Here is a 288358-nt window from a genome sequence, read left to right as displayed (position 1 = left end):
AGCGATTTACTTTAGGCAAAGGGGATCCATGCTAGTAGCGTATAAGTAGGTCACACCACGTGCATCCTACATAGACAATAAGTGTGGGTACATAAAGAAATATATAAGTTTTTATACACATTATTTTTAATGACTGCTTTGAAGGTTGGGCCATATTTATTTTTAAATGTTTTTAACTTGAGATGTAGGTTTTTCTTTTTTCTTTTTCTTTATATATATATATATATATATATATATATATATATATATATATATATATACACGGTATATATATATATAGGTGTATTTAAATATATATTTTTTAGAATGTGTTTGTACACCTGCTTCTAGAATATTGAGTATAATATCGGGTGTATTTTTTTAGTGTTTTTTTAGTGTTTTTAAAATTATTACTGGATTGTATAACAAGTTTTTAACATACTTGCTCTGTGACATGAACCATATTTTAAAGTGCTGATATGGTCTATTGTACTTTCACACCTGCTAGATTTTATGTAGACGTATCTCTTTAAAGAGGATACCGTTGGTTACTTTCAACAACATTGGAACACGGTTCCCCTATAAAGAGACGTCGGAATAGAGGATGGGCATAGCCTCTGCCAAAGCTGGGAGGAGCCCAGCGAAACGCATAAGGCCATATTTTGTATACGGAGGGCACAGGGGAGCCGGCATTAACACAGTACTACCGCTGCCCCAGTATTACCTCCTCCTTGCTTGTTTGCAATAATAGAATTGCCTTAACGACTACGGCCCTGGACTTTTCATACAGTGTTATTGGGGGGAGATGCTATATGTTTATAGCGTTCACCATCATCAAAAAAAAAACCTGTCATTCTGTAGTGGGCTAAGTGTACTGTGTTACCGCACAGCGTGATAAGGGATCAATGGAACTTTTACAAAGTATAAAGTGTGGATTTCTGCTATTCTGTGGACATCTATACGAGTGTGCTGTTACATACCTCATATGTTTGAGGGTGAAGTTTGTAAGTGTACATCTTGCTGAATTGTTTATGAATAAAGTGGAATATTTTATAATCTGCACTTAGATTGGTGTGTGTCCCCCTGGCTGCGCTCCACTCCCTTTTCTGTATCTACAGATTTCTTCCTGCAACCTTTTTTCACGGAGATCACACCAGTGATTGGAAGGGAGCTGCACGGCGGACACACAGGACAAGAATCGTTCAAGAGAAAGATACAAGTATCTGCTTCTTTTAATACAATATGTTTTAGAGACTGTGTATCCTATTGGGGTTTTTTTACATTTGGTCTTTTGAATGGACTTTTAGTACATTTCATATATCCTTACTACCTGCTTTTTATTGTGTTTGCAGGGTGGGTTATCTGCTTATGCATGTTTATATCAAATTCACATCTATATTTTTGTGGCTCTACCGGACTACTGTATAATTACAATAGTATTTATATTAATTTTGACTAGACTGTGCCTTAAACTGCTTTCTAACTCAGTACTTATCTTTAAGGTTCTTGAAGTAATAATATTCTGCCCATCCATCCCTTTTTTTACTTCCCCATAACTTGTACACCTTTGATGATGTGCAAATAAACTGATTTTCTTACTGTGCAAACTCCCAACGGATTATTGCTGTTAAACATATTGCTCTGTACTATTTTGAGCAGTCATTACCCACTGTATTGCTTCTTTGACATTCCCAAACAAGAGTATATACAGTATCTATCAACTGCATAGACTAGTGAGATACCTGGTATCCTAGCATCTCTACGCTATGGGGCCGAATTATAAAGCTCCGAATAGAGCTTGATGCCCCTGTTTCCGCACAAGCCTTCAGGCTCACTGTAAACGGAAGTTATGAAGCAGCGGTCTAATGATAGCTCTGAGGCCGTGGACAGCAATCAGCCTTATCAAATACGATTGGGTTGATTGACACCCCATGCTAGCGGGAAATGAGAGAAGTTTTTCAGGGTTACTATAGTGCTTTATATAATATAGAGGACCACCAAGATATACAAGGAGGTCCCAGGACAGAGATCTATAGAAATGTATGCCCCTGAACCTCCCCACCTTAAATAGTTCTCAAAGGGACGCCTAAAGAGCTTAAGAACTTCAAATGGCTATTCAGCATCTGAAAGTAGGTACCTGGGCCTGACAGGTTCAAGGGACATTTTTTTATAAGCTCTTTGCTAAACTAATCATTCTAATTCTCCTTAAGGGATTCAATAAAGTGGCTACTAAGATATTCTTCCCCAGGGAATTTTTTGAAGCCACTATAATGATTCATAAACTAGACAAATATTCACAATTATGCAGTAGCTATAGACCTATCTCACTGATCAATATTGAGACTAAGTTATATTAAAAAAATCATGGCTAATAGGCTAGCTAAAGTCCTCCCTAGTATAATTCTTGGGGCTTTATAACCAGCCATCAGGGCTCAGATAATACCAGATGCATACTTTATATTCTGACTGAAGCTAAAAGAAGAGAAATGTCCCCTCCTCGTTCTGTCTTTGGATGCTGAAAAGGTGTTCGACAGGGTGAGTACTTAGGACAATGCTTCAATATTTTGTTTTACCTCCTGAATTACAACTAGTTGTATAAATGTTATACTCTAACCTCTCTGGGCGAGCTAGAGGAGTAGGTTTTTGCTCCAATAGCTTTACAAACACAAATAATATAAGGTAGGGATGCCCTCTCTCTCCCCTTCTGTTTGCAATGGCTATCAAACCTTTGGCGCAGGTGATAAGGGTTGATATAATTATTATCGTCAATTTGTTCAAAAAGACCCAGCATAAAGTAGCTCTTTTTGCAGATGATTTTATGAAACTTCTAACTGCTAACCCGACGCGCACAAAAAGTTTACTTCTAGCGGGTTAACGCACAAGCGGGGGCGATAGATAATACTACACTCTTAATCGAGTAGAGCTTATCCCCTGAATTAGGTTGGGCATTGCAGGGTATCTCTCCAAATCAACTGAATAGTGAAAATCAATGGATCTCCTTTTCATGGACTTCCTGTGTATTGACTCAGATTCTTCTGGCATTGGAAATGTTTTTATTTTGACAAACCACTACACCTTATGTGCAAGCCTAACCAGCAAGATAATGGAAAGATAGTAAAGTAACAATAGCAATCCAAGGAACACCAGCGAGTCAAACAAAAAGCGCCCATGGAAAGTAAAAAATATTTATTTATTTTTGAAAACACAAAGGTTAAAATTCTTGAACAGTGCAAAATAAGGATTCAGCTAATCCATATGAACCTAACTTACTCGTTTCGGCCCCTGGCCTTACTCATAGACATAATAAAATGCTCTGCCTTCTTTAAATGTACTCTTGCCTAATTGGCTATGGACAATGCTGAATAGCTATTCTTTGCTTCTTAATTGCACTAATTACTGCTAGCCATATTGGTTGTGCATAATTGTTTAAAGTTTAAGGTATAGCAGATATGTTTAATTTTACTTTAATGACATTTTAGAAATCCCAGCTATACCAGTAACTAACCCAATTTAGAATACTAAATAGAATACTAAATAATGGTATTTAAAATTTTACAGTTGTACCTGTTGAACCCTTAACTGGTCAGATTGGACGGCCTGAAGATTGTTCATGACAAATAAATTAAAGATTGATAATAATGGTGTCAATGACTATGTTGGTTCTAACAGTCCTAATTAGGATTTAAATCTAAAAGTATATAGGACTGAATAACCTTTACTATATTTATAAAAGAACCATATACTCATTATTAAATATAAATTATAACCATTATTACATTTGTGTCCCTAAGAGTAATGAGAATATCTATAGGGTTGCAAGTCATGTAGTATAAGTGAGAGAGAGAGTGTGTGTCACCAATCAGGGGGATGGAAAGCTAATTCAACAGGGACGTCCCACAGGGACCATCATATCAGGGCCTGCACATTAATTGCGCTTCCAAAAATTAATTACATTCCCTCGATATTTAGTCCCTGTGGCCTCCTTGTTTGTAACTGGAAAATCCAGAATGCTTCCCTATATAGAATCCGGCTATTCCTATCACCTCCTCTTTGTTTGGGACGCACTATCTCAATAACCTGCCAATTCAAGGAAGATACATTTTGATTGTGGTAGTGAATAAAGTGGTGTCCCAGGTCTGAACACTCAATATTATTTTTAATAGTACAGTGTACTGTTTTTCATTCACTACAGGGAGTGCAGAATTATTAGGCAAATGAGTATTTTGACCACATCATCCTCTTTATGCATGTTGTTTTACTCCAAGCTGTATAGGCTCGAAAGCCTACTACCAATTAAGCATATTAGGTGATGTGCATCTCTGTAATGAGAAGGGATGTGGTCTAATGACATCAACACCCTATATCAGGTGTGCATAATTATTAGGCAACTTCCTTTCCTTTGGCAAAATGGGTCAAAAGAAGGACTTGACAGGCTCAGAAAAGTCAAAAATAGTGAGATATCTTGCAGAGGGATACAGCACTCTTAAAATTGCAAAGCTTCTGAAGCGTGATCATCGAACAATCAAGCGTTTCATTCAAAATAGTCAACAGGGTCACAAGAAGCGTGTGGAAAAACCAAGGCGCAAAATAACTGCCCATGAACTGAGAAAAGTCAAGCGTGCAGCTGCCAACATGCCACTTGCCACCCGTTTGGCCATATTTCAGAGCTGCAACATCACTGGAGTGCCCAAAAGCATAAGGTGTGCAATACTCAGAGACATGGCCAAGGTAAGAAAGGCTGAAAGACGACCACCACTGAACAAGACACACAAGCTGAAACGTCAAGACTGGGCCAAGAAATATCTCAAGACTGATTTTTCTAAGGTTTTATGGACTGATGAAATGAGAGTGAGTCTTGATGGGCCAGATGGATGGGCCCGTGGCTGGATTGGTAAAGGGCAGAGAGCTCCAGTCCGACTCAGACGCCAGCAAGGTGGAGGTGGAGTACTGGTTTGGGCTGGTATCATCAAAGATGAGCTTGTGGGGCCTTTTCGGGTTGAGGATGGAGTCAAGCTCAACTCCCAGTCCTACTGCCAGTTTCTGGAAGACATCTTCTTCAAGCAGTGGTACAGGAAGAAGTCTGCATCCTTCAAGAAAAACATGATTTTCATGCAGGACAATGCTCCATCACACGCGTCCAAGTACTCCACAGTGTGGCTGGCAAGAAAGGGTATAAAAGAAGAAAATCTAATGACATGGCCTCCTTGTTCACCTGATCTGAACCCCATTGAGAACCTGTGGTCCATCATCAAATTTGAGATTTACAAGGAGGGAAAACAGTACACCTCTCTGAACAGTGTCTGGGAGGCTGTGGTTGCTGCTGCACGCAATGTTGATGGTGAACAGATCAAAACACTGACAGAATCCATGGATGGCAGGCTTTTGAGTGTCCTTGCAAACAAAGGTGGCTATATTGGTCACTGATTTGTTTTTGTTTTGTTTTTGAATGTCAGAAATGTATATTTGTGAATGTTGAGATGTTATATTGGTTTCACTGGTAAAAATAAATAATTGAAATGGGTATATATTTGTTTTTTGTTAAGTTGCCTAATAATTATGCACAGTAATAGTCACCTGCACACACAGATATCCCCCTAAAATAGCTAAAACTAAAAACAAACTAAAAACTACTTCCAAAACTATTCAGCTTTGATATTAATGAGTTTTTTGGGTTCATTGAGAACATGGTTGTTGTTCAATAATAAAATTAATCCTCAAAAAAACAACTTGCCTAATAATTCTGCACTCCCTGTATGGCCTCCCTAAAAAAAACATCTTTACGATCAAGGTAGAGACATTCACCTAGATTACGAGTTTTGCGCTAAACAGGGTGCAAAACTAACGCCAAAAAAGTTGCGTTATTTCAATCTCCATAGCGCTGCCATTACGAGTTACTGAAAATCCTCCTGCGTTATGGTGGCGTTAAGCTCCATACCGCACAAAATCCAAGGGCTGCATTGACGTGCTCATGCACACTTTCCCCCATAGACATCAATATGTTAGAAAAAGAAGTGCGGAATGAAAAATCTCCTTAACGCAACCCTATTGATGTCTATGGGGAAAAAAAGTTACGTTTAAACCTAACACCCTAACATAAACCCCAAGTCTAAACACCCCTAATCCGCTGCCCCTCAACATCGCCAACACCTAAATAAAGATGTAAACCCCTAATCTGCCGCTCGCATCATCGCTGACACTATAATAAGGTTATTAACCCCTATTATGCCGCTCCCCGACATTGCTGACACTATAATAAAGTTATTAACCCCTAAACCTCCGGCCTCCCACTATAATAAAGTTATTAACCCTTAAACCTACGGCCTCCCACATCGCCGCCACTATAATAAAGTTATTAACCCCTGAACCTCCGGACTCCCACATTGTCGCAAAACACTAAATTAAACTATTAACGCCTAAACCTAACACCCCCCTAACTTTAAATTAAAATTACAATATAACTATATTTAAATAAATAAAAACTTAACTGTGAAATAAAAATAAACCTAACATTAAACTATAAATTAACCTAACATAACTATTCTAATAAAATAAAAAAATACTACCAATTAAAAAATCTAAATTACAAATTTTAAAAAAACCTAACACTACTAAATAAATAAAAAAATCTAAAATTACAAAAAAATTAAACACTAAATTATGAAAAATAAAAAACACTAAGTTTACAAAAAATAATAAATATCATTTTCAAAAATAAAAACAATTACACCTAATCTAATAGCCCTATAAAACAAAAAAAAAATAAAATAAATAAAAACACCCCCTAGCCAATCAGCTTGAGCTTGAATTCTATTGGCTGATCGGAACAGCCAATAGAATGCGAGCTCAATCTGATTGGCTGATCGGATCAGCCAATCAGATTGAACTTGATTCTGATTGGCTGATTCCATCAGCCAATCAGAATTTTCCTACCTTAATTCCGATTGGCTGATAGAATCCTATCAGCCAATCGGAATTCGAGGGACGCCATCTTGGATGACGTCCCTTAAAGGAACCGTCATTCGTCAGGAAGTCGTCGGTGAAGATGGATGTTCCGCGTCGGCGGGATGAACATGGATCCGGAAGAAAGAAGATTGAAGATGCCGCTTGATAGAAGACTTCAGCCGGATCATGGACCTCTTCAGCTCCCGCTTGGATGAAGACTTCAGTCGGATCATGGACATCTTCAGCCCCCCGCTTGGGCTTGGATCAAGACATCGGAGGAGCTCTTCTGGATCGATCGGTGAACCCGGCGTGGTGAAGATAAGGTAGGAAGATCTTCAGGGGCTTAGTGTTAGGTTTATTTAAGGGGGGTTTGGGTTAGATTAGGGGAATGTGGGTGGTGGGTTGTAATGTGGGGGGGGGTATTGTATGTTTTTTTTTACAGGCAAAAGAGCTGAATTCTTTGGGGCATGCCCCGCAAAGGGCCCTTTTCAGGGCTGGTAAGGTAAAAGAGCTTTGAACTTTTTTAATTAAGAATAGGGTAGGGCATTTTTTTATTTTGGGGGGCTTTGTTACTTTATTAGGGGGCTTAGAGTAGGTGTAATTAGTTTAAAATTGTTGTAATATTTTTCTAATGTTTGTAAATATTTTTTTATTTTTTGTAACTTAGTTCTTTTTTATTTTTTGTACTTTAGTTAGTTTATTTCATTGTATTTATTTGTAGGTATTGTATTTAATTAATTTATTGATAGTGTAGTGTTAGGTTAATTGTAGGTAATTGTAGGTAGTTTAAATCTTGTAATCTTTTTTTTATTTTTTGTAATTTAGTGTTTGTTTTTTTTTGTAATTTAGTTTAGTTAATTTAATTGTATTTTTAGATAGATGTTTGTAGTTTATTAAATTTATTGATAGTGTAGGTGTAATTGTAACTTAGGTTAGGATTTATTTTACAGGTAATTTTGTAATTATTTTAACTAGGTAACTATTAAATAGTTATTAACTATTTAATAGCTATTGTACCTGGTTAATATAATTACAAGTTGCCTGTAAAATAAATATTAATCCTAAAATAGCTACAATATAATTATAATTTATATTGTAGCTATATTAGGGTTTATTTTACAGGTAAGTATTTAGCTTTAAATAGGAATAATTTATTTAATAAGAGTTAATTTATTTCTTTAGATTTAAATTATATTTAAGTTAGGGGGGTGTTAGGGTTAGAGTTAGACTTAGCTTTAGGGGTTAATACATTTATTATAGTAGCGGTGAGATCCGGTCGGCAGATTAGGGGTTAATTATTGTAGGTAGGTGGAGGCGACATTGTGGGAGGCAGATTAGGGGTTAATAAATATAATATAGGGGTCGGCGGTGTTAGGGGCAGCAGATTAGGGGTACATAGGTATAATGTAGGTTGCGGCGGTGTACGGAGCGGCAGATTAGGGGTTAATAATAATATGCAGGTGTCATCGATAGCGGGGGTGGCAGATTAGGGTTAATAAATATAACATAGTGGTCGGCGATGTTAGGGGCAGCAGATTAGGGGTACATAGGGATAACGTAGCTGGTGGCGGTGTACGGAGCGGCAGATTAGGGGTTAAAAAAATTTAATAGAGTGGCGGCGATGTGGGGGGACCTCGGTTTAGGGGTACATAGGTAGTTTATGGGTGTTAGTTTACTTTAGAGCACAGTAGTTAAGAGCATTATGAACCGGCGTTAGCCCAGAAAGCTCTTAACTACTGACTTTTTTCTGCGGCTTGAGCTTTGTCGTTAGAATTCTAACGCTCACTTCAGCCAAGACTCTAAATACCGGCGTTAGAAAGATCCCATTGAAAAGATAGGATACGCAATTGGCGTAGGGGGATCTGCGGTATGGAAAAGTCGCGGCTGCAAAGTGAGCGTTAGACCCTTTCCTGACTGACTCTAAATACCAGCGGGCGGCCAAAACCAGCGTTAGGACCCTCTAACGCTGGTTTTGACGGCTACCGCCCAACTCTAAATCTAGCCGATACTTTTTACCTCTGTAATTAACTTGTATCTAAGCTTCTGCTGACTGCCTCCTTATCTCAGATCTTTTGACAGACTTGCATTTCAGGCAATTAGTGCTGACTCTTAAATAACTTCACGTGCATGAGCACAATGTTATCTATATGAAATACATGAACTAATGCCCTCTAGCTGTGAAAAGATGTTAAATGCATTCAAATTAGAGGCGGCCTTAGAAATTAGCATATGAGCCTACCTAGTATTAGCCTTCAACTAAGAATAACAAGAGAACAAAGCAAATTTGATTATAAAGGTAAATTAGAAAGTTATTTAAAATGACATGCCCTATATGAATCAGGAAAGTTTCATTTGGACTTTACTATCCCTTTAATTTGTAATATAGATTTTTTTTAATTGGTAGTATTTTTTTTATTCTATTAGAATAGTTATGTTAGGTTAATTTATAGTTTAATGTTAGGTTTAATTTTATTTCACAGGTGAGTTTTTATTTATTTAAATATAGTTATATTGTAATTTTAATTTAAAGTTAAGGGGGTGTTAGGTTTAGAAGTTAATAGTTTAATTTACTGTTTTGCGGTGTGGGGGCCCGGCGGTTTAGGTGTTAATAGGTTTATTTAGTGTCGGCGATGTGGGAGGCCGGAGGTTTAGGGGTTAATAGATTTATTAGATGGCGTCGATGTGGGAGGCCGGAGGTTTAGGGGTCAATAACTTTATTATAGTGGCGGCGATGTGGGAGGCCGGAGGTTTAGGGGTTAATAACTTTATTATAGTGGTGGCAATGTCAGGGAGTGGAGGGTTAGGGGTTCATATATTTAAATAGTGTTGGCGATGGGTTATTAGGTTTTTTTAATAGTCCTGATGTGGGTAGGCGGCAGATTAGGGGTTAATAAGTTTTAAATAGTGTTTGCGATGCAGGAGGGCGGCGGTTTAGGAGTTAATAGGTAGTTTATGGGTGTTAGTGTACTTTGTAACTGTTTAGTTATGAGTTTTGTGAAATATTTTTGTTTTGCAAAATCCATAACTACTGCTCTCAGATGGTGGTTTGGATCGTGTCAGTATAGGCTGTAACCCAAGCATTTTAGTCGGACCGCACAACCTGTAATACCGGCACTATGAAAATCCCACACAAAAACGTCATTTTTTTGAGTGCGGAATGGAAGTTGCGTTACAGGTTAAAATGCTTGCGGTATAGCTATACCAACACGACTTGTAATATGTGTTCCTGGCCATTACGCTGGAATGGCCAATTTTTCAGCGTTAAAAACCGCACCGCAACAATTGTAATCTAGCCGATTGTTAGTTTCCCCAATATGGGGCATTCAAAAGACAAGAACATCTCCATATCATCCAGAAGATACTTTGCCTGAAAGGTTCAATAGAACCCTGCTAGATATACTGGTAACTTTCAGAAATTGACAAGTGGATAGATGGCTCCCTATTGATCTCCAATTAGGAGCGTCGTCAGATTAGATTTCAAGTTTTTAAGATGACTACTGTAACAACTGTATTGAGGAAGAAAAATGCTATCAGGGGAGGAAGAGAGAACTATGGGGGAAAGAGAGAAGAACTAGCAAGAAGAAAGATGGTTTAAACAGAGAAAGACAAAATGGATAGAAGCCTTATTTTCTTGTTCCAAGATGGAACAAAAGAGAGGGAGAAAATAGAGAGAAATTTGATTTTTGTTTCTAAGATGAAAACAAATATTCTACATGTTGTCTGAAGGTTACTCCAGCTCAGCCTATTTTTACCACTGGATGCAGCAGAGATTCAGATAGAAAAGCACATTTCTCATTCAGCAAACTTTCGGCTAGATTTGGAGTTTGGCGGTAAAAGGGCTGTTAACGCTCCGCGGGTTTTTTTCTGGCCGCACCATAAATTTAACTCTGGTATCGAGAGTTCAAACAAATGCTGCGTTAGGCTCCAAAAAAGGAGCGTAGAGCATTTTTACCGCAAATGCAACTCTCGATACCAGAGTTGCTTACGGACGCGGCCGGCCTCAAAAACGTGCTCGTGCACGATTCTCCCATAGGAAACAATGGGGCTGTTTGAGCTGAAAAAAAACCTAACACCTGCAAAAAAGCAGCGTTCAGCTCCTAACGCAGCCCCATTGTTTCCTATGGGGAAACACTTCCTACGTCTGCACCTAACACTCTAACATGTACCCCGAGTCTAAACACCCCTAGCCTTACACTTATTAACCCCTAATCTGCCGCCCCCGCTATCGCTGACCCCTGCATTACACTTTTAACCCCTAATCTGCCGCTCCGTAAACCGCCGCCACCTACGTTATACTTATGTACCCCTAATCTGCTGCCCCTAACCCCGCCGACCCCTATATTATATTTATTAACCCCTAACTTGCCCCCCACAACGTCGCCGCAAGCTACTTAAAATAATTAACCCCTAATCTTCCGACCGCAAATCGCCGCCACCTACGTTATCCCTATGTACCCCTAATCTGCTGCCCCTAACATCGCCGACCCCTATGTTATATTTATTAACCCCTAATCTGCCCCCCACAACGTCGCCGACACCTACCTACACTTATTAACCCCTAATCTGCCGAGCGGACCTGAGCGCTACTATAATAAAGTTATTAACCCCTAATCCGCCTCACTAACCCTATCATAAATAGTATTAACCCCTAATCTGCCCTCCCTAACATCGCCGACACCTACCTTCAATTATTAACCCCTAATCTGCCGACCGGAGCTCACCGCTATTCTAATAAATGTATTAACCCCTAAAGCTAAGTCTAACCCTAACACTAACACCCCCCTAAGTTAAATATAATTTTTATCTAACGAAATAAATTAACTCTTATTAAATAAATGATTCCTATTTAAAGCTAAATACTTACCTGTAAAATAAATCCTAATATAGCTACAATATAAATTACATTTATATTATAGCTATTTTAGGATTAATATTTATTTTACAGGTAACTTTGTATTTATTTTAACCAGGTACAATAGCTATTAAATAGTTAAGAACTATTTAATAGTTACCTAGTTAAAATAATTACAAATTTACCTGTAAAATAAATCCTAACCTAAGATATAATTAAACCTAACACTACCCTATCAATAAAATAATTAAATAAACTACCTACAATTACCTACAATTAACCTAACACTACACTATCAATAAATTAATTAAACACAATTGCTACAAATAAATACAATTAAATAAACTATCTAAAGTACAAAAAATAAAAAAGAACTAAGTTACAGAAAATAAAAAAATATTTACAAACATAAGAAAAATATTACAACAATTTTAAACTAATTACACCTACTCTAAGCCCCCTAATAAAATAACAAAGACCCCCAAAATAAAAAATTCCCTACCCTATTCTAAAATACAAAAATTACAAGCTCTTTTACCTTACCAGCCCTGAACAGGGCCCTTTGCGGGGCATGCCCCAAGAATTTCAGCTCTTTTGCATGTAAAAAAAACCATACAATACCCCCCCCCCCAACATTACAACCCACCACCCACATACCCCTAATCTAACCCAAACCCCCTTAAATAAACCTAACACTAATCCCCTGAAGATCTTCCTACCTTGTCTTCACCATCCAGGTATCACCGATCCGTCCTGGCTCCAAGATCTTCATCCAACCCAAGCGGGGGTTGGCGATCCATAATCCGGTGCTCCAAAGTCTTCCTCCTATCCGGCAAGAAGAGGACATCCGGACCGGCAAACATCTTCTCCAAGCGGCATCTTCTATGTTCTTCCATCCGATGACGACCGGCTCCATCTTGAAGACCTCCAGCGCGGATCCATCCTCTTCTTCCGACGACTAGACGACGAATGACGGTTCCTTTAAGGGACGTCATCCAAGATGGCGTCCCTCGAATTCCGATTGGCTGATAGGATTCTATCAGCCAATCGGAATTAAGGTAGGAATATTCTGATTGGCTGATGGAATCAGCCAATCAGAATCAAGTTCAATCCGATTGGCTGATCCAATCAGCCAATCAGATTGAGCTCGCATTCTATTGGCTGTTCCTATCAGCCAATAGAATGCGAGCTCAATCTGATTGGCTGATTGGATCAGCCAATCGGATTGAACTTGATTCTGATTGGCTGATTCCATCAGCCAATCAGAATATTCCTACCTTAATTCCGATTGGCTGATAGAATCCTATCAGCCAATCGGAATTCGAGGGACGCCATCTTGGATGACGTCCCTTAAAGGAACCGTCATTCGTCGTCTAGTCGTCGGAAGAAGAGGATGGATCCGCGCTGGAGGTCTTCAAGATGGAGCCGGTCGTCATCGGATGGAAGAACATAGAAGATGCCGCTTGGAGAAGATGTTTGCCGGTCCGGATGTCCTCTTCTTGCCGGATAGGAGGAAGACTTTGGAGCACCGGATTATGGATCGCCAACCCCCGCTTGGGTTGGATGAAGATCTTGGAGCCAGGACGGATCGGTGATACCTGGATGGTGAAGACAAGGTAGGAAGATCTTCAGGGGATTAGTGTTAGGTTTATTTAAGGGGGTTTGGGTTAGATTAGGGGTATGTGGGTGGTGGGTTGTAATGTTGGGGGGGGGGGTATTGTATGTTTTTTTTTACATGCAAAAGAGCTGAAATTCTTGGGGCATGCCCCGCAAAGGGCCCTGTTCAGGGCTGGTAAGGTAAAAGAGCTTGTAATTTTTGTATTTTAGAATAGGGTAGGGAATTTTTTATTTTGGGGGTCTTTGTTATTTTATTAGGGGGCTTAGAGTAGGTGTAATTAGTTTAAAATTGTTGTAATATTTTTCTTATGTTTGTAAATATTTTTTTATTTTCTGTAACTTAGTTCTTTTTTATTTTTTGTACTTTAGATAGTTTATTTAATTGTATTTATTTGTAGCAATTGTGTTTAATTAATTTATTGATAGTGTAGTGTTAGGTTAATTGTAGGTAATTGTAGGTAGTTTATTTAATTATTTTATTGATAGGGTAGTGTTAGGTTTAATTATATCTTAGGTTAGGATTTATTTTACAGGTAAATTTGTAATTATTTTAACTAGGTAACTATTAAATAGTTCTTAACTATTTAATAGCTATTGTACCTGGTTAAAATAAATACAAAGTTACCTGTAAAATAAATATTAATCCTAAAATAGCTATAATATAAATGTAATTTATATTGTAGCTATATTAGGATTTATTTTACAGGTAAGTATTTAGCTTTAAATAGGAATCATTTATTTAATAAGAGTTAATTTATTTCGTTAGATAAAAATTATATTTAACTTAGGGGGGTGTTAGTGTTAGGGTTAGACTTAGCTTTAGGGGTTAATACATTTATTAGAATAGCGGTGAGCTCCGGTCGGCAGATTAGGGGTTAATAATTGAAGGTAGGTGTCGGCGATGTTAGGGAGGGCAGATTAGGGGTTAATACTATTTATGATAGGGTTAGTGAGGCGGATTAGGGGTTAATAACTTTATTATAGTAGCGCTCAGGTCCGCTCGGCAGATTAGGGGTTAATAAGTGTAGGTAGGTGTCGGCGACGTTGTAGGGGGCAGATTAGGGGTTAATAAATATAACATAGGGGTCGGCGATGTTAGGGGCAGCAGATTAGGGGTACATAGGGATAACGTAGGTGGCGGCGATTTGCGGTCGGAAGATTAGGGGTTAATTATTTTAAGTAGCTTGCGGCGACGTTGTGGGGGGCAAGTTAGGGGTTAATAAATATAATATAGGGGTCGGCGGGGTTAGGGGCAGCAGATTAGGGGTACATAAGTATAACGTAGGTGGCGGTCGGCAGATTAGGGGTTAAAAATTTTAATCGAGTGGCGGCGATGTGGGGGGACCTCGGTTTAGGGGTACATAGGTAGTTTATGGGTGTTAGTGTACTTTAGGGTACAGTAGTTAAGAGCTTTATAAACCGGCGTTAGCCAGAAAGCTCTTAACTCCTGCTTTTTTCAGGCGGCTGGAATCTTGTCGTTAGAGCTCTAACGCTCACTGCAGAAACGACTCTAAATACCAGCGTTAGAAAGATCCCATTGAAAAGATAGGCTACGCAAATGGCGTAGGGGGATCTGCGGTATGGAAAAGTCGCGGCTGTAAAGTGAGCGTTAGACCCTTTAATCACTGACTCCAAATACCAGCGGGCGGCCAAAACCAGCGTTAGGAGCCTCTAACGCTGGTTTTGACGGCTACCGCCGAACTCTAAATCTAGGCCTTTATAAATTGTATTTAACATCTAATCAACAAGTAACTCCATAAAATAAGTCATTGTTAGTGATGAACTTTATGCAGTTTTATTTAATTTGTTGCAGTTAAGTGACAATTAATATATTAAAAAAGCAGAGAGGATTCGAGCAGTTTATCTTGAACTGAACAGTTGATAAAGTAATATACATAAACTGGATCTCATGGCTGCTTATATTCATTAATATTGGAGAGACTGTTCATTCAACATTCTATATGACAAGGTGTTTAACATTACAGGGATCACAAGTATCATTCTCTAGATTTACTCCCAAGCAAAAAAAAAAAAGGTTTATTAGTTTATTGTATCTAAGTAATTTTCAGAAATATTTTTGAATTATTTTTAGTTTGTATGGTTATTAAGGACTTATGGGTAATAGATATCATACTGCATATCACTAGGCATTCTAGTAAATGCACTACATAATCATAAATGTGTTGATGCTGTATTTAACTAACTTTACCTAAGCAGGGACGGACTGACAAGTCGGGCAATTCGGCCCTTGCCGAGGGCCCGGCGTCTAGAGGGCCCCCCCCCACTGCAGGCAGATGCAGCACTAATTAAGGCAGGGGAGATAGGTAGGTGTAGTAAAAAGGGGTGGGAGCCCTTCCACAATTTTGCCGGGGGGACCTGGTTGGTCTCAGTCCACCCTTCTGAGACCAGTTTCAGTAGTAGAAAAGTGTATACATAGGAATTTATTTGTTGTTTGAAAACATAAAAAACATTCTCAAATGAATAAAGTTTATGCCAGTTTATTTATTTTTAATAAGATATTGTAGGCTGATTTTGCCTCTTTATTTACAATAAAATATAATAATCTACTCTATGATGTGACATCTAAAAATAAGTGTATTATTTGCCTGAATTGCAATGCAAAATTATTTCATTTGATTATAGGAAGTTCTGGTAACTGCTGTCTGTACAACATACTTCATGAAAATGAACTAGCTGTCTATGAGAAACCACACAGATTTTGCAATTGCCAGATTCTAAACATTTGAATACCATAATGTATTAATAAATAAATGATTAGTGACCTACAGCTATAAAAAATGACATATTTTCATTCTGAAATTAATGTCATAAACTACCATCTGACTTAACTTGTAGCTAAAGTACAAAGTGAGTCAGCTCTAAATCAGTTTTAAACATAAAAACTTAAAGGGACACTAAATCCAATTTTTTTCTTTTGTGATTCAGATAGAGCATGTCGTTTTAAGCAACTTTCTAATTTACTCCTATTATCAAATTTTCTTTGTTCTCTTGCTATCTTTATTTGAAAAGAAGGAATGTGATGCATAGGACCCGGCCCATTTTTGATTGAGAACCTGGGTTATGCTTGCTTATTGGTGGGTAAATGTAAGCTTCCAATAAGCAAGCGCTCTCCATGGTGTTGAACCTAGAATAGGCTGGCTGCTAAGATTTACATTCCTGCTTTTAAAATAAAGATAGAAATAGAACAAAGAAAAATTGATAATAGGAGTAAATTAGAAAGTTGATTAAAATTTCAAGTTCTATCTAAATCATGTAAGAAAAATTGTGGGTTCAGTGTCCCTTTAAACATTTTTGTACACAAATTCAACTAAGTTTTTCACCTATTAGTAGTGTAGAAGATAAAACATTTTTCACTGAATGACAAAATGCAGGGGTTGGACAAAATAATGTGAACAGCAATATTATAGGTGTTAATATTATTATTTTAGGATACAGTGAAACAAAATAAAACAAACATTGCAGTTATTTTTTTATCTTTTCTGTGTCTATATTCTCTAGGATGTATGCAAATGTAGTACAAGTTGTGTTGAGCAGTGGTATAGTACAAGTGGTCGGTGAAATAGGTGACTTTTTAAGACTTCCAAATAGGACAAATCATGGTAACCAGTTTAGCAGGAGCATCTGTAACCATAACAAGAGCAATAGTCTCCAGGGTTATAACTATGTACACAAAGCATGGCAAGAAAAATAGTGGTCGAAAACTGAAATTGAATAAAAGGGACTGTTGAACACTAACAAGGATTGTGTCCAAACAACACAGAACTACTGTAGTAAAGTGACGGCAGAACTCAATATCCTCCTAAAAAAAACTATTTTCACAAAAACAGTCTGCAGAAAACTTCACAAAGCCAATATTCATGGAAGAGCTGCAATTGCTAAAACCTTAATAACAGAAGAACACTAAAATGCGAAAAAGAATTGTGATCGTAAAAACTGGACAGCTGAAGACTGGAAACAAGTGACGTGGTCCAATAAGTCATCATTATGTATGGAGAACCACCCAGGGAATACTGCTCAGACTGTCTGGTTCCAGCTGTCAAATATGTGGGTGGATCTGTAATTATTTGAAAGGCCATACCTTGGTATTTGGATGGCCCAATTATTACCCTAAATGGTCGACTTACTGCCAGCAAGTATTTGGACTGCATGTGAAATAAAGTATTCCTATGGTAGTTCGCACCAGTGTAGAATGCCATTAAAGTTATAGGGGCCGATTTATCAATGTCTGTCCGACATGATACAATGTAGCGTATCATATCCGACAGACATCGCTGAATGCTGACAGCATACACTGTTGGCATTTAACATTGCACAAGCAGTTCTGGGGTATCAATCAACCCAATCGTATAGGATCGGGTGGATTGATGTCCGCAGCCTCAGAGGCAGCGGAGCAGTTGAGGAGTAGCGCTCTTAAGACCGTTGCTTCATAACTGCTGTTTCCAGCAAGCCTGAAGGCTCGCGTAGAAACAGGGGCATAAGGAGCCATTCGGCCGTTGATAAATCGGCCCCAATCTCAACACTTCTTTCTCATGCAAAATGCATTTTATATTTAGTACCGTGTTTCTTGCCTGCTGTCCACGTGTGTCAAATGCTAGCGCAACAGTCAGTGCTGCCCTAATGCATTTAACAGGGCATTGAACAGAAGCACAGATATTACAATGTGTGGGGGTTTTGGGACCAAATAATTTAGTTTACACCCACACACACTTGTAGCTCAAATGCGTTATGTTATTGCTATATTTAGATTCCTTTTTGTCTGTAAGCTTTGATTGTTATACCAGTTGAAGCTTTATGTATTCTCATCTATCAACCCATTTGAAAAAAATTACTTGTTTTATTTTTCTAATTCAAAGGTCTGGCATAGACAGGGACAAGGTCAAACCAGATGGCCAACTTTCTTAAAGGGACAGTCTAGTCAAAATTAAACTTTCATGATTCAGATAGGGCATGCAATTTTAAACAACTTTCCAATTGACTTTTATCAATAAATCTGCTTTGTTCCCTTGATGGTATTTTTGAAAAGCTAAACCTAGGTAGGCTCAAACCGATTTCTAAACCGTTGAAAACCGCCTCTTAGCTCAGAGCATTTGAAAGTTTTTCACAGTTAGACAGTACTAGTTCATGTGTGTCATATAGATAACATTATGCTCACTCCCATGGAGTTATTTAGGAGTCTGCACTGATTGGTTAAACTGCATGTCCGTCAAAAGCACTGAGATAAGGGGGCAGTCTGTAGAGACTTAGATACAAGGTAATTACAGAGGTAAAACATATATTAATGTATCAGTGTTGGTTATGCAAAAATGGGGAATGGGTAATAAAGAGATTATCTATCTTTGTAAATAATAAAAATTCAGGTGTAGACTGTCCCTTTAATAATCAGGTGCATACTATGGCCCAAATGTTGTTTACCAACAATGATGCCATTTTTGCAAGATGATAAAATGCCTATAAGCATAACCAGAACAGTCCAGTCTTGGTTTGAGGAACACCAAGATGAACTTTAACATTTGCCAATGTCAGCTCAATCACCTGACTTGAATATCTTCAAACCACTGTGGGTAGTTTTGGAGAGCAGAGTGAGAAACAGATTCCCTCCTCCAGCAATTCACAGATATTCTCATAGACAAAAAGTACAACATTCCACTGGAGACTATTCAAAAGTTGGATGAATCTATTGTAAGAAGGTTGGAAGATGTATAAAGATCAAATGGTGGTCCAACATCTTATTAATAAATATTGCCTATTTCCCAGATGTTCACATTATTTTGTCCAGCTCCTCTAGATGTGTAAGCCAGTTCTCCTGCAATATGCTACTTCCTCCGCACTTGTTGTGCCCAGCAAGTTTGCAGATTAGGGGTTAATAATTATAATGTAGGTGTCGGCGATGTCGGGGGTGGCAGAATAGGGGTTAATAAATATAATGTAGGTGTCGGTGATGTTGGGGACAGCAGATTAGGGGTTCATAAATATAATGTAGGTGGCGGCGGTGTCCGGAGCGGCAGATTAGGGGTTAAAATTTGTATTATAGTGTTTGCGATGCGGGAGGGCCTCGGTTTAGGGGTTAATTGGTAGTTTATGGGTGTTAGTGTACTTTTTAGCACTTTAGTTATGAGTTTTATGTTACGGCATTGTACCATAAAACTCTTAACTACTGACTTTTAAATGCGTTAGGACTCTTGACAGGGTAGGGTGTACCGCTCACTTTTTGGCCTCCCAGGACAGACTCATAATACCGGCGCTATGGAAGTCCCATAGAAAAAAGACTTTACGAAGTTTACATAAGTCGTTTTGCGGTAAGGCTAAAGAAGTGTGCTGTCACCCTAAACCTACAAGACTCGTAATACCAGCAGGCGTAAAAAAGCAGCGTTAGGGCCTGAATAAGAGTTTAAATCACAGAATTTAAGAAACCCCTATGTTTCAGAACTAAGTGTTCAATTTCTATGCCATAAAGCTTAGAGACTTGAGATCCAGATGGAGAAAAGGACCTTGGGACAGAAGGTCTGACCACAGAGGAAGAGGCCAAGGAGGGATACTGAACATTTGAACCAGATCTGCATACCAAATCCTGTGAGGTCATGCTGGGGTAATCAGGATAACAAACAACTTCTCTAGTCTTAGCTTGGAAATCACTCTGGGACGAAGAACCAGAGGAGGGTACAGATAACAATGCTGAAATGACCAAGGACCTACTAGAACATCCACTATCTCAGCCTGATGATCCATGGACCTTGAAAAGTACCTGGGAAGTTTGCTGTTCAATGAGAGGCCATCAGATCTATTTCTGGGAGACCCCAAAAACCCACAATCTGATTGAACACATCCTGATGAAGAGATCACTCCCCTGGATGACCAACAAAATCTGCCTCCCAATTGTTCCCTCCTGGGAAGTGAATCGCAGAAACTAGACAAGAATTGGCTTATTCCTAAAAGAGAATTCGAGACACCTCCATCATAGCGAGGGAACTGGATTTCCCTCATGATGGTTGACATAAGCTACTGCTGTAACATTGTCTGTTTGGAAATGGAGATGACTCCCTTTTCAACAGAGGCCAAGCTTGAAGGGCCCTGGAAATTGAACAGAGTTTGTAAGGATTAAACAGAATGTCTGATAAACCTTGTGTTTATAAATTATAGTTTTGTAGCTGAGCTTTGCTTCTAAGGAAAAAACGTTATTAACCTTAGCAATGAACAAAATCAGCAGAATTAATTAAGTGATGAATGGGTTCTCATTTAACATGAAAACGAATTGTGCAGAGACAAGCAGAGAATGCAAATATATGCCCAGGAATGGATGGGTCAGTGATACTTTGTATTTTACTTTAGTGTTCAGGGAAATTCATACAATGTATCTGCATGAGAGAACATGAGGTTTGTTTCAAGCAAAGCACAGAAATATATATTACGGAAAAAGTTCAAGCAAGCATACAAACAATGTCAGGAAATTACTTATACAAAAGTTATACTTGCGGTTACAGGTTTGGAAGTAGTTGCAATCAGATGTGCAACAGAGAGCTGAAATGAAGAGGATTGCGGTCTGTAGAACGGAGGTTTATTATCCGGATATCCCAGCTGCTTCAGAGATATGTGTTGTTACACAAAGTTCCGTGTAAGGAGGATTCCTAGCAAGCTGACAGGAGGTCAGTAGCCAGAACAAGTCACAGGAAAACACTCAGGATTGAATGAGGATAAAGAGCAAGTAAATCACTGTTTAAAACAATAGGAAACAGATAAAGGTTCCCAAAATATATTTGAGAGGTAGCCTGGTTTGAGGTAGTTAAATCCAGAATAAATAAATAACTAGACTTATTAACAAAATACTCAAGCAATGTCTGCTCAAAGGAAGTGAGGTGAAGTAGCTTAGGAGAAAAGGGGTGGAGAGAGACTTAAAGGTACAGCATCATTACAGATCCCCCTGCTTAAGGAATACTCTCCAAGGAAGGTTTTCGATTCTTCTTCTATTAATACGGGAATCAAGAATTGTTTCCACTTCAAACTCATCATGATCCTCGAAATGGACCGGAGGTGGAGGTATACTAGCATGATGTGGATAAGTGTTTGGGTGGTATGGCTTCAAAAGGGATACATGAAATGTTGGATGGACTTTATACTTAACAGGGAGATCCAATGCAACAGATGATGTGTTCACAATCCGTTTGATGGGAAATTGATTTGCAACGGTGCAATAAGCCATCGGGTGAAGACTTTTATGATACAGTATAGAATGTTCAATAGAGAGAGAATAGTTACTGAGTTAGGCAATAATACAATGTCTGAGACTGTGATCATCGAATGTATGATATTTAGGTTTAACCAGAAGGTGTATTAGTGTATGACAAAGATTGGTATCAAGGACATATTATGATGAAACCTCGGTTTTTTTAACTTGTCACTTGGTAAGGATAGGAATAGTCCCCCAATTGCAGTGGTAACCCAATGGTTGTTTATCTGTTCTAGACTAACTGGGGCGAAATGGGGGATTAGCAACATGGGTTGTTTTTTTTGGGGGGAGGGGAAGTTCAGTGGGCCAGAGCCACTCTAAATGAGAGAGGGGAAGGGGGAGAGGGTGGAGCCAGCTAGGATGTCTGTCTGGTAAAGCTTTGGGTTTCTTAGACTTATATGTATGAAGTGAGTGAGGGTAACTCTAGCCAAAGTTATATATAAAGGGGGATAGTAATATATATATGGAATACAGATGACTTCTGCAAATGCCCCTCTCCTGGGGAAATGCCAGCTATAGGCGATGTGGGTAAAAGGAGTAGGGGTATGACCCGCAGGCAATAAGTACCAGTGGGAAAGGGAGGAGAGGGGCTTAACAGGAATAATCATCAAAATAGCCTATGGATAGGGAGTATAATTATCTAGAAATATAAATAGAAGATTAGGATCTAGTGCCATAATTGAGAATATGATGAGTAAGACTATAGGCTCAGTTTGTGTTAGGTGTAGTCTCCTAGGTGTGCCTCAACTAATGTAAAGGGAGAAAAGTCTCACCAGGGAAGCCACACTATATATATATTCAGAGCATATACTAGAGCATAATGGCATGGGAGCGACCAAAATAAGTTTTGGTTAGACGTTATTAACTTCAACGTAAGGGATTATGGCTTTGGTAAGCATTAATTTTCCAACAATAAAGGAGTAGCTGGAACTATGAGAAAAGTATGGTATAAAATAAACCGTCTATTGGCACTAATCCAGATTGCTAGGATACAGCTGGGTATTCTTATGTTACAGCTACATTGGATATAAAGAGCACCATTTAATTAGTTATACCTCAAGATAGGAATAAGTGAGTAAGCTCATATGTGTGAGTTGATATAGGATGGTAACTATTGTTAAAAGGAGGTCTCATGATATAAGGATGAGCATCTGTGGGCTGGACAAGGCTGCATACATTGTTATATAACCACTCAGGTGTAGTGACCTGCTATCATGACCTAAAATATAGCGTCTAGGGAAGGCTGAGTGTAGTGCATAAGGGAAGAGGCAGAGTATTGAATTGCCAAAGTGACTAAAATCAAGTGAACCACAAACATAGCCATGTTAGCTTGCGTCCCAGGCCAGGAAACACATACATTTTGGCTATACATTTAAAATTATCTAAAGTAACTCAAAAACAGGCAATTTACTAAGGACTAACACAAAAGCCATAATAATAATAATAATAATGTTAGGAACAGGTTGTAACTACCTGACAAACCAGTATGCCTAATACATGAGGAGTATCTATCATGGATGTTAGCCTAAACATAAACAGACTTGTCATTAAGGGCGCACTGAAAAAAGAGGAGAACATTAGGTTATAAAACACATTATGAGCCCAATCTAAAATAAATGGGTTACTGAACTAAACTTGGCGTAACATTACCATCGCTACACATATAAGTGATATAGGGAACAGAATACAGGTATGATATACAAATGAGGACAAATAGATATCATATGAAGAGCTGTAAAAATGCTAAGGTGGGCTTATGTACCGCCAATTCATAGTAACATATGAAATGTAGTCCTCTTAGGTAAGTCCCCTTAAGCTATATTGTATCGGCAACTAGTAACGTGAGAGCTGTTTCAGAACTATAGGTGGAAGTCATCAGAAGGGCTGATCGTCAACTTCATAGCCCAAAACCAGAAAAAAGTTAGAAAGTGAACAGACCGGGACAGATCAGGAGAGAGAAAAAAAAACTGACACGGCTCCGAATGCAGCTTTATGATTCCTCACTGCTTCATCCGATTCCAGCCGTGGGCATCATTGGTCGGGATAAATAAGATCATCAGCTGGCTGCACGAGTCTCTTCAGTCTCTTCAGTCTCTGATGTCGTGTGCGGGCTAATAGCCAAAATAGGTAAGAAGCATCTTGCCGGTCAGCCCCTTCTCTGCCAGCCAGGAAACGGGATGAAAAGTCCATGGTAGAGTTGGAAAGTGGAAGCGGGTACGTAGCTCTTTTTCCTACAGGTGCTAGGGTATTCTCATCTATGTGGCCTGCACGTGTACCCAAGGTAGGAATTTCAGCCACCCAGTCATTTCCATTAGACACGTTGAAAGTGGAAAGTATCCAGGGAGAAGTAGGTAGGGTGTTACTCTGCTGGTTCTCCTCTGTCTCTTGTATTATGGTGTCGTTAATAGGTCACATGTCCATATCCCGCAGTGACTGAGAAAGGTCGTCAAACTGCTTGCACATTTTCTGTTCTAGCCATGCAAACATGAGTCTGATAGTATCACAGAATATCTGTGCATCCATGTTAGGGATATAACGATGAGCAACAGAGGTGGGAAGTTTGCAGATTACAGGACAGTGTCCGCTCTTAGGTTACACTACTGCCGGGTGATGGTAAGTATACGTCCCCTCAGGTCTCAGCAGTCCACCTTGCCCCATATGGTGATTCATAAGGTTATACGTTTAGACCTTGCAAAAAGTGGTTGCCAGGCTTTGATAGTATGAGGAAACACTCTCTCCTCTTCATTAAACTGTCAGCCATACCGGCTGCCTACGAACGGCCAGAATTTTTGTGTGTTTGCGGCCTAGGTAAAATGGCGCCCACTGATGCTTCTCTGCTCCTCAGTAAAATGGCATTCTATATATGTCAGAATGTGTCGCAAGTCTCCACAGTGCTCTTCTTTACTCCACGTAGCTTTAGGACTCAAAGATAGTGATTGTAGTTCGAAGTTATGACATGTCTTATTGCTCAGTTTCACAGAGCTCTAGAGAGATGCGACCATCCTAAAGCCCTGCCAGACTCCGCCCCACCGATTTCCAAGTTTTTTAGATGGTAGAGCTAGTTCCAGATATTTAGTAGAAAGCCAAACCTTATCTCCAATTTTATTATCAGGACTGGGTCTATGCCTTAAGTCATAGTAATATTTCTGGTTTCTTTTGGCACCCTGTAAATGTTTCTTTAGGAGAATTAAACCCTCCTTGAGATTATCTGAATAAGTTTTTGCTGCAGGTGAATTGGTGTTTGCTTGAGATATAGATATAATTTGTGGGTGGTAACCATAAGTGGCAAAGAAGGGGGTTGCATTAGTTGAACTAGATATAGAGTTATTATAAGAGAGCTCTGCCATAGGTAAACATTTTAACCAATCATCTTGTAGGTGGGAGATGTAGCATCTGAGATACTGCTCCAGTATCTGGTTCACTCTCTCGGTAAGACCATTTGTCTGAGGATGGTATGAATTAGAGAATTTAGGGTTAATCTTAAATTGCTGACAGAGTGCTCTCCGAAAATGGGAGGTAAATTGAGGTTCCCGATCTGTTATGATTGAATTGGGTATACCATGTAGACGTACTATTTGATTTATTAATGAATCAGCTGTTTCTGTAGCATCTGGTAGGGATTACAGAGGGATGAAGTGTGCCAATTTTGTCAGATGATCCACAACTACTAGAATAGTGTTATGTGCTTCTGAATCTGGTAGTTCAACAATAAAATCCATTGATACTGTTGACCATGGTTGTTCGGGTATGGGCAATGGGTTTAGATAACTGACTGGTCTTCTAGTTTCAATCTTATTTCTTGCACATATATCACAGGTGGTAACGTATTCCTGAATTGAATAGTTTATTTTAGGCCACCAGAAATGTCTTTTAATTAATTCTTTGGTCTTTTTGACACCCAAATGTCCTGAGATAGGTGCGTCATGGAACTGGTGTAGTATGGTATGGCAAAGTGATTGTGGACTGTAGAGTTTATCATGGTAATAGTATAATCCAGAGGTATTCTTTACCAAATATTCTTTATCAAGTGGAACTTCACTTTTTAATTATTTTAGTATCTCTTGTTCAAGTGAACTTATAGTTCCTATTATTTTGTTAGGAGATATAAGGTCTATAGTATTTTCTATTCTTTGTGTATTGTCATTAACTTGTGACAATGCGTCTGCCTTAATGTTTTGGGATCCTGGTCTGTAGGTAATTATGAAGTCAAACCTGTCAAGAAATAGTGCCCATCTGACTGGAGGAAAGTGTTTTGTTATTTCTTAAATACTGAAGATTTTTATGATCAGTATATATTACAAATGGTTTATAGGTTCCTTCAAATATGTGCCTCCAAGTTTCTAGAGCTGATTTGACGGCCAACAATTCTTTGTCACCAATTGAGTAGTTAACTTCAGCAGGTGACAGGGTCCTTGAATAGAAAGCTACAGGATGTGGTCTAGATTTTTCATCTTTTCTTTGAGACAAAAATGCACCTATTCCTGAATCTAATGCATCTACTTCTACGATAAATTGACAAGAATGATCTGGGAGATTTAAAATTGGTGCAGTTACAAATTTCTTTTTCAGAAATTCGAAGGCTTGTTCTGCTTCAGGTGACTATTTAAATTTCATGACATATCCCAGAAATTTTATTTTATAAACGTGAAATTGACATTTTTCTAACTTAGCAAATAATTTATGATCACGTAAGCGTGTTAGTACCCATCTAACATGTTTTATATGTTCTTGTTTGTTCTTTGAGTATATCAAAATGTCATCAAGATAAATAACTACACAAATATCAGTAAGATTCCTAAAAATATAATTTAGAAAATGCTGAAATGTACCGGCGGCGTTACAGAGCCCAAATGGCATTACATTATACTCGAACAGGCCATATCTGGTCCTAACTGCTGTTTTCCACTCATCTCCTTCCTTGATTCTGATCAAATTGTATGCGCCTTTTAAATCCAATTTGGTATAGATATTAGCACCATTCAGACGTTCAAGAAGTTCGGGGATGAGTGGTAAAGGGTAACATTTTTTTATTGTTACTGAGTTAAGGGCTCTGTAATCTATTATTGCTCTTAAGAATTGATCCTTATTTCTGACAAAAAAGATTCCTGCTGCAGCAGGTGAGGTAGAAGGTACTATAAATCCTTTCTTTAGGTTTTCATCTAAATGCTCTCTAAGATGTTGTAATTCGTTTTGAGATAGTGGATATATTTTACCATAAGGTATTTCTGAGCCAGGTTTAATGTCAATTGGACAGTCATATATCCTATGTGGAGGTAAAGTCTCTGCTTCTTTAATATCAAATACGTCTCTTAAATCTTGGTAGTCAGTTGGGATGGGGTGTGTATTTGGCCCATTGTGAATTAAAGTACCATCAATAACCTTTACAAAAATTGGGTTTTGTTTTGCAATGGAATTGTATTACTTTTTACAAACTCAGCCTCGATGAAACAACCAAAAGCTCCTGAGTCTATGATAGCATTAGTCTTGACCTGTAGGTGATCCCACTGCAAAGATAAGGACAAAGTCAGTTTGGATTCAATATCATTGGGAGTAATTGTATTTATAATTTTTTCTTTACCCTTCTTATGTCGATTCAATATAGGGTAGGTAGCGACTGTGTGTTCTTTATTGGCACAATATAGACATAAGATAGATAATCTCCTCCTTATTTTCTCCTCTTGTGTCAGAGGTCCCTTAAGTGTGCCAATTTTCATGGGGGTACTCTGGTTAGCAGATCTTTCAGTTACATGACTTATTGGTCTTTTGGGAAACACATCTGTGGAATATGTTTCAGCATAACGTTCCCTAAACCTGTGGTCCAGCGTAGTCGACAACTTTATCAGGCCATCAAGGGTATCTGGCATATCAACTATGAAGAGCTCAAACTTTAATGATTCACTTAAGCCGAGTCTAAATTGATTTTTTAAACTTATGTCGTTCCACAATGAATCAGCAGCCCACATTTGAAAGTCTGTAATCAACTCCTCAACTGGGCATTTCCCCTGTTTTAGGGAACACTATTTTGTCTCAGCATTTAATTGCTTGTTCATGTGCTCATACAGTGCTGCCATGGCAGTGAAAATTGATTGAATTGATCTAAAGAATCAAGTATTGGGCTATTTGATTCAAATAACCGGTTGGCCCAGGCTCTGGGTTCACCAGTTAAATAAGATATTGTGGTACAAACTTTCAATTTCTCAGAATGGTATGTGCAGGGTTTCATTGTGAATAAAAGCAGACAGGAATTTTAAAATCCCTATATTCGGACCTCTTGCCAGAGAACAAGAGTGGGGGATTTATGTGAGGTTCTGGAGGGTCTCTTAAATTTTGGCGGTACAATGTCTTTAATAACACTCTTTAGTGCTGCATTTTCTGTCTGGAGCTCAGTTAATCCCCTTGCTAAGTAATCAATTTTATGGTTAAGTGTTTCAAATTGAGAAATTATTTCTTTGGGATCAATTTTAATATATAATGTTTCTTTTTTATGGCTTGAGTATTATGTAAGGTTTTAACAGTAAGTCTGATAAACCTTTTGTTAATAAATTATATATTTTTTTTTACTTTAGTGTTCAGGGAAATGCATACAATGTATCTGCATGAGAGAACATGAGGTTTGTTTCAAGCAAAGCACAGAAATATATAGTACGGAAAAAGTTCAAGCAAGCATACAAAACAATGTCAGGAAATTCCTTATACAAAAGTTATACTTGCGGTTACAGGCTTGGAAGTAGTTGCAATCAGATGCGCAGCAGAGAGCTGAAATGAAGAGGATTGCGGTCTGTAGAATGGAGGTTTGTTATCTGGATATCCCAGCTGCTTCAGAGATGTGTGTTGTTACATAAAGTTCCGTGTAAGGAGGATTCCTAGCAAGCTGACAGGAGGTCAGTAGCCAGAACGAGGCTGATAGTCACAGAAAAACACTCAGGATTGAATGAGGATAAACAGCAAGTAAATCACTGTTTAAAACAATAGGAAACAGATAAAGGTTCCCAAAATATATTTGAGAGGTAGCCTGGTTTGAGGTAGTTAAATCCAGAGTAAAGAAATAACTAGACTTATTAACAAAATACTCAAGCAATGTCTGCTCAAAGGAAGTGAGGTTAAGTAGCTTAGGAGAAAAGGGGTGGAGAGAGACTTAAAGGTACAGCATCGTTACAGAGTTCTAAAACATCTCAAGGATCCCATATCTCATGGGCTGTCAGAGACCCCCCAAACAATTCCCCAACCTGAAAGACTTGCATCTGTAGTGATCACAGATCAGGTAGGGCGAGCAAAAGAAGCCACCTAAATAATAAACTAATGATCCAGCCACCAAGTTAGAGACTGACTTGTACTGGGATCTAACAATATCTTTTGAGACAGCTGAGCATAATCCCTGCCCCATTTAACGCCACATACAAAGCTGAAGAGGTCTAATGTGAAGTCGAGCAAATATAATTGCACCTGAAGCTGCAATCATGAGACCTTGTACTTCCATACACAGAGCCACTGAAGGGAACGAAAGAGACTGAAGGTTCAGACAAGCTGACTCCAATCTAAACCGTCTCTGCTCTGTTAGAGAAAGACTCATAGACATTGACTCTATTCGGAAAACTAGGAAAGTAACCTTTGTCTGATGAACCAAAGAACACTTTGGAAAATCGATCCTCCAACCATGTTTTTGAAGAAACAACTATCGTTGAATGGTCTGAAATTCTGCTAAAGGAAAAGATGGAGCTTGAACCAAGATATCGTCAAGGTAAGCAAATACTGCAATACCCTGAGCTCTGTTTACAGACAAAATGGCACCCAGAAACAAGAAATATTGAATGTGGCGGCACTGTGTCACCTCAGGGGATGCAAGCTGCTCTTTTCCTCTGTGGAACCTGCCTTCTTTCACCTCCAAAATAAGAAGCTCAAAATGGTGAAGCACGTTTCAAATAAAATGGTAGGCACACAAACAGATCATACAGGATTTCAGTTTTAAATCAGCCTAATAAAATCTGAAGCCACATCTGAAGATACCCTTGTGATGGTTTTAATAAAAATCCAAGTGGATTCCAAAAATGGCAGGGTGGTGAAAGAATCCACCTGAGGATGCGTGCGCAACTGGCGACGGACGCATTACAAACACGATTATAGTATAGATAAGGGTGTAGAGTTTTCTATGGTTTGGTTGTTAATCTTTTTGAAATTCTGAAAATGCCATAAAGGTTAAAATGATAGGAAAATCTAAATTAGACTAGCATGATTTAGATAGAGCATGTCATTTTAAGTCACTTTTAACTTCACCTCTATTTTGAAATGTGCTTCATTCTCTTTGTATCACTTGTTGCAATAGAATATGCAGATATCCTACATTAGTGGAAGCTAGCTGCTGATTGATGCCTGCACACATAAGTCTCTTGTGATTGGTTAACTTTAAGCTAGCTGCCAGTACTGCAATGCTGTTCCTTCAGCAAAGGATAGCAAGATAATGAAGCAAATTTGATAATAGATAAAAAGTTGTTTAAAATTGTATGTTCTATCCAAATCATGAAAGCACATTTTGGGGTTTCCTGTCCCTTTAAGTGCTATGTGAGAAGGCAAATATATATAATAAGCTTATTCTGCTTCTTTATTTAACATAAAAAGATAATTGATACACAATGTGATATCTAAAAATAAAAGTGTTATGTGCCTGACTGGCAATGCAAAATTATCTATTTGATTATAGGAACTTTGACATCTGCTTATGTTCGAGCAATAAGCTTCATGGAAATATACTTTCTATCTATAAGAAACCACATGCATTTTATTATTACCAGATTCTAAGGATTTGAATACTATAATATCAAAAGGGAAATTATTACTGACGGTATAACAATACTAACAAACCATGTTTAATTTGAAAATGAACCGCAGCTGAACCATATTGTAGTCCAACCATCAACACTAGAAATGGAATACAGTCAGACTATGGCTTACTTATTGAAAGTCTCAGAGGTCCCTTACTACATAAATACGGATGAAATGTTCCTTAGTCAAAATGTTCTAAGTAATAAATACTGAGGTGCTGACTTTAAAGAATCGACTTCAGTATTACCTCTTGCCTAATCTATAAGTTATTCAAGTGTTTTAAGAATAAACATCCCAGTATACCTACTTAACCCCTTAACTGCTGAGCCAATTCCACCTCTGTAGTGAGCTGTGTTGGAGTCTTCTCTTAAGCCCTACTGTGGGCCATTTGTCAGTGAGAAACCCGCACATATTAAATATTGTTATTTTCAGCAGATTCAAAATATACCATTATTTTATGTATGTATCATAGCATGTAAGAACTCAACCATAAAATGTGTGAGGGGAAAAATTCCATTTTCTCTACTGTATGTTTTTGCAGATTTGCAGAATTTTAAAGGAAACCTGCTTGATTTAATCATTAATGAAGTGACAGTTTTAAAAGTTTTTTTTTTTTTTAAAAGACCATTTTGGATGGGGGTTTCTATTTTTTTTTACAAGAAATGTTTAAAAATGTATTAAAACCATTTTTTTTAAATGATGTTTTTGTTCTAAATAAGCCAATTTGTTTAATACTGGAGTACCAGGGCTCAGATGCACACAATTAGACACTTCCTGTTAGTTTCAGATAAAGGGCTAGATTACGAGTGGAGTGCTATTTAGAGCTTCTGTTTGGGCGTTGACATCCCTGTTTGCGTGCATCAGGTTGTGAACAAGGGGTGAGTCCCATAGACACCTCACAGCGTGTAGAAGTTGCAATATCAGAACAGTCGATACAGGGTGTGATTGTTACTCAAGTGTGTTTTCATAAAATATCATACATAAAACAGCTATAAAATCAACATACAAATAACGATAAAAAGTTTCAGGCTTACCGCAACTACAATTAGTCATCATGTAACCGTTTGTGGGTGTGGTCTGATAAATTTTGCAGGTGTGACCTACTTTATCAGAGGCTTGTTCACTAAGTCAAGACCATCCCTATATAGGACTTTTTATCGTTATGTGTATGTTCATTTTATAGCTGTTTTATGTGTGATATTTTATGAAAACACACTCGAGTGAGCATCCAGTAGTGACTGTACCGGTATTGCAACTTTTGCACCCCTTGCGGTTCCTAAGCATATCAGGACGGATAACCTAGCATATTAAAAGGACGAACGCTGAGCACTGAACAAGAAGTATGCATACCTAGACCGGTACCATTGTAGATGTGGATGGTTTATATGCTGTTTAAGTTTGCCTCTACTTTTAAAGAAGTCATCATTGTGAGTGTGTATTTGGCTTTCTGATGAAATACTTTAAGTCTGATGAAACAGCCATTGGTTGGCTGAGAAACGCATTGATGTTTTTATTTGTTTTTATTAAAGTAAGTTTTAACTTACCACTTTCTGCCATTTTATCATTTACCATCCACTCCATTTTTGAATGGTATAAGAGCATTTTGGGACATAGTATCCTGACCCATCCCATTGTTGTTGGAGCTTTGCCGGAGGCCGGTCTGCTGGATGACTGTTTGATTCCAGCCTGTGCTACTTGCACCTAGAGGGGTGCTTACTTCAGGTAACATCAGGTAAGCCTATAACAAGAGTCATATATGTGCAGCCACCAATCAACAGCTAGCTCCCAGTAATGCATTGCTGCTCCTGAGCCTACCAGGAAATGATTTTCAACAAAGGATGCCAAGAGATAAAAAAAAGTATATAATAGGAGTAAATTGGAAAGTTGTTTAAATCTGCATGCTGTGTCTGAATTATGAAAAATAAAATGTGGGCTTCATGTCCCTTTAATTAAATCCCTAGTTGCCTGCAGATTGAATTTCAGAGCATGCACAATGTCCAGGTTGTGCAAAAAACGTTCCTTCTGAGAAGAAGGATTAGGACAGAACTAAGGAACGACAATTTCTTGATTAATATTGCAGTTCAAAACCACCTTAGGAAGGAATCCCAATTTAGTACGAAGGGCCACCGTATCCGCAAATATAAGGTAAGGAGGGTCACACTGTAGATCTGACAGCTCTGAGACTCTACGAGCAAAAATAGAAAGAATAAACAAAACCTTCCAAGATAAAATTTTTATATCAACAGAGTGCATAGGCTCAAACGGAGCCTGCTGCAGAACCTTAAATATAAGGTTAAGGCTCAAAGACTCTCTTCCAGAATATGAGAAACTCTCCCCTGATCCAAGTGAAAACTCTCACCATGAGAGATAGGAGAGCCAGACCATAAGATACATCACAGATCTACGAACCTGGATCAGAGAGACAGTGACCCAATCTGAAAAAGGAAAACCCTATTAAACATGACTAGCCTCATCAAAACTAGATTTGGATGAAGGAAAAAACCTTGAGTATAAGGTCAGACCTTAGTGGTAAAAATGTTCAAATAGTGACACCTTCACCAGATTTGTAAACCAAATCTGGCAAACCAAGCTAGAGCAAATAGAATCACAGAGGCCTGCTACAGCTCAAACGGGCTATGACCCTGGGGGAAAGGGCAAACAGAGGAAAAAATATATATCAGACAGAAACCCACCGGTACTGCTGATGCGTCCACCAACAATCCCTGAGGGTCCCTCTATCTGTATCCGCATCTCAGTCTGGAATTGAGACAGGAGGCCAAGAGGTCTATCTCCTGAACACCCCACATAAGGGTTATCTCTCGGAACACATCCAAAAGAAGAGCCCACTCCCCTGGGAGGAGAGACTGTCTAGGCAGAAAGACCACTTCCCAATTGTCAACTCCCGGGATAAGCGAGAAAATTGTAGGACTCTGTCCACTGAAGGATGCAAGAGGCTTTCTTTCATAGCTAGGAATGTTCAGATGTTAAGTTGTCTGAAAGAAAACAAATAGACCGGACAAAACGCAATTGAGGCCACGCCAACGGAGCATGGAAGATGATCTTCAAAGTAAACTGGTAATGGGAAAGGATAACTCCCACAGCGACCAGGTTTCCTGGGCCCCAGGGTTAATCAGAGGCAGATAAAAGTATTGTTTAATGTAATTTGTAATATTGGAACAAATTGTCAAGCAAAGTGAAGGGAAAATCAGCTGCTGCTGGATTCAAATCCCAAACCTCTGGTGACTAGGTGGCTAAGCTATCTACCGGACCACTAGAGCTTGCTGTTCTAAGAACCGATAAAGGAAGTTGAAAAAGTAGGCTTCCACAGAAGATAAACCTGGAGAATAACCTACAGAATAAAATAGCTTATCATATCCCTAGTCCATCTCAGTAATGTCCTATGTGGCTAGTCCACAAAGAAAACTAGACATGATAAATTGAGGAACCAGTACTGAAGGTTATAGAAAAATAACCCTAAAAGAGAGATAAAAACTACAACATCTAACACACTGATGTAGGCAAGATGTCTTTACTGAGGATCCCAAAATGAATAAACAACATTTAACAGAGCAAAGTAGTAGAGAATGAGCATCTACTACATAACAGCGGCCATGGCATAAATATAAATAACTCCACACATATGGGAGAGAATATGTATTCATAAAAACATAAAATATATGAGCCTGATAATAAACATATTAGGGTCTGGGGAAAAAAAACCATACAAAATGTATTCCACATAATTAACACATGCTGTACAATAAACATTATGCTTGAGTATAGCTTTTACCCTTTCTGTCAAGAGCATGCCCAGAATCAATCCTGTAATCTCCAGTCTCTGGACATTGGCGTAATCCTTTGAGCCTCTGGAAGACTCTCCTGAAAATATCCTTATTAAAGGGACAGTAAAGACAAAACTAAACTTTCATGATTCAGATAGGACATGCAATTTTAAACTACTTTCCAATCTACTTTTATCATCAAATTTGCTTTGTTCCCTTGGTGGTATTTTTGAAAAGCTAAACCTAGCTAGGCTCAAACTGATTTCTAAACCGTTGCAAACCGCCTCTTAGCTCAGAGCATTTTGAAAGTTTTTCACAGTTAGACAGTACTAGTTCATGTGTGTCATATAGATAACATTGTGCTCACTCCCGTGAAGTTATTTAGGAGTCTTCACTGATTGACTACACTGCATGTCTGTCAAAAGCACTTAGATAAGGAGGCTGTCTGCAGAGGCTTAGATACAAGGTAATCACAGAGGTAAAAAGCATATTAATATAACTGTGTTGGTTATGCAAAACTGGGGAATTGGTAATTAAGGGATAATCTATCTTTTTAAATAAGAACAATTTTGGTGTAGACTGTCCCTTTAAGAAGAAGATCTCAATATTGAGCCCCTATACACATAATATTAAAGAAAAAAATAAACGTAGCAGGGACATAAGAATCAGCCATATGCAAACTACAGAGAACAATACATGCTACAATATACTGAGTCTCCTCACTATGATAGATATTGTAATATTGCACCCCTATACCTCAAGTATAGAACAGGAAAAAATAAAAAATAAAAGTATGAAATTAAATATACTAAAGCAAAAGAATCATATACTCTGTAAAGGATAGATCCCTAAAGGATTAAAAGGCATAGGGAGGAATCAAACTGCTAGCCTTTTGCTTCTTAGCCCATGACCTTAGACTGACATTTTAGTAATTAACCTTGGATAAGAGGAAAAAGAAAAATACAAACTGATGCAAGTTTGGTAAAAAAAACTGCAATTACAAATAACCGTCACTAGATGGGGGTAGAGGACCAGGGATTCCTGCTAAACTCAGTAAAGGACTGATCTGATACAAAATAAAAGTTTATAACCCGTAAAAGTGTACTAACACACAAATCTACGCCAAAACAGACCAGTGGCGGGAACGTTTAACCCCGCCACTGCCGGTCTCAAGCCCCAACCTGTTATACTCTTCTTTACAAATAGGGCTGACCTGAGGCGCAGGGATAGGCTCAGACAAAGGCTGTGGCGGACATTTTCCAAAGTACAGACCTTAGTGAAGGACACCAAGATACATTTGAATTTAAAAACATTATTTTATAGTGCCTGGTGTTATTATACTGATGCAGATACCACTGATCCTATTACCAGCCCTCCTCTGGCTATACCCATGTGCCAGTGTCACTACTGTGTCATTATATAGTGCTGGGTGTTATTATACTGATGCAGATACCACTGATCCTATAACCAGCCCCCCTCTGGCTATACGCATGTGCCAGTGTCATTACTGTGTCTTTGTATAGAGCTGGGTGTTATTATACTGATGCAGATACCACTGATCCTATAACCAGCCCTCCTCTGGCTATACCCATGTGCCAGTGTCACTACTGTGTCATTATATAGTGCTGGGTGCTATTATACTGATGCAGATACCACTGATCCTATAACCAGCCCCCCTCTGGCTATACGCATGTGCAAGTGTCATTACTGTGTCTTTGTATAGAGCTGGGTGTTATTATACTGATGCAGATACCACTGATCCTATAACCAGCCCCCCTCTGGCTATACGCATGTGCCAGTGTCATTACTGTGTCATTATATAGTGCTGGGTGTTATTATACTGATGTAGATACCACTGATCCTATTACCAGCCCTCCTCTGGCTATACCCATGTGCCAGTGTCACTACTGTGTCATTATATAGTGCTGGGTGTTATTATACTGATGCAGATACCACTGACCCTATAACCAGCCCTTGTCTGGCTATACCCATGTGCCAGTGTCACTACTGTGTCATTATATAGTGCTGGGTGTTATACTGATGCAGATACCTCTGATCCTATAACCAGCCCTTGTCTGGCTATACCCATGTGCCAGTGTCACTACTGTGTCATTATACAGCGCTGGGTGTTATTATACTCATGCAGATACCACTGACCCTATAACCAGCCCTTGTCTCGCTATACGCATGTGCCAGTGTCACTACTGTGTCTTTGTATAGAGCTGGTTGTTATTATACTGATGCAGATACCACTGACCCTATAACCAGCCCTTGTCTGGCTATACGCATGTGCCAGTGTCATTACTGTGTCATTATATAGTGCTGGGTGTTATTATACTGATGCAGATACCACTGACCCTATAACCAGCCCTTGTCTGGCTATACACATGTGCCAGTGTCACTACTGTGTCATTATATAGTGCTGGGTGTTATACTGATGCAGATACCTCTGATCCTATAACCAGCCCTTGTCTGGCTATACCCATGTGCCAGTGTCACTACTGTGTCATTATACAGCGCTGGGTGTTATTATACTCATGCAGATACCACTGACCCTATAACCAGCCCTTGTCTGGCTATACGCATGTGCCAGTGTCATTACTGTGTCATTATATAGTGCTGGGTGTTATTATACTGATGCAGATACCACTGACCCTATAACCAGCCCTTGTCTGGCTATACCCATGTGCCAGTGTCACTGCTGTGTCTTTGTATAGAGCTGGGTGCTATTATACAGATGCAGATACACATCCAGTATTTTACAGGCTTTATTTATTCCATAACTTATCACCCAATATCGCTAGCAGTCTCTTGACAAGCCACTAACTTTATTCACACTGCATATTTTTTTTATTCCTATTATTTAATCAGAAATAAAAGATATAATAAAGTTGTGGCGGACACTGCAAGGGCTAGTCACGGACACCAGTGTCCATGTACAGACACCTTGCCTATCCCTGGGCGAAGTCCTAATATACCAAATAGGGCGTGTGTGTCAACATCAGTATCATGCAAGTCAGAAAAGACTGCAACACAGAATAACTGACATAATAAAGCCCAGAAGCGCGACAATTCACTAAACTGCGGCAAAGATCTTTACCTCTAGCCACCCCTTAACCTGTGGCCTGCATATCAGTATGCATCTGGCCAAATAGCACGCAGGGCTCATGAAATTGATAGAGTTGAATCTAGCGAACCCGCTAGGCATAACTCACAAAAAAATATGTTAATCCTTAGAGATATGCACTGATGCCTGTTTAAACTCCATATATATCAGGATTGAATAAAACACTAGCGTGCCGCAGCGCCCCAACACGCAGTATCCCCTAGTAAGTAAAGGAATGTCAGCCTGCAACGGGACTTACCCCATATAGCTAAGGGACAATATAGTAAACTGCAATCCAAGGGTCAAGTCCTACAAAAAAAGCATGGGAACTCACCAAGACTTCTACCCGCCTCACAGTTAATATTATTTTATATATACACAAACACACTGTATTTATATGTATATAATCTATACTGTATATTTTGGTTGATGAAAGCAAATGAAGGGTTGAATGGTACCTTTGGGCCTGAGAATCCTCCTTTGTCAATAAATCTCACCCACTTAAGCTGCAATAGTCCTATTTCTGCTGAGGGAGCTAATTACCCCAGAGCAAGCCACACAGTAATGTAAGCACTATGTGTTATACACATTGCAGGCTGATCACACAGCAGGACCACTGACAGGCTTGCATTTAGTGTAACATAGAAAGTGTTACTGCCCATTATTAGAGGATCTCACTATCCCTCTAACCAGACTGTGCTCCAGCTCCTCCCACCTGCAGCAGCAGTGTTTACTGAAGTGTTTCTGTTCTCTGTCCAGAGGGAACTTAGTTCCTCCTGCAAAAATAGTGCAGGAACTCCGTTCCCACTCGACTTGACCCCTGATGCAATCTTTCTGTTATTAGTGGATGATAGGGAAAGATGAGTATAAAAGGCTTTTCAAACCCTTAGCTCCAAAAGTTGTTCTCTGATTTAGATAGAGGATTTACCTCAGAGCCCCTTCAATCTATACAATAACGGGTTACATTTTAAGATGGCCCATAATAGAATCTCACTGTGTGCTCTCAATAACGTGCACCGGCTCCTAATAGCTAGGGTAGAGGACATGGAGTAGTCTAAACCCTAAAGGAAAAAGTGAAACAAGGGCACTTGTACAACCTGATCTCCAGCAATCCAAGTATGTAGGGATGAAAATAAGCAGCTGCGTATCATTCTCCCAAGCGTGACTAATAGCGCCATAAACACGCTGTGACGTCCGCTCATACAGTTTCACGTCTAACAGAACTATATACATGCAGAAACCGATAATATCGGTACATACACAGTACAAAATACCAGGGAAATTCAAGTATATATCGGATGTCACCAATACTTTAACCCTGCATCCTGCTAGAATAAGAGCACATGGAGTCTATACAGTAAGACACTCTCATAAACGCACCAACACACATACACCTACCTAGCAAATAAAATCAGATAGCTCATAGAAATACCAGTGTTCCACATGAAAAACGCCACATAAGAGGGTAGAAGGAGCAAAATATTCGGTGACAGGTCCCCCTGATCGCTCAGGAAGTACTGCGAGCGAAAACACTCAACCATAAGTCTGAGCCTGATTAAGTATAAGAAATGCCGCAAATGACTTCCCGCTCCGGTTCAGCCTTAAAAGCTCCCTTCTGAAATATAGCCCACAATCTACTAGTGGTGCAAAACTAAAAAAGGGGGAACGTAGTATGGATTCCCTCAGAGGCTTTAGGTGTGTTAAAGCATCCGCCATGTAAAGGGACTATTCTTCCAAAGAGAAGAGGAATCAAAAGAGAAACCTCTAAGATCCGTAAAAACGGACCATGCAGGGATAACAAGCATGAGGGATAATATCACAAACATCATATGATATAGGGTCCCCACACACCATAAAGCCTGTGTCTTTTCTCTACATTTGACGGACAAAATTTCCTGTCCCTGGCTGAAAACCCAGTAAGCTGTTCAGCCTCAAAATATCCCACACTTGTGGATATATAAATATATTAAATATATAAACCCCTCATGAGGGTAACAGGTCCCACTAGGTCCCTGAGTAACCCAGTCCTGTTCCATGATATTGTCTTTCCTATGAAATGTATATGAAAGGACTTAAACTCCAGGGTCTTCTGCTGTGGAGCAGTCACAGCAGCTCCAGGTCTGTTAGCCTCATCCGACCACTGACAGGGACCTGAAGATACAAGAAAAGCAGAGTAACCAACCCTGGTTTTCTATATAGGGTTAGCATACATTGGAGTTAAAGTAAGGACTACCTTACCGATCTCCAACAGCTAATAGCCACCATTACTCTTACTAAAGAAAATTACATGGACACAGCATTGCCCCAATCCTTGCTTGCAGGGAAAAGTACCCATTAAAGGATTAAAACTTGATTTTCTTCAGACACCATCTTCGCACACCACCTACGATGTACACAGGCAAAGAATGACTGGGGATTCTGGGAAGTGGGAGGATACTTAAAGCTTTGCTGGGGTGTTCTTTGGCTCCACCTGGTGGCCAGTAGTTGAATTCCCACTAGTAATTGAACAGATTCATGGACTCTCCATGCCATTGGAAACAAAAGTACATGAAACTTTTAAATAATCATTGTTTGATAGTAGCTGAAAATGGCTGACAAACACCGCTCACAGCTTTCTTCTTGTCCAGTTAGCTGTTTTCTTGCATGACAGTTTAACAGTGCACGTTTAATATTTTTCAGTTAGCTATTTCAAATTGCACGTGCACAAGTCAGGATGTACGAGTAGGAAAACTTATTTAAGAGTCAATCTAGATAGGAGAATCTTAACATAACAAAATATACATGCAATAGGTGGGCGGATCTTGGCAGCCATTTTCAGCTCCTAAAAACAATGAATATTTAAATGTTTCATGTACTTCTTACAATCTTATAGATGTGGACCAGTTGCAGGATGCTTCTCTGGAATGTAACAATAAGTAATCAAAATTAGGTATTGGGTCTAGACTGTCCCTTTAAATTTGGGAATCAGCCAATAGAATGCAAGCCAATAGGATTGAAGCTCAATCCTATTGGCTGATTGCATCAGCCAATAGGATTTTTTCTCCTTTAATTCCGATTGGCTGATAGAATTCTATCAGCCAATCGGAATTCAAGGGATGCCATCTTGGATGACATAATTTAAAGGAACCTTCATTCTTCAAGAAGACGTCGATTGAAGAGGATGCTCCGCGCCAGATGTCTTGAAGATGGAGCCGCTCCGCACCGGATGGATGAAGATAGAAGATGCCGTCTGGATGAAGACTTCTACCCATCTGGAGGACCACTTCTTGCCGCTTGGATGAAGACTTCTTCGGCTTCAATGAGGACTTCTCCCGGCTTCGTTGAGGATGGATGTACGGACTTCAAAAACTGTAAGTGGATCTTCGGGTGTTAGTGTTAGGTTTTTTTTAAGGGTTTATTGGTTTTATTTTTAGATTAGGGTTTGGGCAGAAAAAAGAGCTAAATGCCCTTTTAAGGGCAATGCCCATACAAATGCCCTTTTCAGGACAATGGGGAGCTTAGGTTTTTTAGTTAGGATTTTGTTTGGGGGTTGGTTGTGTGGGTGGTGGGTTTTACTGTTGGGGGGTTGTTTATATATTTTTTTACAGGTAAAAGAGCTGATTTCTTTGGGGCAATGTCCCGCAAAAGGCCCTTTTAAGGGCTATTGGTAGTTTACTTTAGGCTAGGGTTTTTTTTATTGGGGGGGGCTTTTTTATTTTGATAGGGCTATTAGATTAGGTGTAATTAGTTTAAATATCTGATCATTTATTTTTTATTTTTTGTAATTTAGTGTTTGTTTGTTTTTGTAATTTAGGTAATTGTATTTAATTAATGTAATTTATTTAATTGTAGTCGAAGGTTAGGTGTTAGTGTAAGACAGGTTATGTTTTATTTTACAGGTAAAGTTGTATTTATTTTAGCTAGGTAGTTATTAAATAGTTAATAACTATTTACTAACTACTCTACCTAGTTAAAATAAATACAAACTTGCCTGTGAAATAAAAATAGAACTTAAGATAGCTATAATGTAACTAACTATTAGTTATATTGTAGCTATCTTAGGGTTTATTTTACAGGTAAGTATTTAGTTTCAAATAGGAATTATTTAGTTAATGATAGGAATTTTTAATTAGATTTAATTCAATCATATTAAAGTAGGGGGTGTTAGGGTTAGACTTAGGGTCAGGTTTAGGGGTTAATAACTTTAGTATAGTGGCGGCGACGTTGGGGGCGGCAGATTAGGGGTTAATAACAGTAATGTAGGTTGCGGCAATGTTAGGGACAGCAGATTAGGGGTTAATAATATTTAACTATTGTTTGCGATGCAGGAGTGCGGCGGTTTAGGGGTTAATACGTTTATTATAATGGCGGCGATATCTGGAGCGGCAGATTAGGGGTTAATAATTTTATTTTAGTGTTTGCGATGCGGGAGGGCCTCGGTTTAGGGGTTAATAGGTAGTTTATGCATGTTAGTGTACTTTTTAGCACTTTAGTTATGAATTTTATGCTACAGATTTGTAGCATAAAACCCATAACTACTGAATTTCAGTTTACGTTATGGATCTTGATGGTATAGGCTGTACCGCTCACTTTTTGGCCTCCCAGGCAGACTTGTAATACCGGCGCTATGGAAGTCCCATTGAAAAAGGACTTTTGGAAAGCTGTAATTATGTTGCGTTACGGCCAAAAAAGTGTGCGGTGCAGAAATACCTGCAAGACTCGTAAAAACAGCGGTAGTGAAAAAGAGCCATAACGATGCTTTTTTACTCATAATGCAAAACTCGCAATTTAGCCGTATATCTTTTCATGTGACCACACTGAAGAAATTACACTTTGCTACAATGTAAAGTAGTGAGTGTACAGCCTGTATAACAGTGTAAATTTGCTGTCCCCTCAAAATAAACTCAACACACGCCATTAATGTCTAAACCGTTGGCAACAAAAGTAAGTACACCCCTAAGTGGAAATGTCCAAATTGGGCCCAATTAGCCATTTTCCCTCCCCGGTGTCAAGTGACTTGTTAGTGTTACAAGGTCTCAGATGTGAATGGGGTGCAGGGGTGTTAAATTTGGTGTTATCGCTCTCACAATCTCTAATACTGGATACTGGAAGTTCAACATGGCACCTCATGGCAAAGAACTCTCGGAGGATCTGAAAAAAAGAATTGTTGCTCTACATAAAGATGGCCTAGGCTATAAGAAGATTACCAAGACCCTGAAACTGAGCTGCAGCACGGTGGGCAAGACCATACAGCGGTTTCACAGGACAGGTTCCACTCAGAACAGGCCTCACCATGGTCGACCAAAGAAGTTTAGTGCACATGCTCAGCGTCATATTGCTGCAGAGGTTGAAGGGTCAGCCTGTCAGTGCTCAGAACATACGTCGCACACTGCAACAAATTGGTCTACATGACTGTCATCCAGAAGGAAGCCTCTTCTAAACATGATGCACAAGAAAGCCCGCAAACAGTTTTCTGAAGACAAACAGACTAAGGAGATGGATTACTGGAACCATGTTCTGTGGTCCGATGAGACCAAGATAAACTTATTTGGTTCAGATGGTGTCAAGCGTGTGTGGCGGTAACAAGGTGAGGAGTACAAAGACAAGCGTGTCTTGACTACAGTCAAGCATGGTGGTGGGAGTGTCATGGTCTGTGCCTGCATGAGTGCTGCCGGCACTGGGGAACTACAGTTCATTGAGGGAACCATGAATGCCAACATGTACTATGACATATTGAGGCAGAGCATGATCCCCTCCCTTCAGAGACTAGGCCGCAGGGAAGTATTCTGACATGATAATGACCCCAAACACAACTCCAAGACGACCACTGCTTTGCTAAAGAAGCTGAGGGTAAAGGTGATGGACTGGCCAAGCATGTCTCCAAACCTAAATCCTATTGAGCATCTGTGGAGCATCCTCAAACGGAAGGTGGGGGAGCACAAGCAAGGTCTCTAACATCCACCAGCTCCATGATGTTGTCATGGAGGAGTGGAAAAGGACTCCAGTGGCAACCTGGGAAACTCTGGTAAATTCCATGCCATAGAGGGTTAAGGCAGTGCTGGAAAATAATAGTGGCCACACAAAATATTGAGACTTTGGGCCCAATTTGGACATTTCCACTTAGGGTGTACTCACTTTATGGCTGTGTGTTGAGTTATTTTGAGGGGACAGCAAATGTACACTGTTATACAGGCTGTACACTGACTACTTTACATTGTAGCAAAGTGTTATTTCTTCAGTGTTGTCATATGAAAAGATATAAAATGTTTACATATATATATATAATGTATATATACTATATATATATATATATATATATATATATATATATATATATATATATATATATATATATATACAATGAGAGAGGCCCTATGAAGGCCGAAACGATCGTCTGGGGTTGCTGTGTTCCTTGTTCAGAGAGGAGTTGCCTGGTATTTCGGCGTTGGACTGACCATAATAGGTGGGATCAGACTGATATACTACAGGAAAGTTCTACTCTGTGAAAAGCATTACTGGGCTAAAATAAGTTGCACCCAGGTGGTAAATCACCATAGAACAGGCTAACAATGGTATTGAGCTGGTTGTTTGTTCCTGTGAGTGCAGTTCTCTCTGTGTGTATTTAGTCTTCCTATGGGAAAAAGGGGCAACCAGACGTGGACTCCTTGCTCAGTGTGCTTAGAGGAATACTGCTACACCTCACTGACAAGGCCCAATGAAGGCCGAAACGATTGTCTGGGGTTGCTGTGCTCCTTGTTCAGAGAGGAATTGCCTGGTATTTCGGCGCTGGACTGACCTAATAGGCGGGATCAGAATGATATACTACAGGAAAGTTCTACTCTGTGAAAAGCATTACTGGGATAAAAGAAGTTGCACCCAGGTGGTAAATCACCATAGAACAGTTTAACAATGGTATTGAGCTGGTTGTTTGTTCCTGTGAGTGAACTTCTCTCTGTGTTTATATATATATATATATATATATATATATATATATATATATATATATATATATAAAGAGAGAGAGTATATATTTGTATGTATAGATAAATATATGTACGTGTGTTTTGTTGAACTTCTGTTCTAGCCCTAACACCTTACTTCCAGCTCATGTGCAACACAACTCGTAACTTTTAATATGAGCAATGTTTAGCACTGTGGCTTTATCCATTGAAAATATAGGGTGCACTAAAGAGACGTGGCACCACCCTAAATATTCACTGGAAATTAATTTTTACTATGGACTTATAATACCAGATTGTGCACTATGAGCACAGGCTTACAATATTGATAGTGCACCCTGCACTATCAGTAGTGCTCCACTTGTAATTTGGGCTTAAATTATGAATTAAGATTAATGGATGTTTCCCCATAAAGTTCATAGCTAATACAGATCATTATAAAGAAAAATTATGTAAGTTGGGACCAGCACTCTCGTGTAGATATCTCAAAACACCATATGAGTGGGTGCTAGCTTGTGGAGTTTACCCTCTTGCTCCAGTATACTTGTAAAACATATGAAAGCTGCACACTCTGTGCCAAAAGTGAAAAAGGTTTATTGATAAGCAACTTTTCAGGGAACCTGCCCCTTTTGTCAAGCTAAATACAAACTACACACAGTGAACATTTAACCCATCTCCAATAATAGGCTGACCAATCACAATTCACATTTGACAAAGTGGGAGTGGTTATACACATGTCACAGTTTAACCCTTCCTAGTTACACTGTTAGCCCTTTCTTAACCACATGACGTTTTTTCATTACATCTTAATTCTATATATACACAGCCTATAAACATTCTAAGGAAGGAGGCACAGAATAAACACATCATAGTGCGCTATAAAATACTGAAATTCTCCTATGTCTCCAGCTCTGGCTCTTTTGCATATAGGTATCCAGGACTTACAGAAACCTCAACAAATACTGGGAGCCGCAATCTTAATTGCTACTAAGGTCTGTATTGCTACAGCATGGAAAAAGACAGAGGCTCCAACTCTAGTTCAGATAACCCAACTCATAGATTACCTAGCTTCTATGGAAAGGGGCTATTATAATGTGACTGAACGTATGGACAAGTAATGGACGATCTGAAGCAAGTGGTTCCTTAAACCCCCTTAGACGCCCACATACACTCTACTGCCACTCTGACCTATCTATTGGTTCTCTTCCCATTTCCCTCAGGTGCCCCCTCCCCCCTTACCCTTCACCTCCTCCCCCCTTTTTTTTGTGTGTGTTTTTTTTTCTCTCTTTTTCTCTCTCCCCTTCCTTCCTTATCTTTTTCTTATTCTTCTTTTCCCGCTTTTGCTTTAAATCTCTGTGATGTTTTTTCTGTGTTGAATCTGCTAGGAGTTGTGTGTTCTTACATCATGACTGTAGATCGCAACATAGGGAATATATACTATTACATTCCTCAGTTAATTTACTGATATTATATTTCCCAAACAGTAAAAACGCATGGGATGATACTCTGACTCTAGTGATTTTTTACCTCATAGATGTAGGAGCGTGAGTTATCTCACAAGATAGAATTGGTTCCTTTAAGAAAATTCACATGCTAGATATGTACAATGAATGATCCTGTACTGCATTTATGAGAATTGTTTGAAAGCCTGATCTTAAGCAAATTGATTTATGTGTTACATTCTACATTTATTTTGTACTGTATGTTACTTAATAAAGTTTTTTTTAAAAAAAAAACAAAAACAAAAAACTGAAATTTAAAAAAGAAGAAACAAAAACAAAAAATAAAAAAGTTAAATTAAAGGGACATTCCAGTCAAAATATACACATAGATGTATTGCATTTTTTAATAGAAACATATTTACAATAGCCCGTGTGCTGCGCTCTCTCCCCATATTCGTGGCAGTTGTCACTGTTCTTTGCTAACAGCATTTTTAATTATTTTGAATAAAGATTATATTTTTATATGGAGTGTGGCAATGTACCTTTTTTTCTGAACATATTTACAATATACATGTATTGGCAAAAATGATTCTATTAAGAGTTATCACTGTTTTAGTGTTAGCATTTTTCTCTGCACGTGCATGTGAAGTATAGCTAGATATTTTCACTGCACCCACATTTTAAATAATGCAGCTGCTCAGATCATCAGTGAGGCATGTATGATGTCAGCAATTAACAAATTGAGTCATTACCAGATGGTACAAGCATCTTAGTCTCTCCGAACAAGTGTTGTGTTTAAAATACAGGTGCACGGTGCATACTTATATACACTTTTGAAACAGCTATAGCTTTTATTAGAAGCCATTTTGCTAATGCATGTATATTACAAAATTGCTTCTGTTCAATACAAAAAAGCACCCATGTGGTTTCCAATTTTGGCTGGAATATCCCTTTAATTGGTGAAGATCAAACTCCCTGTTCATACCCTTTGGATACATAGAATCCATTTTCCAGATCCACTTGGCCTCTTTACACAGCAAGTCTTTTTGTCTGTCACCTCCTCTAGCTTTATGTTTAGCTTGGTCCAAGACCAGAAATCTTAATTGACTTACATGGTGTCCCATTTTGTGGAAGTGGGATGGGACAGGTAAATCTCTTTATTTTGGCTTTCTAATAGTTGACTTAGGTTGTCCTATGCAGTCCCCCACCCTTTGGGTAGTCTCCCCAATATATAATAGCCCACATGGGCATTTAAGGGCATAGACAACATAGGAGGAGTCACATATATAAAAACCTTTAATTTTGTATTTAAAACCTATGTAGGGATATGAAATCTCTCCTCTCTTTATCACACTGTTACAGTGTGCACACCCCAAACATGAGTATGTGCCATGTTTCTTTTTATGTGATGGTACCATAGCTCTAACTATTCTCTTGCCACTAGTGTGTCCCCTGCGATATGCTGCTCTAAGCATTTGTTTAAACTCCTCAATATATGGGCAGGAATCTTTCAAAATGTGCTAATTTTGCTTAAGAACTTTGTAATTTTTATTACTTAAAGTATTGTAGGTACTTACAAACATCAGCTTCTTTTCAGGGGCTCTTACTTTTCTAAAATGCATATTACATCTGATACCTGTTAATTCTGTTTCACTATAAACAAGTTCCTCAAACTTTTGTTGCATTTCATTTAATCTTAATTCCTTTTTTACAGGATCTGTTACAATCTTTTCAAGCCTGAGGAACTGTGACTTTGGAACTGACTTGAATACATTAGGGGGTGAAAGCTTTTTCTGTGAAGAACTGTGTTTCTATCTGTTTTTTTTGTGTAAAGGTCGCTTTTGAGCATGCCTTCTTCTTTATATATCAATGTATCTAAATATGCAATCTGATACACATAGTGTTTTGTTGTAAATTTTATAAAGGGTACATCTGTCTCAATTTCAAATCTGAATTTCTCTAATAGCTCTAAGGGACCTGTCCAAATTATAAATAAATTCTCTATATAGCGGTACCATGTTAAACAGTATTTTTTATAGTTAATATTAGTGTATATCACCCTTTATTCAATACTGTCCATAACCAAACAGGCATATGATGTGGCCACATTGAACCCCATAGCCATCCCTGTTTTTTGTAAATAAAATGTACCATCAAATAGAAAATAATTCTGTTAGAATTAGTTATAACAGTTCAACCATAAAGCTTATTTGTTGATTGCTGTACTTTCCACATTTACCGTTTGTTTTCAATGCATTCCACACCTACATTGTGTGGGATTACTGTGTAAAGACTAGACACATCCCATGCGGAAAGTACAGCAATATCTCCCAAATTTTTTAATTCTTTTATTTTTTTTCAAAAAATCATCAGTGTCCCTTACATAAGATTTACCCACTTTTACCAAAGGGGCAAAAATTGTATCCAATAATTTTGCAGCATTGCTCTGTTTGGAACCAATCCCAGCAACAATGACCTGCCTGGTAGTGAAACTGGGTCTTTGTGTATTTTAGGTGCAGTATAGAAAGCCGGTATAATAGGGTATTTAAGGTACAAAATTTCATATGGCTTTTTACTGATGACCTGATGTTTGTAAGCATTATCTAATAGCATTTTTATTTGTGCTTGTATCTTAAAAGTAGGGTCCCCATATAGTTTTTCATATACAGTACTGTCTTCTAATTGGCATAATACATCTGTTTTATATTCGGTGGTGTTAATAATAACTATTGCCCCACCCTTATCAGCATTTTTTTTTAAACAATTATATTTTTATTGAGGTCATTATTAACAAGGTACAGCAGTAAGACATATTTAGGTGATTCTTTCCATTTTACATAGTAGTCAGATAAAATATAAAACATCTTACTAAAAAAATCTTATTAATCCCCCATCGAGAATCAGCTATTTAACCATAACCTCACAGTTTATACGAATAAATTAGGTAGCCAGTCATCCAATAACATAGACTATACTCTGTAACACAATGAGTAAAGAGTAATGGCATGTACAAGGTAAACTCATGAGAGCTTTAGGAAATAGCTCCATGAGTGAAATAACAGCAAAATGCAACATATACATAACAATACTTACAGATATCATTGCAAGTGAGCTCCTGCAATCTCAGCAAGTAAAAGTATGATAGAGAAAGAGGGAAGAAAAGAAAGAATAGAAGGGAGGTGGGCGACAGGGGCGGGGGGTATTAGGAAGATTTCCTTCTTTTTTTTACGCTGCTAAACTCTAGGAATTATGTTCTGTGGAAGCGAGTCCCAAAGGACCCAAGTGTTGGAGTATATATCTATGGTGCCTCTATTGAGATATACTGCTTCTTCCATGACCCTAATATTAGCAAGCTTAGTGGACATTAAGATGTAGATAAGGAGGTGTTTTTGTGGTTTAGCTAACTTTGGAAAATCCAGATGTTAAAAATAGGTCTCAGGGCCCTTGTATGTCGGGAGGGCTAGGTGTCTGCATAAGACAAAAACTTTAGTCCACAACCTGTAAACTTCCGAGCAGCTCCACCAAATGTGGATATTGTCCTCTTTTTTGCCACAACCTCTCCAACACCTATCTGGGGTGGTAGGCGAGATATGGTGAAGTCTAGTAGGGACCCAGTGCCATCTCATGAGTAGTTTATAGTAAAGCTCAAAGAGGGTTATGCAGTGGATTACCTGTCTTGTGTCAGTGATGGCTCTCAGCCACACCTTTAAATCTAGTACTCTTTCTAGGTCCTCTTCCCATGCCATGAAGTTATGTGTCTTTTGTAATACGGGGCAGTGTAGGAGGCACTGATAGTGTGCTGTAAGTGGCTTATGTCCCTGCAGTCCTAGTTTCCAGCGGGATTCCCATAGTATGCTGGGGCGTGGGGAACTTTTAAAGGAGTTCCAACTGCTTAATATGGATCTAAACCTTATCACTTCAAATTGTATTTTCTGTGGAATTGTACAATGCAAGATTATCTCGGAGCAAGAGGACCAAGTGTTCCCAATATGCAAATCCTGAATAGTCGCAAGATTTAGGTTAGATCAAGCCGTGGAATTTGAATCTGGTAAACCTTTAAGTAATCCCTGCATACTATGGACTGGGGATGGATGTGGAGCTACCATCGGGAAATTACGTAATTTGTGTCACATAGAGAGGCAGTGTTTAATTACTGCGTTGGAAGGGGAAACAGGTTACTTACAATGTTGAGGGATCTAAAGTAGGTTGGGAAGGAAGGTACCATGGGGTAGCGAGGCCTGTTCAATTTCATACCATCTAGGGGGTACTTTAGAAATGCCCCATCCTGATACATGAGTAAGCATTGCCGCTTCGTAGTACAGCTTGAGGTTGGGAAGACCTTGGCCCCCTCTATCTATTGAAGCCTGCAAAATTATACTCACTATACAGGGATGTGATTCTGCCCAAACATATTTATTTAACAGTGATTGGTAAGTATCTAGGTATGTATTTGGGATATTTAGTGGGAGACATCTATATAGGTAGGCAAGTTTCGGCAAAATCATCATTTTAAATGTAGAGATTCTACCCATCAAAGAAATTTCCTTATATCTGGGGAGCGTCAGCGTCTGTTTGAGAGTTAGTAAAAAGTGGTCATAATTCGTCTCAATTACTGTCTTAAAGTCATGTGATAGGAAGACTCCTAGGTGTCTGATCCCTCTGCGGTTCCATTTAAATTTGTATTTGCTTTGCAGAATGTGGAGTTGGGCATCTGGGAGATGCAATAGGTAAGCCTCAGTCTTAGTCACATTAAGCTTATAAAAGGAGAGTCTACCGAAAAGGTCAAAAAGTTCAAGGAGATTCGGGAGGGAGCGGTCTGGGTCTGTCAAGAGACTCAGCTTATTATAAGTCCCATGTACATATATACCTCTGATATTTGTATGTGCTCGGATGGCTGTTGCCAGTGGTTCAATGGCCAAAACGAAAAGGAGATGGGACAGTGGGCACCCTTGTCGAGTGCCGTTCCTAAGAGTGAAGGGTCGGGAACAAAATCCCAATCCCCTCACCCTAGCCGTTGGGTTAGAATACAGTGCCCCCACCGTTTGACGGAAACCATCTGGTAAACCCACCTCAAGTACTGCAGTCAGGTTGTCACACTGCACCCTGTCAAACACCTTCTCGCCGTCAAACGACAGGGTAAGAAGGGATCTCCCAGCGTTGTCAACTTCTGTAAATATATTTAACAGTCGTACCTTGACGGCCAGTCACGAAGTTGACCTGATCGCTGTGTATGAGTCTAGGCAGTAAGGGACTAAGTCTAGTGGCCAGTATTTTCGCATAAATCTTTACGTCTAAATTAATAAGTGAGATAGGCCGGTAGCTTTGACACAGAGAAGGGTCCTTACCTTCTTTGTAGAAAGTTAATATTGAAGCCCCCAAAAACTCCAGAGACAGGAAACCCATCTCAAAAGTTTCGGCGAACAATCTCTGCAGATAAGGAATTAGAATAATCGCATATGTTTTGTAGAAAAATGGGGTGTAGTCATCTGGCCCGGGTGCTTTGTGCAAATTGAGTGACATAATAGCTACTTTAATTTCAGAAGCAGTTATGGGATCGGCAAAGTGATCTGTCTGGTCAGTGTCTAGTTGGGGGAGGTTCAGGGAGGCCAGGAAGTTTGTAATAGTACGAGCCTCTGCTTTGGGAGTGTTCGGAAAGGTATCTAGATTATATAGCTCCCTGTAATAGGCCATAAAGGCTTCACCAATATCTTTGGGGTTGTGAAAGGTTCTACCTGAGAATTGAATCTTCTGTATTCTTGTAGTTTTTGTTCGGGCTCAAAGTTTAGAGGCCAACAACCTGTCTGCCCTATGTCCCTGATAGTAAAACAATTTTCAAAATTTCAATAAGGAATCCTGCACTCTTAAGACCTCCTTAGCTGTGATTTCAGCTCGAATCTGTCCTATACGAGAGGCTAACCTGGGGTTGGGATGGAGTTTGTTATCCCGTTCTAGAGATTGAAGGTCCCTGAATAGTTGTGCAAGAGTGGCACCTTGCTCACGTCCCAATCACGCCGCCCGTTTAAAAAAAAAAAGGTCCCTCTCAGGAACACTTTCATAGCCGCCCATAGAGTAGTGTCTGTTGTCTGTCCAGTGTCATTTGTGATAAAGAAATGCTGCAGGTCAGTAGCTGTCTGTTGCGTCCAGGGGTTCTTTAGCAGGTGGTCTGTTAACCGCCACGCTCTTGCGTGACCGTCGGGAGAGGAGGGGTTGCATGTGACCGATACCATGTCGTGATTAGACCACGGGCAAACCACAATTTTGGCAAAGTGTGCTCTGTCCAAGGTCCAAGAATCTGTGAATATGTAGTCAATGCGGAAATATGAGTGGTGTGCCATGGAATAGAAGGTATAGTCTTTTTCGGTTGTGTGTAGACATCGCCATATCTCGAAGAGATTGTATCCCATCATCAGATTACGGAATCTCCGCGATGGGAGGCAAGCCCCCGGGTCGGGGTCATTGTCTATCTAATAAGGGGTCCCAGGTGGAATTAAAGTCCAATCCTATAAGTATAGACCCTCTTTTTATCTGATCAGCTCTCTCCAGAAGGTGTTTGAAGAATGTAGCCTGGCTAGTATTGGGGGCATAAATGTTAACAAGGGTATAGAGGTTGTCATCTAAATAACAGACAATGATTAGATATCTACCTTCTGAGTCCCTGTAACATATCTCAGCCTAATGTCACTATCCCTTTAAGACTTCCTTCTCTGACTGCTGCATTTGGGCAGTATTCACATTCAGCTTGCTTGCCTGCCTGATTAATCATTCATGCACCTGATTACCTCAGACTCTTTTTAAGCCTTCTCAGGTCTAATGTGCTGGGCATTAACATTGAAGTTGTGATCCTGAACAACAGAGGTCTCTGACTGTTTCCTGCATGAATTTTACCAACTATTTCAACCTACAGCATTTTCTATTACCAATGCTTAAAATCATCAAATCGCAAGTATCCAAATAATTCCATTTCTGTTTCCTGGACACTGCTTCTTAGCAATCTCTGAACTTTATTATAAATCAAGAATACTTTTGGTTACCATCACTCTCTAATTACAACAGCATCTTACTCAGAACTTTATAACTATTTCTCTGCTACAAGTTGTTATTGCTGAAATATCCTGCTGCTATTCAGAACTCTGCATCTTTATGTTCAGTTAAAAGCTTTCATGTGATTCTCCAATATATGTTCAAACAGTAATTGATGCCTTAAACTTAACTTTCACCTGTGCTGCTCTGCTAATTACCGACATACAGCTCTTTATAATATTATGTACTGTGAACCTGCAACAAACCAAGTTTGCATATATATGCACAAACAGTAATTAATGCCTAAACTTGCAGCTTCTCTAAATACCTGTGCAGCTGTGCTTAACTCTGACATACAGCTTTATATAATATTATGTACTGTGAACCTGCAACAAACCTTAGTTTGCATCTAAGTGTCAATCTTCTACCAGTTTACTCTGAAGTCTGAACATTCCACACTGCTATATTTTTCTCTCATTGAATCCTGCAGCTACTTCTATTAACTAACTATAAGTCACAGTGAAGTCAGAATATATTGTATACAAATGTTGCACTCTCCATTTATTCTACAATAACTTCTAGCAAATATGAATCACAGAATATCATCTATCCACGTCCAGGATACTCTTCCCCGGGTCAGGGGTCGGTGTCTTCAAATCCCTACCACTGCCCCGAGGGTCTGTTTCCTGAGCGCATGTACACCGGATCATGACAGTCCCTGTCTATGTTGATGGGGATATATTTTACATAATTTCTAATGAGTATAGATACGCCCCCTTTTTTTGTGAACTAAGCTGTTTCGCAAATTGGGTATAAGGTTGACCTGAACTTATAGGGAGAGGGTTCAGTCCAGTGTGTCTCCTGAACATATGCTATCGCTGTCTTATGTTTTTTCAAATATCTTACCAGGAAGCTCCATTTCGTGGGTGTGTTGAGTCGTTGAGTCGCTTAGTATTAAGGGTGGAAATAGTTAGGTCTGTCATATGGCTATCGAAATGGGACCTCGCTCTGGGCTCCAACTTCCAGCCTGCTGGGAGAGAGGAGGGAAAGAAGAGATTGGGGAAGAACAGCAAGAGAAAGACAAAAGAAGAGAGGAAAAAGAAAATACATTATCACATTGCACAGGCATTGATAGAGTGTGGGTGGTGGATAGTGCATAAAAGCACTGCCCTAGGTCACTTTGGGAATTCCAGGTATGGATTCACAGAGTAGCGCACAAACAAGTACACTAGTACTCACTAAATGGGGGAGGGAGAGAGTAGGAAGGGCCTTCACTTGAAATTTGGGTTGTAATATTTTCTGTCCTCCGGGCTCCAACTAGGCCACTGTAGTTATACTGAGGCTTAAAGCTGCTATGTGGGAAGACGGGTAATAAAGGGCCTTACGTTTATAGATGCATAACTAGTTGTAAACCTGTGATGTAGAGTTATCACCCAGGTAGCTGGGAAAGGACTGAGGTGATCAACAATAACTGGCCAGATAAGGGACTCTCGGCGGAATTAATACTAAAATATCTGACCTTGAGGGGCCATTTGAGGGATAGAAACCTGTGGAGTCAAGGCGTTAGTACAAGTATAATAAAAATAATAACAGACACTAAATAAATACAAGAAAGTGAACATCACTTATTGTACAGGGAAATGCCAACATTATAGGTAACAAGCAACTTGTGAGCAAAAGAGCAACTTAGCCACAAACTTATATAACCATAGGAGGGAATATTGAGCTCAATGTTGAGGGACTCCTCCCTGAATCAGAGATGGCACACTGTAAAAGGATACTGTACTAGAAAGTTGTTCTGTAGGCACTTGTCCAAGTGGAGCATAAGTCTCTTTGGAGAGAAGCAAAGTAGAGAGCAGGAAAAAAGTAACAAAAAACCCTACTCAGGGGGTTGCGATGAGTGGAAGACTGTTTTCTGGAAGGCTGATCTGTTCTCTTCGGGAGAGGTTTCCATTCAGGTGCGCCTGCTTTCAGTGGAACCAACCTAGATGATGGTGTCTCCTGGTCTTCCTGATCTTCAGAGAGGAATCCTCACTTTTGTAACAGGATCCCAGCCTCTTCCGGCTTCAAAACCGTATGAGGGAGTCCATCTTTAGTTATGAGGAGCTTTACTGGGAATCCCCAGCTGTACCTGATGCCTTTGGCTCTGAGAATTTTAGTGTAGTCTGCAAATGTTCTCCTTACCTCAAGAATAGGGTGTGAGCTGACAGATCTGGAAATAATTGTATTTGCTCGAATTTCTCCAGTAGTGTTTTAGCCTTCATGTCTACGTTGATGAGTTGATTCTTGAAGGAAAAATAGTGAAGGCTAGTAACCACATCTCTAGGCTTATCAGCTGAGATAGATCGCGGGCGCACTACTCTGTGAGCCCTATCCATCTAAAGATCAGCATCCTTAGCTTCCGGGATCGACTCTTTGAAGAATTCCTTTAGGTAGTTCTTTCGGTCCTGAGGGCCAATCGACTCAGGGACTCCCCTAATCCTGAGGTTATTTCTCCTTGACCTATCTTCTAGCTCTGCTAGATTGGCCTCTAGCGAGGAGATCTGTAGGGCCAGGTTCTCCGATTAGGACAGGAGGTTAGTTTGGGCTATAATAAGATCCTCCTGTTTCCGCTCCAAAGCATCAGTCCTTTCCCCTATCAAGGCAATATCCCTTTTTAAGTCGGCATGAGACTTATCAAACTTTTTTGTCATAGAGTCATGATGTCCTGCCAGAAGGGTTTTGATGGTGTCTATTAAGTCCGTGGAGTCGCTAGGAGATGGCCTGTTATTGTTGTGGGCTGAGCCCAGAGCTGGTCCCAGGAGGGCTTCATATTGGGTGTTAGAGTCTGATAGGTCCTCGTCTGAAGCCTCCTGCTGAGCCGAAGAGGCAAGGTGGAAGTGGTCTAAGACAGTTTTCTTCTGAGGATGTTGGGATTTAGATTTCCTTCTTTGGTTATGAGACATGACGGTTTTAATCTCAGTTTGTGGGGTCTAAGATGTATAGGATTGAGACTTTCCTGTCTTGATGGCGTAAATCACTAAACAGTCTCTTGTGGGTATTCAGTCTCTCTTCTTATGCAGAATAGCATGTGTCTGTTATATAGTTGAAAACATCAGGTTTGCATCTTGAGTTGGGATTGAGAGACCTTAGTAGTCAGGCCTCGTTATGAAGACCCCTCCATTTAAGATCTTCTTTGATCATTAAAGCATATTGCAAAGGAGTTCCTGTCAGGGTGCCAGGAATCAGACTGAGACGAGAAGTGCAAAAATAATCACACCTTTATTAATGGCAAAAAATAATAAATAGTCCACAAGTCAAATAACAGGCCAGGTGTCAAAACCAGAGCTGGTAGTCAGATGAGCCGAGTCAGAAGCCAAAGCGAATAGTCAGACGAGCCGGAATCAGGAACAAGGAAAACAGCAGAGTCAGGAACAAGCCAGGGATCAGGAACCAGGAAGGACGTCAGGCAGCCAGGTAATACACAGAAACTCTCACAAACAGGTCTGAGACAACGCAAAGGCAAAGCATACTGAACAGAGGCCCTTTAAATAATAAGTGATGACATCACAATTCTGAGACTGCATCCTGTCTCACACGGATGATGCACACCAGTCTGGCCATAAAAGGAGGTGCAGGAAATAAGCAGCATCCCCCACAATGCACCATAGTCAGCAAGAGAGGTGAGTAAAATGGCTGCCAGCAGCACATGGCAAACAAAACAGGGAAAAAACCCTGACTGCCCCCTCTTGGAAAGCCCAGGCCCACTCTCCAGGGAGTGTGCCTCCTATCGACGAAGCTAGGAAGGGGTATCTGGGATATGACCCACCTGTGATTGGAGGTGGGAAATGGGAGAGAGTGGGCTAATGGGTGGGCTTTGCCCGTATGTTTTGAGGGAGCCAATGAATAGCTCCTTATAGATGCAGGGCCTGAAGTATCAAAGCTGTCAGATCTCCAAAAGGATATTAAACAATTGTACCTCTCAAATACAGCAGGGAGTCAGTATCTGAGACACTACTCTACAGGTATTGCACTTGGCAGTCGTATTTTTCAAAAGTCACTCTTGACTGTATCCTGCTACACACCACTATAACAATTCACCCCACTGCGTGCAAATGATAGTGTAGCTGTATGGTCTGTTTCTTGTGAGTGAGGAGGACCACAAACATGTGAATTTAAGCTGCGTAGAGGGTAGTGGGTTTAGCCTCATCTGTGTCCCAACACTTTATGTGCCCTCAGGTAGGCTCTTAGTGCCTTCAACGGTTACTAAGAGAAAAACCCTTGATGCCTTATGTGTATGTAATACACCCCTGTGTGTCAGCAATAAGTGTCCAGTACCAGGATCAGGCACACTTTGGAGGGGATCCTGTGTTAGGCCTAGGGGAACACCTCACTATGTGGCAGGGATTTAAAGTTGGTCCCAGATTTATGCCTACCTGTGGCGCTGCTGCTTGTGTTTAAACTGCAAGCTATGCACTTACTTGGCCACGTGGAGGATTCTACTGTGACTCACGGAGGCCTTCCAAACTATGCTCCGCAGTGTTCTCTCCTTAGCTTTTATCCGGCTAGCAGTCCGGTCAGGGCAAGAATCTCCCCCCCCCCCTCGTCAGGCACCCTCCGGTCTCACCGGCAATAGTATGGTAACTGGTCATTCGCCAATCACAGTCCTTCTGGCTGCTCAAAGTTCTGTTACCGGTGTAGCTTGGAGCAACCTCATCGTACTGTCTCATCTAGGTTGTGGTCTCTGACAAGCAGACACAGACTCCGGAGCAGAGCCCCGACCCTCCGGAATGTCTGTTTGATGGCCTGGATCCTGGCGAGTATAGGACTGTTTTAGGTAATCAGCCCTTTGCCAGAGGTCAATTTGTGCCAGATACCAAGGTCTGCTCCCACAACTGTCCGATGGCTGTTTAGAACAGTTTTAATAGGCGTAGTGATCAAAGTTAGAAACTTGGGCCCAGGAGCAGAGTGATAGCATGTCTGCCACTTATGGCTACTGGTTCTGCACCCCCTTATCAGCATTTTTTATAGTAATTGAAGTATAATTTTGCAATTGCTTTAAAGCCTCTCTTTCTTTAACTGTAAGATTACACCTTATGTTATTACCACATTTGTTATCAAACTTTTTAACCAGTTGTTCCACCATCTTGGTGTATGTTTCAACACCATAATTATTACAGGGAGGGTTAAAGTAGCTTTTGTTACGAAGCCCAAACTCTGCTACATCAAGAACATCCTTCCCCCCAGTGTCCAAAGTGTCATTTCCCACATATGCAGAGTTAAAGACATTTTTATCACTGAAAAAAGCCTTGAGTCTTAAGGACCTATAGAATCTTACCAGGTCCACATTTAGTGTAAACATATCAGGGCCCTCCATTGGGCAGAATGTAAGTCCCATATTCATAAGTTTAGTTTCAACTGCATTCAGTTGTCGAGAGGACAGGTTAATCATATTCACCTTCTCCTCTGGCGTTGTTGGGTGTTTATTCTTCCTCCGCTGGCCTCTTTGCATCTTCCTCCTTCTCCCATCAGTGCGGTGTCTGACGTCACACCAGGGGCGGGCCAGGTGTGTGCGGCATTGTCGCTGATAGGTCCGACCTGGAATCCGTGTCCAATCCGCACTGGGTCTGTGGTCGCCTTGTGTTTTGGTAGGCATTGTATGTTCTCCTTCGGTTCCTATTCCAGCAATAGATTTTACCGGTAGTATAATCTTGTTCATCCCTTCTGTATTTGCGCCGTTTGCGCTCATTTACTTCTTTGTGGAATACTTGCACATTTTCATCCATTTCCTTCAGTGTTTTGTGAAACTTCTCCTCCGGCATTAATTCCTTTAGCTTGCTCTCTTGCTCTGGAATTTGCATTTTCCAGGATTGGATTTCATGGTTTGCAAACTCTATATTTAATATCATAATGTCCATAGAGCTTTTATTTCATATTTGCTGGTATTTTGTGCAAAACTCAGTGTTATCCGCAAAAAAAGTGGGTTGTAAGGGAGACCTCATACCTCTCTGTATTCTATTTACCCTGTGATATTCCGCCAGGGTGGAGAAGTGTAATTGAAGATTAACCTGTCTTTTTTAAGTTTTTCCAGTTCCCTTCTTTGAAAGTCTTTGTCAGGATCTGTTAATAATTCCCTTGGGCCCAGTGTTAATGTTGCAATCCGAGCAGCCTCCTCCTCAGAGTAAGAAAACAGGCCAATTTCATTGGCCATGTTTATCAACAAATTAATAGGAATGGACACAGCACCCACTACTCACTAGTGCACGGAGAGGGCTGACCAAGCCCAAACAATTCAAGTAAAAGAAGGTAGTCTCCAGCAGTGAGCAAAGTGACTTTTTATTTTTAAACACAGGTCAAATACAGCAACGTTTCGGGCTAACAATAAGCCCTTTCTCAAGCCAGGGCTTGAGAAAGGGCTTATTGTTAGCCCGAAACGTTGCTGTATTTGACCTGTGTTTAAAAATAAAAAGTCACTTTGCTCACTGCTGGAGACTACCTTCTTTTACATGTTTATCAACATACAATACTTCTTGGATCACAAATGTACAAATGTCCTTAGTGGGTGCTGTAACCCCTCAGGGAAAGTCCTGGAAAATAATGGTGGCCACACAAAATATTGAGACTTTGGGCACAATTTGTACTCACTTTATGGCTGTGTGTTGAGTTATTTTGAGGGGACAGCAAATGTACACTGTTATACAGGCTTTACACTCACTACTTTACATTGTAGCAAAGTGTCATTTCTTCAGTGTTGTCACATGAAAAGATATAATAAAATATTTACAAAAATATGAGGGGTATAATATATAGTTGGATATAATTAAAGTGTGCTGGACTTACTCTGATTTTTTAAAAATTTTTATTTATATCCAACAATGTAGACACACACATAATATGATATCATACCACGCAGGGTATAAAGGAAAATCAATACATTGGTCAAGATACAGATTAAATCATTTAGGAACTCAGTGCAGCTCTATCCATGACAATCATGCAAAATTTCAGTCTTCATTGAGATCCTGCTTTGTGTCCTATATATCTACACCATTGGGGTTTTAATTTTTAATTTAAAACCTAAAATAATCTTACTGACTAGACTACCTAAATAACAGGGTGGTTAACTTTAAACTAAACTAAATGGGGCTAATACAAGGTGTCTAAATTGATTGTTGCACAGCTTTGTGCATCCAGTTATGCACAGAAATGACTAGTAGTAGTGAGGGTAAAACAGGCTATATAGGCGTTATGGTTCATTCAGTGGTTAAAATCTTGTAGCTGTTGCGCTAAGTAATTGTAAATCAATCTATGCATAGCTACCTATATTAGTATGAAAAAGCGTGTAGCTGAGTTGCCCCTAACAACCTAAATTAGAATCAAAAGATAAACTCAACTAAACTAAACTAAAATAGAGTGACTACCAAACAATACCCTGCTTACCAAACAATATCCAAAAACTAGGGAGAGAAATATTTTCTTCAGTTTGACGAATTGGGGTTGCGGTCAATAATACATCAAATCAGGCATGCGCCCCATGGGTCTATTCTGCCAGCTAAATAGAATTGCCACAGTCAGATTTGTCATTAATTGAGTAAGGATTCCAGTGCACGTCATGAACATAACAGGTGTCGTGTATATTATGATTCAAGTGGCTATAGGTTTGATCTCTCATAAATTAGCCGCTTTTAGTTGGCATAGATCCTGTCATATGTAGCAGGCCAGGGCGATAGGTCTAACAACACTGGACATTAAGCATAATAGCCATAATTTGCATGGGAGCTGGTGTTTGACAAATTAAAGGCGTTTGTATACAATGCATTGGCCACACTCCCGCCACTTTGTCAGAATGTCACATCCTAGCTTGCAATAACAAAAGACTATAACACGTTAGGGAATATGTCTATCAAGTAAACAGGGGAAGATAATAATAAACAAGCAATAACACAACTGGATATAATTGTGTAGTTAGAGAAGCAATACTCAATACAAAACGTCAAGTTCCATTTAACATTGCGGGACACAGGTTTAGACCGGAAAGCAACCGGTCTCGTAGCAGAAAGATTTCAATATGCAGATCAACCAACTCCCGTAGATAACCGGGCCGTTCTCCGTACCCACCAGTAACACCTCTCATATGAGCAAAAGCGAGGCATGTCTTTCAGGCCTGCGTCTTGTAAGTTCCCTGTTGCGAGTCCCATAGCTATGGCCAGTGTATATTCCTTGTTCCCATTAAGAAACCGGACATTTCTAGAGTTATTGGCAAATTGTGCAGGCATGCTTTTTTTTTGGTAAGTAGGAGAAATATGCAGGGTCTCAGGTGTAGTATTGGATCCATACTGGGAGTGCAGTAGTTTGCCCATAGTCTTGACGAGACTGGTAGTATAGGCTTGAGCGACTTTACCTGTAAGAGACGGTTTAGAGACTATGTCCAGATCCGTATTAAGTACCGAGTGGGCCAGCAGGAATGTCAGTGAGCCTTTCTCTGATCTCCAACTTTGCTCCCTGGCGGATGTGGGCAGGCTCAAGCAGGAGGGAGTCAGTCCAGTCTTCTTTGTAGCCGCCTCTTCTCTCCACCATGAAGGATCCGAGGAACCTGAGTCTCCATCTTCCCCCAAGTATGCTGTTGAGCTGCGTACTGTAACCTGAGGGGTAGGGTTGGAGGTGCGCTGCTTTTGCTGGTAAGCTTGTGCCGTTGCTCTCAACATGCTGCATAGTCTAGCACAGGATGTTAGAAGACAGTCTATTTTAGGCAGAAGTGAAGCGCTCAGCTCAGCTATGACGAAGGCATCACTGAAGGGTCCCTCTGTGAAGAGTATCTCCATTATACCAGGTCAGAAATTAGTGTCGACAAGTGCTAAATGAAAGTGGCACTAAGTGCAGTTTGGCGGCAATCAGCCTATTACTGAGCCAGACCGCCTTTACAGCTTCAATTTGCTTCTCGGTGGCCAAGGGGTGGAATGCCTTGATCCAGGAGGATTCCCGAGCACAATGTTGCCAAGGGAGAGAAGGATGGCGATATGGATAGCCTCTTGTAATTCCAAGCTTCACTGAGCCTCAGGAATCAGTGGCCATCTTGAAACGCCGCCAACCGGAAGTCTAGAAATTAATTTTTACTATGGACTTATAATACCAGATTGTGCACTATGAGCACAGACCTACAATACTGATAGTGCACCATGCGCTATCAGTAGCGCTCCACTTGCTAGCGCTCCACTTGCTAGCTTGTGGAGTTTACCCTCTTGCTACAGTATACTTGTAAAACATATGAAAGTTGCACACTCTGTTCCAAAAGTGAAAAAGTTTTTTTGACAAGCAACGTTTCGGGGCACCTGCCCCTTTGTAAAGCTTAAAGGGACAGTCTACACCAGATTTTTTTTGTTTAAAAAGATAGATAATCCCTTTGTGATGAGAGCAGGATGTGATGTCACTAGTATGTGGGCGGGGCTTAGGTCCGGTGTCTGTGTCGCAGTTAGTTTAGTACAATCAACCTGTCTGGATGTGTATTGCTATGCTCTGTAATAAAATAGAGTTGTACCATCATTGCTGTGTCCTGCATATGTCCTGCATCTCATGACATGGTGTCAGAAGTTCTGGACTGCGCTTCTGTTCCTGATCGATTGCAATGTCAAAGTTTACCCCACCTGAGCCTTTTGACTTTTCTCAGCCTGCAGCTTGGCCCACATGGCGTCAGCGGTTTCAGCGCTTCAGGATTGCATCCAAACTGAACAAGGAGAGTGGTGAAGTACAAGTTAATTCTCTTTTATACTCTATGGGGAAAGATGTAGAGCCAGTGTTCAATGATTTTACTTTCCAAGAAGGGGAAGAAGTTAACTTTGATATAGTTATGGATAAACTCAGTGCCCACTTTGTGCCCAAAAGAAATGTGATTCAGGAGAGAGCTTGTTTTCACAAACGTAATCAGCGTGTGGGAGAATCTGTGGAGTCATTTGTGCGCAGCCTGTATGAACTAGCTGAATTCTGTGAGTTTGGTGTTGCTAAAGAAGAGCAAATCAGAGACAGAATAGTTATTGGAATTGCAGATGCTGAAGTCTCCCTGAAGCTGCAGTTAGAGCCTGATTTAACGTTAGACGGGGCTATTAGGATGGCCCGCCAGAGTGAACTGGTGAAAAAGCAAAGTGCTGATCTGAGGTCCGAGAGTATTGTGGATGAAGTGCAACAGTCTAGGAAAATTACTAGTGAAAGGCACAGTGTGAGCGGTAGATCTAAAGTACTGGAAAGGCCTAGAAGTGGATGGGCGCAACATGGCCGATGCACACGGTGCTACCGGGCTCATGATCAGAGTGCTATATGCCCGGCCAGAGATAAAAGATGCAGAAAATGTAACAGAATAGGCCATTTTGAAGTGGTGTGTAAAACTGAATACATTAAGGAGATGCAGGTGGACAGTGACCAGGAGGGTCAGGAAGTGTCTTTTGTGGGGTCTGTTGTGGATCGGACAAGCTCAGAGGAAGATTGGAAAGTTACTTTTACTGTAATGGGAGCCAAAGTTGATTTTAAGATTGACACAGGAGCAGATATCACTGTAATGTCTTTTGCTGAATTTATGAAACTGCCTCGACAGCCCCAGCTGGCGAAGGTTACTACAAATGTCCATAGTCCTGGTGGCCGCATTGATTGTGTGGGGAAATTTCTTGCCAGCTGTGAGTACAAACAAAGGAAGTTCACCATGTGGGTGCATGTGATCCGAGGTCAGTGTGTTAACAGTTTATTGAGCAGAAAAGCAGCCTGTGACTTGGGCCTCGTGGCCAGAGTGAATAAGATCTCTGAAGATATGTTTGGCGAGTTGGGCCTACTGAACTGCAAACCTGTCCGTATAGCACTTAAAAGTGACGCAGTCCCATACAGTATTTCTACTCCTCGTAGAATTCCGTTCCCGCTCATGCCTCAAGTGGAGAAAGAGCTCATGCGCATGAAGTCAATGGGGGTTATTGAAGATGTTGTTGAAGCAACTGATTGGTGTGCCCCCATTGTTCCAGTTGCAAAGAAAAACGGAAAGGTGCGCATCTGTGTGGACCTGAAAAGGTTGAATGAGGCAGTGAAGAGGGAGAGATTTCTGCTGCCGACATTGGAAGATATAGCCCCGAAGTTGGCTGGGGCGAAGTTCTTTTCCACATTAGACGCTTCTAGCGGCTTTTGGCAGATCCCCCTGGATCCAAAGTGCCGCAAACTGACTACCTTTATCACACCGGTAGGTCGGTTCTGCTTCTGCAGACTCCCCTTTGGGATATCCTCCGCTCCTGAAATCTTTCAAAGGGAAATGAGTTCTCTCCTGAGTGGCCACGTGGGCACAGCGGTCGTCATGGACGACATTCTAGTGTATGGGTCTACAGTGGAGGAGCATGATCAGCGTTTGAGTTGTGTGCTGCAGGCTATCAAAGAGTCTGGGCTGAAGCTGAATAAAGAAAAATGTCATTTTAGGAAAACTGAATTATGCTACTTTGGGCATATCATCAACGGGGATGGCATCAAGCCGGACCCCGAGAAAATTCGGGCTATTGAACAGATGAAAAGCCCTTCTGATGTACATGAGCTGAGACAGATATTGGGCCTTGTAAATTACGTGGGCAAGTTTCTTCCAGATTTATCTACAGTTTTACACCCTATCACAGAGTTGCTTAAGAAAGATGTTGCCTGGGTCTGGGGACCCTCACAAGAAAAAGCGTTCCTGCATGCCAAGTCCCTGCTGGGGTCTGCCCCAGTGCTGGGGTTCTACGACCCTTCAAAAAAGACTGTGGTTAGTGCTGATGCAAGCAGTTATGGGTTGGGGGCTGCACTCCTGCAGCTGAATGACAACAAACTACAGCCCATCGCCTACTGTTCCCGCACACTGACGGCTGCGGAGTCAAAATACGCTCAAATTGAGAAAGAGTGCCTGGCTGCAGTTTGGGCTTGTGAGCACTTTCAGCGTTATCTAGTGGGTTTTGAGAAATTTAGTCTGGAAACTGACCACAAACCGCTAGTCCCTCTAATAAATTCTTATGACATTGACAAAACACCCTTGAGATGCCAGAGACTTTTAATGAGACTGCTGTGATATCCCTTTAAGGGCTATCCCCTCCCATCTCATGATCATCCCTTTATTAGGCAAGCTCTATCAATCAGTCCTTGCCTGAAGATTGAAGTTAAACAACCTCCACTTGTTGCTCATTCTTTTTCCTTTCAGGTCATTTATGTATTCTAGGCTACACTTCTAACTTCCAGAAGTCTTGGATTATTTCCTCCTGACACCTACCATCTTTCCGGATCAGATTCATACTCAGCCGGATCTACTTGCCTCAGCGTCCCGGAACTAAGCCGCACACACACCACGCTGTTTCCTAAACAGCGGTCATATCTCATCTCTCCTCTCTCAATTTGGTTACCGGTATCGTATGCTACATTAATGCTCACTATATGTACTTGAAATAAGACTGCCATAACTGTACTTGTATTCTATACTGAAATTCCAATTGCCTAAACCGGATCAGTCTGTGCATATTATTCAAAGGTTGTTTTGGTTAACTCAGCTAATGTGGATTATCATACTTGTCACTTAAAGCTACTATCAAGTTAACTATTTTTGGGTTTCAGTGCAAGTCTGTATGAATGATAACTGTACATATTTTAGTGTGATTGAGTGTGTGTGCGTGAAGATAGAAGGATACTACTTTAACTCAAGATTGGTATTAAGACTCAGAACTGAGCGAATTCATTGCTTAACTTTTACAAGAGTTTCTAACTCCAATTTAACCAAGACATTTCACACCAGTTTAAGATTTCATATAAATGACTCACATTGTCTATTCAGGTAATTTTAAGTTGTAATTACTTGCTTAGTACAAAAAAGAGCAACAAACCTTTATTAAAGGAAAATACTTTTGAATCTTAACTGAGACATAACAGAATCTTCAGGCCAATAAATTTAGGGGAAATCTTGTATACAGATTATAAGATGGATCCCCAAGAAATAAAAAATCAATTAACCAATGTTTTTCAGAAACTTGATTATTTAAACAAAGGATTAACTGAGGTTCAAGCAGAAATGGTAGCATTAAGATCTTTAGTTAAAGAATGTATTCCTACAAAAACTACTGATTGCCCTGAACCATATATACAATACCCTCAAGCCTTCTCAGGCAAACGTAATGAGTTTAGAGATTTTAAAAATGCATGTCATCTGCTATTCTCTTTACGCCCACGTACTTACCATTCAGAAAGAATTAAAGTATGCACCACCATTTCATTTCTGCAAGGGGAACCCAGATCTTGGGCCAACAGATTTTTTGAAACTAATAACCCAATCTTAGATTCATTACAGGAATTTTTCCTCGCCATGGCAAACTTATATAAGGATGCCAACACCCAGATTACTGCAGAAACTAAACTGCGCTCTTTAAAACAGGGAAAACGTACTGTCGAGGAATATATTACCGAATTTCAAATGTGGTCAAATGACTCTCAGTGGAACGAAATTTCTTTAAAAAATCAATTTCGTTTAGGACTCTCAGAAAATTTAAAAGATGAACTCTCTAGGTTAGAGGTTCCTGAAACCCTCTCTGCTTTAATTAAATTAAGTATTACCTTGGACCGCAGGCTTCGTGAAAGAAAAGCAGAAAAATCAGGTTATGACGTTATACCTAAACGTTACTCCATGTATACTCCAACTTCTGAAAGATCATCAGCTCTTAGTACACCTATGGAAATAGGGGTCATCAAGGGTCCTCTCACACCCGAGGAGAAAATCAGGAGACGATTGGAGAAATTATGTCTCTACTGTGCCCACAAGGAGCATACAGTTGCTACATGTCCCATTCTCCTTAAACAAAAGAAGGGTAAGCAAGCTCAAAATTCTCAATTGTGCCATGTAATCTCTGACACACAAATGACTATAATTTTTTCCTTACAGTGGGATCAGAGAAACTTACAAGCCACAGCCTTGATTGACTCAGGGGCCTCTGGAAACTATATTGATAGTACCTTTGTTAAAAAGAATAAAATCCCATATGTGTGTAAAGCAAAACCTGTTTTTGTCAAATTGATAGATGGATCTCTTACACAACATGGTCCTATCACCCACCACACCATACCCTTACTCATAACAACAAAAGACAGACATACTGAATATATCACATTTGATTTAATTCCTATCTCCTTACACAGTTTCATTTTTGGGTATACATGGTTACAGAAACATAACCCTACTATAGACTGGACACTTAATGACCTAAAATTAGATTCGCCTTATTGTCTAAAGACTTGTTATCCTCACTGTACAATATCTGTATTGGAGAATGGTATACCCAAGCCTTATCAGGACTTGGCAGAGGTCTTTAACATGAAAGAGGCAGAAAATCTGCCCCCTCATAGGGAATTTGACTGTCCCATTGATTTGATACCTAATAGTCAAATTCCACACGGAAAGATATATCCGTTATCTCAAAATGAATTATCTTTTGTAAGGTCTTATTTAGATGACAACCTTCGTAAGGGTTTCATTTCCCATTCAACCTCTCCTGCAGCAGCAGGTATGTTTCTAGTAAAAAACAAAGATGGAACCATTCGTCCCATCATAGATTATAGAGCGTTGAATAACATAACAATAAAAAACAGATACCCACTTCCGCTTATACCTGAGCTCCTTGAACGCTTACATGGCGCTACCATATATTCTAAACTTGATTTAAAAGGAGCTTATAATCTCATACGCATCAAACAGGGTGACGAATGGAAGACAGCTTTCAGGACACGTTATGGTTTATACCAGTATAATGTAATGCCATTTGGGCTAAGTAATGCACCCGCTACTTTTCAACATTTTATTAACGAGGTTTTCCGTGATCTAATAGACGTATGTGTTATAATATATTTAGACGACATTCTGATCTATTCGAAAAACATTCAAGAACATGAAAAACACGTCCGTTGGGTACTTACTAGATTGAAAGAACACAAACTATATGCTAAACTTGAGAAATTTTCTTTTCATGTACAAGAGATCAAATTTTTAGGTTATATCATAAAACCTGACAAAATACAAATGGATCCAGAAAAAATAAATGCAATTATAAAGTGGCCGGTGCCAACAACTGTAAAAGCTTTACAAAGATTCATTGGTTTTGCAAATTTTTACCGTAAATTTATTGCTAATTTCTCAATGATTGTGAAACCATTAACATGTTTAACTAGTAAAAAACAGAAATATAAATGGACAGAAGAAGCACAGTTATCCTTTGATACACTAAAGAAACATTTCACTTCAGCACCTGTACTTGCATTACCTGACTTCAACTCTCAATTTATCCTTGAAGTAGATGCCTCCAATACTGGAATAGGAGCAATACTTTCACAGAGAAACAAAGAAAAAACAGAGACACATCCTATAGCTTTTTATTCTAGAATGTTGACGTCTGCTGAGAGTAACTACAGCATAGGTGATAAAGAGTTACTTGCAATAAAATGTTCTTTGGAACAATGGAGACACTTACTTGAAGGATCCAGTCTTCCATTTCTGATTTACACAGATCATAAAAACCTTGAATACTTGAAATTGAGTAAAACTCTCACTTCAAGACAAGCTCAATGGTCTATATTCCTAGACCGATTCAATTTTCTTATAAGTTACAAACCAGGAAGTTTAAATGTTAAGGCTGATGCCTTATCAAGAGTTTACGAAAAACAACCTTCAGATAATCTAGTTTCTATTATACCCAAAGAAAAATTCATTGGAGTTCTAACTTCCATAGAAAAAGAAATCTTAGAAGTTCAACAAAGTGACTATAATAAACCACCATCTTGTAAAGAAGACCTAAAGACAGGTCTATATTACCACAAATCAAAATTATTCATTCCTGAATCCCTCAGGAATTCAATCCTTAAACAAACTCATAATGGTACTCTATTCGGACATCCTGGTATCAAAAAGACAATCGAATTAACTAGAAGACATTTCTGGTGGCCTAAGATGAACCATACAGTCTACGAATACGTAACTCAATGTGACACATGCGCTAGAAATAAAATAGAACATAAAAGACCAATAGGATTACTTACACCTCTGCCAATCCCAGATAAACCTTGGAGTACCATATCTATGGATTTTATTGTTGACCTTCCGAGTTCCCAACAATACACAACAATCCTTGTAGTGATAGATCATTTGACACATTTAGCTCATTTCATACCACTAAAGGGGTTACCATCAGCTTTAACGACTGCAACAGCATTCCTAGACTCTATAGTAAAGTTACATGGTTTACCTACCACAATTATAACTGACAGGATCACAATTCACCTCATCATTCTGGAAATCTTTATGCAAACTTTTAAAGGTTGATTCTAGATATTCCACAGCATTTCACCCACAGACCAATGGTTTAACTGAGAGGATAAACCAAACATTGGAGCAATACTTAAGATGTTTCATCACTCATCTACAAGATGATTGGAAAGATTATCTTCCGATGGCAGAATTCTCATACAATAATTCAATATCAGCATCTATTAAAATGACACCCTTTTATGCCACTTACGGATATAATCCAAATACCATCACACTATCTATAACTGAAGTAAGTTCACCTTGTGCTCAACAATTCACATCCAATATAAAGGACAGATTAGATATATTAAAATCTCATCTGTCAAACGCAAAGGCATATCAAAAAAGATACTATGATCAACATCATAGACTGAGTCCAGATTATCAAATTGGAGACAAAGTTTTATTATCTGTTAAAAACCTCAAATTACAAGTTCCTTGTAAAATATTGGCCAATCAATTTCTTGGACCTTTTGAGATTGATAAGATTGTTAACCCCAATGCTGTCAGATTGGTTCTACCTGAGTCATACAAAATACATCCCATGTTCCATGTATCACTTCTCAAGCCATACAACATTGATTCCATCAACACGGGTCAACCCGCACCACCTCCTATTCTAGTTGACGACCAGGAAGAATTTGAGGTTCACTCTATTCTTGATTCCAGAATACGTCGGGGTAAACTGGAATTTCTTGTGAAATGGAAGGGTTATGGTCCTGAGGATAATTCTTGGCAACTTTTTTCGGATATTCATGCTCCCCGACTGATTAAAAAATTTCATCTCAGATATCCCTGGAAACCTCATTTGGGATCCCCTGGGGTGATCCCTTGACGGGGGGGGAACTGTGATATCCCTTTAAGGGCTATCCCCTCCCATCTCATGATCATCCCTTTATTAGGCAAGCTCTATCAATCAGTCCTTGCCTGAAGATTGAAGTTAAACAACCTCCACTTGTTGCTCATTCTTTTTCCTTTCAGGTCATTTATGTATTCTAGGCTACACTTCTAACTTCCAGAAGTCTTGGATTATTTCCTCCTGACACCTACCATCTTTCCGGATCAGATTCATACTCAGCCGGATCTACTTGCCTCAGCGTCCCGGAACTAAGCCGCACACACACCACGCTGTTTCCTAAACAGCGGTCATATCTCATCTCTCCTCTCTCAATTTGGTTACCGGTATCGTATGCTACATTAATGCTCACTATATGTACTTGAAATAAGACTGCCATAACTGTACTTGTATTCTATACTGAAATTCCAATTGCCTAAACCTGATCAGTCTGTGCATATTATTCAAAGGTCGTTTTGGTTAACTCAGCTAATGTGGATTATCATACTTGTCACTTAAAGCTACTATCAAGTTAACTATTTTTGGGTTTCAGTGCAAGTCTGTATGAATGATAACTGTACATATTTTAGTGTGATTGAGTGTGTGTGCGTGAAGATAGAAGGATACTACTTTAACTCAAGATTGGTATTAAGACTCAGAACTGAGCGAATTCATTGCTTAACTTTTACAAGAGTTTCTAACTCCAATTTAACCAAGACATTTCACACCAGTTTAAGATTTCATATAAATGACTCACATTGTCTATTCAGGTAATTTTAAGTTGTAATTACTTGCTTAGTACAAAAAAAGAGCAACAAACCTTTATTAAAGGAAAATACTTTTGAATCTTAACTGAGACATAACAACTGCTCAGGTTCAATGTTCAGGCAGTGCATGTGCCGGGGAAACAGCTGGTTGTGGCAGATACACTATCCAGGCTCCCGCTGGCTGCTGCTGAAGAATCCTCCACAGAATCGGATGTGAAAGAGTATGTTGATTCAGTTCTGGCCTCTAAGTCCATTTCTTCAAGGAAACTGGAAGAGATAAAGAAGGAGACATATTTGGACACAGATCTGCAAGAAGTTATAAGGTACATAAGAGAAGGCTGGCCCGAGAGCCGGGCAGCCTGGATGTCTTTAAGTGCTTACCAGCCTGAGAGGTCGCAGCTCACGGAGCTGGAGGGGTTGGTGCTGTTCCAAGACCGCATTGTAATTCCTGTCAGCATGAGGAAAGAGATGTTAAACAGGATTCATGATGGCCACTTAGGCATTACAAAGTGCAGAGAGAGAGCAGCTACAGCTGTGTGGTGGCCTGGGATCAGCTCCGACATTGCAAATCACGTGTCTAAATGTGCCTTTTGCCGGGAACGCCGGCCTACTCAGAGAAGGGAGCCCTTGATGTCTACTCCGCTGCCTGCGGGGACGTGGCAGAAAATAGCTGCTGATTTGTGTGAACTGCACGGGAAAAAGTTTCTTGTTGTGGTCGACTACTATTCCAGGTATTTGGAAATTGCACCCCTGAATGATATCACAAGTCAGGCCGTTATCATTCACCTGAAGAGCTTGTTCGCCCGCTGGGGCATTCCAATGGAGCTGGTGAGTGATAATGGTATGCAGTTCGCTTCTACAGAGTTCAGTGCTTTCAGCAGGGAATATGATTTTGTACATTCCACGTCAAGTCCACATTATCCGCAGGCCAACGGAATGGCTGAAAGGGCAGTTCAAATAACAAAATTCATTCTAAAGCAATCTGAGCCGTACCTAGCCCTCTTGTCATACAGGGCGACGCCCATTCAAGCCACCGGGTTTAGCCCGGCACAGTTGATGCTAGGACGCCAGATTCGCACCACTTTACCCTCAGTGGGTGTCTTCAAGCTGCCTGGCCCTGTTCCTCGGGACGAAGTCCTTAGGAGGGATGAAGAGGCCAAAAAGGGTTATCGTTTCTTCTACGACAGGAGACATTCTGTCAGGCCTTTACAGGAACTGAAAGCGGGCCAAAGTGTCAGAATTAAACTGGATGATGAGAAGAAATGGAAGACGCCTGCTACAGCAGTGGGCCGCTCTCCAGAACCAAGGTCTTACACAGTCCTTACAGAGGGAGGGACGGTTACACGCCGTAACCGAAGACATCTTCAGTCTGTACCTGAGAGTCTGGAACCGGATACCTCAGTACCACCTCCGGTGGGATCCACTGTTCTAAGAGAGGTGCCTTCCCCTCAGCAAGATCACAGCGGGGATATATCTTTGCCTCCAGCAGACTCTTGTTCACCATCTTCTGTATCAGAGGACAGTTCATGCAAAGTTACATCAAGCGGAAGAGTGGTGAAACTTCCGGCCCGATACAGGGACTGACTTTAGCTAGAACAGTGACCGGAAGTATGGGCAGAATAATCCCATGGTCACTGTGGACTAGGGTAGTCTACCCCGATGTCCAAGTCAGGATGTAATTTATTTGTTCATGTTTTCTAAATCTATCTGTTTTTATAATGTTCAAAAACAAAAATGTTGTTGTATACCCTGTTGGTGTACCTTGTTATTTATTATATGCAAATGTATGCTTTGCCTTTGAAAAAGGGGAAGATGTGATGAGAGCAGGATGTGATGTCACTAGTATGTGGGCGGGGCTTAGGTCCGGTGTCTGTGTCGCAGTTAGTTTAGTACAATCAACCTGTCTGGATGTGTATTGCTATGCTCTGTAATAAAATAGAGTTGTACCATCATTGCTGTGTCCTGCATATGTCCTGCATCTCATGACACCCTTTATTACCCATTCCCTAGTTTTGCATAACCAACACAGTTATAATAATACACGTTTTACCTCTTTAATTACCTTGTATCTAAGCCTCTGCATACTGCCCCCTTATTTCAGTTCTTTTGACAGACATCTATTTTAGCCAATCAGAGCTGGCTCACTGGAACGCCACATGCGTGAGCACAGTTTTATCTATATGACCCACATGAACTAACACCCTCTAGTGGTGAAAAACTGTCAAAATGCCCTGAGAGAAGAGGCGGCCTTCAAGGGCTTAGACATTAGCATATGAACCTCCTAAGTTTAGCTTTCAACTAAGAATAACAAGAGAAAAAAGCAAAATTGGTGAAACAAGTAAATTGGAAAATTGTTTAAAATGACATTATCTATCAGTATCATGAAAGTTTATTTTGGACTAGACTGTCCCTTTAATACAAACTACACACAGTGAACATTTAACCCATCTCCAATAATAGGCTGACCAATCACAATTCATATTTGACAAAGTGGGAGTGGTTATACACATGTCACAGTTTAACCCTTTCTAGTTACACTGTTAACCCTTTCTTAACCATATGACTTTTTTTTTCATTACATCTTAATTCTATATATACACAGCCTATAAACAGAAGGAAGGAGGCACAGAATAAACACATCATAGTGGTGTCAGACACCGCTCCGATGGGAGGAGGATGAAGGAGTAAGACATGGAAAGGCTGGCGGAGGAAGAATAAACACCCGACAACGCCAGAGAGGAGAAGGTAAATGTGATTAACCTGTCCTCTCGACAACTGACTGTAGTTGTAACTAAAGTTTTGAATATAGGACTTACATTCTGCCCAACGGAGGGCCCTGATATGTTTACACTAAATGTGGACCTGACAAGATTCTATAGGTTCTTAAGACTCAAGGCTTTTTTCAGTGATAAAAATGTCTTTAACTCTGTATATGTGGGAAAGGACACATTGGACGCTGGGGGGAAGGATGTTCTTGATGTGGCAGAGTTCGGACTTCGTTACAAAAGCTACTTTAACCCTCCCAGTAATAATCCTGGTGTTGAAACATACATCAAGATGGTGGAACAACAGGTTAAAAAGTTTGATAACAAATGTGGTTATAACACAAGGTGTAATCTTACAGTTACTGAAAAGAGAGGCTTTAAAGCAATTGCAAAATGATACCTCAATTACTATCAAATATGCTGATAATGGTGGGGCAATAGTTATCATGAACACCACTGAATATAAAACAGAGGTATTACGTCAATTAGAAGACAGTACTGTATATGAAAATTTATATGGGGAGCCTACTTTTAAAGGGACACTGAACTTAATTTTTTTCTTTCGTGATTTAGATAGAGCATGCAATTTTTAGCAACTCTCTAATTTACTCCTATTATCATTTTTTCTTCATTCTCTTGCTATCTTTATTTGAAAAAGAATGCATCTAAGCTTTTATTTTGTGTCAGAACTCTAGACAGCACTTTTTTATTGGTGGATGAATTTATTCACAAATCAGAAAGAACAACCCAGGTTGTTCACCAAAAATGGGCCGGCATTGAAACTTACATTCTTGCATTTCAAATAAAGATACCAAGAGAATGAAGAAAATGTGTTAATAGGAGTAAATTAGAAAGTTGCTTAAAATGTCATGCTCTATCTGAACCACAAAAGAAAAAAAAATTGGGTTCAGTGTCTCTTTAAGATACAAGCACAACTAAAAATGCTATTAGAAAATTCTACAAACATCAGGTCATCAGTAAAAAGCTATATGATTTTTTGTACCTTAAACACCCTATAATAACAGCTGTCTATACTACACCTAAAATGCACAAATAACCAGTATCACCACCAGGCAGGCCCATTGTTGCTGGAATTGGTTCCATACTGAGCAATGCTGCAAAATTATTGGATATAATTCTTCCCCTTTGGTAAAAGTGGGTAAATCTTATGTAGGGGACACTGACGTTTTTTTTTTCTTAAAAAAATCAAAGAATTTAAAATTTTGGGAGATACTTCTGTACTTTCCACATGGGATGTGTGTAGTCTTTACACAGTAATCCCACACAATGTAGGTGTGGAATGCATTGAAAACAAACTGAAAACGTGGAAAGTACAGCATTCAACAAATTAGCTTTATGGTTGAACTGTTACAACTAATTCTAACAGAATTATTTTCTATTTGATGGTACATTTTATTTACAAAAAACAGGGATGGCTATGGGGTTCAATGTGGCCCCATCATATGCCTGTTTGGTTATGGACAGTATTGAATAAAGGGTAGTATACCCTAATATTAACTATAAAAAATACTGTTTAACATGGTACCGCTATATAGAGAATGTATTTATAATTTAGACAGGTCCCTTAGAGCTATTAGAGAAATTCAGATTGGAAATTGAGACAGATGTACCCTTTATAAAATTTACAACAAAACATGATGTGTATCAGATTGCATATTTAGATACATTGATATATAAAGAAGAAGGCATGCTCAAAAGCGACAGATAGAAACACAGTTCTTCACAGAAAAAGCTTTTACCCCCCCCCCCCAATGTATTCAAGTCAGTTCCAATGTCACAGTCCCTCAGGCTTGAAAAGATTGTAACAGATCCTGTAAAAAAGGAATTAAGATTAAATGAAATGCAACAAAAGTTTGAGGAACTTGTTTATAGTGAAACAGAATTAACAGGTATCAGATGTAATATGCATTTTAAAAAGGTAAGAGCCCCTGAAAAGAAGCTGATGTTTGTAAGTACCTACAATACTTTAAGTAATAAAAATTACAAAGTTCTTAAGCAAAATTGGCAGATTTTGAAAGATTCCGGCCCAGATATTGAGGAGTTTAAACAACTGCTTAGAGCAGCATATCGCCGGGGACACACTAGTGGCAAGAGAATAATTAGAGCTATGGTACCATCACATAAAAAAGATACACTATATTTTGGTAAACCCAAACATGGCACATACTCATGTTTGGGGTGTGCACACTGTAACAGTGTGATAAAGGGAGGAGAGATTTCACATCCCTACATAGGTTTTAAATACAAAATTAAAGGTTTCTATACATGTGACTCCTCCTATGTGGTCTATGCCCTTAAATGCCCATGTGGGCTATTATATATTGGTGAGACTAACCAAAAGGTGGGGGACTGCATAGGACAACCTAAGTCAACTATAAGAAAGCCAAAATAAAGTGATTTACCTGTCTCATCCAACTTCCACAAAATGGGTCACCATGTAAGTCAATTAAGATTTATGGTCTTAGACCTTGCTAAACTAAAGCTAGAGGAGGTGACAGAAAAAAAAGACTTGCTGTGTAAAGAGGCCAAGTGGATCTGGAAAATGGATTCTATGTATCCAAAGGGTATGAACAGGGATTTTCATCTCAACTCATTAATTTAACTTTTTTGTTTTCTTGCTTTTGTTTTTGTTTCTTCTTTTTTAAATTTCAGTATTTTATTGCCACTATGATGTGTTTATTCTGTGCCTCCTTCCTTAGAATGTTTATAGGCTGTGTATATATAGAATTAAGATGTAATTGTTGAGGCCAGCTCCTGTGCCAGGCTCCCCCCCAGCACTGCACTGACCGAGGCAACATGAGGGGTATCGGGAACAACCCCAGCAGGGGCAGGGCAGTGTGTATGACAAATTGTCCCACTCTCATTGTTATGGTCGGCCTTCCTGCTCGGGGCAAGACTTACATCTCTAAGAAACTGACCCGTTACCTCAACTGGATCGGCATACCAACCAAAGAATTTAATGTGGGCCAATACCGTCGGGACTTTGTGAAATCCTATAAATCCTTTGAGTTCTTCCTTCCTGACAATGAGGAGGGGCAAAGAATACGCAAGCAGTGTGCCTTACTGGCGTTTAGTGACGTTGGACGCTATCTGGGAGAGGAGGGTGGTCACGTGGCGGTCTTTTATGCGACAAACACAACGAGAGAACGAAGAGAAACCATCCTCAAATTTGCTGATCAGAATGGCTTTAAAACATTTTTTGTGGAATCGGTGTGTGTGGATCCAGAGGTTATCGCACAAAACATTGTGCAAGTGAAGCTCAGCAGCCCAGACTATGTGCACTGCAGCAGTGAGGAGGCTACGGAGGATTTCATGAAAAGGATTGATAGTTACAAGAACTCATATCAGACCCTGGATGACAGCCATGACAAGGACCTGTCCTTCATTAAGATTATGGATGTGGGACGAAGATACTTGGTCAACCGTGTAATGGATCATATCCAGAGTCGTATTGTTTACTACCTGATGAACATACACGTCACACCGCGATCCATCTACTTGTGCCGGCACGGCGAGAGTGAGCTGAATCTTAAGGGGAAGATTGGTGGAGATTCTGGGCTCTCCAACCGAGGGAAAGCGTTTGCTAAATATCTGTCCAAATACATTGAAGAGCAGAACATAAATGACCTGAAGGTGTGGACCAGCCAGATGAAGAGGACAATACAGACTGCGGAGGCGCTGGGTGTGCCATACGAGCAGTGGAAGACGCTAAACGAGATAGATGCGGGTGTTTGTGAAGAGATGCGTTATGAGGATATACAGGAACGCTATCCGCTGGAGTTTGCTCTGCGTGACCAGGATAAATATAGATACCGGTACCCGAAGGGAGAATCCTATGAAGACCTGGTGCAGCGGCTGGAACCGGTTATCATGGAGCTGGAGCGCCAGGAAAATGTCCTTGTAATCTGCCACCAAGCTGTCATGGGGTGCCTGCTCGCATACTTTCTCGATAAGAGCGCTGGGGAGCTGCCTTATCTCATATGCCCCCTGCACACAGTGTTGAAGCTCACCCCTGTTGCCTATGGTTGTAAGGTAGAAACCATCAGTTTGCAGGTGGAAGCTATGAATACGCACAGGGAAAAGCCTGAGAATGTTGATGTGGACCGGTCGAGTGAAGAAGCCTTGCAGACGGTACCGAGCCACCTCTAGCCGCCAGTGAGAATTCCTACTGCGGATGAGAAGCAGCATCACAAAAACCTGTCCGTCCCTCCTCTTCTGAGCCAGACCGAAAAATACACAAACCTTGTGTGTTCTTTTTCTTTTTTTTTTATTCTCTAAGGCCTAGATTTGGAGTTTGGCGGTAGCCGTGAAAACCAGCGTTAGAGGCTCCTAACGCTGGTTTTAGGCTACCGCCGGTATTTGGAGTCACTCAAAATAGGGTCTAACGCTCACTTTTCAGCCGCGACTTTTCCATACCGCAGATCCCCTTACGTCAATTGCGTATCCTATCTTTTCAATGGGATTTTTATAACTCCGGTATTTAGAATCGTTTCTGAAGTGAGCGTTAGACATCTAATGACAAAACTCCAGCCGCAGGAAAAAAGTCAGTAGTTAAGAGCTTTCTGGCTAACGCCGGTTTATAAAGCTCTTAACTAATGTGCTCTAAAGTACAGTAACACCCATAAACTACCTATGTACCCCTAAACCGAGGTCCCCCCACATCGCCGACACTCGAATAATTTTTTTAACCCCTAATCTGCCGACCGCCACCTACGTTATCCTTATGTACCCCTAATCTGCTGCCCCTAACACCGCCGACCCCTGTATTATATTTATTAACCCCTAACCTGCCCCCCACAATGTCGCCTCCACCTACCTACACTTATTAACCCCTAATCTGCCGACCGTAAAGCGCCGCCACCTACGTTATCCTTATGTACCCCTAATCTGCTGCCCCTAACACCGCCGACCCCTGTATTATATTTATTAACCCCTAATCTGCCCCCCTCAACGTCGCCTCCACCTGCCTACACTTATTAACCCCTAATCTGCCGAGCGGACCTGAGCGCTACTATAATAAAGTTATTAACCCCTAATCCGCCTCACTAACCCTATCATAAATAGTATTAACCCCTAATCTGCCCTCCCTAACATCGCCAACACCTAACTTCAATTATTAACCCCTAATCTGCCGACCGGAGCTCACCGCTATTCTAATAAATGTATTAACCCCTAAAGCTAAGTCTAACCCTAACACTAACACCCCCCTAAATTAAATATAATTTAAATCTAACGAAATTAATTAACTCTTATTAAATAAATTATTCCTATTTAAAGCTAAATACTTACCTGTAAAATAAATCCTAATATAGCTACAATATAAATTATAATTATATTATAGCTATTTTAGGATTTATATTTATTTTACAGGTAACTTTGTATTTATTTTAACCAGGTACAATAGCTATTAAATAGTTAAGAACTATTTAATAGCTAAAATAGTTAAAATAATTACACATTTACCTGTAAAAGAAATCCTAACCTAAGTTACAAATAAACCTAACACTAGACTATCAATAAATTAATTAAATAAACTACCTACAATTACCTACAATTAACCTAACACTACACTATCAATAAATTAATTAAATACAATTGCTACAAATAAATACAATTAAATAAGCTAGCTAAAGTACAAAAAATAAAAAAGAACTAAGTTACAAAAAATAAAAAAATATTTACAAACATAAGAAAAATATTACAACAATTTTAAACTAATTACACCTACTCTAAGCCCCCTAATAAAATAACAAAGCCCCCCAAAATAAAAAAATGCCCTACCCTATTCTAAATTACTAAAGTTCAAAGCTCTTTTACCTTACCAGCCCTGAACAGGGCCCTTTGCGGGGCATGCCCCAAGAAATACAGCTCTTTTGCCTGTAAAAAAAAGCATACAATACCCAAGCCCCCCAACATTACAACCCACCACCCACATACCCCTAATCTAACCCAAACCCCCCTTAAATAAACCTAACACTAAGCCCCTGAAGATCATCCTACCTTGTCTTCACCTCACCGGGTATCACACCGATCCGTCCAGAAGAACTCCTCCGATGTCCTGATCCAAGCCCAAGCGGGGGGCTGAAGAGGTCCATGATCCGGCTGAAGTCTTCATCCAAGCGGGGCAGAAGAGGTCTTCCATCCGATTGAAGTCTTCATCCAAGCGGCATCCATCCGGAGCGAAGCGGCAGCATCCTGAAGACCTCCACCGCGGAACATCCATCCTGGCCGACGACTGAACGACGAATGACGGTTCCTTTAAATTACGTCATCCAAGATGGCGTCTCTCGAATTCCGATTGGCTGATAGGATTCTATCAGCCAATCGGAATTAAGGTAGGAATATTCTGATTGGCTGATGGAATCAGCCAATCAGAATCAAGTTCAATCCGATTGGCTGATCCGATCAGCCAATCAGATTGAGCTTGCATTCTATTGGCTGGTATCATATGGGATATTTCTTTCTTGTATCATCACACGTACCTCCTCTTCATAATGCTTGTTTTACTTTTTAACCCTTGTTGCTTAGTATATCCCATAGCTTTTCTTTGAATTCATATTCTTATATGGTGCAATAACAGAGGTTACATACAACACTCCCTTTAAATCTTTTTATTCCATGTAACCCTCCCTATAACTCCTCCTATTGCACCATATAACCCTCCCTATTACTCCTCCTATTGCACCATATAACCCTCCCTATAACTCCTCCTATTGCACCATATAACCCTCCCTATAATGCCTCCTATTGCACCATATAACCCTCCCTATAACTCCTCCTATTGCACCATATAACCCTCCCTATAACTCCTCCTATTGCACCATATAACCCTCCCTATAACTCCTCCTATTGTACCATATAACCCTCCCTATAACTCCTCCTATTGCACCATATAACCCTCCCTATAACTCCTATTGCACCATATAACCCTCCCTATAACTCCTCCTTTTGCACCTTATAACCCTCCCTATAACTCCTATTGCACCATATAACTCCTCCTATTGCACCATAGAACCCTCTATATAACTCCTCCTATTGCACCCTATAACCCTCCCTATAACTCTTCCTATTGCACCATATAACCCTCCCTATAACTCCTATTGCATCATATAATCCTCCCTATAACTCCTATTGCACCATATAACCCTCCCTATAACTCCTATTGCACCATATAACCCTCCCTATAGTACCTCCTATTGCACCATATAACCCTCCCTATAACTCCTATTGCATCATATAACCCTCCCTATAACTCCTATTGCACCATATAACCCTCCCTATAACTCCTATTGCACCATATAACCCTCCCTATAGTACCTCCTATTGCACCATGTGACACTCCCTATATCTCCTCCTATTGCACCATAAAACCCTCCCTATAAACCTCTAATAGCTCCGTTACACTTTTTTTTTTGTACCTAAACATACAAGTATGAAGGCTGCTGATGTCTGTATAAGAGTATGAAGTGCTGCTTGAACCTTTTCTGTGCAGACTGGATGAAACCGCACAAGCCTTGCTGTCTGTGGCAGTCAGTATAGCAGCCATCTGCTCACTGTACAGGAAATCACTGCACAGGAACCTCCAGAACTCTGACCATGTATCTCTGCACTGAGACTTTTGTTGTCACATATCAGGTTTTCCGGATCATTTTAATATTCTATTTCTCTTATATATGAAATATTTTGGATAATTATTAGGGCATTTGCATTGATACGTTTTGTGCAATATGTACAGATTTCTTACTGTAGTTTATCATTTTCCTTAAAAAAAAGTTTTTAAGCAAAAATGTCAATTTAGTTTTATTGGGACATTTTTTAATGCAAAACTTAAATATTTTATTTAATTAGCACCTGTAATTTTTCTATTAGTATCCCTGTGTGTTCAACTGCCGCAAAGGGGTTAAACGCATAGCTTAAAGTCCAGCTGAATCGCCACAACACATTGCAGCCCCTGAGCCATTCACAGGCTGTAAGCCAATGAAGAACAGCATACTCATGTATCCACCAATCACTAACCATGTCCTATTTGGGAACTGCAATGTGTTGCTTATCCTAAATAGACTTAAGCAATGTGTTTAAATAAACATCATACTCAATTTTTTTCTTTCCATTTGAAAGTAGCTTTTTATTTTTTTCAAAAATATCTATTGCTGAGCTGAATAAATCGTTTTCAGTGGGAGTTGACTCTGATAGCCAATGAAACAGCTAGGTACCCTTGTACTATTAGTTTAACTTTTATATCTAAATAGTTTTTACTTAAAGGGCCATTATACCCAAATGTTGAAACAGTTGGGAGTGATGCAGCATGGCTGTGGAGAGCTGGCAGGAGGGTGTCACAGGAGCGTCTCTATGTGAAAAAAAAGATATTTTAACTCAAAATGCCCTAAGTATTTACACCCCACTGTAAAGAACTTTAAGCAGCCAATCGGTAATATGCCTGTCCCAGGACTTGCAAGGGAGCGTGCCTCATGCACACGTTATTTCCCTATTCAGTTTAAGGAAGTTTACTATGAAATCTCCTGACTTCACAGTAAGAGTTCATAAACCTCAGCACTGCTGATGCTGATTGGCTGCTGTTCATTTCTTCCTTTTTTTTTTTTTTTCCTGCAGCTGGACAGTAACTGAAGTCTAACTTTTTACAGAGCACTTACTCTGGTGAGGTAAAAGATCTTCCTTGTTTGCATGGAGATGCTCAGGTGATGTTTTCCTGTCGGTTTTTTGCAGCTATGCTGCAGCACTGTCGGGTCTTTCAACATTTGGGTATCCTCCCTTTAACAATGCAACAAAATGTATTTTTATCATGACTGACTGCTCTTTCACATGTGGTAAGAAACCGTTTTAGTACAACATCCTTTTGCGCAAAATCTGAACATTGAATTTTTGCATAATTCCTCTTAAATCCTCTCACAATCTGCTTAATATTCATTAAACAAAACTTGGTATTTACCAAGGCCATGAAAAACAAAAATCAGTATCTTTGGTTTGTATTTGTTTATCTCAGGTTAAAATTGTATTGAGACAAATTCCAGGAAGCAGGCAAAGGAGCGGCTGCTAGAATTTTACTCCTGCTTCATATATTTTTTTAGATTAATTCAAAGGCGCATTAAGCTCAAAATGTAATTCCTCATGAATTAATGGAAAATAAACTACATTGCATTATACATTCAATTTATTTATTTTGCCTACTTATGTAATATATAATATATATACACACACAGTATATATTAATAACTGAATTGCATAAGATATGCATTCAAAATAAGTGATTTTAAAACATTTGTTAATGACATTGTGCTAACAAACTACAGTAGTTGAAAACCATGCTGAGTATTTTATCTCCTTTTTAATTCTGATAAATAAATAGTGTTCAATTAGGCCAAATGAGTTTCTGTGTTGCTCTAATCAATCACTATGTAGTGTATAATCGATCAGAAGATTTGCAGACTACATTGGTTACAGAATTAGACCTCTAAATACTGTGGGGCAAGAGCCGAGCACTATTTTTACAGCAAAAGCGAATACAATAAATAATCAACGTAGATTGCAATTATTATTTTTTTTCCTTTAATTAAAGTTTGGGTTTAATCTCCTTTTTTAAAGGCAGATTCAATGCATTATTTATGGTTTGTAGATGGGGCGAATGAGGAATAAATTATGTATTTTTTTCACTATGGAATGTTATGATCAATGTAACTTGCATAAATCTCGCCCCTTTTTATATTCTTATAGCAGATGTTTTGTTATAATAATGTACAGTATTTACTTATGATCTAGAAGCACAATATTATTTTTGTATATATTCTCCCATATGTAATATTTACAGTCCATGTATAAAGGGACCTGGAAAGCATATATTTTTTTTCTGTCGGACATTTAAAGGCACAGCAATTAACTTTTACGTTTTTTAAATGAGATTTTAGCATGTTTAACATGGAAACTAGCAGGAATTGACCATTTGTGCACAACTTATCCATGTAGTCCTCACACATATACAATAAAGTATAACTATTTAGAAGTTTCCACAAAACCCGCATTTTTCTGAAGTCATAATTTTTTTTTAATTTTTTTTTTTTAAATCTCTGTACTCCATTTTTCCTGCTGCAGCTCTTCCGTTCCTCTTTGTAAATATTCAGGTATCATTTTATAAAACAAGAGACTTCCTAACCATTCCCTGACCTGGCCAGATTCAACCATGTTGTATCCAGTCATGTTCTGATCTCCCTGAGTCAGCCCTTAGCCTCACACTGTGTTCCTGTGCTGAATATGCCTGTATTTTCTCTTTCTCATACCAAAAGTTTAATCTCGACTTTTCCCTCCCTTTAAATACTGGCCACATTTTTAATAATAAGATTAAAGCATGTGTATTTATACCAGATTGTGTGATTTTGAGGTGTGTGTATATATATATATATATATATATATATATATTTACACCAAATTAATTTGCGGCTTCCTATGTAACTGTAAACGAAAAATCTGATTTATTTAGTGTGAGTACAATATAATAGCCTCTGTTAAAAAAAAAAAAAAGCTGTTTGTATGCCCCGTTCTATGGGAATCTTGGGAATGAAAACCTTGAGAATTATTCAGCATAGGAACATTAGCAAAACTTGTGCTAAAATACCCTTTTAGTTGCACCAACGGAATATGCTTTCTGTGTCTCTTTAATGAACCTGCAATAATTAATACTATAGAAACAGTAAAAGCAAATGGCTGCAGGGAATTCTATACATTTTTACTGTTATCTGAAACATTTTAAAATGTGATTCAGGAACCATCACTGAACAGGTGACCCCTCTGGTTTCTTTATGAAATGTGCAATTTTTCTTATATATTTTTTTTCTTGTCTGTAAATAAAGCAAATGAATCTGTCGTTTCCTGGCCTCTGTACCTTATGTCACGTTATTGTATCAACGCTTTAACAGGGCGGAGGTTAATCAACAAATGTAATGGTTTGTTCATGTACAAAATGCTTTCTGTAACTACTGCTTGATCTCAAATGGAAACATAAAATACAATCAATCTTAAAAAAAAAAAAGAATTAAGATGTAATGAAAAAAAGTCATGTGGTTAAGGAAGGGTTAACAGTGTAACTAGGAAGGGTTAAACTGTGACGTGTATAACCACTCCCACTTTGTCAAATGTGAATTGTGATTGGTCAGCCTATTATTTGAGATGGGTTAAATGTTCACTGTGTGTAGTTTGTATTTAGCTTTTCAAAGGGGCAGGTTTCCAGAAACGTTGCTTATCAATAAACCTTTTTCACTTTTGGCACAGAGTGTGCAGCTTTCAGATTTTTACAGATCATTATAAAAGTATTCAATTTAGAATTTCTAATGGTGGGTGGAACAGATAAAGCAGAACGTTCTCATGATGTCATGTTTGTTGGTGTAATGGTCTTATCCACTGCAAAGCAGTCCGGGGACATCAGTACTGCAGCATATTTGTGCGCAGTCGGAGACACTAAAGAAGGGTAGTGGGTGCATACTCTTTCTAGTGTTTATGAACCAGGAAGTACAATACCTCATTAGCTGAACCATTTGCCTTCTGAAAAAAACTAAAACAGTATGATTATTCACTATCTATTGGTTGATAATTATTTGCATTATTAACTTCTGGACAAAAGCCCTGTTGATGTTGACTGTATCACAACCAGATATTTTCATTGTTGGCGCAACTGGGTAATAAAGGGATCTATCTTTTTAAACAATAAAAATATTGGAGTTGGCTGTCCCTTTAACATCACATTTATAGGGCAATTTCTCACGTATTGAATTACACAGCTAAAAATATTGGATAAACCACTAGACAACACAAAATTATTAATGAGTGCCCCAAAAAGCTTTTTTTGGACATTTGTTTTGTGCGTGGGCACACTATACCTACCATACTGGATGATGTCACCAAACGCTATCCACTCTTCAAAAAGGGAAGCAGGGATGATCCAGGAAGCTATAGACCAGTTAGTCTGACATCCATAGTGGGGAAGATATTTGAAGGGATTATAAGGGATTATATTGATGAACACATTTGTGTAACCAAGATTATGAGTTCAAATCAGCATGGTTTTATGAGAAATAGATCATGTCAAACTAATCTAATTAGATTCTATGAGGAAGTAAAAATAAATATAAAGGGGAATCAATTGATGTGATATACTTAGATTTTGCAAATGCATTTGATACAGTGCCACATGAGAGATTAATGCACAACATTAAAAGACTGGGAATAGTTGAAAATGTTAGCTCATGGATAAATAACTGGATAAAAAATAGGGAGCAACGAGCAGTAGTGAATGGATCATACTCAGATTGGACAAAGGTAAAAAGTGGAGTCCCCCAGGGATCAGTACTGTGCCCTGTTCTTTTTAATATTTTTATAAATGACTTGGAGCTAGGATTAAATAGCAACATCTCTATTTTTGCAGATGATACAAAGTTAAGTAAGGTCATTAGGTCAGAGCCGGATGAACTTTCGTTACAAAGGGATCTGCAAAAATTAGAAGTATGGGCAGGTAAATGGAAAATAAGATTTAATACAGGAAAATACAAGGTTCTACATTTTGGAAGTAAAAATAAGTAGGCAACGTATTATATAAATGGGACAAGACTTAGCCAGAGGAGGAAATGGATTTGGGAGTAGTAATAGATAACAAGCTAAAGATGGGTGTACAATGCAGGGCAGCGGCTACAAAGGCTAATAAGATACTAGCATGTATTAAAAGAGGCATTAATTCAAGGGAGGAAAGCATAATTCTGTCACTATATAAATATAAAAGACCTCACCTTGAGTATGGAGTGCAGTTCTGGGGACCGATCGCAAAAAAAGATATTGCAGAACTAGAAAAAGTTCAGAGAAGGGCCACAAAGCTAATAAGGGGAATGCAGAATATCAGCTATGAGGAGAGGCTAGCCAAACTGGATCTGTTTACTTTAGAAGAGGTGAAATGATTACTTTAAATAAATAAAAATCAAGGCCCATATACAGAGATGGCAAAAGCGCTGTTTATTCAAAGAAAATTGCTTGTGACAAGAGGTCACAATTTAAGTTTGGATTTAAGGTTGGAGGAAAGGAGATTTAATCTCCTGCAACATAAACGTTTTTTCACTGTAAGAGCAATAAAATTGTGGAATTTAATACCAAAGGAGGTAGTGAATGCCAATACCCTAGATAAATTTAAAAACTGTTTGAATACATTTCTGTCTAGAAACAAAATTCATGGAAATGATTGCTAGTATTAAATGGGTCACCTTTTAATTGGATTATTTATCTTAACTGGAGCTTTTTGTAAGTATTTTAGATTTGTATAGGTTGAACTCAATGGACTTTGGTCTTTTTTCTGTTTGGGAGGGATCAGGGAGGTTGGAGGGTAAGGGGATATCCTACCCTGCAGAAAAAATACATTTAAAAAATTGGGTGACCAGTGGGGGGTGAAGGAGGGAAGATAGCCGTTTGGGAGGGATCACAGGGTGAGAAGTGTCAGGTGGGAGGGTAATCTCTAAACACTAAAGCTAAAATTAACCTTACAAGCTACATAATTAACCCCTTTAATGCCAGGCATAATAGAAGTGTGGTGCGTAGCTGCAATTAGCGGCCTTCTGATCCCAAAAGTAATGGCAAAGCAATATGTCTGCTATTTCTGAACAAAGGGGATTCCAGAGCAGTGTTTACAACCATTTGTGCCATGATTGCACAAGCAGTATGTAAATAATTTTAGTGAGAAACCCAATGTTTGTGAAAAAAATTAACAATTTTTTATTTTTATTTGATTGCATTTGGTGGTGAAGTGTTGGCATAAAAAATTACCAAAATGGACCTAGATCAATACCTTGGGTTGTTTACTTAAAAAAAAAAATATATAGTTTTGACAGGTAAATAAAAAAACAAAAACAAGGCTCTATTTCTGTCTAAATGGAGTGATAGCAAAAATGCTAAAAATTCTTATGTATTTTGGGCAAGTTTTTCTCTGAAAGTATTGGTAGTGAAGGGTTAAACACACAATAGAAATACTGCTTGGGACTTGCAGGGCACCACTGGTTCCAAACAGAAAATGCCAACGACCCACTCTGCAGTGCTAATTCCACATCTCAGTCATGAGACTATTGGGTCGATTTATCAAAGGCTTCGCAAGTCTTTTGACCCACTAGGGTTGCAGGTTCTCACAAAAGAACCTGCACGCTGTATTTAACAAGCAGCGGTTATCAGACTGCTGCTTCCCTAATCTTTCGCCACCTCTAAAGTGGCGAAATTCAATCTCAGAGGTCTAGTCCGACCGGGGAGATTGACAGCTCCTGCCCGCACGTGATTGGCTGTGCGCGGGATAGCACGCAAGCAAAATAGCGCTTGTGTGCAATGCTGAATTCTGCCAGGGGATTTCAGCCCGCCAGAGGCAAGCTGCGGCGGACAGGGGCGCGTATATATACGCCCCTGTCTGCCTCAGCTTGATAAATCGCCCCCCTAGGACCGCTGATTGGATCAGCAATCAGGAGACCCTTTATTGAACAGATTATACTAGTTTAGCCTAAAAATTGGGGGTGCAGACGCAACTTTTTTCTGTTCTTTTTCCTCGTGCAAAAATAGTAATTAAAGAAACAAGCATATGCAGGAATAAAGTCGACCTTAGGTTTCACGATAAAAAAAAAAATGACAGCAAGGAATTAAAACTCAGTAGTAATTACGTTTAATAACTTAAATCTAAAATAAAAAATGTCTGCGGACCACTTGTGTAAGTTAGAGCTTAATAAATGATTTTACTTTCTCCCCTTCACAATCGCGCTCAAACACTGATATGCGCTTCCCCGTTACAACTTGATTTCAAACACTGATATGCGCTTCCCCGTTACAAATTGATCTCAAACACTGATATGCGCTTCCCCGGTTACAACTTGAATAAAGTTTGAAGCGCGCCTATAATATGCGCCTAGAATAAAACAAGCGCGCTCTTGTTTTCACCTGTCAGTGAAGCAGTTCGCGCGTACCCATTGGACGAATCAGGATTGCATGTCCGTCCAGGCGATGACGCTCCTACGCGCAAAGGATGTCGGGAGAGGCTTGAGGTTTGAACGCGGTGGCGGCAAAATCTATGCTTTGGTTCTAGTGCGAGAGAGATCGTACAGTACCGGGACACGGATCGCTGGTATAATAGGCATAGAATACTGTTGTGGATTAATTGGCAATGGAGACCCTGACACCCAGAAAAAGAAAGCACAGCTCTGCTAACTCAGAAGGGTGAGTGACATTATCGATCTGTGAAAGCGACTATAGATGCTTTATGCCAAGTGATTGGCGGGCAGCGGTATTTATCTGCTTTATAAGAACGATCGGGGTATTCCTCATGGCAGTCAGTGGGTAAATATAATGCACGATCGGGGTATTCCTCATGGCAGTCAGTGGGTAAATATAATGCACGATCGGGGTATTCCTCATGGCAGTCAGTGGGTAAATATAATGCACGATCGGGGTATTCCTCATGGCAGTCAGTGGGTTAAAATAATGCATGATCGGGGTATTCCTCATGGCAGTCAGCGGGTAAATATAATGCACGATCGGGGTATTCCTCATGGCAGTCAGTGGGTTAAAATATTGCATGATCGGGGTATTCCTCATTGCAGTCAGTGGGTTAAAATATTGCATGATCGGGGTATTCCTCATTGCAGTCAGTGGGTAAATATAATGCACGATCGGGGTATTCCTCATTGCAGTCAGTGGGTAAATATAATGCACGATCGGGGTATTCCTCATGGCAGTCAGTGGGTAAATATAATGCACGATCGGGGTATTCCTCATAGCAGTCAGCGGGTAAATATAATGCACGATCGGGGTATTCCTCATGGCAGTCAGTGGGTAAATATAATGCACGATCGGGGTATTCCTCATGGCAGTCAGTGGGTAAATATAATGCACGATCGGGGTATTCCTCTTGGCAGTCAGTGGGTAAATATAATGCACGATCGGGGTATTCCTCATGGCAGTCAGCGGGTAAATATAATGCACGATCGGGGTATTCCTCTTGGCAGTCAGTGGGTAAATATAATGCACGATCGGGGTATTCCTCTTGGCAGTCAGTGGGTAAATATAATGCACGATCGGGGTATTCCTCTTGGCAGTCAGTGGGTAAATATAATGCACGATCGGGGTATTCCTCATGGCAGTCAGTGGGTAAATATAATGCACGATCGGGGTATTCCTCTTGGCAGTCAGTGGGTAAATATAATGCACGATCGGGGTATTCCTCATGGCAGTCAGTGGGTAAATATAATGCACGATCGGGGTATTCCTCTTGGCAGTCAGTGGGTAAATATAATGCACGATCGGGGTATTCCTCATGGCAGTCAGTGGGTAAATATAATGCACGATCCGGGTATATTCATGGCAGTTAGGGGGTTAAAATAATGCACGATCGGGGTATTTCTCATGTCAGTCAGTGGGTTTAATAAATCACAATCTCTGGCAAGTTTAATAAATTGTAATTGTTTTCTAGTTCACTGCAGGTTATTCTGTTGTGACTTTGCACATTTATAAGTCACTGTTTTGGTTCTTGCATAAACCACAGGAGGGGGCAGATCCTGCAGTTACACAACTGGTTACATAACTTACACAGTTGTGCCTGGACTCATACATCCAGGGAGCCAATCCTTAGATTTTTATTTCTGGGTCTCATTTTTCTTTAAAAAAATGTATAATAAATCCTAGCTTAGCTTCTATTACAGGTATACCCCGCTCATACAGCGGGTTAGGGACCGGAGTCCCGCTGTAAAGTGAAAACCGCCTTAAAGTGAAACAAGGCAGTTTTAGCTTTCTTTTCACTTGCCAGTTTGTTTAAAGACTTGAAAACATGTTTGAACTAACATATATTAGGGGTGCAATAGTGCTAGGTTTAGTTTAACACTAGCACAGCACAGTATTCATTAAATACTGTACCTGTAAAATAGTGACAATTACTGTAGTAAAATTTGCCAGACTATAGCACTGAGACACAGATTGCACTGTAATGCTGTAAACTGAGTGAAAAAATCATAACAAAATGGTGCCAGTCACTTTTCTCGCAATCTCACGATGATTACAGCACTGTTTCAAAATCACTGGAGGATGAACTTCAGCTCCACAAAGCGCTGTATTAGCGAAGCGCTGTAAAGTGAAGCGCTGTAAAGTGAGGTATACCTGTAATTGTTTATAAGGTTGTATAACTGTAGTTTTATGAACTGTACATGGTTTATATAGAGCATGTCATTTTTTTAAAAAAAAGTTTTCAATTTGCTACTAAAATGTACAGTAATTGGCTTTATTCTGTTAGTATTCTTTGTTCAAAAGCATATACAAGTAGGTTTAGAAACAGTAATGCATTAGTGATTGGTTACTACACACATGCCTCTTGTCATTGGTTCACCAAAAGTCTTCTGTAGCCCTCAGTAGGGCACTGGAGCTGACTTTAACTGTGTGTTTAACCTCTGCAGAAGTTAAACATGTAGTTATGGTGTACTAATAAAATGTTCTAAAACATTACAGTATCTTCTTTTTTGCATTTTATGTCCCTTTAGTGGGTTAAAAGCACCTGTCAAAATGACAGCAAGATTGATGAGTTGGGCACACGAAGCATAATCCAAAAACTGGAACCAGAAATACATTCTGCATCTAAATAAATTAAAAATTACATCAGTCAAGCCATGGACAATATTTTTATTTTTGTCCATACGTGTGCTGCTTATAAAAATATAACCTTATAGGAACAAGCACGGGTTAATTAGATATGTATTATGCGTCAGACATTTTTGTAACCTGACACTTGGATATAAAAATGTAAAAAAAAATGTTCTATGTTATTGCTTGCATACAGTATATAACTGTTTAATTTATGCAATGGGATTAAACACATAGTTAAAGTTAGCTTCAAACAGCATGGTGCTACTGGGAGCTAGATGACTACATCAAGTGAGCCAATTACAAGAGGTATGTGTGTAGCTACAAATAACAGCTATTTCCCAGTGGTGTAGGTTATGTACACATTATTTTTCAAAAATGAATACCAAGAGCACAAAGTGCATTTTAGAAGGGTCTTAAAATCACACTCTATCTTAATCATTCGAGATAACTTTCCTATCCCTTTAACTATTCAAACATAGCTTCATTTAAAGTGAATGTAAATTTTGATGCTAAAGTGCCCGGTTATTAAAAACAGGGGCACTTTAATTCATCAAAATTTACATTTCACTCCTGTTGTGAAAAAAACGTACCTTTTTAATCTTGACAGCCGCTCCAGCTTCCTCTGCCCATTGCAAAGCCTTTTCCTGGGTCTAAAATGAGGAATCCGGCTTCCTCCAATCATGGCGTTGAATCAGACACTGATTCCCCCGGGGGGGGGAGAGCCGTGATTGGAGGATGACCCATCCATCGTTTCGGACATCAGAAATGGCTTGCGACGACCGGGGGAAGCTAGAGCGGCTGTCGAGATTAAAATGTATTTTTTCACAACGAAGGGAAATGTAAATTTTGATGAATTAAAGTGCCCCTGATTTTAATAGAATTTTTAAAAACCGGGCACTTTTGCATCAAAACTTACATTCACTTTAAATCCGTTTCTAATAGTGTTTTAGAGTCCTATTTTACCCAAAGGGTAAGCAATTTATTTTATGTTTAGATCATACATCTGAAAGAGCAGTACAGTTGCATACTGCAGAATATATATCTATCGCTTTTTTCAGTGTCTCACATTGTTCTCAGCCAGCGGGGGCACTGCACTGTGTGATGACTTTCTAGAATTGTCAGCTGCAAGGGATTATGGGGCATTGTTGCATTTAGACAATTGTTTCTCCAGTAAGCAGAAGTCCAGGCTGTTGTGATGATCTGCAGGACAAACTCCCAGACTACAACCACAAGAGTTTGTTAGGTGAGGGGTTATGTTTATGGTTTATGCAAGGGCTGGCTGCAGCCATTGACTCCTCACCCTGCCCATAAGCCAGTTGCTTAGAGTTATATGTTAATGGAGTCCTAAAACAATCCCTGAGAAATCAATGTTCTTTCACTCCAGAAAGCACTTGTATGATCCATGGATGTTTTGTTGAAATAAAATTGTATTTTAACCAACTCTCAAGTACTTGAAAGTCCTCCTGTATTATTTTAGCTTTGTAAGGCACTGAAAGGGATATTCTGCTGCTAAAATAAAGTTTTAATTCATTAGATGCATAGTTGTGCTTAAAAGGACAGTCAACACCAAAATTTGTTTTAAAAGATAGCTTATCCCTTTATTACCCATTCCCCAGTTTTGTATAACCAACACTGTTATATTAATATACTTTTTACCTCTGTGATTAACTTGTATCTAAGCTTCTGCAGATTTCCCCCTGATCACATGACATTTTATTTATTATTCTTTCATTTTAGCCAACTAGTGCAGTGTCTGCCACAATCCACGGGCATTATCACAATGTTATCTATATGGTTTACATGAACTAACTCTCCCCTGTTGCGAAAACAAATAAAAAATCATGTGTAAGGAGGTGGCATTCAAGGGCTTAGAAATTATCATATGAGCCTTACTAGGTTTAGCTTTCAACTAAGAATACCAAAAGAACAAAAAAAAATTGGTGATAAAAGTAAACTGGAAAGTTGTTTAAAATTACATGCCCTATCTGAAACATGACTTGTGTTTTTTTTTTTTGGACTTGACTGTCCTTTTAAACACATAGGTAACAAGGGAAACTAGTGCTAAAGTAACCTGTGTGTCATAGCAATGTTGTTATGCTGAGAGCCACTCAGCCCATTGTAGAGGATCCCCCTCATTCTCTTTAGCTGGACATAGGACTGCAGTTTTAAAACGCCTCTGCTGGAAGTGACGCCACTATACATTGCGCAATGTCACAAGAAATAATTATGGGGATGGCATCTTCCAGAGTGATATATATATATATATATATCACACACACACACACACACTATCTCTATCCCTCGTTTTACACCAGGATTCTATTTCTGAAGGAACAGTTGTTAAGTTACACCATTTTTATATGTATGTGTGTTATATAACCCATTTAAAGCCCTGACATTAATGCTGTGAATGTAAAAACAGCAATATAAGTTGTTTTTATGCTTGTGAGGCATGGTGCTGTACATTAGTAAGGTAGTGGGGAGTTGTATATAAAAAGGACCTTTTTAACATGCAAACAGACATACACTTCCTGTTAGCTTTTTGTTTCAGTAAACATACCGCAAATCCTCCACTCACATCTTAGAAGGTATTTTGCAGATTGATGACAAATATGGCTTCCTCCAATCATTGCGTGTTCATCAAGGTGGACGTCAAAGGGGACACGCAACGATTAGAGGAAGCCGGATTTATTGATCTGCTCAATACAGTCTGAGATGCGAGTGGAGGACCGGCGGTATGTTTACCGTAACAAAGCGGTAATAAAAGTTTTTAATGACTTAGTGCCCCTATTTTTTAAGAGAATTTTTAGATGCTGGGAATTAAATCCTAAAACTTTACAATCTCTTTAAGAAAGCAAAAGAACTGCAAACTACTCTAGTGCTGTACTATAAATGCAGGTGGCAAAAACTCTTCAAATCCTTTTCAGCTAAGGAGCCTGTTGATTAACTTCCTCAATATGGGTCACAAGATCACTAGGAACAGGTGCTATTGTGAATGGCTCAAATTGAAATTAAGAGGGCTATCTGTGTGTTTATCCTGTAAGCTGAACTACATTGCCTATAGTGCATTAGAAGATGCATCTTTTAGAGTAGGGCAGGGCTTGACAAACTTAGAAGCCAGGGGGCCACTGGCTCATAGCATTTTACCCCATAGCTTCTCTCTTTTGAGTTATTCTCCATTTCTATATACAAATATCACTGTCCGGCTCCTAAATATTCATACTGGCTCCTAGATTTTAAATAGATTTGCCCTGGGGAAGGACAGTTCTACACAAACCCCAAGGAGCCAAACCTATTGTACCTTCTAAAAATTGAATCCAAAACTTTAGAATGTTTTATGTCTATATAGTGTATGGAATATTTACTTATTTGTGTTTTTTTGTCTTGTTTAATGGTTGTTTTGTAAATTACTTCCCCATTCATCTCAATCTGTTGAACTTTATCAGTAGTTTTGCAAATGCTTTTGGTTCTTGTCTGCATAATTTGTGTTCTCTTGAAAAGTAAGTAAACTTGCTTTCTTTTTAAAGACACGATGAGTCCATGGATTTCATCCTTACTTGTGGGATTACGTCTCCTGATCATCAGGAGGAGGCAAAGAGCACCACAGCAGAGCTGTTATATAGCTTCTCCCTTCCTTCCCACTCCAGTCTTTCTCTTTGCCTACGTTAGTGATAGGAAGAGGTAAAGTGAGGTGTTGGATTAGATTCTTCAATCAAGAGTTTATTATTTTTAAGTAGTGCCAGAGTGTGTTGCTTTGTCTAGGGTGTTGCTGTAGTCCATATCAGTCTCTTCAGTAGAGCTTTTGGTGGCTTTAGAGCAATGGGAACTGGTGGGACATAATTCTCACTTCGCCTCCCATATTTTTCTGATGGCCTAAGCAAACTCTAACTCAGGCCTTATAATTTTCCACAGGGCTATAGGAGGGAGAGGACCTCTTAAACCTGTTGGACTGTCCTGCTGTCGGACAGCATTAAAGGGACACTGAACCCAAATTTCTTCTTTTGTGATTCAGATAGAGCATGACATTTTAAGCAACTTTCTAATTTACTCCTATTATCAAAGTTTCTTCATTCTCTTGCTATCTTTATTTGAAATGCAAAAATGTAAGTTTAGGTGCTGGCCCGTTTTGGGTGAACAACCTGGGTTGTTCTTACTGATTGGCAGATAAATTCATCCACCAATAAAAAAAAGTGCAGTCCAGAGTCCTAAACCAAAATAAAAGCTTAGATGCATTCTTTTTCAAATAAAGATAGCAAGAGAATGAAGAAAAAATGATAATGGGAGTAAATTAGAAAGTTGCTTAAAATTGCATACTGTATCTGAATCACAAAAGAAAAAGTTTGTGTTCAGTGTCCCTTTAAGTTAAGTGCAGACTTTTTATTCTGGGGACTACTAAAAGACTCAGAGGAAAGTGGGCACTTTAACTTTATTTTGTATAAGGCAAATGGAGCCTTTGACTTGGGACTTCTGGCTTTTTAGGTATGGAGGGTGATCTTATGACAGCGCAATGTACAGGCACTGGGGCAGGGAGAAAGCTGAAAAATAGTTTGCTTTGTCACTATCGTTATATTTTTAAGCCGGTCGGACTGTGTAGTTATTAACGCCCACGAAGGGCGGGGCCAGCACTTTGCACGCTTTGTACTTTCACTGCACAGTTTAGGGCTGCAATTAACGATTATTTTCAAAATCGATTAATCGGCTGATAATTTTTTCAATTAATCGACTAATCGGATTAAAAAAAATCCTATATTTAACGTAAAATCCACATACTAAGTGTTATAAATATAAACTTCAGACTAAAACTTTACAACCTTACATTAACACAACTGTTGGTCCAATTTTTTTAAGCAGTGGAATACATTTTTATAATTAAAGGGACACTGTACCCAAAAATTTTCTTTCGTGATTCAGATTAAGCATGAGATTTTAAGCAACTTTCTAATTTACTCCTATCATCAAATATTCTTCATTCTCTTGGTATCTTTATTTGAAATGCAAGAATGTAAGTTTAGATGCCGGCCCATTTTTGGTGAGCAACCTGGGTTGTCCTTGCTGATTGGTGGATAAATTCATCCACCAATAAAAAAGTGCTGTCCAGAGTACTGAAACCAAAAAAAAGCTTAGATGCCTTCTTTTTCAAATAATGATAGCAAGAGAACGAAGAAAAATTGATAATAGGAGTAAATTAGAAAGTTGCTTAAAATTGCATGCTCTTTCTGAATTCCAAAAGAAAAAAATTGGGTTCAGTGTCCCTTTAAGCAAAAAAAAAACACCACAAACTAGAACTAGGAGGTAGACAGGCTTTCACTGTTTATAACATTCTGTTATTCATTCTTTCAGAAACTGCATTGAAATGCAAAAATGTCAACCTGTCCACATGCGCCTGCAGCAGAGAAGAGGCACTCAGATGGTGTTGATTTGCCTGGGATGCATAAATAGGGTTTTTACCAATTTCACCAAGGTGTGCTATTTATCTTTGTTAGTTCTCCACCAATGCAAGGGGCCTCTCAACAAAGTAAGCCTGGACTTCATTTTAACATAAAAATATCTTGAATATCTATATTCAATGGTAAACAACCAGCTATAAGGTTAGGGAGGGGGGGGGGGGGGAATATCTATTCCACTCCTAAAATAACAGATATATACTTACAGTGGTTGAATTTGGTACATATTCCAATTAATTAAAAATAGATGGACTTTAGCCCTTTTGCTTTTTTTTCCTATCAGTAAAAGAACACAGCCTTTAACATTTATCTATAGAGTGCATATATCAGCAAAAGCAAGCGATCCGCTAAAAATTTTGCAAACAGGTAATGACATCAATTCATATAACAAATACCATCAATCTAGGCTAGGTGTAAATAACAAGCTCAACACTATATCATGCAAAGCATAGTCCAAATCACCTGATTTTATATAAACAATCCAAATTATGACTCCTATTTATTTCTGGGTTGCACATAAGACAGGCATAGTTTTAAACTTAAAAAGAACTTATAGTGTCCTAAAAAAACTGAAAAGTAAAATGTCTGTAGAGGTCCTATAGGCTAAGGGCAAAACCATAAACCACAATACCATGTCCAGGAGCTCATTTGAGTAAAGCAACTGGTGCTGTGCACAGACCAACTAATTGCAAACCAACTAATCTATTCGTTGACAACTATTTTCATAATCGATTGTCGATTATGCCGATTAGTTGTTGCAGCTCTAGCTCAATTTCACATAGCCCGGCATCCGGAGAAGGTTCCGGTTTCACTGTGAGGCTTATTGGCTTGCAGGACAGTGACGTCCTTTCTTTGCTCTAGAACCGCGTTTTTTTTTATTAAGCAAGCGGTTGTTTTAGCGCTCCTGAGTCTTGTACTTCTGCACCAAGAATTGCAGCGGGATCGGTCGGCAGGTAAGCGCCTCAGCAGAGCTGCTGAGGCGTAGAGGTGTTTGAGTGTGTGTTAAAAACTTTTTATGTAGCTAAAGTGATATGTTTTTTTTGTTTTAAACAGGAAAGTTGTTGCATTCAAAAATTAAAAGCACAGTATCCTCCTTTTTTTTTTTTTTTTTTTTTTTTTTCTTCAGGTTTACTAAGTATTCTGTTTAAAGTTGGGCTTCCATTTTTACAACTCTGTTTTTTTCCTCATGCAGTAAAAAAGTCCAGTTTTGAAACTTTAAAGGGCCAGTAACAATTTTTTTTGTTGTGTATTAAATAATGATACAATATTGTCTGTTCTCTAAAATGGATTCAGAAGCTGTGCATAATGTTACTTGCGCCATGTGTTAGAATGCCAATGTGGAACCACCGGTGCCTTTTTGTCCCTCATGTGTTGAGAGGGCTTTAAGTTATAGAGAAAAAAAAATTTCATACTCAAAATTTTTCAAAGGCAGATGCTTCTCAGGAGTCTAATGATGAGATGCAGAGTATGCCGCAGCTTTCTCCCCAAGCGTCCCAACCTTTAACGCCCGCTCAAGCAGTGCCCTGTACTTCTTCTCTAGCTTCTACTGCAGTCACGTTAAAAGACATAGCTGCGGTTATGTCTTCTACACTTTCTGATGCATTATCTGCCTTTCCTATACTTCAAGACAAACGTAAAAGGAAGGACAACTATGTGGTCAATGAAGTTTCTGATGCTATGGTAGCAATCTCGGATGTACCCTCTCGGGGATCTGAGATGGAGGGTATGGAGGTTCTATCGGAAGGTGACATTTCAGACTCTGGGAGTTCCTTACCTTTGACTGATTCAGACGTTGTCTCTTTCAGGTTTAAATTAGAACACCTCCGCCTGTTACTCAGGGAGGTCTTAGTGACTTTGAACGACTGTGACTCCACGGTAGTGGTCTTTCCTGAGAAATCGAGTAAGTTGGACAAATACTTTGAAGTTCCTTCTTACTCGGATGTTTTTCCAGTTCCCAAGCGAACTTCGGAGATTATTTCTAAGGAATGGGAGAGACCAGGTATTCCATACTCTCCTCCTATTTTCAAGAAGTTGTTCCCTATAGCTGACACTGTCAGGGAATCTTGGGAAACGGTTCCTAAGGTGGAGGGGGCTATTTCCACCTTGGCCAAACGAACAACTATTCCTATTGAGGATAGTTGTGCCTTCAAAGACCCTATGGATAAGAAGTTGGAGGGTCTACTTAAAAAGATCTATGTTCACCAGGGTTTGCTATTGCAACTGGCTGCGTGCATCGCTACGGTCACTAGTGCGGCAGCTTATTGGTTCAATGCTCTTGCGTAGTCTCTTAAGACTGAGCCTTCTTTAGAGGAAATCCAGGATCGGATTAAAGCTCTGAAATTAGCCAATTCATTTATTACAGATGCTTCTCTGCAAATTACTAAATTGGCTGCTAAGAGTTCAGGTTTTTCTATCCTATCCCACAGAGCCTTATGGTTGAAGCCTTTGGTCTGCGGATGTATTATCCAAGTCTAAGCTCCTGGCAATTCCTTACAAGGGAAAGACCTTGTTTGGACCTGGCTTAAAGGAAATTATCTCTGACATCTCGGGAGGCAAGGGTCATCTCCTTCCTCAAGATAAAAGAACCAAACAGAAAGGAAGACAAAGTAATTTTCGTTCCTTTCGAAATTTCAAGGGAAATTCCTTCTCTTCCTCTAAACAGGAAGGAAACTATTCGCAATCTAAGTCTACTTGGAGACCCAACCAATCTTGGAACAAGGGTAAACAATCCAAGAAACCTGCTGCCGATTCTAAGTCAGCATGAAGGGTTTGCCCCCGATCCGGGACCGGATCTGGTAGGGGGCAGACTTTCCTTCTTCATTCGGGCTTGGGTGCGGGATGTTCAGGATCCATGGGCTATAGAAATAGTGTCTCAAGGATACAAACTAGAGTTCAGAAATTCTCCTCCCCAAGGAAGATTTCTTCTTTCAAGATTATCTGCAGACCAGATAAAAAGAGAGGCGTTCTTACATTGTGTAAGAGACCTCTCTTCCATGAGAGTAATTTGTCCCGTTCCAATACAAGAACAGGGGCAGGGTTTTTATTCAAATCTGTCTTTAGTTCCCTAAAGGAGGGAACCTTCAGACCTATCTTAGACCTCAAGAGTCTAAACAAGTTTTTTAGAGTTCCATCATTCAAGATGGAAACTATTCCATTGATCCAGGAGGGTCAATTTTTGATGACAGTGGATTTAAAGGATGCATATCTACATGTTCCTATCCACAGAGATCACCACAAGGTCCTGAGGTTTGCCTTTCTGGACAAACACTTTCAGTTTGTGGCTCTTCCTTTCGGTCTGGCCACGGCACCCAGAATTTTCACAAAGGTTCTGGGGTCTCTGCTGGCGGTTCTATGACAGCGGGGCATTGCGGTGGCACCTTATCTGGATGATATTCTAATCCAGGCATCTCTTTGTCAGCAAGCAAGGTCCCATAGCGACATTGTGCCATCCTTCCTGAGAACTCATGGGTGGAAGGTAAATCTGGAAAAGATTTATTTAATCCTGAAGACAAGGGTGACCTTCTTGGGAATTCTAATAGATTCTATTTCAATGAGTATTTTTCTGACAGAGGTCAGAAAATCAATGATTCTGGGTACATGTCGAGCCCTTCAGTCCACTCCTCAGCCGTCAGTGGCTCAGTGCATGGAGGTAATCGGATTGATGGTGGCGGCAATACCGTTTGCTCGGTTTCACCTCAGGTTATTGCTCAAATCAAACAGGAGAAGGCATTCATGATCCTCATCGCTCTTGCGTGGCCTCGCAGGATTTGGTATGCCGATCTGGTGGACATGTCAACCCTGCCACCTTGGAAACTTCCATTGAGGAAGGACCTTCTCATTCAAGGACCCTTCCTTCACCAAAATCTAGTTTCTCTGAAGCTGACTGCTTGGAGATTAAACGCTTAATCCTATCCAAGCAGGGTTTCTCTGATTCGGTCATAGATACCTTAAGTCAGGCGCGTAAACCTGTAACTAGGAAGATTTGCCATAAGATATGGCGTAAATATCTTTATTGGTGTGAATCCAAGGGCTACTCATGGAGTAGAGTTAGGATTCCCAGGATATTGTCTTTTCTCCAAGAGGGATTGGAGAAGGATTTATCAGCAAGTTCCCTATAGGGTCAGATCTCTGCCTTATCTATTTTTGTTACACAAGAGTCTGGCAGATGTCCCAAATGTTCAATCCTTTTGTCAGGCTTTGATTAGAATCAGGCCTGCGTTTAAACCAATTGCTCCTCCATGGAGTTTAAATTTAGTTCTTAAAGTTCTTCAGGGGGTTCCGTTTGAGCCTATGCATTCTATAGATATTAAGTTGTTATCTTGGAAAGTTTTATTTCTTGTTGCCATTTCTTCAGCTTGTAGAGTGAGCTTTCGGCATTGCAATATAATTCTCCTTGCCTTATTTTTCATTCGAATAAGGTGGTTTTACGTACTAAACTTGGTTTTCTTCCTAAGGTTGTTTCAGACAGGAACATTAATCAGGAGATTGTTGTTCCTTGCTTGTGTCCTAATCCTTTTCAGAAGGAACGTCTTCTGCACAATTTGGACATGGTCCGTGCTTTAAAATTTTACTTACAAGCGACTAAGGACATTAGTCAATCGTATTCTCTGTCATTTTTTCTGGAGAACGTAAGGGTCAGAAAGCTACGGCTACCTCTTTCTTTTTGGCTGAAGAGTATCATCCGTTTTGCATATGAGACTGCTGGACAGCAGCCTCCTGAAAGAGCTGTTGCTTCCTCATGGGCATTCAAAAATGAAGCTTCTGTTGAACAGATTAGCAAGGCTGCAACTTGGTCCTCTTTTCACACTTTTCTTTTCTAAATTTTACAAATTTGATACCTTTGCTTCGGCTGAGGCTGTTTTTGGGAGAAAGGTTCTTCAAGCAGTGGTGCCTTCTGTTTAGGTTCCCTGTCTTGTCCATCCCTTATCATCCGTGTACTCTAGCTTTAATATTGTATAACACAAGTAAGGATGAAATCCGTGGACTCATCGTGTCTTTAAAAAGAAAATGTATGCTTACCTGATAAATTTTGTTTCTTTTTAGACACGATGAGTCCATGGCCCGTCCTGTTCTCTGAGACAGGTTATTAATTTTTGTAAACTTCAGACACCTCTGCACCTTGGCTTTTTCCTTTCTCTTCCTATCTTCGGTCGAATGACTGGAGTGGGAGGGAAGGGAGGAGCTATGTAACTGCTCTGCTGTGGTGCTGACCGGGAGGCGTAATCCCACAAGTAAGGATGAAATCCGTGGACTTGTGTCTGAAAAGAAACAAATTTATCAGGTAAGCATACATTTTCTTTTTCTTTCAAAAATGTGTATTTTAAAAGGGACATGAAAGACACAAAATGTAATTTTTCATGGTTTAGAGTACAGATAATGCAGTTTGAAGATAATTTTCAATTTACTTCTGTTAACAAATATTTATTTTGTTCTTTTGGTTTTCGTTGTTGAATATCATACCTAGATTGTTTCAGGAGCATCAATGCACTTCTGGGAGCTTAGCTGGTGATTGGTAGTGGCTAGGCATATATAATGTTATAATACCATTGTCCTATTTCTAAATCTTTTTTTTATTTTTTATTTTCAAACAGGCGACATTCTTCCTATGGAACCCCAGTTAAAAGATTAATGGTTGATCACAGCAGTGTTACATCTCCATTAAAAACTAGAAATGCCAGTCAAATTAACAGAATGATTCGGTCTCCTTTACAAAGTTACACAGACATGGAGGATATGACAGAGAAAGAGAATGTCGGGGAATCTCCTGTGAGATGTAATGCTGTAAGAAAGCTGGTCACATCACCTGTTCAAACAGCCTCTGTGCCTAGAAATGCCAGTGGGGCCTCACCACAGTGTTACTCCCCGAAGGCTGGCTCGCCATTTAAGCCTTCGGTGTCTCCTGTATCTTTTTATAAGAAAGATAAGCTGTATGTTACTCCTCTGGAGAGGAAACTGATCAATGAAAGTAAATCTGTGCTAGCCAACAGTTTTGATAAAGCATTGTTTTCCCCAAACAAAACCAGCCCAGAAGTTAAAGGGGCTGCAAAAACTGCTCGGGCAAAAAAGAACCCCAAGAATAGAAAGTCGAACACCAAAGAAAAGAAAACCTCTCCCAAGATTGTCAAGAAGGGGTTAAATGTCCCCTCAAGCAAATCCTCTTTGGCGTATGAGCAAACCACCAACTTTTTCACCACAAAGACTGGAGTTCTAGGACTCAAGATTAAACCCAGACCAAAACTCACAATGGGGGCTGCTTTCTTTGCCACAAACAAAAAACCACACGGTGCTCCAAAGAAGCCATCCCCAAATCTAAAGTTTCTTCCATCATCCAAACCTGTTGTCAAAACAGATAAACTGAGCAATGTCCATAATGTTGATGTCGGTACTAACCGTTCAGTAAATGGAAAGAGCACTAAAGTTTCAGTTACTCGTCCAAAAAGCAAGGGAGATACCGGGCAAACTGAAGAAAAAAAAATAATGGTTAAGAACACAAACAAACAAGAGACAAGTGTAAAAACACAGATTAGTCACAGTAATCTTAAACTTCCTGAGCTAATTGACATTCGTTATCCAAAGAGAGTGGACACAGGAATGACTGTAAGTACCATACGTGCATATATAATTGTTTAAAATTCTACAAGTGACGTAATTTCAAAATTAGAGACCCTACGCTAAAATGTGTTTAACGCTCACAAAGTAGTTAAAGACACAGTTGAAATACCACTTGGCACCCGCAGAGCACTGTTGATCCCAAGTGGAAATCTCCATTTATCTAATCAACAGCACTAGTTACACAGCTGAGTTGTCAGACTAGTGCTGCTGATTGGATTAGTAGTTTTAAACGTGGGATTCCTGAGCTGTACTTCTACTGTTTGCTTAACCCCAGCAAAAGGGTTAAACACACAGTAGTGCAGGGTCGCTAGTCTTAAAATGAGAGAATTAATACGCAGGTGGCTAACTGGTGGCCATAGAGCTTCATCCAGCCTTTGGCACTAGTATGTGCGGCACTAGGTAAAACATTAAGGAATGTGACACTGGGGAAAAAGTTAAATTAAAAACGTGTGCTTTGGGGTGGCCAAATTCAAATGAGCCACCTGGAGGGGAGAACAGCAGATAGAGGGAAGATTTGCCTATATCCTCTGTGCCACTGGAGATTTTAAAGTGATGACAAATCTTAGCGTGTTTTAAATGTTAGGATTTACTAGTGCTACAAATAAAGGACATTCATTCATGAAGTATAAAACATTTATACTTTATGCTGTGCTGTGCTGAGCCTCAGGCCTCCCACAGAAGAACAATTTTTTTTTTTTTTTTTTTATGAGCTGAAGTTTCCACATCTTAGCCAATAGCCATGTGACCCACTTGGCACTATGCTTTATGGCTAGCAAGCTATTTGTTAACATCACCTCGTTAATTAAATTAGCATTCTGTCGTGGGGAGCCCCAAGGCGTTCAGCGTAGCATACGCTGCAGGCAAAGGGCCTTTCAGCATGAAGTGTTTTATACCTCATGACTGAAAGTCCCCTTTATTTGTAGCACTGGAAAATCGTAGCGTTTCAAAACGCTAGAGTTTACCAACACTTGAAAAGTTATTATTATTGTGTTTAATAATGATAAATTTTGTCCCTTGATGCTTCTAAAATATTGACCCGTGTGTTGGGAAGTTGGCCATCACTGAATTAGAGCATGTTATTCGTTGACTATTTAGGCCCTTTAATATAGTCCTTTTGTATAATAATTTTCAGGCTTGTAAAAACTTTTTCTGATTTAATTAGTATTCTTCATGCATCTTAATATTCAAATAAATGCCAACTAGAGGGGGGTGGGATATACGTTTAAAAAAAAAACAAACAAACAAACATACTGCTCTCCTATATGCATGATAGAACAAGTTTGAGTACATTATCCTTTTGGATGCAGTTTTTCTCTGATCACTCATAATGAATCTGTGACTTAACTGGTAGGGTTAACAGTAGGTTAGATTTCACTGTAAAAGTGATGGTAAAATCAGATCCGGAATGTTAGTGATTATTTTAGATGGAGTTTAATTCATAATCTTGCAATGAAGTTGCATTTCATCTATAGATGGTGCAGGTCTTATGTGTATCTCTCGATGTGACAATGTGTCCTTATAGATGCCAATCTCGATATTGAGGAATGAATTCTAGATGGCACTGGGAATGAAAACTTTGCTTATACTGAACCAAATGATATAAGTGCAGGATACGCACTCTGATAAATTTCAGATGCCGGCAGGTAAAGGGGGATGGAATCCCAACCCTTAATCCCTTCAATAAATGATGGAATCCCAATGTTGCTGGGGATAAAAAGACTCCGATGTTGAAAGTGTAGAAACTCAGAGTATAAAAATAGTATATACTCACTTCTTAGAATCCAAAAGTCAGCGATTTCACAAAAAACAGCAAAGGTTCTTTAGGTAAAAAGAACAAACATTTATTTGTATAACCAAACGCCTTTCAACGATTATAGTCTTCATCAAGAGTAAATTAAAAGAATAAAAACGATTGCTGCAACCCCAGTAACATTGGGATTTCATCACTCATTGAATGGATTAAGGTTTGGGATTCCATCCCCCTTTACCTGCCGGCATCTGAAATTTATCAGAGTGCGTATCCTGCACTTATATCATTTGGTTCAGTATATACACAACAGTGAAGTTTTCATTCCCAGTGCCATCTGGAATTCATTCCTCAATATCGAGATTGGTATCTAATAAGGACACATTGTCACATCGAGAAATACACATAGGACCTGCGCCATCAATATCCGAAAGCTTCTATATACTAACAGTCCCTTGGGAGAGACTGTGAGAAGGCAGCGTCCCACGCTAGAGGGGACTATTGGTTCTTCCCATTTTACAGCCTTTTTGTATTAACATCTCAAATTATCTATTTGGTTTTTTTTTTTGGTTTTTTTTTTTTGCTATGTAATGAAGTTGCGCTATAACTTACCTTATAATGTAAATATGAAATTAAAATACCCTGCGCTCCACTGTGTACTTCAAAAGTCGTGTGGTTTTTTTTTTTTGTGTGTTTTTTTTGTGAGCTAAAGGTTTGAACTGTTCTCCAATCAGTGCTCTCTCCCCTTTGGGAGCCTCTTGTAGCTAGAGCGCTGGTTAGAGAACAATTCAACTTTCATCTTTTTCACAAACCTTGAGTATGCCATAGAAATTTACATATCTGTTGTGCAATCATGACACAAATTTCTCTGGGATCTCCTTTGCTGAAATAGCAGACATTCATGGCTTTGCCATTGGTTTTTGGTAATTAGAAGGCCACTAATTGCAGCTCTGCACCACAAGGGAAATAGTATAGTAATGTAGGTATTACCCTCCTGTCTGACACCTCCCCACTTCTCTGATCCCTCACAACTAATCCCCACCATCTTAGGTAGTGGGAGTCTGCCAGTATGCCGTTTTTAAGGATTTTTTTTTATTATTTATATATTTTCCCTGCAGTGTAGTGATCCCTCCCAAACAGTAAAAATAAAATCCAATTTGCTTCCATTATCAAATTGTGTTCAGCCTCTTTTTATATGCACAATTTCCGAGGCACTAGCTCCTACTGAGCATGTGCTAGAAAGAATATTTATTTCTAATGACAAAATGAGTCCACAGATCATCTGATTACTATTGGGAATATCACTCCTGCCCAGCAGGAGGCGGCAAAGAGCACCACATCAAAGCTGTTAAATATCACCCCCCTTCCCTCCAACCCCAGTCATTCTCTTTGCCTATGTTAGAGCAAGGAAGTGGTAAAGTTTAGGTGTTTGAAAGAAGATTCTTCAAGCAAGATTTTATTCTTTCTTTTTAAAGAAACGATGAGTCCATGGATCATCATCCTTACTTGTGGGAATTAACCTCCTGGTCAGCAGGAGGAGGCAAAGAGCACCACAGCAGAGCTGTTAAATAGCTCCTCCCCTCCCACCCCAGTCATTCTCTTTGCCTACGTTAGTGATAGGAAGAGGTAAAGTGAGGTATTAGTATAGATTCTTCAATCAAGAGTTTATTATTTTTAAAGTAGTGCCAGAGAGGGCTGCTTTTGTTCTAGGGTGTAGCCGTAGTCCATATCAGTCTCTTCAGTAGAGCTTTTGGTGGCTTTAGAGCAATGGGAACTGGTGGGACATAATTCTCACTGCGCCTCCCATACCTTTCTGCTGCCCTTTATACTGATGGCCTAAGCAAGTACTTACTCGGGCCTTATCATTTTCCACAGGGCTATAGGAGGGAGAGGACCTCTTAAACCTGTTGGACTGTCCTGCTGTCGGACAGCATTAAGGTAAGTGCAGACTTTTTATTCTGGGGAAACAACTAAAAGAGGAAAGTGGGCACTTCAAATTTAACTTTATTTCTCTTGTAAGATGTATCGAGTCCACAGATTCATCCATACTTGTGGAATATTCTCCTTCCCTACAGGAAGTGGCAGAGAGAGCACCCACAGCAGAGCGGTCTATATAGCTCCTCCCTTAGCTCCACCCCCCAGTCATTCTCTCTCTGCCTGCTTAACTTCTAGGAAGGGCAAAGTGAGTGTGGTGACAAATGTTAGTTTTTATTTTCTCAAGCAAAAGTTTGTTATTTTAAATGGTAACGGTGTGTATTATTTACTCTCTGGCAGAAAAGGGATGAAGATTTCTGCAAGGAGGATGATGATATTAGCATTTTGTAACTGAGATCCACTGCTGTTCTAACAAGGGCTGAAGAGGACATGAAAACTTCAGTTGGGGGAACAGTTTGCAGGCTAAACTGCATTAAGGTATGTTTAGTCTATTTTTTTCTAGACAGACTGTGTTATTTCTAGAAAAGGCTGGCAATATCCCCATGAAGGAAAGGTAAGCTGTATTCAGTAAAAGAGGAATCCAAGCTTGCATAAAGGGCTCATAGTTACTGGTGACACTGATAGGAAAAAACGTTTTGGTTTAATTACAAATAAATCATTTTTTGAGGGACTTTAAGGGGTCATTGTGGCTTGTTTAAGAGTTATTAACCCACATGGCTAGTTTAAGAAACACTCATGTTTTTTAGGCCCCATAACATCGAGTGAGCTGGGAGGGGCCTATTTTCAGTTGCACAGTTTATTTACCTCAGAAGCATCCAGCTACTTCTCCAGAGATTCCTGCTGTATTTGAGGGCTGTAAAGAGGTTTTTTCCCCCACAAATCGTTCCTAAAGGGCAGGTAGGCGACTCAGCAGAGCTGTGGCAAGGTGCTGAATTATTTTACCGGTTTTGAAGTTTTTTCAATCCGGTTTTTACATTAAGGGGTTAATTGTTTATTTGAATAGTGGTGCAAAGTTACTAAGGCTTTATGATGCTACTGTAAAAATGTCATGTTTACTGCTTTTTTACACTGTTTTACACAGTTTGTGCAGCTTTTTTCTCTTAAAGGCACAGTACCATTTTTGTTTAAAGTGTTATTTACTTTGATTAAAGTGTTTTCCAAGCTTGCTTGTTACATTACTAGCCTGTTTAACATGTCTGACACCAAGGAGAATCCTTGTTCTATGTGTTTAGAAGCCATTGTGGAACCCCCTCTTAGAATGTGTCCCACTTGCACTGATATGTCTATAAATTATAAAAAGCATGTTTTAGCACTTAAAAATATTGCAATAGATGATCCTCAGTTAGAAGGAAATGAGGCCAAAAAGTGACGCCAAGTACCTCTAGTGCGTCTAATTAATTTACTTTACAAGACATGGCCACAGTTATGAATACAACCCTCACAGAGTTTTTCTCTAAACTGCCTGGTTTACAAGGAAAGCGTGACAGCTCTGGGTTCAGAACTAATGCTGAGCCGTCTGACGCTTTAGTAGCCGTATCCGATATACCCTCACAATGTTCTGAAGTAGGGGTAAGGGATTTGTTATCTGAGGGAGAGATTTCTGATTCAGGAAAGACGCTCCCTCAGACAGATTCTGATATGACGGCCTTTAAATTTAAGCTTGAAAACCTCCGCTTATTGCTCAAGGAGGTATTAGCTACTCTAGACGATTGTGACCCTATAGTGGTCCCAGAGAAATTGTGTAAAATGGACAGATACTTAGAGGTTCCTGTTTACACTGATGTTTTTCCAGTCCCTAAGAGGATTATGACTATTGTTACTAAGGAGTGGGATAGACCAGGTATTCTGTTCGCTTCCCCTCCTGTTTTTAAGAAAATGTTTCCCATATCTGACACATGCAGGACTCGTGGCAGACTGTTCCTAAGGTGGAGGGAGCTATTTCTACACTAGCTAAGCGTACAACTATACCTATTGAAGACAGTTGTGCTTTCAAAGGATCCTATGGATAAATTAGAGGGTCTCCTAAAGAAAATTTTTGTTCATCAAGGTTTTCTTCTCCAACCTATTGCATGCATTGTTCCTGTAACTACTGCATCTGCTTTCTGGTTTGAGGCTCACCAGGTGGAGACTCCATTAGAGGATATTATGGATAGAATTAAGGCCCTTACGTTGGCTAATTCTTTCATTACATATGCCGCTTTCCAAATAGCTAAATTAGCGGCAAAGAATTCAGGTTTTGCCATTTTAGCACGCAGGGCGTTATGGCATAAGTCCTGGTCTGCTGATGTGTCATCAAAATCTAAATGGTTGAACATCCCTTTCAAAGGAAAGACCCTATTCGGGCCTGCACTGAAAGAAATTATTTCAGACATCACTGGAGGGAAAGGTCATGCCCTCCTTCAGGATAAAACAAATAAGATGAGGACCAAACATCAGCTTCCCCTGCAGCAAAGCAAGAGGAGAATTCTGTCCAATCCAAGTCAGTCTGGAGACCTAACCAGGCTTGGAACAAAGGTAAACAGGCCAAGAAGCCTGCTGCTGCCTCTAAGACAGCATGAAGGGGTAGCCCCCGATCCGGGACCGGATCTAGTAGGGGCAGACTCTCTTTGCTCAGGCTTGGGCAAGAGATGTTCATGATTCCTGGGCTTTAGAAATTGTGTCCCAAGGATATCTTCTGGACTTCAAAGACTCTCCCCCCCCCCCCAAGGGGGAGATTTCACATTTCTCAATTGTCTGCAAACCAGACAAAGAGAGAGGCGTTCTTACGCTGTGTAGAAGACCTACATACTATGGGAGTGATTTGCCCGGTTCCAAGAGCGGAACAAGGGCTAGGTTTTTACTCCAACCTGTTTGTGGTTCCCAAAAAGAGGGAACTTTCAGACCAATCTTGGATCTCAAAATTCTAAACAAATTCCTCAGAGTACCATCTTTCAAGATGGAGACTATTTGGACTATTCTTCCTCTGACCCAGGAGGGTCAATATATGACTACTGTGGACTTAAAGGATGCGTATCTACACATACCTATTCACAGAGATCATCAATTCCTCAGATTCACCTTTCTGGACAGGCATTACCAGTTTGTGGCCCTTCCCTTCGGGTTGGCCACGGCTCCCAGAATTTTCACAAAGGTGCTAGGGTCCCTTTTGGCGGTTCTAAGACCGCAGGGTATAGCAGTGGCGCCTTATCTAGACGACATCTTAATTCAGGCGTCGACTTTCTAGCTAGCCAAGTCTCACACGGACATCGTGTTGGCTTTTCTGAGATCTCATGGGTGGAAGGTGAACATAAAAAAAAGTTCTCTCGTCCCTCTCACAAGAGTTTCCTTCCTAGGGACTCTGATAGACTCAGTAGAAATGAAAATATTTCTGACGGAGGTCAGAAAATCAAAACTTTTAATCACTTGCCGAGCTCTTCATTCCATTCCTCGGCCATCAGTGGCTCAGTGTATGGAGGTAATCGGACTTATGGTAGCGGCAATGGACATAGTTCCTTATGCTCGCCTACACCTCAGACCACTGCAACTATGCATGCTCAAACAGTGGAATGGGGATTATGCAGATTTATCTCCTCAACTGCATCTGAACCAAGAGACCAGAGATTCTCTTCTCTGATGGTTGTCTCAGGGAATATGTTTCCGCAGGCCAGAGTGGCTCATAGTAATGACAGATGCGAGCCCGCTAGGCTGGGGTGCAGTCTGGAAATCCCTGAAAGCACAGGGCCCCGGGCACATGGTCTCGGGAGGAATCTCTCCTCCCGATAAACATTCTAGTACTGAGAGCGATATTCAATGCGCTTCAGGCGTGGCCTCAGCTAGCTGCGGCTAAATTCATCAGATTTCAGTCGGACAACATCACGACTGTAACCTATATCAATCATCAAGGAGGAACACTGAGTTCTCTAGCGATGATGGAGGTAACCAAAATTATCCGATGGGCAGAGGATCACTCTTGCCATCTCTCAGCAATCCATATCCCTGGGGTAGAGAACTGGGAGGCGGATTTCCTAAGTCGTCAGACTTTTCATCCGGGGGAGTGGGAGCTCCATCCGGAGGTATTTGCCCAGCTGACTCGGCTATGGGGCACACCAGAATTGGATCTGATGGCGTCTCGACAGAACGGCAAACTTCCGAGTTACAGGTCCAGGTCCCGGGATCCCCAGGCGGTACTGATGCTCTAGCAGTGCCCTGGTCCTTCAATCTGGCTTATGTATTTCCACCGTTTCCTCTCCTCCCACGTCTGGTTGCCAGAATCAAGCAGGAAAGAGCTTTGGTGATTCTGATAGCGCCTGCGTGGCCACGCAGGACTTGGTATGCAGACCTGGTGGATATGTCATCTGTTCCACCGTGGACTCTGCCAATGAGGCAGGACCTTCTAATCCAAGGTCCGTTCAAGCATCCAAATCTAATTTCTCTGCATCTGACTGCTTGGAGATTAAACGCCTGATTCTATCAAAGCGTGGTTTCTCTGAGTCGGTCATTGATACCCTGATTCAGGCTAGAAAGCCTGTCACCAGGAAAATCTATCATAAGATTTGGTGCAAATGTCTTGTGAATCCAAGGGTTACTCATGGATAATTTTGTCCTTTCTCCAAGAAGGATTGGAGAAGGGATTATCAGATAGTTCCTAAAAGGGACAGATATCTGCTTTGTCTATTCTTTTACACAAACGTCTGGCAGATGTCCCAGACGTTCAAGCGTTTAGCCAGGCCTTGGTCAGGATCAATCCTGTATTTAAACCTGTTGCTCCGCCATGGAGCCTAAACTTGGTTCTTAAAGTTCTTCAAGAGGTTCCGTTTGAACCTATGCATTCCATGGATATTAAGCTTCTATCTTGGAAGGTTTTTTTTTGTAGCTATCTCTTCGGCTCGAAGAGTTTCTGAGTTATCTTCTTTACAGTGTGACTCACCTTATCTTATTTTCCATGCAGATAAGGTGGTTTTATGTACCAAACCTGGATTCCTTCCTAAGGTTGTTTCTAATAGAGAAGCAACAGCAATTTCCTGATTGATATTCCTGTGTCCTAATCCTTTTTCAAAGAAGCAACGTCTGTTGCACAATCTTGATGTGGTTCGTGCTTTAAAGTTCTACTTACAAGCAACCAAAGATTTCCGTCAAACATCTTCATTGTTTGTTGTCTATTCTGGTAAGCGGAGAGGTCAAAAGGCTACGGCTATCTCTCTTTTTGGCTGAAAAGCATCATCCGTATGGCTTATGAGACTGCTGGCCAGCAGCCTCCTGAAAGAATTACTGCTCATTCTACTAGAGCAGTTGCTTCCACATGGGCTTTTAAAAATGAGGCTTCTGTTGAACAGATTTCTAAGGCGGCGACTTGGTCTTCGCTTCATACTTTTTCCAAATTTTCCAAATTCGATTCTTTTGCTTCGGAGGCTATTTTTGGGAGAAAGGTTCTGCAAGCAGTCGTGCCTTCCGTTTAAGGAACCTGTCTTTTCCCTCCCTTCATCCGTGTCCTAAAGCTTTGGTATTGGTATCCCACAAGTATGGATGAATCCGTGGACTCGATACATCTTACAAGAGAAAACAGAATTTATGCTTACCTGATAAATTTCTTTCTCTTGTGATGTATCGAGTCCAAGGCCCGCCCTGTCTATTTAAGACCGGTAGTATATATATATTTTTTTTTTATTTATAAACAAGCTTTATTGTCAGGTAATAAACAGCATTACATAGATTAGGTATGTCATACAAAATTTTTGTTGCAAACATGAATACAATATTCAGAAATTATCAATGACGGCCCTTCAAAAGCTTGATTTTTATGACGATATCCTGGTTAGTCAAAACATTTCCTCTCTCTGTCTCAGCACACATAGCAGGTAGCTTCTAGTTGTGAGAGTGAAGGCAGAGTGGAGAAAGAAAGAGGGTGAAGAACGTAGAGAGGCGGCACATGGGGGGAAGAGAAAAAAAAAAAAAAAGGGGGGGGGTGATTTAAATTTGTGGGGAGGGGGTTATTCTGTTAGGAAACACTGACCACAGATTCAGTACTCATTTATACTAAAGAATTGTTCCATCTCTCCAACATCATCTCATAGGTTGTAATTTGGCCTATTTTGAGGTAGTGTAGCTTTTCTAGTGCTAGGTCAGATACAGAAGACTGCCAATCGTTCAATGTGGGGATATCTGGCGATTTCCATTTTTTGGGGATCAGTCGCTTTGCTCCTGTGAGCATTAGTAATAACAGGGGCCGATAGAGTGCATTTTTAAGATTCGGTAGGTTTAGAAAGAGTAAGGTTTCTAGAGTCTTGGGGACCTCTATTTCCATGATATCCGATATTTTTCCCAGTACTCTCACCCAGAAACTATCCAACTTCGGACACGACCACCAGATATGTGTGAGTGTGCCGAGCTCGCCGCAATCCCTCCAGCACAGGGGGCTGGCCCTGGGGAAAAGGCGATGTATCCTACTCGGAGTATGATACCATCTGCATTGTAATTTTAGTTGGATCTCCTGTATGGTAGCCGATACTGATGAACGCCTTACCAAGGAGAATGCCCGGTGCCACTCCTCATGAGAGTGTTCCGTGTCAAGCTCCCTATGCCATGAAGCTATATACGTGGGAGGAGGGGTGTCAGGACCGATCAGCATTAATTTGTAAATGAGGGAAATCGGTCGCCTGTGAGGATTATTAGCGATACACAGTCGTTCAAATGGGGTGAGGTCCCTAGTTAATTGGTCTTTGCACTTAAGATGTGATATGTAGTGCACTAGTTGATTATATCTCAGCCACGAGGTGAAAATGGGGTCATTTATTTCTTTCATTTGATTCTGAGTTTTAAATCCCCCGTTCTCTATGGCGCTATAAAGGCATCCCTCTTTCAGAGTGTAAGGGGTGCGCAGTCTCGATCCTAACTTGTGGTATGGTAGTGCAGGGTTTTCTAGTGTAGGCAGTAGAGGGGAAAGTCCTCTTGTGATGTTGGTAGAAGATGAAGATGCCCTATGCCACTCAGTCAGCACGTCTTTTAATATGGGGTATCTGTTTAGGACTTTAGGACGTTGATTCATGGGAATCCAGGCCAGTGTGCCTACGTTGTTAAGTCCCAAAATATGACTATCTATTCGAAACCCATAGTTTGTGGTTTCCGTTTTGTGACCATTCTACAATGTGCTGTAGAGCTATGGCCCTTTTGTATGTATTCAAATCTGGGAAACCCAACCCTCCCCTATCTCTAGGAAGGTACATAGTCCTTCGCGGTATTCTGGGCCTAGTGCCTGTCCATACAAACTGTTCTAATAATCTCTGCATTTGTGGTATGTAATCTTCTGGTAGGGAGATCGGGATAGTCTGCAGAACATATAGAATGCGCGGTAGCACATTCATTTTGATTACCCCTATTTACCAAGCCACGAAAGTGGCTTGTTTTTCCAGGACGAGAGATCGTTAGTGATGTCCTGCTTTAGTTTCAAATAGTTTTCTTTGAATATATCTTGGTGTTTTTGAGGTATATAAATGCCAAGATACTTTAGTTTTGTTGTGGATATTGTATATGTCTCTGAGCATATCTATGTGCTCTTGAGGGGCATTAATGTTAAGTAACTCTGATTTCCCTAAATTTAGATGGAAATTTGAGACCTTTCCATAGTTATTTAACTCCCTAAGGAGTTCAGGTACCGATGTGTGTATGTTCGTGAGAGTGTAAAGAATGTCGTCCGCATAGAGTGCCTGTTTATGTTCAGTGTCGCCCAGTTTGACCCCCGTGATTTTGTCATTTCGCCGAATCCTCTGTGCTAGAGCCTCTATGGACAGGGCGAACAACAAAGGAGACAGAGGGCACCCCTTTCTAGTTTGTAATTTTGAACGGCTCTGAAAGCGTGCCGTTTACCCTTACTCGGGCGCCCGGGTCAGAATACAGAGAAAACACCATGTTCAGAAAACTCTCTCCGAAATTCATCGATCGCATCACTCGACGCAGAAAAGGCCATCCGACCCGGTCGAAGGCCTTCTCTGCGTCGGTAGAGAAGAGGGCCATAGGCACACCTTCAACCCTTGCATAGTTTGTCAACTGTAGGACCTTTGTGGTATTGTCACGAGCCTCCCTACCCGGAATGAAGCCCACCTGCTCTGGAGAGATCAAATTTGGTAAAAATTTATTGAGGCGTTTTGCCAGAATTTTAGCTAGTAGTTTAATGTCCGTGTTTAGTAAAGATATTGGTCTGAAATTTTCTGGGGTTGTGGGTTCCTTACCCGGTTTGGGGATGACCGTTATGTGCGCCTCCAGCATGGACCTCATCAATCTGGGGCTGTCACGTAGGTTATTGAATAATTGGAGCAAGCTGGGGGCCAGTAAAGGAAGGAATGTCTTAAAATATTTAGGTGTGAGTCCATCCGGACCCGGGCATTTCCCTTTGGGGAGATCCTTAATTGCGTCAGTCAGTTCCTCTAGGGTAATTGGGGCGTCTAGGGTGTCCATGTCTGTGTCTACAAGTTGGGGTAACTCTAGGTCAGAGAGGTACTCGTCAATTTGGTCTACCTCATTAGATGGTGAGTTTGCAGTTTGCATTCCGTCTAATTTGCTAGGCAAATTATATAGTTTACGATAGTATGTGTGAAAGGCTTCTGCAATCTGTTTGCAACCTTTTATTTTGGAGCCATCTTTCGCTTTTAAGTGATGTATGTAGGCTTTAAGCTGTGATCTATGGATCGATCTCGCCAACAATTTGCCTGGCTTATTACCCCCCTCATAGTACTGTTGTTTGGTCCAAAACAGTCGTCTGTGATGGGCTGTCATAAGATGGTTTTTAAGATTTAGCTTGGCCGTTGTGATGTTAGTTTTAATTGTTTTATCAGTCGGTTTGAGCTTATGTTTAGCCTCTAGGTCAGAGATTGTAGACAATAGCTGCGTGTGTTTTTCTCTAGATGACCTAATCTGTCTTGCTTTATGTTTGAGGAAAACACCGCGGATAACACACTTGTGCGCTTCCCATGTGTTTGGTAGGGAAGTTCTCGCGGGGTCGTTGATTGTGAAGTGTATATTTAAAAACTTTTATTTTAAAAACAGCGACATGTTTCTCAGCCACCACCAAAACATGTCGCTGTTTTTAAAATAAAAGTTTTTAAATATACACTTGCTTTATCACAATTATTCTGCTCCTGTTTGGGGGCAGTGTGTGTGTGCTAGTTCTATCTTCCAAAGTGGTGATTTTCTGCATCCTGCAAATTGGATTCCACAGTCCACTGGGCGGCTGAGAGGTCCCAGTACTGCTGATATTGCACCTGGTGGTGCTTTGTTTCCTGTAAGTACAACCTTGAATCCTTTTTTATCTGGTGTACAAACGTTACTGGGCTATGTGTGTGCCTTTTTTGCCCTTATAGGCATCATAGGATAGGCCCTCGCCAAGGATCATCTCTATCTGGCTGGAGACACCAGTGAGCTGGACCACTGTTTGATGTTCCAGGCTGCCACAATAGCACCATTTGGGTGCGCTACGCTTGTGAGTATATTTCCTATCCTGCTGATGTTTTGTATCTGACTGCCGTGACGTTACTAGGCCATGTTGGCGCCTCTGTGCTTCTTTCTCTTATAGATCACGCCACACCAGGATGACCGTCCTATGACAGAGAGCTGCCTTCTTTCTTTTGGATTATTCTTTGTGTGGACATTTTGTTATTTGATTATACCAATATCATCTGGGTCCACTTGTGAGCATATCATCTCTAATAATCTGACTAAGTGTGCTAGGTTTATTGTATATTCTCTTAATTATCTGTATATATCTGCTTACGGTTTGCTGCTTATTGTTAGCGCCCCCTAGGAGTGTGGTGTATGTTGTATATGCACCACCCTCCTTATATCTTTTGTTTCTGATACGTTGTCTGCTTTTCCTATGCTTCAAGTCAACGTAAGAGGAAAGACAACCATTTGGTCAGTGAGGTTTCTGATGCTATGGTGGCAATCTCTGATGTACCCTCCCAGGTATCTGAGATGGAGGGTATAGAGGTCCTATCGGAAGGCGAAATTTCAGGCTCTGAGAGTTCATTACCTTTGACTGATTCAGAGGTGGTATCTTGAAAGAAGAAATTTTCCTCGGGGAGGAAAATTTTTGAACTCCAGTTTGTATCCCTGAGACACTTTCCGGTGGGCAGCGATCCACATCCCAGGAGTGGACAACTGGGATGTGGACTTTCTGAGCAGGCAGACCTTTCATCTGGGAAAGTGGAACTCCATCTGAAAGTATTCTCCAACCTGATTCTCAAATGGGGTCGGCCGGAGTTAGATCTCATGGCATCTTGTCAGAATGGCAAGCTCCCGAGATACGGGTTAAGATCCAGGGATCCCCAGGTGGAACTGATAGATGCTCTAGCAGTTCCTTGGTCCTTCAGCCTAGCATATCTTTTTCCCCCGTTTGCTCTTCTTCCTCGGGTAATTGCTCAAATCAAACAGGAGAAGGCATCAGTGATCCTCATTGCTCCTGCATGGCCTCGCAAGATTTGGTATGCCTATCTGGTGGACATGTCATCCCTGCCACCTTGGAGACTGCCATTGAGGAAGGACCTTCTCATTCAAGGACCCTTCATCCAAATCTAATTTCTCTGAAGCTGACTGGAGATTGAACGCTTATTCCTATCCAAGCAGGGTTTTTCTGATTCGGTCATAGAGACCTTGATTCAGGCGCGTAAGCCTGTAACTAGAAAGATTTACCATAAGATATGCCGTAAATATCTTTATTGGTGTGAATCCAAGGGCTACTCCATGGGGTAGAGTTAGGATTCCCAGAATTTTGTCTTTTCTCCAAGGATTGGAGAAGGGTTTATCGGCAAGTTCCCTAAAGGGTCAGATCTCTGCCTTATCTATTTTGTTACTGGCAGATGTTCCAGATATTCAATCGTTTTGTCAGGCCTTGGTTAGGATCAGGCCTGTGTTTAAACCAGTTACTCCTCCATGGAGTCTGAATTTAGTTCTTAAAGTTCTTCAAGGGGCTCCGTTTGAGCCTATGCATTCCTTAGATATTAATTTGTTATCTTGGAAGGTTTTATTTCTTGTTGCTATTTCTTCAGCTCGAAGAGTGTCTGAGCTTTTGGCGTTGCAATACATTTCGCCTTACCTTATTTTCCATTCGGATAAGGTAGATTTACGTTCTAAACTATGGTTCCTTCCAAGATTGTTTCAGATAGGAACATTTATCAGGAGATTGTTGGTCCTTCCTTGTGTCCTAATCCTTTTTTCTCAGAAGGAACGTCTTCTGCACAATTTGGACATTGTCTGTGCTTTAGAGTTTTATTTACAAGCGACTAAGGACTTTCGTCGGTCTTCTTCTCTGTTTGTAATTTTCTCTGGAAAAACGTAAAGGTCAGAAAGCTACGGCTACCTCTTTCTTTTTGGTTGAAGAGTATCATCCGCTTTGCATATGAGACTGCTGGACAGCAGCCTCCTGAAAGAGTTACGGCTCATTCCAAATGGACATTCAAAAATGAAGCTTCTGTAGAACAGATTTGCAAGGCGGCAACTTGGTCTTCTCTTTACACTTTTTCTAAATTTGATACTCTTGCCTCGGCTGAGTCTGCTTTTGGGAGAAAGGTTCTTCAAGCAGTGGTGCCTTCCGTTTAGGTTCCCTGTCTTGTCCCTCCCTTATCATCCGTGTACTCTAGCTTTGGTATTGTATCCCACAAGTAAGGATGATGATCCGTGGACTCATCGGGTCTTTAAAAAGAAAAGAAAATTTATGCTTACCTGATAAATTTGTTTCTTTTTAGACACAATGAGTCCATGGCCCGCCCTCTTTTTCCACAGGTCCATGTGAGGGAGAAGACTTCTCAAACCTAGTGAGCTGCCTGGCAGATCTATGAAGTATGTGCTGACTTTATTTTTTCTGTGCACAGGAAAAATTGGGCACTTTATTCACTAAATACTGGGACGCAGGAATTTCTCCTATATGTGTGGGGGAACATATAAAGGAAGGCAGTATCGTTATGGCAGGCACTGGAGCTGAGGAGGTTAAATGAGAATCCTGTTTGATGTTGTGTTCACTTCTCCCGGCTGCTTGACTTTAAGATTCATTTTGCCGACCGAGAGGTTAATTTTTTACTTGCCCACGATGGGCGGGGCTAACTGAGGCGGCAATTTGCAGTTGCGCGCCTTTTTCCCCTTCACTTCCTGTGACCAGAGGGGTGACATAGGTCGTCTCAGACAGGAAAGCTCATACTAAACGCGTAATGCTGCATTATTAGGACCGGACAGCTTTTCATTGTGCTGCAAGTCGAGTTATTGATCTTCTACTGAGAATACTATCCGGTGTCAGCAGGGCAGGTAGGCACCTCAGCAGAGCTATACTGAGGTGAGAGGTTGTCAGTAGTGCTTGTGTAACATTATTTCCTTACTGCAAAAAGAAAAAGTTACGTTTAAAGAGACAGTAACTTTTTTGTGTTTTTAATTTTTATCTAAAATTTAAGTTTATTTACTGGTAATTGTTCCATTGTGAGTCAGGATGGACCAAGAGGCCCTGCAAAATGTTACTTGTTCTTTATGTTTTGATGCTAATGTGGAACCACTAATCCCCTTTCTGTTCCTCATGTATTGAGAGAACTTTAAATTACAGTGATAGACTTTTTTTCTGAGCTAACATTGTCTATTGCGGTTGCTGTTCAGGAGTCTAATGACAATGTTCAATATATGCTGCAGCTTTCTCCTCAAGTGTCCCAAATTTTATCGCCCACACATGCAGTGCCCTGCGCTTCCTCTTTAAACTCCGCCTGGAGTTACATTGCAAGACCTCGCTAGACTCATGTCCTCTGCGGTATCTAATGTGTTGTCTGCTTTTACCATGCTGCAGGGAAAGCGCAGAAGGAAATGTAAAGAATCAGTAAGTAAGGCTTCTGACACAGTCGTGGCTATTGCGAATGTTCCCTCCCAGAAGTCTGAGGAAGATACTTCGGTAGCATCTGAGGGTGAAATCTCAGACTCAGACAGTGTATCTCCTTCTTCTGATGCTGAAGTTGTATCCTTCAGGTTTAAGCTGGAACACCTCTGTTTGTTACTTAAGGAGGTTTTGGCTACCTTGGACGACTCCGACACTGCGGTCGTAGTCAATCCTAAGAAGTCTAGCAAGCTAAACAAGTATTTTGATGTACCTTCCATGGTGGAGGTTTTCCCTGTACTAGATCGGGCTACAGAGATTATTGCTAAGGAATGGGAGAGGCCGGGTATTCCTTTTTCTCCGTCCCCTATTTTTAAGAAGATGTTTCCTATTGCTGATTCTGTCAAGGAGTCCTGGCAGATGGTCCCCAAAGTGGAGGGGGCAATTTCCACTTTAGCTAAGAGGACCACTATTCCCATAGAGGATAGTTGTTCTTTTAAAGATCCTATGGATAAAAAGTTAGAGGGTTTGCTAAAAAAGATGAATGTTCACCAGGGTTTATAATAGCAACCTGTGGTGTGTATTGCTACCGTCACTAGTGTAGCAGCATACTGGTTTGATGTGTTGTCCGATTCTATTCAGACACTCCTCTTGAAGATATCCAGGATAGGATCAAGGCCCTTTAAATTGGCCAATTATTTTATTACAGACGCGATTTCGTTCAGGTTATTAAGCTAGCAGCAAAAATTTCAGGGTTTGCCGTACTGGCCAGCAGAGCCGTGTGGTTAAAATCCTGGTCTGCGGATGTGTCTAAATCTAAGATTCCCTTCAAGGGTAAGACTTTATTTGGGCCAGGCGGAAATTATTTCAAACATTATGGGAGGCAAGGGTCATTTTCTCCCTCAAGATAAGAGGAATAAGCAGAAGGGACGTCGGAGTAATTTTCATCCTTTCGAAATTTCAAGGGTAAGCCTTCCTCTCCCTCTATAAAGCAAGAGCAGTCCAAGCCTGCCTGGAGGTCCAACCAGTCTTGGAACAAGGGTAAACAATCCAAGAAGCCCGTTAATGACTCAGTCAGCATGAATGGTCTGTCCCCTATCCGGGACCGGATCTTGTGGGGGGCAGACTTACTTTTCTTCGCTGGCGCTTGAATTCGGGATGTTCATGATCCCTGGGCGGTGGACATAGTGTCCCAGGGATACAAACTAGAATTAAAAAAATTTCCTCCCAGGGGCAGTTTCCGCTCTCAAAATATCTGTAGACCAGATAAAGAGAGGCGTTCTTACACTGTGTTCAAGACCTTTCCGTCCTGGGAGTGATAGTTCCTGTTCCAATTCAGGAGCAGAGTCTGAGATTCTACTCCAATCTGTTTGTGGCTCCCAAAAAAGAGGGGACTTTCAGACCAATTCTAGATCTCATGAGTCAAAACTTGTTCCTCAGTGTTCCGTCCTTCAAGATGCAAATTATTCGTTCCATTCTGCCCTTGGTTCAAGAAGGTCAAATCATGACAACAGTAGATTTAAAGGACGCGTACCTGCATGTTCCCATCCACAGGGATCATCACAAGTTTCTGAGGTTCACATTTTTAGACAAACACTTCCAGTTTGTGGCTCTTCCATTCCGTCTTGCCACAGCTCCCATAATTTTTTTCAAAAGTCCTGGGATCTCTGTTGGCGGTGCTCCAGTTGCGGGGCATTGCAGTGGCTCCTTATCTGGGCGACATCCTGGTTCAGGCACCATCCTTTCAACAAGCAAACTCCCACACAGAGATGTTGTTATACTTCCTGCGCTCGGAAGGATGGAAGGTGAATCTGGGAAAGCGTTCCTTAATTCCGGCTCCAAGGGTAGTGCTCTTGGGAACCATAATAGATTCCCTATTCCCTGGCTCTTTAGTCCTCTCCTCGGCCATCAGTGGCTGAATGTATGGAGGTAAATCGGTCTGATGGTAGCTGCCATGGACATCATTCCGTTTGCCCCGTTTCCACCTCAGACCTCTGCAGTTATGCATGCTCAGCCAGTGGAACGGGGATTATACGGACCTGTCTCTGAGATTACATCTGGATCGGGAGACAAGGGATTCTCTCTTCTTTGGTGGTTGTCTCAGGATCATCTCTCCCAGGGAACCTGCTTCCGCAGACCCACCTGTGTGATTGTGACAACGGACGCCAGCCTGTTGGGATGGAGAGCAGTCTTGGGCTCTCTAAAGGCTCAGAGGACTTGGACTCGGCAGGAGTCAATTCTACCCATAAACATTCTGGAACTGAGAGCAATCTTCAATGCTTGCCTGGCCTCAGTTAGCTTTGGCCCGGTTTCTCAGGATCCAGTCGGACAACATAACTTGGTGGCTTACATCAATCAGGGGGGAACTCTGAGTTCCTTAGCCATGTCGGAGGTAGCCAGGATTATTCAGTGGGCAGAGACCCACAACTGCTGTCTATCTGCGATCCACATTCCAGGAGTGGACAATTTGGAGGCGGATTTTCTAAGCAGGCAGACCTTTCTCCCGGGGGAGCGGGAACTCCATGTGTGTTCCAGCTTGATTCTCAAATGGGGACAGCTGGAAATGGACCTCATGGCATCTCGTCAGAATGCCAAGCTCCCGAGGTACGGGTCGAGGTCAAGGGATCCTCAGGTTGTACTGATAGGTGCGGTCCCTTAGAATTTCAGTCTAGCATACCTATTTCCTCCGTTCGCTCTCCTGCCTCGGCTCAGTGCTCGAATCAAACAGGAGAAGGCGTCGGTGATCCTCATTGCCCCGGCGTGGCCTTGCAGGATCTGGTATGCAGACTTAGTGGAGATGTCATCTCTCCCTCCTTGGAGACTTCCACTGAGGAAAGACCTTCTACTTCAAAGGCCCTTCCTTCATGCAAATCTCGTTTCTCTGAAACTGATTGCATGGGGATTGAACGCTTAATCTTATCTAAGCAGGGATTTTCTGAGTTGCTCATTGAGACCATGATTCAGGCTGTTATCTTGGAAGGTTTTGTTTCTTGTTGCTATTTCGTCTGCTTGTAGAGTCTCAGAGCTCTCGGCGTTGCAGTTTGAATCTCCTTACCTTATTTTTCATTCGGATAAGGTAGTTTTACATACTAAGTTTGGGTTTCTACCTAAAGTGGTTTCGGATAGGAAGATTTAATCAGGAGTTTGTTGTTTCTTCTTTATGTCCTAACCCATCTTCTCACAAAGAACGTCTGCTGCACAAACTAGACGTGGTGCGTGCGTTAAAGTTCTATCTAAAGGCTAAGGATTTTCGCAAGTCTTCTGCTCTGTTTGTGGTTTTCTCTGGGAAACGTAAGGGGCAGAAAGCTACGGCTACTTCTCTTTCTTTGTGGCTGAGGAGTATCATTCGCTTGGCCTATGAAACTGCTGGACAGCAGCCTCCTGAGGTGTCGCGGCTCATTCTACAAGGGCTGTTTCCTCTTCCTGGTCATTCAAAAATGAAGCTTCTGTGGAACAGATTTGCAAGGCTGCAACTTGGTCCTCTCTTCACACAAGTTAATCGTGCCATTAAAAAGAAAACAAAATTTATGCTTACCTCATAAATTTTATTTCTTTCTTGACACGGCCCGCCCTGTTTATTTAAGACAGGCTTTTGTCATACTATAAACCTGACACCTCTGCACATTTGTTGCTTCCTTTCTCTCCTTTTACTTCGGTCGAAGGGCACGGGGGGGATAGAAGGGAGGTGATATTTAACAGCTTTGCTGTGGTGCTCTTTGCTGCCTCCTGCTGGGCAGGAGTGATATTCCCAAAAGTAATTATGATCTGTGGACTCATCGTGCCAAAAAAGAAATACATTTATCAGGTAAGCATAAATTTTTGTTTTTTATATACAAATGCTATTTCATAGTCTTGTTATGCTATTATTATTATTATATTTTTTATTTTTTTCATTCTAGCAATCAGTGACTGAATCACCATCTCTGTTTGATATGGATGAAACTTTGGTGAAATCCTCAGACCGGACAGGTAATGTAGATCTGAAGTTCTCTGCTGTTTTTCTGTGTATTGTATTAACTGTAGCTTTTACTCTAATGTATTAGAGGGTGCTAATAAGTCTTGTTGGCTATTAACTGAATTGTTTTCTATTTGTCTTTCAGACGCCAGTATCTATTCCATTTTTAGCACCCCAGCGGCACCCAAAAAAAGGTCAGATTTGTTTTTTTCTTTAATATGGTATGCTTTTTTTTCCCCCAAGATGATAGTATGTTTTAAAGGGACAGTAAACACTTTGAAATTGTGATAACTTTATTTTTTCCTCTTAATTTTGTCAGAAAATTGTGGAATCCTGAAAAATAAAGAGCACATGAGACTCAACAAGCCTAACCATGCCACATATTTCCCCCTAATTTGCAGTTTAATCTTTAAACCAGGTCTATTGTTTGGGTTCAGCAGAAATTCTAATGCAACAATAGTGACAAGCCCTGTCGGGTCCAGGCTACAAACAAGATATTCTAATAAAGTTTTGATTCCGCTGATATGTTAATCTATTGGAAGACTGCAGAAAATATTACATGGTTCCTACTGCATGTTCAAATGCCATAGTTCCTGAACAGTTAATCTCTATAAAGAAATCTAGAATGGAAACACTGGGAGGAATTAATCATTCACATACTGCTGTTAAAATGTGTAAGGTGTCAGCACTTACTTTAAAATATCTGCTATTATATATTCTACGCCATTTCTTTTTTTAATACACGATGCGTCCACAAATCATCTTAATTACTAATGGGATATTCACCTCATGGTCAGCAGGAGGACGCAAAGAGCACCACAGCAGAGCTGTTAAATAGCTCCTCCCACCCCAGTCATTCTCTTTGCCTACGTTAGTGATAGGAAGAGGTAAAGTGAGATGTTAGAAAAGATTCTTCAATCAACAGTTTATTTTTAAAGTAGTGCCAGAGAGTGCTACTTTGTTCTAGGGTGTAGCTGTAGTCCATATCAGTCTCTACAGTAGAGCTTTTTGGTGACTTTAAACAATGGGAACTTGTGGGACTTAATCCTCACTGCGCCTCCCATACTGATGCTGCCCTAACTCGGATGGCTTAAGTAAGATTACTGAGGCTCTATCCTTTTTCCACAGAGCTATGTGAGGGAGAGGACCTCATAAACCTGCTGAGCTGCCCTGCTGTCTGGCAGATTTTAAAGGTAAGTGCTAACTTTTTATTCTGGGTCTGGGAGATCTCAGAGGAAGTGGAGCACTTTATTGGGATGTAATTCCTTTACTGGGGCATTCCTCCTATTCCTATAAGTGGAGGGGATCCTGTGACAGCACCTTTTTAGCGCATTGGGGGATCTAAGTGTGTATTGTAGATCTAAGTGTGCATTGTGGGGCCCTCAATCACTTGAGGCACAGTTATAAAACTCAGGGGATAATTGTTTGAGTCTATCACTTGGGCTATAACGCTACCTTACTTGCGGTAGCAGAGTTCCTGTGACAGCACATTTTTTAGCTGGGGGAACTATGCGTGGCTGTATACCTAATTGTGTGGTTCAGTTAACTCCCGGTTCTGTTCATTTTTATTAACAGATGTCCGCTGTTTTACTGTTTATTTCATCCTTTGTAATTTAGGATGGAACAAGAACACATAAAAATTAAGGAGTTAATTTATTTTTAAAAAAGAAAGACAGTAACATTTTTCTCTTGTTAAGTGTGTTCAGTCCACGGGTCATCCATTACTTATGGGATATATTCTCCTCCCCAACAGGAAGTTGCAAGAGGATCACCCAAGCAGAGCTGCTATATAGCTCCTCCCCTCACATGTCATACCCAGTCATTCTCTTGCAACCCTCAACAAAGAAGGAGGTCGCGGGAGGAGTTGGAGTTTTTACTTAATTATTCTTCAATCAAAAGTTTGTTATTTTAAATGGCACCGGAGTGTGCTGTTTTTTCTATCTCAGGCAGTATTTGGAAGAAGAAACTGCCTGCGTTTTCTATGATCTTAGCAGGCGTAACTAAGATCCACTGGCTGTTCTCGACATTCTGAGGAGTGGGGTAACTTCAGAACATGGGAATAGCATGCGGGGTCCACCGCAAATGAGGTATGTGCAGTACAATATTTTCTGGGAATGGATTGACTAAGAAAATACTGCTGTTACCCGTATGATGTAAGTACAGCCTTAAATGCAGTAGTAGTGACTGGTATCAGTCTGATAAATGTATGCACAGTAGAGTTATTTTCTAGGGACTAGAATTTGACTGTGAAAATACTGTTAATACTGAAATAATGCTTAAAGGGACACTGTACCCAAAAATTTTCTTTCATGATTCAGAATGAGCATGACATTTTAAGCAACTTTCTAATTTACTCCTATTAGCAAATCGTCTTCATTCTCTTGGTATCTTTATTTGAAATGCAAGAATGTAAGTTTAAATGCCGGCCCATTTTTGGTAAACAACCTGGGTTGTCCTTGCTGATTGGTGGATAAATTCATCCACCAATAAAAAAGTGCTGTCCAGAGTACTGAAACCAAAAAAAAAGCTTAGATGCCTTCTTTTTCAAATAATGATAGCAAGAGAACGAAGAAAAATTGATAATAGGAGTAAATTAGAAAGTTGCTTAAAATGTCATGCTCAATCTGAATCACGAAAGAAAAATTTGGGGTACAGTGTCCCTTTAAGCCTTATCTGCAGTGGTAGCGACTGGTTGCAGGCTTAGTGATAACTTTGCATGACATTTAAAGAGGTTTATTTTCAAAACGTTTACTGGCATGTTATTCGTTTTGTGAGGTACTTTGGTGATAAATCCTTTGGGCATGAATTTTTTTCCACATGGCTAACGTATATTTCTTCTGTTAAGTGTGATCAGTCCACGGGTCATCATTACTTGTGGGATATTATCTGCTCCCCTACAGGAAGTGCAAGAGGATTCACCCAGCAGAGTTGCTATATAGCTCCTCCCCTCTACGTCACCTCCAGTCATTCTCTTGCACCCAGCAACTAGATAGGTCGTGTGAGAGGACTATGGTGATTATACTTAGTTTTATATCTTCAATCAAAAGTTTGTTATTTTAAAATAACACCGGAGTGTGTTATTACCTCTCTGGCAGAGTTTGAGGAAGAATCTACCAGAGTTTTGCTATGATTTTAGCCGGAGTAGTTAAGATCATATTGCTGTTTCTCGGCCATCTGAGGAGAGGTAAACTTCAGATCAGTGGACAGCGGGCAGATGAATCTGCATAGAGGTATGTAGCAGTTTTTATTTTCTGACAATGGAATTGATGAGAAAATCCTGCCATACCGATATAATGTCATGTATGTATACTTTACACTTCAGTATTCTGGGAGAATGGTAATTCACTAGAATTACACTGTAAGAAAGACATAAAGCTGTTTAATAACTAGAGATTATGTTTAACGTTTTTGCTGGAATGTAAAATCGTTTTCATTTACTGAGGTACTGAGTGAATAAATGTTTGGGCACTATTTTTCCACTTGGCAGTTGCTTAAATCTGTTTTTTTCTGTCAGTTTCTGTTCTCCCTCACTGCTGTGTGTGTGGGGGAGGGGCGCTTTTACTATGCATCAAATATTTCAGTCAGCACAGCAGAGCTGTGAGAATTATAGTTTGACTGAGATAAAAACGTTTATTCTGTAATTTGTTTCCTGCTTTCAGAAATTGTTATCTTTGCTAATGGGATTAAACCTTTGCTAAAGTTGTGTTGTTTAATTGCTGAGGGGAACAATCCTTTGCTAAAACTGTATATTCTGACAAAGATTGATGCTATAACTTAATTATTTTAACTGTTATAATTTTTTTCTGTGCTTCTTAAAGGCACAGTTCGTTTTCATATTATTTGTAAATTACTTTGAAAAGTATTTTCAAGTTGCTGTTTATTTGCTAGTGTGTTAAACATGTCTGATTCAGAGGAATATCTCTGTGCTATATGTGTTAATGCCAAAGTGGAGCCCAATAGAAATTTATGTACTAAATGTATTGATGCTACTTTAAAAAAAAAAAAACAGTCAATCTGTACAAATTGAACATATTTCACCAAACAACGAGGGGAGAGTTATGCCGACTAACTCGCCTCACGTGTCAGTACCTGCATCTCCCGCTCAGGAGGTGCGTGATATTGTAGCGCCGAGTACATCTGGGCGGCCATTACAAATCACATTACAAGATATGGCTACTGTTATGACTGAAGTTTTGGCTAAACTACCAGAACTAAGAGGTAAACGTGATCACTCTGGGGTGAGAACAGAGTGCGCTGATAATGCAAGGGCCATGTCTGATACTGCGTCACAGTTTGCAGAACGTGAAGACGGAGAGCTTCATTCTGTGGGTGACGGTTCTGATCCAAATAAACTGGACTCAGACATTTCAAATTTTAAATTTAAGCTTGAGAACCTCCGTGTGTTACTAGGGGAGGTATTAGCGGCTCTGAATGATTGTAACACAGTTGCAATCCCAGAGAAAATGTGTAGGTTGGATAAATATTTTGCGGTACCGACGAATACTGACGTTTTTCCTATACCTAAGAGACTTACTGACATTGTTACTAAGGAGTGGGATAGACCCGGTGTGCCTTTCTCACCCCCTCCTATATTCAGAAAGATGTTTCCAATAGACGCCGCCACACGGGACTTATGGCAAATGGTCCCTAAGGTGGAGGGAGCAGTTTCTACTTTAGCTAAGCGTACCACTATCCCAGTGGAGGATAGCTGTGCTTTTTCAGATCCAATGGATAAAAAATTAGAGGGTTACCTTAAGAAAATGTTTGTTCAACAAGGGTTTATATTGCAACCTCTTGCATGTATTGCGCCTGTCACGGCTGCAGCAGCATTTTGGTTTGAGTCTCTGGAAGAGACACTTCAATCATCCACACTAGATGACATCACACACAAACTTAAATTCCTTAAGTTAGCTAATTCATTTATTTCAGATGCCGTAGTACATTTAACTAAACTTGCGGCTAAAAATTCAGGATTTGCCATTCAGGCACGCAGAGCTCTGTGGCTGAAATCCTGGTCAGCTGATGTTACGTCTAAATCTAAATTGCTTAATATTCCTTTCAAAGGGCAGACCTTATTCGGGCCCGGCTTGAAAGAGATTATTGCTGACATTACAGGAGGTAAAGGTCATGCCCTGCCTCAGGACAAGGCCAAAGCCAAGGCTAGACAGTCCAATTTTCGTTCCTTTCGTAATTTCAAAGCAGGAGCAGCATCAACTTCCTCTGCACAAAAACAGGAAGGAGCTGTTGCTCGCTACAGACAAGGCTGGAAACCTAACCAGTCCTGGAACAGGGGCAAACAGGCCAGAAAACCTGCTGCTGCCCCTAAGACAGCATGAATTGAGGGCCCCCGATCCGGGACCGGATCTAGTGGGGGGCAGACTTTCCCTCTTCGCCCAGGCTTGGGCAAGAGATGTTCAGGATCCCTGGGCGTTAGAGATCATATCTCAGGGATACCTTCTGGACTTCAAATCCTCTCCCCCAAGAGGGAGATTTCATCTGTCAAGGTTGTCAACAAACCTAACAAAGAAGGAAGCGTTTCTATGCTGCGTACAAGATCTTTTATTAATGGGAGTGATCCATCCAGTTCCGCGGTTGGAACAAGGACAAGGGTTTTACTCAAATCTGTTTGTAGTTCCCAAAAAAGAGGGAACCTTCAGGTCAATCTTGGATTTAAAGATCCTAAACAAATTCCTAAGAGTTCCATCGTTCAAGATGGAAACTATTCGAACAATTTTGCCCATGATCCAAGAGGGTCAGTACATGACCACAGTGGATTTAAAGGATGCTTACCTTCACATACCGATTCACAAAAGCCATTACCGGTATCTAAGGTTTGCCTTTTTAGACAGGCATTACCAGTTTGTAGCTCTTCCATTCGGACTGGCTACGGCTCCAAGAATCTTCACAAAGGTTCTGGGCACTCTTCTGGCGGTACTAAGACCGCGAGGAATTTCAGTAGCTCCGTACTTAGACGACATACTGATACAAGCTTCAAGCCTTCAAACTGCCAAATCTCATACAGAGATAGTACTGGCATTTCTAAGGTCGCATGGATGGAAAGTGAACGAAGAGAAAAGTTCTCTCTTTCCACTCACAAGAGTTCCCTTCCTGGGGACTCCGATAGATTCTGTAGAAATGAAGATTTACCTGACAGAGGACAGGTTAACAAAACTTCAAAGTGCATGCCGTGTCCTTCATTCTATTCAACACCCGTCAGTAGCTCAATGCATGGAGGTAATCGGACTAATGGTAGCAGCAATGGACATAGTTCCTTTTGCACGCCTACATCTCAGACCACTGCAACTGTGCATGCTAAGTCAGTGGAATGGGGATTACTCAGATTTGTCCCCCACTCTAAATCTGAATCAAGAGACCAGAAATTCTCTTCTATGGTAGCTTTATCGGCCACATCTGTCCAGGGGAATGCCATTCAGCAGGCCAGACTGGTCAATTGTAACAACAGACGCCAGCCTACTAGGTTGGGGCGCTGTCTGGAATTCTCTGAAGGCTCAGGGACTATGGAATCAGGAGGAGAGTCTTCTTCCAATAAACATTCTGGAATTGAGAGCAGTCCTCAATGCTCTTCTGGCTTGGCCCCAGTTAACAACTCGGGGGTTCATCAGGTTCCAGTCGGACAACATCACGACTGTAGCTTATATCAACCATCAGGGAGGGACAAGAAGCTCCCTAGCAATGATGGAAGTATCGAAGATAATTCGCTGGGCAGAGTCTCACTCTTGCCACCTGTCTGCAATCCACATCCCGGGAGTGGAGAACTGGGAGGCGGATTTCTTAAGTCGTCAGACTTTTCATCCGGGGGAGTGGGAACTTCATCCAGAGGTCTTTGCCCAAATACTTCGACGTTGGGGCAAAACAGAGATAGATCTCATGGCGTCTCGACAGAACGCCAAGCTTCCGCGCTACGGGTCCAGATCCAGGGATCCGGGAGCGGTCCTGATAGATGCCTTGACAGCACCATGGACCTTCAGGATGGCTTATGTGTTTCCACCTTTCCCGATGCTTCCTCGATTGATTGCCAGAATCAAACAGGAGAAAGCATCAGTGATTCTAATAGCGCCTGCATGGCCACGCAGGACTTGGTATACAGATCTGGTGGACATGTCATTCTGTCCACCTTGGTCGTTACCTCTGAAACAGGACCTTCTGATTCAGGGTCCTTTCAAACATCAAAATCTAACTTCTCTGAAGCTGACTGCTTGGAAATTGAACGCTTGATCTTATCAAAGCGTGGTTTTTCTGAGTCAGTTATTGATACCTTAATACAGGCTAGGAAGCCTGTTACCAGAAAGATTTACCATAAAATATGGCGTAAATACCTATATTGGTGCGAATCCAAAGGTTACTCTTGGAGTAAGGTTAGGATTCCTAGGATATTGTCTTTTCTACAAGAAGGTTTAGAAAAGGGGTTATCCGCTAGTTCCTTAAAGGGACAGATCTCAGCTCTGTCCATTCTGTTACACAAGCGTCTGTCAGAAGTTCCAGACATTCAGGCTTTTTGTCAGGCTTTGGCCAGGATTAAACATGTGTTTAAAGCTGTGGCTCCACCATGGAGTTTAAACCTTGTTCTTAACGTTTTACAGGGTGTTCCGTTTGAACCCCTTCATTCCATTGTTATAAAGTTGTTATCTTGGAAAGTTCTATTTTTAATGGCTATTTCCTCGGCTCGAAGAGTCTCTGAGTTATCAGCCTTACATTGTGATTCTCCTTATTTGATTTTTCACTCGGATAAGGTAGTTCTGCGTACTAAACCTGGGTTCTTACCTAAGGTAGTCACTAACAGGAATATCAATCAGGAGATTGTTGTTCCATCCTTGTGCCCAAATCCTTCTTCGAGGAAGGAACGTCTTTTGCACAATCTGGATGTAGTTCGTGCCCTTAAATTTTATTTACAGGCAACTAAAGATTTTCGACAAACGTCTTCCCTGTTTGTCGTTTACTCTGGTCAGAGGAGAGGTCAAAAAGCTTCTGCTACCTCTCTCTCTTTTTGGCTTCGTAGCATAATTCGTTTAGCTTATGAGACTGCTGGACAGCAGCCTCCTGAAAGAATTACAGCTCATTCCACTAGAGCTGTGGCTTCCACTTGGGCCTTTAAGAATGAGGCCTCTGTTGAACAGATTTGCAAGGCTGCAACTTGGTCTTCGCTTCATACTTTTTCCAAATTTTACAAATTTGACACTTTTGCTTCCTCGGAGGCTATTTTTGGGAGAAAGGTTCTTCAGGCAGTGGTTCCTTCTGTATAAAGAGCCTGCCTATCCCTCCCGTCGTCCGTGTACTTTTGCTTTGGTATTGGTATCCCACAAGTAATGATGACCCGTGGACTGATCACACTTAACAGAAGAAAACATAATTTATGCTTACCTGATAAATTCCTTTCTTCTGTAGTGTGATCAGTCCACGGCCTGCCCTGTTTTTTAAGGCAGGTAAATATTTTTTAAATTATACTCCAGTCACCACTACACCCTTGGCTTCTCCTTTCTCGTTGGTCCTTGGTCGAATGACTGGAGGTGACGTAGAGGGGAGGAGCTATATAGCAACTCTGCTGGGTGAATCCTCTTGCACTTCCTGTAGGGGAGCAGATAATATCCCACAAGTAATGATGACCCGTGGACTGATCACACTACAGAAGAAAGGAATTTATCAGGTAAGCATAAATTATGTTTTCTGCATAGAAACCGTTATATCAGGTCTCCCACTGTTGTAAATGAGCGGGTGGGGCCTCTTTTTAGCGCCTTGTTGCGCAGTTAAAATTCTAGCACAGTCTTCCTGCTTCTTCCTCCTTGATCCAGGACGTCTCTAGAGAGCTCAGGGGTCTTCAAAATTCATTTTTTGAGGGAGGTAATCAGTCACAGCAGACCTGTGACAGTGTGTTAGACTGTGATAAAAACGTTTTATATTAATTTTATATCCGGTTTTTTGGGTACTGAGGGGTTAATCATCCGGTTGCTAATGGGTGCAATCCTCTGCTAATTAATACATTTAAAGAATTGTTGACTATAACTGAATTATTCTTTAGTTACTCAACTGTGTTTTTTAAAAGCGCTGCAGCGTTTTTTATATTGCTTGCAAACTTATTGAAAGTATTTTCCAAGCTTGCTAGCTTCATTGCTAGTCTGTTTAAACATGTCTGATACAGAGGAATCTGCTTGTTCATTATGTTTAAAAGCCGTTGTGGAGCCCAATAGAAATATGTGTACCAATTGTATTGATGTTACTTTGAAAAATCAATCTGTACCGCTTAAAAAATTATCACCAGACAACGAGGGGGCAGTTATGCCGTCTAACTCTCCTCACGTGTCAGTACCTTCGTCTCCCGCTCGGGAGGTGCGTGAGATTGAGGCGCCAAGTACATCAAGGCCCTTACAAATCACTTTACATGATATGGCTAATGTTATGAAAGAAGTGTTATACAATATGCCAGAGTTAAGAGGCAAGCGCGACAGTTCTGGGTTAAGGACAGAGCGCACCGATGACACGAGAGCCATGTCTGATACTGCGTCACAATTTGCAGAACATGAGGACGGAGAGCTTCATTCTGTGGGTGACGGTTCTGATTCGGGGAGACCGGATTCAGAAATTTCAAATTTTAAATTTAAGCTTGAGAACCTCCGCGTGTTGCTAGGGGAGGTGTTAGCGGCTCTGAATGATTGTGACACGGTGGCAATCCCAGAGAAATTATGTAGGCTGGATAAATACTACGCGGTGCCGGTGTGTACTGACGTTTTTCCTATACCAAAGAGGCTTACAGAGATTATTAGTAAGGAGTGGGATAGACCCGGTGTGCCTTTTTCCCCTCCTCCGATATTTAGAAAAATGTTCCCTATAGATGCCACCACAAGAGACTTATGGCAGACGGTCCCTAAGGTGGAGGGAGCAGTTTCTTCTTTAGCCAAGCGTACCACTATCCCGGTGGAGGATAGCTGTGCTTTCTCAGATCCAATGGATAAAAAATTAGAGGGTTACCTTAAGAAAATGTTTGTTCAACAAGGTTTTATATTACAGCCTCTTGCATGCATTGCGCCTGTCACTGCTGCAGCGGCATTCTGGTTTGAGTCTCTGGAAGAGACGATTCGCACAGCACCATTGGATGAGTCTCTGAGCAAAATTAGAACCCTTAAGCTGGCTAATGCTTTGTTTCGGATGCCGTAGTGCATTTAACCAAACATACGGCTAAAAATTCCGGATTCGCCATACAGGCGCGCAGAGCGCTCTGGCTTAAATCCTGGTCAGCAGATGTAACTTCTAAGTCTAAATTGTTAAACATTCCTTTCAAAGGGCAGACCTTATTCGGGCCCGGCTTGAAGGAAATTATTGCTGACATTACTGGAGGTAAGGGCCACACCCTTCCTCAGGACAGGGCCAAATCAAAGGCCAAACAGTCTAATTTTTGTGCCTTTCGTAATTTCAAGGCAGGAGCAGCATCAACTTCCTCCGCTCCAAAACAGGAAGGAACTACTGCTCGTTACAGACAGGGTTGGAAAAGCAACCAATCATGGAACAAGGGCAAGCAGGCCAGAAAGCCTACTTCCGCCCCTAAGACAGCATGAAGTCAGGGCCCCCTTTCCGGAGACGGATCTAGTGGGGGGCAGACTCTCTCTCTTTGCCCAGGCTTGGGCAAGAGATGTACAGGATCCCTGGACGCTGGAGATTATATCTCAGGGATACCTTCTGGATTTCAAGACTTCTCCACAAGGGAGGTTTCATCTGTCAAGGTTATCAACAAACCTAGTAAAGAAAGAGGCATTTCTACAATGTGTACAAGACCTCTTAGTGATGGGAGTGATCCACCCAGTTCCGTGGACGGAACAGGGGCAAGGGTTTTATTCAAATCTGTTTGTGGTTCCCAAGAAAGAGGGAACCTTCAGACCAATCTTAGATTTAAAAATCTTAAACAAATTCCTAAGGGTTCCATCGTTCAAGATGGAAACCATTCGAACCATCCTACCCATGATCCAAGAGGGTCAATATATGACCACAGTGGATTTAAAGGATGCCTACCTTCACATTCCGATTCACAAAGATCATTATCGGTACCTAAGATTTGCCTTTCTAGACAGGCATTACCAGTTTGTAGCCCTTCCCTTCGGGTTGGCTACGGCCCCGAGAATTTTTACAAAGGTTCTGGGCTCTCTTCTGGCGGTACTAAGACCACGAGGCATAGCGGTGGCTCCGTACCTAGACGACATTCTGATACAAGCGTCAAGTTTTCAAAATGCAAAGTCTCATACAGAGATAGTTCTAGCATTTCTGAGGTCGCATGGGTGGAAAGTGAACGTGGAAAAGAGTTCTCTGTTACCACTCACAAGGGTCCCTTTTCTAGGGACTCTTATAGATTCTGTAGAGATGAAGATTTACCTGACGGAGTCCAGGCTATCAAAACTTCTCAATGCTTGCCGTGTCCTTCACTCCATTCCAAGCCCATCAGTAGCTCAGTGCATGGAAGTGATCGGCTTAATGGTCGCGGCGATGGACATAGTGCCATTTGCGCGCCTACATCTCAGACCGCTGCAACTATGCATGCTAAGTCAATGGAACGGGGATTACTCAGATCTGTCCCCTTTGCTAAATTTGGACCAGGAGACCAGAGATTCTCTTCTCTGGTGGTTATCACGGGTTCATCTGTCCAAAGGAATGTCCTTTTGCAGACCAGATTGGACGATTGTAACAACAGATGCCAGCCTACTAGGCTGTGGAGCAGTCTGGAACTCCCTGAAGGCTCAGGGGTCGTGGACTCAGGAGGAGAAACTCCTCCCGATAAACATTCTAGAATTAAGGGCAATATTCAATGCTCTTCAAGCTTGGCCTCAGTTGGCAACACTGAGGTTCATCAGATTTCAGTCGGACAACATCACGACTGTGGCTTACATCAATCATCAAGGGGGAACCAGGAGTTCCCTAGCGATGTTGGAAGTCTCGAAGATAATTCGACTGGGCAGAGTCTCACTCTTGCCACCTGTCAGCGATCTACATCCCAGGCGTGGAGAACTGGGAGGCGGATTTTTTAAGTCGCCAGACTTTTCATCCGGGGGAGTGGGAACTTCACCCGGAGGTATTTGCCCAACTAATTCTTCATTGGGGCAAACCGGATCTGGATCTCATGGCATCTCGCCAGAACGCCAAGCTTCCTTGTTACGGGTCCAGGGACCCGGGAGCGGTGCTGGTAGATGCACTAGCAGCCCCTTGGGTTTTCAACATAGCTTATGTGTTTCCACCTTTTTCGTTGCTTCCTTGACTGATTGCCAGGATCAAACAGGAGAGAGCATCGGTGATTCTGATAGCGCCTGCGTGGCCACGCAGGACCTGGTATGCAGACCTAGTGGACATGTCGTCCTGTCCACCATGGTCTCTACCCCTGAGGCAGGACCTTCTAATTCAGGGTCCTTTCAACCATCCAAACCTAATTTCTCTGAGGCTGACTGCTTGGAAATTGAACGCTTGATTCTATCAAAGCGTGGGTTTTCGGATTCGGTTATTGATACATTAATACAGGCTCGGAAACCTGTTACCAGAAAAATTTACCACAAGATATGGCGTAAATATTTATATTGGTGTGAATCCAAGAGTTACTCATGGAGTAAGGTTAGGATTCCTAGGATATTGTCTTTTCTACAAGAGGGTTTAGAAAAGGGCTTATCCGCTAGTTCACTAAAGGGACAGATTTCTGCTCTGTCTATTCTTTTACACAAGCGTCTGGCAGAGAATCCAGACGTCCAGGCTTTTTGTCAGGCTTTGACTAGGATTAAGCCTGTGTTTAAAGCTGTTGCTCCTCCGTGGAGCTTAAACTTGGTTCTTAAAGTTCTCCAGGGTGTTCCGTTTGAACCCCTTCATTCCATTGATATTAAGCTTTTATCTTGGAAAGTTCTGTTTTTGATGGCTATTTCCTCGGCTCGTAGAGTCTCTGAGTTATCTGCCTTACATTGTGATTCTCCTTATCTGATCTTTCATTCAGACAAGGTAGTCCTGCGTACTAAGCCTGGGTTTTTACCTAAGGTTGTTTCTAACAAGAATATCAATCAAGAGATTGTTGTTCCATCCTTATGTCCTAATCCTTCTTCAAAGAAGGAACGTCTTTTGCATAATCTAGATGTGGTCCGTGCTCTGAAGTTCTACTTACAGGCAACTAAAGATTTTCGACAAACTTCTTCTCTGTTTGTCGTTTACTCGGGACAGAGGAGAGGTCAAAAGGCTTCGGCTACCTCTCTTTTTGGCTTCGTAGCATAATACGCTTAGCCTATGAGACTGCTGGACAGCAGCCTCCTGAAAGAATTACAGCTCATTCCACTAGAGCTGTGGCTTCCACCTGGGCCTTTAAGAATGAGGCCTCTGTTGAACAGATTTGCAAGGCTGCAACTTGGTCTTCACTTCATACTTTTTACAAATTTGACACTTTTGCTTCTTCGGAGGCTGTTTTTGGGAGAAAGGTTCTACAGGCAGTGGTTCCTTCTGTTTAATGTTCCTGCCTTGTCCCTCCCATCATCCGTGTACTTTAGCTTTGGTATTGGTATCCCATAAGTAATGGATGTCCCGTGGACTGAACACACTTAACAAGAGAAAACATAATTTATGCTTACCTGATAAATGTACCTGATAAAAGTCCACGGCCCGCCCTGTCTATTTGAGGCAGGTTCTAAATTTTAAATTATAACTCCAGTCACCACTGCACCCTATAGTTTCTCCTTTCTCGTCTTGTTTCGGTCGAATGACTGGATATGACATTTGAGGGGAGGAGCTATATAGCAGCTCTGCTTGGGTGATCCTCTTGCAACTTCCTGTTGGGGAGGAGAATATATCCCATAAGTAATGGATGACCCGTGGACTGAACACACTACAAGAGAAATAAATTTATCAGGTAAGCATAAATTATGTTTTTTATGTGGCAATTTTTATTAAAAAATGTCAGTTTTGTCTGAACCTACTCCTTCTAAGGCCTTTGCTGTTTAGGAGTTTGTTGACAATGATCAATCTGTCACAAATTTCTCCTACAGTGTCCCACTAAACTTGGCCCCCATGCAGTGCCCTGCGCTTCCTTTTCAATTCCACCCGGAGTTACTCTGAATTTCATGCATTATATGTTCTTCCCACAAGGTAGAAAGCATTACTAGAGGGATTATTCTCAATCATTTAGAAAATTGATTGATTCAGTAGTTACTATTTTGCATGGTTCTTCCCTGTTACCCGGAAGAGGAAGATACTTCGGGATTACCTGAGAGAGATTTCGCAAACTCAGCTGGAACATTATTGTATACTGAGGTTTTTTTTTTGTTTTTTTTTCCAGTTTTAGCTACCCTGGGTGACTACGACATTACCGGTGTAAGTGATCCTAGTGCACCCAGCAAGTTATAAAGAATGGAAACAGCCAGCTGTAGTAGCCTGATGGTTAGCTTAGCTGTCTAGCTAGTGGAAGGTTTGCAGTTTGAAACCAGCTGCAACTATTAACCGCATTCCCTATATTTAAAGAGTTGTTTCCCATAGCTGATTCAACTATGGAGGCTGGGCAATCATTTCCTAGTGTGGAAGGAGTATTTTACAGCTTAGATAAGAGAACTGATATACCCTTAGAGGATAGTTGGGTTTTTCAAAGGTCCTATGGACAAAAATTAGAGAGAGGATGTACACCAGGGCTTACAATGGTAACCAGCTGTGTACTTTGCTAACATCACTAGTGCAATGGCATATTGGTTTGATGCGTTGTCTGATACTTTTAAGTTAGAAACTCTCCTGGATAAAATCCAGGATGGGATACAAGCCATCAAATTGGCTAAATCCTTTTTCAAATTCTTCCCTTCAAGTTATCATGAGGGGAGCATAGGTTTCAGGTTTCTCTATTCCAGCTCACAGAGCCTTTATGGTTAGAGCCTTGTTCTACGGATGTATGTTCTAAGTCTAAGCTGTTAACGATTCATTACAAGGGGAAGACCTTGTTGGAACTTGGCTTGAAAGAGGGTCAATTTATGACTGATCTTGTGGGGGACAGACTTTCAGTCTTCGCTCAGGCTTGGGTTCGAGTTGTTTAGAATCCCTGGGCAATAGAAGATGGTGTCCCAGGGATTTAAATTGGAGTTTAAGAGTTTTCTTCCCAGAGGCGGTTTTCTGCTTTCAAGATTATCTGCAGATCGGACAAAAGGAGAGGTGTTCATACATTACGTAAGTGTCATTTCAGACCTGGGAATGATTGATCCAGTACAGGTACTGGGTCTGGTTTTTTTTTTTTTTTTTTTTTTTTTTTTTTTTTATACCAACCTGTTTGTGGTTCCCAAAAAAAGAGGGAACCTTCAGACCACTTTTTAGATCTCAAGAGTCTAAACAGATTTTCTTAGGGTACCGTCCTTCAAGATGGCAACTATTGGTTCCATTCTTCTCTTGATCCAAGAGGGTCAATTTATGAGAACAGTGGATTTCAAGGACGCGTACATTCATGTGCCATTCACAAGTTGGACAAACACTTCCAGTTCATGACCCTTCTTGCTGTTTTGCTTTAGCTCTCAGAGTTTTTACGAAGGCTCTGGGAGCGCTGTTGGCGGTGCTTCGATTACAGGGCATTGCAGCGGCGTCCTATCTGGACGATATTATAGTCCAGGCGCCATCCTTACAGCTAGCAAGATTTCACACGGACTGGGTGTTATCCTTCCCGTGGTCTTACGGGTGGAAGGTATATTTGGAAAAGAGTTCCTTAGTCGCATGCACAAAGGTAACTTTCTTGGGAAACATTATGGGTTCCATATCGATTAAGATTTTTCTGACAGAATGTCAGGAAATTAGAGATGATCGATTCTTGTTTAGTTGTTCAGTCCACTACTCGGCCTTCAGTGGCTCAGGGCATGGAGGTAATCGGGCTGATGGTGGCGGCAATGGACATCATCCCGTTTGCTCGGTTCCATATCAGACCTCTGCAGTTAAAGGGACACTGAACCCATTTTTTTTCTATCGTGATTCAGATAGAGCATGCAATTTTAAGCAACTTTTTAATTTACTCCTATTAATTTTTCTTCGTTCTCTTGCTATCTTTATTTTAAAATGAAGGCATCTAGGCTTTTTGTTTGGTTCAGACTCTAGACGGCACTTTTTTTTATTGGTGGATGAATTTATCAACCAATCGGCAAGCACAACCCAGGTTGTTCACCAAAAATGGGCCGGCATCTAAACTTTCTTGCATTTCAAATAAAGATAGCAAGAGAATGAAGAAAATTTTATCATAGGAGCAAATTAGAAAGTAAAATTTCATGCTCTATCTGAATCACAATAGAAATAATTTGGGTTCAGTGTCCCTTTAAGCATGCTCAGGTGATAGATCGGAGATTATACAGATTTGTCTCCTCAAATACTACTGGAACAGGAGACAAGGGATTTTCTTTAATGGTGGTTGTCTCTGGATTATCTCTTCCAGGGAACCTGCTTTCACGGACCATCTTTGGTATTTGTGACAACAGACGCCAGGCTTCAGCTCCCTAAGAGCTCAGGGGGTTTGGATTCAAAGTCCTTTCTTCCTATAAACATTCTGGAGCTGAGACGTATCTACCATGTTCTTCTGGCCTGGCCCTAGTTAGCCTCGGTCCAGTTAATCAGGTTCCAGTTGATCAAAATGTTAGTGGCTTACATCAATCATCGGGAAGGAACAGGGAGTTCCTTAGTGAAGACAAAGGTATCCAAAATAATTCAGTGGACGGAAGCCCATTCTTGCTGCCTGTTGGCAAGCTACATCCCAGGGGTGGAACATTTTGGGAGGCGGATTTCCTGTGCAGGCAGTCCTTTCCTCCAGGGGAGTGGGTACTCCACCCGGAAGTGTTCTCCAGTTTTTTCCTCCGTTTGCTTTTCTTCCTCGGGTCATTGCTCGAATCCAGCAAGAAAGGGTTCAGTGATCCTCATAGCACTGACTTAGCCTTGTAGGATTTGGTATGCAGATCTGGTGGACATGTCATCTCTGCCATCTTGGAGACTTCCGTTGAGGAAGGACCTTCTAATTCACGGGTCCCTCCTTCAACCAAATCTGGTTTCTCTGAGACTGACTGCTTGGAGGTTGCACACTTATTATTCAAGCAGAGTTTTTCTGACTTGTTCATTGTGACCATGATTCAGGCTCGAAGACCTGTTATTAGGGAAATTTCTCATGAGAAATGGCGTAAATATCTTTATTGGTGTGAATCCATGGACTTCTCATGGAATAGATAGGATTGCTAGAATTTTGTCTTTTCTCCAAAAGGGTTTGGAGGAAGATTTATCGTCAAGTTCCCTAAAGGGTAGAAACCATGTCTTTCTCTAATTTGTTACAAGAACGTCTGGTAGATGTCCCAGATGTTCAATCATTTTGTCAGGCCTTGGTAAGGATCAGGCCTCAGTTTATACCAGTTACTCCTCCATGGAGTCTGATTTTAGTTTTCAGAGTTCTTCAAGGGGCTCCATTTGAACCTATTCTTTCCTTTAGATATTGTTTTGTTATCTTGGAAAGTTTTATTTCTTGTTGCTATTTCTTCTCGGAGAGTGTCAGAGCTTTTGGCATTTCAGTATGAGTCTCCTTATCTTATTTCCATTTAGATAAGGTAGTTTTACGTACTAAATTACGATTTTTTTTCCTACGTTTGTTTCCGGAACATTAATCAGGAGATTGTTGTTCTTTTCTTGTGTCATAATCCTTTTTCTCAGAAGGAAAGACTTCTGTTCAATTTGGACGTGTTCCGTACTTTACAGTTTTACCTGCAGGCGACTAAGGACTGTAGTCACTCTTCTTTGTTTGTTTGTGGTTTTTCTCAGGAAAACGCAAGGGACAGAAAGCTATGGCTACTTCTCTTTCCTTTTGACTGAAGAGTATCTTACATATTGCATAAGAGACTGCTGGACAGCAGCCTCCAGAGAGAGTTACGGCTCATTCCATGAGGGCTGTTGCTTCCTCATGGGTGTTCAAAAATGAAGCTTTTTGTGGAACAGATTGCAAGGCTGCAACTTGGTCCTCTCTTCACACTTTTTCAAAATTTTACTAGTTTGATACTTTTGCTTCGGCTGAGGCCGCTTTTGAGAGAGAGGTTCTTCAAGCAGTGGTGCCTTACGTTTAGGTTTCCTGTCTTGTCCCTCCCGTATCATCTGTGTACACTAGCTTGGGTATTGGATCCCATTATTAATTAAGATGATCCGTGGACTCATCGTGTCTTCCAAAGTCGTCGTATGGGCAGGTAGGGCCACAGTAGAGCTGTGGCAGTTTGTAGTGACTGTTTAAAAACGTTTATATCGTTTTTTTGATCCGGTTTTAAAACTAAGGGGTTAATCATCCATTTGCAAGTGGGTGCAATGCTCTCTCAGCCTATTATACACACTGTAAAAATTTCGTAAGATTTACTGCTTTTTTCACTGTTTTGCAGTTTCTGTGATTTTTTTCTCTTAAAGGCACAGTACCGTTTTTATTTTTTGCTTGTTCACAGTTATTAAAGTGTTTTCCAAGCTTGCTGGTCTCATTACTAGTCTGTTTAAACATGTCTGACATAGAGGAAACTCATTGTTCATTATGTTTAGAAGCCATTGTGGAACCCCCTCTTAGAATGTGTACCAAATGCACTGATTTTACTATAGATTACAAAGACCATATTCTTGCTTTAAAAAATTTATCACCAGAAGAAATTGACAAGGAGGAAGTTATGCCGTCTAACTCTTCCCACGTGTCAGATCCTATAAATCCCGCTCAGGGGACGCCAAGTACATCTAGCGCGCCCATTGCGTATACCTTGCAAGACATGGCGGCAGTTATGAATCATACCCTTACAGAGGTATTATCTAAACTGCCAGTATTGCAAGGAAAGCGAGACAGCTCTGGGACTAGAATAAATACAGAGCTCTCTGACGCTTTAGTAGCTATCTCTGATACACCCTCACAATATAATGAAGCTGAAGCAGGGGAGCTTCAATCTGTGGGTGATTTTTCTGATTCAGGGAAGATACTTCAATCTGATTCTGATATGTCTACATTTAAATTTAAGCTTGAACACCTCCGCGTATTGCTCAGGGAGGTTTTAGCAACTCAAATTATGTAGATTGGATAAATACTATGCAGTACCTACTTACACTTTTTCCAATCCCTAAAAGGTTTTCTGAAATTATTACTAAGGAATGGGATAGACCAGGTGTACCGTTCTCTCCCCCTCCTGTTTTTAAAAAGATGTTTCCTATAGACGCCGCTACACAGGACTTATGGCAGACGGTCCTTAAGGTGGAGGGAGCAGTTTCTACTCTAGCTAAGCGTACCACTATCCCTGTCGAGGACCGTTGTGCTTTTCTAGATCCAATGGATAAAAAATTAGAGGGTTACCTTAAGAAAATTTTTATTCAACAAGGTTTTATTCTCCAGCCTCTTGCATGCATTGCCCCAGTCACTGCTGTCACGTCTTTCTGGTTTGAGTCCCTAGAGGAGGCTCTACAGGTTGAAACCCCGTTGGAAAATATTGACAAGCTTAGGGCCCTTAAGCTAGCCAATTCATTTGTTTCTGATGCCGTTGTTCATTTAACCAAGCTAATGGCTAAAAATTCAGGTTTTGCTATTCAGGCGCGTAGGGCGCTATGGCTTTATTCCTGGTCAGCTGACGTGACTTCAAAGTCTAAACTTCTCAACATTCCCTTCAAAGGACAGATCCTATTTGGGCCTGGACTGAAGGAGATAATTTCTGAAATCACTGGAGGAAAAGGTCACGCCCTTCCTCAAGACAGGTCCAACAAATTAAGGACCAAACAGTCTAGTTTTCGGCCCTTTCGAAACTTCAAGGGTGGCGCAGCTTCAACTTCCTCTAATACAAAACAAGAGGGAACTTTTGCCCAGTCTAAGCCGGTCTGGAGACCTAACCAGGCTTGGAACAAGGGTAAACAGGCCAAGAAGCCTGCTGCTGCCTCTAAGACATCATGAAGGAGCAGCCCCCGATCCGGAAACGGATCTAGTAGGGGGCAGACTCTCTCTTCGCCCAGGCTTGGGCAAGAGATGTCCAGGATCCCTGGGCATTGGAAACTGTGTCCAAGGGTTATCTTCTGGAATTCAAAACCTCTCCCCCAAAAGGGAGATTTCATCTCTCACTTTTATCTGCAAACCAGATAAAGAGAGAAGCATTCTTACATTGTGTTCAAGACCTCCTAGTTATGGGAGTGATCCACCCAGTTCCTCAGGAGGAACAGGGACAGGGCTTTTATTCAAATCTGTTTGTTGTTCCCAAGAAAGAGGGAACATTCAGACCAATCTTAGATCTCAAGATCTTAAACAAATTTCTCAGAGTCCCATCCTTCATGATGGAGACTATTCGAACCATACTTCCTATGATCCAGGAGGGTCAATACAGGCACTACCAGTTTGTGGCTCTTCCCTTCGGGTTGGCCATGGCACCAAGAATCTTTACAAAGGTTCTAGGGTCCCTTCTAGCGGTCCTAATGCTGCGGGCTATAGCAGTAGCCCCTTACTCAGACGACATTCTGATACAGGCGTCGACTTTTCAAGTTGCCAGGTCTCACACGGACATTGTTCTGGCATTTCTGAGGTTGCATGGGTGGAAAGTGAACGAAGAAAAAAGTTCTCTATCCCCTCTCACAAGAGTTTCCTTCCTAGGAACTCTGATAGATTCTGTAGAAATGAAGATTTACCTGACAGAGGCCAGGTTGTCAAAACTTCTAAATTCCTGCTGTGTTCTTTATTCTACTTCTCGCCCTTCAGTGGCTTAGTGTATGGAACTAATCGGCTTAATGGTAGCGGCAATGGACATAGTGCCGTTTGCCGCCTACATCTCAGACCGCTGCAACTCTGCATGCTCAGTCAGTGGAATGGGGATTACACAGATTTGTCCCCTCTACTAAATCTGGATCAAAAGACCAGGGATTCTCTTCTCTGGTGGTTCTCGGGTCCATCTGTCCAAGGGTAGATTGGACAATAGTAACGACAGATGCCAGCCTTCTGGGCTGGGGTGCAGTCTGGAACTCTCTGAAGGCTCGCTGAAGCAGGACCTTCTACTTCAAGGTCCCTTCAAACATCCAAATCTAATTTCTCTGCGTCTGACTGCTTGGAGATTGAACACTTGATTTTGTCAAAACGTGGTTTTTCCGAGTCGGTCATTGATACCTTAATTCAGGCTCGAAAGCCTGTCACCAGGAAAATCTATCATAAGATATGGTGTAAATATCTTCATTGGTGTGAATCCAAGGGTTACTCATGGAGTAAAGTCAGGATTCCCAGCATATTGTCTTTTCTCAAAGATGGATTGGAGAAGGGATTGTCAGCTAGTTCCTTAAAGGGACAGATTTCTGCTCTGTCTATTCTTTTGCACAAGCGTCTGGCGGATGTTCCAGACATTCAAGCGCTTTGTCAGGCTTTAGTTAGAATCAAGCCTGTGTTTAAACCTGTTGCTCCGCCATGGAGTTTAAATTTAGTTCTTAAAGTTCTTCAAGGGGTTCCGTTTGAACCTCTGCATTCCATAGATATCAAGCTTTTATCTTGGAAAGTTCTGTTCTTGGTAGCTATCTCTTCAGCTCGAAGAGTTTCAGAGTTATCTGCCTTGCAGTGTGATTCCCCTTATCTGATCTTCCATGCAGATAAGGTAGTATTGCGTACCAAACCTTGGTTTCTTCCTAAGGTGGTATCCAATAAGAATATCAAACAAGAGATTGTTGTTCCGTCACTGTGTCCTAATCCTTCAAAGAAGGAACGTCTATTACACAATCTTGACGTGGTTCGTGCTTTAAAGTTTTATTTACAAGCTACTAAAGATTTTCGTCAAACATCTGCTTTGTTTGTTGTCTACTCTGGACACTGGACAGAGGAAAGGCCAAAAGGCTTCAGCAACTTCTCTTTCTTTTTGGTTAAGAAATATAATCCGTTTAGCTTATGAGACTGCTGGCCAGCAGCCTCCTGTAAGAATTACAGCTCATTCCACTAGAGCGGTGGCTTCCACATGGGCTTTTAAAAATGAGGCTTCTGTTGAACAGATTTGTAAGGCGGCGACTTGGTCTTCTTCGGAGGCTATTTTTGGGAGAAAGGTCTTACAGGCAGTGGTGCCTTCCGTTTAAGCGCCTGCCTTGTCCCTCCCTTCATCCGTGTCCTATAGCTTTGGTATTGGTATCCCACAAGTAATGGATGAATCTGTGGACTGGATACACCTTACAAGAGAAAACAAAATTTATGCTTACCTGATAAATTTATTTCTCTTGTGGTGTATCCAGTCAACGGCCCGCCCTGTCATTTTAAGGCAGGTGTTTTTTAATTTTTTTTTTTAATTTAAAGTTTTTTATTGAGACACACAAAAGTAAATACATGAGTACGATTCCACATGGGTTTGTGAGTGGATAGAATAAACAAAGTGAAGAAATAACACATCTACAACATTGATGTAATAGTCATTATGACATATTGATACATACACAATTCTATATGTGCTTTTGGATATGATGGTGGAATTTTCTCAAAAGAATATAAAGGGTCTCTCTTTTTTTGTTTAATGAAAAACTCTATAGGAATAAGTTAAGGTAGTTATATCCCTATTTTATGAGAGGTTGGCCTGAACAGGCCATGTTTTTTAAGCAAAAATGTTGACATAATAAGCCTGCAATGTAAATTCAAAAAATCCCCTTGTAGAAAGGAAGGTATTCGTCTAGTGTCTTAGAGCTTTTGTGGGCATTTAAGGGGTCTATGTCAATGTAGGGATAGAACTAATTCAGATATTGAAAAAGAGGAGAAAGGTTACAGCGGGCAAGAGCCGCTCAGTTTTAAAGAAATGGGCATAGTACCCACTATAGGGGGAGGGGGGGGAGGGCGAAGCATATTTATATTTTACTTAGATAGAGAGAGCCTGTGTATAAATGTGGAGATGTCTGAAGAGAATTCTGGTTGACTACTTAGGATGTAACAGAGAAAAGAAAAGAAGGGGAGCCTACTAGTATGCAGCTGATGATTCCTCTCTCTCTGATATGCTGGACCTGTAGAATAGAAATTGCTCTGGATAGTTGCCTAAGGATGTTTAATATGTAAGCACTACAGAAAGAGCGGGCAAAATAATATCTTGTCTATTGGGTTATATCCTGCCAGGTTATGAGGGTGCGCAATAGTGGAACTTCAGCAAACTATTATGTAAAGTGATCAGTAGCTGGTTCCCACAAAGTGAAGTACTACATTAGTGAATCCCCTATGAACTGCCATATGAGGGCCATTGCATCAACATATCTTAGCTTCAGGGCAGACAAATTAGATTTCTCAAAGCTAGCTTAAGTTTAGGTAGTGCAGGAGTTTGTCCCTAGCTACATATAATATTAGTGCCCAATTACAGTTAAATGAATAATCAATAAACCAGTTAACTTACAGCGTCTCTACTCATGGCTATGTTAGCGTAGTATGGATATCTGTGGGCATATAAGAGGACCGGCTTTGTAATGTGAATTGGTTATATAGGTAGCTTTAACAGTGATGGAGGTTTCTTCATCAGTGTACACATTTTAGTGAATAGGTTTCATATCAACACAATAGAAAACAAGTTGCATAAATATACAGCTCAGTTATAGGTATTTAAATATGTGCTATCTATAAATGGAACACAGTAAGCATTTTGATACATAAACTAAGCCCTTTATAGAGGAGCTCTAAACGTGAGTTAAGGCTAGATAACAGAGGTATATGGGGGTACAAGTCTGGCTTCGGACCTTTGAAAACATCGTCCGAACAGTGGGTGTAATGATAATGTCCCAAATACTAGTTACCCCTGCTATAAAGTAAGTCCTAGGGGTTATTACCCAATACCGCATTTAGTGGAGGAGTCACTGGAGATGGCTTTAGGGCTTTCTATAATCCACAGCCCGGGTGGCGTTTTAGATGAAGTAGGTGCAGTGTAGCGGTCTGATGCAAGGACAGTTTTATCAGCAAAGTTCAGATCGGGCCTGAAGTACCTTGCGTGGGAGATAGACTGAGTCACTATATGAGCAGCGGGGGAAGGTTCAGGTTCTAATTTCCTAGCGTCGCTGCGTATATTGCTTTGTGAGCGCATGTTTGCCAGTCTTCTTTGCGGTGACTTGTAGTTCAGCTGTGTTCTGAAAGTGACCGGTACTGAGGAACTCCTCTCTGAGGCCCTGATATCTCCCATATGTATCTCAGGATCCAAGGAGGTCTCCGCTTTCGGGGGATGGTGGGCACCAGACGGCGCCTCTTGGGTGTCAGACCAGATCTCTGGGCAGAAGGGTTCCTCAGTGGGTTGACTGAGTGCCTCTGGAGTTTGGCAGTGGAAGGTGGCGAGTTCTCGCTGTAATCCCCAAAAGTGCCTGTCCATGGTAGTAGAAAAGGCTTCTAAGGCACTTATAACTGCTGCCATCTCCATAATGTGTTGGTAATATGAAGGCCCTAAGATGGCCGCTGCAGGGGTACTTCAGGCCGGTGTCTCTTACAACTGTCAGGATTTAAAGCCTCTCCTGGGGTTTCAGTAAAGATCTGCTGGCTCAGTGAGCTCCCCAATTACTCCGACATGTGAAAAGTTAGCAATCTAGTATGCCGAGCAGTCATATAATATACTTTAGATCTATAGATTGTAGGAGCTGAGTGAGAGTGTGACTGCTCGGCTGCTAGGCTAGCTCCGCCCCCCGTGTTTTTTAATTTTTAAACTACAGTCACCACTGCACCCTATAGTTTCTCCTTTCTCTTGCTAGTCTTCGGTCGAATGACTGGGAGGGGGCAGTTAGGGGAGGAGCTATATAGACAGCTCTGCTGTGGGTGATCCTCTTGCAGCTTCCTGTTGGGAAGGAGAATATCCCACAAGTAATGGATGAATCCGTTTACTGGATAACACCACAAGAGAAATAAATTTATCAGGTAAGCATAAATTTTGTTTTTACTGCCAAATGCGATAAAAAAAAAAATCACTTTTTCACAAACTTTAGGTTTCCCACTGAAATTATTTACAAACGGCTTCTGCAATTATGGCACAAATGGTTGTAAATGCTTCTCTGGGATCCCTTTTTTCAGAAATAACAGACTTTTATATGGCTTTAGGGTTGCTTTTTGGTAATTAGAAGGCAGCTAAATGCCGCTGTGCACCACACGTGTTTTATGCCCAGGAGTGAAGGAGTTAATTAGGGAGCTTGTAGGGTTTATTTTAGCTGTAGTGTAGTAGACAACCCCAAGTATTGATCTAGGCCCATTTTGGTATATTTTAGGCCACCATTTCACCGCCAAATGTGAGCAAATAAAAAAAAAAAAAAAAAAAAAAAAACTTTACATTTTTCACAATTTTAGGTTTCTCAATGAAATTATTTACAAACAGCTTGTGCTATTATGGCAGAAATTGTTGTAAAAGCTTCTCTGGGATCCCCTTTGTTCAGAAATAGCAGACTTATATGGCTTTGGTGTTGCTTTCTGGTAATTAGAAGGTCGCTAAATGCTGCTGTGCACCACACGTGGATTTTGCCCAGCAGTGAAGGGGTTAAATTAGGTAGCTTGTAGGGAGCTTGCAGGATTAATTTTAGAGATCAGCCTCCCACCTGACACATCAGACCCCCTGATCCCTCCCAAACAGCTCTCTTCCCTCCCCCATCCCACAATTGTTCCCGCCATCTTAAGTACTGGCAGAAAGTCTGCCAGTACTAAATAAAATAGATTATTATTATTATTATTTTTTTAAATAAAAATAATAAAATATTTTAGCTGTGATGGATCTCCCCCCCCCCCTCCAGCTCTCTAACCCTCTCCCCTACCTAATTACCACCATCTTGGGTGCACACGCTCCCATGCGCACCCATATCGAGGCATCACTGCAATACCCTCAAAGCTGCTGGAAGCGATTGCGATCGCTTCCAGCACTCTGTTAGACAACGGACGTACCAGGTACGTCTATTGTCATTAACTGTTAGTTTTTGCATGACGTACCTGGTACGTCAGTTGTCATTAAGGGGTTAAATTACATTATTTATCTGAATAACAAACGTTTTGTTTTTACTTTAGTGTCATTTTAAGAGTAGAGTGATAACTGGAACAGTTGGGGGTTGTGTAAATAATTGTGGTTTATTTTACCTTCCTTGATAAAGTTATTGATCTTATCATTATTCCCCTCAGGCCTTTAGATCTGCACTGCGAGTTATCCTCTCCTGTGTGTGCCAGTACGCCGATGGCACTAAATAAATTCCCCAAGCAAAGCAGGAAGAAAAAGGAAGCAAACAAGATGCCGGAGGACCAGATGATTATTGTATGTTATATTTTTTGCAGATTTCGGATCACATACCTAAACATTGGTGGTTTTCTCATGACTCGCATTCTTTTACTTTCTGGCAGTGAAGTGGTTAATCGGCTTGTAAGGTTAATTTTTGATGCATGGTAAAGATTACCCCCTCACCTAATATCTCCCTCACCCTCCACTGGTAACCAGTATGCTCACTTTTTCTTTTTTTTTTTTTTTCTGCAGTGTTGTGACCCCATGCAATATTAGTCTTCAGAAACAGTCTACGCCAGAATTTTTATTGTTTAATAAGATCGATAAACCCTTTTTCTCTTGTTAAGTGTATCCAGTCCACGGATCATCCATTACTTGTGGGATATTCTCCTTCCCAACAGGAAGTTGCAAGAGGATCACCCACAGCAGAGCTGCTATATAGCTCCTCCCCTCACTGCCATATCCAGTCATTCTCTTGCAACTCTCAACAAAGATGGAGGTCGTAAGAGGACTGTGGTGTTTTATACTTAGTTTATTTCTTCAATCAAAAGTTAGTTATTTTTAAATGGTACTGGAGTGTACTGTTTATCTCAGGCAGTATTTAGAAGAAGAATCTGCCTGCGTTTTCTATGATCTTAGCAGCAGTAACTAAGATCCTTTGCTGTTCTCACATATTCTGAGGAGTGAGGTAACTTCAGAGGGGGAATAGCGTGCAGGTTTTCCTGTAATAAGGTATGTGCAGTTAAAATATTTTTCTAGGGATGGAATTTGCTAGTAAAATGCTGCTGATACCGAAGTAATGTAAGTAAAGCCTTAAATGCAGTGATAGCGACTGGTATCAGGCTTATTAATAGAGATACATACTCTTTTATAAAAGTGTATTTTAAAACGTTTGCTGGCATGTTTAATCGTTTTTTACATATGTTTGGTGATAAAACTTATTGGGGCCTAGTTTGTTCCACATGGCTGGCTTGAATTTTGCCTAGAAACAGTTCCCTGAGGCTTCCCACTGTTGTAATATGAGTGGGAGGGGCCTATTTTAGCGTTTTTTTGCACAGCAAAAATTACAGACACAGACATCCAGCTTCTTCCTGCATGATCCAGGACTTCTCTGAAGGGCTCAAAAGGCTTCAAAAGTCGTATTGAGGGAGGTAAAAAGCCACAGTAGAGCTGTGGCAGTTGTTGTGACTGTTTAAAAAACGTTTTTGTCATTTGTTATTCCGTTTTTGGTATTAAGGGGTTAATCATCCATTTGCAAGTGGGTGCAATGCTCTGCTAACTTATTACATACACTGTAAAAATTTCATTAGTGTAACTGCATTTTTTCACTGTTATTTCAAAATTTGGGAACATTTGTGTTTCTTAAAGGCGCAGTAACGTTTTTTATATTGCTTGTAAACTTGTTTTAAAGTGTTTTCCAAGCTTGCTAGTCTCATTGCTAGTCTGTTTAAACATGTCTGACACAGAGGAACCTACTTGTTCATTATGTTTGAAAGCCATGGTGGAGCCCCATAGGAGAATGTGTACTAAATGTATTGATTTCACCTTAAACAGTAAAGATCAGTCTTTATCTATAAAAGAATTATCACCAGAGGGTTCTGTCGAGGGGGAAGTTATGCCGACTAACTCTCCCCACGTGTCAGACCCTTCGCCTCACGCTCAGGGGACGCACGCTAATATGGTGCCAATTACATCAGGGACGCCCATAGCGATTACCTTGCAGGACATGGCTGCAATCATGAATAATACCCTTTCAGAGGTATTATCTAGATTGCCTGAATTAAGAGGCAAGCGCGATAGCTCTGGGTTTAGAGATACAGAGCGCGCAAATGCTGTTAGAGCTATGTCTGATACTGCGTCACAGTATGCAGAACATGAGGACGGAGAGCTTCAGTCTGTGGGTGACATCTCTGACTCGGGGAAACCTGATTCAGAGATTTCAAATTTTTAATTTAAGCTTGAGAACCTCCGTGTATTGCTTGGGGAGGTATTAGCTGCTCTGAATGACTGTAACACAGTTGCAATTCCAGAGAAATTGTGTAGGCTGGATAGATACTATGCTGTGCCGGTGTGTACTGACTTTTTCCTGTACCTAAAAGGCTTACAGAAATTATTAGCAAGGAGTGGGATAGACCCGGTGTGCCCTTTTCCCCACCTCCTATATTTAGAAAAATGTTTCCAATAGACGCCACTACACGGGACTTATGGCAGACGGTCCCTAAGGTGGAGGGAGCAGTTTCTACTTTAGCAAAGCGTACCACTATCCCGGTTGAGGACAGTTGTGCTTTTTCAGATCCAATGGATAAAAAATTGGAGGGTTACCTTAAGAAAATGTTTATTCAACAAGTTTTTATTTTACAGCCCCTTGCATGCATTGCGCCTGTCACTGCTGCGGCAGCATTCTGGTTTGAGGCCCTGGAAGAGGCCATCCAGACAGCTCCATTGAATGAAATTATTGACAAGCTTAGAACGCTTAAAGGGATACTAACACCTCATTTTTTCTTTCATGATTCAGATAGAGCATGCAATTTTAAGCAACTTTCTAATTTACTCCTATTATCAATTTTTCTTTGTTCTCATGTTATCTTGATTTGAAAAAGCAGTAATAAAAGGTTAGGAGCCGGCCCATTTTTTAGTTCAGCACCTTGGTAGAGCTGCTGATTGGTTTGCTACAGTTAGCCACAAATCAGCAAGTGCTACCCATGTGCTGAACAAAAAATGGTCTGGCTCTAAAGCTTACAGTACTGCTTTTTCAAATCAAGATAGCATGAGAACAAAGAAAAATTGATTATAGGAGTAAATTAGAAAGGTGTTTAAAATTTCATGCTCTATCTGAATCATGAAATAAAAAAATTGGGTTTAGTATCCCTTTAAGCTAGCTAACTCATTTGTTTCAGATGCCATTGTTCATTTGACTAAACTAACGGCTAAGAATTCCGGATTCGCCATCCAGGCGCGTAGGGCGCTATGGCTTAAATCCTGGTCAGCTGACGTGACTTCAAAGTCTAAATTACTCAACATTCCTTTCAAGGGGCAGACCTTATTCGGGCCTGGCTTGAAGGAAATTATTGCTGACATTACTGGAGGCAAGGGTCATACCCTTCCTCAGGACAGGGCCAAATCAAAGGCCAAACAGTCTAATTTTCGTGCCTTTCAAAATTTCAAGGCAGGAGCAGCATCAACTTCCTCCGCTTCAAAACAAGAGGGAACTGTTGCTCATTCCAGACAGGCCTGGAAACCTAACAAGTCCTGGAACAAGGGCAAGCAGGCCAGAAAGCCTGCTGCTGCCCCCAAGACAGCATGAAGGAACGGCCCCCTATCTGGAAACGGATCTAGTGGGGGGCAGACTTTCTCTCTTCGTGCAGGTGTGGGCAAGAGATGTTCAGGATCCCTGGGCGTTGGAGATCATATCTCAGGGATATCTTCTGGACTTCAAAGCTTCTCCTCCACAAGGGAGATTTCATCTTTCAAGGTTATCAGCAAACCAGATAAAGAAAGAGGCATTCCTAAGCTGTGTGCAAGACCTCCTAGTAATGGGAGTGATCCGTCCGCGGAACTGGATGGAACAAGGACAGGGATTTTATTCAAATCTGTTTGTGGTTCCCAAGAAAGAGGGAACCTTCAGACCAATCTTGGATCTAAAGATCTTAAACAAATTCCTCAGAGTTCCATCATTCAAAATGGAAACTATTCGGACCATCCTACCCATGATCCAAGAGAGTCAGTACATGACCACAGTGGACTTAAAGGATGCCTACCTTCACATACCGATTCACAAAGATCATCATCGGTTCCTAAGGTTTGCCTTTCTAGACAGGCATTACCAATTTGTAGCTCTTCCCTTCGGGTTGGCCACTGCCCCGAGAATTTTTACAAAGGTTCTGGGCTCACTTCTGGCGGTTCTAAGACCGCGAGGCATAGCGGTTGCTCCGTATCTAGACGACATCCTGATACAGGCGTCAAGCTTTAAAATTGGCAAGTGAACGTGGAAAAGAGTTCTCTATAACCACTCACAAGAGTCTCCTTCCTAGGGACTCTTATAGATTCTGTAGAGATGAAAATTTACCTGACGGAGTCCAGGTTATCAAAACTTCTAAATGCTTGCCGTGTCCTTCATTCCATTCCACGCCCGTCAGTGGCTCAGTGCATGGAAGTAATCGGCTTAATGGTAGCGGCAATGGACATAGTGCCATTTGCGTGCCTGCATCTCAGACCGCTGCAATTATGCATGCTAAGTCAGTGGAATGGGGATTACTCAGATTTGTCCCCTCTACTAAATCTGGATCAAGAGACCAGAGATTCTCTTCTCTGGTGGCTTTCTCGGGTCCATCTGTCCAAGGGTATGACCTTTCGCAGGCCAGATTGGACGATTGTAACAACAGATGCCAGCCTTCTAGGTTGGGGCGCAGTCTGGAACTCCCTGAAGGCTCAGGGATCGTGGACTCAGGAGGAGAAACTCCTCCCAATAAATATTCTGGAGTTAAGAGCAATATTCAATGCTCTTCTAGCTTGGCCTCAGTTAGCAACACTGAGGTTCATCAGATTTCAGTCGGACATCACGACTGTGGCTTACATCAACCATCAAGGGGGAACCAGGAGTTCCCTAGCGATGTTAGCAGTCTCAAAGATAATTCGCTGGGCAGAGTCTCACTCTTGCCACCTGTCAGCAATCCACATCCCAGGCGTAGAGAACTGGGAGGCGGATTTGCTAAGTCGTCAGACTTTTCATCCGGGGGAGTGGGAACTCCATCCGGAGGTGTTTGCTCAACTGGTCCATCGTTGGGGCAAACCAGAACTGGATCTGATGGCGTCTCGCCAGAACGCCAAGCTTCCTTGTTACGGATCCAGGTCCAGGGACCCGGGAGCAACGCTGATAGATGCTCTAGCAGCTCCTTGGTTCTTCAACCTGGCCTATGTGTTTCCACCGTTTCCTCTGCTCCCTCGACTGATTGCCAAAATCAAACAGGAGAGAGCATCAGTGATTCTGATAGCGCCTGCGTGGCCACGCAGGACCTGGTATGCAGACCTAGTGGACATGTCATCTCTTCAACCATGGACTCTGCCTCTGAAGCAGGACCTTCTAATACAAGGTACTTTCAATCATCCAAATCTAATTTCTCTGAGACTGACTGCATGGAGATATAACGCTTGATTCTATCAAGGCGTGGCTTCTCAGAGTCAGTCATTGATACCTTAATACTGGCTCGGAAGCCTGTCACCAGGAAAATCTACCATAAGATATGGCGTAAATATCTTTATTGGTGTGAATCCAAGAGTTACTCATGGAGTAAGGTTAGGATTCCTAGGATATTGTCCTTTCTCCAAGAGGGTTTGGACAAAGGCTTATCAGCTAGTTCTTTGAAAGGACAGATCTCTGCTCTGTCTATTCTTTTGCACAAGCGTCTGGCAGAAGTTCCAGACGTCCAGGCATTTTGTCAGGCTTTGGTTAGGATTAAGCCTGTGTTTAAAACTGTTGCTCCCCCGTGGAGCTTAAACTTGGTTCTTAAAGTTCTTCAGGGAGTTCCGTTTGAACCCCTTCATTCCATTGATATTAAACTTTTATCTTGGAAAGTTCTGTTTTTGATGGCTATTTCCTCGGCTCGAAGAGTCTCTGAGTTATCTGCCTTACATTGTGATTCTCCTTATCTGATTTTTCATTCAGACAAGGTAGTTCTGCGTACCAAACCGGGGTTTTTACCTAAGGTGGTTTCTAACAGGAATATCAATCAACAGATTGTTGTTCCATCATTGTGTCCTAATCCTTCTTCAAAGAAGGAACGTCTTTTGCATAATCTGGACTTAGTCCGTGCCTTGAAGTTTTACTTACAGGCTACTAAAGATTTTCGTCAAACATCTGCCCTGTTTGTCGTTTACTCTGGACAGAGAAGAGGTCAAAAAGCTTCGACGACCTCTCTCCTTTTGGCTTCGGAGCATAATACGCTTAGCCTATGAGACTACTGGACAGCAGCCCCCTGAAAGGATTACAGCTCATTCTACTAGAGCTGTGGCTTCCACCTGGGCCTTTAAAAATTAGGCCTCTGTTGAACAGACTTGCAAGGCTGCGACTTGGTCTTCGCTTCACACCTTTTCAAAATTTTACAAATTTGACACTTTTGCTTCTTCGGAGGCTGTTTTTGGGAGAAAGGTTCTACAGGCAGTGGTTCCTTCCGTTTAAGTTCCTGCCTTGTCCCTCCCATCATCCGTGTACTTTAGCTTTGGTATTGGTATCCCACAAGTAATGGATGATCCGTGGACTGGATACACTTAACAAGAGAAAACATAATTTATGCTTACCTGATAAATTTATTTCTCTTGTAGTGTATCCAGTCCACGGCCCGCCCTGTCCTTTTAAGGCAGGTCTAAATTTTAATTAAACTACAGTCACCACTGCACCCTATGGTTTCTCCTTTCTCGTCTTGTTTCGGTCGAATGACTGGATATGGCAGTGAGGGGAGGAGCTATATAGCAGCTCTGCTGTGGGTGATCCTCTTGCAACTTCCTGTTGGGAAGGAGAATATCCCACAAGTAATGGATGATCCGTGGACTGGATACACTACAAGAGAAATAAATTTATCAGGTAAACATAAATTATGTTATTACCTACCAGTTTTGCATAACCAACACTTATGTTAATATACTTTTTTTAGCTCTGATTACCTTGTATCTATGCCTCTGCAGATTGCCCCCTCATCTCTGTGCTTTTGACAGACATGCAGTTTAGTCAATCGGTACTCCTTAGTAACTCCAGTAAAATGGATTTATTTAAAATTGCATCAACAGGAAAATTTAATTTTGACTAGACTGTCCCTTTAAGTTGCTGATGATCACCATAAAACACCACCTCGGCACCAGACAACAAAAGTTTGTTACTTTGGAAAAGGCGTTGTAATGAAGCCCTTAACACTCACCTGTTAATAACTGGTGGTTTTGAGAAGCTGGTGCATTTTTGGGTAATTAGGAATCTCCTCCAGCGTATAGTTGTTAATACATACATTGCCATCAGCAAATTGTATTTCAATGGGTATGGGTTTCATTTAGATGATCTACTTGCCCAAGGTTCATATTGCAAGTGCATAGCATTGTTATGCAACTTAAAGGTAGATCTGTTCTGCAGTTTATAGTAATCACGGTGTCTGTTGAATAACAAGTTTCAGAGCACAATTCAACAATTTCTTTAGTCCTCTTTTTTTTAACCTTAGGCAATAAAGTCAAAATTAAAGGAACCGTATACTGTAGAATTGTTTTTCCCCTTTTAATGTGTTTCCAATTACTTATAACAGCTGCAAAGTATAAAATGTATGACATTGCTTCTTTAGGTTTATTGTTGTTTGAAACCACAACCCATAAAATTGACTGAGCTTGTATGGAAATTAGATCCTTTTTTTTTTTTTTTCTGTAAACAGGCATGCTACTTTATATTATCTGTCTGTATACCAAAGCCCAATACTTGGAGAGAACACTTGAAAATGTTTATTACTATCTCTCCTAAAGGGATGCTAAACCCAATGATCTTTAATGATTCAGATAGAGCAGAAACTTTCTCATTTACTCCTAGTCCTATTATCAAATTGTGAAAAATGGGGTTTATTTAGCAGCGCTAATAGAAGCTTGGAAATGATGATACCAATCTAACTAATGTATTATACAATCTTGTTTATTTAAAAATTCTTATAACACATAAAACAGCAAATGCTATTCCTAATTAATAAAGGGACGTCTCCCTTATTCAACACTTTTAAAAACAGACTAGAACCATATATTGATAAACCCTAGAATTCCAGGTATAAAAGAATTAATTCTATAGATAACATATGGCAAGCAACAAATTGGTGAATTAAATTTGTAAAAGGCACAAATATATCAATCTTAATATATTAAAAGCAAATAGATACAGCGCTAATTTTCAAAATGTTATTGGAAAGTGAGCGTAACGGTTTCGGTACAACTGTGATTAGAAATTTAGAGTAACAGCTTTGCAGTTCTTTAGTAACAAATATCGTTATCAAGTTACACAGTTACTCTCCTTAGACATATAATTGGCTCAGGTGTGCTGGATAGTTAAAAGGCAAAAAGCAGCCGTTATTCTGAATTTAGAGCCAAAACAATTGTGGTTAATGGAAATGGTTAATTTAACATATGAATACCTTGATGTCTTTAAAGTTCAGTTTGCGCGATTTAAAAAACTGCAGTGCAAATTAGTGTAGAGGTACCTTAATCTGTCCTGGTTGCAACCGCTGATATTCTTCACTGTGAGGGATTCACAGACTGTTTGATCCTGGTGCTTCTGATGAGTCACCTGACCTTCTCTTTGATTCAGAGGTCAGAGGTGATGATCCATTCTGTTAATGTAGTTATCCTTTTTTGTTTTCCTTTCTTCTTATAGCCCAAATATTACTTTCATCTGGGTTCCCTCAGACTTTTTGAGGTTTGAAGAAATCTTTGGTCAGTGTTTAGCAGTAACACCGTGTACCCTGAAGTTGCCAAAGGTAGATTTTAACTTACAGGGTCAGGAGAAAAGTTTAAAGTTGCAGGGTCACACAGCTTTGTGACAGTGGTAGATGAAGTTTAGTAGAGTGTAGCAGGTCCCATTCAACGTGTTTCACCCTTCTGGGCTTTATCAAGAATGTTTATCCTGCTAGCTTCTGGCTTTTTAAAGGTATGAATGTGTTTTGATTGGTTCCTTCATTTCCTTTTGATTTCTATCAACACCTGTGTGGCTTCCAATGTAAAGGTGGACTTTATTTAAGTTGGTAATGATTGTTTCTGTGTTGTTATTTAGTTACTTCATACACAAGGAAGAGAACTTATCATTTCTGCTTTTTTAGCATTCATACAATTCAACTAATATATTTCTCAATTCTTAAGTGCCTTTATTAAATAATATACATTTAAATCGTGCAAACTTAAAATTACCTAAACTAAAACGAAAATATAAGATCAGAATCATCATTCCCATATCTAGAATTATTGTCAGTGGCTAAAAAATTAACGATATATACATATTACTTTTCTGACTTTTCTAAATTTCTGATTTAATTGTACGCCCATTTTTAAATTTATAAAAATTGTTGAACTTACTATCCTTTGTTGAAAAGTAATATGTATATATCGTTAATTTTTTAGCCACTGACAATAATTCTAGATATGGGAATGATGATTCTGATCTTATATTTTCGTTTTAGTTTAGGTAATTTTAAGTTTGCACGATTTAAATGTATATTATTTAATAAAGGCACTTTAGAATTGAGAAATATATAAGTTGAATTGTATGAATGCTAAAAAAGCAGAAATGATAAGTTCTCTTCCTTGTGTATGAAGTAACTAAATAACAACACAGAAACAATCATTACCAACTTAAATAAAGTCCACCTTTACATTGGAAGCCACACAGGTGTTGATAGAAATCAAAAGGAAATGAAGGAACCAATCAAAACACATTCATACCTTTAAAAAACCAGAAGCTAGCAGGATAAACATTCTTGATAAAGCCCAGAAGGGTGAAACACGTTGAATGGGACCTGCTACACTCTACTAAACTTCATCTACCACTGTCACAAAGCTGTGTGACCCTGCAACTTTAAACTTTTCTCCTGACCCTGTAAGTTAAAATCTACCTTTGGCAACTTCAGGGTACACGGTGTTACTGCTAAACACTGACCAAAGATTTCTTCAAACCTCAAAAAGTCTGAGGGGAACCCAGATGAAAGTAATATTTGGGCTATAAGAAGAAAGGAAAACAAAAAAGGATAACTACATTAACAGAATGGATCATCACCTCTGAATCAAAGAGAAGGTCAGGTGACTCATCAGAAGCACCAGGATCAAACAGTCTGTGAATCCCTCACAGTGAAGAATATCAGCGGTTGCAACCAGGACAGATTAAGGTACCTCTACACTAATTTGCACTGCAGTTTTTTAAATCGCGCAAATTGAACTTTAAAGACATCAAGGTATTCATATGTTAAATTAACCATTTTCATTAACCACAATTGTTTTGGCTCTAAATTCAGAATAACGGCTGCTTTTTGCCTTTTAACTATCCAGCACACCTGAGCCAATTATATGTCTAAGGAGAGTAACTGTGTAACGATAACGATATTTGTTACTAAAGAACTGCAAAGCTGTTACGCTAAATTTCTAATCACAGTTGTACCGAAACCGTTACGCTCACTTTCCAATAACATTTTGAACATTAGCGCTGTATCTATTTGCTTTTAATATAATAAGATTGATATATTTGTGCCTTTTACAAATTTAATTCACCAATTTGTTGCTTGCCATATGTTATCTATAGAATTAATTCTTTTATACCTGGAATTCTAGGGTTTGTCAATGTATGGTTCTAGTCTGTTTTTAAAAGTGTTGAATAAGGGAGACGTCCCTTTATTAATTAGGAATAGCATTTGCTGCTGTTTTATGTGTTATAAGAATTTTTAAATAAACAAGATTGTATAATACATTAGTTAGATTGGTATCATCATTTCCAAGCTTCTATTAGCGCTGCTAAATAAACCCCATTTTTCTCTTTTATCCACCGTTTAGTTCTCTTTGAGGGAAGAACTTTTTTAGCAGCAGGAATCCACCTTTAGGCGCTCCTATCACACTACATATAAATAACTATTATCAAATTGTCTTTGTTCACTTTATATCTTTATTATATAAAAAAAAGCAGGAATGTAAAGTTTAGGAGCCGGCCTGTTTTTGGTTTAGAACCTGCGTTGTTTGCTTATTGGTGGTTAAAATGTAGCTTACATTCCTGCTTTTTAAATAAAGATAGCAAAAGAACGAAATAGGAGTAAATTAGAAAGCTTAAAATTTCATGCTCTATCTGAATCGTGAAAGAAAAAAAAAATCGGGTTTAGTATCCCTTAAAGGGACAGTCAACTCAAAAAATGTTATTTAAAAAGATAGATAATCCTTTTATTACCTATTTCCCAGTTTTGCAAAACCAGCACTGTTCTATTAATACTTTTTACCTTTGATTACCTTGCATCTAAGCCTCTTCTGACAGCCCCCTCATCACATGACTTTATTATCTATTGACTTGCATTTTATCCAATTAGTGCAGTGCCTGCCACAAGCGTGAGTACAATGGTATCTATATGGCTCACATGAACTAGTCCCCATGTTGTGAAAAGCTAATAAAAAAAACTTGATCAGGGGGCTGTCTTTAGTGGCTTAGAAACGGGCAGACATTTAGAGGTTTAAATGTTATAAAGTATATAAATATAACAATGTTGGTTGTGCAAAGCTGGGGAATGGGTAGTAAAGGTTTTACCTATCTTTTTAAACGATAACAATTTTGGTGTTGACTGTCCCTTTAACCCCCACTGTAATTTGTGTATTACACATTTGTTGATTATGCAGTTTTTACTCTATTTGATGGTTCTTTTAAAGGAGCATTAGTTGAAATGTGCCCCAGGGGGTGGCAATGTGCGTTGTTCCGTTGGGCCTGACTTTACCTGTATGTATGTCCCCTTTGCTGAGTTTAAGCAAAGCTGTAGACGGGCATTAGTGCCATATGACAATGCTGTAATGCATTTGTTATGTACCTCGAAGATAGATCATCCACTATCTGGATCCAACGTATATGTTTAGCAGGTTTGTCACACTTTTCTCTCCTAGGAATTGCTTATTTTAGGTTTTTTTAAATATTAACTTGAAACACTGCAGGTTAAATAGTTTGGTGTTTAATTTTGAAAATTTCCCCAGGATGCTGGTCAGAAACACTTCGGTCCCGTGGTCTGTAGCACTTGTGGGATGATATACGCAGCAGCCAGCCTAGAAGATGAAGCTCAGCACGGCCAATATCATCAGAGGCTACTGGAGAGCATTCGATTTGTGGTAAAGTTATCCCACAAAAGACTGCCTACAATCAGACTATACAGACAATATACGGTAGCACTAGAATCAGATTATACAGACAAAGTAGCACTAGAATCAGATTATACAGACAATATAATATAGCACTAGAATCAGATTATACAGACAATATAATATAGCATTAGAATCAGATTATACAGACAATATAATATAGCACTAGAATCAGATTATACAGACAATATAATATAGCACTAGAATCAGATTATACAGACAATATAATATAGCATTAGAATCTGATTATACAGACAATATAATATAGCACTAGAATCTGATTATACAGACAATATAATATAGCACTAGAATCAGATGATACAGACAATATAATATAGCACTAGAATCAGATTATACAGACAATATAATATAGCACTAGAATCAGATTATACAGACAATATAATATAGCACTAGAATCAGATTATACAGACAATATAATATAGCACTAGAATCAGATTATACAGACAATATAGCACTAGAATCAGATTATACAGACAATATAGCACTAGAATCAGATTATACAGACAATATAATATAGCATTAGAATCAGATTATACAGACAATATAATATAGCATTAGAATCAGATTATACAGACAATATAATATAGCACTAGAATCAGATGATACAGACAATATAATATAGCACTAGAATCAGATTATACAGACAATATAATATAGCACTAGAATCAGATTATACAGACAATATAATATAGCACTAGAATCAGATGATACAGACAATATAATATAGCACTAGAATCAGATGATACAGACAATATAATATAGCACTAGAATCAGATGATAGACAATATAATATAGCATTAGAATCCGATACAGAAAATATAATATAGCATTAGAATCAGACTATACAGACAATATAGCACTAGAATTAGACTATTTATATTTCTTTTTTAAGACACAATGAGTCCACGGATCATCTTAATTACTAATCGGATATTTACCTCCTGGTCAGCAGGAGGCAGCAAAGAGCACCACAGCAGAGCTTTTAAATAGCTCCTCCCTTCCCTCCCACTCCAGTCATTCTTTGCCTACATTAGTGTTAGGAAGTGGTAAAGTGAGGTGTTAGAAAAGATTCTTCAATCAAGAGTTTATTATTTTTAAAGTGGTGCAAGATTGTGCTGCTTTGTTCTAGGGTGTAGCCTTAGTCCATATCAGTCTCTTCAGTAGAGCTTTGGTGGCTTTAGAGCAATGGGAACTTGTGGGACATAATTCTCACTGCGCCTCCCATGTTTCTTGCTGCCCTATTTCCTTTGTTCTGAGGTAAAGCTTTGACTCAGCACTTTAGTCTCTTCAGGTCGATGTGAGGGAGAGGACGTCTCAACCCTGGGAGCTGCCAGGCAGAAGTTAAGGTAAGTGCTGCTTAAATTTCTGGGAGAAAGAAGGCTCAGAAATACAGTTAGCACACATTGAACATAAGGGGCTATGAAAGGTCTGGCTCTTTATGTTGGGAAATTTAATCTTTCTTGGAGTGAAAGTGTTTGGGCAGCGTGATTTTGCTGGGGCTGGAGCAAAGCTGTAGGAAGGCATACATTTTTGCTTTGTATGGCTCTGGTGGTTTCAAATCAGCATTAGATTGATGCCCACGATGGCGGTCCTTCCTGTTTTGTTGCGCTTCAGTTACTGGAGGCTGAGGGTGGTGCGACATTTTGCTGGTCGGTTCTAGTGTCGCATGCTGAGGGCTATCATGCGTTGCTAGTGCAGAGATGGCATTTACTCCTTTCAACAGCACATTGTTGTTTACTGCTTACGAGTCGTTTGGGGCTAAAAGGAGAGAAAGATTGACTGGGTCAGGTAGGAGCACTTCAGCAATTTGCTGAGGTGCAGAGGTGTTATTTTTTGTTAATTCGTTATTTGCTAAACTTGAATGGTTTGCAGTTTTTTTTCTTCCAAAATTAAGATTTTTATTGCCCATTTATACTATTGTGTTTCAGTATGGACCAAGGAGACTTGCAAGATGTTACTTGTTCCTTGTGTTTTGATGCAAATGTGGAACCACCAATCCCTCATGTATTGAGAGGACTAAGTTATAGGGAAAAATAATTTCCTGAGCAAAACTTTTCAAAAGTGGATGCTGTCCAAGAGTCTAATGTCGAGATTCATGGTATACCACTGCTCCCCAAGCGTCCCAAATGTTACTGCCCGCACAAGCAGTGCCCTGCGTTTCTGCTCCAACTACTGCTGGAGTTACCTTAAAAGACATAGCTTCCCTTATGTCTTCAACAATTTCTGATGCATTGTCTGCTTTTCCAATGTTGCGGGGCAAACATAAGAGGAAATCTAGACATTTAGTAAGTGAGGTTTCTGATGCAATTATGGCAGTTTTGGAGGTACCCTCCCAAGGTCCTGAAGAGGAGGGTACTGCGCCACCATCTGATGGTGAAATTTCGGATTCTGAAAGTTCATTACCTCTGACGGACTCAGAGGTTGTAACTTTTAGGTTTAAACTAGAACACCTCCGCCTGTTGCTCAGAGAGGTTTTGGTTACTTTGGACGACTGTGACTCCACGGTAGTGGTTGCTCCTATGAAGTCTAGTAAGTTAGACAGATATTTCGAAGTTCCTTCTTACTCAGACGTATTTCTGGTTCCAAAGCAAGCTTCGGAAATCATTACTAAGGAGTGGGAGAGACGAGGCATTCCCTTTTCTCCTCCTATTTTTAAGAAGATGTTTCCCATAGCTGACTCTTTCAAAGAGGCTTGGCAAAAATTCCTAAGGTGGAAGGGGCTGTTTCCACCTTAGCCAAGAGAACTACTATTCCCATAGAGGATAGTTGTGCGTTCAAAGATCCTATGGACAACAAATTAGAGGGTTTACTTAAGAAGATTTATGTTCATCAGGGTCTGCAATGGCAACCAGCTGCGTGCATTGCTACCGTCACTAGTGCGGCAGCATATTGGTTTGATGCGCTGTCTGAATCTCTCAGAACTGAGACTTCCTTAGGAGATTCAAGACGAGATAACAGCTCTGAAACTAGTTAATGCTTTTATTACGGACGCTTCCCTTCAAATTATTAAGCTGGGAGCTAAAAATTTTGTGTTTCTCTATTCTAGCCCGCAGAGCCTTATGGTTTAAAGCCTTGGTCTGTGGATGTGTCCTCTAAGTCTAAGCTTCTAGCTATTCCTTACAAGGGGAAGACCTTGTTTGGACCTGGCTTGACGGAAATGATCTCAAATATCACAGGGGATAAGGGTCATCTTCCTCAGGATAAGAGAAACAAACAAAATTTCAAGGGAAATTCTTCCTCTTCTAACCAGGAACAATCTAAGCCTACATGGAGGCCCAACCAGTCTTGGAATTAGAGTAAACATTCCAAGAAGCCTGCGATTGAGTCCAAGACGGCATAAAGGGCATGCCCCCTAACCGGGACCGGATCTTGTATGGGGCAGACTTTCCTTCTTTGTTCAAGCTTGGGTGCGGGACGTTCAGGATCCCTGGGTAATAGAAATAGTATCTCAGGGATACAAATTGGAGTTCAAAAGTTTTCCTCCCAGAGGCAGGTTTCTGCTTTCCAGATTATCTGCAGACTAGACAAAGAGAGAGGCATTCTTACATTGTGTAGGAGACCTCTCTGTCCTGGGAGTGATTGTTCCCGTTCCAGTACAGGGTCAGGGTTTTTATTCCAATCTGTTTGTGGTTCCCAAAAAGGAGGGAACCTTCAGACCAATTTTAGACCTCAAGAGTCTAAACAAATTTCTCAGGGTTCCGTCCTCCAAGATGGAGACTATTCATTACATTCTTCCATTGATCCAGGAGGGTCAATTTATGACAACAGTGGATTTAAAGGACGCATATCTACATGTTCCTATTCACAGGGATCATCACAAGTTCCTAAGGTTTGCCTTCCAGGACAAACACTTCCAGTTCGTGGCTCTTCCTTTCGGGCTGGCCACGGCTCCTAGTATTTGGAAAAATTTCCTTAGTCCCAAATACAAGGGTAACTTTCTTGGGAACTATAATAGATTCCCTATCTATGAAGAGTTTTTTGACAGGTCAGGAAATTAAAGATTATCGATACTTGTCTAGTCCTTCAGTCCACTACTCTGCCGTCAGTGGCCCAGTGCATGGAGGTAATCGGGCTGATGGTGGCGGCAATGGACATCATCCCATTTGTGCGGTTCCACCTCAGACCTCTGCAGTTAAATATGCTCAGGCAATGGAACGGAGATTATTCAGGCTTGTCTCCTCGAATAACCCTGGAGTAGGAGACAAGGGACTCTTTTCTATGGTGGTTGTCTATGGATCATCTCTCTCTCTCAGGAAACCTGCTTTCGCAGACCTCCTGGGTGATTGTGACAACAGACGCCATCATTCTAGGATGGGGAGCGGTTTGGGGCTCCCTAAAGGCTCAGGGAGTTTGAACTCAGTCGTAGTCTGTTCTGCCCATAAACATTCTGGAGCTGAGAGCAATCCTCAATGCTCTTCTGTCCTTGCCCCAGTTTGCCTCGGCCCGGTTCGTCAGGTTTCAGTCTGACAACATGTCAGTAGCTATCATCAATGAGGAACGAGGAGTTCCTTAGCGATTAGAGAGGTAACCAAGATAATTCAGTGGGCGGAGGCCCATTCTTGCTGCCTGTCGGCGATCCACATCCCAGGGGTGGACAACTGGGAGGCGGACTTCCTGAGCAGACAGACTTTTCATCCGGGGGAGTGGGAACTCTATCCGGAAGTGTTCTCCAGCCTGATCCTCAAGTGGGGTCAGCTGGAATTAGATCTCATGGTATCTCAATGGAATGCCAAGCTCCCGAGATACGGGTCGAGCTCCAGGGATCCCCAGGCGGAGCCGATAGATGCTCTGGCGGTTCCTTGGACCTTCCGTCTAGCATACCTATTTCCTCCGTTTGCGCTTCTTCCTCGGGTTATTGCTCGAATCAAGCAGGAGAGGGCGTCTGTGATCCTCATTTCTTCCAGCTTGGCTTCGCAGGATTTGGTATGCAGGTCTGGTGGACATGTCATCCCTGCCACCTTGGAGACTTCTGTTGAGGAAGGACCTTCTAATTCAAGGCCCCTTCCTTCACCCAAATCTAGTTTCTCTGAAGTTGACTGCTTGGAGATTGAACGCTTAATTTTGTCCAAGCAGGGGTTTTCTGATTCGGTCATAGAGACCAGGATTCAGGCTCGTAAGCCTGTAACTAGAAAGATTTACCATAAGATATGGTGTAAATATCTCTATTGGTATGAATTCAGGTGCTACTCATGGAGTAGAGTTAGGATTCCTAGAATTTTGTCTTTTCTCCAAGAAGGGTTGGAGAAAGGTTTATCGCCAACTTCCCTAAAGGGTCAAATTTCGGCCTTTATTTATTTTATTATTAAATGTCCCAGATGTTCAATCTTTTTGTCAGGCCTTGGTTAGGATCAGGCCTGTGTTTAAACCAGTTACTCCTCCATGGAGTCTTAATTTAGTTCTCAAAGTTCTTCAAGGGGCTCTGTTGGAGTATATGCATTCCTTAGATATTAAATTGTTATCTTGGAAAGTTTTTTGTTTCTTGTTGCTATTTCTTCTGCTCGGAGAGTGTCAGAACTCTCGACATTGCAGTATGAGTCTCCTTACCTTATTTTCCATTCAGAAAAGATAGTTTTACGTACAAAATTAGGATTTCTTCCTAAGGTTGTTTCTGATCGAAACATTAATCAGGAGATTGTGGTTCCTTCTTTATGTCCTAATCCTCCTTCTCAGAAGGAACGTCTTCTACATAATTTGGATGTGGTCCGTGCTTTAAAGTTTTACTTGCAGGCGACTAAGGACTTTCGTCAGTTGTCTTCTTTATTTTCTCAGGAAAACGTAGGGGACAGAAAGGCTTCTTCTCTTTCTTTTTGGCTGAGGAGTATCATTCGTCTTGCATATGAGACTGCTGGACATCAGCCTCCTGAGAGAGTTACTGCTCATTCCACGAGGGCTGTTGCTTCTTCATGGGCATTCAAAAATGAAGCTTCTGTGGAACAGATTTGCAAGGCTGCAACTTTGTCCTCTCTGCACACTTTTTCAAAATTCTACAAGTTTGACACTTTTGCCTCGGCTGAGGCCACTTTTGGCAGAAAAGTTCTTCAAGCAGTGGTGCCCTGTCTTGTCCCTCCCGTATCATCTGTGTACTCTAGCTTGGGTATTGGATCCCATTAGTAATTAAGACAATCCGTGGACTCATCGTGTCTTAAAAAAGAAAATTTATGCTTACTTGATAAATGTATTTCTATTTTGACACGATGAGTCCACGGCCCGCCCTGTTCTTGCAAGACAGATTGTTGGTTATTTTAAACTTCAGACACCTGCACCTTGGCTTTTCCTTTCTTTCCTTAACTTCGGTCAATTGACTGGAGTGGAAGGGAAGGGAGGAGCTATTTAACAGCTCTGCTGTGGTGCTCTTTGCCACCTCCTGCTGACCAGGAAGTGAATATCCCATTAGTAATTAAGATGATCCGTGGACTCATCGTGTCAAAAAAGAAATACATTTATCAGGTAAGCATAAATTTTCTTATTTAAGAGACTTGGGCAGCAAGACCTCTCTGTCTCTATTAAAATATCCAGTGTTCTCCCCAGGCATTATTTAATGGGCATACCAACCTGCCGCTACAATTTTTAAGACAGTATTAAGCTAATAAAGTTTTCAATGCTTGTTGCACAAATTATTTAATCAATCAACTATGCAATGTGTGCTTTGATTTTATCTAAAGCTCTCTGGGCTTGTGGGATTTTTTTTTTAATACATCTCGTCAGTACTTGTGTATATATATACAGGTAGCCCTCAGTTTACGCCGGGGTTAGGTTCCAGAAGGAATGGTTGTAAATCGAAACCGTTGTAAATTGAAACCCAGTTTATAATGTAAGTCAATGGGCAGTGAGGGAGATAGGTTCTCAAAATTGTCATAAGTAACACCTAATACATTATTTTTAAAGCTTTGAAATGAAGTCTTTAAATGCTAAACAGCATTATAAACCTAATAAAATAATCACACAACACAGACTTCACTTGCATTTTTCTGCAAACAGTTCTTTCTATGCATTCCAATCTGGACTGATTTATAGACAAAGATATTGTTCCTTTGAAATCTGCTTGATAGCTCAGGTCTGATTAATTTCAGCTTGCTTGGCTTTGCTGCAACACAAGCAGACAGCTCCACCTACTGGATATTTTAATAAATGCACTGCTTCTCAATGCTTTTCAATAGCAGTCACATGACTGGAAAAAAGGTTGTTATTCTGAAACAGTGTAAATTGAACTGTTGTAAAACGAGGGCCGTGTGTGTGTGTATATATATATATATATATATATATGTGTGTGTATGTATATATATATATACATACATATATGTATATGTGTGTAGGTGATGTATACATTATCATTTATTTATATAGCACCGCAAAATTCTGACAAGAATACAAATACATAAGACTATACAGATCTAGTACCGGACGAAGAGGGCCCTTCTCCGAAGAGCTTAGTCTACAGGTTGAGGGTGTAGACTTAGAGACATAAGGTTTGGGGTGTCTTGTCACATGGATTGTGTGTATTAGCAGCAGTGAGTCAAGGCACTTTAAGATTTATTTATTTTTTTGGCTAGGATGCCAGAGGAGATGGTAAGCCTACCTGAATATGTGGGGTTACAAAGAGTGTCTGAAGCTACACAAGGTTGGAGACAGCATTTAATCACATTAAAAATCATAACTGAATTGTTCTGCAAAAACTGATTTTATGGAAAAATTTAAATTCCTATTAAAAATGGTAAAGATTTGAAATTGTATATGAAATTTAAAGAATGTTTCTCCAACATAGGTGTGTCCGGTCCACGGCGTCATCCTTACTTGTGGGATATTCTCCTCCCCAACAGGAAATGGCAAAGAGCCCAGCAAAGCTGGTCACATGATCCCTCCTAGGCTCCGCCTACCCCAGTCATTCTCTTTGCCGTTGTACAGGCAACATCTCCACGGAGATGGCTTAGAGTTTTTTAGTGTTTAACTGTAGTTTTTATTATTCAATCAAGAGTTTGTTATTTTGAAATAGTGCTGGTATGTACTATTTACTCAGAAACAGAAAAGAGATGAAGATTTCTGTTTGTATGAGGAAAATGATTTTAGCAACCGTAACTAAAATCCATGGCTGTTCCACACAGGACTGTTGAGAGCTACTAACTTCAGTTGGGGGAACAGTATGCAGTCTCTTGCTGCTTGAGGTATGACACATTCTAACAAGACGATGTAATGCTGGAAGCTGTCATTTTCCCTATGGGATCCGGTAAGCCATGTTTATTACGATCATAAATAAGGGCTTCACAAGGGCTTATTAAGACTGTAGACTTTTCTGGGCTAAATCGATTCATTATTAACACATATTTAGCCTTGAGGAATCATTTTATCTGGGTATTTTGATATAAGAATATCGGCAGGCACTGTATTAGACACCTTATTACTTAGGGACTTTCCCAAAGCATAAGCAGAGCCTCATTTTCGCGCCGGTGTGGCGCACTTGTTTTTGAGAGGCATGGCATGCAGTCGCATGTGTGAGGAGCTCTGATACTTAGAAAAGACTTTCTGAAGGCGTCATTTGGTATCGTATTCCCCTTTGGGCTTGGTTGGGTCTCAGCAAAGCAGATACCAGGGACTGTAAAGGGGTTAAAGTTTAAAACGGCTCCGGTTCCGTTATTTTAAGGGTTAAAGCTTCCAAATTTGGTGTGCAATACTTTTAAGGCTTTAAGACACTGTGGTGAAAATTTGGTGAATTTTGCGGGGCTCCCATACAATTCCTTCATGTTTTTTCGCAATTGCAGTAATACAGTGTGTTCAGTTTAAAATTTAAAGTGACAGTAACGGTTTTATTTTAAAACGTTTTTGTACTTTGTTATCAAGTTTATGCCTGTTTAACATGTCTGAACTACCAGATAGACTGTGTTCTGAATGTGGGGAAGCCAGAATTCCTATTCATTTAAATAAATGTGATTTATGTGATAATGACAATGATGCCCAAGATGATTCCTCAAGTGAGGGGAGTAAGCATGGTACTGCATCATTCCCTCCTTCGTCTACACGAGTCTTGCCCACTCAGGAGGCCCCTAGTACATCTAGCGCGCCAATACTCCTTACTATGCAACAATTAACCAAATGAACACTTGTCAGCGTAAGCGCGGCTGCTCTGTTTTAGATACTGAAGAGCATGGCAACGCTGATACTAATATCTCTGAAGGGCCCCTAACCCAGTCTGATGGGGCCAGGGAGGTTTTGTCTGAGGGAGAAATTACTGATTCAGGGAACATTTCTCAACAGGCTGAACCTGATGTGATTGCATTTAAATTTAAGTTGGAACATCTCCGCATTCTGCTTAAGGAGGTATTATCCACTCTGGATGATTGTGACAAGTTGGTCATCCCAGAGAAGCTATGTAAAATGGACAAGTTCCTAGAGGTGCCGGGGCTCCCAGAAGCTTTTCCTATACCCAAGCGGGTGGCGGACATTGTTAATAAAGAATGGGAAAGGCCCGGTATTCCTTTCGTCCCTCCCCCCATATTTAAAAAATTGTTTCCTTTGGTCGACCCCAGAAAGGACTTATGGCAGACAGTCCCCAAGGTCGAGGGAGCGGTTTCCACTTTAAACAAACGCACCACTATACCCATAGAGGATAGTTGTGCTTTCAAAGATCCTATGGATAAAAAATTAGAAGGTTTGCTTAAAAAGATGTTTGTTCAGCAGGGTTACCTTCTACAACCAATTGCATGCATTGTCCCTGTCGCTACAGCCGCATGTTTCTGGTTCGATGAGCTGATAAAGGCGGTCGATAGTGATTCTCCTCCTTATGAGGAGATTATGGACAGAATCAATGCTCTCAAATTGGCTAATTCTTTCACCCTAGACGCCACTTTGCAATTGGCTAGGTTAGCGGCTAAGAATTCTGGGTTTGCTATTGTGGCGCGCAGAGCGCTTTGGTTGAAATCTTGGTCGGCTGATGCGTCTTCCAAGAACAAGCTACTTAACATTCCTTTCAAGGGGAAAACGCTGTTTGGCCCTGACTTGAAAGAGATTATCTCTGATATCACTGGGGGTAAGGGCCACGCCCTTCCTCAGGATCGGCCTTTCAAGGCAAAAAATAAACCTAATTTTCGTCCCTTTCGTAGAAACGGACCAGCCCGAGGTGCTACGTCCTCTAAGCAAGAGGGTAATACTTCTCAAGCCAAGCCAGCTTGGAGACCAATGCAAGGCTGGAACAAGGGAAAGCAGGCCAAGAAACCTGCCACTGCTACCAAGACTGCATGAAATGTTGGCCCCCGATCCGGGACCGGATCTGGTGGGGGGCAGACTCTCTCTCTTCGCTCAGGCTTGGGCAAGAGATGTTCTGGATCCTTGGGCGCTAGAAATAGTCTCCCAAGGTTATCTTCTGGAATTCAAGGGACTTCCCCCAAGGGGGAGGTTCCACAGGTCTCAGTTGTCTTCAGACCACATAAAAAGACAGGCATTCTTACATTGTGTAGAAGACCTGTTAAAAATGGGAGTGATTCATCCTGTTCCATTAAGAGAACAAGGGATGGGGTTCTACTCCAATCTGTTCATAGTTCCCAAAAAAGAGGGAACGTTCAGACCAATCTTAGATCTCAAGATCTTAAACAAGTTTCTCAAGGTTCCATCGTTCAAGATGGAAACCATTCGAACTATTCTTCCTTCCATCCAGGAAGGTCAATTCATGACCACGGTGGATTTAAAGGATGCGTATCTACATATTCCTATCCACAAGGAACATCATCGGTTCCTAAGGTTCGCATTCCTGGACAAGCATTACCAGTTCGTGGCGCTTCTTTTCGGATTAGCCACTGCTCCAAGGATTTTCACAAAGGTACTAGGGTCCCTTCTAGCTGTGCTAAGACCAAGGGGCATTGCTGTAGTACCTTACTTGGACGACATTCTGATTCAAGCGTCGTCCCTTCCTCAAGCAAAGGCTCACACGGACATCGTCCTGGCCTTTCTCAGATCTCACGGATGGAAAGTGAACGTGGAAAAGAGTTCTCTATCTCCGTCAACAAGGGTTCCCTTCTTGGGAACAATAATAGACTCCTTAGAAATGAGGATATTTCTGACAGAGGCCAGAAAAACAAAGCTTCTAGACTCTTGTCGGATACTTCATTCCGTTCCTCTTCCTTCCATAGCTCAGTGCATGGAAGTGATCGGGTTGATGGTAGCGGCTATGGACATAGTTCCTTTTGCGCGCATTCATCTAAGACCATTACAACTGTGCATGCTCAGTCAGTGGAATGGGGATTATACAGACTTGTCTCCAAAGATACAAGTAAATCAGAGGACCAGAGACTCACTCCGTTGGTGGCTGTCCCTGGACAACCTGTCACGAGGGATGACATTCCGCAGACCAGAGTGGGTCATTGTCACGACCGACGCCAGTCTGATGGGCTGGGGCGCGGTCTGGGGATCCCTGAAAGCTCAGGGTCTTTGGTCTCGGGAAGAATCTCTTCTACCGATAAATATTCTGGAACTGAGAGCGATATTCAATGCTCTCAAGGCTTGGCCTCAGCTAGCGAGGGCCAAGTTCATACGGTTTCAATCAGACAACATGACAACTGTTGCGTACATCAACCATCAGGGGGGAACAAGGAGTTCCCTAGCGATGGAAGAAGTGACCAAAATCATTCTATGGGCGGAGTCTCACTCCTGCCGCCTGTCCGCTATCCACATCCCAGGAGTGGAAAATTGGGAAGCGGATTTTCTGAGTCGTCAGACATTGCATCCGGGGGAGTGGGAACTCCATCCGGAAATCTTTGCCCAAGTCACTCAGCTGTGGGGCATTCCAGACATGGATCTGATGGCCTCTCGTCAGAACTTCAAAGTTCCTTGCTACGGGTCCAGATCCAGGGATCCCAAGGCGGCTCTAGTGGATGCACTAGTAGCACCTTGGACCTTCAAACTAGCTTATGTGTTCCCGCCGTTCCCTCTCATCCCCAGGCTGGTAGCCAGGATCAATCTGGAGAGGGCGTCGGTGATCTTGATAGCTCCTGCGTGGCCACGCAGGACTTGGTATGCAGATCTGGTGAATATGTCATCGGCTCCACCTTGGAAGCTACCTTTGAGACGAGACCTTCTTGTTCAGGGTCCGTTCGAACATCCGAACCTGGTTTCACTCCAGCTGACTGCTTGGAGATTGAACGCTTGATCTTATCGAAGCGAGGGTTCTCAGATTCTGTTATCGATACTCTTGTTCAGGCCAGAAAGCCTGTAACTAGAAAGATTTACCACAAAATTTGGAAAAAATATATCTGTTGGTGTGAATCTAAAGGATTCCCTTGGGACAAGGTTAAGATTCCTAAGATTCTATCCTTCCTTCAAGAAGGATTGGAAAAAGGATTATCTGCAAGTTCCCTGAAGGGACAGATTTCTGCCTTGTCTGTGTTACTTCACAAAAAGCTGGCAGCTGTGCCAGATGTTCAAGCCTTTGTTCAGGCTCTGGTTAGAATTAAGCCTGTTTACAAACCTTTGACTCCTCCTTGGAGTCTCAATTTAGTTCTTTCAGTTCTTCAGGGGGTTCCGTTTGAACCCTTACATTCCGTTGATATTAAGTTATTATCTTGGAAAGTTTTGTTTTTAGTTGCAATCTCTTCTGCTAGAAGAGTTTCAGAATTATCTGCTCTGCAGTGTTCTCCTCCTTATCTGGTGTTCCATGGAGATAAGGTGGTTTTACGTACTAAACCTGGTTTTCTTCCAAAAGTTGTTTCTAACAAAAACATTAACCAGGAGATTATCGTACCTTCTCTGTGTCCGAAACCAGTTTCAAAGAAGGAATGTTTGTTGCACAATTTGGATGTTGTTCGCGCTCTAAAATTCTATTTAGATGCTACAAAGGATTTTAGACAAACATCTTCCTTGTTTGTTGTTTATTCTGGTAAAAGGAGAGGTCAAAAAGCAACTTCTACCTCTCTCTCTTTTTGGATTAAAAGCATCATCAGATTGGCTTACGAGACTACCGGACGGCAGCCTCCCGAAAGAATCACAGCTCATTCCACTAGGGCTGTGGCTTCCACATGGGCCTTCAAGAACGAGGCTTCTGTTGATCAGATATGTAGGGCAGCGACTTGGTCTTCACTGCACACTTTTACCAAATTTTACAAGTTTGATACTTTTGCTTCTTCTGAGGCTATTTTTGGGAGAAAGGTTTTGCAAGCCGTGGTGCCTTCCATTTAGGTGACCTGATTTGCTCCCTCCCTTCATCCGTGTCCTAAAGCTTTGGTATTGGTTCCCACAAGTAAGGATGACGCCGTGGACCGGACACACCTATGTTGGAGAAAACAGAATTTATGTTTACCTGATAAATTACTTTCTCCAACGGTGTGTCCGGTCCACGGCCCGCCCTGGTTTTTTTAATCAGGTCTGATAATTTATTTTCTTTAACTACAGTCACCACGGTACCATATGGTTTCTCCTATGCAAATATTCCTCCTTAACGTCGGTCGAATGACTGGGGTAGGCGGAGCCTAGGAGGGATCATGTGACCAGCTTTGCTGGGCTCTTTGCCATTTCCTGTTGGGGAGGAGAATATCCCACAAGTAAGGATGACGCCGTGGACCGGACACACCGTTGGAGAAAGTAATTTATCAGGTAAACATAAATTCTGTTTTTTCCTTATTATAAAATTAGTTCCCTGCCACTGCTTGTGGATTGAACTTGAGCGTTCCATGGGAGTAGCTGATATTTCTTCATCAGATCTGGTGCATCTCCCCACCCTGTAGATCTCACTTTTTTTCCCCCGCAAACTTAAAGGTGCAAGATTGTGTCAAAATGTGCTAAACTCTTATCTTAATAGAAAAAAACATGTTAAGATGAAAATAGAAGCAGAGTAATGCGATTTGTTTAGTCTGCAGGATTTCATTTTTAAAGTGCTCCCTGCTAACTTCTCTATCGCCAGCAATGTTTCATTTTCCCGTGGGCTCAATTACTTTAAATGGGAGACATCTCACAGGGGGGGAAGCCTGTTGTTGTGGGGTGTGTGTTTTTATGTATAATTCCTTGAGGGAAGCTCCTGTGAGGCTTAGTGATTGTGTGTTTGTTTTTTTTTTTGTTTGTTTTTTTTTCCATTGGGCCCTCTGAGTCCTCCTTGTAGCCTTCTTAAAATATCCTTCCTTTTATTTCTTCCCACTGCAAGGATCTTCTAGCATTTTGAATACCTTTTTGCTAAACAAATTTCATTCATTTGATTTTATCTTGTTATAATTATGGCTATTTGGTTTTCCATGTGGTGTAGGGTACTTACTAGACTAGTTCTGCTTTTGTTACTGAATAAATTACGGTATTGTGACTATTTACCTATATATTTTATTGCAGGGCTGGAAGAAGGAGCGTGTTGTTGCTGAATTCTGGGATGGTAAAATCATAATGATTTTACCAGATGATCCTAAATATGCAATAAAAAAGGTATGTCTGTTATTGGTTACGTCAGTGTTCTTCTGCTTACAATATACATAATTAGGGAAATAAAATGTAGCCCAAAATAATTTTATAATGATGGAGCGTGCAGTTTTTCTATCTAAGGTGGCTAGAGATGCCAGTGACAAGTTGTTCCACACATTCTATACTAGTAGGTGCACACTCAATCTTTATAACATCCTATGGGATAACTCTCTGTGTTGCACGCCAGCCAAAGAGACATACTTTCTTTCTCACTGGTGCCATTCAACGCAGAATGAGTAACTCGTTTTGCACCCTTGACTGTTTGCCCAACCTTAAAGATTCAGTACGATTCCTTAATACTGTACTATTCTGTGGGAATGGAAGTGTTTGTTTCCCATTGAGCTTGCAAATCTCCAAATACAAATTCCTGTTTATCCTGTGAAAAGTGAGGGTGATCAAACACCCAGGAGGTGGCGCACTAAAAATAACTAGTGAAAAAAAAGGGAATTTGTAGAAATGTTTGTGATGTGAATAAGTGTAAAAAAAAATCTGGTTTTAAAAGGTGTATGAATGGTAAGTGGACTCTCAAAAATGAATAAAAATTTGTAAAATTGAAAAAATATTATTTAACATGATAAAGTAATAAATTAATAAATTCTGGTGACAAATGTGAAATTGGTTAACCTTAATAAATGACAGAAATAGTGTTCATGTTAAAGAAACAAAAGTTCAATTGCTGAAATTTTATTTCCAATCCAAGTAAAAAAGGAGTGTATCAGGCAGCTCCACTTGGGGGAATGATCGCCATTCACCTCAATGATCTAGGTTAGAAAGAAAATGGGCGCCTCATAGTGAAATCCATATGTGGTATATAATAAAGAAGGTAAATGGTAAAACTCAGTTTTTGAAGGCACCTAGATAGTGTAAACAGACAGGCTGACACTTGCAGTAGTCAGCTAACTGGATACTGATCCTGTATCAAGGTAGAGACCAGTTCTCAGGAAAGTTTGAATCAAAGTATCAAACAGGCTGAAGATATGGTGCAGGCAAACCAATTGTGAAGTAATGGTTTGAAAAGTTCTCTGAGCAAATTCAATCTGAATAATCAGGCAGAAAGACTCCTCCATATATAAATGTTAAGAGACAAGTATAATGTTGCTGCAACACGTTTCTCGAACACACAACACGGTCGTTTCATCAGGCATAAAAGTAAGAATTTTTATCTTATTTTTATGCCTGATGAAACGACCGTGTTGTGTGGTTGAGAAACGCGTTGCAGCAATATTATACGTGTCTCTTAACATTTATATACGGAGGAGTTTTTCTGCCTGATTATTCAGATTGAATTTGCTCTATCTGCACAGAGAACTTTACAAACTGTTACTTCACAATTGGTTTGCCTGCACCATATTTTCAGCCTGTTGTCTGATACGTGGATTCAAACTTACCTGTGATCTTACCCGAGAACTGGTCTCTACCTTGATACAGGATCAGTATCCAGTTAGCTGACTACTGCAAGTGTCAGCCTGCCTGTTTACACTATCTAGTGCCTTCAAAAATTGTGAGTTTTACTATTTACCTTCTTTATTATATACCACATATGGATTTCATTGAGGCGCCCATTTTCTTTCTAATCCTGTTTATCCTGCCTATTCTAGTTTTTTTACCAGCATTTTTAGTTTGCTGTCCTTAAGTATAGCCTCCACCCCAAGTGTCCATCAAAATAACCGCCCTTATTGCCACACCAGCTGGGACCTAGTGTTAAAGTCCTACCTTACACTATGTTGTAGATCTTTTAGAATGTGTTTTAAATTATGCTGTCATAAATCAGTTTTAAGATTAGAAACCTATTTGAAAAAACCTAGTGCAGTATAGGAGTATTTGAAGACGGATTGAGTTTTTATAGTTGTTCTGAGGGAAATAGTTCATGCTGGCTTTTTCCTTCCTAAGATAGGGAGAGTCCACGGCTTCATTCCTTCCTGTTGAGAAATACAACACCTCGCCACCAGGAGGAGGCAAGGACACCCCAGCCAAAGGCTTGAATATCCCTCCCACTTCCTCATTACCCCAGTCATTCTGCCGAGGGAACAAGGAAAAGTAGGAGAAACATTAGGGTATAAATGGTGCCAGAAGAATAGAATAAAATAAAAACTGCTCATAGGCAAGAAAAAACGGGCGGGGGCCGTGGACTCTCCCTATCTGGAAGGAAAGGAATTTATCTGGTTAGCATAAATTATGTTTCTTTCATGTAATTAGCAAGAGTCCATGAGCTAGTGACGTATGGGATATACATTCCTACCAGGAGGGGCAAAGTTTCCCAAACCTCAAAATGCCTATAAATACACCCCTCACCACACCCACAATTCAGTTTTACAAACTTTGCCTCCGATGGAGGTAGTGAAGTAAGTTTGTGCTAGATTCTACGTTGATATGCGCTCCGCAGCAAGTTGGAGCCCGGTTTTCCTCTCAGTGTGCAGTGAATGTCAGAGGGATGTGAGGAGAGTATTGCCTATTTGAATGCAGTGATCTCCTTCTACGGGGTCTATTTCATAGGTTCTCTGTTATCGGTCGTAGAGATTCATCTCTTACCTCCCTTTTCAGATCGACGATATACTCTTATATATACCATTACCTCTGCTGATTCTCGTTTCAGTACTGGTTTGGCTTTCTACAAACATGTAGATGAGTGTCCTGGGGTAAGTAAATCTTATTTTCTGTGACACTCTAAGCTATGGTTGGGCACTTTGTTTATAAAGTTCTAAATATATGTATTCAAACATTTATTTGCCTTGACTCAGAATGTTCAACTTTCCTTATTTTTCAGACAGTCAGTTTCATATTTGGGATTATGCATTTGAATTATTCATTTTTTCTTACCTTCAAAAATTTGACTCTTTTTTTTCCCTGTGGGCTGTTAGGCTCGCGGGGGCTGAAAATGCTTCATTTTATTGCGTCATTCTTGGCGCGGACTTTTTTGGCGCAAAAATTCTTTTCCGTTTCCGGCGTCATACGTGTCGCCGGAAGTTGCGTCATTTTTTGACGTTATTTTTCGCCAAAAATGTCGGCGTTCCGGATGTGGCGTCATTTTTGGCGCCAAATAATGTGGGCGTCTTATTTGGCGCTAAAAAATATGGGCGTCGCTTTTGTCTCCACATTATTTAAGTCTCATTTTTCATTGCTTCTGGTTGCTAGAAGCTTGTTCTTTGGCCTTTTTTCCCATTCCTGAAACTGTCATTTAAGGAATTTGATCAATTTTGCTTTATATGTTGTTTTTTCTATTACATATTGCAAGATGTCTCACGTTGCATCTGAGTCAGAAGATACTACAGGAAAATCGCTGTCTAGTGCTGGATCTACCAAAGCTAAGTGTATCTGCTGTAAACTTTTGGTAGCTATTCCTCCGGCTGTTGTTTGTATTAATTGTCATGACAAACTTGTTAATGCAGATAATATTTCCTTTAGTAAAGTACCATTGTCTGTTGCAGTTCCTTCAACATCTAAGGTGCAGAATGTTCCTGATAACATAAGAGATTTTGTTTCTGAATCCATCAAGAAGGCTATGTCTGTTATTTCTCCTTCTAGTAAACGTAAAAAATCTTTTAAAACTTCTCTCCCTACAGATGAATTTTTAAATGAACATCATCATTCTGATTCTGATGACTCTTCTGGTTCAGAGGATTCTGTTTCAGAGATTGATGCTGATAAATCTTCATATTTATTTAAAATGGAATTTATTCGTTCTTTACTTAAAGAAGTATTAATTGCTTTAGAAATAGAGGATTCTGGTCCTCTTGATACTAAATCTAAACGTTTAGATAAGGTATTTAAATCTCCTGTGGTTATTCCAGAAGTTTTTCCTGTTCCTAATGCTATTTCTGCAGTAATTTCCAAAGAATGGGATAAATTGGGTAATTCATTTACTCCTTCTAAACGTTTTAAGCAATTATATCCTGTACCGTCTGACAGGTTAGAATTTTGAGACAAAATCCCTAAAGTTGATGGGGCTATTTCTACCCTTGCTAAACGTACTACCATTCCTATGTCAGATGGTACTTCGTTTAAAGATCCTTTAGATAGGAAAATTGAATCCTTTCTAAGAAAAGCTTATCTGTGTTCAGGTAATCTTCTTAGACCTGCTATATCATTGGCTGATGTTGCTGCAGCTTCAACTTTTTGGTTGGAAACTTTAGCGCAACAAGTAACAAATCATGATTCTCATGATATTATTATTCTTCTTCAGCATGCTAATAATTTTATCTGTGATGCCATTTTTGATATTATCAGAGTTGATGTCGGGTTTATGTCTCTAGCTATTTTAGCTAGAAGAGCTTTATGGCTTAAGACTTGGAATGCTGATATGGCTTCTAAATCAACTCTACTTTCTATTTCTTTCCAGGGTAAAAAATTATTTGGTTCTCAGTTGGATTCTATTATCTCAACTGTTACTGGTGGGAAAGGAACTTTTTTACCACAGGATAAAAAATCTAAAGGTAAAAACAGGGCTAATAATCGTTTTCGTTCCTTTCGTTTCAACAAAGAACAAAAGCCTGATCCTTCATCCTCAGAAGCAGTTTCAGTTTGGAAACCATCTCCAGTCTGGAATAAATCCAAGCCTGCTAGAAAGGCAAAGCCTGCTTCTAAGTCCACATGAAGGTGCGGCCCTCATTCCAGCTCAGCTGGTAGGGGGCAGGTTACGTTTTTTCAAAGAAATTTGGATCAATTCTGTTCACAATCTTTGGATTCAGAACATTGTTTCAGAAGGGTACAGAATTGGTTTCAAGATGAGACCTCCTGCAAAGAGATTTTTACTTTCCCGTGTCCCAGTAAATCCAGTGAAAGCTCAAGCATTTCTGAATTGTGTTTCAGATCTAGAGTTGGCTGGAGTAATTATGCCAGTTCCAGTTCCGGAACAGGGGATGGGGTTTTATTCAAATCTCTTCATTGTACCAAAGAAGGAGAATTCCTTCAGACCAGTTCTGGATCTAAAAATATTGAATCGTTATGTAAGGATACCAACGTTCAAGATGGTAACTGTAAGGACTATCTTGCCTTTTGTTCAGCAAGGGAATTATATGTCCACAATAGATTTACAGGATGCATATCTGCATATTCCGATTCATCCAGATCATTATCAGTTCCTGAGATTCTCTTTTCTGGACAAGCATTACCAGTTTGTGGCTCTACCGTTTGGCCTAGCTACAGCTCCAAGAATTTTTTCAAAGGTTCTCGGTGCCCTTCTGTCTGTAATCAGAGAACAGGGTATTGTGGTATTTCCTTATTTGGACGATATCTTGGTACTTGCTCAGTCTTTACATTTAGCAGAATCTCATACGAATCGACTTGTGTTGTTTCTTCAAGATCATGGTTGGAGGATCAATTTACCAAAAAGTTCTTTGATTCCTCAGACAAGGGTAACCTTTCTGGGTTTCCAGATAGATTCAGTGTCCATGACTCTGTCTTTAACAGACAAGAGACGTCTATAATTGATTGCAGCTTGTCGAAACCTTCAGTCACAATCATTCCCTTCGGTAGCCTTATGCATGGAAATTCTAGGTCTTATGACTGCTGCATCGGACGCGATCCCCTTTGCTCGTTTTCACATGCGACCTCTTCAGCTCTGTATGCTGAATCAATGGTGCAAGGATTACACAAAGATATCTCAATTAATATCTTTAAAACCGATTGTTCGACACTCTCTAACGTGGTGGACAGATCACCATCGTTTAATTCAGGGGGCTTCTTTTGTGCTTCCGACCTGGACTGTAATTTCAACAGATGCAAGTCTCACATGTTGGGGAGCTGTGTGGGGATCTCTGACGGCACAAGGAGTTTGGGAATCTCAGGAGGTAAGATTACCGATCAATATTTTGGAACTCCGTGCAATTTTCAGAGCTCTTCAGTTTTGGCCTCTTCTGAAGAGAGAATCGTTCATTTGTTTTCAGACAGACAATGTCACAACTGTGGCATACATCAATCATCAAGGAGGGACTCTCAGTCCTCTGGCTATGAAAGAAGTATCTCGAATTTTGGTTTGGGCGGAATCCAGCTCCTGTCTAATCTCTGTGGTTCATATCCCAGGTATAGACAATTGGGAAGCGGATTATCTCAGTCGCCAAACGTTGCATCCGGGCGAATGGTCTCTTCACCCAGAGGTATTTCTTCAGATTGTTCAAATGTGGGAACTTCCAGAAATAGATCTGATGGCGTCTCATCTAAACAAGAAACTTCCCAGGTATCTGTCCAGATCCCGGGATCCTCAGGCGGAGGCAGTGGATGCATTATCACTTCCTTGGAAGTATCATCCTGCCTATATCTTTCCGCCTCTAGTTCTTCTTCCAAGAGTAATCTCCAAGATTCTGAAGGAATGCTCGTTTGTTCTGCTGGTAGCTCCGGCATGGCCTCACAGGTTTTGGTATGCGGATCTTGTCCGGATGGCCTCTTGCCAACCGTGGACTCTTCCGTTAAGACCAGACCTTCTGTCTCAAGGTCCTTTTTTCCATCAGGATCTGAAATCCTTAAATTTAAAGGTATGGAGATTGAACGCTTGATTCTTGGTCAAAGAGGTTTCTCTGACTCTGTGATTAATACTATGTTACAGGCTCGTAAATCTGTATCTAGAGAGATATATTATAGAGTCTGGAAGACTTATATTTCTTGGTGTCTTTCTCATCATTTTTCTTGGCATTCTTTTTGAATACCGAGAATATTACAGTTTCTTCAGGATGGTTTAGATAAGGGTTTGTCCGCAAGTTCCTTGAAAGGACAAATCTCTGCTCTTTCTGTTCTTTTTCACAGAAAGATTGCTATTCTTCCTGATATTCATTGTTTTGTACAAGCTTTGGTTCGTATAAAGCCTGTCATTAAGTCAATTTCTCCTCCTTGGAGTTTGAATTTGGTTCTGGGGGCTCTTCAAGCTCCTCCATTTGAACCTATGCATTCATTAGACATTAAATTACTTTCTTGGAAAGTTTTGTTCCTTTTGGCCATCTCTTCTGCCAGAAGAGTTTCTGAATTATCTGCTCTTTCTTGTGAGTCTCCTTTTCTGATTTTTCATCAGGATAAGGCGGTGTTGCGAACTTCTTTTGAATTTTTACCTAAAGTTGTGAATTCCAACAACATTAGTAGAGAAATTGTGGTTCCTTCATTATGTCCTAATCCTAAGAATTCTAAGGAGAAATCGTTGCATTCTTTGGATGTTGTTAGAGCTTTGAAATATTATGTTGCAGCTACTAAATCTTTCCGAAAGACTTCTAGTCTATTTGTTATCTTTTCTGGTTCTAGAAAAGGCCAGAAAGCTTCTGCCATTTCTTTGGCATCTTGGTTGACATCTTTAATTCATCTTGCCTATGTTGAGTCGGGTAAAACTCCGCCTCAGAGGATTACAGCTCATTCTACTAGGTCAGTTTCTACTTCCTGGGCGTTTAGGAATGAAGCTTCGGTTGATCAGATTTGCAAAGCAGCAACTTGGTCCTCTTTGCATACTTTTACTAAATTCTACCATTTTGATGTATTTTCTTCTTCTGAAGCAGTTTTTGGTAGAAAAGTACTTCAGGCAGCGGTTTCAGTTTGAATCTTCTGCTTATGTTTTTCATTAAACTTTATTTTGGGTGTGGATTATTTTCAGCAGGAATTGGCTGTCTTTATTTTATCCCTCCCTCTCTAGTGACTCTTGTGTGGAAAGATCCACATCTTGGGTAATCATTATCCCATACGTCACTAGCTCATGGACTCTTGCTAATTACATGAAAGAAAACATAATTTATGTAAGAACTTACCTGATAAATTCATTTCTTTCATATTAGCAAGAGTCCATGAGGCCCGCCCTTTTTTGTGATGGTTATGATTTTGTATAAAGCACAATTATTCCAATTCCTTATTTTATATGCTTTCGCACTTTTTTATCACCCCACTTCTTGGCTATTCGTTAAACTGAATTGTGGGTGTGGTGAGGGGTGTATTTATAGGCATTTTGAGGTTTGGGAAACTTTGCCCCTCCTGGTAGGAATGTATATCCCATACGTCACTAGCTCATGGACTCTTGCTAATATGAAAGAAATGAATTTATCAGGTAAGTTCTTACATAAATTATGTTTTTCCTTCCTAAGATAGGGAGAGTTCCACAACTGTGGAAACTATACCCAAGCTCCAGAGGACACTGAATGAATAACGGGAGGGAACAAAAAGGAAGAAGCAGACCCAAAAACATCAAACTTGTAAAATTTTGAAAAAGTATGTGAGGGAGGACCAGGTAGCCGCGTTACAAATCTGATCCATAGAGGCCTCGTTCTTAAAGGCCCAAGAGGAAGCCACTGCTCTAGTGTTATCCTCTCAAGAGGACGATGTCCCGCTGTCTCGTAAGATAAGCGGATGACACTCCTTAACCAAAAAGATAGGGAAGTTGAAGTAGCCTTCTGCCCCTTACGCTTCCTTAAATAACAAACAAAGAGGAAGATTGTCTAAACTCCTTAGTAGCCTGAAGATAGAACTTCAAGGTGTGAAACGCATCCAAATTGTGAAGTAAATGTTTCTTCGATGAAGGAGTAGGACACAAGGAAGGAACCACAATCTCCTGATTGATGTTGCGATCTGACACATCCTTAGGAATAAAGCCTAATTTAGTATGTAAAACTGCCTTATCTGCATGAACAATCGGATAAGGGGGCTCACATTGCAAAGCAGAGATCTCAAACTTTGCGTGCAGAGGCAATAGCCAATAAAAAGAGAACCTTCCAAGATAACAACAATTTAATGTCAACTGAATGCAGAGGCTCAAACGAAACCTGTTGCAAAACCAGAAGAACAAGATTTAGGCTCCAAGGAGGAGCCCCAGATCTAAACACAGGTCTGATCCTAAGCTCAGTGCAATAAAACCGACAGGGCCGAAATCTGTCCCCTCAGGGAACTAGCAGAAAGACCCTTCTCCAGCCCATCCTGGAGAAAAGATAACATCCTGGCAACCTTAAGTCTGTGCCAGGAAAAACCACGCTCTTCACACCAGAATAAGTAGGTCCTCCACACCTTGTGGTAGATACGGCGAGTAACTGGTTTACGGGCTTGAATAAGAGTATCAATGAAGCTGTGGACTCTCCCTACCAGGAAGGAAAGGAATTTATCTGGTAAGCATAAATTATGTTTCTTCTATAAGGTACGACGAGTCCACGGATTCATCCTTTACTTGTGGGATATTCTCCTCCTGCTAACAGTGGCAAAGAGCACCACAGCAGAGCTGCCTATATAGCTCCTCCCCTAGCTCCACCCTCCAGTCATTCTCTTTGCCTACTCTAAGTACTAGGAAGGGTAAAGTGAAAGAGGTGATAAACTATTAGTTTTTAATTTCTTCAAGCAAGAGTTTTTTGTTTTTAAATGGTACCGGTGTGTACTATTTACTCTCAGGCAGCAGATGGATGAAGACTTCTGCCTGGAGGATGATGATCTTAGCATTTGTCACTAAGATCCAGTGCAGTTCCCACAGAGGCTGAGGGGTACAAGAAACTTCAGTGTGAGGAACGTTTTCATGCTATATAGCAGTGAGGTATGTTCAGTCATTTTTTCTGGAGAGACACTGGTATTTCAGAAAGGCTGACAGTATACCCATGAGGGTAAGGGTAAGCAGTAATCCTAAGAGCTATAGAAGGGTATTACTAAGCTTGCATAAGGGGCTAATTAAAAAATGTTTGACACTGGTTTTTGAATGTTTGTGGGCAAATATTTAATGATCTGGGAGTGCTGATAACTTTTTTTTTTTTTTTTTTTTTTTGGCAACTTTATTGAGGGTACACTGGCTTCATTTCTCTTGTTAAGTGTATCCAGTCCACGGATCATCCATTACTTGTGGGATATTCTCCTTCCCAACAGGAAGTTGCAAGAGGATCACCCACAGCAGAGCTGCTATATAGCTCCTCCCGTCACTGCCATATCCAGTCATTCTCTTGCAACTCTCAACAAAGATGGAGGTCGTAAGAGGACTGTGGTGTTTTATACTTAGTTTATTTCTTCAATCAAAAGTTTGTTATTTTTAAATGGTACCGTAGTGTACTGTTTATCTCGGGCAGTATTTAGAAGAAGAATCTGCCTGCGTTTTCTATGATCTTAGCAGCAGTAACTAAGATCCTTTGCTGTTCTCACATATTCTGAGGAGTGAGGTAACTTCAGAGGGGGAATGGCGTGCATGTTTTCCTGCAATAAGGTATGTGCAGTTAATATTTTTCTAGGGATGGAATTTGCTAGAAAATGCTGCTGATACCGAAGTAATGTAAGTAAAGCCTTAAATGCAGTGATAGCGTCTGGTATCAGGCTTATTAATAGAGATACATACTCTTATAAAAGTGTATTTTAAAACGTTTGCTGGCATGTTTAATCGTTTTTTATATATGTTTGGTGATAAAACTTATTGGGGCCTAGTTTTTTCCACATGGCTGGCTTGAATTTTGCCTAAAAACAGTTCCCTGAGGCTTTCCACTGTTGTAATATGAGTGGCAGGGGCCTATTTTAGCGCTTTTTTGCGCAGCAAAAATTAGACACAGACATCCAGCTTCTTCCTGCATGATCCAGGACTTCTCTGAAGGGCTCAAAAGGCTTCAAAAGTCGTATTGAGGGAGGTAAAAAGCCACAGTAGTAGTAGTGGCAGTTGTTGTGACTGTTTAAAAAACGTTTTTGTAATTTGTTATTCCGTTTTTGGTATTAAGGGGTTAATCATCCATTTGCAAGTGGGTGCAATGCTCTGCTAACTTATTACATACACTGTAAAAATTTCGTTAGTGAAACTGCATTTTTTCACTGTTATTTCAAAATTTGGGAAAATTTGTGTTTCTTAAAGGCGCAGTAACGTTTTTTTATATTGCTTGTAAACTTGTTTTAAAGTGTTTTCCAAGCTTGCTAGTCTCATTGCTAGTCTGTTTAAACATGTCTGACACAGAGGAACCTACTTGTTCATTATGTTTGAAAGCCATGGTGGAGCCCCATAGGAGAATGTGTACTAAATGTATTGATTTCACCTTAAACAGTAAAGATCAGTCTTTATCTATAAAAGAATTATCACCAGAGGGTTCTGTCGAGGCGGAAGTTATGCCGACTAACTCTCCCCACTTGTCAGACCCTTCGCCTCCCGCTCAGGGGACGCACGCTAATATGTCGCCAATTACATCAGGGACGCCCATAGCGATTACCTTGCAGGGCATGGCTGCAATCATGAATAATACCCTGTCAGAGGTATTATCTAGATTGCCTGAATTAAGAGGCAAGCGTGATAGCTTTGGGGTTAGGAGAGATACAGAGCGCGCAAATGCTGTTAGAGCCATGTCTGATACTGCGTCACAGTATGCAGAACATGAGGACGGAGAGCTTCAGTCTGTGGGTGACATCTCTGACTCGGAGAAACCTGATTCAGAGATTTCTAATTTTAAATTTAAGCTTGAGAACCTCCGTGTATTGCTTGGGGAGGTATTAGCTGCTCTGAGTGACTGTAGCACAGTTGCAATTCCAGAGAAATTGTGTAGGCTGGATAGATACTATGCGGTGCCGGTGTGTACTGACGTTTTTCCTATACCTAAAAGGCTTACAGAAATTATTAGCAAGGAGTGGGATAGACCCGGTGTGCCCTTTTCCCCACCTCCTATATTTAGAAAAATGTTTCCAATAGATGCCACTACACAGGACTTATGGCAGATGGTCCCTAAGGTGGAGGGAGTAGTTTCTACTTTAGCAAAGCGTACCACTATCCCGGTTGAGGACAGTTGTGCTTTTTCAGATCCAATGGATAAAAAATTGGAGGGTTACCTTAAGAAAATGTTTATTCAACAAGGTTTTATTTTACAGCCCCTTGCATGCATTGCGCCTGTCACTGCTGCGGCGGCATTCTGGTTTGAGGCCCTGGAAGAGGCCATCCAGACAGCTCCATTGAATGAAATTATTGACAAGCTTAGAACGCTTAAGCTAGCTAACTCATTTGTTTCTGATGCCGTTGTTCATTTGACTAAACTAACGGCTAAGAATTCCGGATTCGCCATCCAGGCGCGTGGGGCGCTATGGCTTAAATCCTGGTCAGCTGACGTGACTTCAAAGTCTAAATTACTCAACATTCCTTTCAAGGGGCAGACCTTATTCGGGCCTGGCTTGAATGAAATTATTGCTGACATTACTGGAGGCAAGGGTCATACCCTTCCTCAGGACAGGGCCAAATCAAAGGCCAAACAGTCTAATTTTCCTGCCTTTCGAAATTTCAAGGCAGGAGCAGCATCAACTTCCTCCGCTTCAAAACAAGAGGGAACTGTTGCTCATTCCAGACAGGCCTGGAAACCTAACCAGTCCTGGAACAAGGGCAAGCAGGCCAGAAAGCCTGCTGCTGCCCCCAAGACAGCATGAAGGAACGGCCCCCTATCCGGAAACGGATCTAGTGGGGGGCAGACTTTCTCTCTTCGCCCAGGCGTGGGCAAGAAATGTTCAGGATCCCTGGGTGTTGGAGATCATATCTCAGGGATATCTTCTGGACTTCAAAGCTTCTCCTCCACAAGGGAGATTTCATCTTTCAAGGTTATCAGCAAACCAGATAAAGAAAGAGGCTTTCCTAAGCTGTGTGCAAGACCTCCTAGTAATGGAAGTGATCCATCCAGTTCCGCGGACGGAACAAGGACAGGGATTTTATTCAAATCTGTTTGTGGTTCCCAAGAAAGAGGGAACCTTCAGACCAATCTTGGATCTAAAGATCTTAAACAAATCCCTCAGAGTTCCATCATTCAAAATGGAAACTATTCGGACCATCCTACCCATGATCCAAGAGGGTCAGTACATGACCACAGTGGACTTAAAGGATGCCTACCTTCACATACCGATTCACAAAGATCATCGGTTCCTAAGGTTTGCCTTCCTAGACAGGCATTACCAATTTGTAGCTCTTCCCTTCGGGTTGGCCACTGCCCCGAGAATTTTTACAAAGGTTCTGGGCTCACTTCTGGCGGGTCTAAGACCGCGAGGCATAGCGGTGGCTCCGTATCTAGACGACATCCTGATACAGGCGTCAAGCTTTCAAATTGCCAAGTCTCATACAGAGATAGTTCTGGCATTTCTGAGGTCGCATGGGTGGAAAGTGAACGTGGAAAAGAGTTCTCTATCACCACTCACAAGAGTCTCCTTCCTAGGGACTCTTATAGATTCTGTAGAGATTAAAATTTACCTGACGGAGTCCAGGTTATCAAAACTTCTAAATGCTTGCCGTGTCCTTCATTCCATTCCACGCCCGTCAGTGGCTCAGTGCATGGAAGTAATCGGCTTAATGGTAGCGGCAATGGATATAGTGCCATTTGCGTGCCTGCATCTCAGACCGCTGCAATTATGCATGCTAGGTCAGTGGAATGGGGATTACTCAGATTTGTCCCGTCAACTAAATCTGGATCAAGAGACCAGAGATTCTCTTCTCTGGTGGCTTTCGCGGGTCCATCTGTCCAAGGGTATGACCTTTCGCAGGCCAGATTGGACGATTGTAACAACAGATGCCAGCCTTCTAGGTTGGGGCGCAGTCTGGAACTCCCTGAAGGCTCAGGGATCGTGGACTAAGGATGAGAAACTCCTCCCAATAAATATTCTGGAGTTAAGAGCAATATTCAATGCTCTTCTAGCTTGGCCTCAGCAACACTGAGGTTCATCAGATTTCAGTCGGACAACATCACGACTGTGGCTTACATCAACCATCAAGGGGGAACCAGGAGTTCCCTAGCGATGTTAGAAGTCTCAAAGATAATTCAATGGGCAGAGTCTCACTCTTGCCACCTGTCAGCAATCCACATCCCAGGCGTAAAGAACTGGGAGGCGGATTTTCTAAGTCGTCAGACTTTTCATCCGGGGGAGTGGGAACTCCATCTGGAGGTGTTTGCTCAACTGGTCCATCGTTGGGGCAAACCAGAACTGGATCTCATGGCGTCTCGCCAGAACGCCAAGCTTCCTTGTTACGGATCCAGGTCCAGGGACCCGGGAGCAACGCTGATAGATGCTCTAGCAGCTCCTTGGTTCTTCAACCTGGCCTATGTGTTTCCACCGTTTCCTCTGCTCCCTCGACTGATTGCCAAAATCAAACAGGAGAGAGCATCAGTGATTCTGATAGCGCCTGCGTGGCCACGCAGGACCTGGATTTCAGACCTAGTGGACATGTCATCTCTTCCACCATGGACTCTGCCTCTGAAGCAGGACCTTCTAATACAAGGTCCTTTCAATCATCCAAATCTAATTTCTCTGAGACTGACTGCATGGAGATTGAATGCTTGATTCTATCAAGGCGTGGCTTCTCCGAGTCAGTCATTGATACCTTAATACAGGCTCGGAAGCCTGTCACCAGGAAAATCTGCCATAAGATATGGCGTAAATATCTTTATTGGTGTGAATCCAAGAGTTACTCATGGAGTAAGGTTAGGATTCCTAGGATATTGTCCTTTCTCCAAGAGGGTTTGGACAAAGGCTTATCAGCTAGTTCTTTAAAAGGACAGATCTCTGCTCTGTCTATTCTTTTGCACAAGCGTCTGGCAGAAGATCCAGACGTCCAGGCATTTTGTCAGGCTTTGGTTAGGATTTAAGCCTGTGTTTAAAACTGTTGCTCCCCCGTGGAGCTTAAACTTGGTTCTTAAAGTTCTTCAGGGAGTTCCGTTTGAACCCCTTCATTCCATTGATATTAAATTTTTATCTTGGAAAGTTCTGTTTTTGATGGCTATTTTTTTGGCTCGAAGAGTCTCTGAGTTATCTGCCTTATATTGTGATTCTCCTTGTCTGATTTTTCATTCAGACAAGGTAGTTCTGCGTACCAAACCTGGGTTTTTACCTAAGGTGGTTTCTAACAGGAATATCAATCAAGAGATTTTTGTTCCATCATTGTGTCCTAATCCTTCTTCAAAGAAGGAACGTCTTTTGCATAATCTGGGCGTAGTCCGTGCCTTGAAGTTTTACTTACAGGCTACTAAAGATTTTCGTCAAACATCTGCCCTGTTTGTCGTTAACTCTGGACAGAGGAGAGGTCAAAAAGCTTCGACAACCTCTCTCTCCTTTTGGCTTCGGAGCATCATACGCTTAGCCTATGAGACTGCTTGACAGCAGCCCCCTGAAAGGATTACAGCTCATTCTACTAGAGCTGTGACTTCCACCTGGGCCTTTAAAAATGAGGCCTCTGTTGACCAGATTTGCAAGGCTGCGACTTGGTCTTCGCTTCACACCTTTTCAAAATTTTACAAATTTGACACTTTTGCTTCTTCGGAGGCTGTTTTGGGGAGAAAGGTTCTACAGGCAGTGGTTCCTTCCGTTCAAGTTCCTGCCTTGTCCCTCCCATCATCCGTGTACTTTAGCTTTGGTATTGGTATCCCACAAGTAATGGATGATCCGTGGACTGGATACACTTAACAAGAGAAAACATAATTTATGCTTACCTGATAAATTTATTTCTCTTGTAGTGTATCCAGTCCACGGCCCGTCCTGTCCTTTTAAGGCAGGTCTAAATTTTAATTAAACTACAGTCACCACTACACCCTATGGTTTCTCCTTTCTCGTTTTGTTTCGGTCGAATGACTGGATATGGCAGTGAGGGGAGGAGATATATAGCAGCTCTGCTGTGGGTGATCCTCTTGCAACTTCCTGTTGGGAAGGAGAATATCCCACAAGTAATGGATGATCCGTGGACTGGATACACTACAAGAGAAATACATTTTTCAGGTAAGCATAAATTATGTTTTTCTTGTGGGGCAAACTTAACTACACAAATTGAGTCTATCAAAAATTTGAATAGTTTGGTGTATTTTAAAGCAGTTTTGCAGAACGTGTATACTTTTTTTCTCTTAAAGGAGCAGTACCGTTTTTTAAGATTATTTTTTCACTAATTAAAGTGTTTTCAAGCTTGTTTGTAGTCATTACTAGCCTGTTCAACATGTCTGACATTGAGGAAAGTCAATGTTCAATATGTTTAGAAGCCATTGTGGAACCCCCACTTAGAATGTGTCCCTCATGCACTGAAAGGTCAATAAATTGCAAAGAACATATTTTAGCTACTAAAAGTATGTCGCAGGATGATTCTCAGTCAGAAGGGAATCGGGTTATGCCATCTAATTCTCCCCAATTGTCACAACCATTAACTCCCGCACAAGCGACGCCAAGTAGTTCTAGTGCGTCTAATTCTTTCACCCTGCAAGATATGGCCGCAGTTATGAATACTACCCTCACAGAGGTTTTATCTAAGCTGCCTGGGTTGCAGGGGAAGCGCAGTAGGTCTGGTGTGAGAACAAATGCTGAGCCCTCTAACGCTTTAATAGCCATATCCTATGTACGCTCACAATGTTCTGAGTTGGAGGTGAGGGATTTGCTGTCTTAGGGAGAGATTTCTGATTCAGGACAGATGTTCCCTCAGACAGACTCAGATATGATGGCTTTTTAAATTTAAACTAGAACACCTCCGCTTGTTGCTCAGGGAGGTTTTAGCGACTCTGGATGATTGTGACCCTATTGTAGTTCCAGAGAAATTGTGTAAAATGGACAGATTTCTAGAGGTTACTGCCTAAACTGATATTTTTCCAGTCCCCAAGAGGATTTCGGACATTGTTACTAAGGAGTGGGATAGACCAGGCGTTCCGTTCGCTCCCCCTCCTACTTTTAAGAAAATGTTTCACATATCAGACACCATGCGGGACTCGTGGCAGACGGTCCCTAAGGTGGAGGGAGCTATTTCTACCCTGGCTAAGCGTACAACTATACCTATTGAGGACAGTTGTGCTTTCAAAGATCCTATGGATTAAAAATTAGAGGGTCGCCTAAAGAAAATATTTGTTCTTCAGGGTTTTTTTCTCCAACCTATAGCGTGCATTGTTCCTGTAACTACTGCAGCTGCCTTTTGGTTCAAGGCTCTGGAGGAGGCTCTTCAGGTTGAGACCCCATTAGATGATATTCTGGATAGAATTAGGGCTCTCAAGCTAGCTAATTCTTTCATTACAGATGCCGCTTTTCAACTGGCTAAATTAGCGGCAAAGAATTCAGGTTTTGCTATTTTAGCGCGTAGAGCGTTATGGCTTAAGTCCTGGTCTGCTGATGTGTCATCAAAATCTAAGCTTTTAGCCATCCCTTTCAAAGGTAAGACCCTATTCGGGCCTGAACTGAAAGAGATCATTTCAGACATCACTGGAGGGAAAGGCCATGCCCTTCCTCAGGATAAGACAAATAAGATGAGGACCAAACTAAATAATTTTCGTTCCTTTCGAAACTTCAAAGGTGGTTCCGCTTCCCCTGCTGCAAAACAAGAGGGGAATTTTGCTCAATCCAAGTCAGTCTGGAGACCTAATCAGACTTGGAACAAAGGTAAACGAGCCAAGAAGCCCGCTACTTCCACCAAGACAGCATGAAGGGGTAGCCTCCGATCCGGGACCGGATCTAGTAGGGGCAGACTTTCTCTCTTTGCTCAGGCTTGGGCAAGAGACGTTCAGGACTCCTGGGCTTTAGAAATCGTAACCCAGGGGTATCTGTTAGATTTCAAAGATTCTCCTCCAAGGGGGGGATTCCATCTTTCTGGACAAGCATTACCAGTTTGTGGCTCTTCCCTTCGGGTTGGCCACAGCTCCCAGAATTTTTCACAAAGGTGCTAGAATCCCTTCTGGCGGTTCTAAGGCCGCGGGGCATAGCAGTGGCGCCTTATCTTAATTCAGACGTCGACTTACCAACTAGCCAAGTCTCACACGGACATCGTGTTGGTGGCTTTTCTCAGATCTCATGGGTGGAAGGTGAACGTGAAAGAGTTCACTTATCCCTCTCACAAGAGTTCCATTCCTGGGAACTCTGATAGATTTGGTGGACATAAAAACTTTTCTGACGGAGGTCAGGAAATAAATTTTAACCACCTGCCGAGCTCTTCATTCCATTCCTCGGCCGTCAGTGTATCTAGGTAATCGGACTAATGGTAGCGGCAATGGACATAGTTCCGTTTGCTCGCTTGCATCTCAGACCACTGCAACTATGCATGCTCAGACAGTGGAATGGGGATTATGCAGATTTATCTCCTCGGATAAATCTGGATCAAGAGACCAGAGACTCTCTTCTTCGGTGGTTGTCACAGGATCATCTGTCCCAGGGAATGTGTTTCCGCAGGCCAGCGTGGGTCATAGTGACGACGGGCGCCAGCCTATTGGGCTGGGGTGCAGTCTGGAATTCCCTGAAAGCACAGGGTTTGTTGACTCAGGAGGATGCTCTCCTCCCGATAAATATTCTAGAACTGAGAGCGATATAAAACACGCTTCAGGTGTGGCCTCAGCTGGCTTCGGCCAGATTCATAAGATTCCAGTCTGACAATATCACGACTGTAGCATATATCAATCATCAGGGGGGAACAAAGTGTTCTCTAGCGATGATAGAGGTTACCAAAATAATTCAATGGGCAGAGACTCACTCTTGCCATCTATCAGCAATCTATATCCCAGGAGTGGAGAACTGGGAAGCGGATTTTCTAAGTCATCAGACTTTTCATCCGGGGGAGTGGGAACTACATCCGGAGGTGTTTGCACAATTGGTTCAGCAATGGGGCACACCAGAATTGGATCTGATGGCGTCTCGTCAGAACGCCAAACTTCCTTGTTACGGGTCCAGGTCAAGGGATCCTCAGGCAGTACTGATAGATGCTCTAGCAGTACTCTGGTCGTTCAACCTGGCTTATGTGTTTCCACCGTTTCCTCTCCTTCCTCGTTTGATTGCCAGAATCAAACAGGAGAGAGCTTCGGTGATTTTGATAGCACCTGCGTGGCCACGCAGGAATTGGTATGCAGACCTGGTGGACATGTCATCTCTTCCACCATGGACTATGCCTCTGAGACAGGACCTTCTGATTCAAGGTCCGTTCCAGCATCCAAATCTAGTTTCTCTGCGGCTGACTGCTTGGAGATTGAACGCTTGATTTTATCCAAGCGGGGTTTCTCTGAGTCGGTCATAGATTCCTTGATTCAGGTTCGAAAGCCTGTCAATAGGAAAATTTATCATAAGATATGGCGTAAATATCTTTATTGGTGCGAATCCAAAGGCTACTCATGGAGTAAGATCAGGATTCCTAGGATTTTGGAGTATTGGAGAAGGGGCTATCAGCTAGTTCCTTAAAGGGACAGATATCTACTTTATCAATTCTACTGCATAAGAGTCTGACAGATGTTCCAGACGTTCTGTCAGGTTTTAGTTAGAATTAAGCCTGTGTTTAAACCTGTTGCTCCGCCATGGAGTTTGAATTTAGTTCTTAAAGTTCTTCAAGGGGTTGCGTTTGAACCTATGCATTCCATAGATATTAAGCTTCTATCTTGGAAAGTTCTGTTTTTAGTTGCTATCTCTTTGGCTCGAAGAGTTTCTGAACTATCTGCATTACAATGCGACTCGCCTTATCTTGTTTTCCATGCTGATAAGGTGGTTTTGCGTACCAAACCGGGATTCCTTCCTAAGGTTGTTACTAATAGGAATATCAATCAGGAAATTGTTGTTCCTTCTCTGTGTCCTAATCCTCCTAAGAAGGAGCGTCTGTTGCACAACTTGGATGTGGTTTGTGCTTTGAAGTTTTACTTGCAAGCAATCAAAGATTTCAATCAAACATCTTCTTTGTTTGTTGTCTATTCTGGAAACGTAGAGGTCAAAAAGCTACGGCTACCTCTTTTTTTTTGGCGGAAAAGCATCATCCGTTTGGCATAAGAGACTGCTGGACAGCAGCCTCCTGAAAGGATTAGCTCACTCTACTAGAGCGGTGGCTTCCACATGGGCTTTTAAAAACGATGCTTCTGTTGAAAAGATTTGTAAGGCTGCGACTTGGTCTTCGATCTTCGGAGGCTATTTTTGGGAGAAAAGTTCTTGAAGCAGTGGTGCCTTCTGTTTAACCATCTGTCTTGTCCCTCCCGTTCATCCGTGTCCTGTAGCTTTGGTATTGTATCCCACAAGTAAAGGATGAATACGTGGACTCGTCGTACCTTATAGAAGAAAAGTAAATTTATGCTTGCCTGATAAATTAATTTCTTCTATGGTACGACGAGTCCACAGCCCGCCCTGTCATTTTAAGACATATTATATTTTTTTATTTTAAACTTCAGTCACCTCTGCACCTTTTAGTTTCTCCTTTTTCTTCCTGTACCTTCGGTTGAATGACTGGGGGTGGAGCTAAAGGAGGAGCTATATAGACGGCTCTGCTGTGGTGCTCTTTGCCACTTCCTGTTAGCAGGAGGATAATATCCCACAAGTAAAGGATGAATCCATGGACGTGTCGTACCATAGAAGAAATTAATTTATCAGGTAAGCATAAATTTACTTTTTTATACAGTGGGACTATTGCAGCTTGTATGCTTTTTACTTTTTTATATAACTTTTTTTTTTACTTTCAGGCAGAAGAGGTGCGAGAACTTGTAGACACAGAACTTGGATTTAAACAGCCCACTCTGAGTTGCCCAAGCAAGACCAGAACCTATATGTTTGTGTCAAATGAGAAGAAGATAGTTGGGTGTCTAATTGCAGAGCCAATCAGACAGGTATGTTTAAACCATATTTATAATACAACTAAGTGAATCACTTTATTTAATGTGTGTAAAGACCTTTAAAGGGACCCAATGAAACCAAATATTTGTCTTTCATGTTTCAGATAGAACAAAACTTATGCTTACCTGATAAATTATTTTCTTTTACAAGATATGACGAGTCCACGGATTTCATCCTTATGGGATTACGCCTCCTGTTTAGCAGGAAGTGGCAAAGAGCACCACAGCAGAGCTGTATATATAGCTCCTCCCTTCCCTCCCACCCCAGTCATTCTCTTTGCCTGTGTTAGTGATAGGAAGAGGTAAAGTGAGGTGTTAGTTTAGATTCTTCAATCAAGAAGTTTTTTTTTTTATTTTAAAATGGTGCCAGTGAGTACTATTTTTCTAAGGGAGAAAGCTCAGGGTGTGTGGACTCAGTCAATGCGCTTCGGGCTTGGCCTCAGTTGGCTTCGGCCAAATTCATCCGTTTTCAGTCGGACAACATCACGACTGTGGCTTACATCAATTATCAAGGAGGAACAAGGAGTCCCTTAGTGATGACAGAAGTATCCAAGAAAATTCGATGGCGGAGGCTCACTCTTGTTATCTGTCAGCAATCTACATCCCAGGAGTGGACAACTGGGAAGCTGACTTTTTAAGCAGACAGACGTTTCATCCGGGGGAGTGGGAACTCCATCCGGAGGTCTTTGTCACTCTGATTCTCAGATGGGGCAGACCGGAATTGGATCTAATGGCGTCTCGTCAGAATGCCAAGCTCCCAAGATACGGATCCAGGTCAAGGGATCCTCATGCCGAACTGATAAATGCCTTGGCAGTGCCTTGGTCGTTCAACCTAGCTTTGATTCAGGCACGTAAGCCTGTCACTAGAAAGATCTACCATAATATATGGCGTAAATATCTTTATTGGTGCAAATCCAAGGGTTACTCATGGAGTAGGGTAAGGATTCCCAGGATTTTATTTTTTTCTCCAAGAAGGATTGGAGAAGGGGTTATCAGCAAGTTCCTTAAAGGGACAAATTTCTGCTTTGTCGATTTTACTACACAAGCGTTTGGCAGATGTTCCAGACGTTCAGTCTTTTTGTCAGGCTCTGACCAGAATCAAGCCTGTGTTTAGACCAATTGCTCCACCCTGGAGTTGGAATTTAGTTCTTAATGTTCTTCAAGGGGTTCTGTTTGAACCCATGCATTCCATAGATATTAAGTTGTTATCTTGGAAGGTTTTATTTTTTGTTGCTATTTCTTCTGCTCGTAGAGTTTCCGAGCTTTCAGCGTTTCAATGTGACTCTCCTTAACTTATATTTCATTCTGATAAGGTGGTTTTACGTACCAAACCTGGTTTTCTTCCTAAGGTTGTTTCTAATAAGAATATTAATCAGGAAATTGTTCCTTTCTTGTGTCCTAATCCTTCTTCTAAGAAGGAGCGTTTGTTGCATAACTTGGACGTGGTCCGTGCCCTGAAGTTTTACATGCAGGCGACTAAGGATTTTCGTCAATCATCTTCTTTATTTATTGTTTTTTCTGGAAAGCGTAGGGGTCAGAAAGCTACGGCTACCTCTTTCTTTTTGACTGAAGAGTATCATCCGTCTGGCATATGAGACTGCTGGACAGCAGCCTCCTGAAAGAATTACGGCTCATTCCACTAGGGCTGTGGCTTCCTCATGGGCATTTAAAAACGATGCTTCTGTTTAACAGATTTGCAAGGCTGCAACTTGGTCGTCTCTTCACACTTTTTCCAAATTTTACAAATTTGACACTTTTGCTTCATCTGAGGCTGGTTTTGGGAGAAAGGTTCTTCAAGCAGTGGTGCCTTCCGTTTAGGTTCCTGTCTTGTCCCTCCCTTTCATCCGAGTCCTATAGCTTTGGTATTGTATCCCATAAATAAGGATGAAATCCGTGGACTCGTCATATCTTGTAAAAGTAAAGGAAATTTATGCTTACCTGATAAATTTATTTATTTTACGATATGACGAGTCCACGGCCCACCCTGTCATTTCTAAGACAGGTAATTATTTTTGTTAAACTTCAGTCACCTCTGCACCTTTTGGCTTTTCGTTTCTCTTCCTAACTTCGGTTGAATGACTGGAGTGGGAGGGAAGGGAAGATATATATATATATATATATAATCTCTGCATACATCTCTGCTGTGGTGCTCTTTGCCACTTTCTGCTAAACAGGAGGCGTAATCCCATAAGTAAGGATGAAATCCGTGGACTTGTCATATCGTAAAATAAATACATTTATCAGGTAAGCATAAATTTCCTTTTCGTTCCTGGCATGGAGAGTCCACAATTGCATTCAATTACTGTTGGGAAATTCACCGCCTGGCCACCAGGAGGAGGCAAAGACACCCCAGCCAGAACTTAAGTATCCTCCCACTACCCATACTCCCCAGTCATTCAGCCGAGTTAATAAAGGAAAGTGAGAACACTAGGGGTATGTAGGTGCCTGAAGGTTAGAAATAAAACTCCGCTATAAAAAAAACTCAGGGCGGGTCGTGGACTCTCCATGCCAGGAAATAAAAGAATTTATCAGGTAAGCATAAATTTTGTTTTCTTTCCAATGGCATGGAGAGTTCACGATTCCATTCAATTACTGTTGGCAAACCAATACCCAAGCCAGAGAGGACACAGAATGGACAGGCAGGGAGAACAGACATGTCGGCCCAAACTGAAGGCACCACCGCTTGAAGAACCTTACTCCAAAAAGAAGCTCAGCTGAGACAAACATCAACCTTTAAATAAAAATTGAGGACCAAGTTGTCGCCATACAGATTTGTTCCTATAGAAGCTACATTCTTAAAGTCCAATAAAAAGACGCAGCATGGTAGAGAGAACCGTAATCCTCTCAGGATGCTACTGTCCAGCTTCCTAATAAGCCAAACAATGATAACTCTTAGTCAGAAGGAAAGAGGCAGTGGGGAAAATGTGAGGAACTCTCACCCTGAGCCAAGGGATGCCTCGAGACCACCAGAAGAGATAGGATCACCAGACCTTATGATAAATCCAACATGTAACAAGCTAACAAATTTAGATCAGAGAGACAGACACTTTCTGAAGAAAACTTCTTCAGACAGGACTAAGCGATAAATCGCCAGATTCATAACTCAAGTGTTGAGGCCAAGCTGAAGCGGTTAGGATCTCCAAGGCCCGCTCCTGAATAACACGGCCAAGACCTTGATTACAAGACCATGACCTACACAGGAAAACAAACTCTCAACTGTCTGCTTGCAAGGAAAACAAGTTAGCCCCTAGCTACACCAGCACAACTTGAGGGTCCCGTGATCTAGACCTATATCTATGCGGCTTGACATTGAAAATAAGTTTTTATGCAAAAGAGGTACACAATGACTCGCTGTTTTACTTCAGTCTGCTTTTATGCTTACTCCCTTTACGCCATAGCATCGCTGTATACACGGCTTTTAAGCTAATCTAGGATAGTACAGAGATTCAGACTATCCTAGGACAGCTATTTCATGGTTTTTGCCACTCATTAGCTGGGAGCAGGACATTAGAACTATCTCCAGAACACCTCACCTGAGTGTTATCCCAGAGAACACTTCCCTGAGAGGTAACTTTATATCTACTCAGAACTACACTCTTGAAAAGGCCTTCCAGAAGATGATAGGAGAAAAGGGGTTCATCAAACTACCAGGTTCCCTGAGTTCACAGGGATAGATCAGAGGCAAAAGAAGATAAACCCGGAGATCTAACAGATTTGTTAAATTCAAAGCACCTTTAAAAAAAACAAAGCCAAACAAAAAAGAAAACAGCTTACAAACACACTTCAAAGTGCAAGTAGCTGTAGCTGGATTCAAACAGCAAAACTTCTGCTTGCTAGGCAGCTAAGCTAACCATCAGTCTACTACCGCAGGCTGTTAAGTGCAGTAAGATGACTGAAGAACAGGCAGGCACAGCTGAACTCTAGACCTTTTTGATACCAGGCAGAAAAGTTTAGCAATATATATCCTATCAGGAAAAAACTCCAGCACAAAATAATACTGGGGAGATTAAAATAAGTATATCAGGTAAAAACAAAGATCCCAAGAGGGATAAATTATATTAACCCTTTGGCTGCTAAGTCATTTCCCACCTGGGTGCTAATATTTTCTTTTTTTTCTTTTTGAAATTTTTTTTTTTTACAGACTCCCAAGACTGTTGGAAAGGTTAGGCGATTACCTTTCCAACAGTGGATCTTGGGGGTCTGTAGCAGCATGCCCCCTCCTCTTATACTTAACATTGTTAAGTATAAATAAAGTTGCGCAGTGGCGTCATCGCGTAATTGCGCGTGATGTCACCGCGCATCACGTGAAGCCCCGGCGCTGCCTGTCACTCTACAGGCCCGATCGCCGGGGTAGGAGCAGTAAGGAGCCCCCAGATCTCCCTCAAGGCGGGAGAGTGCTCATGACAGCTCTGAGCCGTCATTAGCACCCGAGTGAGAAACTCTGTGACGGCTCAGAGCCGTCATTAGCACTGAAAGGGTTAACAGAGCAAATCAGTAGAGAATAATTAATCTACTATATACTCCTGTCTAAAAAAAATCACCAATATAAAATGTATTCCACCTTAAGAGAGATAGGATTATCGTGTCCATGTACATAAAAGTATAATCATGCACCAATGAAAATATGTATTTTAAATAAAACCAACACAAGCTGCAACAACCCAAAAAACTGAAAATCTCCTTTCTAGAAGAGATTCTGAAATTGCATTGATACCCATACAAAATGTAAGCATGAAATTAAACGGATTCTAAGAAGGCACCAGACATGCCCTCAGTCAAAATGCATCAGCAATCAGGGCTGTAAAATTCCTCACAATGAGAGATTGAGTTTTGTACCACTATACGTAAAATATCTGAGATAGTCCTAAAGACAATAAAATATAAATATTTTACTTAATAAAATAGATGCAGCAGGCAAACCCATAAATCTGTTAGAGAGTATGAACTAAAACATATTAGTGTCATAAAAATAAAACGCCTGTAGCTTGAAATACTGTATCGCCCCCATAACAACAAGCACTGAAAACAGCTCTGCCCTGCACACCTCAGTCTTTTCTCTAAATGCTATGAGAGAGAAGACTATTCAATGTATGTATTATAGTGCTTAGCTCTCTGAGGACGGTACAAATTAAATAGCCAGCAGCGGCACCTTCGGTTTCAAAGGGAGAGGAGTTTACTGACTAAGAAGAGTTGATTTACTTTTTCTCTTGTAAGGTGTATCCAGTCCACGGGTTCATCCTTTACTTGTGGGATATTCTCCTTCCTAACAGGAAGTGGCAAAGAGAGCACACAGCAGAGCTGTCCATATAGCTCCCCCTCTAGCTCCACCCCCCAGTCATTCTCTTTGCCAGCTCTAAGCAATAGGGTCCCTCTCGGAAGGGTAAAGTGAATGTGGTGTTAGAATTGTAGTTTTGTTTTCTACAAGCAAAAGTTTATTTTAAATGGTACCGGTGTGTACTATTTACTCTCTAGCAGAAAAGTGATGAAGATTTCTGCAGGGAGGAAGATGATTTTAGCATGTTGTAACTAAAATCCACTGCTGTTCCCACAAAGGACTGAGGAGTACAAGAAAACCTCAGTTGGGGGGAACGGTTTGCAGGTTAGCCTGCAATAAGGTATGTTCAGTCATTTATTTCTAGACAAGACTGTGATAATGCTAGAAAAGGCTGATAAGATCCCCATGAGGGAAGGGTAAGCTTTATTCAGAGACTAAGTATGGAATTGCAAGCTTACACAACAGGGCTAACTTATGATGGTTGACACTATTTTATGGCAAACGGTTTTTACTGATAAATATCGTTTTTTGAGACACTTTGAAGGTTCCTTTGGGTTGCTTTCAGGGGTTGTTACCCACATGGCTTTTATTAAAACTCTTAGGAGTGTTTCTTTAGGCCTCACAGCTCAAGTGAGGTGGGAGGGGCCTAATTTCGCGCCTCAGATGCGCAGTTATACTGACTAGATATTCAGGCTGTTTCACGTGGAGGGTCCTGCTGCAGTTTGAGGGCCTATAAGCTTTTTCCCCCACAAAACTGGTTCCTAAGGGCAGGTAGGGCCACAGCAGAGCTGTGGCAAGGTGCTGAAGTTGTTTTAACTGGTTGTTAGCTTACTATTGATCCGGTTTGGGCATTAAAGGGGTTAATCGTTTTTGTTGCTAGTTGTGCAATCTTACCAATGCTTTAGGTACATACTGTGAAAATTTCGAAAAGTTTGCTGCATGTTTCACTGTTTTGGAAAATTGTGTGCCTTTTTTATCTCTTAAAGGCACAGTAACGTTTTTTTGCAAAGTGTGTTTTTACTTGATTAAAGTGATTTCTAAGCCTGTTTGTCTTACTACTAGTCTGTTAAACATGTCTGACACCAAGGAAAATCCTTGTTCAATGTGTTTAGAAGCCATGGTGGAACCCCCTCTCAGAATGTGTCCCACTTGTACTGATATGTCTATACACTTTAAAGAACATATTGTTGCACTTAAAAATGTGGCCCAAGATGATTCTCAGACAGAAGGTAATGAGGTTAGCCCGTTAACCTCTCCCGTAGTGTCACAACCAGTTACGCCCGCTCAAGCGACGCCTAGCACCTCTAGCGCGTCTAACTCTTTTACCTTACAAGACTTGGCGGCAGTTATGGATAATAACCTCTCAGTGTTTTTATCTAAACTGCCCGTGTTACCTGCAAAGTGTGATAGCTCTGTTTTAAGAACAGATTATGAGAATTCTGACGCTTTAGTAGTCGTATCCGATATACACTCACAATGCTCTGAAATGGGGGCGAGGGATGTGCTGTCTGAGGAATAAGTTTCCAATTCGGGAAAGGTTGCTCCTCAGACAGACTCAGATACGTTGGCTTTTAAATTTAAACTAGAACACCTTATTGCTCAGGGAGGTATTAGTTACTCTGGATGACTGCGACCCTATGGTGGTTCCAGAGAAATTGTGTAAAATGGACAAGTACCTAGAAGTTCCTGTTTACACTGATTTGTTCCCGGTCCCTAAGAGGATTGCGGATATCGTTACTAGGGAGTGGGATAAACCAGGTATTCCCTTTGTTCCCCCTCCTGTTTTTAAGAAAATGTTCCCCATATCTAACCCCATGCGGGACTCCCTATGGTGGAGGGGGCTGTTTCTTCACTTGCTAAACGCACAACCATACCAATTGAAGACAGTTGTGCTAAAGAATTCAGGTTTCGCCATTTTGGTGCGCAGGGCGCTATGGCTAAAGTCCTGGTCGGCTGATGTGTTGTCAAAATCCAAACTATTGAACATCCCTTTCAAAGGAAAGACCCTTTTCGGGCCTGAATTGAAAGAGATTATCTCAGAAATCACTGGGGGAAAAGGCCATGCTCTCCCTTGGGACAAGTCCTTTAAGACAAAGAACAAACAAAATAATTTTTGTTCCTTTCAGAATTTCAGGAGCGGTCTCGCTTCATCCTCCCCTGCTACAAAGCAAGAGGGTAACACTTCACAACCCAGAGCAGCCTGGAAACCTTACCAGGGCTGGAACAAGGGTAAACAGGCTAAGAAGCCTGCAGCTGCCTTCAAGACAGCATGAAGGGGTAGCCCCCGATCCGGGACCGGATCTAGTAGGGGGCAGACTCTCTCTTCGCTCAGGCCTGGGCAAGAGACGTACAAGATCCTTGGGCCTTAGAGATTGTATCCCAGGGATATCGTCTAGAATTCAAGGACTCCCCTCCAAGGGGAAGGTTCCACATTTCTCGTCTGTCTTCAGATCAGACAAAGAAAGAGGCGTTCTTACGCTGTGTAGAAGACCTACATACAATGGGAGTGATCCACCCAGTTCCAATTGTGGAACAAGGGCTGGGTTTTTACTCAAACCTGTTTGTGGTTCCCAAAAAAGAAGGAACTTTCAGACCAATCCTGGATCTCAAAATTCTAAACAAATTCCTCAGAGTCCCATCATTCAAGATGGAGACCATTCGGACAATCTTACCAATGATTCAGGAGGGTCAATATATGACTACCGTGGATCTAAAGGATGCGTATCTGCACATTACTATCCACAAAGATCATCACCAGTTTCTCAGGTTCGCCTTTCTGGACAAGCATTATCAGTTTGTGGCTCTTCCTTTCGGGTTGGCCACTGCTCCCAGAATTTTCACAAAGGTGCTAGGGTCCCTCCTGGCGGTTCTAAGACCGCGGGGCATAGCAGTGGCACCTTATCTGGACGACATCTTAATTCAGGCGTCGACTTTCCAAAGAGCCAAGTCTCACACGGAAATTGTATTGACCTTTCTGAGGTCTCACGGGTGGAAGGTGAACATCAAAAAGAGTTCTCTCTCCCCCCTCACAAGAGTTTCCTTCCTAGGAACTCTATTAGATTCGGTAGAAATGAAAATATTTCTGATGGAGGTCAGAAAGTTAAAACGCTTAACTACTTGCCGAGTTCTTCATTCCATTCCTCGGCCATCTGTAGCTCAGTGCATGGAGACAATCGGACTAATGGTAGTGGCAATGGACATAGTCCCTTTTGCTCGGATACACCTCAGACCACTGCAACTATGCATGCTCAAACAGTGGAATGGGGATTATGCAGATTTGTCTCCTCAAATACAGTTGGACCAGGGGACCAGAGATTCTCTTCTCTGGTGGTTGTCTCAGGGAATGTGTTTCCGCAGACCAGAGTGGATCATCGTAACGACCGACGCCAGTCTGTTGGGCTGGGGTGCAGTCTGGGACTCCCTGAAAGCTCAGGGCTTATGGTCTCGGGAAGAAGCTCTTCTCCCGATAAACATTCTGGAACTGAGGGCGATATTCAACGCTCTTCAGGCATGGCCTCAGCTAGCTGCGGCCAAATTCATCAGATTTCAGTCGGACAACATCACGACTGTAGCTTACATCAACCATCAAGGGGGAACAAGGAGTCCCCTAGCAATGATGGAAGTAACAAAAATAATCAGGAGGGCGGAGGATCACTCTTGCCATTTCTCAGCAATTCACATCCCAGGAGTAGACAACTGGGAGGCAGATTTTCTAAGTCGTCAGACTTTTCACCCGGGGGAGTGGGAACTCCACCTGGAGGTATTTGCCCAGCTGACTCAGCTATGGGGCACTCCAGAATTGGATCTGATGGCGTCCCGTCAGAATACCAAACTTCCTCTTTATGGGTCCAGGTCCCGGGATCCCCAGGCGGTGCTGATAGATGCTCTAGCAGCGCCTTGGTCCTTCAATCTGGCCTATGTGTTTCCACCGTTTCCTCTCCTTCCCCGTCTTGTTTCCAGAATCAAACAGGAGAGGGCGTCGATGATTCTAATAGCGCCTGCGTGGCCACGCAGGACCTGGTATGCAGACCTGGTGGACATGTCATCCATTCCACCATGGACTCTGCCAATGAGGCAGGACCTTCTACTACAAGGTCCTTTCAAACATCCAAATCTAATTTCTCTGCGTCTGACTGCTTGGAGATTGAACGCCTAATTCTATCAAAGCGTGGTTTCTCTGAGTCGGTTATCGATACCCTGATTCAGGCTAGAAAGCCTGTCACCAGGAAAATCTACCATAAGATTTGGCGAAAATATCTTTGTTGGTGCGAATCCAAGGGTTTCTCATGGAGTAAGATTAGGATTCCCAGGATATTGTCCTTTCTCCAAGATAGATTGGAGAAAGGATTGTCGGCTAGTTCCTTAAAAGGACAGATATCTGCTTTGTCTATTCTTTTACACAAACGTCTGGCAGAGGTACCAGACGTTCAAGCGTTTACTCAGGCTTTAGTCAGAATCAAGCCTGTTTATAGACCTGTGGCTCCGCCATGGAGTCTGAATTTAGTTCTTTCAGTCCTGCAAGGGGTTCCCTTTGAACCTTTACATTCCATAGATATTAAGCTTTTATCTTGGAAAGTTTTGTTTTTTGGTAGCTATCTCTTCTGCTCGAAGAGTTTCAGAGTTATATGCTTTACAGTGTGACTCTCCTTACTTGGTGTTCCATGCAGATAAGGTAGTTTTGCGTACCAAACCTGGTTTTCTTCCTAAGGTTGTGTCTAATAAGAATATTAACCAGGAAATTGTTGTTCCTTCTCTGTGTCCTAATCCTTCTTCGAAGAAGGAACGTCTGTTACACAATCTTGATGTGGTTCATGCTTTAAAGTTCTATTTACAAGCAACTAAAGATTTCAGACAAACAACTTCATTGTTTATCTATTCTGGGAAGAGGAGAGGTCAGAAGGCGACTGCTACCTCTCTTTCCTTTTGGCTGAAAAGCATCATCCGTCTGGCCTATGAGACTGCTGGCCAGCAGCCTCCTGAAACAATTACTGCTCATTCTACCAGAGCAGTGGCTTCCAAATGGGCTTTTAAAAAATTAGGCTTCTGTTGAACAGATTTGTAAGGCAGCGACTTGGTCTTCGCTGCATACTTTTGCTTCTTCTGAGGCTATTTTTGGGAGAGAGGTTTTACAAGCAGTGGTGCCTTCCGTTTAAGGTACCTGTCTTGTTCCCTCCCTTCATCCGTGTCCTAAAGCTTTGGTATTGGTATCCCACAAGTAAAGGATGAACCCGTGGACTGGATACACCTTACAAGAGAAAACAGAATTTATGCTTACCTGATAAATTACTTTCTCTTGTGGTGTATCCAGTCCACGGCCCGCCCTGGCTATTAGTCAGGTAGTTTTTTGGTTTAAACTACAGTCACCACTGCACCCTATGGTTTCTCCTTTTTCTTCCTAACCTCCGGTCGAATATCTGGGGGGTGGAGCTAGAGGGGGAGCTATATGGACAGCTCTGCTGTGTGCTCTCTTTGCCACTTCCTGTTAGGAAGGAGAATATCCCACAAGTAAAGGATGAACCCGTGGACTGGATACACCACAAGAGAAAGTAATTTATCAGGTAAGCATAAATTCTGTTTTGTTTTTTTTAAAAGGAGCTCGCAATGCGCACCTTTAGAGCAGGCTAGTCTTGAAGTCGGCAGCGCCATATTGTCTGTTAGACTGAAGCGGAGTGCATTCATGCTGACATACCAAGGAGCTAATCGATCCAGTTAACGATCGCTGATTATCTTGCCAGATTATAAGAGGGCTTCCATTCCCTGGTTAAAAAGGGATCTCTTATTTAGTCCTCTTTTTTTCCCCCAGACTGATCACGATTTCAGCTGAGCAGAGAGTGCCGATTTTACGCGCTGAAGCCGCTCCATAAATAAAAAGCGTCAGAGTACTTAAGTCCTGCTCTGAACTTAATCAGCTAATGTGAAAAAATATCACGTTAGAATTAGATAACCCATATTTCTGATCCGCACGCCAAACCCAGCCCATGGCGGGAAGGAGTTTAACCCCCTGCTGCTGGTAGTTATATAACCTACAATAAAATATAGCTCCTTAAATAAAAACCCCAGGCCTCTTTCAGCATCCTGTCTGAATGCGATCATCAAAACTGCCTGATGCCCATACTGAAAAATGGTGCTGTGCTAAATTAGAAAAATGCTCCCTAATGTATAAGGAGCAAAACTTGTAGGAGGACCCTGTATTTAATACATCTAAACTCCGGTACACAGAAAATTGCCTCAGAAACCAGAGTGAAATCCAAGAGGTCCGTTAAAAGCAAACGGAAAGTAAAAAAAAAAAAAAAAAAAAAACCCTAAAAGTTTATCCTACATATTGTTAGTACTCAATTAACAGCAGAGATCAAGCTAACGGAGCTACAATAGATACGCTCCATGCTGTAGGAGTAAAATAAACTGCATATTACTGATGCAGTAAAATGTCTAGTATATTTGAACTGTTAAATCTAAAAGTGTTAGTCCAAGAAAATAAAACCATAGATTTCTCCAACATAGGTGTGTCCGGTCCACGGCGTCATCCTTACTTGTGGGATATTCTCTTCCCCAACAGGAAATGGCAAAGAGCCCAGCAAAGCTGGTCACATGATCCCTCCTAGGCTCCGCCTACCCCAGTCATTCTCTTTGCCGTTGTACAGGCAACATCTCCACGGAGATGGCTTAGAGTTTTTTAGTGTTTAACTGTAGTTTTTATTATTCAATCAAGAGTTTGTTATTTTGAAATAGTGCTGGTATGTACTATTTACTCAGAAACAGAAAAGAGATGAAGATTTCTGTTTGTATGAGGAAAATGATTTTAGCAACCGTCACTAAAATCCATGGCTGTTCCACACAGGACTGTTGAGAGCAATTAACTTCAGTTGGGGGAACAGTGAGCAGTCTCTTGCTGCTTGAGGTATGACACATTCTAACAAGACGATGTAATGCTGGAAGCTGTCATTTTCCCTATGGGATCCGGTAAGCCATGTTTATTAAGATCGTAAATAAGGGCTTCACAAGGGCTTATTAAGACTGTAGACTTGTTCTGGGCTAAATCGATTCATTATTAACACATATTTAGCCTTGAGGAATCATTTATTCTGGGTATTTTGATATAATAATATCGGCAGGCACTGTTTTAGACACCTTATTCTTTAGGGGCTTTCCCAAATCATAGGCAGAGCCGGTGTTGCGCACTTGTTTTTGAGAGGCATGACATGCAGTCGCATGTGAGAGGAGCTCTGATACTTAGAAAAGACTTTCTGAAGGCGTCATTTGGTATCGTATTCCCCTTTGGGCTTGGTTGGGATACCAGGGACTGTAAAGGGGTTAAGGTTAAAAACGGCTCCGGTTCCGTTATTTTAAGGGTTAAAGCTTCCAAATTTGGTGTGCAATACTTTTAAGGCTTTAAGACACTGTGGTGAAAATTTGGTGAATTTTGAACAATTCCTTCATGTTTTTTCGCAATTGCAGTAATAAAGTGTGTTCAGTTTAAAATTTAAAGTGACAGTAACGGTTTTATTTTAAAACGTTTTTTGTACTTTGTTATCAAGTTTATGCCTGTTTAACATGTCTGAACTACCAGATAGACTGTGTTCTGAATGTGGGGAAGCCAGAATTCCTATTCATTTAAATAAATGTGATTTATGTGACAATGACAATGATGCCCAAGATGATTCCTCAAGTGAGGGGAGTAAGCATGGTACTGCATCATTCCCTCCTTCGTCTACACGAGTCTTGCCCACTCAGGAGGCCCCTAGTACATCTAGCGCGCCAATACTCCTTACTATGCAACAATTAACGGCTGTAATGGATAATTCTGTCAAAAACATTTTAGCCAAAATGAACACTTATCAGCGTAAGCGCGACTGCTCTGTTTTAGATACTGAAGAGCATGACGACGCTGATAATAATGGTTCTGAAGGGCCCCTAACCCAGTCTGATGGGGCCAGGGAGGTTTTGTCTGAGGGAGAAATTACTGATTCAGGGAACATTTCTCAACAAGCTGAACCTGATGTGATTACGTTTAAATTTAAGTTGGAACATCTCCGCATTCTGCTTAAGGAGGTATTATCCACTCTGGATGATTGTGACAAGTTGGTCATCCCAGAGAAACTATGTAAAATGGACAAGTTCCTAGAGGTCCCGGGGCTCCCAGAAGCTTTTCCTATACCCAAGCGGGTGGCGGACATTGTTAATAAAGAATGGGAAAGGCCCGGTATTCCTTTCGTCCCTCCCCCCATATTTAAAAAATTGTTTCCTATGGTCGACCCCAGAAAGGACTTATGGCAGACAGTCCCCAAGGTCGAGGGAGCGGTTTCCACTTTAAACAAACGCACCACTATACCCATAGAGGATAGTTGTGCTTTCAAAGATCCTATGGATAAAAAATTAGAAGGTTTACTTAAAAAGATGTTTGTTCAGCAGGGTTACCTTCTACAACCAATTTCATGCATTGTCCCTGTAGCTACAGCCGCATGTTTCTGGTTCGATGAGCTGATAAGGGCGGTCGATAGTGATTCTCCTCCTTATGAGGAGATTATGGACAGAATCAATGCTCTCAAATTGGCTAATTCTTTCACCCTAGACGCCACTTTGCAATTGGCTAGGTTAGCGGCTAAGAATTCTGGGTTTGCTATTGTGGCGCGCAGAGCGCTTTGGTTGAAATCTTGGTCAGCTGATGCGTCTTCCAAGAACAAGCTACTTAACATTCCTTTCAAGGGGAAAACGCTGTTTGGCCCTGACTTGAAAGAGATTATCTCTGATATCACTGGGGGTAAGGGCCACGCCCTTCCTCAGGATCGGCTTTTCAAGGCAAAAAATAAACCTAATTTTCGTCCCTTTCGTAGAAACGGACCAGCCCAAAGTGCTACGTCCTCTAAGCAAGAGGGTAATACTTCTCAAGCCAAGCCAGCTTGGAGACCAATGCAAGGCTGGAACAAGGGAAAGCAGGCCAAGAAACCTGCCACTGCTACCAAGACAGCATGAAATGTTGGCCCCCGATCCGGGACCGGATCTGGTGGGGGGCAGACTCTCTCTCTTTGCTTGGGCAAGAGATGTTCTGGATCCTTGGGCGCTAGAAATAGTCTCCCAAGGTTATCTTCTGGAATTCAAGGGGCTTCCCCCAAGGGGGAGGTTCCACAGGTCTCAGTTGTCTTCAGACCATATAAAAAGACAGGCATTCTTACATTGTGTAGAAGACCTGTTAAAAATGGGAGTGATTCATCCTGTTCCATTAAGAGAACAAGGGATGGGGTTCTACTCCAATCTGTTCATAGTTCCCAAAAAAGAGGGAACGTTCAGACCAATCTTAGATCTCAAGATCTTAAACAAGTTTCTCAAGGTTCCATCGTTCAAGATGGAAACCATTCGAACTATTCTTCCTTCCATCCAGGAAGGTCAATTCATGACCACAGTGGATTTAAAGGATGCGTATCTACATATTCCTATCCACAAGGAACATCATCGGTTCCTAAGGTTCGCATTCCTGGACAAGCATTACCAGTTCGTGGCGCTTCCTTTCGGATTAGCCACTGCTCCAAGGATTTTCACAAAGGTACTAGGGTCCCTTCTAGCTGTGCTAAGACCAAGGGGCATTGCTGTAGTACCTTACTTGGACGACATTCTGATTCAAGCGTCGTCCCTTCCTCAAGCAAAGGCTCACACGGACATTGTCCTGGCCTTTCTCAGATCTCACGGATGGAAAGTGAACGTGGAAAAGAGTTCTCTATCTCCGTCAACAAGGGTTCCCTTCTTGGGAACAATAATAGACTCCTTAGAAATGAGGATTTTTCTGACAGAGGCCAGAAAAACAAAACTTCTAGACTCTTGTCGGATACTTCATTCCGTTCCTCTTCCTTCCATAGAGCAGTGCATGGAAGTGATCGGTTTGATGGTAGCGGCAATGGACATAGTTCCTTTTGCGCGCATTCATCTAAGACCATTACAACTGTGCATGCTCAGTCAGTGGAATGGGGACTATACAGCCTTGTCTCCGAAGATACAAGTAAATCAGAGGACCAGAGACTCACTCCGTTGGTGGCTGTCCCTGGACAACCTGTCACAAGGGATGACATTCCGCAGACCAGAGTGGGTCATTGTCACGACCGACGCCAGTCTGATGGGCTGGGGCGCGGTCTGGGGATCCCTGAAAGCTCAGGGCCTTTGGTCTCGGGAAGAATCTCTTCTACCGATAAATATTCTGGAACTGAGAGCGATATTCAATGCTCTCAAGGCTTGGCCTCAGCTAGCGAGGGCCAAGTTCATACGGTTTCAATCAGACAACATGACAACTGTTGCGTACATCAACCATCAGGGGGGAACAAGGAGTTCCCTAGCGATGGAAGAAGTGACCAAAATCATTCTATGGGCGGAGTCTCACTCCTGCCACCTGTCTGCTATCCACATCCCAGGAGTGGAAAATTGGGAAGCGGATTTTCTGAGTCGTCAGACATTGCATCCGGGGGAGTGGGAACTCCATCCGGAAATCTTTGCCCAAGTCACTCAGCTGTGGGGCATTCCAGACATGGATCTGATGGCCTCTCGTCAGAACTTCAAAGTTCCTTGCTACGGGTCCAGATCCAGGGATCCCAAGGCGGCTCTAGTGGATGCACTAGTAGCACCTTGGACCTTCAAACTAGCTTATGTGTTCCCGCCGTTTCCTCTCATCCCCAGGCTGGTAGCCAGGATCACTCAGGAGAGGGCGTCTGTGATCTTGATAGCTCCTGCGTGGCCACGCAGGACTTGGTATGCAGATCTGGTGAATATGTCATCGGCTCCACCTTGGAAGCTACCTTTGAGACGAGACCTTCTTGTTCAGGGTCCGTTCGAACATCCGAATCTGGTTTCACTCCAGCTGACTGCTTGGAGATTGAACGCTTGATCTTATCGAAGCGAGGGTTCTCGGATTCTGTTATCGATACTCTTGTTCAGGCCAGAAAGCCTGTAACTAGAAAGATTTACCACAAAATTTGGAAAAAATATATCTGTTGGTGTGAATCTAAAGGATTCCCTTGGGACAAGGTTAAGATTCCTAAGATTCTATCCTTCCTTCAAGAAGGATTGGAAAAAGGATTATCTGCAAGTTCCCTGAAGGGACAGATTTCTGCCTTGTCTGTGTTACTTCACAAAAAGCTGGCAGCTGTGCCAGATGTTCAAGCCTTTGTTCAGGCTCTGGTTAGAATTAAGCCTGTTTACAAACCTTTGACTCCTCCTTGGAGTCTCAACTTAGTTCTTTCAGTTCTTCAGGGGGTTCCGTTTGAACCCTTACATTCCGTTGATATTAAGTTATTATCTTGGAAAGTTTTGTTTTTAGTTGCAATTTCTTCTGCTAGAAGAGTTTCAGAATTATCTGCTCTGCAGTGTTCTCCTCCTTATCTGGTGTTCCATGCAGATAAGGTGGTTTTACGTACTAAACCTGGTTTTCTTCCAAAAGTTGTTTCTAACAAAAACATTAACCAGGAGATTATCGTACCTTCTCTGTGTCCGAAACCAGTTTCAAAGAAGGAACGTTTGTTACACAATTTGGATGTTGTTCGCGCTCTAAAATTCTATTTAGATGCTACAAAGGATTTTAGACAAACATCTTCCTTGTTTGTTGTTTATTCCGGTAAAAGGAGAGGTCAAAAAGCAACTTCTACCTCTCTCTCTTTTTGGATTAAAAGCATCATCAGATTGGCTTACGAGACTGCCGGACGGCAGCCTCCCGAAAGAATCACAGCTCATTCCACTAGGGCTGTGGCTTCCACATGGGCCTTCAAGAACGAGGCTTCTGTTGATCAGATATGTAGGGCAGCGACTTGGTCTTCACTGCACACTTTTACCAAATTTTACAAGTTTGATACTTTTGCTTCTTCTGAGGCTATTTTTGGGAGAAAGGTTTTGCAAGCCGTGGTGCCTTCCATTTAGGTGACCTGATTTGCTCCCTCCCTTCATCCGTGTCCTAAAGCTTTGGTATTGGTTCCCACAAGTAAGGATGACGCCGTGGACCGGACACACCTATGTTGGAGAAAACAGAATTTATGTTTACCTGATAAATTACTTTCTCCAACGGTGTGTCCAGTCCACGGCCCGCCCTGGTTTTTTTTTAATCAGGTCTGATAATTTATTTTCTTTAACTACAGTCACCACGGTACCATATGGTTTCTCCTATGCAAATATTCCTCCTTAACGTCGGTCGAATGACTGGGGTAGGCGGAGCCTAGGAGGGATCATGTGACCAGCTTTGCTGGGCTCTTTGCCATTTCCTGTTGGGGAAGAGAATATCCCACAAGTAAGGATGACGCCGTGGACCGGACACACCGTTGGAGAAAGTAATTTATCAGGTAAACATAAATTCTGTTTTTCTTGGACTCCTCTGATCCAGCTCATGACATATCCTTAAACCCAGGATATATGTAGTCTCCCAGACCCACTAGGAGGCTTATCAAGTGCCAACCGGTCACTAGGTAATGTGTCCCTTAGCAGGTCCACCATAAAGGTAAAGAATAAATTAAAAGGACTAACCCTCCAGGGTCTTCTGCTGTGGAACAGTCACAGCACGTACAGGTCTGCCAGCTTTTCCAGACTTCTGATAGGGACCTGAGTAGACAGGAAAGCAGAGTAACTAACTAACCCTGGTTGCCGGGTTGGGAGTTGGCATAGATTGCTGGAGAGAGAACAGAGACTATTTTGCGACCTCCAGCAGATAACAGTTACCAATACTCTTACTCAAAAGGATTACATGGACACAGCATTACCCCAGTCCTGCTTGAAAGGAAACTACTCATAAAGGACTTGGTTCAATATTTCTTCAGAGCACTGTCTTCGCAGACCTCCTTTTGTAAGGAAGGCAAAGAATGACTGGGGAGGTTACTTAAGCTCTGGCTGTGGTGTTTTTGCCTCCAGGTGGCCAGGCAGTGAATTTCCCAACAGTAATTGAATGGAATTGTGGACTCTGCCATTGAAAAGAAATTAATTTTAAGCAACTTTCCAATTAACTTTTTATAATCAAATAATTCTCTTGCATCCTTTATTGAATGTGCAGCCACCAATCAGCAGCTACTTTTCAGCTCCTAAATCTGCCTAGGTATGTTTTTCAACAAAGGATGCCAAGAGAATAAATCACATGAGATAATAGAAGTAAATTGGAAAGTTAGTTGATTTAGTTTCCCCCCTCAAATGTTTATATTGGATCTTCGTCCCGATCTTTAACAATTGCCCCGTCCTGAAGGCTTATTAAAGAACATTTTTTGTTTACAAAAAAAATATTTTATATATCTGCATTTAAGCACATATGTGTATGCATAATGTTTTTAAAGGGACGCTGAACTGTTAACACCATATCTGCAGTAGCATTTTTTTTCGATATCCAAACTCCACCCACTCGTTTTATTTGGAAGCGCCAATCTGGCTAGCCATGGTTACGATGTTCATTATCTGCTACCAATTAGTGATATGTAGCAGGGAAAGCCTTAAAGTCTGCAGTGTCCATTTACATTTCTGAAAAGAATAGGATTATTCCAATTCTCAGAATTAAATGACATGAATAGGGGCAAACCATTATTGAAACCTTTTATATTACAATCTGTGTAAATTGCCCCCTATAAGTAGATCTTGCAAATCCTGAGCAGTTTGTAGTTCGGTCCCTTGGGAACATTTACTGTGGCCATTTAGAGACTAGATGTAACTATCTCCTGCGGAGTACCATATAGCCATCAGACAAACTGCATTATACTTGTGTGTAATATGCACTGCTATCTCAGTGGTGAAGAAAATGGAGAGTCTGCGTACTTCATCTCTATGACCAAATATAAATTGAGCAAATGAGTAAAGCCGCTGCATTTTAATACGTAATGTATTCTTTACAGGCGTTTAGAGTTCTGTGTGAGCTGCTCTCCCCAGAAGTGAGTAATCATGAGCTTTCAGAGAGGACAAGAGCCTGGAGATGCTCGTCTGAGCCAGAGGCAGCGATTTGTGGGATAAGCAGAATCTGGGTCTTTGCTCTGATGCGCAGGAAAGCGATCGCCAGCCGCTTAGTGGATGCTTTAAGGTGAGCAGTTACTTGATGTCTTCTAACTAAAATAGGAACGTTTTTAATTCTTGGTATTTCCTGCAGTTTGCTCTATTTGTAGTTGATCCCTTGTGATATTTGCTCCAGCTTTTCTTAAGATCTCTCCCCTGAATAAGCTTTGTGCACAGATCATTTTCAGGTATTGCATGCATTTTGTGGAAAAACAAATAAATCTTAAAGGTACCATAAAGTCAAAATCAAACTCAATCAATTTAACTTTCCAAATTACTTCTCAAATTTGCTTTGTTCTTTTGGTATCCATTGCTGAAGTGGTAAGATCAGGAGCATCAACACACTGCTGGTAGCTAGCGGAACACTGCTTTTATACTACTGACCCTTTGGTAATAAATAATCTCTTGTGTTCCCACTCAGAACATGTCAAAAGGATTTAACACAAAGTAGACAAATCCCGTATTTACCTGCCAATATATTTTTATTTTTCAGGAGCTCCTTTATATATGGCTCACACCTTAGTACAGATGAAATTGCCTTCTCGGACCCAACTCCAGATGGAAAGCTATTTGCAAGCACCTACTGCAAAGTTCAAGACTTCCTTGTGTACAATTTTATCAGTTAGATTGTTATTAATGTGTTTGTCACATTTGTTTTATACCATTATGTTAATTATTGCACTTTTTTTTGCTTTTACTGGTTCTGCTGTAGAAGCTACCTAATGGTATATGGCAGTGAAATCTGAGATGAGTAAATTTCAATTAAATGTATTTTTACAATACTTTTTGTATAATCTAAAATGCTTCTAGTAAGTTTCAGTTTTTAGTGATCTTCTACACTACGTATAGAACATATATACATAGGCCCTGTGCACTCACATTTAAAGAGCAACCAGAGGAGACTCGCTACAAGTTGTAGCTGATGCAATACTACCAGTTTTCTAAACACAGGCACTGGATATCCATGTGAATGCTGAGAGCATCTGACTATACACCTTGTAGAGTAAGAGCCATCATTGGTACAGTTCTAGCTTTTATTAGAAGCATTGCTGCGTCTATTTAAAACTGAAATTCACTCATTCATATCAGTTTTCACTTTAATATTGCCTTGATCTGCATTGCATCATGCTGTGCAGAAAAGGTCACGTTAATATGTTTAAGTTAAATGCAATAAATGTCCAGTTTTGTTTTTTAATGTGTGTCTGGGGGATTTTAGCAAAAAATCAAAGGCATAGTCTACTTATAAATAGTTATTGTTTAAAAAGATCGATAATCCCTTAATTACCCATTCCCTAGTTTTTTCATAACCTGACACTGTTATATTAGTATACTTTTTGCCTCTGATTACCTTGTATCTAAGCCTTTGCAGACTGCCCCTTTATCTCAGATTATTTTTCTTCCAAACTTGCATTTAGACAATTACTGTTGGGTCCTTCATAACTCCACTGGAGTGAGCACAATGTTTTATATACTGACATAAGAGGCGACCTGCAGCGGCTTAGAAACGGGAGCGATTTATAGGTTTTAAAGTATATTAATATAACAATGTTGGTTGTGCAAAGCTGGGGAATCGGTTGTAATGGTGGTTATATTTTTAAACAATAAAAAAAATCAAGGATACTGTGCCTTTTTAAATAATTTTAATTGAGCATGTAGACCTGCAATTCATATGGAGCCTAATTGCTGTAAGATCTCCCTTAAATGGATAGTATACACCAAAAGAAGTGTACCAGTAAAATCAAGCATTACATGATGAATAACGTTATATTCATGACATATTTTGTGCACTTGGTTAGTACGGCACTAATGTAGCAGCTTCTGTACACACATACTGAGCTGAAAATTTAACTTTTCACTCTGCTCCAAGAAATATTAGCCAGGATCCTATTTCATAGAGAAGGGTGTGAAAAGTTATGTTAAGCTCCTTGTGTGTGAAGCTTGCTACATCAGTGCCATGATAACTAGGTGCACAAGGAAATCCGTAAACAGCTCAGCAGTATAACCGGACAGAGGCAGGCAGAGCTGTCTGATTTTAGCTGCTGACGATGCCTCTGCTGCTTTTATGATTTTAGGAAATAAGACTTCTGTATGACAGCCTAGCTGTTCAGATTACATATCTCACAGCCAGCCATGTCAGCCAGTGAATCCCTTGGTGTAGGCAGCTAGTTAGGGAGTGTTGGAACACCTAGCTCTACTAGAAGTAAATACTGCCTACGTATCCATATAACACTAAATGCACAGTTTTTCTTAGTGTTTACATATTTTGCAGCTAAATCTGTTATGTGTATTACAAAGTTTATTATCCTGTAATGCTTGGTTTTACTAGTATACTTTTTGTTTTGGTGTATATTGTCCCTTAAAGTGTATCTTGAAGGGACTTAGTACTCATCTATATTAAAGAGCATCATCTAAACAAGTAAACATCAGTATCTGTTGTGAGCTTCCCACTAATGCCAATTGATTTATAGATACTAATGTTTGACCTACCAGCAAATAAACATTATTTAGCTGGATGTACAAAAAAAACAGTCTAGATACTGAATTTTAATATGTTAATAGAAATGTTTTGAGTAGTCCTGTTAAAGCTACACATTATCACCAGGGCTGAAGACTCGTTACAGTAATCTGCCTATAAGTCAGTTAGACCCACCCTGCAAAGATCTCTTTATTTTAGAAGTTTTTGCAAACCCGTTTCACTACACTAGTCTTTACTGAAACATCAGTCAAGAGATTTATGGAATTAACAGCTCATTGCCTATTCTTATTGTTGCCATACTAGGATAAATAATTTTATCGTGTACAACATGAAAAACATTACAGTAGGTTAGCCTTGAAAATACAGGCTTTTCACTATACATAATTAGGAATGTGAAATCATTCGGAAAGCAAAATATTAAAGGAACCGCAAATTCAATTAGACATAAGGTTTTAATTGAAGGCATCATGCAATGAGCATAATGGGGAAACTGTTATTAATAAAGAATACAGAGTATTTCAAGCAGTTGGCTTCCAATGTGTAGACTAAACCAGTGTTTCTAAACCGCGGTCCTCAAGTACCCCCAACAGGTAATGTTTTTATTATAGCTGAACTAGAGCACAGGTGAAATAATCAACTGATCAGTAACCATGGTTACTAACCTGCTCTCACCCATCTGCTGATTATTTAATCTCTGCTATAATGAAAACGTGGCCTGTTGGGGGTACTTGAGGGCTGCGGTTGAGAATCGCTGGACTAAACCACCCTTCATAAAGATAAAACAAAAGCAGAATATATTTTATCATATGTAAAGAACTGCTGCACACAATGCTTGGTTTTTTCTTGGCTATATTTAACTGGGTACAAACATCCTGCAACCTGAGAACAACCATTTTCTGTCTTAATGATTGTACCTTAATTTATACTGAACTGGACAAAACTTGGTTGGTGGGTGCAAGGTGTTTGTAGTTTATCCCAGGCTCAATGGGCAGCACACCATAAATTTTAATACAATGAAACTATTGTTGGTTTTCTAATGTCAAGATTTGTTCCACGTGAGTTATTTTAAGTTTTGTTTTTTTTGTGTGTACATTTTGTAAAAAGAAAAAATTATACGTTCCTGTATATATTTAACTGTGCATTATGTTAATGTTTGTCTTTTACTCTGGCAGCCTTTTGATCACTAGTAAGTCAATTGAATTTAAGTCTTTCTGTTTATATTCACTTATTTCTACTGAAATGAGTGAAAGATTCATGTCCCAGCAATATTAAAGTCCATGTTGTTGAAATGTGTAAAATTGGAATATCAGATTATTAAATAAAAAATAATTTAAGAAAATGGTTAAAAGAACCCTTTTTTATTGAGAAAATATTTTATTGGCCCAAAAAGACTGATCCACAGTATGATTGGCTTTTAATGGTAAACTTTTGCTACATTGACAATGTCGCCTTATACCACTCCAATATATATATATATATATATATATATATATATATATATATATATATATATATATATATATATATATATATATATATATATATATATATATAACAATACTGATATCACAAACACAGCCTCCTGGGCTGCCATCAGTAAATAAATCAGTGCCACCTGAAACAAACAGGATGCACTGTTCTGCAAGGTCATAGTTTATAATTATTTCTAATGGCATTGAGAGTTCACAAATTCCATTCATAACCTATGGGTAAATACTTCACCTTGCCACCAGGAGGAGGCAGACCCCCCCCCCCCCAACAGAGCATTGAAATATCCCTCCCACTTCCCCTACCCTCTCAGTAGTTCTTTGCCTCATTAATTGAGGTAGATATAGAGGTGCTCTGCTGAAGTTTTCTGATAATGCTCTCAATGGATTGTTTCCTGCAAGAGCAGGGGAGTTGTTGAAAGCCATGTTCTGCTCTTAGTAGAGTTTTGGTATGTGCTAGCTGCTGGAAGTTCCTATGCCTCTTTCCAGTATAACCTGGCTATCCTTTTCCATCTAAAGGGGAGGAGAGTCCACGGCTTCATTCATTACTTGTGGGAATTAAGAACCTGGCCACCAGGAGGAGGCAAAGACACCCCAGCCAAAGGCTTAAATACCTCCCCCACTCATTCTTTGCCTTTCGTCACAGGAGGTTGGCAGCGAAGTGTCGGAAGATACAGAGTAGTCTCTTATGGAGGGTAGTACTCTTCGGAATGGGACTGGAGATTAAGTAGTCCTGTCAGCCTCTCAGTGAGAGCTTGGGTGAAAGTTAGAGTTCAGAGATGCAGGGAGAGTCTTTCTGCGAAACCGTAATAAAGCTGTAAGCTATGGAGGACTCTGATGCGTTAGAGGGTACTCCCTCTTCAATGAAGTCTAGTAATTGTGTTTATTGTGAGGAGGTTCCGGTAGATCTGCCTGCTCAACTATGTTCCACATGCCTTGATAAAGTGACGACATCTAGAAAGAACGGGATGTCTAGTACTACTGAGCTGTCAACCTCTGAGGGTTTCCTGTTACATGAGGTGCGTTCCCTACATTCATCTCAGAGTACACATGCAGCACCCCAGAGCATGTCTCTTTCTCCTACGGGAGAGATCCGCTGGCCGTCAGATTTTGCGGATCAACTGCAAACGGCGGTGTCTAAGGTGATTAGTGCCTTACCACGTTATGCTTAAGCAGATTCAGACTGAGGCGCTAATTTGAACATGCACTTTTTTCTAGCTGTACAACTATGCTGGCTGGATGATCATGTGACCTGTTCTTCCATTATAGCGGAGCAGTGTCTTTTCCGGCATTTTGAGCTTCTTTTGTCCTCAGCAAGTCTGTCTTCCTCTGAAATTGGAGGAGTCACGGATTGGTAATCCGAAGGCAGGCGAGACACCTCAGTTAAGGCTGAGGTGTAGAGGTCTCAGTTTAGTTTTTGTAGCGTATATAACGCTTGATTTTCTAGTGAAAATTGGTTTTGGTTTTTGAGAAGTCTCTATTGGCTTAGCTTGTTTAGCGCTTTTTATGATATAAGATGTTTTAGGAAATTGGTTTTTTTTTCTGCTTAAAGAGACAGTATATAAATTTAAGAGAGATCCAAAAATATTTAGAGCGCTAATGAAAGCTAAGAGAGATGTGTGTTCCACACTATTGTCATAAGTAATATTAGATGTGTGATGTAATATAAAGTAAATTAAATAGTATAAGTATGCAGAGACGTATATAGAAATAGTGTAGTGAGATAAGTCAAGTGAATGAACAAAACCTGTGCAAATACAATAGTAAAATTTAATAGTAAAATAAACTCATGAGATTAAACAGAAATTAGAAGATGCCAGCATCTAGAAAAAACATACAATAGGGCCAAACTGTCATAAGATAAAATATAACATATGGTATATAAAAAGTATATATTACAGAGAATGCTGGATAACCATACAATAGAGATTTCTCTTAATTAGAAACCAGCTAGCAGTTTGGAAGGACTGTGTCCATAAATGTGTGAGTCCAACTAAGTTTTTAAAAATATTTTGTAGTAAAGTTGTTGCAAGTAGAGTTTATAAAGCCTGATATTGCCACAGCAGATAAATGCTTTGAAATGAGTACAAATTGCAAATATAGTTCCTCAGAGGAAATAAACACCGGGTTCAGTTTAAAGGTAGTACATACGTGTGAGCTTTTTGCAATTTCATCTGAAGTAAGTTAAAGGGACAGTCTACCATAGAATTGTTATTGTTTTAAAAGATAGATAATCCCTTTATTACCCATTCCCCAGTTTTGCATAACCAACACAGTTATATTAATATACTTTCTTTCATGTAATTAGCAAGAGTCCATGAGCTAGTGACGTATGGGATATACATTCCTACCAGGAGGGGCAAAATTTCCCAAACCTCAAAATGCCTATAAATACACCCCTCACCACACCCACAAATCAGTTTTACAAACTTTGCCTCCTATGGAGGTGGTGAAGTAAGTTTGTGCTAGATTCTACGTTGATATGCGCTCCGCAGCAGGTTGGAGCCCGGTTTTCCTCTCAGCGTGCAGTGAATGTCAGAGGGATGTGAGGAGAGTATTGCCTATTTGAATTCAATGATCTCCTTCTACGGGGTCTATTTCATAGGTTCTCTGTTATCGGTCGTAGAGATTCATCTCTTACCTCCCTTTTCAGATCGACGATATACTCTTATATATACCATTACCTCTACTGATTCTCGTTTCAGTACTGGTTTGGCTTTGTACTACATGTAGATGAGTGTCCTGGGGTAAGTAAGTCTTATTTCTCCAACATAGGTGTGTCCGGTCCACGGCGTCATCCTTACTTGTGGGATATTCTCTTCCCCAACAGGAAATGGCAAAGAGCCCAGCAAAGCTGGTCACATGATCCCTCCTAGGCTCCGCCTACCCCAGTCATTCTCTTTGCCGTTGTACAGGCAACATCTCCACGGAGATGGCTTAGAGTTTTTTAGTGTTTAACTGTAGTTTTTCATTATTCAATCAAGAGTTTGTTATTTTCAAATAGTGCTGGTACGTACTATTTACTCAGAAACAGAAAAGAGATGAAGAATTCTGTTTGTATGAGGAAAATGATTTTAGCAACCGTAACTAAAATCCATGGCTGTTCCACACAGGACTGTTGAGAGCATTAACTTCAGTTGGGGGAACAGTTTGCAGTCCTTTGCTGCTTGAGGTATGACACATTCTAACAAGACGATGTAATGCTGGAAGCTGTCATTTTCCCTATGGGATCCGGTAAGCCATGTTTATTACGATTGTAAATAAGGGCTTCACAAGGGCTTATTTAGACTGTAGACTTTTTTTGGGCTAAATCGATTGATATTAACACTTATTTAGCCTTGAGGAATCATTTATTCTGGGTATTTTGATATAATAATATCGGCAGGCACTGTTTTAGACACCTGATTCTTTAGGGGCTTTCCCAAAGCATAGGCAGAGTCTCATTTTCGCGCCGGTGTTGCGCACTTGTTTTTGAGAGGCATGGCATGCAGTCGCATGTGAGAGGAGCTCTGATACTTATAAAAGACTTCTGAAGGCGTCATTTGGTATCGTATTCCCCTTTGGGTTTGGTTGGGTCTCAGCAAAGCAGATACCAGGGACTGTAAAGGGGTTAAAGCTTAAAACGGCTCCGGTTCCGTTATTTTAAGGGTTAAAGCTTCCAAAATTGGTGTGCAATATTTTCAAGGCTTTAAGACACTGTGGTGAAAGTTTGGTGAATTTTGAACAATTCCTTCATGTTTTTTCGCAATTGCAGTAATAAAGTGTGTTCAGTTTAAAATTTAAAGTGACAGTAACGGTTTTATTTCAAAACGTTTTTTGTACTTTCTTATCAAGTTTATGCCTGTTTAACATGTCGGAACTACCAGATAGACTGTGTTCTGAATGTGGGGAAGCCAGAATTCCTATTCATTTAAATAAATGTGATTTATGTGATAATGACAATGATGCCCAAGATGATTCCTCAAGTGAGGGGAGTAAGCATGGTACTGCATCATTCCCTCCTTCGTCTACACGAGTCTTGCCCACTCAGGAGGCCCCTAGTACATCTAGCGCGCCAATACTCCTTACTATGCAACAATTAACGGCTGTAATGGATAATTCTGTCAAAAACATTTTAGCCAAAATGAACCCTTGTCAGCGTAAGCGTGGATGCTCTGTTTTAGTTACTGAAGAGCATGACGACGCTGATATTAATATCTCTGAAGGGCCCCTAACCCAATCTGAGGGGGCCAGGGAGGTTTTGTCTGAGGGAGAAATTACTGATTTAGGGAACATTTCTCAGCAGGCTGAATCTGATGTGATTACTTTTAAATTTAAATTGGAACATCTCCGCATTTTGCTTAAGGAGGTATTATCCACTCTGGATGATTGTGAAAATTTGGTCATCCCAGAGAAACTATGTAAAATGGACAAGTTCCTAGAGGTGCCGGGGCTCCCAGAAGCTTTTCCTATACCCAAGCGGGTGGCGGACATTGTTAATAAAGAATGGGAAAGGCCCGGTATTCCTTTCGTCCCTCCCCCCATATTTAAAAAATTGTTTCCTATGGTCGACCCCAGAAAGGACTTATGGCAGTCAGTCCCCAAGGTCGAGGGAGCGGTTTCTACTTTAAACAAACGCACCACTATTCCCATAGAGGATAGTTGTGCTTTCAAAGATCCTATGGATAAAAAATTAGAAGGTTTGCTTAAAAAGATGTTTGTTCAGCAGGGTTACCTTCTACAACCCATTTCATGCATTGTCCCTGTCACTACAGCCGCATATTTCTGGTTTGATGAACTGATTAAGGTGCTCGATAGTGACTCTCCTCCTTATGAGGAGATTATGGACAGAGTCAATGCTCTCAAATTGGCTAATTCTTTCACTCTAGACGCCTCTTTGCAATTGGCTAAGTTAGCGGCTAAGAATTCTGGGTTTGCTATTGTGGCGCGCAGAGCGCTTTGGTTGAAATCTTGGTCGGCTGATGCGTCTTCCAAGAACAAGCTACTAAACATTCCTTTCAAGGGGAAAACGCTGTTTGGTCCTGACTTGAAAGAGATTATCTCTGATATCACGGGGGGTAAGGGCCACGCCCTTCCTCAGGATCGGCCTTTCAAGGCAAAAAATAGACCTAATTTTCGTCCCTTTCGTAAAAACGGACCAGCCCAAGGTGCTACGTCCTCTAAGCAAGAGGGTAATACTTCTCAGGCCAAGCCAGCTTGGAGACCAATGCAAGGCTGGAACAAGGGAAAGCAGGCAAAGAAACCTGCCACTGCTACCAAGACAGCATGAAATATCGGCCCCCGATCCGGGACCGGATCTGGTGGGGGGCAGACTCTCTCTCTTCGCTCAGGCTTGGGCAAGAGATGTTCTGGATCCTTGGGCGCTAGAAATAGTCTCCCAGGGTTATCTTCTGGAATTCAAGGGACTTCCCCCAAGGGGAAGGTTCCACAGGTCTCAGTTGTCTTCAGACCACATAAAAAGACAGGCGTTCTTACATTGTGTAGAAGACCTGTTAAAAATGGGAGTGATTCATCCTGTTCCATTGAGAGAACAAGGGATGGGGTTCTACTCCAATCTGTTCATAGTTCCCAAAAAAGAGGGAACATTCAGACCAATCCTAGATCTCAAGATCTTAAACAAATTTCTCAAGGTCCCATCTTTCAAGATGGAAACCATTCGAACTATCCTTCCTTCCATCCAGGAAGGTCAATTCATGACCACGGTGGATTTAAAGGATGCGTATCTACATATTCCTATCCACAAGGAACATCATCGGTTCCTAAGGTTTGCATTCCTGGACAAACATTACCAGTTCGTGGCGCTTCCTTTCGGATTAGCCACTGCTCCAAGGATTTTCACAAAGGTACTAGGGTCCCTTCTAGCTGTGCTAAGACCAAGGGGCATTGCAGTAGTACCTTACCTGGACGACATTCTGATTCAAGCGTCGTCCCTCCCTCGAGCAAAGGCTCACACGGACATCGTCCTGGCCTTTCTCAGATCGCACGGCTGGAAAGTGAACGTGGAAAAGAGTTCTCTATCCCCGTCAACAAGGGTTCCCTTCTTGGGAACAATTATAGACTCCTCAGAAATGAGGATTTCTCTAACAGAGGCCAGAAAGACAAAGCTTCTGGACTCTTGTCGAATACTTCATTCCGTTCCTCTTCCTTCCGTAGCTCAGTGCATGGAAGTGATCGGGTTGATGGTAGCGGCAATGGACATAGTTCCTTTTGCGCGCATTCATCTAAGACCATTACAACTGTGCATGCTCAGTCAGTGGAATGGGGACTATACAGACTTGTCTCCAAAGATACAAGTAAATCAGAGGACCAGAGACTCACTCCGTTGGTGGCTGTCCCTGGACAACCTGTCACGAGGGATGACATTCCACAGTCCAGAGTGGGTCATTGTCACGACCGACGCCAGTCTGATGGGCTGGGGCGCGGTCTGGGGATCCCTGAAAGCTCAGGGTCTTTGGTCTCGGGAAGAATCTCTTCTACCGATAAATATTCTGGAACTGAGAGCGATATTCAATGCTCTCAAGGCTTGGCCTCAGCTAGCGAGGACCAAGTTCATACGGTTTCAATCAGACAACATGACGACTGTTGCGTACATCAACCATCAGGGGGGAACAAGGAGTTCCCTAGCGATGGAAGAAGTGACCAAGATTATTCTATGGGCGGAGTCTCACTCCTGCCACCTGTCTGCTATCCACATCCCGGGAGTGGAAAATTGGGAAGCGGATTTTCTGAGTCGTCAGACATTGCATCCGGGGGAGTGGGAACTCCATCCGGAAATCTTTGCCCAAGTCACTCAACTTTGGGGCATTCCAGACATGGATCTGATGGCCTCTCGTCAGAACTTCAAAGTTCCTTGCTACGGGTCCAGATCCAGGGATCCCAAGGCGGCTCTAGTGGATGCACTAGTAGCACCTTGGACCTTCAAACTAGCTTATGTGTTCCCGCCGTTTCCTCTCATCCCCAGGCTGGTAGCCAGGATCAATCAGGAGAGGGCGTCGGTGATCTTGATAGCTCCTGCGTGGCACGCAGGACTTGGTATGCAGATCTGGTGAATATGTCATCGGCTCCACCTTGGAAGCTACCTTTGAGACGAGACCTTCTTGTTCAGGGTCCGTTCGAACATCCGAACCTGGTTTCACTCCAGCTGACTGCTTGGAGATTGAACGCTTGATCTTATCGAAGCGAGGTTTCTCAGATTCTGTTATCGATACTCTTGTTCAGGCCAGAAAGCCTGTAACTAGAAAGATTTACCACAAAATTTGGAAAAAATATATCTGTTGGTGTGAATCTAAAGGATTCCCTTGGGACAAGGTTAAGATTCCTAGGATTCTATCCTTCCTTCAAGAAGGATTGGAAAAAGGATTATCGGCAAGTTCCCTGAAAGGACAGATTTCTGCCTTGTCGGTGTTACTTCACAAAAGCTGGCAGCTGTGCCAGATGTTCAAGCCTTTGTTCAGGCTCTGGTTAGAATCAAGCCTGTTTACAAACCTTTGACTCCTCCTTGGAGTCTCAATTTAGTTCTTTCAGTTCTTCAGGGGGTTCCGTTTGAACCCTTACATTCCGTTGATATTAAGTTATTATCTTGGAAAGTTTTGTTTTTAGTTGCAATTTCTTCTGCTAGAAGAGTTTCAGAATTATCTGCTCTGCAGTGTTCTCCTCCTTATCTGGTGTTCCATGCAGATAAGGTGGTTTTACGTACTAAACCTGGTTTTCTTCCAAAAGTTGTTTCTAACAAAAACATTAACCAGGAGATTATCGTACCTTCTCTGTGTCCGAAACCAGTTTCAAAGAAGGAACGCTTGTTGCACAATTTGGATGTTGTTCGCGCTCTAAAATTCTATTTAGATGCTACAAAGGATTTTAGACAAACATCTTCCCTGTTTGTTGTTTATTCAGGTAAAAGGAGAGGTCAAAAAGCAACTTCTACCTCTCTCTCTTTTTGGATTAAAAGCATCATCAGATTGGCTTACGAGACTGCCGGACGGCAGCCTCCCGAAAGAATCACGGCTCATTCCACTAGGGCTGTGGCTTCCACATGGGCCTTCAAGAACGAGGCTTCTGTTGATCAGATATGTAGGGCAGCGACTTGGTCTTCACTGCACACTTTTACCAAATTTTACAAGTTTGATACTTTTGCTTCTTCTGAGGCTATTTTTGGGAGAAAGGTTTTGCAAGCCGTGGTGCCTTCCATTTAGGTGACCTGATTTGCTCCCTCCCTTCATCCGTGTCCTAAAGCTTTGGTATTGGTTCCCACAAGTAAGGATGACGCCGTGGACCGGACACACCTATGTTGGAGAAAACAGAATTTATGTTTACCTGATAAATTTCTTTCTCCAACGGTGTGTCCGGTCCACGGCCCGCCCTGGTTTTTTAATCAGGTCTGATAATTTATTTTCTTTAACTACAGTCACCACGGTACCATATGGTTTCTCCTATGCTATTATTCCTCCTTAACGTCGGTCGAATGACTGGGGTAGGCGGAGCCTAGGAGGGATCATGTGACCAGCTTTGCTGGGCTCTTTGCCATTTCCTGTTGGGGAAGAGAATATCCCACAAGTAAGGATGACGCCGTGGACCGGACACACCGTTGGAGAAAGAAATTTATCAGGTAAACATAAATTCTGTTTTTCTGTGACACTCTAAGCTATGGTTGGGCACTTTTATATAAAGTTCTAAATATATGTATTCAAACATTTATTTGCCTTGACTCAGGATGTTCAACGTTCCTTATTTCAGACAGTCAGTTTAATATTTGGGATTATGCATATGAATCAATCAATTTTTTTCTTACCTTAAAATTTGACCTTTTTTTCCTGTGGGCTGTTAGGCTCGCGGGGGCTGAAAATGCTTCATTTTATTGCGTCATTCTTGTCGCGGACTTTTTTGGCGCAAAATTTTTTTTCTGTTTCCGTCGTCATACGTGTCGTCGGAAGTTGCGTCATTTTTTACGTTTTTTTGCGCCAAGTGTCGGCGTTCCGGATGTGGCGTCATTTTTGGCGCCAAAAGCATTTAGGCGCCAAATAATGTGGGCGTCTTTTTTGGCGCTAAAAAATATGGGCGTCACTATTGTCTCCACATTATTTGTCTCATTATTTATTGCTTCTGGTTGCTAGAAGCTTGTTCACTGGCATTTTTTCCCATTCCTGAAACTGTCATTTAAGGAATTTGATCAATTTTGCTTTATATGTTGTTTTTTTCTATTACATATTGCAAGATGTCCCACGTTGAAACTGAGTCAGAAGATACTTCTGGAAAATCGCTGCCTGGTGCTGGATCTACCAAAGTTAAGTGTATCTGTTGTAAACTTGTGGTATCTGTTCCTCCAGCTGTTGTTTGTAATGAATGTCATGACAAACTTGTTAATGCAGATAATATTTCCTTTAGTAATGTTACATTACCTGTTGCGGTTCCGTCAACATCTAATACTCAGAGTGTTCCTGTTAACATAAGATTTTGTTTCTAAATCCATTAAGAAGGCTATGTCTGTTATTCCCTCTTCTAGTAAACGTAAAAGGTCTTTTAAAACTTCTAATTTTTCAGATGAATTTTTAAATGAACATCATCATTCTGATTCTGATAGTGGTTCCTCTGGTTCAGAGGATTCTGTCTCAGAGGTTGATGCTGATAAATCTTCATATTTGTTCAAAATGGAATTTATTCGTTCTTTACTTAAAGAGGTCTTAATTGCATTAGAAATAGAGGATTCTGGTCCTCTTGATACTAAATCTAAACGTTTAAATAAGGTTTTTAAATCTCCTGTAGTTATTCCAGAAGTTTTTCCTGTCCCTGATGCTATTTCTGAAGTAATTTCCAGGGAATGGAATAATTTGGGTAATTCATTTACTCCTTCTAAACGTTTTAAGCAATTATATCCTGTGCCATCTGACAGATTAGAATTTTGGGACAAAATCCCTAAGGTTGATGGGGCTGTCTCTACTCTTGCTAAACGTACTACTATTCCTACGGCAGATAGTACTTCCTTTAAGGATCCTTTAGATAGGAAGATTGAATCCTTTCTAAGAAAAGCTTACTTATGTTCAGGTAATCTTCTTAGACCTGCTATATCTTTAGCGGATGTTGCTGCAGCTTCAACTTTTTGGTTAGAAGCTTTAGCGCAACAAGTATCAGATCATAATTCTCATAGCATTATTAATCTTCTTCAACATGCTAATAACTTTATTTGTGATGCCATCTTTGATATCATTAGAGTTGATGTCAGGTATATGTCTCTAGCTATTTTAGCTAGAAGAGCTTTATGGCTTAAAACTTGGAATGCTGATATGTCTTCTAAGTCAACTTTGCTTTCCCTTTCTTTCCAGGGTAATAAATTATTTGGTTCTCAGTTGGATTCTATTATCTCAACTGTTACTGGAGGGAAAGGAACTTTTTTACCACAGGATAAAAAATTTAAAGGTAAATTTAGGTCTAATAATCGTTTTCGTTCCTTTCGTCACAATAAGGAACAAAAGCCTGATCCTTCACCCACAGGAGCGGTATCAGTTTGGAAACCATCTCCAGTCTGGAATAAATCCAAGCCTTTTAGAAAACCAAAGCCAGCTCCCAAGTCCACATGAAGGTGCGGCCCTCATTCCAGCCCAGCTGGTAGGGGGCAGATTACGATTTTTCAAAGAAATTTGGATCAATTCAATTCACAATCTTTGGATTCAAAACATTGTTTCAGAAGGGTACAGAATTGGCTTCAAAATAAGGCCTCCTGCAAAGAGATTTTTTCTTTCCCGTGTCCCAGTAAATCCAGCGAAGGCTCAAGCATTTCTGAAATGTGTTTCAGATCTAGAGTTGGCTGGAGTAATTATGCCAGTTCCAGTTCTGGAACAGGGGCTGGGGTTTTATTCAACTCTCTTCATTGTACCAAAGAAGGAGAATTCCTTCAGACCAGTTCTGGATCTAAAAATATTGAATCGTTATGTAAGGATACCAACATTCAAAATGGTAACTATAAGGACTATCCTGCCTTTTGTTCAGCAAGGGCATTATATGTCCACAATAGATTTACAGGATGCATATCTGCATATTCCGATTCATCCAGATCACTATCAGTTTCTGAGATTCTCTTTCCTAGACAAGCATTACCAGTTTGTGGCTCTGCCGTTTGGCCTAGCAACAGCTCCAAGAATTTTTACAAAGGTTCTCGGTGCCCTTCTGTCTGTAATCAGAGAACAGGGTATTGTGGTATTTCCTTATTTGGACGATATCTTGGTACTTGCTCAGTCTTCACATTTAGCAGAATCTCATACGAATCGACTTGTGTTGTTTCTTCAAGATCATGGTTGGAGGATCAATTTACTGAAAAGTTCATTGATTCCTCAAACAAGGGTAACCTTTTTAGGTTTCCAGATAGATTCAGTGTCCATGACTCTGTCTCTGACAGACAAGAGACGTCTAAAATTGATCTCAGCTTGTGGAAACCTTCAATCACAATCATTCCCTTCGGTAGCCTTATGCATGGAAATTCTAGGTCTTATGACTGCTGCATCGGACGCGATCCCCTTTGCTCGTTTTCACATGCGACCTCTTCAGCTCTGTATGCTGAACCAGTGGTGCAGGGATTACACAAAGATATCTCAATTCATATCTTTAAAACCGATTGTACGACACTCTCTAACGTGGTGGACAGATCACCATCGTTTAGTTCAGGGGGCTTCTTTTGTTCTTCCGACCTGGACTGTAATTTCAACAGATGCAAGTCTGACAGGTTGGGGAGCTGTTTGGGGGTCTCTGACAGCACAAGGGGTTTGGGAATCTCAGGAGGTGAGATTACCAATCAATATTTTGGAACTCCGTGCAATTTTCAGAGCTCTTCAGTCATGGCCTCTTCTAAAGGGAGAATCGTTCATTTGTTTTCAGACAGACAATGTCACAACTGTGGCATACATCAATCATCAAGGAGGGACTCACAGTCCTCTGGCTATGAAAGAAGTATCTCGAATACTGGTATGGGCGGAATCCAGCTCCTGTCTAGTTTCTGCGGTTCATATCCCAGGTATAGACAATTAGGAAGCGGATTATCTCAGTCGCCAAACGTTACATCCAGGCGAATGGTCTCTTCACCCAGAGGTTTTTCTTCAGATTGTTCAAATGTGGGGACTTCCAGAAATAGATCTGATGGCTTCCCATCTAAACAAGAAACTTCCCAGGTATCTGTCCAGATCCAGGGATCCTCAAGCGGAAGCAGTGGATGCATTGTCACTTCCTTGGAAGTATCATCCTGCCTATATCTTTCCGCCTCTAGTTCTTCTTCCAAGAGTAATCTCCAAGATTCTGAAGGAATGCTCGTTTGTTCTGCTGGTGGCTCCAGCATGGCCTCACAGGTTTTGGTATGCGGATCTTGTCCGGATGGCCTCTTGCCAACCGTGGACTCTTCCGTTAAGACCAGACCTTCTGTCGCAAGGTCCTTTTTTCCATCAGGATCTCAAATCCTTAAATTTAAAGGTATGGAGATTGAACGCTTGATTCTTAGTCAAAGAGGTTTCTCTGACTCTGTGATTAATACTATGTTACAGGCTCGTAAATCTGTATCTAGGAAGATATATTATAGAGTCTGGAAGACTTACATTTCTTGGTGTCTTTCTCATCACTTTTCCTGGCATTCTTTTAGAATTCCGAGAATTTTACAGTTTCTTCAGGATGGTTTGGATAAAGGTTTGTCTGCAAGTTCCTTGAAAGGACAAATCTCTGCTCTTTCTGTTCTTTTTCATAGAAAGATTGCTAATCTTCCTGATATTCATTGTTTTGTACAAGCTTTGGTTCGTATAAAACCTGTCATTAAGTCAATTTCTCCTCCTTGGAGTTTGAATTTGGTTCTGGGGGCTCTTCAAGCTCCTCCGTTTGAACCTATGCATTCATTAGACATTAAATTACTTTCTTGGAAAGTTTTGTTTCTTTTGGCCATCTCTTCTGCTAGAAGAGTTTCTGAATTATCTGCTCTTTCTTGTGAGTCTCCTTTTCTGATTTTTCATCAGGATAAGGCGGTGTTGCGAACTTCTTTTAAATTTTTACCTAAGGTTGTGAATTCTAACAACATTAGTAGAGAAATTGTGGTTCCTTCATTATGTCCTAATCCTAAGAATTCTAAGGAGAGATCATTGCATTCTTTGGATGTAGTTAGAGCTTTGAAATATTATGTTGAAGCTACTAAGAATTTCCGAAAGACTTCTAGTCTATTTGTTATCTTTTCCGGTTCTAGGAAAGGTCAGAAGGCCTCTGCCATTTCTTTGGCATCTTGGTTGAAATCTTTAATTCATCATGCTTATGTCGAGTCGGGTAAAACTCCGCCTCAAAGGATTACAGCTCATTCTACTAGGTCAGTTTCTACTTCCTGGGCGTTTAGGAATGAAGCTTCGGTTGATCAGATTTGCAAAGCAGCAACTTGGTCTTCTTTGCATACTTTTACTAAATTCTACCATTTTGATGTGTTTTCTTCTTCTGAAGCAGTTTTTGGTAGAAAACTACTTCAGGCAGCTGTTTCAGTTTGATTCTTCTGCTTATAATTTCAGTTTTTTTCATTATAAGATTTAAACTTTTTTTTGGGTGTGGATTATTTTCAGCGGAATTGGCTGTCTTTATTTTATCCCTCCCTCTCTAGTGACTCTTGCGTGGAAGATCCACATCTTGGGTAGTCATTATCCCATACGTCACTAGCTCATGGACTCTTGCTAATTACATGAAAGAAAACATAATTTATGTAAGAACTTACCTGATAAATTCATTTCTTTCATATTAGCAAGAGTCCATGAGGCCCACCCTTTTTTGTGGTGGTTTTGATTTTTTTGTATAAAGCACAATTATTCCAATTCCTTCTTTTTTATGCTTTCGCACATTTTTTCTTATCACCCCACTTCTTGGCTATACGTTAAACTGATTTGTGGGTGTGGTGAGGGGTGTATTTATAGGCATTTTGAGGTTTGGGAAACTTTGCCCCTCCTGGTAGGAATGTATATCCCATACGTCACTAGCTCATGGACTCTTGCTAATATGAAAGAAATGAATTTATCAGGTAAGTTCTTACATAAATTATGTTTTTTACCTCTGTGATTACCTTGTATCTAGGAACCTTCTTCCAGCCCCCTGATCACATGACTGTGACTGTTTATTATCTATTGTCTTAAATTTAGCATTGTTTTGTGCTAAATCTTAAATAACCCCATGTGCCTGAACACAGTGTTATCTATATGGCCCACGTGTACTTTCTGTCTTTGTGTTGAAAAGAGATTTAAAAAGCATGTGATAGGAGGCAGCCCTCAAAGGCTTAGAAATTAGCATATGAGCCTACCTATGTTTAGTTTAAACTAAGAATACCAAGAGAAAAAGCAAATTTGATGATAAAAGTAAATTGGAAAGTTGATTAAAATTAAAAGTCCTATCTGAATAATGAAAGTTTAATTTATACTAGACTGTCCCTTTAAGGATCTGGTTAATCTTGTTAGTATCTTCCTTTATTAGATGTTGTGTTATTAAAGGATTAGCTCTTTCAGTAACTCCGCAGTTAATCAGTGAGTGTGTTGCAAATTTGGGGAACTTAATGCAAATTATCGTTTTGATGGCAGATCCTGGGTCAGGGATTAAGCCTTTAGAGTACATGTTATAAACAAAGTGTCTCAAAGCACCTGTCCTACTGCAAAATGTAACATACGTGATACACTTTTCTCCAACATAGGTGTGTCCGGTCCACGGCGTCATCCTTACTTGTGGGATATTCTCTTCCCCAACAGGAAATGGCAAAGAGCCCAGCAAAGCTGGTCACATGATCCCTCCTAGGCTCCGCCTACCCCAGTCATTCTCTTTGCCGTTGTACAGGCAACATCTCCACGGAGATGGCTTAGAGTTTTTTAGTGTTTAACTGTAGTTTTTATTATTCAATCAAGAGTTTGTTATTTTGAAATAGTGCTGGTATGTACTATTTACTCAGAAACAGAAAAGAGATGAAGATTTCTGTTTGTATGAGGAAAATGATTTTAGCAACCGTCACTAAAATCCATGGCTGTTCCACACAGGACTGTTGAGAGCAATTAACTTCAGTTGGGGGAACAGTGAGCAGTCTCTTGCTGCTTGAGGTATGACACATTCTAACAAGACGATGTAATGCTGGAAGCTGTCATTTTCCCTATGGGATCCGGTAAGCCATGTTTATTACGATCGTAAATAAGGGCTTCAAAAAAGGGCTTATTAAGACTGTAGACTTTTTTTGGGCTAAATCGATTGATTATTAACACATATTTAGCCTTGAGGAATCATTTTATCTGGGTATTTTGATATAATAATATCGGCAGGCACTGTTTTAGACACCTTATTCTTTAGGGGCTTTCCCAAAGCATAGCCGGTGTTGCGCACTTGTTTTTGAGAGGCATGGCATGCAGTCGCATGTGAGAGGAGCTCTGATACTTAGAAAAGACTTTCTGAAGGCGTCATTTGGTATCGTATTCCCCTTGGGGCTTGGTTGGGTCTCAGCAAAGCAGATACCAGGGACTGTAAAGGGGTTAAAGTTCAAAACGGCTCCGGTTCCGTTATTTTAAGGGTTAAAGCTTCCAAATTTGGTGTGCAATACTTTTAAGGCTTTAAGACACTGTGGTGAAAATTTGGTGAATTTTGAACAATTCCTTCATGTTTTTTCGCATTTGCAGTAATAAAGTGTGTTCAGTTTAAAATTTAAAGTGACAGTAACGGTTTTATTTTAAAACGTTTTTTGTACTTTGTTATCAAGTTTATGCCTGTTTAACATGTCTGAACTACCAGATAGACTGTGTTCTGAATGTGGGGAAGCCAGAATTCCTATTCATTTAAATAAATGTGATTTATGTGACAATGACAATGATGCCCAAGATGATTCCTCAAATGAGGGGAGTAAGCATGGTACTGCATCATTCCCTCCTTCGTCTACACGAGTCTTGCCCACTCAGGAGGCCCCTAGTACAATACTCCTTACTATGCAACAATTAACGGCTGTAATGGATAATTCTGTCAAAAACATTTTAGCCAAAATGAACACTTATCAGCGTAAGCGCGACTGCTCTGTTTTAGATACTGAAGAGCATGACGACGCTGATAATAATATTTCTGAAGGGCCCCTAACCCAGTCTGATGGGGCCAGGGAGGTTTTGTCTGAGGGAGAAATTACTGATTCAGGGAACATTTCTCAACAAGCTGAACCTGATGTGATTGCATTTAAATTTAAGTTGGAACATCTCCGCATTCTGCTTAAGGAGGTATTATCCACTCTGGATGATTGTGACAAGTTGGTCATCCCAGAGAAACTATGTAAAATGGACAAGTTCCTAGAGGTGCCGGGGCTCCCAGAAGCTTTTCCTATACCCAAGCGGGTGGCGGACATTGTTAATAAAGAATGGGAAAGGCCCGGTATTCCTTTCGTCCCTCCCCCCATATTTAAAAAATTGTTTCCTATGGTCGACCCCAGAAAGGACTTATGGCAGACAGTCCCCAAGGTCGAGGGAGCGGTTTCCACTTTAAACAAACGCACCACTATACCCATAGAGGATAGTTGTGCTTTCAAAGATCCTATGGATAAAAAATTAGAAGGTTTGCTTAAAAAGATGTTTGTTCAGCAGGGTTACCTTCTACAACCAATTTCATGCATTGTCCCTGTCGCTACAGCCGCATGTTTCTGGTTCGATGAGCTGATAAAGGCGGTCGATAGTGATTCTCCTCCTTATGAGGAGATTATGGACAGAATCAATGCTCTCAAATTGGCTAATTCTTTCACCCTAGACGCCACTTTGCAATTGGCTAGGTTAGCGGCTAAGAATTCTGGGTTTGCTATTGTGGCGCGCAGAGCGCTTTGGTTGAAATCTTGGTCGGCTGATGCGTCTTCCAAGAACAAGCTACTTAACATTCCTTTCAAGGGGAAAACGCTGTTTGGCCCTGACTTGAAAGAGATTATCTCTGATATCACTGGGGGTAAGGGCCACGCCCTTCCTCAGGATCGGCCTTTCAAGGCAAAAAATAAACCTAATTTTCGTCCCTTTCGTAGAAACGGACCAGCCCAAAGTGCTACGTCCTCTAAGCAAGAGGGTAATACTTCTCAAGCCAAGCCAGCTTGGAGACCAATGCAAGGCTGGAACAAGGGAAAGCAGGCCAAGAAACCTGCCACGGCTACCAAGACAGCATGAAATGTTGGCCCCCGATCCGGGACCGGATCTGGTGGGGGGCAGACTCTCTCTCTTCGCTCAGGCTTGGGCAAGAGATGTTCTGGATCCTTGGGCGCTAGAAATAGTCTCCCAAGGTTATCTTCTGGAATTCAAGGGACTTCCCCCAAGGGGGAGGTTCCACAGGTCTCAGTTGTCTTCAGACCACATAAAAAGACAGGCATTCTTACATTGTGTAGAAGACCTGTTAAAAATGGGAGTGATTCATCCTGTTCCATTAAGAGAACAAGGGATGGGGTTCTACTCCAATCTGTTTATAGTTCCCAAAAAAGAGGGAACGTTCAGACCAATCTTAGATCTCAAGATCTTAAACAAGTTTCTCAAGGTTCCATCGTTCAAGATGGAAACCATTCGAACTATTCTTCCTTCCATCCAGGAAGGTCAATTCATGACCACGGTGGATTTAAAGGATGCGTATCTACATATTCCTATCCACAAGGAACATCATCGGTTCCTGAGGTTCGCATTCCTGGACAAACATTACCAGTTCGTGGCGCTTCCTTTCGGATTAGCCACTGCTCCAAGGATTTTCACAAAGGTACTAGGGTCCCTTCTAGCTGTGCTAAGACCAAGGGGCATTGCTGTAGTACCTTACTTGGACGACATTTTGATTCAAGCGTCGTCCCTTCCTCAAGCAAAGGCTCACACGGACATTGTCCTGGCCTTTCTCAGATCTCACGGATGGAAAGTGAACGTGGAAAAGAGTTCTCTATCTCCGTCAACAAGGGTTCCCTTCTTGGGAACAATAATAGACTCCTTAGAAATGAGGATTTTTCTGACAGAGGCCAGAAAAACAAAACTTCTAGACTCTTGTCGGATACTTCATTCCGTTCCTCTTCCTTCCATAGCTCAGTGCATGGAAGTGATCGGGTTGATGGTAGCGGCAATGGACATAGTTCCTTTTGCACGCATTCATCTAAGACCATTACAACTGTGCATGCTTAGTCAGTGGAATGGGGACTATACAGACTTGTCTCCGAAGATACAAGTAAATCACAGGACCAGAGACTCACTCCGTTGGTGGCTGTCCCTGGACAACCTGTCACGAGGGATGACATTCCGCAGACCAGAGTGGGTCATTGTCACGACCGACGCCAGTCTGATGGGCTGGGGCGCGGTCTGGGGATCCCTGAAAGCTCAGGGTCTTTGGTCTCGGGAAGAATCTCTTCTACCGATAAATATTCTGGAACTGAGAGCGATATTCAATGCTCTCAAGGCTTGGCCTCAGCTAGCGAGGGCCAAGTTCATACGGTTTCAATCAGACAACATGACAACTGTTGCGTACATCAACCATCAGGGGGGAACAAGGAGTTCCCTGGCGATGGAAGAAGTGACCAAAATCATTCTATGGGCGGAGTCTCACTCCTGCCACCTGTCTGCTATCCACATCCCAGGAGTGGAAAATTGGGAAGCGGATTTTCTGAGTCGTCAGACATTGCATCCGGGGGAGTGGGAACTCCATCCGGAAATCTTTGCCCAAGTCACTCAGCTGTGGGGCATTCCAGACATGGATCTGATGGCCTCTCGTCAGAACTTCAAAGTTCCTTGCTACGGGTCCAGATCCAGGGATCCCAAGGCGGCTCTAGTGGATGCACTAGTAGCACCTTGGACCTTCAAACTAGCTTATGTGTTCCCGCCGTTTCCTCTCATCCCCAGGCTGGTAGCCAGGATCAATCAGGAGAGGGCGTCGGTGATCTTGATAGCTCCTGCGTGGCCACGCAGGACTTGGTATGCAGATCTGGTGAATATGTCATCGGCTCCACCTTGGAAGCTACCTTTGAGACGAGACCTTCTTGTTCAGGGTCCGTTCGAACATCCGAATCTGGTTTCACTCCAGCTGACTGCTTGGAGATTGAACGCTTGATCTTATCGAAGCGAGGGTTCTCAGATTCTGTTATCGATACTCTTGTTCAGGCCAGAAAGCCTGTAACTAGAAAGATTTACCACAAAATTTGGAAAAAATATATCTGTTGGTGTGAATCTAAAGGATTCCCTTGGGACAAGGTTAAGATTCCTAGGATTCTATCCTTCCTTCAAGAAGGATTGGAAAAAGGATTATCTGCAAGTTCCCTGAAGGGACAGATTTCTGCCTTGTCTGTGTTACTTCACAAAAAGCTGGCCGCTGTGCCAGATGTTCAAGCCTTTGTTCAGGCTCTGGTTAGAATTAAGCCTGTTTACAAACCTTTGACTCCTCCTTGGAGTCTCAATTTAGTTCTTTCAGTTCTTCAGGGGGTTCCGTTTGAACCCTTGCATTCCGTTGATATTAAATTATTATCTTGGAAAGTTTTGTTTTTAGTTGCAATTTCTTCTGCTAGAAGAGTTTCAGAATTATCTGCTCTGCAGTGTTCTCCTCCTTATCTGGTGTTCCATGCAGATAAGGTGGTTTTACGTACTAAACCTGGTTTTCTTCCAAAAGTTGTTTCTAACAAAAACATTAACCAGGAGATTATCGTACCTTCTCTGTGTCCGAAACCAGTTTCAAAGAAGGAACGTTTGTTGCACAATTTGGATGTTGTTCGCGCTCTAAAATTCTATTTAGATGCTACAAAGGATTTTAGACAAACATCTTCCTTGTTTGTTGTTTATTCCGGTAAAAGGAGAGGTCAAAAAGCAACCTCTACCTCTCTCTCTTTTTGGATTAAAAGCATCATCAGATTGGCTTACGAGACTGCCGGACGGCAGCCTCCCGAAAGAATCACAGCTCATTCCACTAGGGCTGTGGCTTCCACATGGGCCTTCAAGAACGAGGCTTCTGTTGATCAGATATGTAGGGCAGCGACTTGGTCTTCACTGCACACTTTTACCAAATTTTACAAGTTTGATACTTTTGCTTCTTCTGAGGCTATTTTTGGGAGAAAGGTTTTGCAAGCCGTGGTGCCTTCCATTTAGGTGACCTGATTTGCTCCCTCCCTTCATCCGTGTCCTAAAGCTTTGGTATTGGTTCCCACAAGTAAGGATGACGCCGTGGACCGGACACACCTATGTTGGAGAAAACAGAATTTATGTTTACCTGATAAATTACTTTCTCCAACGGTGTGTCCGGTCCACGGCCCGCCCTGGTTTTTTTAATCAGGTCTGATAATTTATTTTCTTTAACTACAGTCACCACGGTACCATATGGTTTCTCCTATGCAAATATTCCTCCTTAACGTCGGTCGAATGACTGGGGTAGGCGGAGCCTAGGAGGGATCATGTGACCAGCTTTGCTGGGCTCTTTGCCATTTCCTGTTGGGGAAGAGAATATCCCACAAGTAAGGATGACGCCGTGGACCGGACACACCGTTGGAGAAAGTAATTTATCAGGTAAACATAAATTCTGTTTTTAGGATCTCCAAGTTCTCCTGAGGTCCGTGTGGTCTGTAATACAAATGTGTCAGCTGATGGTGCTGTAAATGTAATAAAATGGCTAATGGTTTGTCAAAGCTAAGAGTAGTAGGCAGTCCTGGGACGGGGATTACGCATATGGAGTCATTTGGCAATGTTTCTTTTTTAAGACACGATAAGTCCATGGATCATCTTAATTACTAATGGGATTTCTCTTGTAAGGTGTATCCAGTGAAATAATCAACTGATCAGTAACCATGGTTACTAACCTGCTCTCACCCATCTGCTGATTATTTAATCTCTGCTATAATGAAAACGTGGCCTGTTGGGGGTACTTGAGGGCTGCGGTTGAGAATCGCTGGACTAAACCACCCTTCATAAAGATAAAACAAAAGCAGAATATATTTTATCATATGTAAAGAACTGCTGCACACAATGCTTGGTGTTTCTCCAACATAGGTGTGTCCGGTCCACAGTGTCATCCTTACTTGTGGGATATTCTCTTCCCCAACAGGAAATGGCAAAGAGCCCAGCAAAGCTGGTCACATGATCCCTCCTAGGCTCCGCCTTCCCCAGTCATTCTCTTTGCCGTTGCACAGGCAACATCTCCACGGAGATGGTTAAGAGTTTTTTGGTGTTTAAATGTAGTTTTATTCTTCAATCAAGAGTTTGTTGTTTTAAAATAGTGCTGGTATGTACTATTTACTCTGAAACAGAAAATAGATGAAGATTTCTGTTTGTAAGAGGAAGATGATTTTAGCAACCGTTACTAAAATCGATGGCTGTTTCCACACAGGACTGTTGAGATGAAGTAACTTCAGTTGGGGGAAACAGTGGGCAGACTTTGCTGCTTGAGGTATGACACATTTCTAACAAGACTTGGTAATGCTGGAAGCTGTCATTTTCCCTATGGGATCCGGTAAGCCATTTTCTTAGTTTAAGTATAAGAATAAAGGGCTTCACAAGGGCTTTAAAGACTGGTAGATATTTTTCTGGGCTAAAAAGATTACTTTATAAGCATATTTAATAGTTTATAACTTTGAGGAGTTATTTTAATCTTGGGAATTGTATTAAAAAAACGGCAGGCACTGTATTGGACACCTTTTTCAGGGGCCTTTTCTAGTCACAGGCAGAGCCTCATTTTCGCGCCACTAATGCGCAGTTGTTTTTGGAAAGCAAGGCATGCAGATGCATGTGTGAGGAGCTCAGATACACTGAAAAAGCTTATTGAAGGCGTCATTTGGTATCGTATTCCCCTCTGGGCTTGGTTGGGTCTCAGCAAAGCAGATACCAGGGACTGTATAGGGGTTAAATGTAAAAACGGCTCCGGTTCCGTTATTTTAAGAGTTAAAGCTTTCAAATTTGGTGTGCAATACTTTTAAGGCTTTAAGACACTGTGGTGAAATTTTGGTGAATTTTGAACAATTCCTTCATACTTTTTCGCATATTCAGTAATAAAGTGTGTTCAGTTTAAAATTTAAAGTGACAGTAACGGTTTTATTTTAAAAGTTTTTTGTGCTTTGTTATCAAGTTTATGCCTGTTAACATGTCTGAACCATCAGATAGACGATGTTCTGTATGTTCGGAAGCCAAGGTTCCTCCCCATTTAAATATATGTGATGTATGTGACAAACAAAGTAGGGACAATGATGCCACTGATAATGATGTTGCCCAAGATGATTCCTCAAGTGAGGGGAGTAAGCATGGTACTGCATCATCCCCTTCTGTGTCTACACCAGTCTTGCCCACTCAGGAGGTCCCTAGTACATCTAGTGCGCCAATCCTCCTTACTATGCAACAATTAACGGCTGTAATGGATAATTCTATTAAAAACATTTTGGCCAAAATGCCCACTTATCAGCGAAAGCGCGATTGCTCTGTTTTAGATACTGAAGAGCATGAGGACGCTGACGATAATGGTTCTTTATAAGCATATTTAATAGTAAGCATATTTAATAGTTTATAACTTTGAGGAGTTATTTTAATCTTGGGAATTGTATTAAAAAAACGGCAGGCACTGTATTGGACACCTTTTTCAGGGGCCTTTTCTAGTCACAGGCAGAGCCTCATTTTCGCGCCACTAATGCGCAGTTGTTTTTGGAAAGCAAGGCATGCAGATGCATGTGTGAGGAGCTCAGATACACTGAAAAAGCTTATTGAAGGCGTCATTTGGTATCGTATTCCCCTCTGGGCTTGGTTGGGTCTCAGCAAAGCAGATACCAGGGACTGTATAGGGGTTAAATGTAAAAACGGCTCCGGTTCCGTTATTTTAAGAGTTAAAGCTTTCAAATTTGGTGTGCAATACTTTTAAGGCTTTAAGACACTGTGGTGAAATTTTGGTGAATTTTGAACAATTCCTTCATACTTTTTCGCATATTCAGTAATAAAGTGTGTTCAGTTTAAAATTTAAAGTGACAGTAACGGTTTTATTTTAAAAGTTTTTTGTGCTTTGTTATCAAGTTTATGCCTGTTAACATGTCTGAACCATCAGATAGACGATGTTCTGTATGTTCGGAAGCCAAGGTTCCTCCCCATTTAAATATATGTGATGTATGTGACAAACAAAGTAGGGACAATGATGCCACTGATAATGATGTTGCCCAAGATGATTCCTCAAGTGAGGGGAGTAAGCATGGTACTGCATCATCCCCTTCTGTGTCTACACCAGTCTTGCCCACTCAGGAGGTCCCTAGTACATCTAGTGCGCCAATCCTCCTTACTATGCAACAATTAACGGCTGTAATGGATAATTCTATTAAAAACATTTTGGCCAAAATGCCCACTTATCAGCGAAAGCGCGATTGCTCTGTTTTAGATACTGAAGAGCATGAGGACGCTGACGATAATGGTTCTGACATGCCCTTGCACCAGTCTGAAGGGGCCAAAGAGGTTTTGTCTGAGGGAGAAATTTCAGATCCAGGAAAAATTTCTCAACAAGCTGAACCTGACGTTATTACTTTTAAATTTAAATTAGAGGTCCCGGTGCCCCCCGATGCTTTTCCTATACCCAAGCGGGTGGCGGACATTGTAAATAAACAATGGGAAAGGCCCGGCATACCTTTTGTCCCTCCCCCTATATTTAAGAAATTATTTCCTATGGTCGACCCCAGAAAGGACTTATGGCAGACAGTCCCCAAGGTCGAGGGGGCGGTTTCTACTCTAAACAAACGCACTACTATCCCTATAGAAGATAGTTGTGCTTTCAAAGATCCTATGGATAAAAAATTAGAGGGTTTGCTTAAAAAGATGTTTGTTCAGCAAGGTTACCTTCTACAACCAATTTCATGCATTGTTCCTGTCACTACAGCAGCGTGTTTCTGGTTCGAAGAACTAGAAAAGTCGCTCAATAAAGAATCTTCGTATGAGGAGGTTATGGACAGAGTTCAAGCACTTAAATTGGCTAACTCTTTTATCTTAGACGCCACTTTGCAATTAGCTAGATTAGCGGCGAAAAATTCAGGTTTTGCTATTGTGGCGCGCAGAGCGCTTTGGCTAAAGTCTTGGTCAGCGGATGTGTCCTCCAAGAACAAATTGCTTAACATCCCTTTCAAGGGGAAAACGCTGTTTGGCCCTGACTTGAAAGAGATTATTTCAGACATCACTGGGGGAAAGGGCCACGCCCTTCCTCAGGATAGGTCTTTTAAGGCTAAAAATAAACCAAATTTTCGTCCTTTTCGCAGAAACGGACCAGCCTCAAATTCTACATCCTCTAAGCAAGAGGGTAATACTTCTCAAACCAAGCCAGCCTGGAGGCCGATGCAAGGCTGGAACAAAGGTAAGCAGGCCAAGAAACCTGCCACTGATACTAAGACAGCATGAGATGTTGGCCCCCGATCCGGGACCGGATCTGGTGGGGGGCAGACTCTCTTTCTTCGCTCAGGCTTGGGCAAGAGATGTTCTGGATCCTTGGGCGCTAGAAATAGTTTCTCAAGGTTATCTCCTGGAATTCAAGGAACTACCCCCAAGGGGAAGGTTCCACAGGTCTCAATTGTCTTCAGACCAAATAAAAAGACAGGCATTCTTACATTGTGTAGACGACCTGTTAAAAATGGGAGTGATTCATCCTGTTCCATTAGGAGAACAAGGGATGGGGTTTTACTCCAATCTGTTCATAGTTCCCAAAAAAGAGGGAACATTCAGACCAATCTTAGATCTCAAGATCCTAAACAAATTTCTCAGGGTTCCATCGTCCAAGATGGAAACCATTTGGACAATTCTTCCTACCATCCAGGAAGGTCAATTCATGACCACGGTGGATTTAAAGGATGCGTATCTACATATTCCTATCCACAAGGAACATCATCGGTTCCTAAGGTTCGCCTTTCTGGACAAGCATTACCAGTTTGTGGCACTTCCATTCGGATTAGCCACTGCTCCAAGAATTTTCACAAAGGTACTAGGGTCCCTTCTAGCGGTGCTAAGACCAAGGGGCATTGCAGTAGTACCTTACTTGGACGACATACTGATTCAAGCGTCGTCTCTGCCACAAGCAAAGGCTCATACGGACATTGTCCTAGCCTTTCTCAGATTTCACGGGTGGAAAGTGAACGTAGAATAAAGTTCTCTATCCCCGTCAACAAGAGTTCCCTTCTTGGGAACAATAATAGACTCCTTAGAAATGAAGATTTTTCTGACAGAGGCCAGAAAATCAAAACTTCTAAGCTCTTGTCAAGTACTTCAAGACAGTGGAATGGGTATTATACAGACTTGTCTCCGACGATCCAAGTAGATCAGAGGACCAGAGATTCACTCCGTTGGTGGCTGATCCTGGACAACCTGTCACAGGGGATGAGCTTCCGCAGACCAGAGTGGGTCATTGTCACGACCGACGCCAGTCTAGTGGGCTGGGGCGCGGTCTGGGAACCCCTGAAAGCTCAGGGTCTATGGTCTCGGGAAGAATCTCTTCTCCCGATAAACATTCTGGAACTGAGAGCGATATTCAATGCTCTCAAGGCTTGGCCTCAACTAGCAAAGGCCAAATTCATAAGGTTTCAATCAGACAACATGACTGTTGCATATATCAACCATCAGGGGGGAACAAGGAGTTCCCTGGCGATGGAAGAAGTGACCAAAATAATTCAATGGGCGGAGAATCACTCCTCCCACTTGTCTGCAATCCACATCCCAGGAGTGGAAAATTGGGAAGCGGATTTTCTGAGTCGTCAGACATTTCATCCGGGGGAGTGGGAACTCCATCCGGAAATCTTTGCCCAAATGACTCAATTATGGGGCATTCCAGACATGGATCTGATGGCGTCTCGTCAGAACTTCAAGGTTCCTTGCTACGGGTCCAGATCCAGGGATCCCAAGGCGACTCTAGTAGATGCACTAGTAGCACCTTGGACCTTCAACCTAGCTTATGTATTCCCACCGTTTCCTCTCATTCCCAGGCTGGTAGCCAGGATCAATCAGGAGAGGGCTTCGGTGATCTTGATAGCTCCTGCGTGGCCACGCAGGACTTGGTATGCAGACCTGGTGAATATGTCATCGGCTCCACCATGGAAGCTACCTTTGAGACAGGACCTTCTTGTTCAAGGTCCGTTCGAACATCCGAATCTGGCCTCACTCCAACTGACTGCTTGGAGATTGAACGCTTGATTTTATCAAAGCGGGGGTTCTCAGATTCTGTCATTGATACTCTTATTCAGGCTAGAAAGCCTGTAACTAGAAAAATTTACCATAAAATATGGAAAAAATATATCTGTTGGTGCGAATCTAAAGGATTCCCATGGAATAAGATAAAAATTCCTAAGATTCTATCCTTTCTACAAGAGGGTTTGGAGAAAGGATTATCTGCAAGTTCTTTGAAGGGACAGATTTCTGCTTTATCTGTTTTACTTCACAAAAAGCTGGCAGCTGTGCCAGATGTTCAAGCTTTTGTTCAGGCTCTGGTTAGAATCAAGCCTGTTTACAAACCTTTGACTCCTCCTTGGAGTCTCAATTTAGTTCTTTCAGTTCTTCAAGGGGTTCCGTTTGAACCCTTACATTCCGTAGATATTAAGTTATTATCTTGGAAAGTTTTGTTTTTGGTTGCAATTTCTTCTGCTAGAAGAGTTTCAGAGTTATCTGCTATGCAGTGTTCTCCTCCTTATCTGGTGTTCCATGCAGATAAGGTGGTTTTGCGTACTAAACCTGGTTTTCTTCCGAAAGTTGTTTCTAACAAAAATATTAACCAGGAGATAGTTGTGCCTTCTTTGTGTCCGAATCCAGTTTCAAAGAAGGAACGTTTGTTGCACAATTTGGATGTAGTTCGTGCTCTAAAATTCTATTTAGAGGCTACAAAGGATTTCAGACAAACATCTTCCTTGTTTGTTGTTTATTCTGGTAAAAGGAGCGGTCAAAAAGCAACTTCTACCTCTCTCTCTTTTTGGCTTAAAAGCATCATCCGATTGGCTTATGAGACTGCCGGACGGCAGCCTCCTGAAAGAATCACAGCTCACTCCACTAGGGCTGTGGCTTCCACATGGGCCTTCAAGAACGAGGCTTCTGTTGATCAGATATGTAAGGCAGCGACTTGGTCTTCACTGCACACTTTTACCAAATTTTACAAATTTGATACTTTTGCTTCTTCGGAGGCTATTTTTGGGAGAAAGGTTTTGCAAGCCGTGGTGCCTTCCATCTAGGTGACCTGATTTGCTCCCTCCCATCATCCGTGTCCTAAAGCTTTGGTATTGGTTCCCACAAGTAAGGATGACGCCGTGGACCGGACACACCTATGTTGGAGAAAACAGAATTTATGCTTACCTGATAAATTACTTTCTCCAACGATGTGTCTGGTCCACGGCCCGCCCTGGTTTTTTAATCAGGTCTGATGAATTATTTTCTCTAACTACAGTCACCACGGTATCATATGATTTCTCCTATGCATATTCCTCCTTTACGTCGGTCGAATGACTGGGGAAGGCGGAGCCTAGGAGGGATCATGTGACCAGCTTTGCTGGGCTCTTTGCCATTTCCTGTTGGGGAAGAGAATATCCCACAAGTAAGGATGACGCCGTGGACCGGACACACCGTTGGAGAAAGTAATTTATCAGGTAAGCATAAATTCTGTTTTTCTTGGCTATATTTAACTGGGTACAAACATCCTGCAACCTGAGAACAACCATTTTCTGTCTTAATGATTGTACCTTAATTTATACTGAACTGGGCAAAACTTGGTTGGTGGGTGCAAGGTGTTTGTAGTTTATCCCAGGCTCAATGGGCAGCACACCATAAATTTTAATACAATGAAACTATTGTTGGTTTTCTAATGTCAAGATTTGTTCCACGTGAGTTATTTTAAGTTTTGTTTTTTTGTGTGTACATTTTGTAAAAAGAAAAAATTATACGTTCCTGTATATATTTAACTGTGCATTATGTTAATGTTTGTCTTTTACTCTGGCAGCCTTTTGATCACTAGTAAGTCAATTGAATTTAAATCTTTCTGTTTATATTCACTTATTTCTACTGAAATGAGTGAAAGATTCATGTCCCAGCAATATTAAAGTCCATGTTGTTGAAATGTGTAAAATTGGAATATCAGATTATTAAATAAAAAATAATTTAAGAAAATGGTTAAAAGAACCCTTTTTTATTGAGAAAATATTTTATTGGCCCAAAAAGACTGATCCACAGTATGATTGGCTTTTAATGGTAAACTTTTGCTACATTGACAATGTCGCCTTATACCACTCCAATATATATATATATATATATATATATATTTCTTTCATGTAATTAGCAAGAGTCCATGAGCTAGTGACGTATGGGATATACATTCCTACCAGGAGGGGCAAAGTTTCCCAAACCTCAAAATGCCTATAAATACACCCCTCACCACACCCACAATTCAGTTTTACAAACTTTGCCTCCGATGGAGGTGGTGAAGTAAGTTTGTGCTAGATTCTACGTTGATATGCGCTCCGCAGCAAGTTGGAGCCCGGTTTTCCTCTCAGCGTGCAGTGAATGTCAGAGGGATGTGAGGAGAGTATTGCCTATTTGAATGCAGTGATCTCCTTCTACGGGGTCTATTTCATAGGTTCTCTGTTATCGGTCGTAGAGATTCATCTCTTACCTCCCTTTTCAGATCGACGATATACTCTTATATATACCATTACCTCTACTGATTCTCGTTTCAGTACTGGTTTGGCTATCTGCTATATGTAGATGAGTGTCCTGGGGTAAGTAAGTCTTATTTTCTGTGACACTCCAAGCTATGGTTGGGCACTTTGTTTATAAAGTTCTAAATATATGTATTCAAACATTTATTTGCCTTGACTCAGAATGTTCAACTTTCCTTATTTTCAGACAGTCAGTTTCATATTTGGGATAATGCATTTGATTTAATAATTTTTTTCTTACCTTCAAAAAATTTGACTCTTCCCTGTGGGCTGTTAGGCTCGCGGGGGCTGAAAATGCTTCATTTTATTGCGTCATTCTTGGCGCGGACTCTTTTGGCGCAAAAATTCTATTTCCGTTTCCGGCGTCATACGTGTCGCCAGAAGTTGCGTCATTTTTTTGACGTTATTTTGCGCCAAAAATGTCGGCGTTCCGGATGTGGCGTCATTTTTGGCGCCAAAAGCATTTAGGCGCCAAATAATGTGGGCGTCTTATTTGGCGCGAAAAAATATGGGCGTCACTTTTGTCTCCACATTATTTTAGTCTCATTTTTTATTGCTTCTGGTTGCTAGAAGCTTGTTCTTTGGCATTTTTTCCCATTCCTGAAACTGTCTTTTAAGGAATTTGATCAATTTTGCTTTATATATGTTGTTTTTTCTCTTACATATTGCAAGATGTCCCACGTTGCATCTGAGTCAGAAGATACTACAGGAAAATCGCTGTCAAGTGCTGAATCTACCAAAGCTAAGTGTATCTGCTGTAAACTTTTGGTAGCTATTCCTCCAGCTGTTGTTTGTATTGATTGTCATGACAAACTTGTTAAAGCAGATAATATTTCCTTTAGTAAAGTACCATTGCCTGTTGCAGTTCCTTCAACATCTAAGGTGCAGAATGTTCCTGATAATATAAGAGATTTTGTTTCAGAATCCATTAAGAAGGCTATGTCTGTTATTTCTCCTTCTAGTAAACGTAAAAAATCTTTTAAAACTTCTCTCCCTACAGATGAATTTTTAAATGAAGATCATCATTCTGATTCTGATGATTCCTCTGGTTCAGAGGATTCTGTCTCAGAGGTTGATGCTGATAAATCTTCATATTTATTTAAAATGGAATTTATTCGTTCTTTACTTAAAGAAGTACTAATTGCTTTAGAAATAGAGGATTCTGGTCCTCTTGATGTTAATTCTAAACGTTTGGATAAGGTATTTAAAGCTCCTGTGGTTTTTCCAGAAGTTTTTCCTGTTCCTAATGCTATTTCTGCAGTAATTTCCAAGGAATGGGATAAATTGGGTAATTCATTTACTCCTTCTAAACGTTTTAAGCATTTATATCCTGTGCCGTCTGACAGATTAGAATTTTGGGACAAGATCCCTAAAGTTGATGGGGCTATTTCTACCCTTGCTAAACGTACTACTATTCCTACGTCAGATGGTACTTCGTTTAAAGATCCTCTAGATAGGAAAATTGAATCCTTTCTAAGAAAAGCTTATCTGTGTTCAGGTAATCTTCTTAGACCTGCTATATCTTTGGCTGATGTTGCTGCAGCTTCAACTTTTTGGTTGGAAACTTTAGCGCAACAAGTAACACATCGTGATTCTCATGATATTATTATTATTCTTCAGCATGCTAATAATTTTATCTGTGATGCTATTTTTGATATTATCAGAGTTGATGTCAGGTTTATGTCTCTAGCTATCTTAGCTAGAAGAGCTTTATGGCTTAAAACTTGGAATGCTGATATGGCTTCTAAATCAACTTTGCTTTCCATTTCTTTCCAGGGTAACAAATTATTTGGTTCTCAGTTGGATTCCATTATTTCAACTGTTACTGGTGGGAAAGGAACTTTTTTACCACAGGATAAAAAATCTAAAGGTAAAAACAGGGCTAATAATCGTTTTCGTTCCTTTCGTTTCAACAAAGAACAAAAGCCTGATCCTTCATCCTCAGGAGCAGTTTCGGTTTGGAAACCTTCTCCAGTCTGGAATAAATCCAAGCCAGCTAGAAAGGCAAAGCCTGCTTCTAAGTCCACATGAAGGTGCGGCCCTCATTCCAGCTCAGCTGGTAGGGGGCAGGTTACGTTTTTTCAAGGAAATTTGGATCAATTCTGTTCACAATCTTTGGATTCAGAGCATTGTTTCAGAAGGGTACAGAATTGGTTTCAAGATGAGACCTCCTGCAAAGAGATTTTTTCTTTCCCGTGTCCCAGTAAATCCAGTAAAAGCTCAAGCATTTCTGAATTGTGTTTTAGATCTAGAGTTGTCTGGAGTAATTATGCCAGTTCCAGTTCCGGAACAGGGGATGGGGTTTTATTCAAATCTCTTCATTGTACCAAAGAAGGAGAATTCCTTCAGACCAGTTCTGGATCTAAAAATATTGAATCGTTATGTAAGGATACCAACGTTCAAGATGGTAACTGTAAGGACTATATTGCCTTTTGTTCAGCAAGGGAATTATATGTCCACAATAGATTTACAGGATGCATATCTGCATATTCCGATTCATCCAGATCATTATCAGTTCCTGAGATTCTCTTTTCTGGACAAGCATTACCAGTTTGTGGCTCTGCCGTTTGGCCTAGCTACAGCTCCAAGAATTTTTACAAAGGTTCTCGGTGCCCTTCTGTCTGTAATCAGAGAACAGGGTATTGTGGTATTTCCTTATTTGGACGATATCTTGGTACTTGCTCAGTCTTTACATTTAGCAGAATCTCATACGAATCGACTTGTGTTGTTTCTTCAAGATCATGGTTGGAGGATCAATTTACCAAAAAGTTCTTTGATTCCTCAGACAAGAGTAACCTTTCTGGGTTTCCAGATGGATTCAGTATCCATGACTCTGTCTTTAACAGACAAGAGACGTCTAAAATTGATTGCAGCTTGTCGAAACCTTCAGTCACAATCATTCCCTTCGGTAGCCTTATGCATGGAAATTCTAGGTCTTATGACTGCTGCATCGGACGCGATCCCCTTTGCTCGTTTTCACATGCGACCTCTTCAGCTCTGTATGCTGAAGCAATGGTGCAAGGATTACACGAAGATTTCTCAAATAATATCTTTAAAACCGATTGTTCGACACTCTCTTACATGGTGGACAGATCACCATCGTTTAATTCAGGGGGCTTCTTTTGTGCTTCCGACCTGGACTGTAATTTCAACAGATGCAAGTCTCACAGGTTGGGGAGCTGTGTGGGGATCTCTGACAGCACAAGGAGTTTGGGAATCTCAGGAGGTGAGATTACCGATCAATATTTTGGAACTCCGTGCAATTTTCAGAGCTCTTCAGTTTTGGCCTCTTCTGAAGAGAGAATCGTTCATTTGTTTTCAGACGGACAATGTCACAACTGTGGCATACATCAATCATCAAGGAGGGACTCACAGTCCTCTGGCTATGAAAGAAGTATCTCGAATTTTGGTTTGGGCGGAATCCAGCTCCTGTCTAATCTCTGCGGTTCATATCCCAGGTATAGACAATTGGGAAGCGGATTATCTCAGTCGCCAAACGTTACATCCGGGCGAATGGTCTCTTCACCCAGAGGTATTTCTTCAGATTGTTCAAATGTGGGAACTTCCAGAAATAGATCTGATGGCGTCCCATCTAAACAAGAAACTTCCCAGGTATCTGTCCAGATCCCGGGATCCTCAGGCGGAGGCAGTGGATGCATTATCACTTCCTTGGAAGTATCATCCTGCCTATATCTTTCCGCCTCTAGTTCTTCTTCCAAGAGTAATATCCAAGATTCTGAAGGAATGCTCGTTTGTTCTGCTGGTAGCTCCGGCATGGCCTCACAGGTTTTGGTATGCGGATCTTGTCCGGATGGCCTCTTGCCAACCGTGGACTCTTCCGTTAAGACCAGACCTTCTGTCACAAGGTCCTTTTTTCCATCAGGATCTGAAATCCTTAAATTTAAAGGTATGGAGATTGAACGCTTGATTCTTGGTCAAAGAGGTTTCTCTGACTCCGTGATTAATACTATGTTACAGGCTCGTAAGTCTGTATCTCGAGAGATATATTATAGAGTCTGGAAGACTTATATTTCTTGGTGTCTTTCTCATCATTTTTCTTGGCATTCTTTTAGAATACCGAGAATTTTACAGTTTCTTCAGGATGGTTTAGATAAGGGTTTGTCCGCAAGTTCTTTGAAAGGACAAATCTCTGCTCTTTCTGTTCTTTTTCACAGAAAGATTGCTATTCTTCCTGATATTCATTGTTTTGTACAAGCTTTGGTTCGTATAAAACCTGTCATTAAGTCAATTTCTCCTCCTTGGAGTTTGAATCTGGTTCTGGGAGCTCTTCAAGCTCCTCCGTTTGAACCTATGCATTCATTGGACATTAAATTGCTTTCTTGGAAAGTTTTGTTCCTTTTGGCCATCTCTTCTGCCAGAAGAGTTTCTGAATTATCTGCTCTTTCTTGTGAGTCTCCTTTTCTGATTTTTCACCAGGATAAGGCGGTGTTGCGAACTTCTTTTGAATTTTTACCTAAAGTTGTGAATTCCAACAACATTAGTAGAGAAATTGTGGTTCCTTCATTATGTCCTAATCCTAAGAATTCTAAGGAGAAATCGTTGCATTCTTTGGATGTTGTTAGAGCTTTGAAATATTATGTTGAAGCTACGAAATCTTTCCGTAAGACTAGTCTATTTGTTATCTTTTCCGGTTCTAGAAAAGGCCAGAAAGCTTCTGCCATTTCTTTGGCATCTTGGTTGAAATCTTTAATTCATCTTGCCTATGTTGAGTCGGGTAAAACTCCGCCTCAGAGAATTACAGCTCATTCTACTAGGTCAGTTTCTACTTCCTGGGCGTTTAGGAATGAAGCTTCGGTTGACCAGATTTGCAAAGCAGCAACTTGGTCCTCTTTGCATACTTTTACTAAATTCTACCATTTTGATGTATTTTCTTCTTCTGAAGCAGTTTTTGGTAGAAAAGTACTTCAGGCAGCGGTTTCAGTTTGAATCTTCTGCTTATGTTTTTCGTTAAACTTTATTTTGGGTGTGGATTATTTTCAGCAGGAATTGGCTGTCTTTATTTTATCCCTCCCTCTCTAGTGACTCTTGCGTGGAAAGATCCACATCTTGGGTAGTCATTATCCCATACGTCACTAGCTCATGGACTCTTGCTAATTACATGAAAGAAAACATAATTTATGTAAGAACTTACCTGATAAATTCATTTCTTTCATATTAGCAAGAGTCCATGAGGCCCGCCCTTTTTTTGTGGTGGTTATGATTTTGTATAAAGCACAATTTATTCCAATTCCTTATTTTATATGCTTTCGCACTTTTTTTTCACCCCACTTCTTGGCTATTCGTTAAACTGAATTGTGGGTGTGGTGAGGGGTGTATTTATAGGCATTTTGAGGTTTGGGAAACTTTGCCCCTCCTGGTAGGAATGTATATCCCATACGTCACTAGCTCATGGACTCTTGCTAATATGAAAGAAATGAATTTATCAGGTAAGTTCTTACATAAATTATGTTATATATATATATATATATATAACAATACTGATATCACAAACACAGCCTCCTGGGCTGCCATCAGTAAATAAATCAGTGCCAGCCGAAACAAACAGGATGCACTGTTCTGCAAGGTCATAGTTTATAATTATTTCTAATGGCATTGAGAGTTCACAAATTCCATTCATAACCTATGGGTAAATACTTCACCTGGCCACCAGGAGGAGGCAGACACCCAACCCCCCCCAACAGAGCATTAAAATATCCCTCCCACTTCCCCTACCCTCTCAGTAGTTCTTTGCCTCATTAATTGAGGTAGATATAGAGGTGCTCTGCTGAAGTTTTCTGATAATGCTCTCAATGGATTGTTTCCTGCAAGAGCAGGGGAGTTGTTGAAAGCCATGTTCTGCTCTTAGTAGAGTTTTGGTATGTGCTAGCTGCTGGAAGTTCCTATGCCTCTTTCCAGTATAACCTGGCTATCCTTTTCCATCTAAAGGGGAGGAGAGTCCACGGCTTCATTCATTACTTGTGGGAATTAAGAACCTGGCCACCAGGAGGAGGCAAAGACACCCCAGCCAAAGGCTTAAATACCTCCCCCACTCATTCTTTGCCTTTCGTCACAGGAGGTTGGCAGCGAAGTGTCGGAAGATACAGAGTAGTCTCTTATGGAGGGTAGTACTCTTCGGAATGGGACTGGAGATTAAGTAGTCCTGTCAGCCTCTCAGTGAGAGCTTGGGTGAAAGTTAGAGTTCAGAGATGCAGGGAGAGTCTTTCTGCGAAACCGTAATAAAGCTGTAAGCTATGGAGGACTCTGATGCGTTAGAGGGTACTCCCTCTTCAATGAAGTCTAGTAATTGTGTTTATTGTGAGGAGGTTCCGGTAGATCTGCCTGCTCAACTATGTTCCACATGCCTTGATAAAATGACGACATCTAGAAAGAACGGGATGTCTAGTACTACTGAGCTGTCAACCTCTGAGGGTTTCCTGTTACATGAGGTGCGTTCCCTACATTCATCTCAGAGTACACATGCAGCACCCCAGAGCATGTCTTTCTCCTACGGGAGAGATCCGCTGGCCGTCAGATTTTGCGGATCAACTGCAAACGGCGGTGTCTAAGGTGATTAGTGCCTTACCATGTTATGCTTAAGCAGATTCAGACTGAGGCGCTAATTTGAACATGCACTTTTTTCTAGCTGTACAACTATGCTGGCTGGATGATCATGTGACCTGTTCTTCCATTATAGCGGAGCAGTGTCTTTTCCGGCATTTTGAGCTTCTTTTGTCCTCAGCAAGTCTGTCTTCCTCTGAAATTGGAGGAGTCACGGATTGGTAATCCGAAGGCAGGCGAGACACCTCAGTTAAGGCTGAGGTGTAGAGGTCTCAGTTTAGTTTTTGTAGCGTATATAACGCTTGATTTTCTAGTGAAAATTGGTTTTGGTTTTTGAGAAGTCTCTATTGGCTTAGCTTGTTTAGCGCTTTTTATGATATAAGATGCTTTAGGAAATTGTTTTTTTTTTCTGCTTAAAGAGACAGTATATAAATTTAAGAGAGATCCAAAAATATTTAGAGCGCTAATGAAAGCTAAGAGAGATGTGTGTTCCACACTATTGTCATAAGTAATATTAGATGTGTGATGTAATATAAAGTAAATTAAATAGTATAAGTATGCAGAGACGTATATAGAAATAGTGTAGTGAGATAAGTCAAGTGAATGAACAAAACCTGTGCAAATACAATAGTAAAATTTAATAGTAAAATAAACTCATGAGATTAAACAGAAAATAGAAGATGCCAGCATCTAGAAAAAACATACAATAGGGCCAAACTGTCATAAGATAAAATATAACATATGGTATATAAAAAGTATATATTACAGAGAATGCTGGATAACCATACAATAGAGATTTCTCTTAATTAGAAACCAGCTAGCAGTTTGGAAGGACTGTGTCCATAAATGTGTGAGTCCAACTAAGTTTTTAAAAATATTTTGTAGTAAAGTTGTTGCAAGTAGAGTTTATAAAGCCTGATATTGCCACAGCAGATAAATGCTTTGAAATGAGTACAAATTGCAAATATAGTTCCTCAGAGGAAATAAACACCGGGTTCAGTTTAAAGGTAGTACATACGTGTGAGCTTTTTGCAATTTCATCTGAAGTAAGTTAAAGGGACAGTCTACCATAGAATTGTTATTGTTTTAAAAGATAGATAATCCCTTTATTACCCATTCCCCAGTTTTGCATAACCAACACAGTTATATTAATATACTTTTTACCTCTGTGATTACCTTGTATCTAGGAACCTTCTTCCAGCCCCCTGATCACATGACTATGACTGTTAATTATCTATTGTCTTAAATTTAGCATTGTTTTGTGCTAAATCTTAAATAACCCCCTGTGTCTGAACACAGTGTTATCTATATGGCCCACGTGTACTTTCTGTCTCTTTGTGTTGAAAAGAGATTGAAAAAGCATGTAATAGGAGGCAGCCCTCAAAGGCTTAGAAATTAGCATATGAGCCTACCTATGTTTAGTTTAATCTAAGAATACCAAGAGAAAAAGCAAATTTGATGATAAAAGTAAATTGGAAAGTTGATTAAAATTAAAAGTCCTATCTGAATAATGAAAGTTTAATTTATACTAGACTGTCCCTTTAAGGATCTGGTTAATCTTGTTAGTATCTTCCTTTATTAGATGTTGTGTTATTAAAGTATTAGCTCTTTCAGTAACTCCGCAGTTAATCAGTGAGTGTGTTGCAAATTTGGGGAACTTAATGCAAATGATCGTTTTGATGGCAGATCCTGGGTCAGGGATTAAGCCTTTAGAGTACATGTTATAAACAAAGTGTCTCAAAGCACCTGTCCTACTGCAAAATGTAACATACGTGATACACTTTTTAGGATCTCCAAGTTCTCCTGAGGTCCGTGTGGTCTGTAATACAAATGTGTCAGCTGATGGTGCTGTAAATGTAATAAAATGGCTAATGGTTTGTCAAAGCTAAGAGTAGTAGGCAGTCCTGGGACGGGGATTACGCATATGGAGTAATTTGGCAATGTTTCTTTTTTAAGACACGATAAGTCCATGGATCATCTTAATTACTTATGGGATTTCTCTTGTAAGGTGTATCCAGTCCACGGATCATCCATTACTTGTGGGATATTCTCCTTCCCAACAGGAAGTTGCAAGAGGATCACCCACAGCAGAGCTGCTATATAGCTCCTCCCCTAACTGCCATATCCAGTCATTCTCTTGCAACTCTCGACAAGCATGGAGGTAGTAAGAAAGAAGTGGTGAAACGTAGTTGTTGTTTTTTTTCTTCAATCAAAAGTTTGTTATTTTTAAATGGTACCGGAGTTGTACTATTTTTGTCCCAGGCAGAAAATAGAAGAAGAATCTGCCTGTGATCTCTATGATCTTAGCAGGTTGTAACTAAGATCCATTGCTGTTCTCACACATAACTGAAGAGAGAGGTAACTTCAGCTGGGGAATGGCGTGCAGGTTATCCTGCTATGAGGTATGTGCAGTTAAAAAATTTTTTCTAGAGATGTAAATGCTAGAAAATGCTGCTGATACCAGATTTATGTAAGGTAAGCCTGAATACAGTGATTTAATAGCGACTGGTATCATGCTTACTGTCAGAGGTAATACTCATTTATAATTTTCAATTTCTGTTATATAAAACGTGTGCTGGAAGTGTTTAAACGTTTTTATATATGTTTTGGTGATAAAACTTTATTGGGGCCTAGTTTTTTTCCACATGGCTGGCTTAAATTTGCCTAGAAACAGTTTCCTTAGGCTTTCCACTGTTTAGACATGAGTGGGAGGGGCCTAATTTAGAGCTTAATTGCGCAGTAAATTTTACAGACTGAGCATCCAGCTTTCCTCAAGGAGTCCCCTGAATGCTATAGGACATCTCTAAAGGGCTCTTAGGCTTTGCAAAGTCGTTTGTTGGGAAGGTAGGGCCACAGCAGAGCTGTGGCAGTTTGTTGTGACTGTTAAAAAACGTCTATCGTTTTTTTGATCCGTTTTTTTTAACTAAGGGGTTAATCATCCATTTGCAAGTGGGTGCAATGCTCTGTTAGCTTATTATACACACAAATCGTTTGATTTACTGCTTTTTTTCACTATTTTTCAAATTCTGACCTTTTTTATCTTTCTTAAAGGCACAGTACCGTTTTTATTTTTTGCTTGTTAACATGCTTTAGAGTGTTTTCCAAGCTTGCTGGTCTCATTGCTAGTCTGTTTAAACATGTCTGACATAGAGGAAACTCCTTGTTCATTATGTTTAGAAGCCATGGTGGAACCCCCTCTTAGAATGTGTACCAAATGTACTGATTTCACTTTAAGTAATAAAGACCATATTTTGTCTATAAAAAATTTATCACCAGAGGAATCTGACGAGGGGGAAGTTATGCCGACTAACTCGCCCCACGTGTCAGACCCTTTGACCCCCGCTCAAGGGACTCACGCTCTAATGGCGCCAAGTACATCTAGTGCGCCCATAGCGTTTACTTTACAAGACATGGCGGCGGTCATGGATAATACACTGTCAGCGGTATTATCCAGACTACCTGGGTTTTGAGGAAAGCGAGACAGCTCTGGAGTTAGAAGAAATACAGAGCATACTGACGCTTTAAGAGCTATGTCTGATACTCCCTCACAATATGCAGAAGCTGAGGAAGGAGAGCTTCTTTCTGTGGGTGATGTTTCTGAATCAGGGAAGAGGATTCAACCTGATTCTGATATGTCAACATTTAAATTTAAGCTTGAACACCTCCGCGTATTGCTCAGGGAGGTTTTAGCTGCTCTGAATGACTGTGATACAATTGCAGTGCCAGATAAATTGTGTAGACTGGATAAATACTATGCAGTGCCGGTGTGCACTGATGTTTTTCCAATACCTAAAAGGTTTAAAGAAATTATTACTAAGAAATGGGATAGACCAGGTGTGCCGTTCTCTCCCCCTCCTATTTTTAAGAAAATGTTTCCAATAGATGCCACCACACGGGACTTATGGCAGACAGTCCCTAAGGTGGAGGGAGCCGTGTCTACCCTAGCTAAGCGTACTACTATCCCTGTCGAGGACAGTTGTGCTTTCTCAGATCCAATGGATAAAAAGTTAGAGGGTTACCTTAAGAAAATGTTTATTCAACAAGGTTTTATTCTACAGCCCCTTGCATGCATTGCCCCAGTCACTGCTGCTGCGGCTTTCTGGTTTGATTCTCTGGAAGAGGCTTTACAGGTAGAGACCCCATTGGATGATATACTTGACAAGCTTAGAGCACTTAAGCTAGCCAATTATTTTGTTTCTGATGCCATTGTTGATTTGACTAAACTAACGGCTAAGAATTCTGGTTTTGCTATTCCAGGGCGCTATGGCTTAAATCATGGTCAGCTGACGTTACTTCAAAGTCTAAGCTGCTTAACATTCCCTTCAAGGGACAAACCCTATTCGGGCCTGGTTTGAAGGAGATCATTTCTGATATCACTGGAGGAAAAGGTCATGCCCTTCCTCAGGATAGGTCCAAATCAAGGGCCAAACAGACTAATTTTCATGCCTTTCGAAACTTCAAGGCGAGTATGGCATCAACTTCCTCTAATGCAAAACAAGAGGAAACTTTTTCCCAGTCCAAGTCGGTCTGGAGACCTAACCAGACCTGGAACAAAGGTAAGCAGGCCAAAAAGCCTGCTGCTGCCTCTAAGACAGCATGAAAGATCGGCCCCCTATCCGGTAACGGATCTAGTAGGGGGCAGACTTTCGCTCTTCGCCCAGGCTTGGGCAAGAGATATCCAGGATCCCTGGGCGTTGGAAATTGTATCCCAGGGATATCTTCTGGACTTCATAGCTTCTCCTCCAAAAGGGAGATTTCACCTTTCACAATTATCTGCAAACCAGATAAAGAGAGAGGCATTCTTACACTGTGTTCAAGACCTCTTAGTTATGGGAGTGATCCATCCAGTTCCAAAGGGGGAACAGGGACAGGGATTTTACTCAAATCTGTTTGTGGTTCCCAAAAAAGAGGGAACCTTCAGACCAATTTTAGATCTCAAGATCTTAAACAAATTCCTCAGAGTTCCATCATTCAAGATGGAGACTATTCGTACCATCCTACCTATGATCCAGGAGGGTCAATACATGACTACAGTGGATTTAAAGGATGCTTATCTTCACATTCCGATACACAAAGATCATCATCGGTTTCTCAGGTTTGCCTTCCTAGACAGGCATTACCAGTTTCTAGCTCTTCCCTTTGGGTTAGCTACAGCCCCAAGAATCTTTACAAAGGTTCTGGGGTCACCCCTTATTTAGACGACATCCTGATACAGGCATCAAATTTCCAAATTGCCAAGTCTCATACGGACATAGTTCTGGCATTTCTAAGGTCGCATGGGTGGAAGGTGAACGAAGAAAAGAGTTCTCTATCCCCTCTCACAAGAGTCTCCTTTCTGGGAACTCTAATAGATTCTGTAGAAATGAGGATTTACCTGACAGAGTCCAGGTTATCAAAACTTCTAAATTCCTGCCGTGTTCTTTATTCCACTTCTCGCCCTTCGGTGGCTCAGTGTATGGAAGTAATCGGCTTAATGGTAGCGGCAATGGACATAGTGCCGTTTGCATGCCTACATCTCAGACCGCTGCAACTCTGCATGCTCAGTCAGTGGAATGGGGATTACACAGATTTGTCCCCTCTACTAAATCTGGATCAAGAGACCAGGGATTCTCTTCTCTGGTGGCTATCTCGGGTCCATCTGTCCAAAGGTATGACCTTTCGCAGGCCAGATTGGACAATTGTAACGACAGATGCCAGCCTTCTAGGCTGGGGGGCAGTCTGGAACTCCCTGAAGGCTCAGGGATCGTGGACTCAGGAGACATTCCTTCCAATAAACATTCTGGAACTGAGAGCGATATTCAATGCTCTTCAGGCTTGGCCTCAGCTAGCGACAATGAGGTTCATCAGATTTCAGTCGGACAACATCACGACTGTGGCTTACATCAACCATCAAGGGGGAACAAGGAGTTCCCTAGCGATGTTAGAAGTCTCAAAGATAATTTTCTGGGCAGAGATTCACTCTTGCCACCTATCAGCTATCCATATCCCAGGTGTAGAGAACTGGGAGGCGGATTTTCTAAGTCGTCAGACTTTTCATCCGGGGGAGTGGGAACTCCATCCGGACGTGTTTGCACAATTGATTCATCGTTGGGGCAAACCAGAACTGGATCTCATGGCGTCTCGCCAGAACGCCAAACTTCCTTGTTACGGATCCAGGTCCAGAGATCCCAAGGCGACGCTGATAGATGCTCTAGCAGCACCTTGGTCTTTCAACCTAGCTGATGTGTTTCCACCATTTCCTCTGCTCCCTCGTCTGATTGCCAAAATCAAGCAGGAGAGAGCATCAGTGATCTTGATAGCGCCTGCGTGGCCACGCAGGACTTGGTATGCAGATCTGGTGGACATGTCATCCTTTCCACCATGGACTCTGCCGCTGAGACAGGACCTTCTACTTCAGGGTCCTTTCAACCATCCAAATCTAATTTCTCTGAGACTGACTGCCTGGAGATTGAACGCTTGATTTTATCAAAGCGTGGCTTCTCCGAGTCAGTCATTGATACCTTAATTCAGGCACAAAAGCCTGTCACCAGGAAAATCTATCATAAGATATGGCGTAAATATCTTTATTGGTGTGAATCCAAGGGTTACTCATGGAGTAAAGTCCAGATTCCCAGGATATTATCCTTTCTCCAAGAAGGATTGGAAAAAGGATTGTCAGCTAGTTCCTTAAAGGGACAGATTTCTGCTCTGTCTATTCTTTTGCACAAACGTCTGGCGGATGTTCCAGACGTCCAGGCATTTTGTCAGGCTTTAGTTAGAATCAAGCCTGTGTTTAAGTTCTTCAAGGGGTTCCGTTTGAACCTCTTCATTCCATAGATATCAAACTTTTATCTTGGAAAGTTCTATTTTTGGTAGCTATTTCCTCGGCTCGTAGAGTTCCGAGTTATCTGCCTTACAATGTGATTCCCCTTATCTGATCTTCCATACAGATAAGGTAGTTTTGCGTACCAAACCTGGGTTTTTACCTAAGGTGGTATCTAATAAGAATATCAATCAGGAGATTGTTGTTCCGTCATTGTGTCCTAATCCTTGTTCAAAGAAGGAACGTCTATTACACAATCTTGACGTGGTTCGTGCTTTAAAGTATTATTTACAAGCTACTAAAGATTACAGCTCATTCTACTAGAGCTGTGGCTTCCACATGGGCTTTTAAAAATGAGGCTTCTGTTGAACAGATTTGCAAGGCGGCGACTTGGTCTTCACTTCATACTTTTTAAAAATTCTATAAATTTTATACTTTTGCTTCTTCGGAGGCTATTTTTGGGAGAAAGGTTTTACAGGCAGTGGTACCTTCCGTTTAAGTACCTGCCTTGTCCCTCCCTTCATCTGTGTGCTTTGGTATTGGTATCCCACAAGTAATGGATGATCCGTGGACTGGATACACCTTACAAGAGAAAACATAATTTATGCTTACCTGATAAATTTATTTCTCTTGTGGTGTATCCAGTCCACGGCCCGTCCTGTCATTTTAAGGCAGGTATTTTTTAACTGTAAACTACAGTCACCACTGCACACCCTATGGTTTCTCCTTTCTCTTGCTTGTCTTCAGTCGAATGACTGAATATGGCAGTTAGGGGAGGAGCTATATAGCAGCTTCTGTGGGTGATCCTCTTGCAACTTCCTGTTGGGAAGGAGAATATCCCACAAGTAATGGATGATCCGTGGACTGGATACACCACAAGAGAAATTTTTTTTATCAGGTAAGCATAAATTATGTTTTCACCTCCTGGTCAGCAGGAGGAGACAAAGAGCGCCACAGCAGAGCTGTTAAATAGCTCCTCCCTTCCCCCCCCCCACTCCAGTCATTCTCTTTGCCTACGTTAGTGATAGGAAGAGGTAAAGTGAGGTGTTAGTATAGATTTTTCAATCAAGAGTTTATTATTTTTAAAGTAGTGCAAGATTGTACTGCTTTTTTCTAGGGTGTAGCCGTAGTCCATATCAGTCTCTACAGGAGAGCTTTGGTGGCTTTAAAGCAATGGGAACTTGTGGGACATAATTCTCACTGCGCCTCCCATACTGATGCTGCCCTGACCATGAAAACATAAAGGATTTTTATTCAGGACTTTTGTTTTTTTTTTCCAGGTCCATGGGAGGGAGAGGACCTCTTAAACCTGGGAACTGCCTTGCTGCCAGGCAGAAAAGGAGGTAAGTGCTGACTTTATTTCTGGGGGTAGAGATCTCAGTGACAGTTAAGGCATTTTATTAAATTTATCTAACCTCATTTAACTTGGATCAGATTCTCCTAGTTTTTGTAGGGGACATTAAGGCAGTTAGGAACTGGCATGTCTTTCATTCCCTGTCTAATAATAAAGACTGACTGGGTGAAAGAGACAGTATATCTGTATACGGAAATTTACATTTGGGCTTGCATTGCGGCTTAGACATGTGGGAGAGGAATAATGTCTTTATTTGTTGTCTACAAGCTTAAAGGTGCTGACGACATGGAATCTGTGCAATGCTTATGTAAGACATTATGTAAGACATTGCTTCTTTAATGTCATGGCGATGTCTATGAACAGCAATATTGGCATGCTAACTTAACTTGCTTCTGCGCACAGAAATAAAGTTACTTTTAAAATTTAAAGAGACGGTAACGTTTTTTGTGTCAGTTTTTAATAAAAAATTTCACTTTTTTCTGAACTTACTCCTAAGGCGTTTGCTGTTTAGGAGTCTGTGGACAATGGTCCAGCTATGCCACTATTTTCTCCTATAGTGTCCCACAAAATTTTTCTAGCTCACATGCAGTGCCCTGCGCTTCCCCTCACTCCACCCGGAGTTTCTCTGCATTTCATGCATTGTTTTTCCTACGTGGTAGACAACATTACTAGAGGAATTATTTTCAATAATTTAGGGTGATTGATTCAGTAGTTGCTATTATGAATGGTTCTTCCCTGTGACCTGAAAGAGGAAGATACTTTGGGATTATCTGAGAGACCATTCTCAGACTCAGATGAATAATGTCTTTATTTGATCCTGAGGTTGTTTTCTCTTGTAAGGTGTATCCAGTCCACGGATCATCCATTACTTGTGGGATATTCTCCTTCCCAACAGGAAGTTGCAAGAGGATCACCCACAGCAGAGCTGCTATATAGCTCCTCCCCTAACTGCCATATCCAGTCATTTCTCTTGCAAACTCTCAACATAGCTGGAGGTAGTAAGAGGAAAGTGGTGTAATATAGTTAGTTTTTTCTTCAATCAAAAGTTTGTTTTTAAATGGTACCGGAGTTGTACTATTTTATCTCAGGCAGCATTTAGAAGAAGAATATGCCTGCGTTTTTCTATGATCTTAGCAGAAGTAACTAAGATCCACTGCTGTTCTCACATATGTCTGAGGAGTGAGGTAACTTCAGAGGGAGAATGGCGTGCAGGTTATCCTGCAATAAGGTATGTGCAGTTTAAGTTTGTCTAGGGATGGAATTTGCTAGAAAATGCTGCTGATACCGGATTAATGTAAGTTAAGCCTAAATACAGTGATTTAATAGCGACTAGTATCAGGCTTGCTATCAGAGGTATATACTCTGATTAATGTGCAATATAAAACGTTTGCTGGCATGTTTAATCGTTTTTATATAAGCTTTGGTGATAAAACTTATTGGGGCCTAGTTTTTTTTCCACATGGCTGGCTTGATTTTTGCCTAGAAACAGTTTCCTGGGGCTTTCCACTGTTGTAATATGAGTGGGAGGGGCCTATTTTAGCGCTTTTTTGCGCAGTTAAAATTACAGACAGAGACATTCAGCTTCCCTCAGCAGTCCCCTGCATGCTTTAGGACATCTCTGAAGGGCTCAAAAGGCTTCAAAAGTCGTATATTGAGGAAGATAAAGCCACAGTGGAGCTGTGGCAGTTGTTGTGACTGTTTAAAAACGTTTTTTTCAATTTGTTAATCCGTTTTTTGTATTAAGGGGTTAATCATCCATTTGCAAGTGGGTGCAATGCTCTGCTAACTTGTTACATACACTGTAAAAATTTCATTAGTTTAACTGCCTTTTCTTTCATGTAATTAGCAAGAGTCCATGAGCTAGTGACGTATGGGATATACATTCCTACCAGGAGGGGCAAAGTTTCCCAAACCTCAAAATGCCTATAAATACACCCCTCACCACACCCACAAATCAGTTTTTACAAACTTTGCCTCCTGTGGAGGTGGTGAAGTAAGTTTGTGCTAGATTCTACGTTGATATGCGCTCCGCAGCAGGTTGGAGCCCGGTTTTCCTCTCAGCGTGCAGTGAATGTCAGAGGGATGTGAAGAGAGTATTGCCTATTTGAATTCAATGATCTCCTTCTACGGGGTCTATTTCATAGGTTCTCTGTTATCGGTCGTAGAGATTCATCTCTTACCTCCCTTTTCAGATCGACGATATACTCTTATATATACCATTACCTCTACTGATTCTCGTTTCAGTACTGGTTTGGCTTTCTACTACATGTAGATGAGTGTCCTGGGGTAAGTAAGTCTTATTTTTGTGACACTCTAAGCTATGGTTGGGCACTTTTACATAAAGTTCTAAATATTTGTGTTTAAACATTTATTTGCCTTGATTCAGGATGTTCAATATTCCTTATTTCAGACAGTCAGTTTCATTATTTGGGATAATGCATTTGAATAATCAATTTTTCTTACCTTAAAATTTGACTTTTTTTCCCTGTGGGCTGTTAGGCTCGCGGGGGCTGAAAATGCTTCATTTTATTGCGTCATTCTTGGCGCAGACTTTTTTGGCGCAAAAATTTTGTTTGTTATTTCCGGCATCATATGTGTCGCCGGAAGTTGCGTAATTTTTGACGTTTTTGCGCCAGAAATGTTGGCGTTACCGGATGTGGCGTCATTTTTGGCGCTAAAAGCATTTAGGCGCCAAATAATGTGGGCGTCTTTTTTGGCGCCAAAAAATATGGGCGTCATTATTGTCTCCACATTATTTAAGTCTCATTGTTTATTTGCTTCTGGTTGCTAGAAGCTTGTTCACTGGCATTTTTTCCCATTCCTGAAACTGTCATTTAAGGAATTTGATCAATTTTGCTTTATATGTTGTTTTTTTCTTTTACATATTGCAAGATGTCTCAGATTGAGCCTGAATCAGAAGATACTTCTGGAAAATCGCTGCTTGATGCTGGATCTACCAAAGCTAAGTGTATTTGCTGTAAACTTATGGTATCTGTTCCTCCAGCTGTTGTTTGTAATGAATGTCATGACAAACTTGTTAATGCAGATAATATTTCCTTTAGTAATGTTACATTACCTGTTGCTGTTCCATCAACATCTAATACTCAGAGTGTTCCTGTTAACATAAGAGATTTTGTTTCTAAATCCATTAAGAAGGCTATGTCTGTTATTCCTCCTTCTAGTAAACGTAAAAGGTCTTTTAAAACTTCTCATTTTTCAGATGAATTTTTAAATGAACATCATGGGGTCGATCCGATAAAAATCGTCGCCCGCAAAAGCCGGCGACGCCAATAATTGCGCGGATTTGGTATCCTATATACGGCGTAAGCTAGAAGTTACGCGCGTATATTTCTGCCGTCGCCCGCAGTTTTTTGGGCCATAGGCAGGTATACCAAACCCGCGCAGTTTGGTATCCAATATGCAGCGTAAGGACTTACGTGGCGAAAATGGAGAAAACTTACTCCATTTTCACCTCGCCACAAAAAGCAGCCGTAAGAAGCCTTACGCTGACTATTGGAGCCCCGTAACTTCCTAAACTGGCTGCTAAAATAAACCTAACACCTAACGCATGCGCAATGTCTATCTCCCTGTCAACCGCGATCTGCTAAAATAAACCTAACACCTAACGCATGCGCAATGTCTATCTCCCTGTCAACCGCGATCCCCCCCGAAATCCCTAATAAAGTTATTACCCCCTAAAACGCCGCTCCCGGACCCCGCCGCCATCTACATAAACTAACCCCCTACTGTGAGCCCCTAAAACCGCCGCCATCTACCTTATCTATCCCGTAATCTGACCCCTTACACCGCCGCCACCTATATAAAAATTATTAACCCCTAATTTAATCTACCTACCCCGCCGCCAGCTATGTTATCTATATTAACCCTAAGTATATTATAGTTAATATAGGTATTACATTATATATATTAACTATATTAACCCTAATTATATTAGGGTTAATATAGTTACTATAGTATTTATATTAACTATATTAACTCTATCTAACCCTAACTAACTTTATATTAAATTAATCTAATTCATTTATAAACTAAAATATTCCTATTTAAATCTAAATACTTACCTATAAAATAAACCCTAAGATAGCTACAATATAATTAATAATTACATTGTAGCTATGTTAGGGTTAATATTTATTTTACAGGTAAATAGTTAATTATTTTAACTAGGTATAATAGATATTAAATAGTTATTAACTATTTAATATCTACCTAGTTAAAATAATTACCCAATTACCTGTAAAATAAATCCTAACCTAAGTTACAAATACACCTACACTATCAATAAATTTAATAAACTACAAACATCTATCTAAAAATACAATTAAATTAACTAAACTAAATTACAAAAAAAAACAAACACTAAATTACAAAAAATAAAAAAAAGATTACAAGATTTTTAAGCTAATTACACCTATTCTAAGCCCCCTAATAAAATAATAAACCCCCAAAATAAAAAAAATTCCCTGCCCTATTCTAAATTAAACATATTTCAAAGCTCTTTACCTTACCAGCCCTTAAAAGGGCCTTTTGTGGGGCATGCCCAAAAGAATTCAGCTCTTTTGCATTCAACAAATACAATCCCCCCCCCCCATTACAACCCACCACCCACATACCCCTATTCTAAAACCACCCAAACCCCCCTTAAAAAAGCCTAACACTACCCCCCTGAAGATCTCCCTACCTTGTCTCCACCACACCGGGCCGAACTCCTGATCCGATCCGGGCGATGTCGTCCTCCAAGCGGCAAAGAAGAATTCTTCCTCCGGCGACGTCTTCCTCCAAGCGGCAGCAAAGTCTTCATTCTTCCGGCGGCATCTTCAATCTTCTTTCTTCGCTCCTCCGCCGCGGAGCATCCATCCCGGCCGACTGCTGAACTTGGAATGAGGTACCTTTAAATGACGTCATCCAAGATGGCGTCCGCCGAATTCCGATTGGCTGATAGGATTCTATCAGCCAATCGGAATTAAGTTAGAAAAATCTGATTGGCTGATTGAATCAGCCAATCAGATTCAAGTTCAATCCGATTGGCTGATCCAATCAGCCAATCAGATTGAGCTCGCATTCTATTGGCTGATCGGAACAGCCAATAGAATGCAAGCTCAATCTGATTGGCTGATTGGATCAGCCAATCGGATTGAACTTGAATCTGATTCAATCAGCCAATCAGATTTTTTTAACTTAATTCCGATTGGCTGATAGAATCCTATCAGCCAATCGGAATTCGGCGGACGCCATCTTGGATGACGTCATTTAAAGGTACCTCATTCCAAGTTCAGCAGTCGGCCGGGATGGATGCTCCGCGGCGGCGGAGCGAAGAAAGAAGATTGAAGATGCCGCCGGAAGAATAAAGACTTTGCTGCCGCTTGGAGGAAGACGTCGCCGGAGGAAGAATTCTTCTTTGCCGCTTGGAGGATGACATCGCCGGAGGAAGAATTCTTCTTTGCCGCTTGGAGGACGACATCGCCCGGATCGGATCAGGAGTTCGGCCCGGTGTGGTGAAGACAAGGTAGGGAGATCTTCAGGGGGGTAGTGTTAGGCTTTTTTAAGGGGGGTTTGGGTGGGTTTAGAATAGGGGTATGTGGGTGGTGGGTTGTAATGGGGGGGGATTGTATTTGTTGAATGCAAAAGAGCTGAATTCTTTGGGGCATGCCCCACAAAAGGCCCTTTTAAGGGCTGGTAAGGTAAAGAGCTTTGAAATATGTTTAATTTAGAATAGGGCAGGGAATTTTTTTTATTTTGGGGGTTTATTATTTTATTAGGGGGCTTAGAATAGGTGTAATTAGCTTAAAAATCTTGTAATTTTTTTTTTATTTTTTGTAATTTAGTGTTTGTTTTTTTTTGTAATTTAGTTTAGTTTATTTAATTGTATTTTTAGATAGATGTTTGTAGTTTATTAAATTTATTGATAGTGTAGGTGTATTTGTAACTTAGGTTAGGATTTATTTTACAGGTAATTGGGTAATTATTTTAACTAGGTAGATATTAAATAGTTAATAACTATTTAATATCTATTATACCTAGTTAAAATAATTAACTATTTACCTGTAAAATAAATATTAACCCTAACATAGCTACAATGTAATTATTAATTATATTGTAGCTATCTTAGGGTTTATTTTATAGGTAAGTATTTAGATTTAAATAGGAATATTTTAGTTTATAAATGAATTAGATTAATTTAATATAAATTTAGTTAGGGGTGTTAGGGTTAGATAGAGTTAATATAGTTAATATAAATACTATAGTAACTATATTAACCCTAATATAATTAGGGTTAATATAGTTAATATATATAATGTAATACCTATATTAACTATAATATACTTAGGGTTAATATAGATAATATAGCTGGCGGCGGGGTAGGTAGATTAAATTAGGGGTTAATCATTTTAATAGAGATGGCGGCGGTGTAAGGGGCTTACATTAGGGGTTAATAATTTTAATATAGATGGCGGCGGTGTTAGGGGCTCACTTTAGGGGGTTATAGATATAATATAGCTGGCGGCGGGGTACGGGAGCGGCGGTTTAGGGGTTAATAACTTTATTAGGTTGCGGCGGGGTACGGGAGCGGCGGTTTAGGGGTTAATAGCTTTTTTATTGTTAGGCTAGTGAGGGGGGATAGCGGATAGAGGGTTAGACAGTGCGGGCTATGTTAGGGAGGCGTGTTAGACAGTGCGGGCTATGTTAGGTAGGCGTGTTAGACAGTGCGGGCTATGTTAGGTAGGCGTGTTAGACAGTGCGGGTGTTTTAAACTTTAGTCAGGTTTTATAGGCGCCGGCAGATTCTAACGTGCCGCAAGTCACTGGCGACGCCAGAAATTTGTACTTACGCAGATTTCTGGACATCGCTGGTTTGTGAGACTTACGGCACGTTAGCATCTGACGGCGACTTATATGGGATAGCTCGAGTTGCGAGCTGAAACTGCGGGCGACGCCGGTTCCCTCGCTTGCGCCGCAAACTGCGATCGATATCGGATCGCGCCCCATCATTCTGATTCTGATAATGATTCCTCTGGTTCAGAGGATTCTGTTTCAGAGATTGATGCTGATAAATCTTCATATTTATTCAAAATGGAATTTATTCGTTCTTTACTTAAAGAAGTCTTAATTGCATTAGAAATAGAGGATTCTGGTCCTCTTGATACTAAATCTAAACGTTTAAATAAGGTTTTTAAATCTCCTGTAGTTATTCCAGAAGTTTTTCCTGTCCCTGATGCTATTTCTGAAGTAATTTCCAGGGAATGGAATAATTTGGGTAATTCATTTACTCCTTCTAAACGTTTTAAGCAATTATATCCTGTGCCATCTGACAGATTAGAGTTTTGGGACAAAATCCCTAAAGTTGATGGGGCTATCTCTACTCTTGCTAAACGTACTACTATTCCTACGGCAGATAGTACTTCCTTTAAGGATCCTTTAGATAGAAAAATTGAATCCTTTCTAAGAAAAGCTTACTTATGTTCAGGTAATCTTCTTAGACCTGCTATATCTTTAGCGGATGTTGCTGCAGCTTCAACTTTTTGGTTGGAAGCTTTAGCGCAGCAAGTGAGAGATCATGATTCTCATAGCATTGTTAATCTTCTTCAACATGCTAATAATTTTATTTGTGATGCCATCTTTGATATCATTAGGGTTGATGTCAGGTATATGTCTCTAGCTATTTTAGCTAGAAGAGCTTTATGGCTTAAAACTTGGAATGCTGATATGTCTTCCAAGTCAACTTTGCTTTCCCTTTCTTTCCAGGGTAATAAATTATTTGGTTCACAGTTGGATTCCATTATTTCAACTGTTACTGGGGGGAAAGGAACATTTTTACCACAGGATAAAAAATCTAAAGGTAAATTTAGGTCTTCTAATCGTTTTCGTTCCTTTCGTCATAATAAGGAACAAAAGCCTGATCCTTCCCCTACAAGAGCGGTATCAGTTTGGAAACCATCTCCAGTCTGGAATAAATCCAAACCTTTTAGAAAGCCAAAGTCAGCTCCCAAGTCAACATGAAGGTGCGGCCCTCATTCCAGCCCAGCTGGTAGGGGGCAGATTACGATTTTTCAAAGAAATTTGGATCAATTCGATTCACAATCTTTGGATTCAGAACATTGTTTCACAAGGGTACATAATAGGCTTCAAGATAAGGCCTCCTGCAAGAAGATTTTTTCTTTCCCGTGTCCAAGTAAATCCAGGGAAGGCTCAAGCATTTCTGAAATGTGTTTCAGATCTAGAGTTAGCTGGAGTAATTGTGCCAGTTCCAGTTCTGGAACAGGGGCTGGGGTTTTACTCAAATCTCTTTATTGTACCAAAGAAGGAAAATTCCTTCAGACCAGTTCTGGATTTAAAAATTTTGAATCTTTATGTAAGGATACCAATATTCAAAATGGTAACTATAAGGACTATTCTGCCTTTTGTTCAGCAAGGGCATTATATGTCCACAATAGATTTACAGGATGCATATCTGCATATTCCGATTCATCCAGATCACTATCAGTTTCTGAGATTCTCTTTCCTAGACAAGCATTACCAGTTTGTGGCTCTGCCGTTTGGCCTAGCAACAGCTCCAAGGATTTTTACAAAGGTTCTCGGTGCTCTTCTGTCTGTAATCAGAGAACAGGGTATTGTGGTATTTCCTTATTTGGACGATATCTTGGTACTTGCTCAGTCTTTACATTTAGCAGAATCTCATACGAATCGACTTGTATTGTTTCTTCAAAAACATGGTTGGAGGATCAATTTACCAAAAAGTTAATTGATTCCTCAGACAAGGGTAACCTTTTTAGGTTTCAAAATAGATTCAGTGTCCATGACTCTGTCTCTGACAGACAAGAGACGTCTAAAATTGGTTTCAGCTTGTCGAAACCTTCAGTCTCAATCATTCCCTTCGGTAGCCTTATGCATGGAAATTTTAGGTCTTATGACTGCTGCATTGGACGCGATCCCCTTTGCTCGTTTTCACATGTGACCTCTTCAGCTCTGTATGCTGAACCAGTGGTGCAGGGATTATACAAAGATATCTCAATATCTTTAAAACCGATCGTACGACACTCTCTCACGTGGTGGACAGACCACCATCGTTTAGTTCAGGGGGCTTCTTTTGTTGTTCCGACCTGGACTGTGATTTCAACAGATGCAAGTCTGACAGGTTGGGGAGCTGTTTGGGGGTCTCTGACAGCACAAGGGGTTTGGGAATCTCAGGAGGTGAGATTACCAATCATCATTTTGGAACTCTGTGCAATTTTCAGAGCTCTTCAGTCATGGCCTCTTCTAAAGAGAGAGTCGTTCATTTGTTTTCAGACGGACAATGTCACAACCGGGGCATATGTCAATCATCAAGGAGGGACTCACAGTCCTCTGGCTATGAAAGAAGTATCTCGAATACTGGTATGGGCGGAATCCAACTCCTGTCTAATTTCTGCGGTTCATATCCCAGGTATAGACAATTGGGAAGCGGATTATCTCAGTCGCCAAACGTTACATTCGGGCGAATGGTCTCTTCACCCAGAGGTATTTCTTCAGATTGTTCAAATGTGGGGACTTCCAGAAATAGATCTGATGGCTTCCCATCTAAACAAGAAACTTCCCAGGTATCTGTCCAGATCCAGGGATCCTCAGGCGGAGGCAGTGGATGCATTGTCACTTCCTTCGAAGTATCATCCTGCCTATATCTTTCCACCTCTAGTTCTCCTTCCAAGAGTGATTTCCAAGATTCTAAAGGAGTGCTCATTTGTTCTGCTGGTGGCTCCAGCATGGCCTCACAGGTTTTGGTATGCGGATCTTGTCCGGATGGCCACTTGCCAACCATGGACTCTTCCATTAAGACCAGACCTTCTATCGCAAGGTCCTTTTTTCCATCAGGATCTCAAATCCTTAAATTTGAAGGTATGGAGATTGAACGCTTGATTCTCAGTCATAGAGGTTTCTCTGACTCAGTAATTAATACTATGTTACAGGCTCGTAAATCTGTATCTAGGAAGATATATTATCGAGTCTGGAAGATTTACATTTCTTGGTGTTCTTCTCATCATTTTTCTTGGCATTCTTTTAGAATTCCTAGAATTTTACAATTTCTTCAGGATGGTTTGGATAAAGGTTTGTCTGCAAGTTCCTTGAAAGGACAAATCTCTTCCCTTTGTGTTCTTTTCCACAGAAAGATTGCTAGTCTTCCTGATATTCATTGTTTTGTACAGGCTTTGGTTCGTATAAAACCTGTTATTAAGTCAATTTCTCCTCCTTGGAGTTTGAATTTGGTTCTGGGGGCTCTTCAAGCTCCTCCGTTTGAACCTATGCATTCGCTGGACATTAAATTACTTTCTTGGAAAGTTTTGTTTCTTTTGGCCATCTCTTCTGCTAGAAGAGTTTCTGAATTATCTGCTCTTTCTTGTGAGTCTCCTTTTCTGATTTTTCATCAGGATAAGGCGGTGTTGCGGACTTCTTTTCAATTTTTACCTAAGGTTGTGAATTCTAACAACATTAGTAGAGAAAATGTGGTTCCTTCATTGTGTCCTAATCCTAAGAATTCTAAGGAAAAATCGTTGCATTCTTTGGATGTAGTTAGAGCTTTGAAATATTATGTTGAAGCTACTAAAAATTTCCGAAAGACTTCTAGTCTATTTGTTATCTTTTCCAGTTCTAGGAAAGGTCAGAAGGCTTCTGCCATTTCTTTGGCGTCTTGGTTAAAGTCTTTGATTCATCATGCTTATGTCGAGTCGGGTAAAGCTCCGCCTCAAAGGATTACAGCTCATTCTACTAGGTCAGTTTCTACTTCCTGGGCGTTTAGGAATGAAGCTTCGGTTGATCAGATTTGCAAAGCAGCAACTTGGTCTTCTTTGCATACTTTTACTAAATTCTACCATTTTGATGTGTTTTCTTCCTCTGAAGCAGTTTTTGGTAGAAAAGTACTTCAGGCAGCTGTTTCAGTTTGATTCTTCTGCTTATAATTTCAGTTTTTTTCATTATAAGATTTAAACTTTGTTTTGGGTGTGGATTATTTTCAGCGGAATTGGCTGTCTTTATTTTATCCCTCCCTCTCTAGTGACTCTTGCGTGGAAGATCCACATCTTGGGTAGTCATTATCCCATACGTCACTAGCTCATGGACTCTTGCTAATTACATGAAAGAAAACATAATTTATGTAAGAACTTACCTGATAAATTCATTTCTTTCATATTAGCAAGAGTCCATGAGGCCCACCCTTTTTTGTGGTGGTTTTTTTTTTTTTTTTGTATAAAGCACAATTATTACAATTCCTTATTTTTTATGCTTTCGCACTTTTTTCTTATCACCCCACTTCTTGGCTATGCGTTAAACTGATTTGTGGGTGTGGTGAGGGGTGTATTTATAGGCATTTTGAGGTTTGGGAAACTTTGCCCCTCCTGGTAGGAATGTATATCCCATACGTCACTAGCTCATGGACTCTTGCTAATATGAAAGAAATGAATTTATCAGGTAAGTTCTTACATAAATTGTTTTTTCACTGTTACTTCAAATTTTAGCAAAATTTGTTTCCCTTAAAGGCACAGTAACGTTTTTTATATTGCTTATTTAACTTGATTTAAAGTGTTTTCCAAGCTTGCTAGTCTCATTGCTAGTCTGTATAAACATGTCTGACATAGAGGAAACTTCTTGTTCATTATGTTTAAAAGCCATGGTGGAACCCCATATGAGAATGTGTACTAAATGTATTGATTTCACTTTAAACAATAAAGATCAGCTTTTATCTTTAAAAAATTTATCACCAGAGGATTCTGGCGAGGGGGAAGTTATGCCGACTAACTCTCCCCACGTGTCAGACCCTTTGACTCCCGCTCAAGGGACTCACGCTAAAATGGCGCCAAGTACATCAAAGACGCCCATAGCGATTACTTTGCAGGACATGGCGGCAATCATGGATAATACCCTGTCAGCGGTATTAGCCAGACTGTCTGAATTCAGAGGAAAGCGCGATAGCTCTGGGGTTAGACGTAGTACAGAGCGCGCAGATGCCTTAAGGCCCATGTCTGATACTGCGTCACAATATGCAGAAGCTGAGGAAGGAGAGCTTCAGTCTATGGGTGACATTTCTGATTCGGGGAAACCTGATTCAGATATTTCTACTTTTAAATTTAAGCTTGAGAACCTCCGTGTATTGCTTGGGGAGGTGTTAGCTGCTCTGAATGACTGTGACACAATTGCAGTACCAGAGAAATTGTGTAGACTGGATAAATACTATGCAGTGCCGGTGTGTACTGATGTTTTTCCAATACCTAAAAGGTTTACAGAAATTATTAATAAGGAGTGGGATAGACCCGGTGTGCCGTTTTCCCCCCCTCCTATTTTTAGAAAAATGTTTCCAATAGACGCCACCACACGGGACTTATGGCAGACGGTCCCTAAGGTGGAGGGAGCAGTTTCTACTTTAGCAAAGCATACCACTATCCCTGTCGAGGACAGTTGTACTTTTTCAGATCCAATGGATAAAAAATTAGAAGGTTACCTTAAGAAAATGTTTATGCAACAAGGTTTTATCCTGCAGCCCCTTGCATGCATTGCGCCTGTCACTGCTGCTGCGGCGTTCTGGTTTGAGTCTCTGGAAGAGGCCTTTCAGACAGCTACTCCATTGACTGAAATACTTGACAAGCTTAGAACACTTAAGCTAGCTAATTCTTTTGTTTCTGATGCCATTGTTCATTTGACTAAACTAACGGCTAAGAATTCTGGATTCGCCATCCAGGCGCGTAGGGCGCTATGGCTTAAATCTTGGTCAGCTGACGTGACTTCAAAGTCTAAATTACTTAACATTCTCTTCAAGGGGCAGACCCTATTCGGGCCTGGTTTGAAGGAAATTATTGCTGACATTACTGGAGGTAAGGGTCATACCCTTCCTCAGGACAGGGCCAAATCAAAGGCCAAACAGTCTAATTTTTGTGCCTTTCGAAACTTCAAGGCAGGTGCAGCATCAACTTCCTCTGCTACAAGAGGGAACTTTTGCTCAATCCAAACCGGGCTGGAAACCTAACCAGTCCTGGAACAAGGGCAAGCAGGCCAGAAAGCCTGCTGCTGCCTCTAAGACAGCATGAAGGAACGGGCCCCTATCCGGTAACGGATCTAGTAGGGGGCAGACTTTCTCTCTTCGCCCAGGCGTGGGCAAGAGATGTTCAAGATCCCTGGGCGTTCCAGATCATATCTCAGGGATATCTTCTGGACTTCAAAGCTTCCCCCCCTCAAGGGAGATTTCACCTTTCGAGATTATCTGTAAACCAGATAAAGAAAGAGGCATTCTTACGCTGTGTGCAAGACCTCCTAAATATGGGAGTGATCTGTCCAGTTCCACAGACGGAACAGGGACAGGGTTTTTATTCAAATCTGTTTGTGGTTCCCAAAAAAGAGGGAACCTTCAGACCCATTTTGGATCTAAAGATCTTAAACAAATTCCTCAGAGTTCCATCGTTCAAAATGGAAACTATTCAGACCATCCTACCTATGATCCAGGAGGGTCAATACATGACCACAGTGGATTTGAAGGATGCTTACCTTCACATACCGATTCACAAAGATCATCATCGGTTCCTAAGGTTTGCCTTTCTGGACAGGCATTACCAATTTGTGGCTCTTCCCTTCGGGTTAGCTACAGCTCCAAGAATCTTTACAAAGGTTCTGGGATCGCTTCTGGCGGTTCTAAGACCGCAAGGTATATCAGTGGCCCCTTATCTGGACGACATCCTGATACAGGCGTCAAGCTTTCAGATTGCCAAGTCACATACGGACATAGTTCTGGCATTTCTCAGGTCACATGGGTGGAAGGTGAAGTACAACAATACCCAAATTTTTCAGTCATTTGTACATTCCTAATTTTTCAGACCTCTGCTGCTGCTCTGTGGGTACAAAACTCAAATAAAAAAATAAGGCACATAACAGTGATTAAACTGTTAAGAATAGTACAACTTAACACACCACTCATATCTGGTGGACCATTAAATTTCATGCGCAGTGCCCCAAATGTGAAGTAGGAGGACCGACCAAGCATCTTTATCCGTCTCTTGGTTGCTCTAAATTATCTCCGGGTACCATCTATGCCATACCTGTTCTCTATTGTGCAAAAGGGTGGCATATGTGGTGTTTCATGCTGTTGTGCCTGTTGCGGGTTGCGGCCCATGGTATAAAAAGGCTGAAGGAGAATGACCTGTAATGGGTGCCCAAGCACATTTTTTTGAAAAATGTTCCCGGTTCCTCTCAATTATCTCCGGGTTTCTAAAATGGATGCCATACCTGTACTGTGCAAAAGGATGGCATATGTGGTGTTTCCTGCAGTTGTTTCTGTGAAGGGTGCTGGACCCTCTTATAAAAATGCTGAAGGAGAACGACCTGTAGTGGGTGTCCAAGCATGGTTTTTTGGGCAATTTCACGTTTCCAAAAAAATATCTCTGGGTTTCTAAAATCAATGCCGTACCTGTACTCTATTGTTCAAAAGGATGCCATATGTTGTCTTTACTGCTGTAGTTTCATATGAGGGTCCTGGACCCTCTTATAAAAAGGCTGAAGTAGAAAGAAGTGTCCTGGGTGTCCAATCATTTTTTTGGTTCAATTTCCCGGTTGCAACAAATTATCTCCGGGTTTATAAAATCAATGCTTTAACTGAACTCTATTGTTCAAAAGGATGCCATATGTCCTCTTTCCTGCTGTTGTTTCTGTTGAGGGTCCTGGACCCTGTTATAAAAAGGCTGAAGGAGAAAGAAGTGTACTGGGTGTCCATCCAATCATTTTTTTTATTCAAATTCCCGGTTGCAACAAATTATCTCCAGGTTTCTAAAATCAATGCTTTACCTGTACTCTATTGTTCAAAAGGATGCCATATGTCCTCTTTCCTGCTGGTGTTTTGTTTGAGGGTCCTGGACCCTCTTATAAAAAGGCCTAAGGAGAAAGAAGTGTACTGGGTGTCCAATCAATGTTTTTTTCTATTTCCCAGTTGCCAAAAATTATCTCTGGGTTTCTAAAATCAATGCTGTACCTGTACTCTATTGTTCAAAAGGATGCCATATGTCCTCTTTCCTGCTGGTGTTTTGTTTGAGGGTCCTGGACCCTCTTATAAAAAGGCCTAAGGAGAAAGAAGTGTACTGGGTGTCCAATCAATGTTTCTTTCTATTTCCCAGTTGCCAAAAATTATCTCTGGGTTTCTAAAATCAATGCTGTACCTGTACTCTATTGTTCAAAAGGATGCCATCTGTCCTCTTTCCTGCTGTTGTTTCATATGAGGGTCCTGGACCCTCTTATAAAAATGCCGAAGGAGAAAGAAGTGTACTGGTTGTCCTGTCCAATCAATGTTTTTTTATATTTCACGTTTCCTAACAATTATCTCTGGGTTTCTAAAATCAATGCCTTACCCGTAATCTATTGTTCAAAAGGATGCCATATGTCCTCTTTCATGCTGTTGATTCGGTTAAGGGTCCTGGACCCTCTTCTAAAAAGGCCTAAGGGTAAAGCAGTGTACTGGGTGTCCAATCAATGTTTTTTTTTATTTCCCTGTTCATAAAAATTATCTCAAGATTCGATAATCAATGCCTTACCTGTAATCTATTGTTCAAAAGGATGCCATATGTCCTCTTTCCTGCTGTTGTTTCTGTTGAGGGTCCTGGACCCTCTTATAAAAAGGCCTAAGAAGAAAGAAGTGTACTGGGTGTCCAATCAATGTTTTTTTCTATTTCCCAGTTGCCAAAAATGATCTGTGTTTCTAAAATCAATGCCTTACCTGTACTCTATTGTTCAAAAGGATGCCATATGTCCTCTTTCCTGCTGTTGTTTCTGTTGAGGGTCCTGGAACCCTCTTATAAAAAGGCCGAAGGAGAAAGAAGTGTACTCGGTGTCCTGTCCAATCAATGTTTTTTTCTATTTCACGTTTTCCTAAAAATTATCTCTGGGTTTCTAAAATCAATGCTGTACCTGTACTCTATTGTTCAAAAGGATGCCATATGTCCTCTTTCCTGCTGTTGTTTTTGTTGAGGGTCCGGGACCCTCTTCTAAAAAAGCCGAAGGAGAACGACCTGTACTGTACTGGGTGTCCAATCATGTTTTCAATTTCACGGTTCCTAATAAATATCTCCGTGTAGCTAAAATCAATGCCATACCTGTACTCTATTGTTCAAAAGGATGGCATATGTGGTGTTTCATTCTGTTGTGGCTGTTGAGGGTCAGGGTCGTGGCCGTGGGACAGCGTATAAAACGGCTGAAGGAGAACGACCTGTGCTGCCTTGCTGCTCCTTTTAGGCAGGCCAGCTCTTTGCATACATGCCCACAGACTCTAACACATGCCTCTTTTAGAGAGAGGTGCAGCCATAATGCAGGGTCAGAACCTCTGCCTGTTATACTCGATTTTGCGAAAGGAAGCAACCTTACCATGGTTCCCTGCACGGACGTCTTGTTGTTATATTTTGGTGAGGGTAATCATGATGGGCATGTAGACCACCCCCGAGAGGCATGGAAGGGATGAGATGAAAGTGCTAAGAATAGTACAACTTGAAACAACCGAGTTAGCCATGGGTGTTAGTCTAAGACCGCTTGGCTTTGGGTGCGGCTTATCATGCAGGCCATATAGAGCTGCCAACATTCGGTGTTGTATCAGGTATTAAACTAATAAGAACAGTACTACCAAAATACAGCCAATGAAGGGTCTTATGAAGACTGAGCCAAGGTTGGATTGTAGTATTTTGTTCGGCTAATCATGATGGCCATGTAGACCACCACCGAGAGGCCTGGAAGTAACAGGGATGAGATGAAAGTGCTAAGAATAGTACTACTTGAAACAACCGAGTTAGCCATGGGTGTTAGTCCAAGACCGCTTGGCTTTTTTTTGGCTTTGGTGCGGCTAATCATGCAGGCCATATAGAGCTGCCACCATTCAGTGTTGTATCAGGTATTAAACTAATAAGAACAGTACTACCAAAATACAGCCAATGAAGGGCCTATGAAGACTGAGCCAAGGTTGGATTGTAGTATTTTGTTAGGCTAATCATGATGGCCATGTAGACCACCCCCGAGAGGCCTGGAAGTAACAGGGATGAGATGAAAGTGCTAAGAATAGTACAACTTGAAACAACCGAGTTAGCCATGGGTGTTAGTCTAAGACCGCTTGGCTTTTTTTTGGCTTTGGGTGCGGCTAATCATGCAGGCCATATAGAGCTGCCACCATTCGGTGTTGTATCAGGTATTAAACTAATAAGAACAGTACTACCAAAATACAGCCAATGAAGGGCCTTATGAAGACTGAGCCAAGGTTGGATTGTAGTATTTGGTTAGGCTAATCATGATGGCCATGTAGACCACAACCAAGAGGCCTGGAAGTAACAGGGATGAGATGAAAGTGCTAAGAATAGTACTACTTGAAACAACCGAGTTAGCCATGGGTGTTAGTCCAAGACCGCTTGGCTTTTTTTTGGCTTTGGGTGCGGCTAATCATGCAGGCCATATAGAGCTGCCACCATTCGGTGTTGTATCAGGTATTAAACTAATAATAACAGTACTACCAAAATACAGCCAATGAAGGGCCTATGAAGACAGACTGAGCCAAGGTTGGATTGTAGTATTTTGTTAGGCTAATCATGATGGCCATGTAGACCACCCCCGAGAGGCCTGGAAGTAACAGGGATGAGATGAAAGTGCTAAGAATAGTACTACTTGAAACAACCGAGTTAGCCATGGGTGTTAATCCAAGACCGCTTGGCTTTTTTTGGTTTGGGTGCGGCTAATCATGCAGGCCATATAGAGCTGCCACCATTCGGTGTTGTATCAGGTATTAAACTAATAAGAACAGTACTACCAAAATACAGCCAATGAAGGGCCTATGAAGACAGACTGAGCCAAGGTTGGATTGTAGTATTTTGTTAGGCTAATCATGATGGCCATGTAGACCACCCCCGAGAGGCCTGGAAGTAACAGGGATGAAAGTGCTAAGAATAGTACTAATTGAAACAACCGAGTTAGCCATGGGTGTTAGTCCAAGACCGCTTGGCTTTTTTTTGGGTTTGGGTGCGGCTAATCATGAAGGCCAGATAGACCTGCCACCATTTGGTGTTGTAACAGGTATTAAACTGCTAAGAACAGTACTACTTAACACAACCTAGTTACCATGGGTCCCAGAGCATATGTTTTGTTATATTTTGTAAGGGTAATCATGCAGGCCATATAGACCTCCCCCAATAGGGTGAGTAACAGGTATTGAAATGCTAAGAACAGTACTACTTAACACAAAGTTACCATGGGTCCCAGAGCATATGTCTTATTCTTATATTTTGTTTGGTTAATCATGCAGGCCATATAGACCTCCCCCGATAGGGTGAGTAACAGGTATTAAAATGCTAAGAAGAGTACTACTTAACACAACCTAGTTACAATGGGTCCCAGACCGAATGTCTTATATTTTGTAAGGGTAATCATGCAGGCCATATAGACCTCCCCCGATAGGGTGAGTAACAGGTATTAAAATGCTAAGAACAGTACTAATTAACACAAGCTAGTTACCATGGGTCCCACACCGCGTGTCTTGTTATACTTTGTCAGGGTAATCATGCAGGCCATATAGACCTCCCCCGACAGGGTGTAACAGGTATTAAAATGCTAAGAACAGTACTACTTAACACAACCTAGTTACCATGGGTCACAGACCCAGAGCAGATGTCTTATTATTATATTTTGTATGGGTAATCATGCAGGCCGTATAGACCTCCCACGATAGGGTGAGTAACAGGTATTAAAATGCTAAGAAGAGTAATACTTAACACAACCTAGTTACCATGGGTCCCAGACCGCATGTTTTGTTATTATATTTTGTAAGGGTAATCATGCAGGCCATATAGACCTCCCCCGATAGGGTGAGTAACAGGTATTAAAATGCTAAGGAAATTACTACTTAACACAACCTAGTTACCATGGGTCCCAGACCGCATGTTTTGTTATTATATTTTGTAAGGGTAATCATGCAGGCCATATAGACCTCCACCGATAGGGTGAGTAACAGCTATTAAAATGCTAAGGACATTACTACTTAACATATTTACCATGGGTCCAAGACCCAGAGCAGATGTCTTATTATTATATTTTGTATGGGTAATCATCCAGGCCGTATAGACCTCCCCAAATAGGGGGAGTTACAGTGATTAAAGTGCTAAGAATGGTACTACTTAAAACACAACCTAGTTAACATGGGTCCCAGACCGCATGTCTTATTATATTTTTTTCAGGGTAATCGGGCAGGCCATATAGACCTCCCCCGATAGGGGGGGTAACAGGAATTAAAGTGCTAAGAAAAGTACTAATTAACACAAGCTAGTTACCATGGGTCCAACACCGTGTGTCTTGTTGTTATACTTTGTCAGGCTAATCATGCAGGCCATATAGAACTCCAACAAAAGGGGGGGTAAGAGGGATTAAAGTGATAAAAAAAGTTTTACTTAACACAACAAAATTACCATGGGTCCCAGACCGCGTGTCTTGTTGTTATACTTTGTCAGGGTAATCATAACCGCCATATAGACCTCCACCAATAGGGGGAGTTACAGGGCTGAAAGTGCTAAGAATAGTACTACTTAACACAACCTAGTTACCATGGGTCCAAGACCGCATGTTTAATTATTATACTTTATCAGGGTAATTATATATCTAACAAATCTATCTATTTCTTTCATGTAATTAGCAAGAGTCCATGAGCTAGTGACGTATGGGATATACATTCCTACCAGGAGGGGCAAAGTTTCCCAAACCTTAAAATGCCTATAAATACACCCCTCACCACACCCACAATTCAGTTTTACAAACTTTGCCTCCGATGGAGGTGGTGAAGTAAGTTTGTGCTAGATTCTACGTTGATATGCGCTCCGCAGCAAGTTGGAGCCCGGTTTTCCTCTCAGCGTGCAGTGAATGTCAGAGGGATGTGAGGAGAGTATTGCCTATTTGAATGCAGTGATCTCCTTCTACGGGGTCTATTTCATAGGTTCTCTGTTATCGGTCGTAGAGATTCATCTCTTACCTCCCTTTTCAGATCGACGATATACTCTTATATATACCATTACCTCTGCTGATTCTCGTTTCAGTACTGGTTTGGCTTTCTACAAACATGTAGATGAGTGTCCTGGGGTAAGTAAATCTTATTTTCTGTGACACTCTAAGCTATGGTTGGGCACTTTGTTTATAAAGTTCTAAATATATGTATTCAAACATTTATTTGCCTTGACTCAGAATGTTCAACTTTCCTTATTTTTCAGACAGTCAGTTTCATATTTGGGATAATGCATTTGAATTAATCATTTTTTCTTACCTCAAAAATTTGACTCTTTTTTCCCTGTGGGCTGTTAGGCTCGCGGGGGCTGAAAATGCTTCATTTTATTGCGTCATTCTTGGCGCGGACTTTTTGGCGCAAAAATTATTTTCCGTTTCCGGCGTCATACGTGTCGCCGGAAGTTGCATCATTTTTTTGACGTTATTTTGCGCCAAAAATGTCGGCGTTCCGGATGTGGCGTCATTTTTGGCGCCAAAAGCATTTCGGCGCCAAATAATGTGGGCGTCTTGTTTGGCGCTAAAAAAATATGGGCGTCGCTTTTGTCTCCACATTATTTAAGTCTCATTATTTATTGCTTCTGGTTGCTAGAAGCTTGTTCACTGGCATTTTTTTCCCATTCCTGAAACTGTCATTTAAGGATTTTGATCAATTTGCTTTATATGTTGTTTTTTCTATTACATATTGCAAGATGTTCCACGTTGCAACTGAGTCAGAAGTTACTTCAGGAAAATCACTGCCCGGGGCTGGAGCTACCAAGCTAAGTGTATCTGCTATAAATTTTTGGTATCTGTTTCTCCAGCTGTTGTTTGTATTGCATGTCATGACAAACTTATTAATGCAGATAAAATTTCCTTTAGTACTGTTATATTACCTGTTGCTGTTCCGTCAACATTTAATTTTCAGAGTGTTCCTGATAAACATAAGAGATTTTATTTTTTAAATCCATTTAGAAGGCTATGTCTGTTATTTCTCCTTCTAGTTTACATAAAAGTCTTTTAAAAACTTCTCTTTTTTTCAGATGAATTTTTAAATGAACATCATCGTTCTGATACTGATAATGGTTCTTCTGGTTCAGAAGTTTCTGTCTCAGAGGTTGATGCTGTTAAATCTTTGTATTTGTTCAAGATGGAATTTATTCGTTCTTTATTTAAAGAAGTATTAATTGCTTTAGATATAGAGGATTCTGGTCCTCTTGATACTAATTCTAAACGTTTTAATAGGGTTTTTAAATCTCCTGTATTTATTCCAGAAGTGTTTAATCTCCCTGATGCTATTTCTGAAGTGATTTCCAGGGAATGGAATAATTTGGGTAATTCTTTTACTCCTTCTAAACGTTTAAGCAATTATATTCTGTGCCATCTGACAGATTAGAGTTTTTTGGGACAAAATCCCTAAGGTTTGGGGCTGTCTCTATTCCTGCTAAAATGTACTACTATTCTTACGGCAGATAGTACTAAATTTAAGGATCCTTTAGATAAGAAAATTGAATCCTTTCTAAGAAAAGTTTACTTATGTTTAGGTAATCTTCTTAGACCTGCTATATTTTTACCGGATGTTGCTGCAGCTTCATCTTTTTGGTTAGAAGTTTTAGCGCAACAAGTAACAGATCATAATTTTATAGCATTATTTTTATTCTATAACATGCTAATAATTTTATTGGTGATACCATCTTTTGATATCATTTGAGTTGATGTCAGGTATATGTCTCTAGCTATTTTAGCTAGAAAAGCTTTATGGATTTAACTTGGAATGCTGATATGTCTTCTAAGTTAACTTTGTTTTTCCCTTTCTTTCCAGGGTAATAATCATTTTTTCGTTCTTTTTCTCATAATAAGGAACAAAAGCCTGATCCTTCATCCTCAGGAGCGGTATCAGTTTGGAAACTATTTCCAGTTTGGAATATATCCAAGCCTTATAGAAACCTATAGTCAGCTCCTAAGTACCCATGAAGGTGCGGCCCTTTTTCCAGTTCAGCTGGTATGGGGCAGATTACGTTTTCTTCAAAGGAGTTTGGATCAATTCCGTTCTCAATCTCTGGTTTCAGAACATTGTTTCAGAAAGGTACAGAATTGGCTTCAGTCAAGGCCTCCTGCTAAGAGATTTTTTTCTTTCCTGTGTCCCAGTTAACACAGCAAGGCTCAGCATTTCTGAAATGTGTTTCAGATCTAGAGTTGGCTGGAGTAATTATGCCAGTTCCAGTTCTGGAACAGGGGCTAGTGTTTTATTTTATCTCTCCATTGTACCAAAGAAGGTCAATTCCTTCAGACCAGTTCCGGATCTATCAATATTGAATCGTTATGTATACCAACATTCAAGATGGTTACTGTAGGACTATTCTGCCTTTTGTTTAGCAAGGGCATTTTTTGTCTACAATAGATTTGCAGGATGTGTATCTGCATATTCCGATTCATTCAGATCACTTTTAGTGTCTGAGATTCTCTTTTTAGACAAGCATTACCAGTTTTGTGGCTCTACCGTTTGGCCTAGCCTCAGTTCCAAGAATTTTTTTCTCGGTGCCCTTCTTTCTGTATTCAGAGAACAGGGTTTTGGTATTTCCTTATTTGGACGATTATCTTGGTATTTGCTCAGTCTTCTCATTCGAAGAATCTCATGCGATTCGACTTGTGTTGTTTCTTCAAGATCATGGTTGGAGGATCAATTTACCAAAAGTTTATTGATTCCTCAGTCAAGGGTAACCTTTCTGGGTTTCCAGATAGATTCAGTGTCCATGACTCTGTCTTTAACAGACAAGAGACGTCTAAAATTGTTTTCAGCTTGTCGAAACCTTCAGTCACAATCATTCCCTTCGGTAACCTTATGCATGGAAATTCTAGGTCTTATGACTGCTGCATTGGACGCAATCCCCTTTGCTCGTTTTTCACATGCGACCTCTTCAGCTCTGTATGCTGAATCAATGGTGCAAGGATTACACAAAGATATCTCAATTTATATCTTTAAAACCGATTGTTCGACACTCTCTAACGTGGTGGACAGATCACCATCGTTTAATTCAGGGGGCTTCTTTTGTGCTTCCGACCTGGACTGTAATTTCAACAGATACAAGTCTCACAGGTTGGGGAGCTGTGTGGGGATCTCTGTCGGCACAAGGAGTTTGGGAATCTCAGGAGGTGAGATTACCGATAAATATTTTGGAACTCCGTGCAATTTTCAGAGCTCTTCAGTTTTGGCCTCTTCTGTAGAGAGAATCGTTCATTTGTTTTCAGACAGACAATGTCACAACTGTGGCGTACATCAATCATCAAGGAGCGACTCACAGTCCTCTGGCTATGAAAGAAGTATCTCGAATTTTTTGGTTTGGGCGGACTCCAGCTCCTGTCTAATCTCTGCGGTTCATATCCCAGGTGTAGACAATTGGGAAGCGGATTATTTCAGTCGCCAAACGTTGCATCCGGGCGAATGGTCTCTTCACCCAGAGGTATTTCTTCAGGTTGTTCAAATGTGGGAACTTCCAGAAATAGATCTGATGGCGTCTCATCTAAACAAGAAACTTCCCAGATATCTGTCCAGATCCCGGGATCCTTAGGCGGAGGCAGTGGATGCATTATCACTTCCTTGGAAGTATCATCCTGCCTATATCTTTCCGCCTCTAGTTCTTCTTCCAAGAGTAATCTCCAAGATTCTGAAGGAATGCTCGTTTGTTCTGCTGGTAGCTCCGGCATGGCCTTACAGGTTTGGTATGCGGATCTTGTCCGGATGGCCTCTTGCCAACCGTGGACTCTTCCGTTAGACCAGACCTTCTGTCACAAGGTCCTTTTTTCCTTCAGGTTCTGAAATCCTTAAATTTAAAGGTATGGCGATTGAACGCTTGATTCTTGGTCAAAGAGGTTTCTCTGACTCTGTGATTAATACTATGTTACAGGCTCGTAAATCTGTATCTAGAGAGATATATTATAGAGTCTGGAAGACTTATATTTTTTGGTGTCTTTCTCATCATTTTTCTTGGCATTCTTTTAGAATACCGAGAATTTTACAGTTTTTTCAGGATGGTTTAGATAAGGGTTTGTCTGCAAGTTCCTTGAAAGGACAAATCTCTGCTCTTGCTGTTCTTTTTCACAGAAAGATTGCTATTCTTCCTGATATTTATTGTTTTATACAAGCTTTGGTTCGTATAAAACCTGTCATTAAGTCAATTTCTCCTCCTTGGAGTTTGAATTTGGTTCTGGGAGCTCTTCAAGCTCCTCCCTTTGAACCTATGCATTCATTGGTCATTAAATTACTTTCTTGGAAAGTTTTGTTCCTTTTGGCCATCTCTTCTGCTAGAAGAGTTTCTGAATTATCTGCTCTTTCTTGTGAGTCTCCTTTTCTGATTTTTCATCAGGATAAGGCGGTGTTGCGAACTTCTTTTGAATTTTTTACCTAAAGTTGTGAATTCCAACAACATTAGTAGAGAAATTGTGGTTCCTTCATTATGTCCTAATCCTAAGAATTCTAAGGAGAAATCATTGCATTCTTTGGATGTTGTTAGAGCTTTGAAATATTATGTTGAAGCTACTAAGTCTTTCCGAAAGACTTCTAGTCTATTTGTTATCTTTTCCAGTTCTAGAAAAGGCCAGAAAGCTTCTGCCATTTCTTTGGCATCTTGGTTGAAATCTTTAATTCATCTTGCCTATGTTGAGTCGGGTAAAACTCCGCCTCAGAGGATTACAGCTCATTCTACCAGGTCAGTTTCTACTTCCTGGGCGTTTAGGAATGAAGCTTCGGTTGATCAGATTTGCAAAGCTGCAACTTGGTCCTCTTTGCATATTTTTACTAAATTCTACCATTTTGATGTATTTTCTTCTTCTGAAGCAGTTTTTGGTAGAAAAGTACTTCAGGCAGCGGTTTCAGTCTGAATCTTCTGCTTATGTTTTTTATTAAACTTTATTTTGGGTGTGGATTATTTTCAGCAGGAATTGGCTGTCTTTATTTTATCCCTCCCTCTCTAGTGACTCTTGTGTGGAAAGATCCACATCTTGGGTAATCATTATCCCATACGTCACTAGCTCATGGACTCTTGCTAATTACATGAAAGAAAACATAATTTATGTAAGAACTTACCTGATAAATTCATTTCTTTCATATTAGCAAGAGTCCATGAGGCCCACCCTTTTTGTGGTGGTTATGATTTTTTTGTATAAAGCACAATTATTCCAATTCCTTATTTTATATGCTTTCGCACTTTTTTATCACCCCACTTCTTGGCTATTCGTTAAACTGAATTGTGGGTGTGGTGAGGGGTGTATTTATAGGCATTTTAAGGTTTGGGAAACTTTGCCCCTCCTGGTAGGAATGTATATCCCATACGTCACTAGCTCATGGACTCTTGCTAATATGAAAGAA

The 288358-nt window shown here is 40.9% G+C and overlaps 2 protein-coding genes across 2 annotated transcripts; both read left to right on the top strand.

The window, feature by feature from the left end:
* The first annotated feature begins 76167 nt into the window (after nt 1–76167).
* On the top strand, nt 76168–77649 carry LOC128655247 (6-phosphofructo-2-kinase/fructose-2,6-bisphosphatase 4-like). Its single transcript, XM_053708909.1, has one exon. The coding sequence runs from the start codon at nt 76219–76221 to the stop codon at nt 77569–77571; it is 1353 nt and encodes a 450-aa protein (XP_053564884.1). The 5' UTR covers nt 76168–76218; the 3' UTR covers nt 77572–77649.
* A 10821-nt stretch (nt 77650–88470) lies between these two features.
* Nucleotides 88471–218239, top strand: ESCO2 (establishment of sister chromatid cohesion N-acetyltransferase 2). Its single transcript, XM_053709504.1, has 10 exons — nt 88471–88650; nt 102098–103103; nt 123508–123577; nt 123709–123757; nt 149614–149743; nt 161420–161551; nt 175895–175984; nt 196306–196449; nt 215560–215741; nt 216207–218239. The coding sequence occupies exons 1-10, from the start codon at nt 88598–88600 to the stop codon at nt 216337–216339; spliced, it is 1989 nt and encodes a 662-aa protein (XP_053565479.1). The 5' UTR covers nt 88471–88597; the 3' UTR covers nt 216340–218239.
* Nucleotides 218240–288358: the final 70119 nt, after the last annotated feature.

The sequence above is a fragment of the Bombina bombina genome, chromosome 4 (genome assembly GCF_027579735.1).
Source record: "Bombina bombina isolate aBomBom1 chromosome 4, aBomBom1.pri, whole genome shotgun sequence".
Taxonomy (NCBI): Eukaryota; Metazoa; Chordata; class Amphibia; order Anura; family Bombinatoridae; genus Bombina; species Bombina bombina.
This window is presented reverse-complemented; position numbering and strand designations above follow the sequence as displayed.

What these genes read in the sequence shown, in the direction of transcription:
- LOC128655247 (XM_053708909.1), top strand. Translation starts at nt 76,219, where the DNA reads ATGAGGGGTATCGGGAACAACCCCAGCAGGGGCAGGGCAGTGTGTATG.
- ESCO2 (XM_053709504.1), top strand. Translation starts at nt 88,598, where the DNA reads ATGGAGACCCTGACACCCAGAAAAAGAAAGCACAGCTCTGCTAACTCA. An exon ending in AGCTCTGCTAACTCAGAAGG is followed by an intron (nt 88,651 to 102,097) that starts GTGAGTGACATT and finishes ATTTTCAAACAG; the next exon opens with GCGACATTCTTCCTATGGAA. An exon ending in TGGAGAGCATTCGATTTGTG is followed by an intron (nt 161,552 to 175,894) that starts GTAAAGTTATCC and finishes ATTTTATTGCAG; the next exon opens with GGCTGGAAGAAGGAGCGTGT.